Source organism: Lynx canadensis, chromosome A1, assembly GCF_007474595.2.
Source record: "Lynx canadensis isolate LIC74 chromosome A1, mLynCan4.pri.v2, whole genome shotgun sequence".
Taxonomy (NCBI): Eukaryota; Metazoa; Chordata; class Mammalia; order Carnivora; family Felidae; genus Lynx; species Lynx canadensis.
In genome coordinates this window covers 139,660,456-139,904,248 of record NC_044303.2, presented here as the reverse complement: position 1 = coordinate 139,904,248, position 243,793 = coordinate 139,660,456, and the positions used below count along the sequence as shown (strand labels likewise).

Below are 243,793 nucleotides of genomic sequence, written 5' to 3'. Positions count from 1 at the left end.
CTCTCAAAAATAAATAAATAAACTTAAAAAAAAAAAACCTAGGGGCGCCTGGGTGGCGCAGTTGGTTAAGCGTCCGACTTCAGCCAGGTCACGATCTCGCGGTCTGTGAGTTCGAGCCCCGCGTCAGGCTCTGGGCTGATGGCTCGGAGCCTGGAGCCTGTTTCCGATTCTGTGTCTCCCTCTCTCTCTGCCCCTCCCCCATTCATGCTCTGTCTCTCTCTGTCCCAAAAATAAAATAAACGTTGAAAAAAAAAATTAAAAAACAAAACAAAACAAAAAAAAAAAACCTAAAAAGTGGAAACAGAGCTAGATGATCAAAGGAGTACGTGAGCAGGAGAGTGGATAGGAATTTAGGACCGATTTAAACATGGAGGATGTAGGTGGAGAGGTGTGAGAAACACAAAGAGGCATAGTTTCATGCATATTTATTACTGTCCCACCTAATTTACAGAGTGGAAATGAAGAATAATCAAGTAAGTTTAAAAGACAACCAGCAGCCAAGTGTTTTAATATGATCTAAATAGTAGTGGTTTAAATAAGATCTGAATAGTAAGATAATAAGAATGGGAAAGCCATTGCATGTAGAGAAAAGAGCAGTGAATTGGGGAGTTAGAAAGTCCTAGTTTCAGCCATTTATTCAACAAACCTTTAAAGACTGAATACGTGCTAGACACTGAAGATTTCAAAGTGAATACTAAACACTTGCTAGGCAGAAGGGGTTCTCTCTCATCCTGAATCTACCTCTCACTTGGCAGATGGAGTTCACTTGGCTTTGTTTTGAATGATTGAATTAAAAAGTTTCAAGTTATATTGATACAATGTATTAGATATATAAAAATCTAGTACTTCAATCAAAAATCGTAATTGGCTATTTTTGAAAGTTGCTAGGACTACCACTTTTCTAAAAATTTATGTAGAAAAAAATATCTACTGTTTCTACACAACTTGTATTTCAAGGTAATTAAAGAGTTAATGAGGAAAAAATACAAATACAAACAAAATATGTCGATTAGTGTAGTTGATGATCTATAAGCTAATGATAAACATGCTTGTCTTGCCTATCTGAGGACACCTGGGGAGAGGGTGTCACTGGGATTAAGGAAAAAAGGCAGCACCTGGTGGACTGCAAAAACACTCTACGAGTTCAGGTAACATTCTGGCTTCAGAATGTCAGACTGACAGCCCAGGGGCTGCCGGGCCGGGCAGCTGCTGACAGTTCTTTTCGGGTCTGGGTCTCACAAGCATGAAGCGCATTGCGGGTAAGGTGACCTAGGTCTCGCTCCTGCCAACGGCGTTAGGCAGGCTTGGACTTCGGTCTTTACTGTGGCATAGCTGCCTTTCTGGTCCCCACGACCGCAACCGCAGTCCCTCCGCCCAGCTCGAGATGGGTGAAAAAAAAAAAAGCACAGAAAGCGGATGCGGTGGGAGGCCACGCCCCAGGCGGCCGGGAAATCCAGCGCGGGCGCGCGCGTTGCCAGCCACTTCCGGCCCTCAGAGTCGGGGGCGGGGCCGCACGCGGCTCTGACGTGGGGCGTGCGGCTCCCCCTGTAGGCGGCGTGCAGCCAGACGGCCGAGCTGGAAGGCCTCGCAGCGTACGACGGTCGCTGCCCCTCGGTGCGCTCAGCTTTTCTTTCCAGGCCCGCCTCCCGCCTCCAGCCTCGAATTTCCTTTTTTGCTCACAATTTCCCCCGACCCTCTGAGTGCGCTTTCTTTTCTCGGGAAGCGGGGAGTGGAGAAGGAGGATAAAAAAGGCTCCAGGTGCGAGGCAAAGATGGAGGAAGGCTCCCAGGCCCCGGACTGGGACAGTGATGAGACGGTGATAGACGAGTCGGTGACGGAGAGCGACCTGGAAGAAGAGGAGCTACCCTGGAGAAGGTGACCACCTGTTAGCTCCAGGTCTGGCGGTGGAGTAGCCCTCGGAGATTTGGGTAGAAATCATTGGCACCTAAATGTGTCATTGCAGGCAGGATTCGAGTCTTGTGAGGCAGCCAGGCCTGAGCTAAGAACTTGTGAATAACCGCACCATGCCCCCCCCCCCCCCCCGGCCCAGTTTAGGACAAAATGAGCTTTCTGGTAGATGGCTGATATGATATAATATAATATGATATGATATATATAATATAATATACCTTTTTAGCCTGAGTCTAAGTCCTTTCGCACAGGCAAAAAGTGTTGGGTCTAAACTTCTGAGATGCAGTTTGTTTTAAGTAACTCAAAGCTCTGAACTAGGAGATGGTTAACATCATTTCTTTCAAGAAAAGAATGTGTGATGGGGGAACTGGTTACTACCAAACTGGAAACGAATAATCTTATAAGCATCAAAGATGGTAGTTCAGTTCATCAAAACCTTCTTGAACATAACTAGTTCTCCATGCTAGATATAAAACTATGGAAGAGGTGAGGCCACTGCCTTTGAGAAACTGACAGGCCAGGGAAGACACATAAACAGATAAACTGCTTTTTTTCATAAGCAGGTAATTTCAATAAAATGTGGGAAGTCCAGGGATGGAAGCATGCTTTGGCTGGTTTAGGAAACCAGAGGGACTCTCACCTCAACCCAGGGAGTCCTCAGAGATTGCTAGGGTTGACTTCTGAACAGAGGCTTGAAGGTGGGTTAGGAATTAGCCACATGAAGAGGTATCCTAATTTGGGGAAATTAGGTATCCTAATCTGGGAACTGCTTGGGTAAAGGTGTAGCGGTGGGACATAACATTGTTATGTTTTGAAATGTACAGATAGTTAAGTCTTACTGAAGTGAAGTGTTAAATGGTGGAGTGGGCAGTGGATGAGCCTGGAGAGGAAGGTAGAGTGAGGTGATGTAAGGCCTCATATATCCTTAACGCCTTTGTGAGATGTTAAGTGGAGGGGCAGCATAATCAGATTTTCACTCTCCAGGATGCCCTACATGAGGGCTTTTCAAATTTTAATGCCCTTATAAAATCACTCCAGAATCCTGTTAAAGTGTGATTCCAATTCAGGAGTTCTAGGGTGGGATCTGAAATTCTGCATTTCTAGCAAGCTTGCGGGTTAAAGTTGGTATCACTTAGAGCAGAGATCGCCTTTTGCAAAGCAAGGGTATAGGGGTTAGCTTTGGCATTAAAGTAGTAACAGGCTGGGATGACGAGAACTCAACTAGGAAGAAACAGTGGGAATGGAAGGAAAAGGGCAAATTTAAGAAATTGTGAGAAAGTAATTTGGCAGGAGATGGTGGTTAATCTGATATGGAGGATGAGGGAAGAGCAGCAAGTAAGGGATGATACCCAAGTTTTTGGCTCATTTATTTATACACACAGCAATATTTGCTCTTGGTGTGCATTTCAGCTAATACATGGAGTCTGTTAACAACCGTCACAATCAAGTTCCAGAATAGTTCCATCACTCCAAACAAAACAAAACAAAACAAAACAAAACAAAACACAACACCTCTCTTGTGCTGCCCTTCTTAGTCAAGTCCTTTCACTCATTTAAATCACTATTCCTATATGTATAATACCATGGGTTTTTTTAATCTATCTGATTTCAGCCCTCTTCCCCCTGTCTTTGGTTCTTAGCTTTATTATAGTGTGTCTAGGCATGGGTTTTTTTGGTATTTTTCACTGAGATTGTTGAATATATAAATTTATGTCTTTTACCAAACTTGGGAAGTTTTCTGTCATGATTTCTTTGTATATTTTTTTCTGTACCAGTATCTTTCTCCTCTTCTTCTGGGACTTTAATGGTCTACATGAATGTTAGACCTTTTGATACTGGTTCCCAGATTCCTGAAGCGGAATTAATTTTTTTTCCATTTTTTTCTCTCAGTTCTTCAAACTGTATAATTTTTATTGCTCTATATTCAGAGTTATTTACTCCTTCCTTTGGTCATCTCTATTCTGTTGTTGAGCCAATCCAGTGCATTTTTAACTTCAAATATTATCATTTTCTCTTCTAAAATGGATTCTTTTTATAGTTTTTATTTCTCTGCTGAGAATTTCAATGTTTTCATCTGTTTGATGAGGGTTTACCTTTTCTCATAGAGAATGATTGGAATAGCTGCTTTAAAGTCTTTGTCATATCATTCCAACATCTTGGTCATGGGGGTGCGGTTGGCATCTGTTAATTATCTTTTCTCTCAAGAATTAGATTTCCTGTTCTTTGTATGTTGAGTAATTGTGATTATATCCTATGTATTTTGAATCTTATGTTCTGTATTCTTGGTCCTGTTAAAACCCTCTTAAGGGTGTTGATTTTTGTTTTGACAGGTAATCAGCCTCATTAGGTTCTGACTGCACATTCTATTTTGCCTTCCTTGGGTGGTGGTTACCTCAGTCCAATTTTCAGAGTCTTTACTATGCTATTTGACTCTGACTCATGTACCACTCAGGGGTTAATCTGGAACTTGGGCAGTAGTTAATATTGTAGTTGAGTTCTCTAAATCTTTGTTATGCTTCTTTGAATCTGCTTTCTATGTGGACAGCTCAAGGTTGAGCCTAGGATTTATGTTGAATCGTATACAGAATTAGGTGATTCCCCTTTTGTTTGTTTTTTTTTCCCTACAGGAGTCTCATGCACCCTTCCTTCCCCATGCACACATGCTGGTTCCTATGACCAGAAAGCCAGATTTCTGTCAGTGTTAGCCTTCTTGCTTTAGGGCAGTCCTTGAAACTAAGGCAACCTTCATGGTGGAGTGTTAAGAGAAGAAAATAAAGGAGATGCTCTCCATACTCCTTAGTGTTTGCTTCCTCTAGCAAGAGAGACAGGCTTTCTCTTGGGTTTTAAGTGCCTAAGATGCCATGTTTGGTAACACTATATCTCTGAGGCCAAAGAAAACAAATACAACCCAGGGATTCCCCCCACCTTCTCGCATTCACAGATCCCTTTCCCTAGTCTTCTGGTTAGAGATAGGGGGTTTCTTCTGGAGTTTTTGCTGTCTGAGCCCACCGTGCAGCTTCAGGATTAGACTTTGGATCAAAGCTGGAGACAAATAAAGGACCAACAAAATGAAACAAACTCTGAAACTCATCCATTACAAGGTTGTTTAGATTTTGACTTCAGCCCCAATATGCCTGCTATTGTTTACTTTTCATATTACTCAGGTAGCTTTTAAGAAATACTCTACCAGAGTTTTTATTTGTAATGAATGGAGAAATAGGCTGTAGATGGTTTACTCTATCTTGTCTGGCCAATCATTTTCTTCCCCTCTAAGTCACTTAAAATGCTTCTCCGCAGTACCATACAGACATCATTTTTTCAGACCTCACAGCTCAAGGTTAAAAATTGGTGTTTTTATTGACATGGCAATATGGTCAAAGTTTAAGCATTGCTGAAGCTGAATTGCTGGACCATTGTATTTTGTTTTTCTTCATCTTCTTTGCTTGTATATGTTTTGTTTTGGCTATTTTTCATGCACAAGTTCCCAACTTTAACTGGAATGAGGGATACAGCTCCTAGTAAAGATCCCCAGGAGGCAATACGTATAGTTGTGTTCACTGTCTAAAAAAGCACTCTCTGAGAGCCTGGATTTAGTCCTAGCCTTCCCTCTGGAAACCATGTCTGAAAATGCATCCATTCCTTTTTGTGACTTGATAGGTGTTGCTACTAATCTTATGTGAAAATTCAAGTTGCTGACTAATAAGATTTTGTTGGCTTGTGATTTGTTTTCTAAGAGGCAGGATTCATTTTTCTTATATGTGCCCTGGGAACTTTTTATCAACCCTTGTATTCTTTTACAGCCTCTGTAAGGTTAACTGCTCTATAACATGAAGGGATATATCTCAAATTAATCCTGTTGAGTACATTTATAGAACCACCTTAGATAGTTCATTGCTACATGTATTTGTATATGTGTTCAGGTCACATATCTTCTGAACACTGTAATTGCATACAGTGAAAAGCTAATTCAACATAATTACCCTGGAAGATAAGTGTTAATTTTGTCCCTCAAGACAGACCAACACTGTCTTCACGTGAATTGTGTAGATGGAAAATACTTGTTACAAAGGATATACTTGGGAAAGGGAGGAAAAGAAAGCAAAGTACAAGGAGACAAGGATTTAATAACCACATTAAATTGACTAAAGAAAGCAACATTTTGGTTAGGGTGTATATCAAAATACTGGCAACTCCATTGATTAAACACAGTGGTGCCAAGTGCTATTTTTAGAACTGTGACACTGAAAGGATATTTAATTAGATTTTTTTATGAATCAAAGCCTTGAAATAACATTAGAATTGTGCTATTTTGATAACTTTGATAACATATAAACTTTGAACATATAAAATTGAAACTCTGTCCCAAAAAATGTTACCATATTTTTAACAAAACAGTGAAAATTATTTGAGAATTTCAGATTTTGCCTGAAAGTTTTTCTTTTAATCCAGCCATCTATTTTCTCCCTCCCTTTTTTATAGTTAGTATTTGCTATTATCTCATTTTCCAATATCTTAAAATTATATTTTATTATTAAAATATGCATCTGTGGGGCACCTGGGGGGCTCAGTTCATTGAGCATCTGACTTTGGCTCAGGTCGTAACCTCGTGGTTCATGGGTTTGAGCTCAGAGTCTGGAGCCTGCTTCAGATTCTGTGTCTCCCTCTCTCTCTGCCCCTCCCCCAGTCGTGATTTGTCTCTCTGTCTCTCTCTCAAAAATAAATGTTAAAAAAATTAGAGAAAATATGCATCTGTAATGAAGTGGTCAGTGACTTTTGGTGTATTAGCTATTAATGTAGTCTAGTAGTTTGACTAGAATTCACTTTGAAATTAATGTTCTCTTTTCAGTTATTTGTTTTAAATGTTAATTTTGAGAGAGAAAGAGAGAGAATGAGCAGGGGAGTGGCAGAGAGAGAAGGAGACACGTAATCCCAAGCAGGCTCCACATTGTCAGTGCAGAGCCCCACATGAGGCTCAGTCTCACGAACCACAAGATCATGACCTGAGCCAAAATCAAGAGTTGGACACTTGACTGACTGGGCCACCCTGGTGCCCCTATTTTATTGAGAACATGGATAAGTAATTTTTTGGCCCCCAGTCTTTTGGTTTTCCTTTTTGTATAAAAATATTCCTGACTACTCTCTTATGGAAATAGTTAAAAAAAAAAAAAAAAAGAAGAAGAAGACCAAAGATTTATGTTATTAGGAAATTATTTCAGAGTTATTTGCAATAATGAAAACGTAAAAACAAATGTTTTAGAATTATATAATGCTTAAATAAATTATACATCCTTGTGAGGGAGTATTATCAATATTTAATGGTTTTAGGAAGAATTTTAATGACATTGCACATGTTTAAATATAATTGTTAAGTGAAAAATGTAGTGTCTAAAACTTTATACAGATCAATCCAAACTTTGTAAAATTAATGGTTCTATAACACATTAGCCTTCATAGAAAGAAAGCTGAAAGGAAATACACCAAAGTCTTACTACAGAGAGAATTCTAGGAGATTTCTGTATTCTTATTTATAATTCCCTTTAGTGCCCACATTTTGTATAGTTTTTTTTGAATAGATAATATATTTACATGGTTCAAAACATTTTAAGTATAAAGGGTAAAAATCTCCTTCTCATCCCTATCTCCTCAGCTACTCATTTTTCTTTTCCATAGACAGCCAATATATTCGATATATTTAATCCTCCCTGAGATATTTTCTTTTCTTTTTTTTTTTTTTATTTATTTAATTTGAGAGAGAGAGAGAGAGAAAGCATGCACAAGTGGGAGAGGAGTAGAGAGAGGAAGAGGAGGAGGAGGAGGAGGAGGAGGAGGAGGAGGAGGAGGAGAGAGAGAATCCCAAGCAGGTTCCATGCTGTCAGTGTGGAGCCCGATGGGGGTCTTGAACTCACAAACCGTGAAATCATGACCTAAGCTAAAATCAAGAGTTGGATGCTTAAACGACTGAGCCACCCAGGGCTCCCTGCCAAGATATTTTATAAGTTATGTGTATATGTTTGAGAGCATATGTAAAATTTTTTTCTAGAAACAGAAGAACTATGTCAAAGAGTATGGGTGTTTATAATCTTAATAATTGATTTATTTGGATTTAGATCATAATTAGGAAGGCTTTCTTTCCTCCACACTTATAAAAGAATACCTCCTTTGTTTCTTTTAATACTTTTTGTTTCATTTTTAAACATTTACATTTTGATTCATGTGGCATTTTTATATGGAGTACACTGTGAAGTATGGATCCAACTAAATTATTTTCCAGATGTCCCCTTCATTGTCACAGTATTATTTTTTGAAAAATCCTATCTTTTCCTCTGATTTTAGATGCTGCCTTTTTCTTTTTTAATATTTTTTAACGTTTATTCATTTTTGAGAGACAGAGTGTGATTGGGGGTAGGGGGAGCAGAGAGAGAAGGAGACACAGAATCCGAAACAGACTCCAGGCCCTGAGCTGTCAGCACAGAGCCTGATGCAAGGCTCAAACCCATGAACCATGAGATCATGACCTGAGCCGAAGTCAGAAGCTTAACTGACAGAGCTACCTAGGTTCCCTTCTCCCCCCTTTTTTTATTTTTTTATTTTTTTTAAATTTTTTTTTTCAACGTTTTTTATTTATTTTGGGACAGAGAGAGACAGAGCATGAACGGGGGAGGGGCAGAGAGAGAGGGAGACACAGAATCAGAAACAGGCTCCAGGCTCCGAGCCATCAGCCCAGAGCCTGACGCGGGGCTCGAACTCCCGGACCGCGAGATCGTGACCTGGCTGAAGTCGGAGGCTTAACCGACTGCGCCACCCAGGCGCCCCTCCCCCCCTTTTTTAAAGAGAAAGTGCCCATGTGCACATGCAAGCTGGGATGGGGGGCCAGAGAGAGAGAGAGAGAGAGAGAGAGAGAGAGAATCTCAAGCAGGCTCCATGCTCAGCACAGAGCCCAATGCAGGGCCTAATCTCAGAACCGTAAGATCATGACCTGAGCCAAAATCAGGAGTCAGGCCTTTGACTAAGCTACTCAGATGCCCCAACCACCATTTTAATATACTAAATTTCCTATGTAGGTGAGTTTATTTAGGAGATTTTATTCTGTTTATCGGTGTGTCATTTTATGTGCTGGTTTCATTTTTAAAAAACATTTTCTTTTTTCTTTTAAATTTTTTTTAATGTTTATTTTGGGGAGACAGAGAGACAGTGCAAGCAGGGGTGGGGCAGAGAGAGAGGGAGACACAGAATCTGAAGCAGGCTCCAGGCTCCGAGCTGTCAGTACAGAGCCCTACACGGGGCTTGAACTCACGAAGTGCGGGATCATGCCCTGGGCCGAAGTTGGATGCTCAACCGACTGAGCCACCCAGGTGCCCCTTTAGAAACATTTTCTATCCAAAAATATTTTAATGTTCTGTAGGTTATTACCTCCTTATTGCTATTTACAAATTTTTTCCTAAGTGTTCTTATTTATTTTACCAGATGAATTTGAGGATTAGTTGTCTAGTTCAATAAAAAGTCTTGTTGGAGGGGGCACCTGGGTGGCTCAGTTGGTTAAGCATCTGGCTTCAGCTCGGGTTATGATCTCATGGTTTGTGAGTTTGAGCCCAGTGTTGGGCTGTGTGCTGACAGCTCAGAGCCTGGAGCCTGCTTCAGATTCTTTGTCTCCCTCTCTCTCTATCCCTCCCCCACTCATGCTCTGTTCTCTCTCTTTCAAAAATAAACCTTAAAAAAATTTTTTTAAGTCTCGGTATTTGTATTAGTATAATGTTAAATTTATAAATTTACTGATGGAAAATTGACATCATGTTAATTTTTGCACTTTTTTTTATTAAGGTAGAATTTACATATAGGAAAATTCATTTTTTTAGTGTACAGTTCTGTGTGTTTTGACAAACACATACAAAATTGTGTAATAACCGTTACTACAGTGAAGATATAGAATAGTACCATTACCATCCAAAATTCCTTCATGCCTTTTTTGTGTAATTTTTAGATTTTAAAAATTAAAAATTTTTAAAAAATAAAATAATTCTGACTTTTAGGGACATTAAGATGAATAGATTGTTTTACTTCTTAGAAAAATGTACTAAAGTAATGGTATTATCCATATTTGTTTTTTTAAAATTTTTTTTCCCAACGTTTATTTATTTTTAAGACAGAGAGAGACAGAGCATGAACGGGGGAGGGGCAGAGAGAGAGGGAGACACAGAATCGGAAACAGGCTCCAGGCTCTGAGCCATCAGCCCAGAGCCTGACGCGGGGCTCGAACTCCCGGACCGCGAGATCGTGACCTGGCTGAAGTCGGACGCTTAACCGACTGCGCCACCCAGGCGCCCCGGTATTATCCATATTTGAATAATGAAATTTTCAGTCCTTAGTAATGGCCAGTAGTAATTGAGTCAAAAAAGTTTTTTCTCGTTATAGTAGGAGACTATATTTGTTCTTACAGAGAGTATGTTAGGTTAAGGACTGGAGTCCTTTACATTGTTAATTTTGCTTGTGCTGAGAACTATTGGGAAATATGGGTTTTTTTCTTTTTTTTAATGTTTATTTACTTTTGAGAGAGAGGGAGAGACAGAGTATGTGAGGGGCAGAGAGAGAGAATCCCAAGCAGGCTCTGCACTGTCAGCACAGAGCCTGACGTCGGGCTTGAACTCATGAACTGTGAGATCATGAGCTGAGCCAAAATTGAGAGTCAGACGCTTAACCAACTAAGCTACCCAGGCAATCCCTGTTTTTTTTTTTGTTTGTTTTTTTTTTTTAATGTTTATCCATTTACTTTTGAGAGAGAGAGTGAGTGAGCAAGAGCGCAACCTGGGGAGGGACAGAGAGAGAGAGAGGGAGACACAGAATCTGAAGCAGGCCCCAGGCTCTGAGCTGTCAGTACAGAGCTCAACATGGGACTCAAACTCATGAATGTGAGATCATGATCTGAGCTGAAGTTGGACGCTTAATAACCATCTGAGCCACCCAGGTGCTGCGGGGGTTTTTTCTTTTTAATGGTGACTTATTTTTCTTAGTAGCCTGTTCTTTCTTCTTTATGTATGTGATGTATATTTGCAACTGGGAATGGAAAACATGAGATAGTTCTGTAAATTTTCTTACCGCTCCCCCAATTTTTTTTTTTTTAATTTTTGCCTCCACAGTTATGTTTTACTAAGCTTTTAAAACAATGTGAGAATCCACACAGTGGTATACTATGAATTAATAAAAAGAAATAAGGAGAGTCTCTTTCCTCTAGGACGATCAATCTACTGGATATATTGTTAGGAAAAAAAAGAAAGTAAAGTATATAAAGAATGCTACTGCTTATTTAAGAATGGGTGAGGGCATATATACTTATATTGCTTATATTTCCAAAAACACATTGGAAGGATAAACCATACAATATTTAAAAAATGGGAAGGGAGGGAACAGGTGAGTGAAAGAATACATGCTAGACTTCTCTAAATACATCTTATTTTGTACATTTGTTTTTCACGAGATATAAATAGCTTACATAATTATAAAACAAAATTAAATCACCATGAAAAAACTTTCTAAAAAGGAAAGGCAAGATTAAACAAGTGAATCTAATTGTGTATTGACTTGGTAGCATAATTACACAAAAAGGACCTGAGTGCCTTTAAAACAGAATTTAGGTGAACATACCAGACGAGATTAACTCTCAGGATATAAAGAATTGCAGAATACATTTAGGGGCGCCTGGGTGGCTCAGTCGGTTAAGTGTGGGACTCTTGATTTCTGCTCAGGTCATGATCTCACGGTTGTGAGATCGAGTCCCCATGTCAGGCTTTGCTCAGGGCATGAAACCTACTTGAGTTTCTCTCTCCCTCTTCCTCTTCCCCTCCTCCGCTGGTGCACACAATTTTCTCTCTCAAAAAAATTGCAAAGTAACGTCAATAATCACACTGTTAATGATAATATTAGTATGGTGGACTTCAAGTCTCTGTGCAAAATGAGTGGTTCTGGGTCTAAGGCAAGAGATATATAAGCTGAGCCTAGAATATCTTATTCCGGGAAGCTAGGGAAGACTAGTGATGTATTAATTTGCTGAGGCTGCCATAAAAAATACCATAGACTAGGTGATTTAACTAACAGAAATTCATTTTGTTTCATCTCTAAAGGCTGGAAGTCCAGGATCAAGGTGGTGGCAGGGTTGCTTTCTCCTGAGGGCTTTCTCCTTGGCTGCAGATGGTCGCCTTCTTGCTGTGTGCTCATACAGTCTTTGCTCTGTGTGCATTCATCCCTGGTGTCTGTCTTCTTATATGGACACCAGTCATAATAGATTAGGGCCCCACCTTCATGACCTTCTTTAACCTTAATTGCCTCCATGAGCCACTTTGAAGGGCTTCCCACTAGCTAAAAACTAGACAATTTGAGCATTGATAAGAATAATAACAGCAGTGGATTTAAATCTATGAATTCATAATGGTCTTAATATTCTGAAAACTGGTCAAGAAAGAGAAAGAAGTAAGCATTTATTTTTTCTTTCCTGTGCAAACTGTACCTAGGTAACCTGGCTGAGTAACATGGCTTGACTGTGAATGTAATGATATAGTTGATGAGTGAAAAAAAAAATTTTTTTAAGCTTATTTATTTTGAGAGAGTGAGACAGAGAACACACACAAGCTGGGGAGGGGCACAGAGAGGGAGAGACAGAATCCCAAGCAGGCTCTGCCCTGTTAGCGGAGAGCCTGACTCAGGGCTCAGACTCATGAACCATGAGATCATGACCTGAGCCAAGATCAAGAATTGGTCACTCAACTGACTGACCCACCCAGGCGCCCTATGAAAAATTTTCTTTTAACATGTAACAGTGGCCATTAATAAATGAAGAAAGTGGCAAAGTAGAATACCACCATTTTATATAGGTCTAATAAGATAATGAATAGACCTAGGCAGTGTTCATAAGTGGCCACTAAGAAGAGTGACAACCACACTGTTGAGCAAGTTGCCAATCATCATGAGTAGAAATGCAGATAGTTTTTTTTTTTTAAGTTTATTTATTTATTTTGAGAGAGTGCATAAGTGTGCACAAGCTGGGGAGGGGCAGAGAGAGAGGGAATGAGAGAGAATCCCAAGCAGGCTTTCCATTGTCTGTCCAGAGCCCAGTGGGGGGCTTGAACTCATGAAACCATGAGATCATGACCTGAACCAAATTCAGGAATTGGACACTTAACTGCCTAAACCACCCAGGCTCCCCAGAAATGCAGACACTTCTGCCTTATCCATTTTGCTATCAGGATCACCAAGGAAAACAAAATGCAGTCAAGCACTGGCTGAAACAGCACTTTACTCACATTGAGAAGAAGCACAAGATCAGCTTCAATTGTAGGCATTGGTCCCCCATAGCAAGCAGTCACTCTCTGCAGTTGATGCAGAGAGATTGGGCTGCATACACCCGTCTTGTGCCAAAGAATGACTTCATCTTGTCCCCACAGAGGACAAATGTAGTAGTGGGGTTTGCCAGTTGCCATATGGCACATACAATTACACAATAAAAGAGTACACACTGAGTCTGAAACAGGGCAAGGTATTCCCACATAAGGTCACAAATCCAACACACGCTGGGAAACACTTTCTTAGTAAGAAAGTGTTCCATGCCGAAAGCTGAGAGGGAGTTGAAAGACTATACAGGAGACTACCTTCTCAACAGTACTTTATTATCTCCTATAGGAAGTATACACATGCACCCCACCCCCATTTGAACTTGAATCAGGTCAAACTTCTAGCTCTAATAGCCAGTTTATATGAAATATACGGGATAGAGGAACCCGTTACATGACATGCATTTAGAAAATTCAAAATGTGGGAAACTGCAGGAAAAAACTATTTTTTTCCAACTAATAAATTGTAGTGGGATGGGGATAATTATGGATTCAAAGAGAGACTTAGACATAGCAACCAAATGCAATGTTTGCACCTTGTTTGGATCCTCTTTTGAACAAAACAACTAAAAAGAGACAGTTGGAGAAATGTGATTACAATCCATTTAGTTTTCCATTGGTGTATAACAACTTTTTCCAAAACCTAACAACTTGAAACAATAAACATTATCTTGTAGTTTCTGTGGGTCAGGAGTCCAGGAGTGTCTTAATTGGGTCATCAGGCTCAGGGACTCACAGGACTGCATTCATCTGAAATCTTCATGAGAAGAATTCACTTCCTGCATAGTGATTCTTAAGATTCACTTCCTCTCTGATGGTTGACTCTCTTAGTTTCTTGCTAAAAAGGGTTCTCCACAGAGCATTTCACAACATGACAAGCTGACATCCATGAGAAGGAATAAGCAAGAGAATAAAAGGGGGAGAGCAAGATGAAAGGCAGTGTCTTTTTGTAACCTAATCTCAAAAATAACATCCCAACACATTTGCTATATTGTGTTCATTAGAAGACTTTCTGCATCTAGTCTGTACTCACAGCGGGGCACCGGGCATAAATACCAGGAGACATTTCAGAGGCTGCTTACTGAAGACTGTAAATATAGTAATATTAAGGAATTTTTGGCTTTAGAAAGTGAGGTAATTATGGTTATTTTTTAAAGTTGCGATTATTGTGGTAATGCTTGAAAAGAGTTCATATCTTTTAGGGTTCCATACTGAAATATTTCCAGCTGAAATAGAATAAGAGGCCTAGGGCTTGTTTCAAAATAATCTAGTGAGAGACTGGCAGGAATAGAGAGGATGGCAGAAGGATTATAGAAGAAACAAGATTGTCTGTGTACTGATAATTGTTGGACCTAGACGATAAGTGTACTGTTACCTCTTTTATTGCTTTTATTTTTCATTTTCATTTAAAAGGTGAAAAGCAAAATGAAATAAGTAAGTGAATGACAAAAGAATGCCTTTAGTACCAAATTATATGTTCATGCCTTGGTACACTGTTACATTTTTAGATTTTGGAAAGATTTTTTTTTATTTTATTTTTTATTGTGGGTAAAAAAAATATATATATATATCATAAAATTTACCATTCTAACCATTTTTAAGCATACATTTCAGTGACATTAAGTATGTTCACATTGTTGTGCAACCATCACTGCCCTCTGACGTCAGAACTTTTTTCATTTTCCCAAACTAACACTCTGTATCCCTTAAACACTAACTCCCCATTCCTACCTGCTTCCAGTCCTTGGCAACCACCATTCTACTTTGTCACTATGGATCTGACCACTCTAGCTATCTCATATAACTGGAGTCATATAATATTGGTACATTTGTATCTGGCTTATTTCACTTAGTATAATGTTTTTACGGTCTGTTTCTATTATAGCATGTGTCAATATTTTCTTTCTTTTTAAGGCTGAATAATATTCCATTTTATGTACATACCACATTTTGTTTATCCACTCATATCTGTTGATGAACACTTGGGTTGCTTTTACCTTTTGGCTGCTGTGACTAATGCTTCTCTGAACATGAGTGTACAGGTATCTTTTTAGATCCTTGCTTTCAGTTGTTTTGTGGACATACCCAGAAATGGAATCACTAGATCAAATTGTGGTTATAGATCTCTTTTTTGAGGAACAACCATACTGTTTTCCACAATGGTTGTACCATTTTCCATTCCCATCAGCAATGCCCAGGATTTCCAATTTCTCTCTATCCTTGCTAACACTTGTTATTTTCTGTTTTATTTTTGTTGTTTTGTTTTGGTTTGTTTATAACCATCCTAATGGATGTGACGTGGTGTCTCACTGTGGTTTTGATTTGCATTTTCCTAATTAGTAGGGTTGAGGATCTTTTCATGTTCTTATTAGCCATTTGTATATCTTCTTTGCGTAAATTTCTTTTCAAGTCCTTTGCCTGTTTTTGAATTCTGTAAGGGTGTTTTTAAATAGAAAAGATAAACACTTAAGTCTGCCTACTAGCACACTTGCCATGGTGTATCATTGCTGTTTTTAGTTTTGTATTCATCATTATAAATGAAGCTTCTTGAGGCATGGACTGTTTGTCTTCTCTCTTTGTTACCTTGGTGCTGCCTAGAACATAGTAAGAAGTGAATCCAAAAATTAAAGGAATTCTGTCATTTTGTGTTCTGAAAACATATACCCAAATTTAACCCTGGGATTTTAATCTCACAGTTTCTGTGGTATAGAGAAATGTGAAAGTGAAAACCTACCAGCACTGTTCCCTTAAATCATCTAATTTCATCTCATTCAAAAACTACTCCCTTCATTCCTTACTCCCAAGTACTCAGAAATAATGGGGTATTTGTAAAAATGAGCATGACCATATGAATAAGTATTTTTCATCTTGTATAAGTTTTTAATTAAAGCATACATTACTAAAAAATACTTTGGTACAGATATTAACAGTGGTGTAACTAAGAATTTTAGCAAGTTTAGGTATAATTAATAATTACAGTTAAATTGTTAGTCTACATTTAGGAAACATAACAATCTGTATCTTCTTTTTTGGTATTTGAAAGGTTGCTCTTTGATGAAGACACATCTCTTAGATCTGAGTTCAGTCTCCATCCTGGTATAAGTGGAAGGTGCAAAGGTGAGAAATAATTTTTTTCACTAAGTAGTCACTTTAATTTCCAAAGTGTTAATATTCTACTAACTTATCCTTTTATAGTTAGTTTTGTTTTTAACTTCACACAGAATTAGTTTCTTATACTCATCTGTAATAGTCCCTGAGGTCTATTAAGATCTATTACTATAACAATAGCAAGGGGAATTCTAACTTCAGGAAGGTGTTCATGGCTCCTAAAGGGGACTACAGAGATATGCAAATGATACCCAGATATCTCTTCTCCTTGCAAAAATTTCCAGTTTAACCATACTACTTGCATATTTGCAGAAGTGAATAGTACTTTTTAATAACCAGTCTGAGGCACTTGGGTGGCTCAGTCGGTTAAGCGTCCAACTTCATCTGAGGTCATGATCTCACATTTGTGGGTTCAAGCCCCACGTTGGGCTCTGTGCTGACAGCTTGGAGCCTGGAGCCTGCTTCAGATCCTGTGTCTCCCCCTCTCTCTGTCCCTCCCCCACTCGCACTCTGTGTGTGTGTCTCTCTCTCTCTCTTTCTCTCTCAAAAATAAAATAAACATTAAAAAAGATTTTTTTAAATAACCAATCTGATTATTTCAGGCTGAAATTAAGGTCCAAATATCCTTGGTTTATTTATATATATTAAATTTTTAAATTTGAGTACAGTTGACACACATTGTCACATTAGTTTCATGTGTACAACATAGTGATTTAACTTTTGTATAGGTTATGCTAGGCTCACCACAGTGTTAGCTACCATCTGTAACATACATTATTGCAATATCATTGATTGTGTTCCCTATGCTGTGCCTTTTATTCCTGTGACTTATTCATCCCATAACTGGAAATCTGATTCTTCCATTCTCTTTCACCATTTTTTTCCATTCCTCCCACCCCTTTCCCTTCTGGCAATCATCAGTTTCTTCTCTGTATTTACAGGTCAGATTCACCTTTTCTGTGTGTATTTATTTGTTTTGTTTTTTAGACTCCACATATGAGTGAAACCATATTGTATTTGTCTTTCCTAGTCTGACTTATTATACACTATTAGCAAAGTAGCAGAAAGAAACTAAGAAAACAATCCTATTTACAACTACAGCAAAAAGAGTAAAATACCTAGGAGTAAATTTAACCAAGGAGATGAAAGAATTATACTCTGGAATCACACAAACAAATGGAAAGATACTCCATGCTCATGGATTGGAAGAATTAATATTGTTAAAACACCCGTATGATCCAAAGACATCTACAGATTCAGTGAATCCCTATCAAAATACCAACAACATTTTTTCACAGAACTGGAACAAATTATACTAAAATTTGTATGGAACCACAAAAGAGCTCAAATAGCCAAAGAAGTCTTGAGAAAGAAGAACAAAGCTGGAGGTATCACAATCCCAGATTTCAAGATACACAGCAAAGCTGTAGTAATCAAAACAGGATGGGTACCGGCACAAAAGATTACTGCAGCGGAATAGAGAACCCAGAAATAAACCCACACTTATGAGGCCAATTAAACTATGACAAATTAGGAAGAATATGCAGTGGGAAAAAGATAGTCTTTTCTATGCAATGGGGAAAAGATAGTCTTTTCAATAAATGGTGCTGCGAAAACTAGACAGCTATAAGCAGAACAATGAAATTAGACCAGTTTCTTACACCATATACAGAAATAAATTCAAATGAATTAAAGACATATATGAGACTTGAAACCATAAAAATTCTAGAAGAGAACACAGGTATCAGCCCTAGCAACATTTTTCTAGCTAGTTGTCTCCTAAGGTAACGGAGATAAAAACAAAAATAAACTGTTAGGACTACATCAAAAGAAACCATCAACAAAACAAAAAGGCAACCCACGAAACTGGAAAAAATATTTGCAAATGCTATCTCTGATAAGGCGTTAATTTACAAAATATATAAAGAACTTAAACAACTCAACACCTAAAAGAGCAAATAACCCAAGTAAAAAATGGGCAGAGGACTCGAACTGACATTTTTAAAAAAGAAGACATACAGATGGCCAACAGACATATGTCTTTTGGTAAGTATCGCTAATCATCAGGGAAATGCAAGTCAGAATCACAATGAGATTTTACCTTAGACCTGTCAGAATAGCTAAAATCAAAACAACAAGAAATAACAAGTGTTGGTGAGGATATAGCGAAAAAGCAACCCTTGTGCACTACTGGTAGGAATGTAAATTGGTACAACCACAATGGAAAGCAGTGTGAGGTTCCTCAAAAAATTAAAAATAGTAATGCCATATGACCCAATAATTCCACTACTGGACATTCACCCAAAGAAAATAAAAGCCCTAATTTTAAAAGACATATGTACCCTTATACTTATTACAGCATTATTTATAGTAGCCAGGATATGAAGTAACCTAAGTGTTCGTTGATAGAAAAATGGATAAAGGAGTTGTGGTATATATACACAGCAGAGCAGTACACAGCTATAAGAAAGAAAGCTCATACCAGTAGCAACATGTGGATGGTCCTAGAGGGGATTATGCAAAGTGAAATAAGTCAGACTGAAAAAGACAAATACAATATTGGTTTCATTGATATGTAGTACATATATATTTTTTTATTTTTTTTAATATATGAAATTTATTGTCAAATTGGTTTCCATACAACACCCAGTGCTCATCCCAAAAGGTGCCCTCCTCAATACCCATCACCCTCCCTCTCCTCCTTCCCACCCCCCATCAACCCTCAGTTTGTTCTCAGTTTTTAAGAGTCTCTTATGCTTTGGCTCTCTCCCACTCTAACCTCTTCTTTTTTTTTTTTTTTTTTTTCTTTTTTCCTCCCCCTCCCCCATGGGTTCCTGTTAAGTTTCTCAGGATCCACATAAGAGTGAAACCATATGGTATCTGTCTTTCTCTGTATGGCTTATTTCACTTAGCATCACACTCTCCAGTTCCATCCACGTTGCGACAAAAGGCCATATTTCATTTTTTCTCATTGCCACATAGTATTCCATTGTGTATATAAACCACAATTTCTTTATCCATTCATCAGTTGTAGTACATATATTTTTAAAAAATACCTTTCACCTACCACTTTTCTATACTTCCTGGGTCCACTTCTAGGTTTGTTTGTTTGTTTGTTTGTTTTAGAGAGAAAGCACACATGTGAGCATGGGAAAGGCAGAGGGAGAGAATCTTAAGCAGGCTCCATGCCCAGAGCGGAGGCCATTGCGGGGCTCAATCTTACAACTGTGAGAGGATGACCTGATCCGAAATCAAGAGTTGGTCGCTTAACCAACTGAGCCACCCAGGCACCTTCTAGGTCAATTTAAATACTTCTAGAAAAATTTGTCACCAATCGTCACTGTTCAAAAAGAGCAATTCTGCAGTAGCTGTTTAAGTGGTAGATTATTTTCTTCTGTGCTTTCTTCTTGTGAACCATTTTTAATTTTTATGGATATCTGAAAATAGGTATGGAAAAGAAGAAAAGTTTCTTTTTTTAAAATGTTATTTAAGAGAGAGAGAGATAGAGCACATGCAAGCCAGTGGGGGAGGCAGAGAGAGAGAGGGAGAGAGAGAATTCCAAGCAGGCTCCATGCTATCAGCCCAGAGCCTGATGCAGGGCTCAGTCCCACAAACTATGAGATCATGACATGAGCTGAGGCCAAGAGTTGGGCACTCAATCTATTGAGCCCTCCAGGCACCCTGCCACTGTTTAAAATACCATTATTGTGGGGGCAGATACATTGTAGGGCATATATATATATATATATACACACACACATATGTCTTTCCACTTTTTTTGTTTCTTTGATCTCTTTGGCTCTTTTTACTGCTGTGCCATCACTGCATTATTTTATCAACCTTGGTTTTAAGTACATTTCTGTATCTGGTAGGGAAGATACCTTCCCACAGAGGGTAGCTGGCCATAGCATTCATCCTGAGCTCCTTGGTACAAACAGCAAGCTCAGTGAAGTGTGAGACCCACTGAGAGCTTCCAGTGTACCCTCTTCAATCTTTTTGTTGGATTTGCTCTGAGCTGGGTGGTTTTCTGAGATTCTGATGGAAGAAATCCAAATAGTTACTTCTGAAGGAGCCCCTCCTTTTCCTTTGTTGAGTGACATACTGTTTACCAATGTTTGGTTTCCCTTTTTAAAAAAAAAAATGTTTAGGGGCGCCTGGGTGGCGCAGTCGGTTGAGCGTCCGACTTCAGCCAGGTCACGATCTCGCGGTCTGTGAGTTCGAGCCCCGCGTCGGGCTCTGGGCTGATGGCTCAGAGCCTGGAGCCTGTTTCCGATGCTGTGTCTCCCTCTCTCTCTGCCCCTCCCCCGTTCATGCTCTGTCTCTCTCTGTCCCAAAAATAAATAAACGTTGAAAAAAAAAATTAAAAAAAAAAAATTAAAAAATGTTTATTTTAAGAAAGAGACGGGATCCATGCACGTGCATGTGAGTACAGAAGTGGGAAAGGGGCAGAGAGAGAGAGAGAGAGAGAGAGAATCCCAATCAGGCTCTGCGTTGTCAGCACAGAGCCCAACGTGGGGCTTGATCCCACAAACCACGAGATCATGACCTGAACTCTGGCTCAAGAGTCAGATGCTCAACCAACTGATCATTCAGGCACCTCTGGTTTCCCTTTAATACATTCTCATTTTGATCCTTGGTGGGCATATTTCATTTTTTCTCATTGCTGCTTCAGATTTTATTTAAAAAAAAAAAAACAAACTCCTTTGTTTGGATTCTTTTCAGGAACTAAGAAGAGAAGAAAAGTTAAAATAGGAGCTCAATTTCCCATCTTAAAAACACAAAACTCTGACTGTTGTTGTATTTTATACTAGCATTACAAGTTTTTAAAAATGACCTAAAATGAAATTTTAAAAAAAGAAAATACTCCTTCTAGTGGGGCTTAAGTCTATATATTGTCCTTACTTATCCTTTGCATTCATTCATCCTGAAACAATAAATATCAAGTGTTGTTTTATTCCAGTGTAGTATATATGTTTCTTTGAAATTAATAACTTAAAAACTTTGATATACAGAAGTGGCAGTTAGGAAATTACAATTCACAAAATAAATTTAAATGACATTTTGTAGTTTCTATAAAATCATAGAGCTGCTGCCAAAGCAGAGCAATGAGACTATTTTCAAAGGATTTATGATTGTTTCATTCTAGGCAAACTTTCTCCTGAGATTCAACTTGGGTTTAAACTGAGAGATAATCCCCAAGAGCAAATGAGTAAAAGTAAGATAATGCCTCTTAATGACAAGGCAGTCTTACAGGTAGGTAGCATGTTGATTAAATACATACTTATTACAAATTGGAAATGCTATCTCAAAGAGTGACAAATTACTAATGATTAATTCTTTTTGTCTGTTATTTTCTTTCTTTCTTCCCTTGCTCAGTTTTTTACCATTTCTTAGCCAGTCATTCTGTTTCTTTGTTTTAACTTTGGTGAAAGCCTTATTTATTTATTTATTTATTTATTTATTTATTTATTTATTTTTATTAAAAAATTTTTTTTTAGCATTTATTTATTAATGAGAGAGAGAGAGCATGAGCAGGGGAGGGGCCGAGAGATGGGGAGACACAGAATCTGAAGCAGGCTCCAGGTTCTGAGCTGTCAGCACAGAGCCCGACGCAGGGCTCAAACTCACAAACCACGAGATCATAACCTGAGCCAAAGTCGGACGCTCAACCGATGTCGGACGCTCAACCGACAGAGCCACCCAGGCGCCGCAAGCCTTTTTTTTTAATTTTTTTATTTATTTTTAAAAAATTTTTTTTTCCAACGTTTTTTTTTTTATTTATTTTTGGGACAGAGAGAGACAGAGCATGAACGGGGGAGGGGCAGAGAGAGAGGGAGACACAGAATCGGAAACAGGCTCCAGGCTCCGAGCCATCAGCCCAGAGCCTGACGCGGGGCTCGAACTCCCGGACTGCGAGATCGTGACCTGGCTGAAGTCGGACGCTTAACCGACTGCGCCACCCAGGCGCCCCAAGCCTTTTTTTTTTAAAGGGGGATGTTGAAAATGTCTCATTTCTTCCTCTCTTTACTTTCCTTATCTATCTCTCTTTCATGTGGAACTTCTGGGTATATACCCAGAATAAGTGAAAGCAGTGACTCCAAAATATATTTGTACATCCATGTTCACTGAAACATTATTCAAGTAGCCAAAAGGTGATAGTAGCACAAGCATCCGTCAACAGTTGAGTGGATAAACAAAATGTGGTACATACATAAAGTGGAATTAAAAAAGAAGGAGATAGTGATTCATGGTACAGCATGGGTGAACCTTGAAGACATTATGATAAGTGAAATAAGTTCAGACACAAAAGGACAAATATTATATGGTTCCTTTTATATTAGGTACTTAGTTTCAGAGGGACAGAAAGTAGAAGGGTAGGTACCAGGGGTTGGGAGAGGGGTGAATGGGGAGTTAGTACTTCATAGGAATCGAGTTTCAGTTGGAAAAGATGAAAAAGTACTCTAGCTGGATGTTGATGATGGTTGTACAACAGTGTGCACAAAATGCTACAGAACTGTATGTATAAAATGGTTATGATGGTGAATTTTGTGTTACATATATATCTTACCACAACAAAAAATGCTAAGAAACAATAACGTAAGATTTTTTTAAATGTTAAATTTTTAGTTCTTGTATTAGCATTTATCATTTAGAAACAAAATCTTCCCCCCTGCCCCCAGCAACCTCAAGATGAAATGGAACAAAGTCAAGCTCTATTCCAGTAAGTATATTAATTTCTGGCTTTGTTATATTGTAGATTTTTTTTGTAATTTTACACACTAAAACAAGTCTTCATTTTCTCAGGAGTTTTAGAATTATTGTATTTTTTTTAAATGGTTGTCCCTTTAAAAAATAAAATAAAATAAAAACAGAGAGGGAGGCTAACCATAAGAGACTCTTAATTATAGAGAACAAACTGAGGCTTGATGGAGGGAGGTGGGTGGGGAGATGGCCTAAATGGGTGATGGGCATTAAGGAGGGCACTTGTTGGGATGAGCACTGGGTGTTATATGTAAGTGGTAAATCACTTAGATCTACTCCTGAAAGTGTACTCCTGAAAGTGTACTACACTGTACATTAACTAACTTGAATTTAAATAAAACCTTGGAAGGGGCGCCTGGGTGGCTCAGTCGGTTAAGCAGCCGACCTCAGCTCAGGTCATGATCTCGCAGTCCATGAGTTCGAGCCCCGCGTCGGGCTCTGTGCTGATAGCTCAGAGCCTGGAGCCTGTTTTAGATTCTGTGTCTCCCTCTCTCTGACCCTCCCCCGTTCATGCTCTGTCTCTCTGTCTGTCTCTGTCTCGAAAATAAATAAACGTTAAAAAAAAAATTTAAAAATAAATAAAATCTTGGAAGAAAAACAAATGCCCCTTTAGCAGCATAAGTGTTATTTACAAATATTATAGATAAGTTTCATTTCATGAGGATTGGTTCATATTAAGTTGATTCTCTATTAATGTTATTTAAAAAGTAAATTTATAACAAGACATGAAGGAAGAATTTGTAGACCTTATTGAAATTAGACTTCGTAGAATTATTGTATTTTAAAAGGCTTTATCCTTTCAGTTTTTTTTTGAACAATGGTTCGCATGGCACCTGGGTGGCTCAGTCAGTTAAGCATCAGACTGTGGCTCAGGTTATGATCTCACAGTTGGTGAGTTCGAGCCCTGCATCAGGCTCTCTGCTGTCAGCTCGGAGTCCACTCTGTCTCCCTGTCTCTGCCCCTCCTCCACTTGTTGTCTCTCTCCCTCAAAACTAAATAAACATATAAAAAAAAACAAAAAAAACAAAAAACGGTTCTCAAAGTATGGTCTGCAGACCCCTTCAGAGTCCTTGAGACTTTTTCTAGAGGGTCTGTGAGATCAAAACTATTTTCATGGGAACCTGGGTGGCTCAGTTGGTTGAACATCTGACTCTTGATTTCAGCTGAGGTCATGATCTCATGGTTCCTGAGATTGAGTCCTGCATCAGGCTCCACACTGAAGCTCCGAGCCTGCTTGGGATTCTCTTTTTCTTCACTTCTCTTATCTCTTCCCCTGATTGTGCTCGCTCTCGCTCTCTCTCTCTCTCTCTCTCTCAAAAGAAATAAACTTAAAAAAATTTTTTAAAAAGGCATTTTCATAATAATACTAACACATTATTTGCCTCTTTCATAGTATTGACATTTGCACATACAGTGCTAAAGTAAGTAGTGGGTAAAATGCTGGAGCCTTAGTAAGAATCAGGGCAGTGGCACCCATTAGTATTAGTAGTCACTGTAATTTTCACTCCCATGAACTAGCATTTAAAAAAGAAAAGGAAGAAAACACCCAGCTTCACTTAATGCATTTGATGAAGCAGAAAGGTTATTGTTTTTTTGAATTCCTACCCTTGAATATGTATCTTCTTGATGTGCTGTGCAATGATGGGAAAGTATGCTTAAGTACTTCTGTGCATACTGAAGCATGATAGTTGTCTTAAGAACACTTGTGCATTTGTTTGAGTTATAAACATTGTAAGAAAATTAGCTCACTTTTTCTTTGAACTTGGAAGAATAATTGACAGACAAAATAACATTCATACTTGGGTATATGGCAGACATGGTCTTGAAAATGAATGAAGTAAGCCAGTCACTTCAAGGAAAAGCTTACGATATTTGTTGCCAATGAAAAAGTTCTAGCTTTCAAGTGAAAATTAGAGGTTAGGAAAACTTGTTTTTACCACCTCAACCTTGATGGCTTCCCAGTACTTATAATTTTCCAGTGAGATCAGTGGTAATATTTATAAAAGTGATCTTTCTGATTTTTAATATGTCAGTATAAGGAAGATCTGCATAACTCAGTGAATTAGTATTTTCTAAAAGACAAATGCATAATGTCACAAAATCACATGCAGGTGAAAGATCCATTCAAAGTGCAAATAGACCAATGGGTTATAATGTGACAGAATACAAAAAGTTCATTGGTGTTTCAATTTCTACATTTCCAGTTCACCTGTAAAGTTATTCCTTTTAGAGTTTTGGTGTGATACTAGAGTTATCCAAAAAGACTACTAAAATACTCCTTCCTTTTCCAAGTGCATACCTGTATGAGGCCAGATTTTTGTTATATACTTCAAATAAAACAGTATTTGTATGGTGGGGCCCCTGGGTGTCTCAGTTGGTTGAGTGTTTGACGCTTGATTTCAGCTCAGATCATAATTCCAGGGTCATGGCAAGCCCCAGGTCAGGCTCTGTGCTGAGCATGGAGCCTATTTGAGACATTCTCTCTCCCTCTCTCTCTCTCCCTCCCTCCCTGTCTCTCTCTCTCTCTCTCCCCCTTGCCCCTTTCCTCCCCACCCCCAGATCTCTCTCTCTCTCAAAACAAAGAACTAAAAAAACAATGCTTGGCAAAAAATTGAATGCAGTAGCGGATAATGAGATGACAACTGGCTTATATGAAGCCATAATTTTTTCAAAATGTTAAATAATGCCACATTTTCATTTTGAAAAATATAATAAATTTTCATAAAATTATATTAACGTTACTGGATTATTATTGTTATTGTTATTTTTGTTTATTTTTAATTTTATTTTTTTATGTTAATTCCAGTATAGTTAACATACGGTGTTATATTAGTTTCAGGTATATGATGTAGTGATTCAGCAATTCTGTATCTTACTCAGTGCTCATCGTTATAAATTTGCTTTCACTTTTTTTTTTTTTTTTTTTTTTTTTTTTTTATTTTTTTTTATTTTTATTTTTTAAAGGTTTTTTTTTTTTTTTTTTTAATTTTTTTTTTCAACGTTTATTTATTTTTTGGGACAGAGAGAGACAGAGCATGAACGGGGGAGGGACAGAGAGAGAGGGAGACACAGAATCGGAAACAGGCTCCAGGCTCTGAGCAGTCAGCACAGAGCCCGACGCGGGGCTCGAACTCACGGACCGCGAGATCGTGACCTGGCTGAAGTCGGACGCTTAACCGACTGCGCCACCCAGGCGCCCCTTCACTGTTATTTTTAAGTTAATGATTATTTTTAAAAATTTCTCTATTTTAAATTATACATAAATATAAGTATATATTTTAAATATATATTATATATAAAATAATTATATAAATATATTTACAAATAAATATAAAATTATAAAAATTATATTAAATAAATATAATATATTGCACATAAATAAAAGCCATTTGAGTTTCTCAGTAATTTTTTTTTTTTTTAATTTTTTTTTTTTTTTCAACGTTTATTTATTTTTGGGACAGAGAGAGACAGAGCATGAACGGGGGAGGGGCAGAGAGAGAGGGAGACACAGAATCGGAAACAGGCTCCAGGCTCTGAGCCATCAGCCCAGAGCCTGACGCGGGGCTCGAACTCACGGACCGCAAGATCGTGACCTGGCTGAAGTCGGACGCTCAACCGACTGCGCCACCCAGGCGCCCCTCTCAGTAATTTTTAAGAGTGTAAAGGAGACCAAAGAACAAAAAGTTTGAGAACCACCCTATTAAAATAACTCTATTATTGAATATATTAGCACTGTAAGTTCATCTACAGAAATGGAGGAAGAAAGAAGACTAGGTAAGGCTAACACAGCATCCATGCCCTAGAGACCCATTGTTAACATTTTGGTACATTTTATTTTAGGCTTTTTTATAGTTTTACTTCTGTTTATATTTTTTTGCAAAATTAGAGTCATTCTATAATTTTTTGTTTCCTTTTTAAAAATTTTTAGTAATTATCAAATTATTTTCTTATGTGATTAATATTATTTAAAAACATGAATTTTGGTGACCTCACAATATTTCACTGTATAACTTGACTGTATACTAATAATGCATTTAATTATTTCTCTGTTAGACATGTACATTATTTGCTCTGTTACTTAATATAAATAACTATTTTTTAATAATTTAGTTGAAAGTTTGCTCTATTTTCAGACTTATGTCTTAAATTCTCCTTTGTAATTAAGGAAAAACATTCAGTCGTTGACTCAGACTATGATTTTATTTTGTTTTAAGTCAGCTTGTTCTTCTCAAAGAATCACATTTTATGGGAAAAAAAATCAACATTAATTCCTATTTGCCTCATAGAAATTATTCTGTATGAGCAGCTTCAGTTCCATTTTCAAGGTAGCGTATATTGATCACTTCTGTTTTTAGACAGGAGAGAGTGTTCAATTAATTATTCTTGCTTAGGCTTCAAGTAACCATACCTGATGTGTAAAACTTCTCTCAAAACAGCTGGAACAAGAGGGTTTTGTTCTTTTTTTAAGAGAGATATCTTGATTGCCTTTGTGTAGTAAATTAGATTAAGGAAAAAATAATTAACTGACTGCTTTTCTTCAGTCAACTTTTAATTATCCCAGGGCAGATGATAAAATTGCAGGGTAGCATGACTCCTATTTTGCTTTCAATCTCTTTCCATCAATATTTCATATGTTTTCTTTGCCTACTGTGAAATAACAAGATATTATAAATATCTGAGAATTTTCTCATTAGTGACTTTCACTTACATTTAAAACTATAATGACAAGCTTTCAGTGTATTGTAGGATTTCGATAACTGAGATACATAAACCAGGACCAATTTTTCTCCCCCACTATCCCTATTTGGTACTGTCATCCCAAAGTGACTTCTACATCTAAATGTAAGGTTATCATGTTTACACTCCTGAACTTCACCATTAAGTTTTCAGCTTGTTCATTTTTGTAAATACTTGAAGTGTAAATGTTAGCAAATTGGTAGTAATTGTAAAAGTAATTAAAATGATGGAGCAAAAAAAATCATGCAATTTTGAAATTCCTTTAAATGAAAAAAGAAAGTTTAAATTGTATTTGAATGAGAAAGTGTTCTTTTCTTAACGTTTCAAAATTTGTATCTATTTATTAATTGATTGATTTTTTAGGCATAGAAAAAGTTTTCCAGTGGTCACTGAATCATTTCCCCAGGTTGAACTTTCACTGAACCACCGAAGCATTCAAGGTATGTTTTTATGGGTAGAGTCATACAAAGTAAATTTTTCTTTGCCTAAAAATAGAAGGCTTAGTTAGATATGGATTTATTTGCGTTAATGGCTCTCAGAAGGCCAAATGAGTAGGAAGTTAAAAGTGGGAAATGCAAGACATTTGGCCTTCTGAAAGCCACGCATGCCATATGATGCTGTTGCTATCTGTGCATTCTTACCACCACCCTCACTGAACTTCTGAGTTGCAAGCCTTTAAAAGTGCCATGGGCACCAGGATTTTGACCTCATGGTTTTTCTTGCTGCATGAAACTGCTGTGACTAGACGCTCCTTTTCCCTTCTGGCACTTCACTGCAACTCCCTCATCCTTTTATTCCTTTCAGAGTGTTCAGAACAGGAAGCTCATTTTATTATCATCCTAGACTTTAGGTTAAATTACATGTAAGGAAATTATTAAATTGTTAGCTAGTATTGCTAGCTCTGTTCTAATACAATCGTTCAAAAGTAATACTAACCAAATTGTAGAATGATCAAAATAAACAAATCAGTAATTGTAATTGTTTATGAGTTAAAATTTAGCTCCTCTGAGCATTTTCTTCTCATTTGGCACTTTAGAATTCTTTTTTTCTACATTCATGTTACTACTACATTTTGTCTCAAGTGTTAGTAGGAAATGTACAAAATCTTTTAATAATTTATTAAAAGACCAAAACTCCACAAAATTTTTTTAATTTGTAAAAAATGTTTTAAGTAAATTTTGTAGCTAGAAAATGAGAATTTTTTCTAAATAACATTTATTTTTAATATAGTAGTCAAACTAGTATACTATATTTTATTATACCAGCTTGTCAAATTTTAAAAATAGTAAGTATTAGCATAGAAGAATGATCATTTTTGGTGATGAGGTGACTAAAAACAATGTAGAAGGAGGTGGTTTTGAGGATTTGCTTTACAATTTAGAGAAGGCAAAAGTGGATGAAGTCTTTTTCTGTGTTTTTAAACTAACTCCCCAAGGATCAGACAGTTAAAAAAAAAAAGAGATAATTGAAAATGTATCTATTGTATTACAGTGTTTCTTTCATTTGTGCTAAAATTTTAAACAACTAGAGATAAGATTTTAAATGATAAGATATACACAGTATCATGTATTATCATCATTGCTTGGCACAAAGAATTCTAATGCAAGGATAAGAAGTTATTTATTCATAATAACTTTTTGCTCTTCATCCTGTGAGGGTGTGCAATGCCATGATGTTAGCCTTCCTAGTTGATTTTCATAGCTTTGTCATCATCAAATGGCAAAGGTAAAACAACAAAACAAAAAAACAGATGCAGATTTTTGCACCATGTGATAAGCGTATTTATGCTTATTTTTTCCTGAAAAACCTGTGTTGCTTGTGAGGATGCATGGTAAGGTTACCAGACAATTACTTGGATTATGCTGTAGCTCTAGATACTGCCTAATCAAAAGAAACCAGTGAATGACTCAAGCATATGCCTGAAATTCCAAAGAGCCCTAAATTCCTACCTAAGTATGTCAGAGTACCTGGTCCTTGATGGTGAAGGTATGAAGCAAGAGGAATGGAATTTGAGAAATACCTTTTTTCCTGATCCTCCTTCAACTTCACTTGGTATGAATTGCAGAGGGAGCAGAGTGAGGAGGTAAAGGGGAAGTCATATTTAGGACAACCTCCTGATTCCTTTTGGCCCCTACATGGGGTGTTCCTTTACATGCCTAACTTGACAGCATAAATTAATTTATATTCTATTACCCATAATGGAGAAGATAATGACCCTGAGAAAGGAGATAAGATTTTGTGCTCTTTGTACTTACCTATTCTTAGAATCAGCTGAAATAGAGAAGCTGGGTTTTAGCTGAACCAATTCTAAATAATTATAATTTTACCTGTCTTCATGTAAAGTAGTGTATTTTAAAGAAATGGAAAAAATTTTCTTTTGTTAGTTTATTGCCAGTGTAATGATACTTTTACATCAATAGATAGGTATAATATTTATAAAATATTTTATAAATCACACGAATGTCTGAGGGAGTCATTTCAAGTTACATGATTAAGAAATGCTAAGTGAGAGGGTATGTTTTTAGTGCTTTAATAAAACTGGAGTAAAATGTATGGTTATCTTCTAGGGCCTGAGGCTGAAAATCCTGAAATTTTACCACACCCAGAAAAGGTTGGTCTATATAACAGAGATTGGCTATGCAGATCATGTGTTTAGATTTTTAAAACATTATATTGATTAAAGTTTAGCCATTTAGATTCTTTCCCTCTGTGAGAATATGACTAAACCATTTCAATAAATAGAAATGTATCCTTGTCTAACAACCCCTTCCAGTATTTGTTCTTCCTTTATCTTTAATAGTATTGTCTTGATCTGTGTTTCTTTTTTGTATGTTAATTCCAGTGTCATTAACACAGAGTGTTATATTAGTTTCAAGTGTACAATGTAGTGACTCAAGAACTCTATGAATTACTCAGTGTTAGTCAAGATTAAGAATTAAGTGTATTCTTAATCCTCTTCACCTATTTCACCCCTACCCCCATCTCCCTCCCCCCCATAAGCATGTTTGTATTTTATTCAACGTTTATTTATTTTTGGGACAGAGAGAGAGACAGAGCATGAACGGGGGAGGGGCAGAGAGAGAGGGAGACACAGAATCGGAAACAGGCTCCAGGCTCCGAGCCATCAGCCCAGAGCCCGACGCGGGGCTCGAACTCACGGACCGCGAGATCGTGACCTGGCTGAAGTCGGACGCTTAACCGACTGCGCCACCCAGGCGCCCCGCATGTTTGTATTTTATAGTTAACTGTTTTTTGGTTTGTCTCTTTTTGCTTTGTTCATTTGTTTTGTTAAATTCCACATGAGTGAAATCATATGGTATTTGTCTTTGACGGACTTACTTTGCTTAGCATTATACTCTAGATCCATCCATTTATTGCAAATGGCAAGATTTCATTCCTTTTTATGGCTGAATAATATTCCATTACGTATATACCATTTCTTCTTTATCCATCTATCAATGGACTTGCACTGCTTCTATAATTTGGAATTTCACAATTCGTGAGATCATGACTGGAGTTGATATGAAGAGTCAGTAAGACGCTTAACTGACTGAGCCACCCGGGCACTTCTGTATACATTGTTTATATGTTTTAGATACTAATCCTTTATTGGGTATGTCATTTGCAAATATCTTTTCCCATTCAGTCTTTTAGTTTTGTTGATTGTTAATTGTTGCCTTTGCTGCATAGCTTTTTATTTGTAGTCCCAAGAGTTTATTTTTGCTTTTGTTTCTCTTGCTTTAGGAACCATATCTAGAAAAATATTGCTATGGCTGATATCAGAGACATTCCTGCCTGGGTTCTCTTCTAGGATTTTTATGATTTTAGGTCTCACATTTAGGTTCTTAATCAGTTTTGATTTTATTTTTTGTGTATGGTATCACTGGTCCAGTTTCATTCTTTTGCATGTAGCTATTCAGTTTTCCCAGCACCATTTGTTGAAGACTTTTTCTCATTTCATTTTTTTGCCTCTTTTGTTGAAGATTAATTGACCATATAATCATGGGTTTATTTCTGGGCTTTCTATTCTCTTTCATTGATCTGTGTGTCTGTTTTTGTGCCAATACCATACTGTTTTGATTATGACAGCTCTGTAGTATAACTTGAAATTTGGGATTGTGATGCTTCCAGCTTTATTTTTCTTTTTCAAGATTGCTTCGGCTATTCAGGGTCTTTTTTTTTTAATGTATCAATATGGCTTTTAATGAATTTTTATTGTTTGAAGTCAACACCAGTTAATTAAACATCACATAGCTCACATGTGAACTTTTGAAACAAAGTCACTTAAGGACTACCTATTTTTAAAAACGTAATATAAAAAATAGGTCCTTCCAAGCACTATTTCTGATAAAAATTGTGTGTGAACTTGTTTACATTTTAGGACCTGTGGAAATTTGCTTATCACTGTGTATACTGGTTAACCTGATTATCTGCCACCAGCCTAGGATGAAAAATGAAATGTGAGAAATCCAAGAGTTATTAACTTTGGAATGAAGATGGCTATTTGGGGTCTTTTGTGGTTCCATACAAATTTTAGGTTTATTTGTTGTAGTTCTGTGGAAAATGCTGTTGGTATTTTGATAGGGATTGCATTTAAATATGTATATCGCTTAGGGTAATAAGGGCATTTTAACAATATTTGTTCTTCCTATCCATCAGCATGGAATGTCTTTCCATTTTTTTGTGTTGTTTTCAATTTATTTTATCAGTGCTTTATGGTTTTCAGAGTATAGGTCTTTTACCTCCTTGGCTAGGTTTATTCCTAGGTATTTTACTCTTTTTGGTGCACTTGTAAATAGGATTGTTTTCTTAATTTCTCTTTCTGCTTCTTTATTATTAGTTAATGGAAATGCAATGGATTTCTGTATATTAATGTTTTATCCTGCAACCTTCTGAATTATTAGGTCTGGTAGTTTTTTGGTGAAGTCTTTAGGATTTTCTAAATATAGTATCATGTCATCTACAAATAGTCAAAGTGTTACTTCTTCCTCCCAGTTGGGATATCTTATTCTTTTTTGTTATCTGATTGCTGTGGCTAGGACTTCCACTAATAAAAGTGGTGAGAGTGGGGATCCTTGTCTCATTCCTAACCTAGGTGAGTATGGCATCAGCTGTGGGTTTTCCTATATGGACTTTATTATGTTGAGGTATGTTCCCTCTAAACCGACTTAGTTGAGGATTTTTATCATGAGTAGGTGTTGTACTCTGTCAGATGTTTTTTCTGCACTGATTGAAATGATCATATGGTTTTTATCCTTTCTCTTGTTAATGTGATATATCATGTTGATTGTTTTGTAAATACTGAACCACCCCTTGCATCCTGGGAATAAATCCCACTTGACTGGGGTGAATGATTTTTTAATGTATTGTTAGGTTCAGTTTGCTAACATTTTATTGAGGATTTTTGCATTTGTGTTCATCAGAGATACTGGCCTGTCATTTTTTTTTTTGTGATGTCTTTATCTGGTTTGGGTATCAGGTTAATACTGGCCTCTTAGAATTAATTTGATAGCTTTCCTTCCTCTTCATTTTTTAGAATAGTTTGAGAACAATAGATATTAACTATTCTTTTTTTTTTTGATGTTTATTTATTTTTGAGAGAGAGAAAGAGAGAGAGTGACAGAGTATAAGTGGGGGAGGGGCAGAAAGAGGGAGGCACAGAATCTGAAGTAGGCTCCAAGCTGCAAGCTGTAGTCTGCCCCTCACCCACTACTGGGGCTGCATTTAGACTGGTGTATGTTGTGGTTTTTCTTTCTCCCCGGGGCAGGAGTCTCTTTTGAAGTGGTGCTGGCCCCTGTTAGGGCAGCTTGTACGGAGTCTTAATTGCATCTCTTTGGATGGGCTGTGACTGAGAGCTTTTTGGAGGGGGTGGATCCAAAAAGTGCTTAGTGGTGGGACCACAGTGTTACCAAGATTTGCTCCCAGTCCTGTACAGGTGGGGACCAAGCCTGGTAGGGTTGGAAGGGAGGATCCATAAAATCCATGGGAGCAGGTGTATTGTTAAAAGTTAGGCAACAACTGTCTGTATCCCACTGGTCCCCCTATATGGCCAGGTGTTTAGTATGGGGAAGGAAATGGCACCTGCCAGCTACTTTGTTCCTGGAGAAGTCTTCCAACTATCCCTGCACCTCTGGCACACATTCTGAGATGAGTAAACAAATTTCCCACCCCTGTTCCCCAAGTATTTTCCAAACTGCTGCTTCTATGGTATATCTCTGTAAGCTATTTTTTTGTGTTGTCTCTTTAAGTGTGGGGACTTAGTTTCCTTTTACCCTCCTGGCTCTCCAAGAGGTGAGCCTATTGATTTTTAAAGTTCTAGGTTTTAAGTCCCACTGGTTGTGAAAACCCATGAAATTCAGCCCCTCTGGTTTTCACAGCCAAATGTTATAGGGATTTATTTTACCTGGGTCCCTTCCCGTCAGTGTGATGGTATGTTTCTCTCTTCTCTCCATCCCCTGGAGTTCTTCCCTCCATCCCCTGGAGTTCTTCCCTCAGGGAAGCTTCCGCAGGTCTGTTTAGCTCCCCACTGCATCTCTGTCCTTCCTATACTCTTCAGTGTGGCCTCTTCTCTATATTTACCTATGGAGTTTGCCCTGCCAGTCTTTGGGTCATTTTCTGAGTTATTTACTCTGATGTGTTATCTAGTTGTATCTGTGGAATGAAGTGAGCTTAGGGTCTTTCTGTTCTGCCATCTTCCTTATACTGTCTATTGATCTGTGTTTCTTATCCAGTAGTATTAGTCTCTTACCGTTTATCTAGAGGAGAAGTATGTAACTTATTATCAAACTAATTGCTGAGATGGTGTAGCAGAAATGCCTTCTGTTTGTGTGTTACCCCAGTTCCTTCAATATTTCCTGCTAGATAGATACTGTTTACCCATCTTCCAGTTGCTAATCACTAACCATGTGTTGAGTGCTTGTTTTGGCTTTGTTTTCTGCTGAGTGCCGTGGGGAATCAGAGAACTGTAAGACTGACTCTGCCCACAACAGACTCAAGTAGTCAAGGACCTCCCTAGGTCCACCCTGCCATACTTGTACCTTATTTTATCTCACCTATATGTTACACATTACCATCTCCATGCTCTTGTTTAAGTCAGGAGCCAGAAAGCAAGGGAAAGAACATAACATTTGGAACCAGATAGTGTGTGTTTCAAGGACAAGTGTGTCCATTTACGTGTGTAAAATACCAATAGCAATATCTGTTTCACAAGATTACTGTGAGGACTGAGAGCAATGATAGTTCGTGGTGTCTGGCACCTAGGTGGTACTTAATATGTGTTTTTCCCTTCTTTAAATCCTTCACAAATTAATTTCTGGTTCAAGTCCTTTCTCCTGTGTGGATCTGTCTCAGATGACTGTGGTAATCTTGACCAAAGTAATGGCTCCCTCTTAAGCATTCGTTATTCACTGACTATGCCAGCATTTTTCAGTCGCTTGCATCCTATGACATTAGTAGATGAGATCTTGAGAAAAAGGATATTTGTGAACAAAAAAATTTGGAGAACCTATATCCTAAAGTCTCCTCAGAGATTTTAATGCACATGCTCTGAAAAGTCTTATGGTAAAGAAACCTGCTTAACTTTGTTTAACCAACCATTCTTCAAGCAGTCATGAGAACCCTCTTCTACCTTCTGGTTTTTTCCCCCAGAAAACTTCTTGTAACACTAGGCTCTTTTGTTTATGCCATTCATTTGAACTCATACAGTGTTTTGACATTGTTTATACTTTATTTAATGTCTTTGTGTTTATGCCTTCAGTCTTCATTTAGAAATTAAGTTCCTTTAGGGCAGAGTCCAACATATGTACTTTATTATATCTATGACTTTGAATTTATTTTTTAATTTTTATTATTATTTTTTAATATTTATTTATTTTGGGAAAGCGCAAGCAGGGAAGGGGCAGTGAGAGGGGGACAGAGGATCTGAAGTGGCCTCTGCGCCTACAGGCTGACAGCAGCAAGCCCAATGCTGGGCTCGAACTCACGAAGCTCAAGATCATGACCTGAGCCAAAGTCAGATGCGCAACTGACTGAGCCACCCAGGTGCCCCAATGACCTTGAATTTAGTAGATACAAGGCCTTCAAATAGGAAGGAGACCTTGTACTGTGACTTAAAGAATGGATAGGATCTGGGTTCTTGAATTTTTTCTAAATTCCTTTTACTTTTGTGAGCAAATTATAGTTTACTAATAAATAAATGTCTTCTTAAACTCTGTATGCTGTTTACAGAAAAGTTAAATGGTGGCAGTTGGAAAGGATGGGAAGAATAAAATGGTTTTCACTTCTCTTATTCAAATCAAATCAGAACATTGGAGGGCTTACAAATTACAATGCATTCTATTAGAGTGCTGTGTCATTGGAAGGTGGATTTGATTTTTAGAAATAGCCAAAAGTCATTGAAACTCATTCTGTTATTTAGGGTCAAGCAAATTAACAGTTTTTAATGGTTAGAAAAAAGTGCAGTGTCTTTAAAGTATTGAGACATTTTTTTGAGTGGCTTATCAATATTTTTTGAAACCAATTTCAAAAGAGGAAGTCTAATGATATTTTGAACATTGGAAAAACTATAAGAATAGGTATAACCTATTAAGATGATGTCTTTGAAAAATAATAGTCACTTAAAAATATAAGCTTTGGGGCGCCTGGGTGGCGCAGTCGGTTAAGCGTCCAACTTCAGCCAGGTCACGATCTCGCGGTCCGTGAGTTCGAGCCCCGCGTCAGGCTCTGGGCTGTTGGCTTGGAGCCTGGAGCCTGTTTCCCATTCTGTGTCTCCCTCTCTCTCTGCCCCTCCCCCATTCATGCTCTGTCTCTCTCTGTCCCAAAAATAAATAAAAAACGTTGAAAAAAAAATTTTAAAAAAAATATAAGGGGCGCCTGGGTGGCGCAGTCGGTTAAGCGTCCGACTTCAGCCAGGTCACGATCTCGTGGTCCGGGAGTTCGAGCCCCGCATCAGGCTCTGGGCTGATGGCTCAGAGCCTGGAGCCTGTTTCCGATTCTGTGTCTCCCTCTCTCTCTGCCCCTCCCCCGTTCATGCTCTGTCTCTCTCTGTCCCAAAAATAAATAAAAAAAAAAAGTTGAAAAAAAAAATATAAGCTTTGTTTTATGTGTTTAAATCAACCACAGTTGATTTATATCTGGGGCTTTTAATATTTACATAGAACCATCTTTATTTCTTCTCTGTTTTCCTCTGACCTTTTGTCATTTGGCCTTTTTATTTCACATTTACATATTCATACTGAGGTGGGGAATAAAAAGTAGGTGAAACTATACCAAATTTATTACTGGTTATTGATCTTTAAAAAATTTAGTAGTGATTAAGAGGCTTATGATCTGTTAAGCATCTGACTTCAGCTCAGGTCATTATCTTGAGTTTCAGCCCCACGTTGGGCTCTCTGCCGTCAGTACAAAGATTGCTTCAGATCCTCTGTTCCCCTCTTTCTCTGCCCCTTCCCTGCTCTTTCTCTCTTAAAAATAAATAAACATTATAAGTAAATAAAAATTCAGTGTTATTTTAGACAAAGGAGAATTTTATGGTTATTAACTCCAGTGAATTTTTGAGATCAGTTTCTAATTTAACTATACATGCCATCTCTGCCTCTTCTCTTAGCACAGATAATGTAAACTTAGCTAAACAAATAATTGGCATCTATAATTATGACCCAGCCATTTTTACTCTTGGTCCACTGTAGATGTATTCAGAGTCATTAGTGATTTGGCATAGGAAATTAGTAAAGAGTGTTTTTATTTATGGAAGCAGAAGGAAATTGTTGAAACTTTTTAGTGGTAATTTCCCAAGATGATAAACTAGAAAACTATGAAGTTTTAATTTTAATTTTTTATATATGCTATAATGATGGAATTCCTATTTGGAACACACAGGAACTAAGCACAGACAGAGACTCTCCTGAAATTAGCTTTCTCTCACGTACTGCTCTTAGAGTATCCAATGTGGTGGTTGTAAAGGAGAAATCGTTAATAGAGCCAGAGAAGGTCTTAGCAGTACCAAATATGTTTTCTGAGTCTAGAAATGAAGCCATGTCGACCATGAATTCTGAAGAAACCAAAGACGAAGAAAGCTCTCTTAAAACATTTGTGTCGGGGCGCCTGGGTGGCGCAGTCGGTTAAGCGTCCGACTTCAGCCAGGTCACGATCTCGCGGTCCGTGAGTTCGAGCCCCGCGTCGGGCTCTGGGCTGATGGCTCAGAGCCTGGAGCCTGTTTCCGATTCTGTGTTTCCCTCTCTCTCTGCCCCTCCCCCGTTTATGCTCTGTCTCTCTCTGTCCCAAAAATAAAATAAACGTTGAAAAAAAAAATTAAAAAAAAAAAAAAAAACATTTGTGTCTACCTTAGAAAGGTCACTCACATCACCAGAAATCACTCAGGAGGAAAGACTATTTGAAATAATGAGTGATTTCGATCCTGAAGAGTTGACCAACCTATTGAGCAAGTCTCCAAGTTCCATATCAGTGTCTTTGACATGTCACAGAGATTTACTAAAAAACACAAAGGATAATGCATTGCCAGATGAATTGTTAACAGCCTTAAACACATTATCAGAAGCCACTGTGGGACCCATCTGTCACAAAACAGAGGGAGGCAGCAGTCTCACTGCTGGAAATGAATGTTTAGGAGTGGAGCCCAAGATGTCTCAGAACGGTGAAGATTGTATACAAGTAACAGAGGCGAACTTGGAGTCTCTTTGTTCTCCTCGGCTTTTTGACCAAGATTCTAAGTTAGCTGAGCTGCAGGACAAGCATCTTTCACTGCAGCATGTAAGTGCAAGTATGAGTCTGTCATTTTGCCTTTTATAATGACCTTTGGCAAGTCTTCATTGCTGATATACTTTATTTTAAATTCATATTTTCTACCCAAATATCAATGCTCAGAAGATGCTTTTGAATTTAAAGTATAAACTGATCTTTCTAGAGATGCCTGGGGTAGACGTTTCAAGGCGTCTAAATGTCAAAATATGTAAGTTTCTCACCAAAAGACCTGAGAAGACGTATCATTATATTGCTTGTATTTATGAAGGAAATAATTATTTACCAGAATTTTTCCCATTAGCTCAGAAAATCACTATGTCTCCCTGGGTGTGGAGTAGAGATGAGATATTGCACATTAATTTCTGGTTAAGGATAGAACATATGTGGTTGAGCTTCCAAGAGAGGGAAAAGTTATGCCTGGCTTCAGCAGAACTTTGAAGTCTGTGTCTGAGGATCCTGTCAAGTGGTACAATTCCTTGGGTTTAGAATCCCTGCAGTATTATGCCTGGAGGCCCTGCAGTGGGCTACCGCTTGCCAAGTCTCTTTTTTATGTTGACAGGTTTTTTACTTTTTAAAGAAAATGTTTTTCCTGACTTCATTAGTAATGGATCCTGATTATACAGAAAAATCAAATATTACAGTAATACATAATAATAAGAATAATAATAAGAAAAAGTCCTCCACAATTCCACATTTCAGAAATAATCACTTGGTCCACTGTAGATGTATTCAGAGTCATTAGTGATTTGGCATAGGAAATTAGTAAAGAGTGTTTTTATTTATGGAAGCAGAAGGAAATTGTTGAAACTTTTTAGTGGTAATTTCCCAAGATGATAAACTAGAAAACTATGAAGTTTTAATTTTAATTTTTTATATATGCTATAATGATGGAATTCCTATTTGGAACACACAGGAACTAAGCACAGACAGAGACTCTCCTGAAATCATTTCAGAAATAATTAACAGTTTGGTATATCTGTCTCCAATTGTTTCTGTGCATATTTTTTTTCTTTTTTTTTTTAATGTTTATTTTTTGAGAGAGAGAGAGACAGAGTGTGAGCGGGAGAGGGGCAGAGAGAGAGAGAGAGAGGGAGACACAGAATCCAAAGCAGGCTCCAGGCTCTGAGCTGTCAGCACAGAGCCCGATGCAGGGCTTGAACTCACAAGCTGTGAGATCATGACCCGAGCTGAAGTCAGCCACTCAACTGACTGAGCCACCCAGGTGCCCCTGTTTCTGTGCATATTTTATGTAAGTTTACTTTATATAAATGAGACTATATTATACATAATACTTTGCGACTTTTAAAAATATTTTTAATTGAAGTATAGTTGACATTTTGGAACTTGTTTTTTAAATTTAATAATAATACATCTTGGTTATCTGTGTCAGCAAGTGTAGCATACTACTTAAATCTTTTTACATGCTGAATACTATTCCACTATATGGATATTTTGTGTGTGTGTATACATATATAAAATATAATTTATTTAACTAATTCACTAATGATCATTTGGATTGTTTTCTTTCTTTTCTTCTTTTGCTTTTGGCTATTGCCAGGATACTGTAATGAATATACCTGGGACACTTTATATAACATGATACTAGGCTCATGTTGAAGAATACATAACTGGCTGCGTGAAATTCTCATAAAAAGCATTCTAATACAGACATAATAAAACTAAAAAAATCTAGAAAAATAAAAACTAATCATGGGGATAGGGCATGAAGGTTAAATTAAATATTGTGGTATTCTAATCTGAAAAGAGGTAATATGAGTAAAATGTAGGAAATTCCAGTTGATCGGTATTAATAGAGTGAGCACGAATTAGCAAGTGTTCAAAAAAAAAAGAAATTCTTTAAAAAAGAGATTGATTTAGAACAAATTAAATACCTTTTTACTCAGCTGTAATAAAAATATGGAACTTAAACCCCAAAAAGCTTTGTAAGCTGGATATATAAATAAGCTGAAGAAAGGTTTACATGATATGTATAAAAATATTTATATCTTCATGAAAGTTAAATCTATAATGTATTATTAAGGGTAAGTTAGAGTCATTCATGATATACTGGTAATCTTTTAAAATTAATGTAACAGAAGTTATCTACTGTCTTGTCCCGCAAAATATCCTTCCTACTGTCAAACAACAAACACTGGGCTGAATAGAACATTGATCTGGTCTAGTGCGACGTTTCTATTGTTTTTATATGTCTCATCATTTTTTGCTACCCATTTCCTGTGACATTAAAGCACCTAGAGTAACCTTAGGTTTGCCCTTGAAATTTAGGGATGAATAGTGATAAAAATAGTTTTTATTTTTCCTCTTCTTCTCTTAGGTTTTTAAATCTGCATTATCCTTTATTATTGTAATATTAAATTTTTCACTATGTGAATTTTTGTACTTTCATCTTATAAGAGGCATTTTTATGTAATCAAAGGACAAGATAATACTTAATTTCTTCTCATTTAAAATTTTTTTCATGTTTATTTATTTTGAGAGAGATAGGAAGAGAGAGAGACACAGTGCACACGAACAGGGAAGGGGCAGAGAGATTGAGAGGAGAGACTCTCAAACAGGTTGCATGCTGTCAGCGCAGAGCCTGACACAGGGCTTGAACTTACGAACTGTGAGATCATGACCTGAGCTAAAATTAAGAATCAGAGGTTTAGCCAGCTGAGTCACCCAGGTGCCCCTCTTCTCATTCTAGATTTTTTGCATTGCTAGAATTATTTCTTTATGTGTTTACATCTTATTACAGACTCTAGAAGATCCAAATCCATTTGGATTGCAAACTTCAGTTCATCACAATGTCACCACTTGTGATTCACTATTAAATAATAAGGAAAATTCACAGTCATTGGAAAATAGGTCTGACCAGGACACTCTGTGCGTGTTGAGGAGATCATCCAGACTGAAAGCAGGAAGAGATGCAAAGCACACAGATGACATGTATAAGATGCCAGAAAAGATTTTACAAAAGATACTTGTCTGTGAGGATCAAACAAATAAGAAGTCCTCAACTAAGAGTTTCAGGTATGCTAGCAAATTATTCTTTCTCTCTAGATATGCTATAGACTTTATAGATAAATCTATGATTGGAACATTAGTGTTACTGTACAGTTATCCCTAAGTGAAGAACTTTATTTTTTTACTGTTGTTGCCTTATTTGCTATACAGTTATTTTTTTAACCCAGAAAACTCTTCTACTTTTTTTTTTAGAAGTTTATTTATTTTTATTTTTTTTTTATTTTATATATGAAATTTATTGTCAAATTGGTTTCCATACAACACCCAGTGCTCATCCCAAAAGGTGCCCTCTTCAATACCCATCACCCACCCCCCCCTCCCTCCCACCCCCCATCAACCCTCAGTTTGGTCTCAGTTTTTAACAGTCTCTTATGCTTTGGCTCTCTCCCACTCTAACCTCTTTTTTTTTTTGTTCCTTCCCCTCCCCCATGGGTTCCTGTTAAGTTTCTCAGGATCCACATAAGAGTGAAACCATATGGTATCTGTCTTTCTCTGTATGGCTTATTTCAATACTTAGCATCACACTCTCCAGTTCCATCCATGTTGCTACAAAAGGCCATATTTCATTTTTTCTCATTGCCACGTAGTATTCCATTGTGTATATAAACCACAATTTCTTTATCCATTTATCAGTTGATGGACATTTAGGCTCTATCCATAATTTAGCTATTGTTGAGAGTGCTGCTATGAACATTGGGGTACAAGTGCCCCTATGCATCAGTACTCCTGTATCCCTTGGATAAATTCCTAGCAGTGCTATTGCTGGGTCATAGGGTAGGTCTATTTTTAATTTTCTGAGGAACCTCCACACTGCTTTCCAGAGCGGCTGCACCAATTTGCATTCCCACCAACAGTGCAAGAGGGTTCCCGTTTCTCCACATCCTCTCCAGCATCTATAGTCTCCTGATTGGTTCATTTTGGCCACTCTGACTGGCGTGAGGTGATACCTGAGTGTGGTTTTGATTTGTATTTCCCTGATAAGGAGCGACGCTGAACATCTTTTCATGTGCCTGTTGGCCATCCGGATGTCTTCTTTAGAGAAGTGTCTATTCATGTCTTCTGCCCATTTCTTCACTGGGTTATTTGTTTTTCGGGTGTGGAGTTTGGTGAGCTCTTTATAGATTTTGGATACTAGCCCTTTGTCCGATATGTCATTTGCAAATATCTTTTCCCATTCCGTTGGTTGCCTTTTAGTTTTGTTGGTTGTTTCCTTTGCTGTGCAGAAGCTTTTTATCTTCATAAGGTCCCAGTAGTTCACTTTTGCTTTTAATTCCCTTGCCTTTGGGGATGTGTCGAGTAAGAGATTGCTACGGCTGAGGTCAGAGAGGTCTTTTCCTGCTTTCTCCTCTAAGGTTTTGATGGTTTCCTGTCTCACATACAGGTCCTTTATCCATTTTGAGTTTATTTTTGTGAATGGTGTGAGAAAGTGGTATAGTTTCAACCTTCTGCATGTTGCTGTCCAGTTCTCCCAGCACCATTTGTTAAAGAGACTGTCTTTTTTCCATTGGATGTTCTTTCCTGCTTTGTCAAAGATGAGTTGGCCATCCGTTTGTGGGTCTAGTTCTGGGGTTTCTATTCTATTCCATTGGTCTGTGTGTCTGTTTTTGTGCCAATACCATGCTGTCTTGATGATGACAGCTTTGTAGTAGAGGCTAAAGTCTGGGATTGTGATGCCTCCTGCTTTGGTCTTCTTCTTCAAAATTACTTTGGCTATTCGGGGCCTTTTGTGGTTCCAAATGAATTTTAGGATTGCTTGTTCTAGTTTCGAGAAGAATGCTGGTGCAATTTTGATTGGGATTGCATTGAATGTGTAGATAGCTTTGGGTAGTATTGACATTTTGACAATATTTATTTTTCCAATCCATGAGCAGGGAATGTCTTTCCATTTCTTTAAATCTTCTTCAATTACCTTCATAAGCTTTCTATAGTTTTCAGCATACAGATCCTTTACATCTTTGGTTAGATTTATTCCTAGGTATTTTATGCTTCTTGGTGCAATTGTGAATGGGATCAGTTTCTTTATTTGTCTTTCTGTTGCTTCATTGTTAGTGTATAAGAATGCAACTGATTTCTATACATTGATTTTGTATCCTGCAACTTTGCTGAATTCATGTATCAGTTCTAGCAGACTTTTGGTGGAGTCTATCGGATTTTCCATGTATAATATCATGTCATCTGCAAAAAGCGAAAGCTTGACTTCATCTTTGCCAATTTTGATGCCTTTGATTTCCTTTTGTTGTCTGATTGCTGATGCTAGAACTTCCAGCACTATGTTAAACAACAGCGGTGAGAGTGGGCATCCCTGTCGTGTTCCTGATCTCAGGGAGAAAGCTCTCAGTTTTTCCCCGTTGAGGATGATGTTAGCTGTGGGCTTTTCATAAATGGCTTTTATGATCTTTAAGTATGTTCCTTCTATCCCGACTTTCTCAAGGGTTTTTATTAAGAAAGGGTGCTGGATTTTGTCAAAGGCCTTTTCTGCATTGATTGACAGGATCATATGGTTCTTCTCTTTTTTTTTTGTTAATGTGATGTATCACGTTGATTGATTTGCGAATGTTGAACCAGCCCTGCATCCCAGGAATGAATCCCACTTGATCATGGTGAATAATTCTTTTTATATGCCGTTGAATTCGATTTGCTAGTGTCTTATTGAGAATTTTTGCATCCATATTCATCAGGGATATTGGCCTGTAGTTCTCTTTTTTTACTGGGTCTCTGTCTGGTTTAGAAATCAAAGTAATACTGGCTTCATAGAATGAGTCTGGAAGTTTTCCTTCCCTTTCTATTTCTTGGAATAGCTTGAGAAGGATAGGTATTATCTCTGCTTTAAACGTCTGGTAGAACTCCCCTGGGAAGCCATCTGGTCCTGGACTCTTATTTGTTGGGAGATTTTTGATAACCGATTCAATTTCTTCGCTGGTTATGGGTCTGTTCAAGCTTTCTATTTCCTCCTGATTGAGTTTTGGAAGAGTGTGGGTGTTTAGGAATTTGTCCATTTCTTCCAGGTTGTCCAATTTGTTGGCATATAATTTTTCATAGTATTCCCTGATAATTGTTTGTATCTCTGAGGGATTGGTTGTAATAATTCCATTTTCATTCATGATTTTATCTATTTGGGTCATCTCCCTTTTCTTTTTGAGAAGCCTGGCTAGAGGTTTGTCAATTTTGTTTATTTTTTCAAAAAACCAACTCTTGGTTTCGTTGATCTGCTCTACAGTTTTTTTCGATTCTATATTGTTTATTTCTGCTCTGATCTTTATTATTTCTCTTCTTCTGCTGGGTTTAGGCTGCCTTTGCTGTTCTGCTTCTATTTCCTTTAGGTGTGCTGTTAGATTTTGTATTTGGGATTTTTCTTGTTTCTTGAGATAGGCCTGGATTGCAATGTATTTTCCTCTCAGGACTGCCTTTGCTGCGTCCCAAAGCGTTTGGATTGTTGTATTTTCATTTTCGTTTGTTTCCATATATTTTTTGATTTCTTCTCGAATTGCCTGGTTGACCCACTCATTCGTTAGTAGGGTGTTCTTTAACCTCCATGCTTTTGGAGGTTTTCCAGACTTTTTCCTGTGGTTGATTTGAAGCTTCATAGCATTGTGGTCTGAAAGTATGCATGGTATAATTTCAATTCTTGTAAACTTATGAAGGGCTGTTTTGTGACCCAGTATATGATCTATCTTGGAGAATGTTCCATGTGCACTCGAGAAGAAAGTATATTCTGTTGCTTTGGGATGCAGAGTTCTAAATATATCTGTCAAGTCCATCTGATCCAATGTCTCATTCAGGGCCCTTGTTTCTTTATTGACCGTGTGTCTAGATGATCTATCCATTTCTGTAAGTGGGGTGTTAAAGTCCCCTGCAATTACCACATTCTTCTCAATAAGGTTAATGCTTATGTTTATGAGTAATTGTTTTATATATTTGGGGGCTCTGGTATTCGGCGCATAGACATTTATAATTGTTAGCTCTTCCTGATGGATAGACCCTGTAACTATTATATAATGTCCTTCTTCATCTCTTGTTACCGTCTTTAATTTAAAGTCTAGTTTGTCTGATATAAGTATGGCTACTCCAGCTTTCTTTTGGCTTCCAGTAGCATGATAAATAGTTCTCCAACCCCTCACTCTCAATCTAAAGGTGTCCTCAGGTCTAAAATGAGTCTCTTGTAGACAGCAAATAGATGGGTCTTGTTTTTTTATCCATTCTGATACCCTATGTCTTTTGGTTGGCGCATTTAATCCATTTACATTCAGTGTTATTATAGAAAGATACGGCTTTAGAGTCATTGTGATGTCTGTATGTTTTATGCTTGTAGTGATGTCTCTGGTACTTTGTCTCACAGGGTCCCCCTTAGGATCTCTTGTAGGGCTGGTTTAGTGGTGACAAATTCCTTCAGTTTTTGTTTGTTTGGGAAGACCTTTATCTCTCCTTCTATTCTAAATGACAGACTTGCTGGATAAAGGATTCTCGGCTGCATATTTTTTCTGTCTAGCACACTGAAAATCTCGTGCCAATTCTTTCTGGCCTGCCAAGTTTCAAAAGAGAGATCAGTCACGAGTCTTATAGGTCTCCCTTTACATGTGAGGGCACGTTTACCCCTTGCTGCTTTCAGAATTATCTCTTTATCCTTGTATTTTGCCAGTTTCACTATGATATGTCGTGCAGAAGATCGATTCAAGTTACGTCTGAAGGGAGTTCTCTGTGCCTCTTGGATTTCAATGCCTTTTTCCTTCCCCACTTCAGGGAAGTTCTCAGCTATTATTTCTTCAAGTACCCCTTCAGCACCTTTCCCTCTCTCTTCCTCCTCTGGGATACCAATTATGCGTATATTATTTCCTTTTAGTGTATCACTTAGTTCTCTAATTTTCCCCTCATACTCCTGGATTTTTTTATCTCTCTTTTTCTCAGCTTCCTCTTTTCCATAACTTTATCTTCTAGTTCACCTATTCTCTCCTCTGCCTCTTCAATCCGAGCCGTGGTGGTTTCCATTTTGTTATGCATTTCGTTTAAAGCGTTTTTCAGCTCCTCGTGACTGCTCCTTAGTCCCTTGGTCTCTGTAGCAGTAGATTCTCTGCTGTCCTTTATACTGTTTTCAAGCCCAGCGATTAATTTTATGACTATTATTCTAAATTCACTTTCTGTTATATTATTTAAATCCTTTTTGATCAGCTCATTAGCTGTTGTTATTTCCTGGAGATTCTTCTGAGGGGAATTCTTCCGCTTGGTCATTTTGGATAGTCCCTGGTGTGGTGAGGACCTGCAGGGCACTTCCCCTGTGCTGTGGTGTATAACTGGAGTTGGTGGGCGGGGCCGCAGTCCGACCTGATGTCTGCCCCCAGCCCACCGCTGGGGCCACAGTCAGACTGGTGTGTGCCTTCTCTTCCCCTCTCCTAGGGGCGGGATTCACTGTGGGGTGGCGTGGCCTGTCTGGGCTACTTGCACACTGCCAGGCTTGTGATGCTGGGGATCTGGCGTATTAGCTGGGGTGGGTCGGCAAGGTGCACAGGGGCAGGAGGGGCAGGCTTAGCTCGCTTCTCCTTAGGTGATCCACTTCAGGAGGGGCCCTGTGGCAGCAGGAGGGAGTCAGATCCGCTGCCTGCCGGAGGTTTGGCTCCGCAGAAGCACAGAGTTGGGTGTTTGCGTGGAGCGAGCAAGTTCCCTGGCAGGAACTGGTTCTCTTTGCGATTTTGGCTGGGGATGGGCGGGGGAGATGGTGCTGGCGAGCGCCTTTGTTCCCCACCAAACTGAGCTCTGTCGTCCGGGGGCTCAGCAGCTCTCCCTCCCTTTGTCCTCCAGCCTTCCCGCTTCCGAGCAGAGCTGTTAACTTATGACCTCCCAGACGCTAAGTCGCGCTTGCTGTCGGAACACAGTCCGTCAGACCCCTCCGCTTTTGCAAGCCGGACTCGGGGGCTCTGCTTGGCCGGCGAGCCGCCCCTCCGCCCCGGCTCCCTCCCGCCAATCCGTGGAGCGCGCACCGCCTCGCCACCCTTCCTACCCTCTTCCGTGGGCCTCTCGTCTGTGCTTGGCTCTGGCGACTCCGTTCTGCTAATCCTCTGGCGGTTTTCTGGGTTATTTAGGCAGGTGTGGGTGGAATCTAAGTGATCAGCAGGACGCGCGGTGAGCCCAGCGTCCTCCTACGCCGCCATCTTCCGGAAACTCCCCCTTTTTTTTTTTAAAGGTAATGGGATATTTGGTGTATTTCAGCCTAATGCTAATTTTCATTCTTTTTAAAAATAAGTTTAGTTAAAATGCATCACTACACAGTTATAAATTTTCTTGTCATGAGAACTTCTAAGAGTTACTCTTTCAACAACTTTCAACTATACAGTACAGAATTGTTAACTACATTTACCATGCTGTACATTTCATTCTCAGGACTTATTTATCTTATAAATGGAAGTTTGTAGTTTTTGATCACCTTCACCCATTTCACCTACTACCCCTCCCCCTGGCCTCTGACAACCATCAGTCTGTTCTCTGTATCTATGAATTTGGTTTTTTTTTTTTTTTCAGATTCCACATATAAGTGAGATCATACAGCGTTTGTCTTTCTCTGACTTATTTCGCTTAGCATAATATCCTTTAGGTCCTTTCACATTGTCACAAATGGCAGGATTTCCTTTTCTTTGGCTGAATAATATTCCATTGTGTGTGTATGTATGTGTGTATATATTTGTATGTATATGTATGTATGTGTATGTATATATATATATATACACACACACTAATTTTCTTTTTTAAATTTTTTATTAATGTTCATTTATTTTTGAGGGAGAGCAAGACAGAGTGCAAATAGCAGAGAGACAGAGAGACAGGGAGACAAGACTCTGAAGCAGGCTCCAGGCTCTGAGCTGTCAGCACAGAGCCTGATGTGGGGCTCAAATTCATGAACTGTGAGATCATGACCTCAGCCAAAGTTGAACTCTCAACTGACTGAGTCACTCAGGCACCCCTATATACCAAATTTCTTTATCCTTTCATCCATCGGTGGATACTTAAGTTGTTTCCATGCCTTGGCTATTGTAAATATTGCTGTGATGGCCTTGGAGGTGCAGATATCTTTTCAGGATAGTAATTTTATTTTCTTTGGATAAATATCCAGAAGTGGTGATGGTAGCCATTGTAAATAACACTTGTGAGGTAATATCTCATTGTGGTTTTCATTTGCATTTTCATGCTATTAGTGATGTGGGTTACCTTTTTATGTACCGGTTAGCCATTTGGATGTCTTTTTTTAAAGTTTATTTATTTTGAGAGAGAGAGAGAGCAAGTGCATGGGAAGAGCAGAAAGAGAGGGAGAGAGAGAGAATCCCAAGCAAGCTCTGAGCTGTCAGCGCAGAGCCCAACATGGGGCTCGAACTTGCATACTGCAACATCATGACCTGAGCAGAAATCAAGTCAGACACTTAATCAAGCGTCACACAGGCCTGAGCCACACAGGTACCCCTGCATGTTGTCTTTAATAAAATGTCTTTTTAGTTCCTTTTCCATTTTTTAATTGGATTGTTTATTTGCTATTGCATTATATGTGTTCTTTATGTATTTTGAATATTAACCCCTTATGAGATAAATGATTTGCAAATATTTTCTCTCATTCAGTAGCTTGCCTTTTTATTTTGTTGATGGTTTCCTGTGCTGTGCAGAAGCTTTTAGTTTGATGTAGCCCTCGTTTATTTTCCTTTTTTTGCCTTGGTTTTTGGTGCCAAATGCGAAAAATCATTGCCCAAACCAATGTCATGGTGCTTAACCCATGTGTTTTTTTCTAGGAGTTTTATGATTTCAGGTCTTACAATCCAGTCTTTTATCCATTTTGAGTTGATTTTTTGTATGGTGTAAGATTGTGGTCCATTCTCACTGTATTGCATGTGGCTATCCAGTTTCAAAACATCATTTATTAAAAAGATTATCCTTTCCCCATTGTTTATTTGTGGCTTCTTTGTTGTAAATTAATTGACCATATATATGTAGGTTTATTTCCAGGCTCTACTCTGTCCCATTGACCTGTGTGTCTATTTTTATGCCAGTAGTTTGCAGTTTTTGATCACTGCAATCCCATATGGCAAGTTCTTTTTTCTTGCAAAGAACCTGTCTCTTTTTCCCTAGAAGGTGAATAGATAGTAGCATGCCAATTTGGGGAGTGAGGGGCAAGAGACTCAGAATACTTATAGATGACTTCTCATAAAGCAGAGAAGCCCATAAGAAATTCAGGTACAAAGAAAAGGCTAGAAATCACACTGACTGACATGCCTGTCACAGAATTATCTGCAATTTATTCAGAAGTCATCTCCATATTTTAGTCTTTTTTTTTTTAATGTTTATTTATTTCTGAGAGAGAGAGAGAGAGAGAGACAGAGTGTGAGCAGAGGAAGGGGAGAGAGAGGGGAAGACACACAGTCTGAAGCAGGCTCCAGGTTCTGAGTTGTCAGCACAGAGCCCGATGCGTGGCTCAAACCCATGAACCTTGAGATCATGACCTGAACCAAAGTCGGACATTTAACCAACTGAGCTACCTAGATGCCCTGCAATCTCCATATTTAAAACTGCCATGCTGCTTGACAGTAGCTCAGTAAAATACCTTTCAGTTTTCAAAATTTAGTCAACATTTGATATGATTCTCTGTGAATGGTTGTAGAGGACATGATAGTAATTTTAAAAACATATTTATTTTCAAGAATGCAGGATCCTGCTTTAATGATTAAAGGTAAAAGGAAGAATATGCATTCAGCCAGACTCGAGAGTGGAAAACAGATCAGGAAAAACAGAAAACTTGCTGGAAAAAATGGTGAGGCATATTTGATTTCTTTATAATTTTTTTAACTAAGTAACTTAGAAAAAAATAGAATTTTGGTACTGAAAAGGATTTAGAGATGATCTAGATTATCTGTCTCAACTTTCTCATTTTACTGATGAAGAAGTTGAGAAAGGTTAAGTATTTTTCCTGGTAGTGCACAGCTCATTAGTAGCATAACTAGGACTTGATCACGAACTTCTGGCTTATAGGCTGGCATTTTTTCTATACTTCTCCTTTGGAGAGAATAGTTACAGAACTCTTTTCAAATTTACATATGTGACCTACTTGTGATGTAACCAACGTAGCATAAGACTTTGAGAAATCATACCAAGAGGAATAAATAGAGGAAAGGAGAAGGCAAAATTATTGTTATTCTAAGATGTTATTTCTTTGTTCCTAAAAAAAACCCAAGGAATATCCTAAGAAACTATCAGAAACAATAAGAATCTAGAAATACTGTTTAAAATATAATAGGGATACAGTTGGAAAATTAAAATATGAACTATAGGTTAAATAATAATATATCATTGTTAAATTTCCTGAATTTAATAATAATTTGGTTATTTAAGAGAATATTTTTGTTTTTAGGAAATAAACACTTAAGTATTAGTGACAAAAGGGTCATGGTGTATATAAGTTATTTATGTATATGTCTGTGTACATGCATATGTTTATATAAAAAAGGAGCTAGATTGACATAAAGTAGTGGCAAAATGCTAACAATGGGTGAATCTTTTGTTTTGTTTTTATAACTTTTTTGTAAGCCTGAAATTATTTCCAAATAAAACTTTTAAAAAATTCATTTAACTAAAATAAGACAAAAATAAATGCCTTTCATATATATAAGTTACTCAGAAAATATAGGAGAAGGTCCCATTTGTAATAATTACACAGGAGAGAAAATACCTGCTTATGTAACTAATAAGAAATGTACCTTACCTATAAAGAAGAGACTTTAAAAATTCTGCTAATATAAGAAAAAACTTGAATAAAGAGAAGGAAGAACCTTACTCTTGACCATCAGTATTCAGTGTCATAAGAAATTTATTTGTCCCTAAGTCTCTTTATAAATGCATGAGAGCTCAATCAAAAACATTGTTTATCTGTCAATTGTTTTATTTTGTATTATTTTTTATAAGGCTGGAGATTAGCTATAAGAATGTTATAAAATCATACTAAATATGAAAGACTAGCCTAGAATATTCTGAAAAATAAAAGCACAGGGAGAGTGGAGAGACTGCAACCTGCTGTAATTAATATGAAAGCAATTAGAAAGCCATAGAAGGGGCGCCTGGGTGGCGCAGTCGGTTAAGCGTCTGACTTCAGCCAGGTCACGATCTCGCGGTCCGTGAGTTCGAGCCCCGCGTCAGGCTCTGGGCTGATGGCTCGGAGCCTGGAGCCTGTTTCCGATTCTGTGTCTCCCTCTCTCTCTGCCCCTCCCCCGTTCATGCTCTGTCTCTCTCTGTCCCAAAAATAAAAATAAACGTTGAAAAAAAAAATATTAAAAAAAAAAAAAAAAAAAAAAAAGAAAGCCATAGAAATTAAAGTAATTTGGCACAGGAATAGACAGATAAATCAAGGAAACAGGAGAATTTAGATGTTAGAAGCCAGGTACAGTGTGAATATTGGGGAAGGTATGTGATAAAGCTGGCATCTCAAATTGGTGGCAAAAAGCACTAAGTAATAAATAATGAAAACATTAATAAAATTGGATACCTATAACATTCCTTATGCTAAATTTAATTCCATTTTGACCAAAGATTAAGTTAAAAATAAAAAGCTCTAGAAGAAAACATAAATGAATCTTTTTATAATCTTCAAGGAAAAGCACCTTTTCAAAGAATGACAAACTCAGAATCCAGGAGGGAAAAGAATGATAAAACTGACTACATACATTTTAAAAAATTGTATGAAAAACACCCTAAAGAAAACCAAACATCAAGCACAAAAGAAACATTAGTAACACATAACAAGGAGTTAATTGCATTAACATGCAGAGAACTGTTAGAAAACAGTAAGGATAAAGAAAAGTTGGTAGGCAACATGAACAAGCACTTCACAGAAAAAAAAATGTATGTGTGTGTGTATATATATATATATATTTATATATATATATACACACACACATATACATATACACACATATATATGTGTGTATAACTATATACACTATGTACGTATCTGACACTGAGAGAAACATAATAGTGTACCTCTACCCCCAAAAGAAATCCTGTATTTAGAAATCATAATCCAGAGGAGATGCAAAATATGGGCAAAGGCATTTTTAATCAGCAGCAAACCTAATTCATGCGGGGATATTTGATCCTAGGACACCCATCTTCTAATAGCTTTTGTTATTGCAAATAGTAGTAAACACATAAATAATGCAATATCAAGTGTCAACCTGATACCATTCACTCTCTGGAAACAGGAGGCTTTGATGGACTCAACTATAAAGTAAGTAACACGGCACCTTGGATTTTGCATTACAATTTTGCTCAAAAAAAAACATAGTTTAGTGTGAGATAGATGTAGATAAATAACTGAAAAGATTAGCATCTTAGTTATGATTAAAGAAATGTAAATTAGGAAGTATAGTTTTCACTTAACAGAATGTCAAATGTTTAAACATTTGAAAATTCCCAGTGGAAAGAATGTGGAAAAAGTAAGCGTGCTCATATGTTGTTGGTTTGTTTAGTGTAAGGTTGTTCAGTCTTTTCACAGGGCAGTTTATTTATATTCATTAGACTTTTAAGTCACAATTCTTTTGAATCATTAATTCTACTTAAGGGGATTTATTCTGTAGCTATACTTGCTTACATACATAAAGTTATTTTTTTAAAGATGTTCATTACAGCTTTGTTTATCATAATGACTAGAAGTAGTCTAAACTAGGCGACTTAACCAGTCAGTTAAGCATCCGACTCTTGATTTCATCTTAGGTCATGATCTCACAAAGTTCGTGAGATGGAGCCCTGTGTTGGCCTTTGTGCTGAGCATGGAGCCTGCTTGGGATTCTCTTACTCCCTCTCTGCTGCTCGCCCAGTTGCTTGTGCGTGCTCGCTTGCTTTCTCGGTCTCTCTCTCTTTCTCTCTCAAAATAAATAAATAAACTTTAAAAAAAAATCAGAAGAATATATATATGTTAAGAAACAAAAATGTGTGTTATGTACAGAAAAATAGAGATAAGGATAACACAATTTCTCGTTGGAAACAATGCAAGCAAGAAGACAGTGGAGTAGCAGTTTTAAAGCATTAAAATAATTTCTATACCTAGAGTTCTATAACTAGAACATAAAATTCTATACCCAGCAAAATATCTTTCAAAAATTAAGGTGAAATGAAGTTTCAGACACATAGAAGCTGAGAGAACTCAACACCAACAGACTCATATGTATGAAATGCTAAAGGACATTCTCTAGGCAGAAGGATGATACTAAATGGAAATCTGCATCTACACAAAGGAATGAGGACCATTGGAAATGGTAACTGTATGGATAAAAATACAAGATTTTTTTCTTTTTTTTAACCAATTTTAAAGGATAGTTGACTGTTTAAACAAAAATAACAACAATGGATTATGAGGTTTTTAACATATATAAAAATAAGATGCGTGGTAATAATAACAAAGGCTCTGAGGGGAGAAGTAGAAACGTACTATTGTAAAATGTATTTAAGGATATAACATTTGAAGGTAGACTTTGTTGGGTTATAGGTGTATACTATGGAGACTGAGTTGGTGGTGAGCAGAGCCTAGGGTGGCTGAGGCCTGTGGTGGGTGAGGACCTTGCCACAGATGGACAGCTGGTTTCTGTACAATGACTACCTACTGGTTTTCCTGCCTTTCTGTGAGAATCCCCCAGTGTGTATTCCTCCTCATGAGAGGGTACACCCCCTAACTGCAACATTGAGTTGACTCAGTTTCTGCCCTGAATTGTCATAATGAAGAGTCCTCCTGGAGCTTTGTTGGGATTTAATATCTGAGGAGGAAAGATCTCCCAACTAGGCATTTTCATCTCTAAGGTGAGTCCTAACTTCAGCGTACATTGAGTAGGACTTCAGGGAAGGGACCAAGTCCTGCCTGTGAATGATACGGATTTCCAAGATACTGAGTACAGCTAGGCTCTTGAGATCCTGAAGACAGCCCACAAAATCAGCAAGAGGAGTATTCCCTACAGAGTTGCAGCCCACAGCCCTCCCCATGTAATCTTCTAGGATAAACTGGTAGGCCTTAGGGAAACTACTCTCAACCCTACCCTGGCAGGGTGAAGTTGGTGAGATGGCAAAACAGTGAGACCTTCCACTGAGCCAGCTAGCCAACTGTATCACACAAACTGTACTGTGCTTTTAGTTCCCTAGTTTTCTAGATGAGCTTCATTCCCTAAAGGAGAAGGATGATGATGTGTAGGTATGGCATAGCCTGTGGAGAATAGCGCTAGAAAAAGTGACTGGCATTTATTGAATACCATGTGCGAGGCAATTACACATGTCATATCATTTTCATTGGAGTATGGAAATCAGTAGAAAGAAGAATCTTGGGGGCCCTCCGTCTAATTTACCTGGCCATCTTACCCCATCCTTGTACTATCAGTCTTATATACTTTGGAGCCTTTAGTGAGACCTTGTTTCTCCATCCTTTCCCTTCTTCTTCTCCCCACACCTTTGCCCAAAGTAAAATCCAATGCTGAGGCTAAAAAAATAAAAAAAAATAATGTGTATTATAAACCCTGAAGGAACTCTTATAAGAAGTTAGAGCTAATAAGCCAACAAAGAAGATAAAATGGAATAACAAAAAATAATTCAGTTTTAATCCAAAAAGAGTAGAAGAGGGAACAGGGAAAAAAGGATAGGAAAAACTGAAAGCAAATAGCAAGATGATTACTCGTACCGAACCATGTCAGCAATCACAGTAAATGTAAATAGGCAAACACTCCCAATTAAAAGGCAGAGATCGTCAGATTGGATAAAAAAGCAGTACCCAACTATATGCTGACTTTAAGAAACACACTTGAAATATAAAGACATAAATAGGTTAATGCTAAAAGAATGGGGGGCGGGGGCGGGGGGGGTGTGGAATACTCAATTGTATTAGTTTCCTGTTATAACAATTTACCACAAATGTAGTAACTTAAAAACAACAGAAATTTATTTCCTTATAGATCTGAGGTCAGAAGTCCAAATGATTATTAAGGAGTTAAAAATCAAGGTGTCAGCAAGGCTGATTCCTTCTGAAGGTTCCAAGGGGGGAAATCTGTTTCTTGCTTCTTCCAGCTTCTGGAGACTGTGGCAGTCCTTTGTTCCTGGCTGCATCAGTCCAGTCTCTGCTTCTCCTCTTTGATTTTGTTACCCTCTTATGAGGATTCTCATGATTACATTTAAGGCTCATCCAGGCAATTCAAGTACCCTTCCCTTCCCAAGTTCCTCAGTCACACCTGCAAAGTCACTTGATATTAAGGTAACATTCTCAGACTCCAGAGATAAGATGTGAACACCTTTGGAGGACCAGTATTTAGCCTAGTATACAAATTAAAAGAAAGCTAGAGTCATTATGTGTTAGTAATATCAGACAAAATAGATTTCAGAACAAAGAATATTAGCAGGGATAAAGAAAGCTATTTCATAATGATGCAGGGGCCACTTCATGAAGAGTACATAATTCTAAGCAAGTATTCTCTTTTAATAGAGTTCCAAAATGTATAAAGTAAAAACTGATAAAATTGCTAGGAGAAGTAGACAAATCTGCAATTAGAGATTTCAGTACCACTCTTTCAGCAATTTTTAAGTCGTTATAATAAGCTAAGTAGGGGTGTCTGGGTGGCTCAGTCAGTTAAACATCTGACTCTTGATTTTGGCTCAGGTCATAATCTCACAGTTTGTTGGTTTGAGCCCTGTCTGTGCTGACCGTGCGGGGCCTACTTGGGATTCTGTCTCCCTCTCCCTGCCCCTCCCCTGCTCGCTCGCTCTCTCTCTCTCTCTCTCTCAAAAATAAATAAATAAACTTTAAAAAAAAAAAAAAAAAAGCAAGCCAGGGGCACCTGCCTGGCTCAGTCAGTTGAATGTACAACTTTGGCTCAGATCATGATCTCATGGTTCATGGGTTCAAGCCCTGTGACGGGCTGTGCTGACAGCTCAGAGCCTGAAGCTTGCTTTGGATTCTGTGTCTCCCTCCCTCTCTCTTCCCCTTCTCTACTCACACTCTGTCTCTCTTTCTCAAAAATATATAAACATAAAAAAAATTTATAGGGGTGCCTAGGTGGCTCAGTTGGTTAAGCTTCCGACGACTTCACCTCAGGTCATGATCCCATGGTTTGTGAGTTTGAGCCCCGCGTTGGGCTCTGTGCTGACAGCTCATAGCCTGAAGCCTGGTTTGGATTCTGTGTCTCCTCTCTCTGCCTCCCCCACTCATGCTCTGTCTATCTCTGTCTCAAAAATTAATAAACATTAAAAAAATTTAAATTATTTTTTAAAAAGCCAAATAGAATTATCAGTAGTGATACAGAATATTTAAGCAACACTATCGATCAGCTTGACTTAAAGTTTTTAGAACTTTCCACCCATCAGCAGAAGATCACACATTATTTTCAAATACACACAGAATATTTTAAGAGTTTTATTCTTGGCCGTAAAACCAGTGTCAATAAATTTAACCGAATTAAATTAAAAGAGTATGTTCTCTTATACCAATGGAATTAAATCAGAAATCAGTAATAGAAAGATTTCTGTAAAATCCTGAAATATTTTGAAATTAAATAGCACACTTTTAAGTAACTCATGGGTCAAAAAGGAAGTTGAAAGGGAAATCTGAAAGTGTTTTTGACTAAAATAAAATGAAAACACAACATAGCAATATTTTGGGATGTCACAGAAAGTAATTAAGGGGGAAACATAGTACCAAATATGTATATTAGAAATGAAGAACACTGTCAAATTAAGGACATCAGTTTCTGCCTTAAGAACCTAGAAAAATATAAGTGGATGAAATCCAAAGTAAACCAAAGAATGGAAATAATAAAAGAGAAAGCACTGGTAAAGCAGAAATCAGTGAAATAGAAAACAGAAAAATAGGGGCGCCTGGGTGGCGCAGTCGGTTAAGCGTCCGACTTCAGCCAGGTCACGATCTCGCGGTCCGGGAGTTCGAGCCCCGTGTCAGGCTCTGGGCTGATGGCTCAGAGCCTGGAGCCTGTTTCCGATTCTGTGTCTCCCTCTCTCTCTGCCCCTCCCCCGTTCATGCTCTGTCTCTCTCTGTCCCAAAAATAAATAAACGTTGAAAAAAAAATTTTTTTTTAATAAAAAATAAAAAAAAAAAAAGAAAAATAGTTGAGAAAATCAATGAAGTGAACAGCTGGTGCTTTGAGAAGATCAATAAAATTGATAAATTATAGCCAGACTGATGAGTAAATAAAAGAAGATACAAATTTCCAAATATCAGAAACTAGAGAGGTAACATCACTCATAGTCTACAAATATGAAAAGGATAATAAGGGAATGTTCTGAACAACTTTTTGCGAATGCATTCAGCAACTTAGATGAAATGGACATGTTCCTCGAAAGAAACAAATTATTAGAAATGAGTAACTTGAATAATATTATCTGTTAAATAAGTTGCAGTTGTAGTTAAAAACTTTGCCACCAAAAAATCAACAAACAAACAAAAAACTTGTAGGCTCAATGCTTTCTAGATAAGTCTGCTAGGGTTATCATAACCAAACCACAAACTGGATGGCTTAAATGACACATTCTCACCATTCTGGAAGCTAGATGTCTAAGATCAAAGTAATAAAGAATTTTATTTCTGGCAAGACCTCTTTACCTGGCTTGCAGACAGCCATCTTCTTTGAAGTGTCCTTCCTTCATGTGTGGAGAGGTCTGGTGTTTCTACCTTTTTTTACAAAGACACCAGTCCTATTTTATTATGGCTTCAACATAATTTTGAGGGGATGCAGTTCAGTTCATAATACCTTCACTGGTGAATTCTACTAGACATTTAAGGAATAAATAGTACCTGTTTTCCACAAACTCTTCCAAAAAGTTGAAGATAAGGAAATATTTCCCAATTCATTCTATGAAACCACCAATGAACTGAAACCAAAATCAAAGACATCACTGGAACAGAAAACAACATAGATGCAAAAATCTAAATGAAATTTTAGCAGACCAAATTCATCATAACAGAGTGGGGTGTATCTGAGGAATGCAGGATTAGTTTTGATTTAAAAATTAATTACTGTAATTCACTAACAAGCTAAAAAAGAAAAACCATATCATCATCTCATTGGATACAGAGAAAACATTTGACAACACCTAACATCCATCACACGTGAAAACTCTCAGCAAAGTAAGAATAAAGGGGAATTTTGTTAACCTGACAGAGGGCATCTACAAAAATATTTACAGGTATTATACTTAAAGATTGAATACTTTTCCCCTAAGATCAAAAATAAGGCAGGGGATGTCTGCTGTCACTACTTCTGTTGAACATTGTACCAGAGGGTTTAGCCAGTGCAATCAGGAAAAAATAAATAAATAAATAAAAAGCATTCATTCGGGGAAAGAAGTAAAACTGTGTTTAGTCACAAATGACATAATCATCTATATAGAAAATCTAATGGAATCTACATTAAAGCAAGTATAAGTGAATTTTGCACAATTAAAGGATACGAGATGAAAATACAAATATTGCATTTCTATATTCTAGTGACAAACATTTAGATAGTGAAAATTGATACCATAGTATCAAAAAATATGAACTACATAGGGATAAATTTGACAAACTATTGTAAAAGATACACTGAAACTTACAAAACATTATTCAGAGAAATCAAAGAAAATCTGATGGAGACAAATGGAGGTCTATTGCTTTGTTCATCAGTCAGAAGACTCAATATTGTTAAGATGCTGTTTCTCCCTAGATACTATTTATGGATTCTGTACAATCCCAGTCAAAGTTCCTGTATGGTTTCTTGTAGAAATTTACAGGCTGGTTCTAAAATTCAAATAGAGTGCAGAGGACCTAGACTGGTAAAACAGTTCTGAAAAATAACAAAGTTAGAGGGCTTAACACTCTGCCTCATTTTAAGAATTACATAGTTATTGTAACCACAACAGCATGACTTTTGCGTCAAGATAGGGAAAGCAATGTAACAAGAGTTCAGAAGTAAAACCTGAATTTTGACAAAGGCACAAGGCTTTTGTAGAGGAGAACAATTGGACATCCACACGCAACAAAATGTTATTGAATGTCTCCATATATTTTAAGAATGTTGCATTTTGTTTTGGCCCACAGTGACTTGAAGAAAAAATTGATCCTTTCAGCACTTTTTAAAAAACCTTGTTAGTTAGGCATGTTTGGTGTAGGCGCTATCCTGGAGCTAGTTAAACTCCTCCTACTGAGACATGACTTGTCAACGGTTTGTCTTCACTAATGCCCTAGTTGTTCAAAAAGATCTCTCTCCTCAGGCTGTCAGGAATGTAAATGTCACTCAGGCCTGTGTGACCTGTCACGATTATTATTTTATAGTTCTTGGATAGTTGTTCTTGCCCAGCCTCATGAAGACTCCTCCTCCATATGAGCCATTTAGTATTCAGATAATGGCCCAAGGAGTCTCTTCTCTAGATTTCTGGTACCTATTCTTTACTCCCTCATCCCTGGTATCCTGCCCTGCAAAATCTAATCACCTCAGCCTCCTGAAACTTTAATCTCTATCTCCTCAGTTCAGCAGGATCACCTTGCTATGCTTGTACTATGTTCTGGAAAGTGCGTCCAGACAAGAAACTGGAGTGCTGTTAGGGCTCACTTTGTTTCCCTCCTCTCAGACGAGTTGTAGATGTGAACTGCCTGTTTTCCAGTGTCTGAATATTAGGGTTTTGTTTTGTTTTGTTTTACCCCATATATATTTTGTCTAGCCGTGATTAGAAGTGAATGTCTTCTCCAACTTAGTTGTCATTGAAAAATTTGGCATTCTTCTTAATTTGTTACCTTAATAAATTACATAACTAAAATAGCAAGTATAACTGGCAAAGACAGATCTTAGAGTAAAGACTACTGGGTTTTGGTAAGCATACAGTTTTCTCGTAGGAGCAGAATGCTTTGTAGTCCAGAATGGGGGAAAGCAGGTTAAATGGCCAGAAGTTGGTTTCTTTTACAGTGGAACTGAATGGAGGGAGTCTAATAAAGGCAAAGCAGATAAATTATAGTCCATTAAAAAATGGGCTGCTGTACTCATTTACCTTTGTGAGAATTTAGGAGGGGTAGGTTAGCTAGATTCAAATTGGAAAAGCTATAATCAAAGCTATTCTCAAATTTGGGAAAACCACATGAAGTATTATCCATAAAATTGACAGGACTTGGAGTATCTTAATGAGGAATGGCAGTATTTTCGGAGGCACAGTGGAGAAATGATATGCAGAACCTGGGAAGCTGTTTCAATTGTATATTTTCTGGCTTAGGAGTTCAAAACTATTGTACAGATCAAGATCATATTTCTTTGTTTAATTTCATGACAGCTCTTTTTAGCAAAGAAAGAAAATTTAGCCTTTTCTTTTCTGGACTCACTGGGGTTAGTTTTTATATCTTCCTTATGTACTTCTGAGATTTTCTCATCATGGTGGTATAAGACATTTTAGTACTATAGTATTTTGGGGGGTTTAATAATATCTAATTCTAGATTTAAATAATCCTTTTCACCAGAACTCTTAAAATAATCTGTTTTTTTAAAAAAGAATCTCTTAGTCTTCTAAAGTATGTACTTTTCATGGGATTTCAATAAATATAAACTTCTTACATGATTTATAATGTATTGCAGGTGTTTTCAAACTAATGACATTTTTTCTTTCACCTTTTTGCCTGTAGATAACATTATATAATGTTGGGTAAACGGATGCAATACTTTTTCATAATACAATTCCAGAATGTTGACTAGATTCACTCTATTACATGTATTCCTTCTGATTTTCAAATAAGGATTCTTATTTTTTTTTTTGTTTTCTTTTGTTTATTCCCTCATTTCAGGAAAAATGAAGATGAATGAAATACCTCTTTCTAACATTAACCGTAGAAACATTTTTGGAGAGAACTTACTGTATCAGGCTGCTCTGCACAATGACCCTGACCTTGTTCATCATTTTATAGTAAAAGGGGGAAATGTTAATCAACAAAGTTATGCTGGTAAGTTGGGGTTACCACCCACATTATTTTGAAGGTGGTTCGTAGTTTCTGCAGAGTCACTTCTGTGAAAGTATGGCAAAGTGGACCTGAGGCAAGTCTCACACAGAGTTTCCAGGTCATTTTCCTGCTTGAGTAGCTGATCATCATCATCTCCTTGGGAAATGGTAACGAGGGGAAAGAGGAGCAGGAGAAGAGTCGTATATTTAACCTTCAAAGATTATGCCTGCTGAGGGCCCACCAGGTGGGTCACGTGCAGTTGGCTTGCACAGAAGAATGCTGTTCTTGGGGCTGACTTGCTGGCTTTGCATGGGCGTTGTTACCGTGACACTCAGCTTTGAATGGAAGAGAAGTGAGGTCAAAAGCTGAAAGAAGCTGATGGTACGCTTGAGATGTGACGGAAATTGAGATAACATTGCAGGTGTATAACAGGGGCAATGGCCAGGGAAATGGAGAGAAGGGTGTATGAGATAGAGAGGGTGGGACAGGGAGCTCAGAACTTTCTTTCTACAAGGCTGGATCTCTGGTAGTCTTTTTTTGCAGAAAGAACCTTATATTCTCCTGGACAAGAATGATTCCTTAAAGACACTTAAGTACTTAAGGCACTGAGCAGCACTGGGCCAGCCTGGGTAGTGCTTTTATGTATCCATACTTTTTCTACCATTTCTAGACTTTATGAAACAGTGCACAAAAAATGTCTGGTAGTTTTTGTTAATCTCTATCTGCTCCTTAAATTCAGGAGTAGCTCTGCATGCAGCTAACTTTACTTTATGGATTTCCCAAAAATCTCTTAACATGTTTCTTTTCATTAGCCCTTGTCTGCGCCATTAACATCCTTGCTGTCTCTTCCCTCCTTGTCTTTGGCCATTTATTGTGCACTTTCTCCTCACTGCCCCAGGTACTTCTGTGACCTTCATGAATTCTTTATCCTTAACATACTTTTCTGACTTTTTGAAGTCTCTCTTGTTCTCTACTTTTCCTTCTCACTCTTCATCTTAGCTCTTACCTTTATTTCTGGCTATTACATCCCATAAAATTGCAGAGGGCAGTGTTGGTTTTTTTCTTAATGTTTATTTATTTTAGAGCACAAGCAGGAGAGGGGCAGAGAGAGAGAGGGAGACCCAGAATCGAAAGCAGGTTCCAGGCTCTAAGCTGTCAGCACAGAGCCCGATGTAGGGCTCGAACTCAGGAACCATGCATGAGGTTACGACCTGAGCTGAAGTTGGAAGTTCAACCAACTGAGCCACCCAGGCACCCCTAGAGGGCAGCATTTTTAAAGGCTTTGTAACTATTTGTTTCATCAGAGTCACCTGCAGTGTTTGTTTAAAATGTAGCCTTTATTTCACCCCCCCAAACACACATATTCACACCCAGTCTCACAGTCAAAATATGTAGGTTAAAACCTTGAAATCTGTATTTTAGCATGTTCCCCCAATGATTTTTATTCTCATTAAAGTTCAAGAACTACTGGCAAGAGGTGTACACCTCTATGTAATAAACCAGTTCATTGTAGTGAGCTTTTATAGTATGTCTCCTATGTGCCACGTGCTGTGAAAACAGAAAGACACGTTTACTAGAAAAATTTAAATATATTCTGTGATACAATCCAAAAAAAAGGTAAGTGCCTTTTGAGAAATTAATAAAATGTTACAATAACAGACCAATAGTCTGGTCATAGGTTGACATTTGCATTTTAAATCCTTGTTTACATTTTATGTTATCTTTTTCTTTGATTTAAAAAACCAATTGCAGTAATTCTTCATTTATCAAAAACAAAGGTGACGACCAGGAAATAGGCTGAAGTTTGAATACCCAAAACAGATTTCATAAAGCTTCTTCGCTAAAACTATCTCACACCAATGCTCTTAGCACTATTTTACACAGAATTCTGATTCCTAAGTTTATGGCACAGTAGAAATGAAAGCAAAGATTGGCACAGACCAGGATGTTGATAATAGCAAGAAGTTTAACAACAAGGCAAGAGACAAAAAAATTATAAATGAGAGGACACATTGTTGAGGACTGTATAATGTAGTAAAGCATGCACCTAGACCTCCGTGGGTGTTAACAATTGCTAAATTAGAGCATGTAACTAATATTATGATTGTTAGGATCTTGAATCTTTATTAAAAATGTGTTAGGTTATATTTTCTTTCTGGGAAATTTATAATCCTATAAAGCTTTAAAGATATTTCCTTCAAGATGATTAAATTTTTAAAAAGAAAAAAAATGTTCAGGGATCTTCTAACCTGTAGGGGTGCTTGGATGGCTCATTCAGTTAAGCATCTTGATTTTGTCTCAGGTCATGATCTTAACGTTTATGATTTCAGGCATTGCATCAGGCTCTGTGCTGACAGTGTGGAGCCTGCTTGGAATTCTCTCTCCCTCTCTCTCTCTGCCCCTCCCCCCACTCATGCTTTCGCGCTCTCAAAAATAAATAAATAAACTTAAAAAGAAAAGGATCTTCCACTGGTAGATCTGGGAGATAAAAGATCTGTTGTAAAGTGTGATCCATCTTTATTTTGAAGGAGTGGTTTTATAACACAGAAGGAGTAATCCCTAAGGGAAGGGAAATTCTTTGTACATTTGATTTCTTTCCTTTTAATTTTTAATGTTTACTTTTGAGAGAGAGACAGAGTGTTGAGTGCGGGAGGGGTAGAGAGCGAGAGAGACACAGAATGTGAAGCAGGCTCCAGGCTCTGAGCTGTCAGCACAGAGTCCAACACGGGGCTCGAACCAATGAATTGCGAGATCATGACCTGAGCTGAAGTCGGACACTTAACGGACAGAACCACCCAGGCACCCCCGTTTGATTTTTTTCTGTCAGATGTGTAGCCATATCTGGTCTACCATGGCTCTCTCTGCAAAATAAAGGTCCATCTGGCTTTGTGGATGCTGGGAATTTCTTTAATCCTTAAGACTGGTACTATTCATCACTGGTTCATTCTTGTTTAGGTCTCCAGAGTAGCATTAGTTTTTCACTCCTTCCTTGAGGTCCCACCGTTAACTCTGAATTACTGACATGCAGTAATTCTCTTCTTTGGGAATTTTCTGCAGTAAATTTAAAACAGGAGACTAGCTTTTCACTGTACATTTACCTTATGTTTTTCATCATTCTGGCTCAGGGAAAACAAACTAATCTTTTGTTATGGGTTTCTCATTCCTAAAGCAGTCATTTTTGCCCCTTTAGGAAACTAACTTTTATTGTAGTTTAATCAAAACCTAAATAAGGAAAAGAAGTTTTCTAGAAGGAAAATTATCATCTTCTTTAATAACTTTTGGATTTCTCACGTTTCATTTTTCATCCTAGACTGGTGGCAGATAATCAGGTTAATCAGTATATGCGTTGATAAGCAAATTTCCACAGGTCCCAAAATCTAAACAAGTTCACACTTTTTATCAGAAAAAGTGCTTGGAGGGACCTAATTTTTATGTTACGTTTTTAAAAATAGGTAGTCCTTAAGTGCTTATGTTTCAAAAGTTCACAAGTGAGCTATTTATTTGAAATTTTTATGACATTATGAAAAATTGCAAACATACAGAAAAGTTTAAAAAAATCTACAGTAAGCATCTGTATACCTAATACCCACATTCTACATATTTATTTTCATCACATACTTACTATAAAGGAAGAACACTTGTGTGTTTCTCTTCTACTTTTATTCCTAACACTTGTGATATCGCATATGTGGGTTTTGGACACATCAAGCAATTCTCCAACACCAGCTGAGTGTCCTGCAATTTAATTCATTTTTGACACTAGCCCATATTAGCACAGACCCCACAGGTTAAGGGCTCAGTCAGAAACCCCCACTTCAGATGCCAGTCACAAGTAGTAGGTCCCCAGGTTGCCCACAATTTCTGTTCAGCTTGGCTACTAATTGGAGGTTCCCACAGTCCCCTCCTCAGATTCAATCATTTCCTAAAGTAGCTCACAGAACTCAGGGAAACACTTACTTATGTTTACCATGTAAGTTTACTTATTATTATGATAAAGGATATGACAAAGGATACAGATACAGACTAACAGCCCGATGAAGATACATAAAGTGAGGTCTGGAAGAGTCCTGAGCACAGGAGCTTCTGTCCGTGTGGAATTGGAGTGTGTTACCTTCCTAGCATGTAGTTGTGTTCACCAGTGTGGAAAAGTTCTCTGAACCCCGGAGTTTTGGGGTTTTCATGGATTCTTCATCATGAAGGCAGGGTGGGGGTTGGAAGGACATGAAACTGAAAGTTCCAAGTTTCTGATCATGGTTTAGTCTTTCTTATGACCAGCCCCAACCTGGGAGCCCACCAAAAGTTGCCTCACTAGAACAAAAGATATTTTTATCACCCAGGGAATAAGGGACTTAGGAGCTTTGTGTCAGACTTTTTTATCACTTGGGAAATTGTAAAGGTCTTGGGGATTCTGTATGAGTAACTGGGGTGAGAGAACAAATATTAGAACAAAAGATTCTCCTAGCACCCGTGTTTAAAAGGGTTTAGACATTCTGTGCCAGGAACCAGGGGGCAGAGCCCCTGCCTATCCATCATACCTTTACATCTATAAATCTCTGTTCATCAATCCATCTTTATGTTGACACAGTTCAAAGAAAGTTAGTACATTTTACCACTAAACACCTGAGAAATTATATCTCTAACTAGAGTTCAATTTTTTTTAGAGGTAAAATTTTCATATGGTGACATGCAGATCTTAAATGTGCTATTTGATGAATTTTGACATATATATTCACCTGTGTAACCCAAACCTCTATCAAGAGGTTGCTGCAGCCAAGGTAAAAGAGGTTGTTGCCTTTTTTCTCCTCTAGGATTTTGATATCTCTCCTTTTTGAGTTTATTTTTGGTATGGGGTAAGAAAGTGGCCCAGGTTCATTCTTCTGCATGTCACTGTACAGTTTTCCCAACACCTTTTGCTGAAGAGACTTTTCCATTGGATACTCTTTTCTGCTTTGTCAAAGATTAGCTGGCCATACATTTGTGGGCCTATTTTTGGGTTCTGTATTCTGTTCCATTGGTCTATGTGTCTGGTTTTGTGCCAAGAAGTCGTTAAATTTTTAACTATTTGAAGAATGTCCAGGTATCTTTCTGATATTGGTTTCTAATTTAATTACTTTTGGTCAAAGTATATACTTTCTGTGAATTTTATCCTCTTACAATTATTGAGAAACGGTCAATTTCCTAGTATATAGTCTTTCTTGGTTAATATCCCTTGTGTATTTGAATGTTTATTCCTCAGTTTTATGTAATGTTCTCTAACTGTTGCTTAGATGCAGATGATTAATAATGTTCAGATCATGTCTTTCTTTATGGATTTTTTTGTCTAGTTTATCTATCATTTCATGAGAAGAATATTGAAATATTAACAACTATGTTTGTGGAGTTGTCTGTTTCTCCCTTTCATTCTGTCCATTTTTGCTTCCTGTATTTTGAAGCTTTGTTATCAGGTACATACACAGTTGTAAATTGTCATGTCTTCTGATAAATTGACCTTTTAATTATTTTGAAATATTTCTCTTTGTCTCTAGTAATATATTTTGTCTTGAAGCTACTCTATATGATATTAATATAGACATCCTAGCTGTATCTTATGTTTCTTGTCTATTTGCTCTTTTTCCATCCTTTTATTTTCAACCTCTTTATATTTAAAATTTATTTCTTATAGATAGCATACATACATATTTCTTATAGATAGCTTTTAGATAAAAAGAAATAGATAAATTCTGACTATCTCTGCCTTTTAATTGGGGCAATTAGCCAATTTTAATTTAATATAAAAGGTAGGATTGAGTGAGGATTGTGATTTTACTAATTGTTCCTCGTGTATGTTATCCTTTTTTTCCTTTCTATGTCTTTGCATTTTTTTTTTTTTTTGTAGTGATTACCCCGGGGATTGCAATGTACATCTTTAATGTTTCTTTCTTTTCAGAGTTAGTATATTAATATTTCTATAAAATGTCAGAACGTTGAACACATCTCCCTTATCTTTTATGCCATATAACAGCTATATAAATTAATAACACTAAAATATAATGTTATGATTTTCAATTTAAATGGTCACATGCATTTTAAGGAAATTTATAGGAAAAAACTCCTCTATTAACTATATATTTACCTTTTTTGTTGCTCTTCATTTCTTCCTCAAAGCTTTCTATTTAATACTATAGGAGAAACTCTTTCTATAACATCTTATGACAATAGATCTTAACTGGGGTGATACTGGCTTTTAGGGCACATTGGCAGTTTGTGGAAACATTTTTGGTTGTTACAACTGGAATGGGGGAGTGGTGCTACTGGTATCTAATAGAATGCTCAGAACAACAAAGAATTATCCGGCCCAAAATGTTGGTGCTGAGATAGAGAAACCCTAGCTTATGGAGAAGGTTCTGGAAAGAGTTAATGAAATATTACCCCCCCCCCTTTAATACACTTTTAACATGCACCTTTTAGGTTTTCTTACATCAATCATATGATTTATTGGAATTGAATAAATATAACGTACCATTGTCTCTGGCTAATGAGGATACATAAGTCATACTTAAGGATACATAAGATACTTACTTGTATGCCTGGTTTTATTACAATAGTTTGTGTTAGAACTACTGTAAATAGCTTTTTACAAATGAGCTTTTTAAAAACGAGCCCATATTTTTGAAGTGATCTCTGTGCATTCCTGACAGCTGGGTTACTTTAATGGAAGTACCGTGAGCTAGAAATAAAGTTTTTTCTCCCTCTTTGCAAAAAAGTAGCCTATAATTAGCATTTCTTTAAGCTAACAATGACTCCCTTACAGCGTTTTTATTTGAGCTGGACAAGAATAGTTTCAAATATTTTATTTTTTTCATATTTTTCATATTTTCACAATTGAGTTGGGGGTAGGAATTTTATTTGGCCTTCAGATTTATTGAATCCACCTAATAATAGTTTATTTTCATGGTGGGATTATCTTGTCTCATCTAATCAAAATATTTTTAAAGAAACAACTTAGAGTTTATATAGTTTATAAGGGCAAGCACAAAACATTAAGATGCCAAACATAAACAAATACCATTTCCTTTTTGTAAAATAGGTTGGACAGCACTTCATGAAGCTAGTGTAGGAGGATTTTATGAGACAGCAAGTGAACTATTAAAAGGTGGAGCCGATGTAAATATCAAAGGAATGTACCAGATCACTCCCCTACACGATGCTGTCATAAATGGACGTTATCAGGTACTGTGATGCTTTTGTTTGCAGATCAAATACTACATTCTACAGATACTAAAAATCTCCGGAAGCTAGCAATAGGGATTCAGTTATAGTTTATTCTTCTAATGGGTACTCAGAATGTGGAATAAAGTTTTACTTTGTGATAGACTTATTGTGTCTAATATGGTAGATGCTATTTTATGTGTTACTTTTAATAACTACAGGTAGTGTTTTGGTTACCCATAGTATTTTTTTTTAATGTTTCTTTATGTTTGAGGGAGAACACAAGTGGGGGAGGGTCAGAGAGAGGGGGTAACAGAGGATCTGAAGTGGGCTCTGCACTGACAGTAGCAAGCCCAATATGGGGCTCAAACTCAAACCATGACATCACAACCTGAGCTGAAGTCAGACTGTAAGCCAGCTGAGCCGGCTTGATGCCCCATGGATACACATAGTATTTTTTATTTTTATTTTTTAAGTTTATTTTTGAGAGTGGGGAAGGGACAGAGAAGAGAGAATCCCAAGCAGATTCCATACTGTCAGTATGGAGCCTGATGAGGGACTCAAACTCACGAACTGCAAGATTGTGACCTGAGTAAAATCAAGAGTCCAATGTTTAACCAACTGAGCCACCCAGGTGCCCTCACATAGTATTTTTTAAACTTATATACTTCTTTAGACTATTTCAGTATGGTGCTCTATAGGTTTTAGCAGAATGTTTTCTGCTTACAGAGTGTTAAACGGTGATGTCCAGTCCCGATAGGAGGCATACACCTTTTTGGACACTAGTGTCACTTTCAGAGTCCATATAAGACAGGAATCTCTTAGGTTTAATGATTAACCAGTACATACTAGCATAGATGTACTACTGTTTAAAATATCAAAATACTATAGTTCCATACAAATTGGTAGTTACTATAATGATAATATTAATTAAGATGATCAGTTTCAGCACGTGCAGTTTATTTCAGAAATAAACTTACATTCTGAGCTTGCCAGACATTTTCTGGTTCAGGCACCACATTACCGGATTGAGATACTTGCTGAAAATATTAATGTTTTTTTATCTCATGTATTGGAAGTTGCCTCTGGGTTCAAACTCCTAGGGTAGAAAAGGGAGCTAATCAGCTGAGCTCGGGAAGTTATGATACACTTGCTTCCAAGAAGAAATGCCTAACGAATAGATCTGAGGAAGGCTTCTGGGAGCCATGGGCATGGACACAGCATAACCCTTCCTAATGTGAAACAGTACTTCAGGAAAGTTTAGGTTCTTTTGCCTTCTTTTGATACTATATCACTTATTAGTAGGTGGTCACCCTCCACATTGTAGAGAAAGCTGGGTGGGGAGGGGAATTCTGCCTGGGACCTAATTGAATGGCCAAAGGAATGCAGGCTTGGACAGGTGGTGGTGTGAGCCCCCTCTGTCCTTTACTCCCTCTTCAAAGCTGGCCTCCAGCAGAGAAACCTCATGCCAAAGCAGTTCTTCCCTCTCCTTTTGGCCCATCTGCTTTCCCAACTATTCAGGGCTGACTTAACCCTAGTCAAAAGTTTTTCCCCCTTTGGGCAAGGTGAGCCCTGACCACTTCACTTTTTCCTCCTTTATTTCTCAGTTCTTCCTTTGTCCCATCTGGTAACTCGGCTTTAGTCAGTTTCTGCCTCACAGGCTAGAACTGGCTATCTTCTGTCTCTCCTTTGCAGACATGTAGCCTTCTCTTACTCCCTCAGTGAAGTAAAAGGGACCAAGGACACACACCTTTGACTCCAGAATCTAGTTACCTCGCTCCTATCTCACTCCCTCATGCCAACCTTTGTGTTCCTATAACTGATGTGCTTTTGGCACCATGGCGTATCCTGACTGATGGCGGGAGAAAAGAGAATGGCAAGATGGAAGTTGAAGTCCAGAGAACAGTTGTTAAGAATTAAAAGCTGAAACCTGGTGGGGTGGGATGAAGTCACGGTCTTCTTTGTTCCTTCCCGTTCTGTTTAGCTGGGGGGAGCCAGAAAGTTACTTCACCCAGTCCAAGAGAGATTTCCAAAATTCCAGGTCAGTTTTGGACTGACTTAAGAACCAAAGCCTTAAAAATCAAAGTAGGGTAGGATGTTGTTTTGGAGGATGGAGTAGGGATAGCTTGAGCATCAGATGAGGATCTAGGCTAACCTTGGGGAATCTCATATGTAAGGCAAAGATGATCAGAGAAATGGTCTAGACTCTGGGTATTGCTCCCATGCATTACTTGTTATAGGACTAAAAATGTCAAACCAAGGAAGTCCTGGGAACCTGATACTGGATCAGGCACCTGGAGAGTGTGAGTTTCTTAAATATTCCAGAGTTGAAGGAACTTGAATGTATTATCTTACAGGAATTAACTTTTATACTAAAAGGTGGGAGATCCTAAAAGATAATAACCTATTTTTTAAAAGCTAAAAAGCCATTAAAAATACCTTGTATGATTCCATTTGTTTGAAATATTTGCAGTAGTCCAAACTTTTAGAGACAGAAAAGATTAGGAATGGAAGGTGGGGACTTGCCTGGGTGGCTCAGTCAGTTAAGCGTCCGACTTCAGTTCAGGTCATGATCTCATGGTTCGTGGGTTCAAGCCCCGTGTTTGGCTCTGTGATGACAGCTCAGACCCTGAAGCCTGCTTTGGATTCTCTGTCTCCCTCTCTCTCTGCCCCTCCCCAACTTGTGCTTGCTTTCTCTCTTCTCTCTCTCAAAAATAAATAAAAACAAAAAAAATAAAGGAAGGTGGGGAATGGGGTGTAACAGTTCATTGTTAAAGGGTTTCTTTTAGGAGAAATTAAAATATTCTAAAATTAGATGGTGGGTTATAGTTATACAACTCTCTTAATATACTAAAAACCATTGAATTGTATTTTTTAAATGGGTGAATTGTGTGGCATGTAAATTATATGTCAATATAATTACATTTTCCAATATGGTAAAGGTGGGATTTGAGAATTACAAATGATTGGCTCATTGTGATTCCTTAGAAAAATCTGGAACAAATTATTAGACACATAGGAGACATTTAGATAAGAATGCAGTGATCTTTGAGAATCTGTAGGCATCCCTAAGAACAAGTCATGTCAGGCTAACCTTGACTTCTCTTTTATTAGGTTTACTTTGTTAATAGGTGAAGGAAATGGCATGACAAGTTGGTGTAAGCTATCATGATTTTAACAAAGCTTTTATTTGATGAAGTGTTGTATGGTGTATGAGTATATGAGATGTTGACTTGGAGGTTGGCTGACAGTGTTACTTAGGTTCACATGTATTGAGAAAAACATCCCTTAAACATGGTGATTATTCATTCCACATGTATCTGTAGTGAAATCTCTTCTAAAGTTTGATTGTATATTCTGTTACACTATAAAGAGCCAAACTCCCTCAACAGGCTGGAACACTACTTGTGTGTTGTTGATACTGGAAATATTTGAAAAGAAATCACAGGTGTTATACCATTATACTCATAAATACTTGAGCCTGCATTTCTGACAGATAAGAACTTTTCTTACACCCACAACATCATCCTACCTAATATAGTTTCTTTTACTATTTAATATCCAGTCCATATTAAAATTTCCCAGTTTATCTAAAAAATGCGTTTTTATAGTAAGTTTTTGTTTGAATCAGGATCCATCAAGGTCCACATATTACATATGTTTGTTGTGTGTCTTAAGTGTGTTTTAACCTATAACAGTTCTTCCTCTATTTTGTGTTTTCTTAGGGGTTCTAGAATCTTGGCTTTTGTCTTAAAGAATTTCCTAAATTCTGGATTTGGCTAATTTTATTTTTGTGGTGTTGTATAGCTTGTTTCTTCTTATATTGTCTGTAAGTGGATAGTCTATTTAGAAATCACAATCTGGGTGCTAGGTGTGCTCATTGCTATGGGATATCATTGCTTTTAGGCATTTTCAGTAAAATACATATTTTTAGAAAGAAAAATTATTAGTTCATACTGATATTTCTCTTTTTTTTTTAACATTTATTCATTTTTGAGAGACAGAGACAGAGTGTGAGTGGAGGGAGGTGCAGAGAGAGAGAGGGAGACACAGAATCTGAAGCAGGCTCCAGAATCTGAGCTGTCAGCAAAGAGCCTGTCGCAGGGATCAAACTCACAAACTGCGAGATCATGACCTGAGCCATAGTCGGATGCTTAACTGACTGAGCCACCCAGGCACCCCATACTGATACTACTATTTCAAACTTAGTATTATACATTTACATTTAACTAATTTTATACTTATGTCTCTTTTTCTCTTAGGCTCAACATTTGTTTCTTAAAAATTACTTATTTCTTTATTGTATAATATACTTATTACTACCAACAATATTATTATCCATGTTAACAATGTTATTATCAACAATGAAACTACGAATGAAGGGTTTTTTTGTAGTTTTTTCTGTTTTGTGCAGGTTTCATTAGTTCTGTATAGTCAAAATACTGTCTTTTCAAGTACTTGAAAATATTTTATTCTCTAAATATTATGCTAAGTGAAATAAGTCAGTCAGGGAAAGATAAATACCATATGATTTCACTCATATGTGGAATTTAAGAAACAAAACAGATGACCAAAGGGGGGAAAAAGAGAGACAAACCAAGATACAGATTCTTAACTGTAGAGAACAAACTGATGGTTACCAGAGGGGAGATGGGGGTGGGTTTAAATAGGTGTTGGGGATTAAGGAGTGCACTTGTGATTAGCACCAGGTGATGTATGCAAGTACTGAATCACTTTATTGTACACCTGAAATTACTATTACGTGTATGTTAACTAACTGAAATTTAAATAGAAACTTAAAAGAATTTTATTCTCTGTCCTACTTGCTTCTTACACAAGGAAGTCAGCTGATTTTAGAGGGAAGAAAGCACTTGATTCAATAATATGCTTTGAGGTGAAAATCCATAAGCAAACTTTAAGTAGAGGTCTACCTGTATTTCGTTAAGGAGTCTATTGTTTGACCAGCCAAATAAGGAGGATTGTGATGCCAGCCACTTCCTGAAATTGCTCTGCTTGTTTGAGTTAACCTGTGGTAGCTTTAAAATATGTCCACAAAATTTTTAATAGTCCTCCTTTCAAAAGGTAAAGCCTGATTCTCTTCCCCAGGATTGTGGGCTGGAGTGTCAGTGAGTTGCTTCTAACAATTAGGATGTAGCAGAAGTGACAGTATATGACTTTCAAGGCTATGTTAAAAGTATTGTAGCTTCTTCCTCGTTTTCTCTTCTCTCTCAGGTCATTAAGTGTGAGGCTAGGTGTCATATCATGAGGACACGTGAGTAGCTCTATGGAAAGGTCTTTGTGACAGTGAACTAGGGCCTCTCCGTCCCACACCCATGTGAGGGAGCCATCTTAGAAACAGATCCTGCAGCCCCAGTCAAGCTTTTACATAATCGTATCTCCAACCAACCTCTTGACTACATCCTCATATAACTCTGACCAGACCTCCAGCCCCCACCAGTGTCTCCCCGGGTCACCTGCTTTGGACCTCCACCCTCACCTTGGCTCGAAATAGACCCACGCTGTTCCTGCTCCACCATGGGCTCCTGCACCTGTGCCAGCTCCTGCAAATGCAAAGAGTACAAATGCACCCCTGTAAGAAGAGCTGCTCCTCCTGCTGCCCTGTGGGCGGTGCCAAGTGTGCTGAGGGCTGCATCTGCAAGGACGCATCTGACAAGTACAGCTGCTGTGTCTGATGTCGGGGGAGCCCATTCCTGATGGAAATAGAGCAGCATGTACAAACCTGCAGTGTTTTTACTTTTTCATACTACTTGGACCCAGTCATTACATTCCTGTTTCTATGAAATACTTGAATGACAGTAATCCCATCTAGACTCTTTGGCAAAAGAAAAGAGAAGAGAAGAGAAGAGAAACTCAGATAGAACCACCTGCCTGTGCCGCTCCCAAATTGTTGATCCACAGATACTGTGAGATTATAAATAGTTATTCTTGTTTCAAGCCACTAAATTTGGGGGTAATTTGTTAGGTAGCCAAAAAGAGCTAATAAAGAACCTAAATGCAGGTTTAAAGTATGGGAGAAATACTCAGGAAAAGTCATTTATTTATTGCCTTTTGGTGAGAAGAGAGTGCTTCAAATTAGAGGATATGTAAAGCAGAATTCATAATATTAAGGCTAGAGAGGGAAAGAGTAAGTGTGGATATTTGGTGAAGCAAACTATCCATTGTCTAAATCAGAGACTCTCAAAGTAATGTATCCATTCCCTGGGAATTACCAACTCGGATTTCTAGGAAAGTGAGGTTCTAGCCCCTGCCTTTTCCTTTCTCCCAGTCCTCTTTCTCATGCTCCTTGTTCCTAAGTCACTCTCACACTAGATGGTTTTTCTTTTCTTTTATGGTAAATGTTGAAACGCTTTTTTTTTTTAATTTACATCCAAGTTAGCATATAGTACAATAATGATTTCAGGAGTAGATTCCCATAATTTGTCTCCTATGTATAACACCCAATGCTCATCCCGACAAATGTCTTCCTAATACTCCTTACCCATTTAGCCCATGCCCCCACCCACAACCCCTCCATCAACTCTCAGTTCTCTATAAGTCTCATGTTTTGTCCCCCTCCCTGTTTTTATATTATTTTTGTTTCCCTTCCCTTATGTTCATCTGTTTTGTCTCTTAAAGTCCTCATCTGAGAGAAGTGATATGATCTTTGTCTTTCTCTAATTTCACTTAGCATAAAACCGTCTAGTTCTATCCACGTTGCTGCAAATGGCAAGATTTCATTCTTTTTGACCGAGTACTACTCCATTGTATACATATACCACATCTTCTTTATCCATTCATCTGTTGATGGACATTTGGGCTCTTTCCATACTTTCGCTATTGTTGATAGTGCTGCTGTAAACACTGGGGTGTATGTGCCCCTTTGGAACAGCACACCTGTATCCCTTGGATAGATACCTAGTAGTGCAATTGCTGGGTCGTAGCCTAGTTCTGTTTTTAATTTTTTGAGGAACCTCCATATTGTTTCCAGAGTGGTTGCACCAGTTTGCATTCTCACCAGCAGTGCAAAAGAGATCATCTTTCTGTGCATCCTCACTGCGTGGATTATTATTTGACACAGAATCTCGAGATAAACAGCACAGCCCTGTTGGCAACTCCCTTGGAAAACTTCTTTTCCTAAAAGAAAGCTGTGTACTCTGTATTTTCTTTGCTGAACAAAACATGAAGATCCAGACATAAATTTGTTATCTACTGTTACCTGGCTTGTATATGAATTATAGGTTTAATTATATGTATTATTACTTTCTATTTCCCTATCTAATATTAAATTCTCATAATAATTTGAAAAGTAGAATTGCTGAGTCTTAATAATTTTTAGAGGATCTAGCTTATATTGTCCCTTTGTAGTGTTATGTTTTTCACTCCTAGAATGCTTTGTTATAAAAGGAAAAATGTATATATATTTAATTTGGGGGTATATATAATTTACACAAATTTAGGTCCTTTGTGTCATTCCAGATACTAACATGGAAATTTAGGCTCTGTTTAGTGTTTGTAGTGTTACTTAAAGCCTACTTCCGACATCCTCCCTGATTATATTCTTCTTTTTTGTTTAATTTTTTTTAATGTTTATTTATTTTTGACAGAGAGAGACAGAGACAGAGCATGAGCTGGGGAGGGGCAGAGAGAGAGGGAGACACAGAATCCGAAGCAGGCTCCAGGCTCTGAGCTGTCAGCCCAGAGCCCGACGCGGGGCTCGAACTCGTAGACCGCAAGATCATGACCTGAGCCGAAGTCAGATGCTCAACCGACTGAGCCACCCAAGCGCCCCTATATTCTTCATGTATTAAACAGTACTTAGTGAATATTTACTGTTTGTCAGACACTGAGATAGGCACTGGGAATATAAAGATGATTAAGACATATACCTGTAGTAAAAACTTGGAAGCAACTTAAACATCTGTCAATAGGGTACTTAAATAAAATACAGGGGCGCCTGGGTGGCTCAGTCGGTTGGGCAACTGACTTCGGCTCAGGGCATGATCTCGCGGTCCGTGGGTTCGAGCCCCGCATAGGGTTCTGTGCTGACAGCTCGGAGCCTGGAGCCTGCTTCGGATTCTGCGTCTTCCTCTCTCTGTTCCTCCCCTGCTCGTTCTCTGTCTCTCCTGTCTCTCAAAAATAAACATTAAAAAAAATTAAAAAATAAAATAAAATACAGTACATTCATATAGTACATTCAATAGTAGACTATTACTCAGCTGCTAAAAAGAATGAGAAAGTTCATTTTATAGTGACATGGTACAATTTCTAAGCTCTTTTGTTGGGGGAGGGGCAGCAAGATATAGAGGAATGTATACTATGGCCACTTGTGTAAGAAGAAAATCTGTACATATTTGTATGTATACATACATATATACATGTTGGACTAGATTAACTCAAAAAATTCAGAAGAAAACTATAGTACTTAAAAAAATTAGATGACTGAAATTCAGGGATAGAGGAGGAAACTTATTTTTCATTGTATACTTTTCTGAGTCTTCTATATTTTGAATTATATTCATTAATTTCCTATTCATATGTAATTAATTTTAAAAGAAAGACATAGTCCCACCCTCAACAACCTTAGAGTGCCCAAGAGACAGATTAATAAGAAATAAGTGTAATATATATTGAGCACTATGATAAAATATGTACCCAAAAAAAGGCAGCAGCAGTGGATGAGGAGGTCAGGGAGAGCATCATGAGGAGGTAACTTGAGGAGTAGGAACAATTAAGGATTGACTGGTTTCTTTCTCCCTGACACTGGGGAAGAGCAACGGCAACACAGCTACAGATGGAAGATGACATAACCATCTCCTGGAACATGTCAAACTTGTATTTACTACTACAGAACCGACACCTAATTCTCGGTGTACCTCTAGATCCATTTCACCAGCACCTGAACTATCTATATTTCTGATCTTTCCTTCCTCCCTCAGTCTTTCCCTCCTTCCTTCTCCCTCTCTGCCCCCTCCCTTTCCCCCTTTTTCTCTATTTTTGTAAGAGAAAGGATATGTATATCAACAAATTATGATTCAGTAAGTTGCATTAATTTTTTTATTGGGCAAAGATGTTACAGATAAACCCAAGCTCTGTTGTTGAAAGAAATATCCGATGTTGCTTAGAGTTGTAAGCCAGCACACATTTGCAATAATATACCTTTTGTCTGGGCACGCTCACATGAACGGTCTTCCTGTAGGTGGCAGCGTTACTTCTTTTGAATGGAGCTGATCCCTTACTTAGAAGTGACAATGGAAAGTGTGCTTTGGATGAGGCCAAAGATTCACGTATGAAGCGTCTCCTTGAGAGATATATTCCTAAACACCAAAAACATCTTACATCAGGTAAGATTAAACTGGCCTGTTATATCTGTTCATCATGTTGGTAGAGAGTTACAGGAATTGAATTTAGAATTACAGAAATTTAATTTCCTTTCCTCCTTAGTTGTGAGAATGTCTATCCAGTGGTGTCCTTGCTCCACTCCTTTAGTAAAGCACACTGACTTGTTTGCAAATACACATAATGTAAGGACTCCAAAAGAACAAAGAGAAAAAAGGGATAATATCAAAGGTACTTTTTCCTAGTTGTGCATTACAAACAGTTAAGAAAACTTTTATAAAGTTCTGGTCCCCCCCACTCCCCTGACAGTTTTTTGGCTAACATGATATGATGTAGTTCTATGAGTATGGTCAGGATTGTTTTTGTTTCCATCCCCCAAGAATCTTCTCCTATGGTTATATTTTTGCCCTGTCATCCATTACACTTAAAAATTGAACTACCAAAGAACTTGATTTATAGTTGTCAATAACAAGGTTATAAGAATAATTTACATGCATGACACTTTCTTTATATTCTCCTTAATGCATCTGTTAGATTTTTTGGTAAGATCACAGCATTCCTCTGCTCAAACCCTGCAGTGGCTTTCCATTTAATCTAGAAGAAATGTCAGCATCCTTACAGTGGCATACAGGCCCCTATATGAGCTGGCCACCCAACCAGTTAACTTCTACCATTCTCTACCTCTGTCTCTCAGCTTCAGTCACACTGGCTTCCTTGCTGTTTCTCAAATATGCCTCTTCCACCTCCTTCAAGTCTTAGTTTAAATGTCATCTTCTCAGGGAGACCTCGACCATCCTATTTAATACTGCAACCTACCTCGTTCCCACCCTCACCATATTAGTTACCTATCTCTATGCAAGTTACCCGAAATTTAGCATCTCAGAATACCAAACGTATTATCTCTCACGGTTTCTGAGGAGTAGAAGTCTGGAAGCAGTTTAACTGAGTAACCAGTTCTGAATCAGTGTCTCTTACAGGTTGCAGCCAAGCTCTTAGTGAGGAATGGTCATCACAAGGCTCGGCTAGGGCAGGAAAATCCACTTTGAAGCTCATTCACCTGGTTATCGGCAGGCCTCATTGCCTCACTGCTCATTAGCCGGAGGTTTCAATTACTTGCCACCGGAGCTTTCTCCATAGAGCTGCTGACAGCCTTGTAGCTGGCTCAGAGCAAGTGATCTAAGAGAGAACGCACCCAAGACAGAGGCCCCAAGCTTTCTATAAACTAATCTTGGAAGCACTTATGCCATATTCTATTTGTTGTAGTAAGTCACTAAGTCTACGAAGTTCCACCTTTTGAAAGGAGGAAATACCAAAAATTTTATGAACATATTTTTCAAACTGCCACACTCCAATCCTTCTTACCTTATATTACTCTTCTATTTATCCCTTTTCCATAGCAGTTAACACCTTCTAACACATTGGACGATTTGTTTATTTTTTATTTTCAGTCTTCCCCCACCAGAATCTAAGCTCCATGAAGGAAAGGATTTGTGTTTAGTCTGGTGATGAATACTTAAGTGCCTTGTACCCAGTAGGCATTGAGTAAATATTTGTTGAATAAGTAGTGTGTCAGTCCTTTTAAACAAAACAAACAAAATAAAGTCTTTACCTTCAGGAGCTGTATGTGTGCTTCATTCACTTTTACCAAACTATATGTTAATAACATTTTCCCTAAGAGGTAACTATTTGAATGCTGTTGACAAAGAACTAAGACTTGGATGAAAACACCCTATGTTATTTTATTTATTTATTTTTTTACACTTGATCTTAGCCAAAAGGCCGAGAAGCAATATTTATTTATTTTTTGAGAGAGAGAGAGAGAGAGTACAAGTGGTGGATAGGGGCAGAGAAAGAGAGAGAGAGAGAGAATCTTAAGCATGGAGCCTGACAGCTGGATCCCAAGACCCTGGAATCATGATCTGAGCCGAAATCAAGAGTTGGACTCTCAGCTGACTGAGCCACCTAGGCACCCCAACACCCTACTTTATAATAACGAGATAACTTCATTGAGAATTAAAGGCCACCAAGAGGCAATTAGTTAATGGTTCTTTAGAACAAAACACTCCTTCCCCTGTAGCCCAGTCTCATCAGAAAATAAGAGGGACAGACTACACCTTGTTGAGGCCAGGTCTGTAAAAGCACATTGAGATAGATTATTCATGCTTCCATTCATTGAGATAAATTATTGCACTTATATTTACATTTCAAGCTATGTGGAAAATTGCACATATTCAGTTGGAGGCCAAAGCATGTATGTTTTTAAATTTTTGCTTTGATAATCTGCTTAATTTCTTTACTGCTCTATTTTAATAGCATGCATTGTTTTGCTTTTCTGAGAGTGCTTTCTCCAGCATTATAGCCCTTTCTCCAAATCCAGAATCTCCTATTCACTAATGCCCACTTCTGACCTACACCTACCCAAGGGAATTTCTTTCATGGAAAAGGATCCCAAGCCTTTTTTCTTAGGATTTAGCTTCCATTCTTCCTTGGTGAGGGAATTTACGAAGCTGGGCTGTGTTATCATGCTTTAATAGGTGGTTTGAATATTTCTTGTTTGAAGTTTTGAAGTCTGTCATTAATTATTAGCTGACATCAATATAAATGAAAAAACTAGTTGAGAGTTTCTGTTTTTAAATTTGAGTTGAATAGCTTTTAGTTACGGGAATGATGGATAAAAAACCTCCCTCATGCAATAATATTTGGTGGTTTTCTTAGAGTAAAATACATCTTCTTTGGTATAGGACAGGAGTTCATTCTTAGTAACTTTATAGCCTAAGGTATATTAACACTCAGTTTTCTCATCTGTAAATTTGGGCTTCTAATATCTGCTCCTCTTCTTAGATACCTGTGGGATTGTTACTGTGAGGATTAGAGTTGATGTATGTAAGATGCTTCAGTACAGTACCTTACATATGACAGAAGCTTGGAATAACAGAGTGAAAAAAATTACAGCTACAACACCAACATTCACCACCTCAGAATTGATACTTGTATAGACTTTTTTGTTAAATTGGTTATACTAGAGCATATAGACTCTTGAAACTGAGAGGAGATTAAAGCCCCTTTCTAGCTTCCAGATTCTCTTAGGAACCATGCCCAAAATGGTGGTTCCTATGAAATATTTTCTTGCTGTCTTATTTAAGAACCACAGTTAGGAAAAGGCACAGAGTCCTTTCTGCTCTTGAAAAAAAAATAATAAAATTAATAATGGAGCACTTTCTATGTGTCAGGACCTCCTCTAAACTCTGTACATGGATTACATGGATTATCTTACTGAATCTTCACAACAATTGTGTAAGATAGGGACGATTACTACCTTCATTTTATGGAACTGAGGCAGAGATATTAAGAAACTTACCCAGGGTCACCCAGCTGCTAAGCAAATGAGTAAAGATAGAAACTCAGGAGTAGCCTCCAGAGACTGTGCTCCAAGCCTGTTTGCTTCATTGAAGGACATCCTATGAACTTACTGTCTTCTGTATGAGGTGAGTAGGTGAATGCCAGGCCTCATTATGCTCGTTGTAAGTTGATTGCTATCATGAAAATTATTCCCAAGAAATAAAATATTCTTTTTTCCAGTTACATCCCTGTTAAAATATTTTTATATTTCTAGTTCCTAGTGTATTTAAAGAATTTTAAATTGTTTACATATCACACCTAAGATGTTCATTCATTATTCCTTCTTCTATTAGATAATGATTGAATACCTCCTACGTATAAGGCACTGTTTCTAGGCTTTTGTCTTTTGAGGCCAAATGTATATATAGGTAACTAATTCTACCCCTAGGATTTAAAAGAGACACTAAACTACTTTTATTATCAACCTAGGTATATTTTATTAAGCCATCTTTTTTTTTTCTTACGCATTCTCAAGACTGGCCTTTTCTATGCATGTATGTTTCATTTTTAAGAGAACAAAGCATTCAGACTAGAACCTTATTAAGCAGACATATTAGGAAATGATAATCCAGTTAATTATGAAATACTTTTTGCTATATAAAAGTAGTTTGCTGACAGCTCCATATCTGGATATATCTGTGGGAAATATAGAAATAGTTCATTGCCCGTCTTTGTTGTTATTTTGTTGGGGCCATATTGCTTTTCCTACAGAAATATTTTCAGCTTTCTCAAGATAGTATGGGGTTTCTAATAAATATGAAAGTTATTAGTTATAGGAACGTTATATGTGCCAATTTGAATGGAAAATGTTTGCATAATTTCACTTATCCTCTGGTTTTCTCATGGCAAAGGACTTGTGGGTTTTAGAAGTCTAGAGTCTGACTACAGGAGGCTGTTTTCTTTGATTTTCTCTTTTTGTTTACAGCTCAAAAGAACAGCACTGACCTATCAGACATAGAGGATGTACACCAGCACAAGGTATAGTGCTGTTTAGCAGTAAACATTTTTATAGATTGCACACGCTGCCCATTTTATAGATTATCAGAGTGGAAAGAAAGATGGTTAAAGCATTCATCAGGAACAGTGACTTCACCTTGCTTTTAAGAAACTTTGGAATAGTTACGTGAGAATCAGTGTTCTGGGCTGTTAGTTCAGGAAGCAGTTGAGTAAAGGTAGCATATTTTGGCACACTGATGTGTCAATAGCCATTTCCTTTTTCCTCCTCTTCATGGAGCCATGGGGTTTATCATCCATGTCAAATTTCTTCTGGCCAGAGGTGTCAACCCATTCCTTCAAACTTTATACTGTGGGCCTTTACTCTTCATTTGGGGCTTGGTTTGTGGTGACTGAGAGGAAGCAGTGTCCCTGTTTTAATCTTAGCAGCCCACAACAGTTTTTTCATGCAGATTGGTTTGGGAGCCTATCTGCCTTCTTGGGTTTTGTTTTGTTTTGTTTGTTTTTTGGGGTTTTTTTGGTTGGCTCGTTGGTTGGTTTTTATTTTTATTTTTTTTATTTTGAGAGAGAAGGAGAGAATGCCAGCAGGGGAGATGGGCAGAGGAAGAGAGAATCTTAAGCAGTCTCCACACTCAGCATGGGATCAACATGGGGCTCAGTCCCACAACCCTGGAATCATGACCTCAGCCGAAATCAGCCACCCAGGCTGTCTTCTTGTTTTTAAATCCCTTCTTTTCCTGCCCTACCTATAGTCTGTCAGATACTAAATGAAAAAACTCTCAATTCTAGCTCTATCTGTAAAACAATTGGGAGAGGAGAATATTTCTAAAGCATTCTCATTGGGTTATGTTTAAAGCCTATAAAAATTAAGTAGATTAAATTTTGAATTATGCCTAATAAGAGGAACAGTGCTGAATACTGGCAAAAACAAAATGTGAACCAAAAAATATGGATTAGTACACATAATGAGTCTTAATCTACTACATTTCCCTTTTTCTGTTAATCCTTTTTTGAAATACGACGTTGTATATATATGCCATCAGGTGCTGTGTTTAGATCAAATCATAAAATTGAATGGCATAATGATTTCATTTATCAACAATTCTGAGTTAATTGAATATAGAGCTACAGCGGAAAATTAAAGCTAACTATGTTTTCTTTCTTTAGAAACCAAAATTCAGTTCTAAAAATCTCATTGGGTTTGTTTGTGATGAAAATTCCAACAGACAGAAATCAGAAGATGTAAAAGTTGATAAAGGAAGCAAAGAAGGTTTATTTATAAATAAAGATGTATATGAACATTACCGAAGAGATTCCAAAGACACAAAATTTGGTAAATCCATGCATAAGCAATCAGCTCTTAACCAAATACACTCTATTAGAGGACTCAGAAAAGACAGTCTCCAGGATATCAAAGGTCCTAGCACAAATGTGTCTAAAGCCAGAGGAAGAAGAAACACATGGCATAAAAGAACTCAAGTGGATGATGCAAAACAAGAAAGCATTCCAAGAAAGACAGTCGCTGTTTCTTCTTCCAGAAGAATAAATAGATTGGTTACTGGTCAACAAGATATTCTCCAAGGCTTTGCTGACCTTCCAGAAAAGTCACATAAACTTTTTAGCCTAGCTCCGTCAAGCCTGAAAAATGGATTAGGTAATAGTATGGAGGCTTGTTCAGTTCTCAAAGAGACACATATCCACAGCCTGGATTTATCAGATAATCAGGAAACAAAATGCTTGGAATCCACTCATGGAGCTGAAGCTGTTTTTTTCTCAGGACTTTCCTTACAGAAAGAAATCAAGTTACCACTTGGTACTACACCTCAGCAGCCTGACACTCACCAAGAACAACAGCACATTAGCCTTTCTCATGAAAATAGTAACTTGGGTCAAAAAGGTGAGAGCCTTAATGAGTGGGAAAATTCTTTCGCATCCTTTATAAAGGAAAATCTTAGTGATGATGATGATTGCTATATCTCTGAGAAGACTATAACACCTAAAAAAGTGGTATGTTCTACGGGTTGCAAAAACCACTATAATTGTGAAGAGAATATAACAAATAGAGAAGAAATGGATTTTCAACAGGTTTTCCCTTCTGAAGACCGTATTTCACAGGAAAATAAGTTAAAAGCTTGCAGTCTAACCATATTTCCACAACAGGAAGCTGTTGATTTTTCTGAGTCAGATAATACAATAGGTCCTGAACAACATGTTGCAAATTACGGACGATGCACATATGAAACTTCTTTTGATCATTCACATGGCAGTCCAGAGCTTTGTCCAGGAACATTTTCAACACAGGGAACTTCAAAGTTGACTAGTCATGTGGAGCTATTCAAAAGGCCTCAAGATCCTTTAATGGATCAAACAGATATGCATACTGTGGAAAAGGTAAATGAGGGAGAAGATGCTAAAAGGGATTACAACGATGAAAGTCAAAAACCAAGTTCTTCCAAAGGGCCTTTGTCTGCAGTTGTTAATTCTCATGTAATAGAAACAACTACAGTTGAAAAAAGGAAACAAGATATTACAGAGAACAAAACCATACATAATATAATTTTTTATTCTGCCGACAATATTAATAAGGAATTGACCAATGTCTCACAACTTAGACAAAAAGAAGAGAAAGAAATTTCTCATATACCAGGTATTAATAATATTTCTTGATTAGTACACATTTCCAATAGATTTACTTATTTGATAGAAATTTCTAACTGAATTCCACTCACCTTATGCCCAAACTGACCAGAATCAGGACATGTAGAGTATAATTTAGGGATACTATTAATTAAGTAATATTGTTGACTTGAAAATCAAACTACTATCATCAAAGATTGTTGATAAATTGATGTTTATAGAAGTTAATTATAGAAGTTTCTATAGCAGGAAATTGTTAGCTCATTTGATTTCAGTGGTTCACTGTATTCCTGTAAGTATTGTATCCAGCACACTTTGTTATATAAAGGTATACTTTTTTAAGAATTTATTTTTAAGTAATCTCTGTCCTCAACCTGGGGCTCAAACTCATAAATAACCCTGAGATCAAGAGTCACATACTCTATTGACTGAGCCAGCCAGGCACCCCTAAAAACATTTTTTAAGACTTTCATTCCCTTAAAACACACACACACACACACACACACACACACACACACACCCCAGTCCAGGTAGGAACAGAAACTTGGAACAGTTATGTGACCAGACTCTTTTCTAATCATGTAGCTAGTAAAGAGAACTGTATGTTGCAAAATGTTTGGTTTTCAGGTGAGAAATTAACTAATATCAATGGAGATGAAAACTCTGTGAGAAACATTGAGAAAAAAGAAAAAACAGATTCTGAAATTCAAATGTCTACTGGTATCCAGAAACACAAAAAAGTCCGGAATTTGAGAAAAAGACAAAATTTTTTGAAAGCTACCTGCAGCCAAGGTTTGTATTTCTATACTTGTCTAGGTAAAAGTTGACATGATCAATCCCAGCAATCCACTCTACTTCAGGGAATTGCTAAACTTTCACATTTACGGTTGATTTTTTTTCTCATTCACTAGGTTATAAGATTACTTCAGCTATATTTATCAGATGGTTTTACTATAAAGTGCCACTTGAGAATCCATTAGTCTTCAGATACATTCTTGTCATATTTCTGCCTAAGACTTTTAACTTGAAATGTTAGAGGAAGTAAAATAAACAGACAGCAATGATATTGAGTGGGGGCAGCACATCTGAACTTTGCCAGATCACTTAACAGCTTCCAGAGAGCCCTTTCAACATAAGGGAAATTAAAGAGTAGCCACTGGTTTTCATTTTGTCAGATGAATGAACTGTGTGTGCTTGGCAATATAGACAAGCTAACTCTCTTTTGATGGTCCTTGGAGATAAGGCTGTGGTGAACAATAGGCTGGGCCAAGCCACTTCAGGTTAAATATTAAACACTGAAAAGTTCATTTGTCTATTGTTTCTTAAGAGGTAGGAAGGACACTGGATTAGGCATTCTCTGAGAACCTTGTCCCATTGTCCCTCTCTTGTGTAATCTAAAGACCTTCTTATACATCCCTCCTGTAGTGGGTTGAATAGTGGTCCTCCAAAACATGTCCATGTCTTAATCCCTGGAACCTGTGATATTATTTTATATAGAGGTGAATATTATCTTATTTAGAAAAAGAATCTCTGCAGATATAATTAAGGATCTTGAGCTTCCAGAGAGTAAAGAATAGATCACATACAAAGTAACTGAAAGCTGAGTATTTAATAGCATTATACTTTATTAATAAATAATATTATTGGGGTGGCTGGATGGCTCAGTTGGTTAAGCCTCCAACTCCTGGTTACAGATCAGGTAACTCTTGATCTCATGGTTCATGGGTTCGAGACCTGTGTCGGGCTCTGCACTGACAGCACGAGCTTGCTTGGGATTTTCTCTCTCCCGTTCTCTTTGACCCTCCCCTACTCACTCTCAAAAAACCAACTCACAAACTAAAAATAAATCTTAATACCATGTATTCAATATTATATTTTTAATAATTATTAATATTTATTAATTTATTAATAAAGTATAATGCTATTAAAAAGTACTCAGTATTAACAACAGTTGACTTTATGAAGAAGTTTTTTGCAAGTTTAAATTGAGTCCTCTTTGTTTCCTTTCTAGTTTTTTTTTCCAGATTTTAAAATTTTAGTTACATGGTGTAGAAATTTATGATGACAATAACTTTGAAGAATTTTAGGGTTTTTGCCCCAAAATGTTTATTATGTGCCTACCTCCTTTGCTATAACACAAAGAACAAGGTGAGAAGGTTTGGACCATTCACAGTAACAATGACTGGGAGAGATTTTTCAATTCAAACTTGAAAACTGCAGGTCTGCCATTTTGGGTATTTCATAATTTTAAAATACGTTCTCTATATATGTATATAAAATATTGAATATATATAATAGACATAAAATGTCTTTATTGTTCCAGTAAAGAATTCCTGAGTGCAAATTTCTTCTTCTTTTTTTTAATGTTTATTTTTGAGAGAGAGAGAGAACATGAGCAGGGGAGGGGCAGAGAGAGAGGGAGACACAGAATCTGAAGCAGGTTCCAGGTTCTGAGCTGTCAGCGCAGAGTCCTACGCAGGGCTTGGAACCACGAATCTTGAGATCATGACCTGCACCGAAGTCAGACACTTAACTGACTGAGCCACCCAGGCACCCCACTGAGCACAAATTTCTGAAGAGCTATATGATTTTGTCTGGACGTCAGTGGAAGATAGCCATGAGGCTGTTACTATTCCTGTGATTCATATAATCAAAGAATCCTCTTGCTGGCATTTAGGAAATGGAGCAGGGAGAGGGTCTTAAGGTTTAAAGCAGTGGTTTGCAAACCTTATCCTGCATCAAAATCACCTGAAAAGCTTATTAAAATACATATTGCTGGACTCTAGCCTCAAAACATCTGATTTATTAAGTGTGTTGTCTCTTGGTATATAACAAATTCACAAACTTAGTTTAAAACAACACACATTTTTCAACCTCATAGTTGCTGCAGGTCAGGAATTGGGTATGGCTTAAGCAGGTCTTCTGCTCAGTTTATTTTATAGGCTACAAGCAAGCCGTTGGCCAAGACAGGTCTCATCTGAAGTCTCAACAAGGGAAGGAGCCATTTTCAAGCTCATGTGGTGGTTGTCAGAATTCAGTTCCTTGAGGGTTGTGGCCAGTTTGTGGTCATCCTCAGTTTCTTCCTTCATGAGTTTTTCCAGCATGTCCACTTGGTTCATCAAAACATGCAAGTTGAAGGTGATAGCGCAAATTTGCTAGCAAGACAGAAAATGTTAGTCTCTTGTAGCCTAATGAAGGGAATGAAATATACTCTTGATATTGAGGTCTTCTATTGGTTAGAAGCAAATTATTCAAGAGGAAGGGATTATCCAAGGCCATAAATACCAGGAGATGGGGATCATTAGAAGTTTTGTGTTTGTTTTGTTTTTAAGTTAATTTATTTTGAAAGAGAGCACATGCGCAGGCAGGGGAGGGGCAGAGAGGGAGAGAGGGAATCCCAAACAGGCTCAGTGTCTCAACCTTGAGATCACGACCTGAGCAGAAATCAAGAGTCTGACACTCAACCTGGCTGAGCCACCCAAGCTCCCCAGGAGTTATCTTAAAGTCTGCCCTCTACAGTAGGCTTTTGGAGTGGGCTGGAGAATTTGCATTTTGAACACATTTCCCAGGTCATACTGATAACTGCTAATCTGGGACTACGTTTGAGAACTACTGGTATAATGAATATCCTTTCTGTTTCATCACTCTAAACCTCAACTTTGCCTTATGTCTCACTCTGAAGCTTCTCTGATACAATTTCTACAGAAAATAACCTCCAGTTACCTGGCTTGGGGATGGGGACCTTGGTAAGAGGAATGGTTGCCAGACACTACAGGATTAGGGAAGGGAACTTGGATTCCCAACTTTTCTATATATGGTTTTTTGTTTTTTGTTTCTTTTCAGTCAATCTCTGCACTTCTAGCCCAGTTGCATGCACCCTGCCTTCCATGGTACTTGATGTCCTCAAGCGCTGGGGTTCAGGTGGACTCTCTTTCTCTATAATTGTTTTTGCAGCCATTTGGGTTGAGTCATTTCCCCCAGTCTACCGTCAGTTAACTCTTCTCTGTCACTAATTTTCTGATTCCCAAAAAGTTGTTGACGCCTCTGTCCTCCATTGTTTCCTCTTCTTTTGTCCTTATATGGTATTTAAAAAAATCTTTTACCATCATTTTAACATGGTTTAGGGAAGAAATTAAGAAGGAAATATGGTTCTTTTGTTGTTGTTGGTTTGTGTGTTTTCGCTCCAACTTAGGTCTTTCTAACTTGTGCAAAGAAAAGACTTTTAAAAATCTTTGGGGACACCTGCGTGAATCAGTCGGTTAAGTGTCTAACTCCTGACTTTGGCTCAGGTCATGATCTCATGGTTCTTGGGGTTAGAGCCCTGCATCAGGCTCTGCTCTGACAGTGCAAAGCCTGCTTGGGATTCTGTCTCCCTCCCTCTCTCTACCCCTCCCCTGCTCATGCACACACACACCCTCTTTCTCTCTCAAAAATAAATAAATATATTTTAAAATCTTTGGATAATGATATTGTACTACATGCTTTATGGAAGAAAAACCAGTCAATAGGCCATAATTCGGTTTTTGGCATCTTTTGTGATCAGAAACACACTCACTGAGATAGAGAATAGAGGAGTTTTATAAAATCACAATTTGTTTTAAGAAAAATGTTATCCATTATTACAGGACTACTGAGAATGAGAGGAGTGTAGAACTGTAGTAAGTTTGTTTTAATCTTGTGATTGAGTGACTGTTAGAATGAATGCAAAGTAATGTGCTTAGATGCTCTACAATTTCTCCACAAGTTACATTTTAAAACAGTAATAGCAATGATGACATCGATGTATGTTTTGTATAGTGTACCCTACTTAGGCTATTTTAAGGAAGTTGTTCTGTATTTTCTAAGCTCCTTTGTAATAATCAGCATTTGGCAGAAAAGAAGCCTCAGTTTTGCTTGGCAAATTTTCAGAAATGAAAACAGCTGGAATCAATAAGAGGCGTGCCAGAAGGGAAAGCCGGCTTCATTTGGCTGCCACAAGAGGAAATTTGTCTCTGGTGAAGGCTCTAATAGAATCCGGAGCAGATGTGAATGTAAAAGATAATGCAGGTTTGGATTCTTTAAATTTTAATTGTCTTTATCACTTGAACTCACTGAACTACACATTTCATCCCCCCTCCCAATTTTGATCCTGGCTGCTAACTTTGAACTTTCTTTTTTATAATATATTATTTAGTTGAATAGTTAAATTTATCTTGGTTTTCTCTAGTTGCTAAAATAACCTCCTCTGAAGCAGTTTCTAACATACATATGGGAGCATTCAGAGGGAGTATACAGAATGGGGAGTAAGGGGAGCTTTATTTAGGCCTTTTCCTTAGAGGCCTTAATACTATTCTCTCACTTTGGAGAGAATGCCAATTTTTTCCCATTTCCCTGTCCCTTCTCTTTCTCCTCTCTTTACATAGTTCCTTTTGTCTCTCTTTGTTAATTTTAATTTTAAGCCTCCATTTTTAAATTGATCTTCTAACATTTTGCTCAAGCACAAACATCGTGTGAGGAATTAACAGAGGGAAAAACTCAGAGGTTGACTTCAAGAATCATATATCATTTTAAAGAGATAAGTGACAATGCAGTGATACAAATGAGAAAGTCAGACATGATCGTACTCTATTTTAATATCTGAGGTGAAAAAATTTAGTCCCATTATATTTTATGTTCTCTGAGTCTTTTCTTTCACCCTTGTATCAAGAAATACTTTTTCCCGAGATCAATTTGTTGACAAAAATGAAACACATTTTTTTAAGTTTATTTATTTATTTTGAGAGAGAGAGAGAGCTGGAGGGGTAGAGAGAGAGGGAGAATGAAAGGGAGAGAGAGAATTCCATGCAAGGGCTTGGATGTACGGCTCAAACAAACGTTGAAATCATGACCTGAGCCAAAACAAAGAGTCAGATGCTTAACTGACTGAGCCACCCAAGCGCCCCCCAAAATGAAACACATTTTAAGGTCATGGTTTTCAGTATAATTTCTTGTCTAATGCTTAGTGTATACATTTGAATCAATATAGATACTAATTACATTAGTGCAAATAAACTTAAGAATGGAGATATTACATGAATGTTGATTTTTACGCAGCAGCTTGTTTGGCTTTTTCTTTTTTCCTTTTTTTAGGTTGGACACCACTCCATGAGGCATCTAGTAAGGGATCTAATGATATAATTGTAGAGTTGTTAAAAGCTGGTGCTGATGTTAATTGTGAAAATCTAGGTGGGATTCTGCCCTTACATGATGCTGCCTCCAGCAGTCATTTAAAGGTACAGTGCACATCAGATTGCATTCCTATTACTTTTCCTTAGAAAAGTGAATGAAGAAAATGAAGATATTTTAAACTGAGCACTAAAGTGATTCCTTAAATGATTTTTAAAACTACTTAAAATTATAAATGAAAATAAGATATTGTGTATAGATTGGAAAAATCATATTTCCTAATGAATCATTTTTACATTGTCTCTGTTCATAGAATTCACATGAGTCAGAATAAAATGAAAGGGCTCAGGGTAAACACAGGCTATAAATTTAATACGTTTCATGTTTAGTTGTTGTAAATGATCGGCTCTTGTGCATAAGAGCCTAGTTGTAGTGATGATATATGTTGACACACTTTAACTCAAAATTTCTCAGTGGGTTTGAGGTTTCAAAAAAATGGGTACAAATGAATGTTGCTTGTTCCTGAGGATTTGTTGTGTATTTTTCTCCTTTGTTTCTCTTAATCAGACAGCCATCACAAGAAAAAATTACTAAGGTAATTACTTCAGTAACACTGAATCTCACATCTATACCTTAAAATTCCTAAGATTTTTAGACTCATCTTTGTTTGACAAATCTGAGAAGACTTCTGTTGCTATCAATAGGCAGTACAGGTTTCAGGAAAAATCACTGACTTTGGAAAACAGTTAAGGAAACCACTATGAATAACAGTATTAAAACCAAGGTTCATGTAAAAAATACCTTGAACGTCTCACTAACACCAGTTTATCTGTCCCTAGATATTTTTAAGAGCCTGATGATTTTTTTGTTAATTTCATGAAAGCATATTCCCACTTTATTCAGTTTAAAGGTAGTCATGTGAAGGAATACTATGGAATTTATGATTTGCAGAGATAAGAGATATAAACTAATGATGAAGAATAATACCAGATGGGTGGGCTAATGTCCAGAGTGGCTTCTTTTGGTCTTTAAGATAAAGTCTCAAGGTTATGTAGTCATGAAATGGAAGAAAGGAAGCAGGAAGAGTCATTAGATCAACGAACTTACTGGTTATATGTACAGGAAAAGGCCACTTAAAGTGAAACCACTTAAATAAGGGCCAAAATTTCATAGTAGGAAAATCAGGATTTTAGACATTATCCTGAAAAATAGAATATAAAACAAAGAAAATAAGGAGGTCCCCAGTACCACCCCTATATTTTAGAATTTATTAGAAGGACTTCTAGAGCTCAGCATTCAGTGGTGCTCATAGCTAAGATTTCGTACAGCATTGTTGTAAGGATATGCAGCAGACTGGACTTAGCTCATGGGCCGTAGTTTGCTATTGCTCGACCTTATGTTAAGGCAGTATAGACAAAGTTTGCATTTAGACTAACCTTCCACATCAGTACTGCCTTTATTTTAAAGAGAAATGTTCTATTTGAAAGAAGGAGGTGGTATTTTTAAAGATATTTTAATTTCTTTGACTCTGGTATATTGCCAGAATCTTTCCTCACATCTTCCTTCATTTTCCCTCTGTGTGGCAGTTCTTTGATCAGTGGCTCATTTTATTTCTCATTTCCTCCCCTTTGTCCCTATTTCTTTATCTTTACATAGAATATTGATAAATTAGAAAGATTAAAAAGAGAGCAGGGGAGGTAAATATATGGTATTAGAGACCTAATCAGTATCAATTCTATATCCTATAAAGCTAATTCTTATATTTTATTTTTTTTATTCTTGCATTACTGCATGAAAAGTTACTCAACAGCCTATTTTTTCCAACTTTTAAATTCTTTTTAAATCTTCATTTCTGCTTTATTTTCCAAAATGGTCCTGTATTTCACCTTGTAAAATGAAGAGGAAAAGGAGAGTGAGAGAAAAAGATACAAAGTGGGTGAGGATGGACATTCATTTTCGTACCAGAAAAATTGGGAGGGACAAGATATGCCCTCCCCTCTTAACAACTACAAAGTGAAAAAATATATAAAATGGCAGTTTTGAGACATTGTACAACATGCAGCACAGGACATTCTTCTTCTTTAGAGAAGGGAAGCAAATCCTATGGTTGCCCTACCATATGGACTAGGTGTCTCCAGGCAGAAACATAGGAAGAGAGAAAACAAACAGCACTATGGTCTCAAGTTCAGAAGATAGAATTTGGAGTTTAAAAGTCTCCAACAGCTAGAATTTATGGGGCAAAATACCAGAGAGAAAGGATCTGCACAGAGAACTTTTCAGAAATTTGAAGGAAACCACCTTGACTCTTGGCTGATCTACAAATATGTTTAAGAAAACCATGTAAGGTTAGGCAAAGAGGTAGCAGGAAGGATTGTCAGAATCATCGCTGGAGCTTACAGGGGGCTGAGTAGTTTATGTTTGCACCAGCCAGAGTGGTAGGAACTCATAAAACATGGAAACATCAAATAGGTATTTCTTGCATAGTTGAGTCAAATTAGTCCTTTCTTTGGATTCACCTTAAAATTTAAAAGAAAATATGGGGCACCTGGGTAGCTCGATCAGTTAAGCATCTGACTTCAGCTCAGGTCATGATTTCACAGTTCAATGGTTTGAGCCCTGGGTCGGGCTCTGCTGACAACTCAGAGCCTGGAGCCTGCCTCAGATTATGTGTCTCGTGCTTTCTCTGCCCCTCTCCTGCCCATGCTTGGTCCTTCTCTGTCTTTCAAAAATAAATAAATGTAAATTTTTTCTAATGTTTTAAAGAAAGTATCAAAAAGATCCTACTGATTCCAATAACCTCAATGTATCCCAGAACAAAGCCTAACAACATCTAAAGGAATACAGTAAAATTCAGCATTCAGCAGTATAAAAATCACAATGTCTATCAACCGGTTCAAAAAAAATTGTTTAAATAAAAGAGTATAAAATATTACCTATAAGCAGGCATAAAAATGATCATGCAAAACAGACCCAGAAATGACATAGATAATAAAATTAGCAGAAAAGGATGTTAAACAAATATTACAATTACATACTGTACGTGGTAGGCAGAATTCTAAGATGGTCCTGAAAATTCTCACTTACTGACCTATATACATTGTGTATAATCCCCTCCCTTTGAGTGTGAGTGGGCCCAACCTAATGAGGTAAATCCTTTAAAAGAAGGAAAGCATCAAAGCGAACCATATGGCAAGGATCTGCAGCTAGCTTTTAGAAGCTGAGAGCAGTCCCTAATCCACAGCCAAGAAGAATACAGGAAGCTTAGTCATAAACTTTCAAGGAAGTGAATTATGCCAAAAAACTAGTGAGCTTGGAAAAGGACCCTAAACCTTAGGTGACTATCACAGTCTATGCTGACACTTTGATTTCAACATGGTGAAGAATCTGAGCAGACAACCCAGCCATACCACGCTCAGATTTCTGACCTACAGAACTGTGAGATTATAAATTTGTATTATTGTAAGCTATCAGATTTGTAGTAATTTGTTATGCAGTAATAGGAAACTAATACACTCTGTTATGTTTAAGACGGTGGAAAAAAACAGAAACAGGATGAGAATAGAAATGGAAGGTGTAAATAAGACTCAGACTATGAGAGATGAAAATAAAACATGTGAAATGAAACATTCACCAAATGGCTTGGTTAACAGCATATAAATACTAAAAAGTAAGTGCGTTGGATTTGAAGATAAAACATTAGAAATTATACAGAATAAAGGAAGAAGAAAGACTGAAAAAACAAAGACAAAATAAGAAAACGTCAGTGACCTGTAGGGCAATATCAAGTTATATTATACATATCTATATCTATATCTACCTATATAGATATATCTGTATAGATATAGATATGTGTATACCTATATATCTATAGACATATACTCCCAGATATATGTATATCTATCTATCTATCTATCTATCTATCTATCTATCTATCTATCTATATGCAAGCTTAATCCTAAAGGAGGGGGCTGATCAGAAAAAAATGTTTGGACAATAAAGACCAAACTATCCAAATGTGATGAAAACAGTAAATCCACAGAACCAAAAATCTTACCAACTTGCCAGTAAAGGAAAAATGAAGAAAACTGTACCAACATATACCATAATAAGATTGCTGAGAACCAGTGAAAAAGGGAGAAACAGAAAGTTTGGGGAAAAAACGTGTATATAGGAACAAATAGAATGGTAGCCAAACTCTCATCAGAAATTTTACAAGCCACTAGATAAAGGAGCAACATCTTTAAAAAGTACTGCAAGGGGCAATGAACTTGTTAACCTAGAATTCTGTACTCAGCAAAAAATCTTTCAAAAGTAAAGGTGATGTTGGCAAAGATGTGGAAAAATTGGACCTCTCATACATTGCGGGTGGTAATGTAAAATGGTGATGCTGCTATAGAAAACAGTCTGGCAGTTCCTTCAAAAAGCTAAACCAAGTTGCCATATAATGTAGCAAATCACTCCCAGGTGTATAGCCTAGGAAACTGAAAACATATGTTCACACAGAAATTTGTATATGAATGTCCATAGCACTATTTTCCAAATAACCAAAAAGTAGAAACAACCCAAATGTCCATCAGTGGATGAGTGTATAAACAAAATGTGGTATACATCAATAAGATATTATTAAGCCATAAAAAAAGAAGTACTGATACATGCTACCACATGGATGAACCTGAAAACATTATGCTAAATGAAAGAAGATGGATACAAAAGGCCACATACTATTTTATTAATATGAAATGTCCACAATAAGCAAATCCATACAGGCAGAGAGTAGATTAGTGATTCCCAGGGGCTATGAAGAAGAGGAAATGAGGAAAAAAGATACACCATGAAAACAATAATCAAAAGAATGAGTGACTCTGGAAGCTTAAGACAAAGTAGATTTCAGAGCAAGGAATATTGTCAGGGATAAAGAGGGACATTGCATAAGTATAAGGGGAATATTTGACCAAGAAGGCATAGCAATTCTGAAAGTGGGTGCACACAGTAATGAGTTTCAAAATAAATGAAGTAAAAGCAGAATTGAAATGGGAAATAGGGGCACCTGGGTGGTTCAGTTGGTTGAGCATCCAACTTCGGCTCAGGTCATGATCTCACGGTTCGTGAGTTCGAGCCCTGCATCGGGCTCTGAGCTGACAGCTCAGAGATGGAACCTGCTTCAGATTCTGTGTCTCCTCTCTCAGTCCCTCCCTCTCTTCCTCTCTCCCTCTCTCCCTCTCTCCCTCTCTCTCTCTCTCTCTCTCTTTCTCTCTCATATATAAATTTTTTAAAAAAAGAAATGGGAAATCCACTATCATAGCTGGCAATTGCAATTCTTCTCTTAGGAAATTCTTCTCTTATACAAATACACACCAAGAGACACACTTCTTTTTTGCCTCACCCAAATTGATGAGGTGATCTGCAAGATTGAAGGGCTGGGAGAGGCTGGGGACACAGCAGCAAAGGCTTAGAACTCACCAGCTTCTGTGATGCTGCTAACTGCTCCACAATTGTTCCAACTAACCAGTTTGTGGACTCCAGGAAGCCTACCTACAGGTTGTTGGAGATGCCTCACCTGTAGAACTCCCCACGTAGCTCCTTGGATCTCCCTAATGCTCTGCACACCTCACCCACATACTCCTTCTACTACCCTACTCTGTGGCCAGCTCTCTCTGTGCACTCTCGTGGGCAGCAAAAGTAAGCCTTTGCAGACTTGCTAGTAATCCAACACAGAAAGTTCAATTCTGTAGGATTTCAGGGAACATTTTAGAGAACCCCCCTTGGAAAAACAAAAGCCAATTGGCCTGGCTTCATGGAATCAATAGAAGGCATACAGTTTTAAGAACTCCCCCCAAGAGAAAACAAGAAATGTGCAGCAAATACATCTATAGAAAAAAATCTAAGAAAGCCTCAGAATCCTGAGATGGACTGACTGGTGAAGATGCCTCTTTCAAAGCTGGTTATTCGGAAGATTAGAGGATGTGACTGTCTCTTCAGATGTGAAAATAGCAATGCAAGACTTCAAGGAACGTTAACAAATCAGGAAAACATGGCTCCAAGAAGGGAACACAATAATTTTCCAGTAACTGACCCCAAAGAAATGGAAATCTATGAATTGTCTGGCAAAGAACTTAAAATAATGGTTTTAAAGAAGCCCAGCAGTCTACAAGACAACTCAGTAAAATTGGGAAAGTAATACATGAACAAAACTAGAGGTCCAACAGAGAGACAGAAATCTTAAAAAAGAACCTTTTGTTTACATAAAGATATATACTCAAATGTTCACAGTGGCTTTATTCATAATAGCCAGAAACTGGAAAGAACCCAAATGTCTCCCAACTGATAAATAAATAGACGGATACACAGATACATCATTAAAAGGAACAAACTATTTTTTCTTAGAAACATCTTTACTACAAGTGTCCTTCAATACCACATACATTGCAAATGATATGTGATTTCCATTCCCTGAAGTAACACTCTTCTCATCATACCTAGCAAGTAGCATTCTTTTTTTTTTTTTTTTAATTTTGTTTTTTCAACGTTTATTTATTTTTGGGACAGAGAGAGACAGAGCATGAACGGGGGAGGGGCAGAGAGAGAGGGAGACACAGAATTGGAAACAGGCTCCAGGCTCTGAGCCGTCAGCCCAGAGCCTGACGCGGGGCTCGAACTCACGGACCGCGAGATCGTGACCTGGCTGAAGTCGGACGCTTAACCGACTGCGCCACCCAGGCGCCCCGCAAGTAGCATTCTTAGAAACATCTTCATTACAGGCGTTCCTGAACATGTCTGTCTGCGTGGCAGAATAGGTGTAACTTCCATTCATTGTTATAACACTGTTCCCATACCAGCTAGCAAGTAGCCAGATGAAACCATCGATACAGCAATATGGATGAATCTCAGAAACATCATGCTAACTTAAGCCACACACAAAAAAGACTGTATACTGTATGATTCCATTCATATGAAATACTACAAAAGGCAAAATTTATAGTGATTGAACCAGATTGCTGAGTGCCAAGGGCCAAAGGGAGGTGGGAAAAGATTGACTGCAGAGAGCCATAATAAATTTTTTTATGATGATGGAATGTTTCTAAGTCATGGTTGTCGTCGTGATTACCCTAGTAAAGCGGATTAAAAAAAAAAAAAAAAAGTTAAGCAAGGGGCCTACTTCTTGGTCACCTAATTTTTGTCAAGCTCTTTGCTCCTCAGGTCCACCCTATCTTATTGCCTGGAGCTCTCTGTTAGCCATTCCTGTTTAGTGCCTTGTGGCCCTGTAGCTGTTCTTTTAGGCATTACTGAAAAATAGCTGTTCAGGGTCCCATTCCAATGAGCTGAGTTCTCTGTTTCCTCGGAACTAATATATTAAATGAATCCATGTTAATACATTAAAGGTCAAGGCCTGAGAGGAAGGCCTCATCCTAACACACAGAAGAGTCATTATTTATATGGCATAATTTTTAACTCTAGAAAAGCTTCCTTTGTTAAACAAAACAAAACAAGCTTCCTCTCTCCCCCATATAGTAGTGGAAAGAGGGTATAAGGAATCTGTATTTTTAAATAATTCCACAGGTGACTTTACTGATCACTCAGGCTTAGAAACTACTGGATTGAGGTACTGCTCACCCCTTGTAAAAACAAAACAAAATGCCTTTACTCAGACGGGACTGCTTTCATTAAAGACCCACTAGTATAAGATATTTGACAAGGGCTCACATTTAGTTCTCAAAGATGATAAAAATGAGGTTCAAATGGTAAATAAACTTCTTCAAGGACAGTTAGTAAGTAGCAGGAGTGAGTTCTATATGCTTGACTTGAAAACAAATGTGTTTTCTTTTATGCTATGCTAACCCTGGGCTGATGGAACAAATGAGGGGCTGTCCTTGTCATCTTCACTGGCCCATCTGCTCCTAAGTATCTCTGCTTCTCCATACCTGGACATAAGGAGAAAGAGAAAAGCCACTGACACATAGTATGTCTCTATTTTTAACAAAATCCTGGCCATCTTTTCTTGATCAGGTTTTTCAATGATTTGAATTGCATTCCTCACGCAGATGGACTCATTGGCTATTGCTCACTGAGTTATACTATAAACTAATTAGTAACGTCTTTAACTTTGGTCATTCACTAATTTCTAATATGCAACAACTTTGAGTTATTCAACTTTATATTCTAATATAAATGACTTTGTAAACTTACAAATTCATTTATATTAGAAATCACCCTCCACCCGATGTCACAAGCTCTTGACCTCAGTTTCCTCTTCCTTAAAATGATGGGGTTGGAGTAGATTCTAAGTTGCCTTTTACCTTTAACATATAAGTTATTTAGGACGCATAATAGGTGTGCATAGACATTATTAGAAGGGTTATGGATTCTCATCCTAGCTCATAAAATTTCTTAAACAAGTAACATACCTAAAATATCGTAATGCAGGTTGGAAGAAGACAAAGAGCTCTGTTAAAGAGACAGTAAATCTTGCACCTCATTTTACCTATATTTGCTTCTTAACTGCCCTGAAGGCTGCATATCTGGTACTTTCACGTCATCATGTTTGGTTCTCCTGTGAGGACAGATCAGGCCAAATCAGTGGATCAGTTTACAGTTGTCATATCAAATTTAATCAAAAATTTTCTTGACCAGAGTTTGCCAACTTTTTTGATAGCTTTTTATACTTTGATAACTTTTAATGGTGGTGTCTTAAAACGAAAGCAGAAAGGTGTCTATAGAGATAACCTTGGGAAAATATCTTCTAGGCAGCTGAGATTCTACTACAACATGGAGCAAACCCAAATCAAAAGAATCAAAAGCAGAATACTGCTTTGGATGAAGCAGATGATGAAGAAACGAAAAAGCTGCTGAAATCTTATGATGCTGTTGAGACTGATAATAGAGATGAAAGTAATGCTACAGTCACTGGTATGTGTGGAAGTATTGCCTGCTCTTTTATACAAGTGTATGCCTCTGCTTAGAAAAATAAAATCTTCAGATTTGTAGTGTAAATTGTTTCATGACTGGGGTAGATGTTTTATATGTTTATTAAACTCTTGAAAAGCATTATTTTTAGAAATTAGCATTTCCACATTTGGTTTAATTTATATACCATATGATCCTGTTGGTTTGGAATTATGTGTTGAAATGGAGCCTATATTATTCATTAAACCATTATTAATCTCTAACATTGGGTCTGAGATAGAGATGTAATTGAATCCACACAGATTGGCTTACTCGTAGAGGGGCTGGAAAAGGTTGACATTATACTCAGTCTTTGGAAGTAAGATTCCATTACTTCAAAATTTGTAATGGTACATGTGAAAGTTGGACTGATGCCAACTTTTCAAGAATCTCATGTTCTGATGCCAGAATATGAATTTGTTAAGGAAATATACATGTATACATATGTGTATGTGTGGATATAGTGTAAAGAATATTTCAAGGGAATGTACAGCCAGGCAAAATGTATTAAATGTTGAGGAGAATGAATTGTTCTTCCTTTTCTGTCCTGCTTGACTCATACAAGAAACCCAGGAACATATCTGCCCTTTCTTCCAGTGAGGCAGAAAGATTGGGAAAAGAACCCCTGTCACTTTTCTCCCAGCCTATACTATCCTTAACAATTGTTGATTTTCAAGAGAGGAATCATACTACTGTTATGATTGGTCAGAGCCAAGGATAATCATTGTCTCATATTTTAAAAGTGAGCTAGATCACATGTAGGTCAAGGTCAAGACTGATACAAGGTTTCCTCTTTTCATTACCTGCTACCATATGGTAAATATATAGGGTCAGAGCCTTTCTTAGAGCCCTAGCCATGTATCTCTCCCTCTCCACAGCCGTATTTGGAGTTATTGGGCACTCTGTTATGAAATGCTGTATCAATTCCCACTTGTCTGTTGTTTCTTGTGTGTACATTTCCTTGGTCAGGTACCGTAAAGGGATGAGGGACGTAGGGGAACAATAGTTATATGAAGAAAGGGAATCCAGAATGGGAAAGGATCAGAGACAATGAATCATAGACGTAGTGGTTTAAGAGCACGGATTTTGGAGTCAGATCCGATTTCAATACTAGCTATGTGACATTAAGAAAACTTCCTGAATCCCTCTAAGCTTCACTCTCCTTTTCTGTAAAATGGATAGAATAAACTACCTGTCTTACAGGGCTTGTATGAAGATTAAATAAGATGGCTCAGGAAGAGTTTGACATCTAGCGTGTGATAAGTATTCAGTAAATGTTAGCTGTAATTAAGCAATTGAGAATAAACAATGAGATGCTGCCCCAAATTAAGATATTTTAGTAATTGTAGACTTAATTTATTCTTTCCATTCCTGTCACCATTAAAATTGATAAAATGAAGCTAAATTTTTACACATTCTTATTATATTTTCTAATTTTAATTTTTAAAGTCAAAATTCCTGCTGCCCGACCAAAAAGACATAAACAGTGTTTTAGTGACGACTGCAAAAGTGTTGATCCACCTTTTCTTTCACACAGAGAAAAAACAAGAGAAAGCCATCCTGTGGTGAGTGAAGTTGAAATCCTTTAAGTTTTCAGCTTAGAAAATGCCATTCTTTGGGCTAGTCAGTCATTAACTGTTGGCAGTACTCTTTCCATTTTAAGAATGCACAGGTTGAAAATATTTTTTGTCACAAGAAAATAAGATAGCTAATTGAACAAAATGAGCCAAGAAAATATGTTGTGTAGTTAACTCACTTATCTGCACTGAATACAGAATATGGATTAGCTGCTATTGTTTACACCTAGGTTGGGTTCTTTAGCTACTTCTAGTCCCATGGACCCTGCCACTATCATAGTGTGTCTTCACCCATCCACTCCCAAAAAATGTCTAGGATTCATAGTGGGTAAAAAAGGACCCTGGACTCCAGACAGAAAAGAGGAAAGCAACCTGGGTTAGCCAATCTGGATATCGCATGGTTTATAGTGGTAGTGTTTGCTGTATCTGAAACTCCTCATATAAAAATATATTTTTACAAAAATAACATAGTATTTGCTCAATAAAAAATGTTAATTGATAAGATTGTGTAACATGATAAGAACACAAAGCTTACTAGAAACTAACTTCTTAAGTGAAGTACAATGAAATACTATTTTGAAGAGAAGTTAGACTTCTCTTATATGCTTTCTGTTAGTCATTGTAGAGAAGACAGTATTATTCTTTGAACTTCAACTATTGTTAATCAACTAATTTATAGCATAAATATTTTAAGTTGTATTAAAACTAAATTGCATTTGCCTTAGCACTTTGAAAATGATTTACGTTGGTTCCTAGTATCTGTTAATAATGGACAGAAAGTCACCTGTCAATCTAATTGTCACTCCCTTATAGATAATCTTGTAGCTTTTATGTTCTCCAGTTTCACTAAGTTGTGTCTAAATGTGGAGCATTTTATTAATTAAACTCAGGCCTAGAAATACTCCTTTAATGTGAAAGCACATTTCTCATTTGTATTCCAGAAACTTTCAGTCTTTATACCTTTGAAAATTGCCTCTCCTCCATCTCAGTAATTTTCTTTTTTCTTTTTTTTTTTTGAACTTCTGTTTAGATGTTGGTTAGACTAGTCTTAATATCTTCTAGTATCTTTTTCATATTTTCCATCTCTTTAACTTTCCACACTATATTCTGTGTGCTATCCTTTGACCTCTCTCCTGCTTCATTATTTCTCTCCTCAAATATTTCTCCTCTATTTAACCCATATTTCTACTCTCTTTAACTCATATGTTGAAACTTTAATTTAAATGACTCTTTTATTTCTAGAAATTCTTTGCTTTTCGAATTTTTGTTTTAAAGAAAGAACAAAATAAAACTAAAAGGAATTTTAAGGTCTCTTCCTGAGTCTCACATGATAACATGATTCTTTATGTGGTTTTTAATTTTTTGTTATGATTTCATTTCATTGAGGACCGATTACTATGGGAATTTTGGTGTGCCTAGGCTTCGTGTTTAACATTTGCCTCTTCTGGGGCCCTTAGAAGTTTATCAGCTTCACACAAGTTTTTATGCTCATTTCTCAGTTTGAGTTCCTGAACCACACAAATTATATAAATTTAGTTCTTACACACATGTATAGTATAGGCTTGAGTCTCTGATTTTCTTTTTCTTTTTTTTTTAATGTTTTTATTTATTTTTGAGACAGAGAGAGACAAAGCATGAGCAGGGGAGGGGCAGAGAGAGAGACACACACACAGAGTCGGAAGCAGACTCCAGGCTCTAAGCTGTCAGCACAGAGCCCCATGCAGGGCTCGAACCCACAGACTCTGAGATCATGACCTGAGCCAAAGTTGGATGCTCAACCGACTGAGTCACCCAGGTGCCCCTAAAAAGAAAACCAACTTTAAAAAAGAAAAACTCTGCTGCAAACCTGATCTGTCTTCCCTTGTATGTTAGGGACTTTTTTTACCTTGCTGCTTTCATGATTCTCTCCTTGCCTGAGTATTTTGTGAATTTGACTATGATATGCCTTGTTGATGGTCGGTTTTTGTTGAATCTAATGCTCAACATCACTCATCATCAGGGAAATACAAATCAAAACCACAATGAGATACCACCTCACCTGTCAGAATGGCTAACATTAACAAGTCAGGCGACAACAGATGTTGGCGAGGATGCGGAGAAAGAGGATCTCTTTTGCATTCTTGGTGGTAATGCAAGCTGGCGCAGCCACTCTGGAAAACAGTATGGAGGTTCCTCAAAAAACTAAAAAGAGAACTACCGTAGGACCCAGCAATAGCACTACTAGGCATTTTTCCAAGGGATACAGGTGTGCTGTTTCTAAGGGACACATGCACCCCTATGTTTATAGCAGCAGTAGCAACAATAGCCAAAGTATGGAAAGGCCCAAATGTCCATTGATGGATGAATGGATAAAGAAGATGTGGTATATATATATACAATGGAGTATTACTTGGCAATCAGAAAGAATGAAATCTTGCCATGTGCAAATATGTGGATGGAACTGGAGGGTATTATGCTAAGTGAAATTAGAGAAAGACAAACATCATATGACTTCACTCATATGAGGACTTTAAGAGACAAAACAGATGAACATAAGGGAAGGGAAACAAAAATAATATAAAAACAGGAGGGGGACAAAACAGAAGAGACTCTTAAATACAGAGAACAAACAGGGTTACTGGAGGGGTTGTGGGACAGGGATGGAGTAAATGGGTAAAGGGCATTAAGGAATCTACTCCTGAAATCATTGTTGCACTATATGCTAACTAACTTGGATGTAAATTTAAAAAAATAAAAAATAAAATTAAAAAAAAAACTAATAAAACTGAATTTCCCAGTCAAAAAAAAAAAAAAAGAAAAAGAAAGAAAGAAAAACTCGAAAGAAATATAAGGACTTTAAAGTCATTAAGAATCTTTTGTAAATGTGAACTTTTAAGTGTTGGAAACTTCAAATCACATTGGGGATGGGGTGACCCTATGGCCAGATAGAAAGGAAATGAGATGATTTTAGTTTGGTGCTACCTTGTAACACCATCAAATCAAAATATGTAGGCAGCCTCCTCTATACCCATGTAGACGAAGTACAGAAGTGATAACAATACTAATAGTTGGTATTCACTGAGTACTTATCATATGACAGACTCTCCCCAAATACATTTCTGTTAAGTAGCAGTACCAGAACTAAAGCAATGCCAGGCAGTCTGGCTACAGAGCCTGTGCTTCTAACCACTGTGCCATATTGTACAGAATTGTAAAGGTGTCAGAGACAAAGATGGTCCTACCACAGTAAAAATAGGAAATTGGAGTAAAATTTTCATGAAGCTTTTAGTAAGCACAATATAAACTATGTAAAGCTGCTTATTCCAAAGACAGATCCTAGGTTGAGTTTTTTGTTGTGCTTTTTTTTTTTTTAAGGTAAACAACAAGTAATGAAGGACTAAAGAAGAGGTTCTTGGGGGGAAGATTATGCTGGACCCTCCATGGTGGAAGGTGTAGCTTGTGTGGAGTTAAAGGTTATTGCCCATAGTGGCCAAGACTGAGTGCATCCACAATATGAGCAAAAGAGAAAGGAAAATCACCTCCAGAAAGTGTTTTCTTTATCCTGACCTGTAGGTAGAGGCATAGCCAGTTCAGACCTTTAGTTTGCTTTTATAGCCATTTGGTATAAAAAGAGATAAATCTCATTTGTTTGTTTTGCATATTTATATTTTATAGTTCTGCTTTGATGCATTTCATAAATGACAGCAGTGAGATTGCTTTTCCACATAATTGGATGCGTTTATTATGTGCATTTTTCATGTCCCTTGTAGGCACCAAAGTAGAATTTCAGGGCAGTATACTTCAGAAGGCTTTGAGGACTGACACATTTTTTAAATGAATGTATATTGAGAATATATTAAAGAATAGATAATATGAGTCAGTCCATCAGTTTTCATTTATTGAGCACCAGCTATATATCCAACAGTTTGGAAATCATTCACAAATATAAAAGCTATGCTCCTGCCTATAGATCTTATTATTTTGAGGGAGAACTATAATATGTAAGATATTATATATATTAATGCTAAGTTTTGTAGCACTGCAATTCCTAAGTAATTCTGAGAAAGGAGAAATCAGTATGAATTAGATTTGTCAGAGGTTTCATGTATGAGATGGGTTTTATATAATAAGCAGTATTTATTGAATTCTTACTTTGCAGTGGCCCTGTCCTAAGCATTTTACATGTGTTAGTCTGTTCAGGCAAGGAGAGGACAAGTAACTTGCTAGAGCCCCCCAGCTAGGAAGAAGTGAAGCCAGAGCACACCCAGGCAGCCTAGTTCCAGAATCGACTCCATGATTACATCTCTCATAGGAAAGAGGTGGATCTGGGCAAAGTTAACTGAAGGCATTCCAGGCAACACAGTCACTACTGACAAGGGCGTGGGGAGGGGGCCTTAAATCCCATTTGTGAATTTTTGAGAGAGTAGTGTTTTGTATTTTAAGATTATGTGTGAGATTTTAATAGTGTGCAGTGATAGTCACAGAGCCTTAAAGTAAACTTGTTGCATATATGTGGTCTTTAAATATCATGTGCTCTCAGTTGTTCTTGTTTCACCTACAGCTATGATTGTAACAGAAGTCAGTGAGAAATTGTGATTCTTTATACGGTTGCTACTCTTACAGTCTTTTTGCCAGGAGTAGATCTGCTACATAAATCAAAACATTTAAGTTTACTTTTCCCCTCAAGTATGCAACATTTATACAGGTAAACAAAGCATGAACACATTTTGAACATAAAGCAAAATAAGCTTTGTAGCAGCACTTTCTTTAGCACTTTTGCTGTGCATTTGACAATTGCATATCAGAGAGAAATACCTACCTTCTTGTAATGAAGTTTTTAATATTTTTATCTGATAGCATCATACCATCAGTACCATTCTACAAGACATAGAAGAAAAACAAGAAAGTTTACTAGAATTTGAAATAAGAACCCCTGAAGATGCAGGTAAGTATGCACCCATACTCAAGTTTGATTATTTCGTACATCCAAGGTCATTCCTACCTCAACTTCTTACGGTACATGTTTATGTCAAAGCTTACAGTGGCTGAAAGTAGCCTTTTTTTTGTGATGGTAAAGTGCCAGAAATGAGCATCAGAAGTCATTTATGCAAACCAGTAGTTAGTGTACTTGTTGATCAAGATACTTCTAAGACTCAAAGTATAGCATAAGTAACGTGAGAGACACTTGAAACAATGATCAGAGATAAGCCACTACTGGTGATATGTTTAGATGAAGATGTGAAGAAAAAAAGAAAGCACAATATAGTGACTAGGGAGGAGATTATGTTATTCCCTGCAGCTATGGTAGCCCTTTAAAAACAGATCTGCAGAGGAATATGCAGTTGTGACTCAAGTAGGGCAAATCCTCAGACCTTTCAGATGAGCAGATACACCAGGTAAGTATCTTAGCATAGATGTCTTCCTGTTTACAAAACACAAGTGATTCAAAATAGTAAATTTTTTTTTTTTTAATTTTTTTTTTCAACGTTTATTTATTTTTGGGACAGAGAGAGACAGAGCATGAATGGGGGAGGGGCAGAGAGAGAGAGGGAGACACAGAATCGGAAACAGGCTCCAGGCTCCGAGCCATCAGCCCAGAGCCCGACGCGGGGCTCGAACTCACGGACCGCGAGATCGTGACCTGGCTGAAGTCGGACGCTCAACCGACTGCGCCACCCAGGCGCCCCCAAAATAGTAAATTTGACTTTGATCCCTGACCTACTAATCGGAATTTCTCAAAAGTTCACTGAATATTTGTAAATCTTTGATAGCTCACAGTTGTGTTTTCATGAGTTAACGATTACAAGGTAAAAATTGGGTCTTGATAGATTTAGATCTGAATGTTTAAGTAGTTAAAAGTATCTCCTCAATCTTTAATGTAATAGGATACAGCTATTCATCTCTTATCCTAGTTCATACTGTACAGTCTTTTAAAAAATTATTTCCTTTTAAATTATACCCATTCTTTCATCTTGGCTTAACACATGGTAAACATGTTATGTTTTGAGGAAAATAATACAAAATACTGAAATGTATACTCCCAAACAAATTGTGAATAGTTCATATATTTTATTTAGTATTTATAATACCTTATATACCTAAGATGAATTTTCCAATTAAAAAATCTTTTATTAAAAGGCATATAAATACACTTCAAAAAACCAGGAAAAAAATGTAAAAATACCTACTGTCCCACCACAGTATTTTGTTGTATTTGTTTCCTTTCTTCTAAGAATTTGGTTATGCAGTGACACCTCAATAAAATTATTAAAAACATAGTTTAGATCATGCTAAACTTGCCAACTTTACATTTTCTCTCTAGAGCCATTATTCTTAGTGGTTTACCTAGTATCCTATTTTGTAAATGTTCCAGGGCTTAATTTTTCCGTTTTTCTTGAGCATTTACATTTTTCTACTTCTTTGCTATTTTATAGTATATAGCTTTTGAATTTAGGACTGTCTTCATAGGAATGATTTGGAACTACTGGCTCAAAAATTTATAAACATTTTAAAATCTATTAATTTGTATTGATAAATTATTTCATAAAGTATTAGATATTAATTTAATTTGCACTTTCCCCAACACACATTAGTGTTTGTTTTCCTTTACACTGCTAATAGCAACAGTATTTTCATTTAAATTAATTTTACCAGTTTACTTTTTATTTATTTTTGGGACAGAGAGAGACAGAGCATGAACGGGGGAGGGGCAGAGAGAGAGGGAGACACAGAATCGGAAACAGGCTCCAGGCTCTGAGCCATCAGCCCAGAGCCCGACGCGGGGCTCGAACTCACGGACCGCGAGATCGTGACCTGGCTGAAGTCGGACGCTTAACCGACTGCGCCACCCAGGCGCCCCAATTTTACCAGTTTAATGAGAAAAATGTGCCTCATATTTTCACTTACCTTATTATTATTGGTATTTTTTCTCTAGTTTTTTTTTTCCTGCTTTGTGAATTGACTGTTCCTGTTTCTCTGTTAATAAGTTGGAGCCATTTTGTACAATCAAGTTATTGACTCTTTTTCTGCCATAACTGCTGCAAATATGTTTTTCAGCCAAACTGTCTTTTTATGCTTAAGTACATACATTTTCAAATTCTGTATAATAAAACGTATCAGCCTTTTTCCTTTGCTATTTCTTTTAATGCTTTTAAGATTAGAAACTTTTCTTCCCTCCCCATCCCTAGGCTTTGTAAATTAATTTTATTCTTTTATGACCAATACATTGACTAGTCAGGACCCCTTTATCTTCATCCCATTGCCCCTTTAAGGGAGGAACGGTAAGGCAACGGGACTCTAGAGTTCTTGGCTAGCAGTTGCTAGCCTAAATACTAGGCTAAATACTGACTGCTACTGACTCCATCAGTCTTTGGCGGATGTCTAAAACTTAGTCTCTTCAGAGCAATTTTCTGAGGCTTTTCTGAACTTGTATATGGCTCCTGTGGTGTGGCAGGGCAGTGCACATTTTCCTTTCCCTGGCTCCTCTTTGTCTTCTGTCAGCTGCTGTTGCTGCTGTTTTTTTGTTGGTTTTGTTGTTGTTGTTTTTGTTTTGTTTTGTTTTTTGGTGGTCCACCTACACAGACTCTCTCTCAGGTAGAAGTCTCCATAGTCAGTCTCACAGGCACAGGGCAGGCTCCATACCAAGTCTGCAGGATCCTGGCACTTTGGACCTGTGGTTAGAAAGGAGAACAGTTAACTTTCAGCACAAGAGCAACTCTCCCTTTTCCCTGGTGTCCACATGTCTTGTCTTGCAGGGCCTCAACCTCTAGATTTCAAAGGAGGAAGCCAGGTGTGAGTCCATTATCACCTCAAAAGAAAGTTATTACTCTCTTCAACAGTTCTTTGAGAAACTGCCCTCCTTAGGCTTGAGACAGAGAGAAACCTCACCTCTCAGTCTGGCTGTTGAGAATGGAGATTCCCATCCAGTTGAGCAATAGCTCTCTGAAGAAGTGTCTTTACAAATTCACCACTTCCTTATTCTGACACCTTTTATATCTGTGATTTGGCTGAGGAGTCCAGGAATAACAGATCCCATTTTGTACATTTTTCTGTAGGTTTTTCTTTTCTTTTTTCTTTTAATTTTTTTTAACACTTATTTATTATTGAGAGACAGAGAGACACAGAGTGTGAGCAGGGGAGGGGTAGAAAGAGGGGGAGACACAGAATCTGAAGTAGGCTCCAGGCTCCAAGCTGTCAGCACAGAACCCGATGCGGGGCTCAAACTCACAAACCATGAGACCATGACCTGAGCCAAAGTTGGACGCTTAACCAACTAAACCACCCAGGTGCCCCTTCTGTAGGTTTTTCTTATCGATGTCTTGTATTCACTTTGATGTCAGAAACCTTAGTGCCTCAACCAAACTGACCAAAAAGATGTTTACTTTAAACATTTTGTATATTGGTTTTTTCCTATGCATTTCAACTCTGCTCTTCATTTGAAATCTATTTTCCACACGTGGCACAAGATGAGGATAGAATAGAGTCCCCCACCCCCACATAACTGTTCCATTTCCCTCCTCTTATCTGTTGAATCATTTCTGTCATCCTCATTCTTTATTATCATATATTAAAATCTTACATATATTAGAGCGATTCTAGGTTCTCCCTAAGATACCACTGATTAATGTATCTGATAAATAAGTATATAGTGTCAAGTTACATGTAAAATTCTTCCTATCCTTTTTTATAGAAATACATAGAATTTTCTTGATGACTATGATAATGTTATTTTTACCTGTGATTTAAAATTCAAGTGCGTGATGGGCAGAAACTACTCTGGGAACACTGACTCTTTACTGATCAAGTCATTTGTCTGATTTGCAAAGGAAAGTTCTGGAAAAAATTTCAACTCTGAACTTCATGTCATTTCCCACCACTGATTTTCTCTATGTTATCTAGAAAAATATGCATTGGTCTAAAATAATTAGGGAAAAAATGTAAGAAACAAAGCCAAAAGTAAAATAAAATAAAATAAAATTAAATTAAATTAAATTAAATTAAATTAAATTAAAAAAAGTCATTTAAAAGAAAATGTATTCATCTAAGCCTTTCCATTTACTACTTGGGAATGTGGACTTGGACATAATTGGCATTTGTGTGTAAATCTTGTGGACTTGTGATGGATGGGGCAGAGCATGATGCTGTTACTTAGGAAGCAGTGGAAGAAAATAGGAAAATTTTAAGTAATTATTATAAAAATAATTATATATAGATCTATGTGAACTTAGATATCATACAGCCCTATCTAAATGCTAAGTGTAAAGAACAAGAACTGATGGCATGATTCTTATTGTTAGGTAAATATAATAAATAGTTACATATAGTATAAATATATAGAACAATGCATTAAATAAATACACAATTAAAAAAAAATTGACACACACAAACAGGTACCCTGCTACCAAAGTATTTTTTTTTCAAATCAAGAATAGATCTTTTCTTTATTCTTTTTTTTAAAATATAATTTATTGTCAAATTGGTTTCCATACAACACCCAGTGTTCATCCCAACAAGTGCCCTCCCAAAGTATTAACAGTAGTCTCTTTTGTGGAGTAAAAAAGAGGAGAAACAGGGGGTGAAAGTGGGATACTCTTTTTTACTTTTCTTCTGTGTAAACATTCATATTATTTGAAAATTTTTCTTACAATGTGTTCCTTTTGTGTTTTAAAAAGTAAGTTTAACAAAATATTTATTTCCTACCCTCATTTCACAAATAAGAAAAGTAACCAAAGGGGTCATATGTCTTGTCCAGAGTCACAGAACTTAGTGGAGTAGCAGGATTAGAACTCAAGCTGGCCTGCCCTCTTCAGGGTACTTCCATAGGGTGGCATAATTCAATGAGTCTTGGTTTATATATCTGGGCCATTGATACTGGGGAGCAGCGTAGGGAAATAAATTTTTTAAAATTTAACAGTAAGGCTGAGTCCTCTGTGATCAAATGTAACAATTGCTATCTCTCAGTTAACTTTTTATTTTATTACCATGTTTCCAGAACAATACATTGAAAAGATGTTAGAGATAAAAGAGGTTATGGATAATGTGCTTGCCAAACAGAAGGCAGAAAGGGATGATCTGGCTAAAAAATACAGGTGAGTGAAAAAAGTAGAACTGCTTTAGAATTTTCATAATTTATCCCTTTTTAGCTACAATAGTTAGGTCTGGAATTTTTTAAGAATACAATTGTTGCTTAGGGCCAAAGAATGACCATGAGGTCATCTAATCTATTACCTTCATGGGGAATTGTACTTCCCAGAAAGATATTTTTCTTTTTTATTACTTGAAATATTCAGAAGAGGACATTTTAGTATCTTAAAAAGTTGTCCATAGCCAAGAATTTTATGACAGCCTCTCTGGTCATGAATCCCCAAAATAAATTTCTTTCCATAGTAAACTCAGATTTTTTACACTAAAATTTTTTCTTTTTGCTATCACAAATGTTATCTAAGTGGTGTAACCATGTGTTTTTTTGTGGTTTTGTGTATGTCTTAAACTCTCAGGGCTTTTAAGGGGTTTTATCCTGATTATATTATATCCTCTTCTTTTCCCTTTTTTGATATATTGTTTTCTTGTTTGGGCATATTTTTATTAGTTTTTCATACATAGACTTAGCTACCTATGCCTTCTTTTTTTTTTTTTTCTCATGAGAACTTTTAAGGTTTACTCTCTTAGAACTTTCAAGTATACAATACAGTATTATTAACTGTAGTCACCATGCTATACATTACACCTCCATGACTGACCTATTTTATTACTGGATGTTTGTACCTTTTGACCTGGGGTCAAAATGGGTGAGCCATTTCACCCACCCTCCACCTTCCACCTCTGGCAACCACCAATCTGTTCTCTGTATATATGAGGTCATTTTTTTGTGTTTTGTAGTTTTTTGTTTTTTTAGATTATACATATGAGTGAGACCATACAGTATTTGTTTTTCTCTGTCTGACTTATTTCACTTAACATAATGCTCTCAAGGTCTATGCATGTTGTCAAAAATGACAGGATTTCTTTCTTTTTAATGTCTGAATAATATTCCTCTGTGTGTGTGTGTGTGTGTGTGTATGTGTGTGTGTGTACATTTGCACATTCCACATCTTCTTTATTCAGCCTTTGATGGACACATAGGTTGCTTCCATGTCTTGGCTATTGTTAATAATGCTGCAGTGAATATGGGGTTGCAGTTATCTTTTTGATCTTGTTCCTTATTCACCTGTTATTTTCTAATTTCCTTTATATTCTTTTGTTTAAAGTTTGTTTATTTTTAAGAGAGAGAGTGTGAGTGCTGTGCGTGTGTACCAGTGGGGGAGGGGCAGAAAGAGGGAGCGAGAATCCCAAGCAGGCTCCACGCTGATGCAGGGCTCGATCTTACAAACCGCGAGATCGTGACCTGAGACAAAATCAAAAGTCGGGTGCTTAAATGACTGAGCCACCTGCACCCCTCTAATTTTCTTTATATTCTTATAATCATTTGACATTTTTTTCTGAACTTATTTAAAAATCAGTTTTCTATTTTCATTCACAAATATTTTATCTTCATTTTGCTTTTCTCCCCAGTGAATAAATATTACAGATTATTTCTCTTTTCTGTTTTCCTGTTAGTATAAAGCAAGTGAGCTTATAGGACCTACAGGTAGGTCAATTACCTTTGGAGAAGGTAAACTTTGGAGAAGACTAGCTTCAGTTTTCCTTTATGTTCTATGATTAACAATATACCTGGAGTTTTGGGAAGTTCCCAAGCAGTTGGGTTTGTAGGTGTGTAAGTCCTTATTAATACTGTTGTAAGACTTAAAATCTTGTAATCTTAAAATCATTTTTATTTTCTGTCTGAACTCTGTTTTAAATGTGATATTACTAATTTTTTCTCCTCTGTTCAGCTTCTTGTATTTTATGCTACTAGCTGTTTGCTAATATTTCTTCTTACTGCTTCTTCCACCTACATCTACTATTCACTCTAACATCTGGTCTGCTTGAAGTTCAGTACCAACAACCCTAAACTGTGATACTATTGCTATCCCTTAAAGCAGCTGCTTTAGGGTGATCCCTGAAGGTCACTGAGACCATTTCAAAGGGTGTATGAAGTCACAACTGTTTCTATAATGAAACTTTTTGGCTCTCATTCTCTCATGAGTGTATAATGGAATTTTCTAGAGGCCACATGTGTGGTGCTATCATTATTCTAATAGCCGATGGGATGTATCTTTGTATATTCTTGTGTTTTAAAATTTTCTGTTTTATTTTGTAGAACAGTAAATATTGATAGATAGACCCATATGAAAAAAGGCCTTTTGGGGTCCTCAATAATTTTTAAGAGTATAAAACAGTCATAAAGCCAAAAAGTTTGAGAACTACTGGAAACAAAGAGTCCAGTATCCTGAAGGGCACTGTAGTGTAGATGGGTATAACCAAAAGAAGGGTGTGAAGCAGCCATTTTCTCTCGCTCTCAAGCCCATTGTGGTCACACAGGTTAATGCTTGTCCTGGTAGTCCCTCTGGACCCGAAAGTGCCTCAATACAGGTTCAAAGTACAATTACAGTAATTACTTGATGGATTGACATTTCTCAGGTCCAGCTCAGATATAATTATTCAAAACAGTCTCACTCCTCCATAGCTCTAAGGGAACTTGAGTGGAACTTACTCCCAAATTTTATTTCCCGATACACCTTTCCACTATAAACAGGTAAGCAAACTCTGAATTTAAAAATGGTGTTCCTCCTTCCAACTAAACAATCCACATTTGTTTTTTTTCAGGGTTGACTCACAACTGGTAAATAATATAAATGTGGATAACCACACCATCACCTCCAGAAAAAGGCAGTCTTACTTACCTTAGGAGTCATTTTCCTTTCAGAGGAAATACTTGTGTACTTTGGGCTGATTAAAATTTAAATTGAGACAAAGTATCTTTAAAATCTACATGATTGCTAAAAAAAGTTTTCTATTGTTTTTGGTTTTTTTTTTTCTCTTTCTGTTTCTTTCTCTAGAGTGTCCATAGAATCATTTAAGCAAGGAGTCCTCAGAGAACAACTGGCTAATTTGGCCACAAGACAGAAGAGCCTTTTAGTTGTGGCAAAAAAACAGAAAAAAATTAGCCAGAAAATGCAAAACTATAAAAACATTACATCTGCGTCTGGTCCTGGTTTGAAGAGGCTGCCATCCAGCTCAGAAATCTCTAGTGAAAAGGACAGCCAAAGGCTTACCAGTCTGGGAAATTCAGTGCAGCCCCATTCAGGTTCATGTTCTCCTGTCAGCCTTATTTGTGGAAGCATACAGGAAACACAGTCATCTCTGGAAACGTGGAATGGCAGCCAAAATACCAACACTTGTGTAAATTCAGAGACAGTGAGAAGGGAAGAATTTTTTGGAAATGAGCTGAATTCTAAACAGAATGTCAATGACTGTACCTTGGATGGGTTATCAAAATCCAGACATTCAGATGGCACTAAGAAGATTAAATTACCATCCCAGCCTGTTGCTTTTCTTGCTCAAGCAGAATATTCACAAAAAGAAAATGATCTTACAGAAACTCCAGCCAAAGGGAATGAATCTTACAGTAGTCCTTCAGCAGTAACTGGCACGTTAAATATTTCAGAGACTACAAGCAGACTTGCCGAAAATGATGCCCGTCTATCAACTGTTATTTGCGATCAGGCTCCTACCAATTGTGATCCGAAAAGAGGAAACAGGAAAATAGCTTCCCAGCAGCCACCTAGGGGGACATTAGAATCCTTGGCACACCAAGGGACTGATGCCTTAGGCAGTACTACTGGGCATCAGATGAAATCATATCTTAAAAAATCAGTTTTTGCTGTTCCCCATGCTCATGATGGTGAGAGCTCCTATTCCTCGGGATCTGGCCGTCAACATATTATAAAAAACCCTTTAAACAATAGCACAGCTCCCAGAAAGAAATGTATGCAGATAAAAGATCTGATATTACTAGGAAGAATTAATCCAGGAAATAACATTCTGGAATTCAAAACACAGGTATCCTTTTTTTTTCTCTAAAATCATGTAATTTTATAAATAAGCAAATAAATGTTTCTTTCATAAAGTGTAGGCATTTAGCTCTGATTATGGATGTAGGGTTTGGCTGGGCTTCTTGAATGAAGGGACAAAAACGTTGTATTCTTAGCTAGTGAAATCATGCTTTTGGGTTGCTCTATACATTTTAGTCACTAGCACCTTTGGGCTCTCAGGCCAGAGTTAGTCAATTATATTGGCCCTGGAAGAATTTAAGAACAACATAAAAATAATAAATGGGAGCTATCTTTGGTTCCACAGTTTTAGGAATTACTGTGCACTGCTGAAGCTTACCCAGATAAAGGATAGATATAAATTCATCTTCTATAGAAGTTCAATTTAGAAATAAGAAGTGACTTGGAATTTGGATAAATCTGACTCAATGAAAACAATATCACATATGCATAAAAATCGAAGAAGAAAGGGTACCTGGGTGGCTCAGTCGGTTAGGCGTCCGACTTTAGGTCAGGTCATGATCTCACAGCTAGTGAGTTAGAGCCCTGCTTTGGGCTCTGTGCTGACCGCTCAGAGCCTGGAGCCTGCTTCAGATTGTGTCTCCCTCTCTGTCTGCCCCTCCCCCACTCACACTCTGTGTCTCTCTCTTTCAAAAATAAACTTTTAAAAATTTTTTAATAAATAGAAGAGGAAAAAATTGTTCTACTAGAAAATGCCTACAAAACAGGCATCCTGTCCCCTTTCCCTACATTGACTTTTTGAAAGAGGAATTCAGAATGGCAGTGATTTTAAGAATCCTGGAATGTTTCTTTGCTAACGGACCACCAGTTCAATAGAAATTGGTCCAGGCTAACTGGAATTTAATCTGAATGACCACTGTTTCTAGTCCTTCCACTGCTGGTTAATAAGGCTTTTCCTAGTTAAAAAAACTTTACTTATAAGTTAGGAGCAAAAAAATTAATTTCAAAATTTCACATTGTAGTTTAAAGACCAAATTAGTGGCTTGATCTCAGGTCTCTTGATGTTCCTGTTTGCTTGCCTGTCAACCAGTTACTGCTAAGTAGTACCTACATCAGATTAGCCAGAGAAACTCAGATTTTAGTTAGTAAATTAATTACATTAACTCAAATTTTTGCAGGTGTGGCTACTTCTCTGGAGCAGCTATAATAAAATTTTAATATAACTTTTCATATTTCAGCTATTTCTTAACAGCTTTATTGAGATATAATTAACATATGTATTTAAATTACATATGTTTTTACATATGTATTTACATGGTAAATACATACTATATGTATTTAAATTAAGCATTTTGACAGATTTTGATGTATGTATATATCTGTGAAACCATAACCACAAACAGGTAATGAACATATCCATCACCCCCAAAAGTTTCTTTTTGCAATTTTGTATACCTCCTTCATACTTCTTCCTTCCCATGCTGAACTCCAAATAATTACTGGTCTGCATTATGTCCTTATACTTTTGTTTGCACTTCTAAGAATTCTGTAAAAGTGGAATTACACCATATGTGTTCATTTTTGTCTGGCCTCTTTCTCTGAACATAATTACTTGAGAGTCATCCTCATTAGAGTGTGTATGTATGTACTACAATTTGTCATTTCATCTGTGATAGACATTTAGGTTGTTTCCAGTTGTTGACTATCGCATATAAGCTACTATGGATATTGGTGTACAGATTTCAGTATGACACAGGCTTTTGCTTTTCTTGGGTAAATACCTAGGAGTGGAGTGACTGGATGAAATATGGTAAGTATATATTTAACTTTTAAAAAAACTGCCAAAGTTGTTAGTAACATTTTACATTCCCACCAGCTGTGATGAGTATTGTGGTTCTTCCATATTCTTACTTAGCTAGCATTTAGTATGATCCGTCTGTTAATTTTAGCCATACTAACATATAATGTAGATGTATGTATATAATATGTATATATGTATAGTAGTTTATTATTGTGGTTTTATTTTGCATTTCATAATGATTAGTTATGTTGAGCATCTTTTCGTGTGCTCTTTGCCATCCATACTTATTCTTCGGTGAAGTTCCTTTTCAAATATTTGCCTGTTTTTTTATTGGCTGCTCATTCTCTTATTTGATACATTTTGGATATAAGTCCTTTATCCAATACATACTTTGCAAAAATATTTTCTCCTAATATAGTTTTGCCTTTTCATTCTCTCAAAATTGTGTTATAAAGAACAGAAGTTTAAAATTTTGATGTAGTCCAACTTAGCAATTTGCTCTTTGACTAATTATGTTTTTAGTATCATATCTAAGAAGTCTTTGTCTAACCCAAGGTCACAAAGATTTTCTCCCAGAATTTAGGTCTGTGATCCATTAGTTTCTTTATGTAGTACAGAGCAAGATCCCAATTCATAGTTTTGAATATGGGTATTCAATTCTTCCAGCTACATGTGTTGAAAAAATTGCCCTCTATTGAATTGTCTTTGCACCTTTGTAGAAAATCATTTGTCCATATATGTGCCTATTTCTGGACTCCCTGTTCTGTTTACCTATTTGTCTATCTTACTATGAATACTGTCTTGATTAATGCAGCTCTGTAATAAGGGTTAAAACCAGGTAGTGTTAGTCCTCCAGTTTTGTTCTTCCTTTTTGTAAAGTGTTTTGGCTATTCTAGGTCTTTTGCAATCCCATATGAATTTTAGAGTGAGTTTGTCAGCTTCTTTTTTTTAAAAAAAGGGGATGCTGTCATTTATATTGGTATTGAGCTAAATCTGTAGATGAATTTTGGGACAGATGACATCTCAGCAATATTGAGTTGTCCAAATCATGAACATGATATAGCTCTCTGTTAATTTAGACGTTTTCTGATTTTTCCCAGCAGTTGTAGGAGTCAGTATACAGGTCTTTCATATCTTTTACCAGATTTATCCCTAAGTATTTCATGTTTTTGATAGTAATATATATGATATTTTTTAAATGTCAATTTTTGGTTGTTTATTGCTCACAGGTAGAAATTCAACTGATTTTTGTATATTGAGATGTTATTTTATAATCTTGCTAAACTCACTACTTCCTGTAAATTTTTGTAGAAGTCATTGGATTTTCTACATAGATGATCAAGTTGGCTATGAATAAAGACAGTTTTACTTCTTTCTTTCCATTGTGAATGCTTTTCATTTCTTTTTGTGTAGCTGCACTGGCTAACACCAGTGCAGTATTGAAATAAAACAGTGAGATCACACTTCTGTTTTTTGCCTAAGATGAGACTATGTTTCTTAGAAAAAATTTAGGCTTCCACTGTTAAGTACAATGTTAGCTATAGGTTTTTTCTTAGATGCCCTATATTAGGCTCAGCAAGTTCTTTTCCTAGTTTCTTGAGTGCCTTTATCATGAAAGGGTATTGGATTTTGTCAAATGCTCTTTCCACATCAGTTGTGATGATCATATGGTTTTTGTTTTGTATTCTCTTGATAATGGTGTAGAACATTAATTGATCTTTGGATATTAAACCAACCTTGCATTCCTGGAAAAGCAGATAAATCCCACTTTGTTATGGTATATAATTCTTTTTATATGTTGCTGGATTTGGTTTTCTAACATGTTTTTGAGGATTTTTGCATCCATATTTATTAAAGATATTGGTCTTTAGTTTTCTTGTGTTGTCTTTTGTCTGGTTTGGTATTAAGGTTATACTGATCTTGTGCTCGCTTCGGCAGCACATATACTAAGGTTATACTGATCTCACAAAAATGTTTCTCTTTTTCTATTTTTAGAATATTGGTAATCCAAAATATTAGTATTAAATTCTCTTTAAATGCTTGATAGTAATCAGCAATGAAGCCATCTGTACCTGGATTTTTTTTTCTTTCTATGTACATAGTGTTTGGAGTGTTAATTCAGTCTCTTACAGGTTTTTTCAAATTGTCTATTTCTTCTTGAATCATTTTTGGTAGTTTTATTTTGTTAGAAATTTGTCCATTTTTTGTTATTTATTAGCACAGAATTATTGATAGTTTCTCTTATAATCCCTTTTATTTCAGTGTGGTCAGTAGTAGTGTACTAATTTTCATTGTTGATCTTAGTAATTCGAGTCTTCTCACTTGTTTTCTTGGTCACTGTCACTAAAGTTTTGTCAATTTTGTTAATATTTTCAAAGAATCACTTTGATTTCATTGATTTTTATCGTTCTTCTATTGCCTATTTTATTTATTTCCATTCTAGTATTTATTATTTCCTTTTTTCTGCTTGCTTTGTGTTTAGTTTGCTGTTCTTTTTTCAGTGTCATCATTATAAGTGCAGGTTATTGATTTGAGATTTTTCTTTCTTTTCAATATAGGCATTTACAGCTATAAATTTACTTTTAGCCTACTGCTTTTGCTGCATCCCATCATTTTTGGTGTGTTGTTTGTTTATTCATCTCAAAGTATTTGCCTTTTGATTATGTCTTTAATCCTTTACTTATTTAGGAGTGTGTTGTTTGATTTCCTCATAACTGTGAGTGTTCCATTTTTTTCTTTTATTAATTTCTAATTTCATTCTGTTGCATTTAGAGAGTATACCTAGTATTATTTGAGTCCTTTTAACATTTCTGAGATTAGGGGCACCTGGGTGGCTCAGTCAGTTAAGCGTCCGACCTCAGCTCAGGTCATGATCTCACAGTCTGTGGGTTCGAGCCCTGCGTCGGGCTCTGGGCTGACAGCTCGGAGCCTGGAGCCTGCTTCGAATTCTGTGTCTCCCTCTCTTCCCCCTGCGCCCCCCGCCCCCCGCTCGTGCTCTGTCTCTCTCTGTCTCAAAAAAATAAATAAAAACATTAAAAAAAATTTTTTTAAAGTTTCTGAGATTTACTTTGTGGCTTAACTAGCATGTGGCCCATCCTATGTGCACTTGAGAAGAATAATTATTCTACTGTTGTTAGAAGGTTTTTTATAGATGCCTGTTGGGGTAGTTAGTTTATAATATTGCTCAAGTTTTCTCTTTCCTCATTGATCTTCTGCCTGTTTGTTCTATGTATTATTGAAAGTGGAGTGTTGACAACTATAATATTGTTGAATTGTCTGTTTCGCCCTTTATTTATGTTAATTTTTGCTTCATGTATGTTGGTGCTCTTTTATTAGGTGCATGTGTGTTTATAATTGTTATATTTTCCTGATGCATTAACCTTCTTCTTATTATAAAATGTCTCTTGTTATCTCTAGTAATACTTTTTGTTGTAAAGTGTATTTTGTGTGATATTAGTATAACTGCTGCTGTTTTTTGAGGTTGCTGTCTGCATGATATATCTTTCTCCGTCCTTTCAAGTTCAATTTTCTTGTCTCTTTCAATTTAATCTGTCTTTTATATGCAGCATATAGCATACATCTTGTTTTTCTTTTAACTAAGTCTGACAGCCTCTACTTTTTGAATAAGTTTTTTCATCCACTCTCATTTAATTAACATTATTAATATTACTGGACTTACGTCTGCCATTTTACTTTTTGTTTTTAATGTGTCTCATGTCTTTTTTGTTCCTCTGTGTTTCCTTTATTGCTTTCTTTTGCATTAAGTGAATATTTTCCAGTGTAGCATTTTAGTTTCTTTAGTGACTTTAGTTTCTTTAGTGACTTTTCTTTAGTGACTTTAGTGACATATTTTTTGAAGTATTTCCATAATGCTTATGCTATGATATCTTCACTTATCAGAATCAGCTTCATATTTATACTGATTAATTCTAGTAAGATAAAGAACTGTAACTCCTGTATAGTTCTATCCCTCTCTCCCCCTTTTATATCTCAAATGCAACAATTCATTGTTGTAATTATGACTTCATAAAACTTTGTGATTTGTAAAGAAATAGAAAAGAAAGCAAGTATGTATTTATAGGTTTTGTTTTATTAACCTTCTTATTTGCCCTTTTTGGTTCTCTCCATTTGTTCCTGTGGATTTGAGTTACCATCTGGTATCATTCCCCTAGCCCAAGAAAACTTTGCTCCCACACACTTCCTTTGTGCTATTTCTAAATATATACATTATGTACCTATTGTTTTATACAATGATTTTTAAAATCAGTTAAGGAAGGGGAATAAATATTTGTTCATTCTGTGTTCTTTAATGTATAATTACCTTTATTGATGCTTTTTGTTTTCTCAAGTGGATTCATATTACCATTTGAGGTCACTTGCTTTCAACATGAAAAACGTCCTTTGGTATTTCTTCTCAGGTACTCTAGCAACAAATTGTCTCCATTTTTGTTTATCTGGGGAATGTTTGTTTGTTTGTTTTTAATAAACAACAGATTTTTTAAGCTGTTTTTTTTTTCAATATATGAAATTTATTGTCAAATTGGTTTCCATACAACACCCAGTGCTCATCCCAAAAGGTGCCCTCCTCAATACCCATCACCCACCCTCCCCTCCCTCCCACCCCACATCAACCCTCAGTTTGGTCTCAGTTTTTAAGAGTCTTTTATGCTTTGGCTCTCTCCCACTCAAACCTCTTTTTTTTTTTTTCTTCCCCTCCCCGATGGGTTTCTGTTAAGTGTCTCAGGATCTACATAAGAGTGAAACCATATGGTATCTGTCTTTCTCTGTATGGCTTATTTCACTTAGCATAACACTTTCCAGTTCCATCCACGTTGCTACAAAGGGCCATATTTCATTCTTTCTCATTGCCACATAGTACTCCATTGTGTATATAAAACACAATTTCTTATCCATTCATCAGTTGATGGACATTTAGGCTCTATCCATAATTTGGCTATTGTTGAGAGTGCTGCTGTAAACATTGGGGTACAAGTGCCCCTATGCATCAGTACTCCTGTATCCCCTGGGTAATTCCTAGCAGTGCTATTGCTGGGTCATAAGGTAGGTCTATTTTTAATTTTTTGAGGAAACTCCACACTGTTTTCCAGAGCGGCTGCACCAATTTGCATTCCCACCAACAGTGCAAGAGGGTTCCCGTTTCTCCACATCCTCTCCAGCGTCTGTAGTCTCCTGATTTGTTCATTTTGGCCACTCTGACTGGCGTGAGGTGATATCTGAATGTGGTTTTGATTTGTATTTCCCTGATGAGGAGCGACGTTGAGCATCTTTTCATGTGCCTGTTGGCCATCCGGATGTCTTCTTTAGAGAAGTGTCTATTCATGTTTTCTACCCATTTCTTCACCGGGTTATTTGTTTTTCGGGTGTGGAGTTTGGTGAGCTCTTTATAGATTTTGGATACTAGCCCTTTGTCCGATATGTCATTTGCAAATATCTTTTCCCATTCCGGTGGTTGCCTTTTAGTTTTGTTAGTTGTTTCCTTTGCTGCACAGAAGCTTTTTATCTTCATAAGGTCCCAGTAGTTCATTTTTGCTTTTAATTCCCTTGCCTTTGGGGATGTGTCAAGTAAGAAATGGCTACGGCTGAGGTCAGAGAGGTCTTTTCCTGCTTTCTCCTCTAGGGTTTTGATGGTTTCCTGTCTCACATTCAGGTCCTTTATCCATTTTGAGTTTATTTTTGTGAATGGTGTAAGAAAGTGGTCTAGTTTCAATCTTCTCCATGTTGCTGTCCAGTTCTCCCAGCACCATTTGTTAAAGAGACTGTCTTTTTTCCATTGGATATTCTTTCCTGCTTTGTCAAAGATTAGTTGGCCATACGTTTGTGGGTCTAGTTCTGGGGTTTCTATTCTATTCCATTGGTCTATGTGTCTGTTTTTGTGCCAATACCATGCTGTCTTGATGATTACAGCTTTGTAGTAGAGGCTAAAGTCTGGGATTGTGATGCCTCCTGCTTTGGTCTTCTTCAGAATTACTTTGGCTATTCGGGGCCTTTTGTGGTTTCATATGAATTTTAGGATTGCTTGTTCTAGTTTCGAGAAGAATGCTGGTGCAATTTTGATTGGGATTGCATTGAATGTGTAAATAGCTTTGGGTAGTGTTGACATTTTGACAATATTTATTCTTCCAATCCATGAGCACGGAATGTTTTTCCATTTCTTTATATCTTCTTCAATTTCCTTCATAAGCTTTCTATAGTTTTCAGCATACAGATCTTTTACATCTTTGGTTAGATTTATCCCTAGGTATTTTATGCTTCTTGGTGCAGTTGTGAATGGGATCAGTTTATTTGTCTTTCTCTTGCTTCATTATTAGTGTATAAGAATGCAACTGATTTCTGTACATTGATTTTGTATCCTGCAACTTTGCTGAATTCATGTATCAGTTCTAGCAGACTTTTGGTGGAGTCTGTCGGGTTTTCCATGTATAATATCATGTCATCTGCAAAAAGTGAAAGCTTGACTTCATCTTTGCCAATTTCGATGCCTTTGATTTCCTTTTGTTGTCTGATTGCTGATGCTAGCACTTCCAACACTATGTTAAACAACAGCGGTGAGCGTGGACATCCCTGTCATGTTTCTGATCTCAGGGAAAAAGCTCTCAGTTTTTCCCCATTGAGGATGATGTTAGCTGTGGGCTTTTCATAAATGGCTTTCATGATGTTTAAGTATGTTCCTTCTATCCCGACTTTCTCGAGGGTTTTTATTAAGAAATGTTGCTGAATTTTGTCAAATGCCTTTTCTGCATTGATTGACAGGATCATATGGTTCTTTTCTTTTATTAATGTGATGTATCATGTTGATTGATTTGCAAATGTTGAACCATTCCTGTATCCCAGGAGTGAATGCCACTTGATCATGGTGAATAATTCTTTTCATATGCTGTTGAATTTGATTTGCTAGTATCTTCTTGAGAATCTTTGCATCCATATTCATCAGGGATATTGGCTTGTAGTTCTCTTTTTTTAATGGGTCTCTGGTTTGGGAATCAAAGTAATACTGGCTTCATAGAATGAGTCTGGAAGTTTTCCTTCCCTTTCTATTTTTTGGAGTAGCTTGAGAAGGATAGGTATTATCTCTGCTTTAAACGTCTGGTAGAACTCCCCTGGGAAGCCATCTGGTCCTGGACTCTTATTTGTTGGGAGATTTTTGATGACTGATTCATTTTCTTAGCTGGTTATGGGTCTGTTCAAGCTTTCTGTTTCCTCCTGATTGAGTTTTGGAAGCGTGTGGGTGTTTAAGAATTTGTCCATTTCTTCCAGGTTGTCCAATTTGTTGGCATATAATTTTTCATAGTATTCCCTGATATTTGCTTGTATCTCTGAGGAATTGGTTGTAATAATTCCATTTTCATTCATGATTTTATCTATTTGGGTCATCTCCCTTTTCTTTTTGAGAAGCCTGGCTAGAGGTTTATCAATTTTGTTTATTTTTTCAAAAAACCAACTCTTGGTTTCGTTGATCTGCTCTACAGTTTTTTTAGATTCTATATTGTTTATTTCTGCTCTGATCTTTATCATTTCTCTTCTTCTTCTGGGTTTAGGCTGCCTTTGCTGTTCTGCTTCTGTTTCCTTTAGGTGTGCTGTTAGATTTTGTATTTGGGATTTTTCTTGTTTCTTGAGATAGGCCTGGATTGCAATGTATTTTCCTCTCAGGACTGCCTTCGCTGCGTCCCAAAGCGTTTGGATTGTTGTATTTTCATTTTCGTTTGTTTCCATATATTTTTTGATTTCTTCTCGAATTGCCTGGTTGACCCACTCATTCTTTAGTAGGGTGTTCTTTAACCTCCATGCTTTTGGAGGTTTTCCAGACTTTTTCCTGTGGTTGATTTGAAGCTTCATAGCATTGTGGTCTGAAAGTATGCATGGTATGATTTCAATTCTTGTATACTTATGAAGGGCTGTTTTGTGGCCCAGTATGTGATCTATCTTGGAGAATGTTCCATGTGCACTCGAGAAGAAAGTATATTCTGTTGCTTTGGGATGCAGAGTTCTAAATATATCTGTCAAGTCCATCTGATCCAATGTCTCATTCAGGGCCCTTGTTTCTTTATTGACCGTGTGTCTAGATGATCTATCCATTTCTGTAAGTGGGGTGTTAAAGTCCCCTGCAATTACCACATTCTTATCAATAAGGTTGCTTATGTTTGTGAGTAATTGTTTTATATATTTGGGGGCTCCCGTATTCGGCGCATAGACATTTATTATTGTTAGCTCTTCCTGATGGATAGACCCTGTGATTATTATATAATGCCCTTCTTCATCTCTTGTTACAGCCTTTAATTTAAAGTCTAGTTTGTCTGATATAAGTATGGCTACTCCAGCTTTCTTTTGACTTCCAGTAGCATGATAAATAGTTCTCCATCCCCTCACTCTCAATCTAAAGGTGTCCTCAGGTCTAAAATGAGTCTCTTGTAGACAGCAAATAGATGGGTCTTGTTTTTTTATCCATTCTGATACCCTATGTCTTTTGGCTGGCACATTTAATCCATTTACATTCAGTGTTATTATAGAAAGATACGGGTTTGGAGTCATTGTGATGTCCATAGGTTTCATGCTTGTAGCGATGTCTCTGGTACTTTGTCTCACAGGATCCCCCTTAGGGTCTCTTGTAGGGCTGGTTTAGTGGTGATGAATTACTTCAGTTTTTGTTTGTTTGGGAAGACCTTTATCTCTCCTTCTATTCTAAATGACAGACTTGCTGGATAAAGGATTCTTGGCTGCATATTTTTTCTGTTCCTCACATTGAAGATCTCCTGCCATTCCTTTCTGGCCTGCCAAGTTTCAGTAGAGAGATCAGTCACGAGTCTTATAGGTCTCCCTTTATATGTTAGAGCAGATTTATCCCTAGCTGCTTTCAGAATTTTCTCTTTATCCTTGTATTTTGCCAGTTTCACTATGATACGTCGTGCAGAAGATCGATTCAAGTTACGTCTGAAGGGAGTTCTCTGTGCCTCTTGGATTTCAATGCCTTTTTCCTTCCCCAGATCAGGGAAGTTCTCAGCTATTATTTCTTCAAGTATACCTTCAGCACCTTTCCCTCTCTCTTCCTCCCCTGGAATACCAATTATGCGTATATTATTTCTCTTTAGTGCATCACTTAGTTCTCTAATTTTCCCCTCATACTCCTGGATTTTTTTATCTCTCTTTTTCTCAACTGCTTCTTTTTCCATAATTTTATCTTCTAGTTCACCTGTTCTCTCCTCTGCCTCTTCAATCTGAGCCGTGGTCGTCTCCATTTTAGTTTGCAGCTCATTAATAGCATTTTTTAGCTCCTCCTGGCTGTTCCTTAGTCCCTTGGTCTCTGTAGCAGTAGATTCTCTGCTGTCCTTTATACTGTTTTCAAGCCCAGAGATTAATTTTATGACTATTACTCTCAATTCACTTTCTGTTACACTGTTTAAATCATTTTTGATCAGTTCATTAGCTGTCGTTATTTCCTGGATGTTTTTTTGAGGGGAATTCTTCCGTTTTGTCATTTTGGATAGTCCCTGGAGTGGGGTGGAACTGCGCGGCACTTCCCCTGTACTGTCTTGAATAACTGGCGTTGGTGGGCGGGGCCGCAGTCAGACCTGGTGTCTGCCCCCAGCCCACCGCTGGGGCCACAGTCAGACTGGTGTGTACTTTCTCTTCACCTCTCCTAGGGGCAGGATTCACTGTGGGATGGCGTGGCCCGTCTGGGCTACTTGCACACTGCCAGGCTTGTGGTGCTGGGGATCTGGCGTATTAGCTGGGGTAGATCAGCAAGGTACACAGGGGTGGGAGGGGCAGGCTCAGCTTGCTTTTCCTTTGGAGATCCGCTTTGGGAGGGGCCCTGTGGCACCGGGAGGAAGTCAGACCCGCCAGAGGGATGGATCCATAGAAGCACAGCGTTGGGTGTTTTGCACAGTGCAAGCAAGTTCCCTGGCAGGAACTGGTTCCCTTTGGGATTTTGGCTGGGGGATGGGCGAGGGAGATGGCACTGGCTAGCGCCTTTGTTCCCCTCCAAGCTGCCCTCTGTTGTCCGGAGCTCAACAACTCTCCCTCCTGTTGTCCTCAAGCCCTCCCGTTCTCCGAGCAGAGCTGTTAGCTTATAACCTTCCAGATGTTAAGTCCCGCTTGCTGTCAGAACACGCTCCGTCTGGCCCCTCCGCTTTTGCAAGCCAGACTTGGGCTCTCCTTTGCCAGCGGGCTACCCCTCTGCCCCGGCTCCCTCCCACCAGTCTGTGTAGCGCACACTGCCTCTCCGCCCTTCCTACCCTCTTCCGTGGACCTCTCATCTATGCTTGGCTCTGGAGAATCCATTCTGCTAGTCTTCTGGCGGTTTTCTGGGTTATTTAGGCAGGTGTAGGTGGAATCTAAGTGATCAGCAGGATGCGGTGAGCCCAGTGTCCTCCTACACCGCCATCTTCCTCTGGAATGTTTTTATTTAACTTCATTTTTGAAAGATAGCTTTGCTGGATATAGAATGCTTGGTTGACACTTTTTTTCTTTGTACACTTTGAACATATTATTCCACTGCTTCTGGCCTCCCTTGTTTCTGGTAAGAAGCTGGCTGTTAATCTTCTTGGAGTCCCCTTGTAAGTAATGAGTCATTTTTCTCTTTTGTACGTTATTTTCTCATTGTCTTTGACTTTCAGCATGTTTCTTTCTATGAACTTTTTCATGTTTATCCTACTTAGAAGTCACTGAGCCTCCTTCGAAAAGTACAGATTAATGTTTTTCAATAAATTTGGCAAGTTTTTAGCCATTATTTTTTCCAGTATATTTTCTATTCCTTTCTTTTGTCCTTCTAGTACTAGAAGTCCTTCTAGTAAAGTTTTCATTTTAGTTATTGTACTTTTCAATTCCATACCTACTACTTGGTTCTCTTTTTTAAATTCTGTCTCTTTATTGATATTTTCTATTTGATATGACATTGTCATCATTCCTTCCTTTACTTGTTTAATTATGGTTTCCTTTAGTTCTTTCAATATTTTTATAATAGCTGTTTTGAAGTCTTCGTTAAATCCAACATATGGTCACTCTCACAGATGTTTTCTGTTGCTTTATTTTGGTGTATGTGTCTTACTTTCCTGTTTTCCCACATCTGTCATCATTTTTTGTTGGAACTGGACATTTTAGATATTTTTAAATGGGTCATGGATTATAGCAAATTTGCGTACTGGCTTCCACCTTCTCTTAGGCTTGTTATTGTTATGTGCCTACTTATTTAGTTACTGGATAGATTATTTTAGTGAGGTTATTTTTACCTACTATAGTGTTAAACTTTTGATATTATATCACATGGACTTAGGCCTTGGCAGGTCTCTCTGTATCTCTTTCCCTGACCATACCTAACCATCAAGCTCCACTTATTGCTGGTTCATTGTTCTATTGTTTTCAACAATGACCTGAAGCATAAATTGCTACAGACTAATCCAATCAAATGTGTGCTGCTTTGAAGGGATAGTTTTTGAGGTCATTGTTGGAGTTTTATTCTGACTTTAAGAAGTCTCTGCCCTACTATCTATTTTCCCAATTTTCTCCTGAAAACTAGCCAGCATACAGCTTAGCCTGTATCTCCAATGAATCCACCAATTTACTTTCAATTGCCTTTTACCACAACCTGTACTGCCTTTAAAGTGCCTTTGAGCTTGAACTTCTATGTTCTGTTGCAAATGAAGTCATTTCCTTTGGAGGAGATTAGGAACCATCTGTTTTAAGGCTTCCTTCTTTTCCCAGGCAAAATGTACCTTAGCTCGGGAGCTGGGTGAGAACACAGCAGCTTTTCTTTGAACGGCACCCCGGCTTTAGTAGTTGAGCATTTAGCTGAGGCAGGCACAGTAGCCTCCTGCCTTTACAGCTTCTCTCTCCTGATGTGAAACCACCACCTTTTAAGCCAGGCAAGGGTGATCAGGGTCCCAGTAGTCATAGTGACACCATGCCAAAGGTGGAGCCCCTACCTCGCCAGTGCAGGCTATGCAGAACGGATCCCCTGCCTCTTTTATTTTTGTTTTTCTTTAAAAATGTTTTTAATGTTTATTTTTGAGAAAGAGAGATAGAGTGCAAGTGGGGAAGAGGCAGAGAGAGAGTGAGACACAGAATTGGAAGCAGGCTCCAGGCTCTGAGATGTCAGCACAGACCCCGATGCGGGCTTGAACTCACAAACCATGAGATCATAACCTGAGCCAAAGTCAGATGCTGAACTGACTGAGCCACCTAGGCATCCAGCCTCTTGGCTGCACTTACCTTCAACTTAACCTTAGCAACAAATAGCTGAGGGCAGGATGAGAAATGTTGATATCCTGCCCTTGACAAGAAGGTGGCCCTCTGACTAGGGGCTGTAGGGAGAGGGAGCCCTGTGTTTGTGGCTACACATTCTGGAGTAGAATCTGCACCTCACTGAACTGGGAAGGGAAGAAGGAAGCAATCTTGGTTCACATACCACAGACTCCCTTTTTTTTTTTTTTTTAACATAATTGTCATAGATTTAGCTGAATAGATGTCTGTTTGCTGCATGCCTTTATGACCATTTTCAGAGATTTAAACGATTTTTAAATGCTTTTTCACCTGGGAGTGGATCCTCACATTGTCATGCCAGAAGTTGATTCTAGAATATTTATATTTGGTGAGACTTCTGATATAGTTAGGTTTAAATTTATCACATGACATCTGTTTCCTATTTCTCTCATCTCTTCTTTGTTCCCTTTTTCATTTTTTTTTTTTTTTTTTGTGTTCTATCTCCTTTGTTAGTTTATTAGCTACAACTCTTTTTACTCAGTTGTGGCTTTAGAGTTTATAGTACATATTTTTAACTTCCCCCAGTCTGCCTTTAAGTGGTATTGTACCACTTTATGTATACTATAAGAACTGCAAAGTAGTATGCTTCCATTTTTCTACTCCTGACCTTTGTGTTATATATTTTACCCAATGTTATAAATTCCATACTGCATCATTATTTTTGTTTAAGCAGCTAATTATCTTGAGATTTAAATAAAAAGAAAAATATCTTTCTTATGTAATTACTGTTACTGTTTTTCTTTTCTTTGTGTAGATCCTGATTTCCATTTGCTATCATTTTCTTCTCTTGGAGGACTACCTTTAACATTTCTTGTATTGAAGGTCTTCTACTGATAATGAATCCTTTTGACTTTTGCATGTGTAAAAAAGTTTATTTTACCTTCATTTTTGAAAGATATTTTTGCTAGATACAGATTTCTAGGTTGGAATGGTTTTTTTCTTTGAGTACTTTAAAGATGTTGCTTGACTGTGTTCTTGATTGCATTGTTTTCAACAAGTAATACACTGTTGTCCTTAACTTTGTTCCTCTGTACATAATGTGTCTTTTTGCTCCTTCTGGCTGCTTTTAGTGACTTTCTCTTCATCTCTGGATTTAAACAATTTTGATTATGAGATGCATTAGCATAATTTTTTTCATGTTTCTTATACTTAGGGTTTATTGGATTTCTTGAGTCTCTGGGTTCCAAATTTGAATCTCAGATGTGGAAGAATTTCAGCCAATTTATTTCTTCAAGTGTTTTTTCTTCCCTCCCCTCCTTTTTTAACCTCTTATTACACACAGATTGGTTGAAATCATTCCACAGTTCACTGATTATCTGTTCATTTTTTAAGTTCTCTTTTCTCGGTGTTTCATTTTTATGCAGTTCCTATTGCTTTATCTTTGAATTTTCCAATCTTTTTGTTTGCAATGTCTAATCTATTATTAGACGTGCTATTCCCATCTAGTACTCTTCATCTCACACATTGTAATTGCATCTCTAGAACTTTGAGTTGAGTCTTTTAAAAAATATTTTCCCTGCCTCCACATAACTTTTTGAACATGTGGAATATGATCATAATAACTACTTAATGTCTTTATCTGCTGATTATAACATTCTTATCAGTCTTGGTCATTTTCAGTTGATTGCTTTGTCTCTTCTATATGGGTTGCGTTTTCCTACTTATTTGCAGGCCTGTTAATTTGTTATTGAATCCCACACATTGTGAAATCTACCTTGTTGGATGCTGGATATTTTTGTAGTCTTATAAACATTTTATATATTTGTTCCAAAATACAGGTAAGTTCCTTGGAAACAATTTGATCCTTTTAAGTCTTGCTGTTAAGATGTGGTAGGCAGGATTGGAGCATGTTTTCAGTCTAGGGCTAATTATTTCTCACTACTTAAGTAAGTTTCTTCTGTGTACCTTACCAGTGCCCCACCAGTTTTGAGGTTTTCTGTTGGAAACAGGCACTATTTTTGCCCTTTCTGAATGCCAGGTGTCATTACCTCTAATCACTACTCAGCTGAATACTCAAAGAGGACCCTCTGAAGATCTACAGAGCTCTCTCTCTTTGTATTTCTCTCTTCTTCAGTACTCTGTCCTACAGACTCTGGGCACTTTGCCTTCCTATGCTCTGCTCTGCCTCTTCACCTCAGGGAGTCCACAGGCTTTGCCTGGATCCCCTCTCCCTGTACCGTGACTTGGAAATTCTCTCAAGTCAATGGCTGGGACACTTGGAAGGCTCACCTCATTAATTTCTCACTTCTCAGGGATCACTGTACTTTGTTGCCTGATGTTGTTTGGTATCTTACAAACTATCGCTTTATATATGTTGTCTATTTTTTGTTCGTGTTAGGACAAATCTACTTCCTCTTACTTCATCCTGACCAAAAGCAGATGTTCACATATTTCAGGTATTTTTCCTTCTTAATTTTTCTTTTATTTTTCACTTCAGGAGACTACTCACAAAGCCAGTGTTTTATTGAGTGGTAAAATTAAGGTAGAAAATGGTCAGATTTATCAAAATCCAGTCACCTGGCTCAAGGATCTTCTAGGAGACGACAGTTACGTGACTTGGAATTATGCTTGGAGTAAGGTGGGTCATTCTTAATTTATCTGTAACTTCATATTCAAATAGAAATGTACATTTTTATGATAAAACTATTATTTTTAAGAAATCTGAACTTCTCCAAGCTCGTTTATGTCCTCATATATCCTTAATACAATATGCTACGTGCTTTCCCCTACAACTCTTGTTTAACAGAATTCCCCAGGGGCAGACTTGGACAGCTGACTGAGCCTCTCCATCCTTGTTCCTCACCTAGTCTCAGAAATTCAAATGCCCTGATTCCCCCCTAGGATTCCCCCAGGTGATTTCAGGTCTTTGTGACTCCCTAGAGAAAATTTGGGACCTCTGATGTATTGATAATTAATATGTTAGTATTCTGGTGCAGTGAAGGAAAATCTTCCCCAAGACCACAGGAAGGGGTAAGCAGCCTAAGACCCACAGAGGTTATGCTGCACTTTTGTTTGAACTCAGTCTTATCCATCAGTTGCTAAACCCCCAAAAAGAAATACTTGTTTTCATTCTGACTTCCCAGACTTAGTAATCTTCCCCTCAGTTCTGTCTTCTGAGTTGTAAGCCCAGTTAAACACCAGTTGAAGACAATTAATGACTGACACCTTTGATGGCCAAGATCAGCCACCTCCAGATATCCATTGTCACACTTCAAGGAAGAGTCTTGGAATGATTCACCCAGGAAAGTGTGAATCATCAGACATCCACCATTACTGTTAAACAGAATTGCAGATGCCTTCAGCCTCCACTAGCCATTACAGTAAGCCTCAGTGTACTAGTAATAAAAGGCCCAGTTTCTTCTCTCCTTTTTTGTCCCACTTAGCTCTGCCCACCCTCCCTCCTAGTTTCTCCTCTCCTTCTGCATCCCTAAATTACTTTCCAGTGTTCTAGACCTTTGTGTCAGGTGCTTCCAAAATTGTGTTGTAGTTCCCTCACTTACATCAATACATCTTGGATTTTTTTCTACTTTATAGTCTTTATGGGTTTTTTCTTAAAGGTTTTTTCTAGTTGTTTATTTCCCACCCCTGGAGTCACCAGGCCACCTACTTTCAATTTACCCTGCCCAGTCCTTTCTGTGGATTCATAAGTCATATTTGCATGTTATTAATTAACATTTTACCCTTGGAAATCCCTTTTTATTAAAAAGTTTCTCAAACTTGTGATAGATTTTATCATTTTGTTGAAATAGTCTATGCTTACAGCCTGAATATGGTTCTGATTTCTGTAGTTTAGTTTTTTTGAGCTCGACATGCCTCTGCTACAGTGTGCCCAGTGATGACTCAGTTCTCCCACTCTTTTTCTTTATTGGAACTACTGCATTTTCTGCTTTTGAATAGCTGGCTGTGACATCATTTGGCCCTCACTCTGTACTTAAGCCTCATTTATATATCACATTGCCTATGGTCTTTTCTCATTGGACATGTCAGTTAGTCATATGGTTTAACACTGAGGTGATAGTGAAGTCAAAGGCGAATGTGGGTGCTAAAATTAGAAGAATTATTGGGTATAAGATATTTGTACAGATTATCTAAGTAGGCTTAGATTTTTTTTAATATTCAAAAATAGTCTTAAAAATTACCACAGGGTGCTCATGTACTTTTAATAAATACCCCAAGCTGAGAAACACTACCCCAGTAAAAATTTTTGCATTGTTTAAAACCCTCTTTTAAAACTTAACACAGAAACCTTTGCCTCCTCTTATCTTGAAGTAACTCCTGAATTCACACTTGCTTCTGAGTGACAGGGCATTTTGGCTACATTGGTCAATGTGAACATTTCTCCTGACTCATTCTGAGAATGCTGGTGTGGCTATAGGTCCCGGAGTGGTTGCTTGTCAGGCAAGAAATGCCAGAAAACTAGGTCTTATCCTGCCTCAGACAGAATGACAACAGCCACTAGACACAGAGATGACTCATACTTCCTACCCAAGCAGCTGGGCTGCTATACAGGGATTTCTGATGCTTACTCCCACTGGGCATCACTGATCCCTCTCACTCCTGCAGTCTCCTGACTATTAGGTATCATCCTGATATGGCAGAGTGATCTCTGGGAGGGAGACAGGAGACCAGGCTGGTTCCCGGTTCCACTCGTGATAAGTTACATGATCTGGGAATGTTTTTCGATCCTGCCTACACATTGGAATCACTTGAGGAGCTTTTAAAAACTGCTAATGCCTGGAGGACCCCAGCTCCATACCTTCTGATCTAATAGTCTTGACTGAAGACCAAGTGGCAATATTTGAAAAAGCTTTCCAGGTAATTGTAATATGCAGCCTAGAGTGAGAATCACTGATCTGGATCAAGTCACTTAACCTTTCTGAACGTCATTTTTCTTATGTATGAAATAAGTAGTAGTGCTAAATGGTCTCTAAAGACCCTTCCAATGTGGAAATTCTAGGACTTGGATAATTATGTGTGATTTATAAAGGCTTTTACATGTTTCTTTCACAACAACCCCATGAGGCAAGAAAATTAACTATTTTCTCTATCTATGGATGTAAAACCAGAGTTATAGGAGATTAAGTGAGTTGATTACCCCCAAGGCCAGTAAGTGCCAGAACTAGGATTAGAATCTGGTCTTTTGGTTCCCTGTATATTATTTTCCACATTTACAACAAGTAAGGACAGAAGGACATTATTTTCTACATTTACAACACAAGGGAGCCCACATTCCTTTCATTGGAAACCAGTTGCCGTGAACTGAAAAGAGCACACAGTGTTACCTAGCTGTCTTTGTGGATTTATGCAAAGCCTCATTCTTGTGCAGCAAAAATTGCTCACTTCTAGCAGAAAAAAATGCCTTTCTGTGATACAGTTGTGGTAGGAAATTGTAAGAATGGCAGTGACCATTCATTTTGTGAATGCTCAGGACTGGATCTTTGCAGATGAAGAATACACTGCCATTTTGGGCAGTGACCGAAGGAGCAGTGACCGCTCTCTTGGGCAAACATACTTTCCATCCAAATGACTCACTCTCTGAGTTTCGACCCTTATAAATTCACTGTTTTGGATCTAGTATTAACTTTTCTCTGTGGTTACCCCTCACCCTACACACTTTCTAAAATAATTCCTCCCACCACCATGATTAGGAATATCAAGGTAGGGAAAGGTTGAAGTAGGAGTATAGAAAGTGATGGGAATTGTTGATCTGGACAGCCAGCCAGCCTCATTGAGTCAATTAATCATTCCCAAAGTGTCTTAATTAACTTAAACTTATGTGAGTCCTGCTTCTACTCTGGAGACGTGGGCCCTTTCAAAATACAAATATCCAAGAGGTGTGAATCCTGAAGACTGTAAATAATATGAAAGGCCTACTGCCCTTCTCTTTCCTGGAGCTACGTAGACTGCCTGGGGGAAGTGGAGAAGGAAGTGGAGAAGGCTCTAGGATGGGGATTGGGAAGAGGGGGGCGGTGTGAAAGTGAACCTCACTTCCATCGTATTTCCCCAGGATCTGTCTTTTGTGGCAGTTATTATACTTTTATCCTCCCTTCTCAAATATTTGAGAATTATTTTAATTTTTTAGCCAAATATGTCTTGGTGTTACAGTGAACCTAAAAGAAAAACCTACAGTTTTCTTCTGTTTCTTTGCTCTTTTCTGCCCCCTCTCCCATCCTCCAACAAAAACAATTTTCCTTTCCTCTTTCTTCCTTTTGGGATAGTGTAAATTTGTTTAGGCTTGCTTCATAAAACTTGAAATGGAAGTAAAACAGTCATTTGATCATCCATGAACAGATTCCCATTAGTACCAACAAATGGTTTTCCTGAAGACATACGAAAAATGGACTGATACTTTCAAATAAAATAGAGCCCCAGCAGGGAAGTAAATTCTTGGACACCTCTTTAATGTTCAAAGGCAGGTGATGTTTTATATTTTCTCTTGATGCGTTAGAACATAAGGTATAGAGAAACATTTGTTACTGCAGTTAATGACAATTGAGATTGTACTTTATTTCTTCAGAGACCATACCAAAATAAACTTAATTAATAATTTCACTTGGCTGATTAACTACATTTCCAGAATAGTGGCTAACTGAATCATGCATCTACCTCACACACACACACACACACACACACACACACACACACAAATACACACCATTTCTTTCCCAAGTATAATATTAGGAAATCACAATGAACTGATTTCTGAAGAATAATGGACCTTCTACCTAAAAGTCTCAAGGAAAGCATCAGTGGCCTTCGGATGAAGCACTCCTGTAGTTATACATTTTAGAAAAGCAGGACCACCACAACCTGCAGATAACCCTCACAGCACGCATCTTACCCTAACTCCGGCTTTATTACTGTTCTCCTCTGGGGGGAGGTGGCATCCCACCAGCTGCCCCTCATCACAATGGGTTTTGAGTGGTAAAGTTGTCAAGATTGCTGGCAGCTATGTAGTCCAAGACCCTAAAAACCTCACCAACAGCTCATCCTACATGCCTCTATCAGAGCAGGCATTCGAGCTAGATTTGGATTCAAGATTTAGTTTAGGATTCAGAGTTTGAGTTATATTCAAATAAGATGACTGTTGGCTCTTATGCTTTAGACAACTAGAGCGCAGACACTTATGAAATGGACAGTTTCCAGGAGTGACTAGTGCCTGTTCAGTTTGAGGTCTGTATATTATTATCCTCATTCAATAAATTACCCCCACCTTGAAGAAACTAGATCTTTAACTCCGTGGATTTTCTGAAAGCTGTGTTCTATGTCTGAATTACCCCTAGTGCTATGTTTAAGACCTATGCGGACTCATGACTTCTAAGGCTACTAAGGTACAATTTTACCACTTTCTATTACCCAGTACTAACTGATAAAAATCTGCTTTAAATCTGAAGTACAGGTGAGAAGGGCGCCTGGGTGGCGCAGTCGGTTAAGCGTCCGACTTCAGCCAGGTCACGATCTCACGGTCCGTGGGTTCGAGCCCCGCGTCGGGCTCTGGGCTGATGGCTCAGAGCCTGGAGCCTGTTTCCGATTCTGTGTCTCCCTCTCTCTCTGCCCCTCCCCCATTCATGCTCTGTCTCTCTCTGTCCCAAAAATAAATAAAACGTTGAAAAAAAAAATTAAAAAAAAAAAAAAAGTACAAGTGAGAATATACTGAGCCTGCATATTGACGAGCCTGTAAAGTATTTTGGATATTATCAAGGCACAACGTGAACAAAATCTGTTGTTTCTAATTGTTAGTTGTTGGGAGAACTGACAGATGGCATTCAGAGGCCTCATCTCTCCTGTGGCAGGTGGGGATGGGTTAGCACAGTGGGTCAGACAGATCTGTTCCATTTCCATTACCAAGTTTGTTTGGTCATGGGATTGAGCCCAGAGGGTGCCTAAACCTTCCAGATTCCTCATGTCTGCCCCATTCTGCTAAATAACAGCTTTTATTGAGCACTCAGGACATGCTCGACAGTATGCCAAATGCTTTTCATGTATTCTAATCCTCACAACAGCCTGATAAGCTTGGAGGTACTCGTTTTACAAATGCACAAACAGAGGCTCAAAGAATGTAAGAATCTTGCTTAAGAGCTCAGACTGCAGAGGTTTCCCCCCAGGATTGTCAGGCAGTATGCGAAGTGCTAAGAGTATAAAAATGAATATGACACAGACCTTGTCTTCAAGGAGTTTATGTTAATGGAAGCAGACCTCTTAACACATAATTTCATTTAAATGAGATAAGTTCCTTGACAGAAAAATAAGCGCAGAAATTATGGGGGTCTAGAGGAAGGTTATTGCCTAAGTTTCTAGAAGTTCTAAGAAAGCATCCTGGAGGAAGGGATGTTCGAGTTGAGACTGGATGGTTTAGCCACAGTGAGCCTAGCTTCTGAGGCGTATTATTAGGCTGCCCTGGAACAAAGAGTGGAGAACCCAAGGACCCTGTGGCAAATGTTCGCCAGTGTGCCTCAGCCTAGCCCATTTGTGTGCAGGGATCTCTAAGATCTGACCTTCAAGGCTGATAAACAATAGCTAAGTTCACAAACAAAACAGAAAAACCCAAAAAAATTGGATGCATAGTCCTGAAATGATATTAATCTGAACAGTTAAATGTCTTATTTCTTGAAAAGTACTATTAACTTTTGTGGTTTAATTTTATTAGTACAACGCTACTTCTTTAACACTATAAAGTAGCCCATGCTGGTTTAATGGTTGTTTACTAAGTGAATGGAAAGAGAATTAATGATAAAAAGCAGGGGTAACAAATTTCTTCTCTAAAGGGCCAAATAATAAAGATTTCAGGCTTCATGGGAGTATGGTCTTTGTCACCAATATTCAATGATGGTGTAGCATAAAAGCATCCATTGATAGTAAGTAAATGAATGGGTATCTTTGTGTTCTAATAAAACTTTACTTACAAACAAAGGGGGCAGGCCAGATTTGTCCATGGACTATGGTTTGCCAGTCTGTGATAGACAACAGTCAATACTTTACCAAAGTTACAATTTGCAAGAGAGACGTGTATTTGCTTCTTTTGAAATGTAGAATTTTTGAATTCTGTGCTTACTTGTGTACAGGTAACATATCTGGGGAAAGAGCTTGTAAAGTATGTTTCTGAGGAAATACCCGTACCCTCAGAGCCAAACATGGCGCCTCAGCAACATCAACCTTGTCTTCCAGGTACGTGCAGACCAACACCCATTTCTTAGTTGTGAGGAAAGTACCCAAAGCTACTGAGAAAGCACTCCTTGTTTTGTATTTTCATTCATGTACATTCAAATAACCATTCTACAGTGAACAATTCAGTGGCATTTAGTACACTCACAGTGGTGAGCAACCACCACCTCTGTGTAGTTCCAAAACAACTTTCATTACCCAAAAAGAAACTCCACACCCATTCAACAATTGCTCCCCTCGGTCTACTTCCTGTCTGTATGAATTTGCCTGTTCTGAATGTATCATATAAATGGAATCATATAATATATAACCTTTTGTGTCTGACATCTTTCATTTAGCATAATGCTTTTAAGGATCTTGCCCTGAAGGACATTCGGTTTCCCTTTTTTGGAAGTAGTGCTGCTGTGAGCATGTCTATACATATATTTTAACCTGGTTTTAGTTCTTTTGGATGTATACCTAGGAGTGGAATTGCTGCATCATATGGTAATTATATGTTGAAGTTTTTGAGAAACAGCCAAACCGTTTTCCAGAGCAACTGAGTCATTTACATGTCCACAAGCAACATACAAGGGTTCCAATTTCCCCACATCCTCACCAACACTTATTTTCTGTTGGTTTGTTTATAGCACTCCATTTTTAAGCATAGTTGATTCTAGGAGAATTTTTTAAATGACACCTTTTCTCACAATTCCATTTTCTAAATCTATATTATACTTACTTTGGGTAGATTTTTAAGTGTCATATAAAAGGAAAAATGGTACTTTTTTCCTTCCTGCAGGCATGATTTGGTTAGTTTTCTAAAATCAAGTACTAAAATAAATCTTTGCTTGTTAGTGTAAACTAATGTGCTTTATCTGGTGGAATCAACTTTAACCCAAGAAAGCTGAAGAGAATGCCGTCTTCATCGTTAAGCAGCAGACTTTGAAATGATCTGGGAAGAGGCCGCACACATTTCTATAAAACGAATATAACTAAGTCTCTGTTACCCTTTGCTTTTTCCCCCAGTGTCCCTGCCTCAGACCAGTTGGGGACAGTATAAGCAGAAATGGAATTACAATACAGAAGATGATAATTCTGTGATAACCAGAGTCAACAACCAAACAGGGATTACTATCATTAAGCCCCTAACCAGAGTCTCCCCAGGGCCATCCTTCCTGTAACAAACCTTAATAATTCCAAGGACTTTCCTTTCCTAACTTTATACCTAATCCACTGTAACCTCCTAGGGTCCTTCTTTGTCTCAAAAACTGGCTTTAGAATAGGATGCATTTTTCCCCATTTTTCTGAAGATAGCCTCAAGAGTGCTTTTCATCATTCTGGGAGAATAGATCTGGTAAAACAGAAATTGTCTCTCTCTCTCTCTCTCTCTCTCTCTCTCTCTCTCTCTCTCTCTCACACACACACACACACACACACACACACACACACACACACACACACACACACACAGGAAAGTCAAGCAAACCCTTTATCCTCCTGGTTTCTAACCTCAAGAATTAGAGCAGAAATACAGGATCTTCCCTATTTCCTATTTCACAGAAGTTATCTGCTCCTCAGGTTTCTTAGCTCTAGGCAGGCATTTCCAACCCTAGCCATTTCTCTCCTTCCTCAGAGGGCTCATGGTTCCCCTGCTAAGTGAGCATGAAATAAAAAATGGGTTCTGAACTGCTGCTTCTGTTGCCTGCAATATAAACAAATTTCTAAATTGTAAACACTGTTTACAGAAATACTGAATTTTCTTTCCTTTAGATATTTCACACAGTGTCAATGCTAATTTGAGAACTATGGAGTGCCAATATGCCAGCCAACTTCTTGCTACCTTCATCTGGGCCTAGGATGCTGCAGGTCTCTGCTGGCATTCTGTAGGCTGCTGTTGGAACTTTATTTGAACCTCTTTAATTTAGGACTCTTCTGTACCTGGTTTTGTAGTACCTGACAGAAATCCAACAACCTGGCAGATTAGAAAAATGTAAACTCTATAACCTTATTACAAGCCAACCAATGAAGAGAAAATCTTTTTCCCTCTTTTGCATATCAAAATGTCATGGAAATTGTGGATCTGACATTCTAGGATACACAAAGTTTGAAGGAAAAACAAGGCCTTACAGATTTCATCAGCCTGCTTCGTATCATGAACATAATCTGTTCTCTTACACTTTTTAATGGTCACACTCTTCAGAATAGTGCTTTCTGGGAGTAAGGAAATTAGGAAGACCTATTTACATTTCCCAGACCTAGGGTGATTATGCATCCCAGCTGGGCCAGGGCAGTCCTTAATCCAGCAAATTTATTAGTAGCACTCCCTTTGACTTGCAGATGCGCCTTGTTTAGATGACCTAGTATAGGAACCAAGCAAATAGGTGTTGGAAAAAATGAAATTTGGACAAGGTAAAAAAAAAAGAGAAACTCTCCAATTTCATTTACTTTTTTTAAAGTTTTTATTTAAATTCCAATTAGTTGACATACAGTGTAGTATTAGTTTCAAGTGTACAACATAGTGATTCAACACTTCCATACAACACCTGGTGCTCATCACAAGTACCCTCCTTAATCCCTGCCACCTTTTAACACATCCCTCCACCCATCTGCCCTCTGGTAACCATCAGTTTGTTCTCTATAAGAACTATATAGATTCTTACATACTGTTGTGCAAATAGATGGTCAAATTTTATGCATAACACTATATTATAAATTTTTTTTAACGTTTATTCATTATGGAGAGAGAAAGAGAGAGACAGAGCATGAGCAGGGGAGGGGCAGAGAGAGAGGGAGACACAGAATCCAAAGCAGGCTCCAGGCCCTGAGCTGTCAGCACAGAGCCTGACTCGGAGCTCAAACTCACAAACCGTGAGATTGTGACCTGAGCCAAAGTCGGACGCCCAACTGACTGAGCCACCCAGGTGCCCCAGCACTCTATATTATAAATAATTGCTGGCTACCTAATCTTAACCCCCTGATGGACTGAGATCTTTGAGTTCAGAGAGACTTTTCTGGGCTTTTGCTCCTTATTATATTCCCCAAAGACTAGCACAATAGCTTGCCAGTAAATGTTCATTGAATAATCTTCATCAAATAATAATGAATTAATGGATGCATGAATATGATCCAAAGGACTGCTAATTTAAAACTGAATTTACTTGTGATTGACTGTCCTAATAAGTAGACATGCCTAGATCTCACAGGCTTAATGGAATTTGTTGTGAAGAATTCAACAGATTGTAAATAGGATTTCGGTTAGGTAATATTATCTCCTTTATCTGAATTTTCGACATCTGACTGAGATAGAAGACTAATGGCCCTTCACATTTTTTCAACCAGATACTTAAAAGAGAGCTATATCCTTCTGCTTCCCCCTCTTCATGATAAATAATAAATCTGTTTAGTTTTGGTAACATTTCCTAAACCTCTTTAATCAGATGATGTCAGCATTTCATGGGACAGATAGCAAACTCAATAACTAATTTATTTCTTCATATCATTTGGAATCATGGTATCAAGAATATTCTAGGGGCTCCTTCCTGGGTGGCTCATTTGATTAAGCATCTGACTCTTGATTTCAGCTCAGGTCATGATTTCGGTCATAAGATCGAGTCCAGTGTCGGGATTCTCTGTCTCCGAGTCTCTCTGTCCCTCTCCCACTCCCACTTGGGCACACGCATACTCAATCCCTCTCTCTTTCTCTCAAAAAAAAAAAAAAAATCCTGAGTCACGAAGATTAGTGATAAAAGTTTTTAATCTTGTTGTTTTGAGACTTTATCCAATGAATCAGAGATGATGGAAGAGCTTTATTCTTAGTCCCGCACAAAAACTAGTCAAGTTGGTAACTCAGGTGAATGTGTTGGTGGACTCCAGAGTGCTAGAATGTGGTACATTAACAGATTTGAAGGTATATGCTATTTGTAATTAAAGATTTTAATCAGGGGCACCTGGGTGGCTCAGTCGGTTGAGTGTCCGACTTTGGCTCAGGTCATGATCTCGCCCTCCATGAGTTCAAGCCCTGTGTCGGGCTCTGTGCTGGCAGCTCAGAGCCTGGAGCCTGCTTCAGATCCTGTGTCTCCCTCTCTCTCTGCCCCTCCCCCACTCTCACTTTGTCTGGCTCTGTCTCTCAAAAATAAATAAATGTTAAAAAAAATTTTTTTTCTTTAAAGATTTTAATCATACAAACACCAGCCTTAAAAAATGAAATTCTTTTGGTGAAATCCTGATATATATATCACTAAAGTCCTTAGAAGCTATAAAATGGAGTGAATCTATGGTGCATTTTCCCTTGAAATTTCACAACTTCCTCCTAAGCTCTGCCTACTTGGCTGTAGTTTCTCTTCTGTGTTATTGAGGAAATCTTCACTGATATTTCAGAATAAATTGGAAGGAAAAAATGAACATTCCCAAACTTCTACATAATTTGTGATCACTGTGTACAGACATATCAATCTTTTTTACAGTACTTAAAAAAAAATCTGTTAATGCAGATCACAATTCATTATTTACTCAGAAAGCCAATCTTATATATATCTATGTCCCCTGTCAGCACAGTAGTAAAACACTCAAAGAAAATTATGTCAAATGTATTCATCTAGGAAAAAAAGAGTATCTCCTGAAGTCTTTCTTTTCCCAAGCCATCATTTAATGCATATTAATTATATCATTTTCTTTCATCATTTCTTCATTTGAAAATAGAACATGCTTTTTCAAAAAAAAAAAATAGACTCTTTTTTGATTTTGCTAAAAACTGTCCTTGACCTACTGATAATATGTTGTAAATAAATTACTTTAAAGAAAGTGTTTTGTTCATTCCAGTGCTATTACTGTGCTTCATTGCTCTGTAAAAGTATGTGTAACAGAGAGAGCACAAACATTCACAGGTGCTTCTGTTTTATGTGGTTAAGAACTTCTTCAAACTTAAACACCTAAGGAAGATGGGTGTCTGATAACAGAGCAGAAGGTGTTTATTTCAGCTCCTGTTGATGATTCTTGATTGTTTTTCATTACTTTAATCATAATTTTTTTCATCCTAGTATCATGATTAACTTTGACCTAATTCTTAAAGTGGAGGATATATATCCACTGATAGGGGAGGAAAGAGAAGAAAACTAATTTATCTGTTGAGCACCTGCCGTGTGCCAGGCCCTCTGCCAGATTGTTTTACATACCTTAGGCCTTTGATGAGTTTCTTATTAGTAAAACTCCAGACCTGATGTCTGTACAACACAGAAAAAAACATGAACACTTTACATATAAAGTCAACTGTCTCAAACCCAGTTCAGCTTAAGAAACCATGTATAAAATTTATTTTCCCATAAAGAAAGGGCTTAAATAATTTAAACTTCAAAATATAATGTCCAAGTCTGTTTCTTGATTCCAGTATAGTTTTCACAGATGGCTTTTGATCTTATCAATATAAATCTATCTCATACTATTAATTTAGTTTTAAATATCAAATCACCTAATACTCTACCACCATGTTTAGCCTTTAGAATGCTTTTATTTTAAAAAGGCATTGAATTTTGTATTTAAATAGCCGTAATTGACTTTTTCCCCAGTGTAACTATAGCAGATGTACTTTTACAATCTATTAAAATAATTCCTAATCATTTTCCCTTTGACTGGAATTATACTTCTTGTTCAGAATGAGAATGTGTATGTATATATATACACTTCTGAACAAGAAGTATAATTCCAATCAAAGGGAAAATGATATATATATATTCATTTCCATTTACAACTAGAGTAAGCAAAGAAGTGAAATTTCTATATCATCTAGTCTTGGACCTATTTTACAGATGATGAAACTGAGAACCAGAGAGGTAACATGGGTTGAATGAAAGGAGTACGTAGGTTAGTGATGTTTGAGGAGTGAACTATCAGTTAAAATAATGAGTCTGATTATTTTTACTTACGATCTATTAAGGGAATTTTTTAAAATGTTACAGGAGAAAGAAAAGTAAAAGTTAAAATTATTTTTAACCTAACTAATTAGCTTGTCATTTTGAAGTGCTAATTTAGGCCACTAGATAACATGAATAGGTGCATGAGCCTGTCCTTTTGCCTAGTGATGAAGCTAGCAATTCAGTTTAAGGAGACTTATGCAGAATATCTAATATTTGGTGATCTCGCTTGAGGAAAATGGGTTTCTTCCTACTTCTTGCATGAGTAGAATGGTTCATTAGTTAGCTGTGCGGTCTTTTTTGGGGACGAGGAGGAACGAGAAGAGCCAAATGTTCACACTGTGGCTATTTTCCGGGTTGTACTGGGCCGGAGAAGCCATAAAACTTGCATGAGACAACACAAGTTTGTGTGGCCTAGAAAACTGATTATCTGTCTTCCAGCCTAATACTATTTTCAGTAAGAAGTAACGATAATAATAGCAGCTTATATTTATTGAGTATTTGCTATATGCTACTCAGTAGCCAATCATTTGACATGCATTATCCCATTTAGTCCTCACTACTGTTTCATTCTCAATTTACTGGAAATTATGGCACAGAGGGGTTTATATAACCACCTTCAGAAGCTGCAGTCATCCTTTTCTTCCCTTGGTGTTTTATACTGCAGACAGGCTTCTTTTTCCCAAGAAGTCAATGCTGATTTATAGCTTTATCTTGGGTATGGAAAATAGAGTGAGTGAATTATGACTTGGTCAGAAATCTAATTTTGTGCTCAGTAGACTTGACTAGGGTCTAAAATTTGTAATAAGCAAATTTAAATACTATTTTTTTAAAAATAGGGTTTAATTTGTTGGTTCTTCTTTAAATAGGAACTTCCAGAGAGTCAATGCAAAGCATCCCACATTATCTACAAATAAAAGAAGTTCTATTAATCAGCGATCAAGAATTTCTCCCATGCCATATAATGGATCAACATTGGAAGTTCTATGTGGAATGCGAAGAGCTAACATTCTAAAACCTTGTTTTCTTAATAATTTAATAGGTATTTGTTCATATTATTAAGCCACATTCATATTTTATCTTATAAGGGCCGGAGGGCCTATTTTAATACACACTTTATGAGTTGCTACTTAAGATGTGTGTTTACTATTTTAAGAAAAAATAGAACTCAAACTATTGTAGTTAGATAAAATACTTTTTTGCCATTGTAATAAAGGCATTTTTGAATTAAACCACATTGAATCTCTGGCTTTCTTTTTATTAACATAAATGTAAAACTCATCTTTCAGTCAATACTTCTACGTTTGTATAAATAACAGTTAACTAAAGGGAAGTAAGGATTAAAAAAAGATTGATAAATGGTCCTGAAAAGGCCAGGCTAAAGTGTATCTACTTAAAACAAGAACTTAATGTCCTGGTACCTTCCCCCATTTACTTTGGAACTTATCTTGTGACCAAAATATAAAATTATGAAAGAGGTTTATTTTAAATTTCATAAAATTTAGCATAGATAAAACTGTAACTATGGTAAGTCTTAGAACAAAAAATGAATCAAATGTTGATTTGGTGGCTGATTATTTTAAATAGGATATACTTAACCTTTTGCTACATTGCCAAGAAGATTTTTATTTTTTTTTGTAAGAAAGATTTTTATAAGAGAAACTTGGGGAGCACCTGGATGGCACATTGGTTGAACATCTGACTCTTGATTTCTGCTCAGGTCATGATCTCAGGATCCCTTAGATAGAGCCACCATGTCAGTACAGAGCCTACTTGGGATTCTCTCTCTTTCTCTGTCCCCCCCTCCCCTGAATAAATTTAAAAAAGGAAACTTGGCAAGAGTTCTCAAGGGTCTGTCTGTCTTTTTGAGAGAGGATGCATGTGTGCATGAGGGAAGGACAAAGGAGACAGAATGAGAGAGAATCTTAGGCAGGCTCCACACCAGTGCAGAGCCCAACACAGGGCTCAGTCTCCTGCCCCTGGGATCATGACCTGAGCCAAAATCAAGAGTCCAACTCAACCAGTAAGCCATCGAGGCACCCCTCAAGGGTCTATCTTAATCCTGTGATTGCCATCTTATTCTTTGCCTATCTGTCATTAACCTAGGCACCCAAAGAAGCTTTTTGACTCCGTGGCTTGGGTCATCTGGGTAGAGGAACCAAACTGTGATAAAAATTACTCTCATAAGTGTTAGACTTTGGGAGATACAATCTTGCTTTTTTGATATTTTCTTATTTTAAATGTATAGAGTCATAAATATCTTTAGAATACATGGGAAACTGGTTAACAGTTGTCTGTGGGAAGAAAAATCGTGGGGCTAGTGAACTGAGAAGAAAGGGGGACTCTGAACCACATGTGCTCTTTGGCACCTTTTGAAATGCGTACTATGCGTGTGTTCTTGTTCAAGTAAAAATTTTAAATATCTGGAAAGGAAGCACCTGGAAAGGTTTGCATATTAATAAAAGTGTAAAGACATCTTGGATCATTTTTCTTCTTGTGAGAGTCCATTGAAAATGTTCAGGTTAGAATACCCCTACATGTCGTAATATTTGAGAACTAACAAGTTTCTTACGCTATTATCATTTCTTCAGATTACCATATTTTTCTAATTCTTTTTTTTAACATTATAGAATTTTGTTAATGTTTGTTTGTTTGTTTGTTTGTTTATTTATTTTGAGAGAGATCACGCAAGCAGGGGAATGGTGGGGAGGGGGGAGGGGCGGTGGAGAGAGAAAATCCCAAGCAGGCTCCACACTCCGCGCTGAGCCCAACACAGGGCTTGATGTCACAAACTGTGAGATCATGACCTGAGCTGAAATCAAGAGCCAGATGCTTAACCGACTGAGCTACCCAGGCCTCCCTATTTTTGTATATATATTTTTTTAAGTTTATTCGTTTATTTTGAGAGAGAGACAGAGTGAGTGGGGGAGGGACAGAGAAGGAGAGAGAGAATCCCAAGCTCAATGTGGGGCTCAAACTAATGAAACCGTGAGATCATGACCGGAGCTGAAACCAAGAGACGCTTAATGAACTGAGCCACCCAGGTGCCCCTAAATCTTGAATAATGTACATGAGGTGGCCTATTTGGCTTTTGTTATTTAAGGAAATGTTTAAAACATGACTCATTTGCAAATATATGTACTAACATGAGAAATTATATATATAAATGAAAAAAATTCACGTTGATAGGTAGTGGTTAATGCAAGTCCTGATTGTGTTGAATAAAAAATGTGCCTTTGTGTATATAATTTTTATAGCCAATAAATATGCATGTATTTATATTATGTGTGTGACATATACTTGATGAGTCATGAAATATGTACTTGTAGATAATGAGCATGGGGGGGGGGGCGGTGCAGATATGTCGAGTAAAAGCTCTGGAATGCCAGAAAGAAAACAATTTGTAGTGTCTGCCCTTAAGAGAGTTGGACTGGGAAGGGTGGAAGGATGCTTTTGCAGTGTAGATTCACCTTAAAAAAAACCAACAAATGCTTCTTTTGAAACTTAAAAAAATAGTTTTTAAAGAATAAGCAGGTATTTTGTTTAGTGATTACAATTTACAAAAGTCATACGTTCTAAGTTGATAGTACAAGAACTTAAAATTCTGAGTTTTCATCTTAATGGTCAAATTCTTAAACTTAATTTTCTAATCCCATTAAGAATGTATCTACCAACTGGTAACTAACATAATCCCCAGTGCCCTTGAGGCATGCTGAGTCTTGTCCAAACTAAACAACAAAAGGGTCTGGAGTTCAGAGAGCTATGGATACCCCAGATCATCCCCGTGAGAAAACAACAGTGTGGAGTGTTTGCTAGATGTTTTGCTATTTTGAGGTCTAAATGAAACCCTCAAGCTTCTGGCCTTAAGCCATGTATGGGACCTCCAAGAATAGCTAACAATCCAGTCTTCTACCTGATATTTGTATCCTTTCTATAACATTAACTTGTTGACCACCTCTGGGATACTCCATACTCAACAAAGAAGCCTATTCCCTTTCAGACAGGTAGTCAGTCCTGTTAGGAAGCTGGAACCACAATGTCCCAGACCTCACAATCCTATTATGATAAAATCATATTTCTTTTTATGAGTTGAATTACTATGGCACGGACTCCACAGGTCTGATTGCTGGGAATGTCCAAGCATACATCTTGTTCTTTTCTCAATTTCTCTTTCGTTCATTTCCCTCCACCTTACTTCCCTGAGTTCAGTAATTTTATCAGTGCATATCTAGACTATGTGCAACAGCAATCCTACCCCATTTCCCTCACCCAGTTCTTTATAAAACATGCACAGTGTGCCAAATTATTCTTAAAGATCTCTTTTCCTTCCCTGCTGCTGCAAGAGTAAAATCTAGGCCCAACATTCCAGTCCCCCCACTCTCTGGTCCTAACATAACCTTCGAGCTTCATCTGCCAATAATCTCCAGTCCTTGACTCACTATTAAAAGCAAGTCATTCTTTCTTTGTCCCTATTATAGGCTGGATTATGTCTCCTCAAAATTCATATGTTGAAGTCCTAACCCCTGAGACCTCAAAATGTGACTATATGTGGAAATAGGGCCTTTAAAGAGGTGATTAAATTAAAATATGGCAGTAAGGTAGGTCTTCATACAATCTCTTGTACTTCTATGAAGAAATGTGGACACATTGAGGGATAACAGAGATGCACATGTACAAATAAAAGATAATGTGAGGGGTGCCTGGGTGGCTCAGTTGGGCGCCCAACTTTGGCTCAGGTCATGGTCTTGCCGTTCATGGGTTCGAGCCCCGCATCAGGCTCTGTGCTGACGGCACAGATCCTGGAGCCTGCTTCGGATTCTGTATCTCCCTCTCCCTCTGCCACTCTCCTGCTCATTCGCTCTCTCTCAAACATTAAAAATAAATTTTTTTAAAAATTTTTTTTTCAATGTTTATTTATTTTTGGCACAGAGAGAGACAGAGCATGAATGGGGGAGGGGCAGAGAGAGAGGGAGACACAGAATCGGAAACAGGCTCCAGGCTCTGAGCCATCAACCCAGAGCCTGACGCGGGGCTCGAACTCCCGGACCACGAGATCGTGACCTGGCTGAAGTCGGATGCTTAACCGACTGCGCCACCCAGGCGCCCCAAAAATAAATTTTTTTTAAAGACTATGTGAGTCACAGCAAGAAGGCAGCCATCTGCAAACCAAGGACAGAGGGCTCAGAATGAAATCAACACCGCTGAATCCTTGATCTTGGATCTCTACACTCCAGAACTATGAGAAGTAACTTTTTGTTGTTTAAGCCACCCAGTTTGTGGTATTCTGTAATGGCGCTCTGAGCAAGTTAATGCAATCCCTAACTCTCCCATACATTTGTTTATACTACCTAGAATATTCCCTCTCTCTTCTGCCCATCTATGTGTTCTTTACTCTTTGAGCCCTCTCCTCATATATGACCTCATGTATTGCTTTCTCAGACCACCCTGATCCAAGCACCGAATATTTACAGCTTGGTGTTATTCGTTCTCATAGTTCATCTCCCTGCAAATAGCTGGAAAACTTGTTGATATCAGGCTTAGAGATTTATACCTTATTTCCATAAAATATCTCAAACATACTAGATGCTCAAGAAATATCAACCAGTTAGAAGGTTTCAGGTACAATAATAGAAAACTCTACTCAAAAATGGCTTAAACAATAAGGAAAATTTATTTCCTATAACGAGTCCAGAGGTAGAAACTTTAGACTTCATTAATTCTTCAACTCAACATTGTCACTGTTGTTTCCATCTTTCTTCCAGCTCCCTTCACAGTGCCAAGATGGCTGGGCTATTACAGGAGGTGTACATGTAGAAACAGCCTCATTAGAAGAAGAACAGAAAGAACTTTCTTCCAATGCACATCTTTTCCGAGCACCACGACCACCCCGGGACATTGTGTCTCATTGGCTAGAATTATACCATCTGCCCGTTTGTAAACTAGTCACTGGCCTGGGAAGTAGGATTAACTTGATTGGTTGAGAGGAAAAAGGATTTGCCCATGTGCAGGAGAGTAGTCAGTTGTACGGATTCCAGAATCTGTCAGTAAAACAAACAAACAAACAAACAAAAACACCAAACATATGTGTGAGGGGGAGGAGTTGGGCTAAGAGCAATATTTATTGAACACTTAATATGTACCAGTCATTGTTAACCACTTTCAATGTAATAACTCATTTAATCCTCACCACACCCTATGAGGCAGAGATATTATTCCCGTTTTACAAATAAGGAAACTGAGGGACAGAATGAAGTAACTTGGCCCAAAGTCACACAGCTACCAAGTGGTAAAGCTGGGATTCAAACCTAATAATCTGGCTTCAGAACTCATGCTGTCAGCTACCATATATTTCCTCTCTCTCAACCAAAAGTATTTGCCTGATTGTATATATACAAAATGATTACAAGAGTATTGACATCATTTTGAGTGATGATGACCGTATCGACTCCTTCCTCCTACACACTCTGAGGGAGTCAGTATTTGCTCACTTCAGTGAATGACAGGTAGTCATGGCAGACGGAGACATAAGTGGCAAATGGAATGCAGCAGTCTTACTGGATGAGTTGCAATATGAACACATTGGTATCTGTTCTTGGGCTCTCTCTTTCTCAATCTAGGGAGTTCCAGTACAAAGAATGAGTAAAGCTTATTCATCTGAAATATTGCCCAAACTCAATTTTCATGGGAAACTGTCCTGTTGTTTTTAAATGAATGCATGTGCCCAGAGGACCTGGACTTTTAAGTCCCTTTGGATTCCCAGTTCCATGAGGGGTAATAGCACATACCCACCATGTGTATTTCTTTGGACACCCTCTCCTATTTCTCCTCAGCACATTTATGTTGAAGCCTATTTCAGAGAAGGATACCAGGGCTATATCATTCTTAAACTTGTTAAAGCCAAGAAATACAGTAAGCTTCTGCTTAAACTTAATCATAACGTTCTCACATCCATAATTCTTTTATGGACCTAAATAAGAGGAACAGAATTTGAGGCCATGGTCAGATCAGCTTGCCTCGGTCTCTATTTAAGCCCTGAGTACAGGCTGCATGGTCAACCTTAAATTCCTTGGACATACTTGTTACTTCACATTCTTTCATTTAGGCTACTTTGCCAGGGACTTTAAAGTAGGAACGGCAGATGCAAACATTTGAAGCTGTAATGTAAATAGTGGTATTTCTAAAAGTAAAAGCAGTTAACATTTCTGTTTTTAGATTTTCACAAGACACCTTAAAGTTCCATGACGTCTGGCAGGCTGGCTGAGATATGAAGTTGGGTCATGTCCTTCAAAGCCGGAGGCCAGGAAGTGGTGAGACAAGTTACCCAGCTGGTGGGTGAGACTTGCCAATCACCCAACATCTTCACCTCAGCACAGCATTTTTGTTCTCTGCTCATTATGCCTACACATTAACTGTTACGAAATGACTAAACAGAACAAAACAAAAATTAGGTTTCCTCATGTAAAAATGTCCCCGAAACAGAAATGCTAGTGGTAGATATGGAGAGGTTTAAGAAAATTTTGATACTTAACCAAAAAAAAAAAAAAAGGTATCCAGGATAAATAAACAAGTAGACAGTCAAATGTGGAAGAACCTGGCTCTCTGTCACAAATTATTTTATGTGTCGTAACGCAAGCCCAGAGAGCCCCTCTCTAAAATGGTGGAGGTCCCTTTCCTATAGAAGCCAAGGGGACAGACTCTGAGCCGCTCAGTCAACACACAGGGCGAAGTCCGCCACTGCCCCATTTTTGGTCCCTCTGCTGCTGTTTCTCTACATTCTCTACTGTAGCTGTTTTTCTTTTTTTTTTTTTTAATTTTTTTTTTTAACGTTTATTTATTTTTGAGACAGAGAGAGACAGAGCATGAACAGGGGAGATGCAGAGAGAGAGGGAGACACAGAATCGGAAGCAGGCTCCAGGCTCTGAGCCATCAGCCCAGAGCCCGACGCGGGGCTCGAACTCACGGACCGCGAGATCGTGACCTGAACTGAAGTCGGACGCTTAACCGACTGAGCCACCCAGGCGCCCCACTGTAGCTGTTTTTCTATGAAACTCCATCAGCCTACTGGTCAGCTTGGTCCTTGGACACTGCTCTCAGCCACTAATGCTCTCACCACCTCCCACATCCCTCTGCCTCATACTGATCTCACCCCACCTGGTCCTTTCCCCAAAGCACCACCCACCCCAGCTGTTGTGGAGCAGGGGCTTCCCGGAAGGCTTGGTGATAAAGGGGAAGGAGTTCCAGCACAGTACAGCACAAAACTTAATGTCTGGACATGACCTCTGCCACAGGGAGTTTCTCTTTAAGGACGACCTCATCACACCCTGCCTTGGTTGAAGCAGGACAAGACAGTGGATATGAGAGCAGGCTCGGGGCCGACATCCTAGCTCTGCCACTCTCTAATTAGGGAACCTTGTGACCCTCTCTAGGTTTCCATGTCTGTAAATGGAGCTACCAACGTACCTTCCTCCTCAGATGTACGTGAGGATTCAATGAGGTAAGCTGCATAAAGCAGGCATCAGCCACTGTGGCTGGCACAGAGGGGTTGCTCAATAAATGATAGCTGTCAGGGCGCCTGGGTGGCTCAGTCAGTTGAGCAATGGACTTCAGCTCAGGTCATGATCTCATGTTTGTGGGTTCAAGCCCAGAGTCAGGCTCTGTGCTGACTCTCTCAAAAATAAAAATAAAAATAAAAAACGTTAAAAAAATAAATGATAGCTGTTGTTGTTATGAGGGGTAAGTTGCCCGGGCTCCCCTCTCTGAACCTGTGATTAACAACCTTGCTGCATCACACACACACACACACACACACACACACACACACACACACTACATCCCTATACTTAATACAGAAAATCTTTGAGAACGAGTCTGGGATCGGTAATTTCTTCAGCACCTTAGGTGATTTTAATATGCAGCCAGATTGAGAACCACTGTTGTAGACTCTTTCCACATCTTCCCCTTTCTCTCTTTCCTGGGCCACCTCTCACCTTTCTGTAGGCCTCCGAGAGAAACTCAGGATTCTCCTATGTTTCCTCCTTTTTTTTTTTTTTTTATTTATTTATTGAGAGAGAGAGAGAGAGAGAGACAGATTGTGAGTGTGGGAGGGGCAGAGAGAGAGAGAGAGACACAGAATCCGAAGCAGGCTCCAGGCTCCGAGCTGTTAGCACAGAGCCCGACACGGGGCTTGAACCTACACACTGTAAGATCATGACCTGAGCCAAAGTCGGACGCTTAACTGACTAAGCCATCCAGGTGCCCCTGTTTTCTCCCATTTTATTATAAGCATAGCATTTTTACTCTCTATGACTCATTCTAACCATCTAGGCTATGCCCAAGGGGCGTTGGCTTTCTCACCTTCAAAATATTGTATGTGTTTTTTTCTCTGGCCATGAAGTACATGAGATTTTATTCAGTTGTTGCTTTAAATAACCTTTTTTGTTAAATTTTTTTAATGTTTGTTTATTTTTAAGAGAGACAGACAGACAGAATGCAAGTGAGGGAGGGGCAGTGAGAGAGGGAGACACAGAATTGGAAGCAGGCTCCAGGCTCTGAGCTGTCAGCACACAGCTCGAACCCACCAACCACGAGCTCATGATCTGAGCCGAAATCAGACACTTAACCAACTGAGCCACCCAGGCGCCCCAATTACATGTTTTACAATAGCAAAAAGTTACTATAGTTCTCCCCAAATTGGGTTATTGTGTAAGTGTCTGCATGTGTTTCTTCCAGACTAGGAGATCAAGGATTCTAGCTGTGGGACACAAGAAGCTGGAAGCCACTGGACCACAACTTAGCAATATACATGGAGTACTTATAAAATATTTCTGCAGATCTCAGGGGATTGTCAGTCTTGGATATTTATTAGGAACACCTGTTGAATGTTAAAACCCAGACCAAATCTAGGCCTCATCCCAAGAGATTCTAGTTTCATTGATCTGGAGTAGTGTCTGTGCTGTTGGGATTTTTTTTTGTAAGTTTATTTATTTATTGAGAGAGAGAGAGTGAGAGAGAGAGCAAGCACACGTACCCATGTGGGGGGGAGGGGCAAAGAGGGGGAGACAGAATCCCAAGCAGGCTCTGTGCTGTCAGCGCAGAGACTCACTAACCATGAGTACCTGACCTGAGATGAAATCAAGAGTAGGCTGCTTAACCAAATAAGCCACCCAGGCACCCACAGGGTTTTTTAAATCTCTCCCAGGTGATTCCAGTGAGCAGCCACTGATCTTTGGAAACTGGTCTTGTAACTTCAGTTTTGTTTTGTTTTTTCCCAACCACCATCAATGCATCAATCACTGCATTAATCCTCTGTTTCTCAAACTTGTCCCATTAAAAGAATCATTTGGGATGCTTCTTAAAAATACAGATTCCTGGGCCCCATTCCAGGCTTACTGAATCAAAATCTTCACAAAAAATTTTTTGATAGTGCCCATATAAGTTTTATCAGTCAAATGTGGGAAACACTACATTAATTCAACTTATCTTGGCCCATTTTCAGTTGATTAATATGTACTTCATTCATTTGTCTGGAAAATTTTAATGAGCACCAAATATGTGCCCAGCATTGTTTTAGCTGCTAGGAATACACCAAAAAACGAGACAATTCCATGTCCTCTGTCTAGGAGCAGAGTAAACAAGCAAAGAAATTAATTTCAGATAGTGACAAATGTCATAAAGGCCAGAGAGCAAGATAAAGGGCTAGAAGGTGATATGGAGGTACAGGAAGCCATTGTTGTAAAAAGGGTGGCAAGAGAAGTTGCATCTGAACAGACAACTGATTGACGAGAAACTGCTGAGAATATCATTGCAGCCCCACTTATACCATTTTTAATCTCTACGTCTCATCTCTCCTAAATGATATGGGCTTTTCTTCAAGGTCAGGGACTGTCTCTTATATTTTTGTATTCTCTTGTAGCAACCAGTGTAGCACTTTGCACAGGTAAGAACTCAGTGAATCACACTAGATTCAAAAGCATTTCATCCTTAAACATACCATTAAACACAGCCAGCAGAGGATATAGCAAGTTCCCTGATTACTAAGTAAAGGAAAATCCAGGAAAATACACATCAATCATCAGATACTCAGCCCAAGGTTAGACTTTCTGCTTACTTCCAGCTGCTTGCCACAGTTACAGATTCTTAGTGGAAAATCTTTCAAACATGCCAAGATCTGGTCATCTGCGCATGACTCCACACTGGTGAGATCCAACACGAAATTGTGATTATCAGTTTTTGTCAGCTTACCATTTTGTGATGTAATTTGTTGCCTTTTGTATCCAACATCTCAACTTCTCCAACTTCTATTTTCATGAGGTAATCAGCTGAGCTTCTCAGAAGGCCACTGTATCCTATTATGTTTCTAGAAGGCCAAAGGAGATTCTTTAATACAGCCAAAAATACTCAGAAGGTTTAGTGAAACCAATTCAGATGTCTGGGGGAGGTTTATCACAATTCCAATTTGGAATTCACATGGCTTTAGGAAGGCTTTTCATTTCTTACAGGATTACCCTGTTCTTCAGATGCTTTCCTTGGGCCAAGGACAACACAGCCAGTACTGGAAGGCTCACCCAGGGGAAAACATCATTTGGTAAGGAAATTCCTGAACAAGGACTATTGAGGCCAGTGTGTTTCCTACCAATTCTACAACCGATTTGCTGTTTGACCTGAGCAAATTATTTGCCCCCTTTGAGCCCCAGGATCCTTAGATGTAAGATATAATGTCCTTTTCTCTGATGACACTCTGATTGTTATAAAGACCAAATGAGGGGCGTCTGGGTGGCTCAGTCAGTTGGGCATCCAACTTCGGCTCAATTCATGATCTTGTGTTTCGTGAGTTCAAGCCCAGCATCCAGCTCTGTGCTGGCAGCTCAGAGCTCCCTTCAGATCCTTCATCCCTCTCTCTCTCTCTGCCTCTCCCACTTGTGCTCTCTCAAAAATAAATAGAACATTAAAAAAAAAAAAAAAAGACCGAATGAAATTAATGAAAGGAACGAGCACTTTAAAGCATGCTAATTGCAATGGCATTGCAACATACCATTATTGTGGCCAAATAATCTACCTTGTTCTTATACTCCATATGGTAGGTGTCCTATTAGCCTCTCATTTCTGCAGTAAAACTTCAGAAGTAAAATTCTGCCAGGCACGCCTTCCCCACTCACAGCTGTGCTTTTGATAAGCTATCCTTACTTATCTTTGCTTTCCTACAAGGGTGTGCTTAGATTGCCCTCTGCTCGGAGTGATGTGCTTTAGTGGTGTCCTCAGTGACTGTGTCCCCTTGGCTGACTTCCTGAGCATGGCTGTCATTTGGCCCATCATTTGGCGCTTGGCATCTCCTGTCCTGTTGGTTATTGATGTCCTGGGTACAGGGACTATGTCTGTAACTACAATGTCTTACTTGGAGGAGAGGCCCTGTGATTTATAACTCTTTGCCTCCTTAGCTCAAGCAAACATTTTCATTAACAGTGACTTTTAGGGCTGGTACTTGGTGGAATAGGGTCCTCCCAAAATTCATGTCCACCCAGAACCTGTGGACCTGACCTTATTTGGAAATAGGGTCTTTGCAGATGTAATCAAGTTAAGATGAGGTCATACTGGATTAGGGTGGTCCTAAATCCAGGGTCCGATAACCCTAAAGAAGACAGAAATTTGGACACAGAGAAGACACACACACACACACAAAAGAAGGCTAACGTAGTAAAGGAAACAAAGTCTGAAGTGATGTTTCTGCAAGCCGAGGAGCGCCAAGGAGTGCCCTTGACCACCGCAAGCGAGGAAGAGACAGAGGAGTATTCTTCCCTAGAGCTTTCAGAGGGAGCATGGCCCTGCCAGCCCCTTAATTTCAGGCTTCTGGGTCCAGACTGTGAAAGAATACATTTCTACTGTTTTAAGTCACCTAGTTCGTGGTAATTTGTTACGGCAGCTCTGGGAAACTAACAGGAATACTGAGCGTGCTGCACAGCGTAGCAGAGACCTTCCGTGGCCACCATCCAGCCTTGGACAATCAGCTTTTGGAAGACTTAGGGCACTGTTTTAAGGAAAGGGAGTAATTGATGGCAGTGAATAGAGAGGGCAGGGAGAGAATGGGCATGGTCTGAATATAGAACAATCCAAAACAACGTGCCCAAATTTTATGCTAAAGGTGTTTTTTAAGGTCCCATCATAGAAACAGTTTGCTTTATGACTAGTAAGTAGGTTGATCTGGGAGTTGGAGACAGGGGAGCAAGTGAGTGAATGGATACCCACTTTTTAAAAAAAAATTTTTAACATTTATTTATTATTGAGAGACAGAGACAGAGCATGAGCATGGGAGGGGCAGAAAGAGGGGGGAGACACAGAATCTGAAGCAGGATCCAGGTTCTGAGAGGTCAGCACAGAGCCTGATGCGGGGCTCTAACTCACAAACTGCAAGATCATGACCTGAGCAGAAGTTGGACCCTTTACCGACTGAGCCACCCAGATGCCCCTGGATAACCACTTTTGATTGGATATATTCAGAATAAGAAAACTGGTCTCTTTGGGAGGAATTCTGTGAGTGTGGCTTTCGTAACGCCCCTTGCTTGAGATAACCAGAAGCTTCGGTGGTGCGAGTGGGGGCTGGTGTGGGCCGGTGGGCCATTCAAATCCCAGTCTCAGAGGCCTCAGTCTCCTCAGCTGTTAACAGTATGGATACTTGGGGCAGCCCATCAGGGTCTGAGTTCTGGCTCTTCCATTTATTGGCAACTTATTTCACTTCACCTGCTTCCCTCTTGTCATCTATAAAATCAGAATAGAAATGGCACCTCTTTCGTAACTTTGTGATGATTACAGGAATCTGTACAGATATCTTAGAATAGCGCCCAAGATGGATGATAGAAGCCTTACTTGTTTTTATCATCATCTTCTTCGTGTGCAGACGGGGGAGACAAGCAGAGTGAATTACCTGATCTTTAGTGACTCTTGCAGAAAAAGGAGGTCCCACTGGGGAAAAGGAGATGAGTGCAAAGCTGGCCATTTACTTGAAAGTGTCTGCAAAACGGATCTTGAAGTATTTGCTCCCCTGGCACAGAGAAGTTTTTAAGAGGCAGAGTAGTGTCAGAGTCTCTACTACTGTGGACAGACTCTAGATCCTGGGAGTAAAGGATACGGAGTCTTATGCAGTGCTCCCTAGTTGGGATTCACTGGGTGTCAGAGTCTGGTCTTATCTGGCTCTCCACCCACCAACCAGGCATATGGCAAGCCCTTAGTCAACACGGACTGACACTGAAGGAAGCAGCAAACCAGCTGTGACTGACTTGCCTCGTGGGCCTCCTGTTCTAAAAGTCAGGCCCTAGGAGCCTCTGGCCCTAAAAGGAACAGGAGTGCTGCAGGAGACTTCTGGAAGTAGACAACTGCCAGCACAGATAAAGCATCTGAGATAGGGAAACGGAAGGGACTCCATTTTTAGAAAGGCTCCATCTCTGCTGTTCTTCTGCTAGGCCCCATTTACTCATGTTCTATTTTTTGCGTTTGCATAAACCAGAGGAGCTATGTTCCCACTCCAAGGGGGAAATAAGAAAGTTATTCTCTGAGTTCTGTCCTAAGTTCTCAGACACCGGATAACGTCTAAGAAGAGCCAGATCCCAAACTCATTCCAGGACATTAGCTTCGATCAAATCTGGGCTGACGCTGGCATCAACACCGCGGACCTTCTAAAATAACACCTAATATTCACCTGTCATGTGCCTTTGGCCCCTCTCCTGGAATCCTCAAGGAACACATACCCTGGACACCTTTCCAATATAAATCCCTAACCCAAAGCAACCCCTAGACTCATTCCCCCTTTGGAGTCTCCCAGACACTCCCTCTGCTATTCTCGGTCACTCCCGCTATTCCATAAACTTTTCACATGTGATTTCTATCCTGCCCGAAGCCAAGGGTCCTTTTGGTTCGTCCTTTGGGGCCCCCCTCCCGTGTCCTCAGACTGGCCTGCCTGCATCACATCCACTTCCAAAAATTAGTATATTTCAAGCTGTAGATATTTCTTAGTTGGTTAAGTGGGTCTGAGCTTGCTTTCATTCAATTATTCCGGGATCAGGACTGGTACCGGATCCCACGCCCTCAAGGCCTGACGCCCTCACCGACCCCCCCACCCCCAGCCCGCCCCGCTTTCTCGGGTAAAAAGGAAGCCTTCGAGTGTCTATTTGGCATGTAGGCACTGACGGAAAACAACTTTGTACCCTATTTATTGGCCATAAAGCTCCACCTTCCCACGCTGTTCCTAGATATTCCTCCCGGCTGCGTGGGACACTGTCCCAGTCTCACCAATGAGAGCGAGGCAAATCCTGCAGGGCCCGAGCTTCACAGAGCACAGCCTTGGGGGAAAGCAAGGAGTCGCAGATGTAAGTTTGCTTTGTCACCGCCCTCTGAGCGACTTTGGGCAAGTCTCTTGGCTCCCCGGACCTCGGATTTCTCGTCTGTTTAACGCGGGGAGGCACCCGAACCTGGATGACGCTCAGGGCAGCGGCGCAGAGCCGCGCGGCTCGGCCGGAGCGGAGCGCGCCGCGCGCGCCTCACAACTTTGTCCCAAGCTTGGAGCGGGGACCCCGGAGTGCAGGGGCGGGGAGCTCCCGCTGCGGGAGCGCGGCGACGGCGCTCCTCCTTTCTCCTCCACGTCACGGGGGCCGCTCGGCGCTCTCCCACCCCCGGCCGAGGGAAAGCAACTCCCTAGCAGGGCGCGCCGCCGAGTTGGCGAAAGGGGAGGAGGCGGGAGCGAGCCGCCGCCGCCGCAGAGGGGCTGGGAGCCCGGAGCGCAGCTCGCGGCCCCCTCCCGGACGGCCTCTGCAGCCGCGGGGACCCCGCGTTCGGGGCTCCCCTGCTCCCTTTCGTAAGTCGACTTGGCCACGCAGGCCAGCGAGGAACGGCCGGGGCCGGGGTGCAGGGCTCCGATCCCAGCCACGGAGTGGCCGGGACGGCCGGACCCTCTCCTCCTCGAGACTTTGACTTTCCCGCTAGGGAAAACTTGGGCGCCGCGTTGCTCTCGGGGGGCGGGGGGGCGGGGGCGGGGACGCCGACCACGGGGTGCCGCAGCGGGATCCCGGGCTGAGCCCCGGCCTGGCTGCGCGCCTAGCGGGTGCCGGGAGGAAGGGCGCGGGCACCCGGCGGGCGGAGATGGAGTCGGGGGCTATTGCGGGTGACCCCACCTCGGCACTCGCGGACGCCGCAACTTCGGGAACCCGCGGCGTGTCCGCACCAGGGTTTCCCCGGACTCTCCCCGAGCGGTGAGAACGCGGCTCCGGCACGCGCCCTTTCCGAGGCGGGGGGCCCGCAGTTTCCGTCCCGCGGCACAAGGGCCGCTCTGGCGAGGGGCGCCAAGGGGGAGGGGGCGCGACGCCGGCTATTCCCACCTCCACCCCACCCCCCCAACCCAGCGCTCCAGCCTCACCGCAGCCCCAGCGCCGCCGGCGACGCTGCCCGAGACTCGGGTCCCTGGCGTCCTCGTCCCTGGTAGGCGGGAAGCGCGTGGGCGGGAGAGGGACGAGGCGCTCGGGGATGGGCTGCACCAGTGGCTTGTCCATTAGCACTGGGCGCTCTGGGGCGGAGGGGAGGGGTGGGGTGGGGTGGTGGGGTGAGGTCTCACCAGTTTGGAGATCGCAAGCTGTGGGGCGGACCTCCTGGCGATGCCCTCCGCAGGGACGAGCTTCGTTGCTTTTTAAGGTCAAGTTTTCGTGCCGCAGAGCTGACCAGGACGTCCCCCCTGCGAGGTGGTCGCGCCGCTCAGGCAGGCTTGGAGCCTCCGGGGATCCAAGCCAAGAGGTCTGGACTCTCGAGTCAGTTTACCATCTTTACTTAGACTGACGGCGTGAGTGAGCTGGTATTGCCTGGTAGTTTTAGAACCAAGTTCTCGGTCTTGGGGAGGTTTTCCGGGTTGTTGTCGCACGGGAAGCTTGTGATTTGCCCCCTTACCAGGGCACACGAAGAGGTGGTGTTAGCCCTCAGACCTTACCCTTCCCTCTTCTCGTCCGTACAGTTGAAGAGGAACAACCCAGAATATTAAGGGAATTAGGGCTAATGTTAAGTAGTATCCCGTGAGAGTTGGTAGACATAGAAGTCACCCTTCTTGATCTTACATGCATGAAGCGTGCCCTTATCAAACCACTTATCAGCCTAAGGCATTTTAGAACCTAACTGTCCCTTTTGACAGCCTTCGTTGATAGTGTCTTGAGGAAGTAAAATCTTTAAAAATAAATGAATGATGGCAGGGAACATTTCTGTGCTGCACTTTCCAAGGATCCAATACTGTCTGAGAAATGACCGATTAAGATGCTGTTGAATTACCTCTTTTATTAGCAGAGAAACAATAGCCAAAGAATTTGGTTGTGTGGTCCGGAGTTCGGAAAGCTGATAGAAGAATTTGGGGGAGGGGGAGATGAGGAGCAGGGTTCCTTCCTGTTTATTGCTTGTACTCATTCCAGAGTTAACTCATTCCAAAGTGATTTGCTAAATGCCACAGTTATCAGCACGGTGGTAGGTAGGAGTGAATGGCATAATTGGGGAATAAGTCAAAGTCGGCACTTGATAGCACCATGCCAAGTAAGTACCCTCAAGATAGGCAGGCAGTAAATAGTTATCAATGTGACTTTGGATGAATGCAGATCATGGCTGCAGTGGGGGGTGGGGGGTGGGGGGTGAGGAAGTAGGGAATGTACATGACTGTGCCCAGCTTCTGTTTTCTCCCTTGAAAATCACTGAATACTGCAGCTGCTAGTTTGGTTGGTAACCTGGGGCTTATCTTAGGGCCCCTACCAGAAGTAAACTGTGTCTCCTTCAAAGAAAGGATTTCCTTCTTAGGCTGGGAAGTGGAAGAAAGCAGCACGAGAATGGGATTATGTGATGCCGGATTGAAAAGTCAATTCATCAATCCAAATTTGTTGAGACCTTACTGTAGGTCTGGCCAGTGCCGTGTGCTGTTGAGGGGGGGCGGGGAAGGGGGCAGATGTGCTGAGTCTGGGAAAGAGGCAGGTGGCCTTCTGGGGGAGATTTAAGGTGGGCCTCATGGATGAGTGGGAGTGGTGTCCACTAAGTGCACGGAAGAGAAGGGGGAAAGGAGCATTCTCCCCGCCCAGGGAGCAGCGTGCCCTGAGACAGAAGGACTAGCAGAGAGTTTGTGGAATGGAGAGGTCCAGTTTGATGTGAAGGGAGAGTGGCACAGGTGAGGTGAGCAGGTGCCAGGGCTACATGATGCCAGGCCTTGGGGCCCTTTTGTGGAATTAATCCTCTGGACAGTTTCACACCTGAGAGTGTCCTGGTGAGAGTTGCATTCAAAACAAAACAAGACTAGGTTTGCTGTGTGAGAATGGATCTGAGGTACCCGGAAGGTAAACAGGGCTGTTCCAAGGGTCTGAGAGGCCTGGGGGTCTGGGCTGGGCTGAGGCCGTGGCAGCAAGTGCTTGCATTCAAGGCAGACTCTGGAGCGGGACTTTTGTGTGGAGAGGGCAGGGTGACTCTCTCCAGGTTGTGGCAGATGTTGCTGCCATTCATAAAAAACGGAACATTAGAGGAGGGTCAGGTTTTGGAGGAAAGATATGTTCGGTTGGTTGAGTCTGAGACCCTGGCTGATACTCCAGTGGAGTAGGCATCACCTGTGCTGGGGCACTATTTAACATTTGGGGTGGCCGGGGCAGGGGTGTGGACCTGGGACAGAGCCCCTGCCTTCATGGGGAGAGGTGAGAGCCAGGGGGGCGCGTCTCACACATGGGAGCGAGCACCTGCCGGGTCTGCGGGGCGCGCTGCGGGCTGAGGACTGGCAGTGGCCTCCACGCTTGCCTCCCTGGAAGCCACTCCTCAGGTGAGAGGAGGGAAAGGGAGATGGCTTTTGTGAGATGAGGGAGCTTCACACACAATACGTGAAAGGGATGGAACGAAGATACTGGAGTCCCTTCAGGTGAATACAGTCTGATTGGGCTGGCATTTTGACATCGAACTCCCGTAACTCTCAGCATCTCACAGAAACAGTACTTTGAAGCACATATGACTGTGAGATGTGAACTTTGACTTCGTGAATCATGCAAACTTAATGTTTCGTAGTAACACAGCTGGAAATGGGGCAACAGAGCAGCAGCTCCACTGAGTGGCCCCTGGAGCGATACTGCTGAGGCCAGTTCTGGCTGTGCCGCTCCCTCGCTTACCCATGAGAGTTTCCTGGCCTCTGAAATGACACCACATGGATGGGGCGCACGCTTGATCGTACCTTCTCATGGGCTGTGGTGAGGATTGCACGTGTGCATCCCGCACACACAACGTGTACACGATGTGTGCATTGTGCCGGCCTGTAAGCCTTAGTGCTGGCGGTTTTAGGATGATGTCACCTCATTACTTCCAGATGTAGGATCTGAGAACCAGAGAATTGGGAGAACTTGTTCAAGGCCATAGAACCGAACAGTGGCCAAGTTCAGGCTAGGATCCCGTTTGCCTGACTCCCGGACAGGGGCGCCTTCCATTTAACAGGCTAACCAGTGTCAGGTGCTAGGTGCCATATAAAATTAACTGTAATAAAAGAATCTGGTCACTGCTCGCCAGACTGTAGAGAAGCAAAGCAGATAATATCAATGTCAAAGCTTACAGACTTTTCCCAAGCAATTTAGAAGTGTATGTTTTGTATTAATTTGCATTGCTTTGCATGTCATTGTATATGCATTCCATATGCTGGTAATTTTCCTACTGGGATCGAAAGGCTAAAGCTTCAAGTATATAAGATCAAATAAAAATTAATCAGGAATTGAATGCAGCTGGTTTGAAATCTAATGGGTCCCTGGGCACGGTGGGCTCGGTGTGGGCTTTTGGGGGGAAAGGACTGGATCAGTATTTACTATTTTAGCAGATGTGGGAAGCCAGATACCATTTGATGAAAGCAGGTCACATTTTAATATGTAATGAGGCTTGACCTGCCGAATATAATACATCAGGACAGGATGCATGGAAGAATACCAGAAGGAGACTGCCCACTACGTAAAATGCAAGAAATGAAGCAGAGAGAGAGATAGAATTTTGCTCTATGAAGCTGAACTAATAAGAAATGCTAAGGGTCAGAAGTAAAGGTGAAACTTCTGTTCAGCAACATAAAATTTTAAAAAGAGCACAATCTTAAAAATAAATGTGTGTTTTTTTTTAATGTTTATTTATTTTTGAGAGAGAAACAGATGGTGAGCAGGAGAGGGGCAGAGAGAGAGGGAGACACAGAATCGGAAGCAGGCTCCAGGCTCTGAGCTGTCAGCACAGAGCCCAACATGGGGCTCGAACTCATGAACCATGAGATCATGACCTGAGCTGAAGTCAGACACTTATCTGACTGAGCCACGCAGGTGCCCCAATATGTGGGGTTTTACAACCAATAAATTATCCCTAATTTGGACTTGCTGGGGAATGGCCATTGTGTCTTAGTAAAATCTCAGAAATACATACATGTTTTTTTCTGAATTACAATTTTGTTTCTCAGAGTATGGTCCCTGGACCAGCCACGTCAGCCTCCCCTGGGAACTTAGAAATGCAAATTCCGAGACCACCCGGATCTGCTGAATGGGAACCTCTGGGGATGGGGCCCAGCACCCTGTGTTTCAATATTTGGAGCCAGCTTTCATTCTTCTTGAATTTTTGTTTCTTCAGTCTCGACCTTCCGTTTCCCTCTTGTGTTCACGAGCTTCTCACTGTTCTGCTTAACTTCTGCTGGTCAGTGTCCTTGTGGGGGGTTGTACCCAGACACAAACCCATCCCTTCCTCCGCCCCAGGGTCTAACCCCGGGGAAGATGCTTCCTGAGGGCCCTCTAAGCTCTCAGGTTGTGCAGCCCTGTGGTTCTCATGCTTCCCAGAACCACACTGATTTGGGTTTTGGTTTGCATCTGCTGCCTTTAAAAAAAAAAAAAAATCTTTTCGCAGTCTCATCCCCAACAAACTGTTACTCCCCCCAGACATACAGTCCGACAAACCCTGAACTGTTCTCTCCAGATGCTCCTGTTAAACCCCATTTCTCCATCTGCTGTGAGTGCAGTTAATTTCTTGGACCTAAGCGCTGGTCTTGGTACTGACGTTAGATTGCATCTTACTGGATTCAAGTCTGTCCAAATCTGTTTGGATCCTCCTTCTGTCCTCTTTCGTATAAACCTTCATGTCCTCTGCTGATCTGGCTGCTGATGTCCTGGCCAGAGGAATTAATAACAATGTGAGTAGCTTTGGTAGAGGCCTTCCTCATGGTTAATGAGGCTTAAAAACTTGGCATCTTTTGCAGTCCTTGTGGGGCTGACATCAGAAGAATTGTCATCAGCCCATCGTTGTTTGGTTTAAATTACGGCTGCTCTGAAGCGTCCCCATGCGGTTGCTCCGAGAGAGGGAGAGGACGAGAGGACCATCTTCTCTGACTCCAGCCTCCGTGTCCCCCTACCCCGCAACCCCTTATAGTCACTGGCAGCTTAAGGTCAGGAGCTCCATGACTGTTCTTGTTGTCCTGATTGGTTTATACTGTCAGCTTAGGGGATTTTGTGTAAGTGACACAGAGGTAAATTTCAGCTTCTTTATAGTCAGATTAGGATGGATTCAGATATTTCAAAATAATAGGAAGCAATAATTGTGCCTTGTCATTTCCCTCTCCTTCACCCCACTCCTCACAACCACCACTAAGCTCTAGACTTGAAGAGGGTTTTGTGCTAAAGCTTACATTTTACCGAAGAGATTCAGGTTATTTAAAATTTTTTTAATGTAGAATTTTGTCCATATATGGCTTTTAAAGGAATATAATTAGATACTTTAATTGCACAAAGTTTAAGAATGTAAAAAGCAGGTGCCCCCGGGTGGCTCAGTCGGTTGGGCGTCTGACTTCAGCTCAGGTCACGATCTTGCCGTTCATGAGTTTGAGCCCCACGTTGGGCTCTGTGCTGGCAGTTTAGAGCCTGGAGCCTGCTTCAGATTCTGTGTCTCCCTCTCTCTCTGCCCCTCCCCTGATCGCTCTCTCTCTCTCTCAAAAATAAATAATATAAACATTAAAAAACAATTTAAAAAAAATAATGTAAAAAGCAGAACAACTTTATGGCAAGAATGCTTTTAGCCATGGTTGCTAGAGCATGAAAGAGTGCCTGGAATCCAACACTGTGCTATCATTCATGATCCGTATCCAGTCCTACCCAAGCCCTCTCCCACGTACTTTCCCCGGGCACTGAAAGACTAGCTTTAAACCAAACTGCAAAGATGTCCATAAAATTCAAGCCTGCTTTCCCATCCAAGATGCTACCAAACGCCTTTTGAGGTGATGTGCTCTCTTGCCATGACAAGCAAAACAAAAGTGCCTGGTGATAAGGGAGCTCTTTGTAACCTCAAGGTAATCTCTATGAATACTCTGGACTTCTAGCTCTTTGATTGCTTTTCTTCCTTCCCCAGTCCCTTCTGTTGCTTTCCTCATCTAGTTAAGGGGCAAACAGATGAGGTGGTCCCTTTGGAGGAGAGTTTCCTGTCTGTGTTCAGGCTCAGACAGTCAGCCTGTCTGCTCTTGGATAGGTTGGACCTGTTTCTAAAAGTTCTGCAAACCGTGGTATTTCTCCTGGTCGTTTTCCAGATCCAGACAGCCAGTGACAGCAGCTTGTTCAGACTGCAGCAGAGGGTGGCCACCTGTGCCCAGGACCAGGAAGAGCAAAGCCTAACGTAGCTCCTGTGCCGGCCAGCCTTCCTTCTCTCTTCCTTCTGCTCCTCTGCATCATGGTGGCATATTTGGAATATTTGCATTGTCGTGTCCTTTCTCCACACCCCCACGTAACGCCTGGGTGCAGCAAGGAGGGGCTCTCTCTGCCCAGCCACCCTCTTCCACCAGGTTCTTTCTTCCTGCAGCCATCCCAGCAAGCACCCTGCCATACTCTCGGGCAGGCAGAGTTGGATATAGTATCCGAGGGGTCAGGAGATGGAAGTGGAGTGACGCTCAAGGCAAACACAAATTAAGTTCCAAAGACTAGATCGTGAAAAAGTACTAAGGGAATAACACGGAGATCATGGAGCTGAAGGAAGGGGATGTGGAACCAGAGAAGAGATCCTTAAAAGGAGGGACATATAATTAACACTGTGCCAGGAAAATCCCTGAATAAAAATCATTTCTATATGCCACCTGGTGATTATAATTCTGAGAGATTATACAGTAAAATTCAGAGGTACCAAAGTAACTTGGGATTTCTTGGGACCTCGCTATTTATTTCTCTCTGGATCCCTCCAGGCAGGACAGTTTCTATTATCTCTCCAGAATCTAACATAGCGCCTCCCTGGCACATGGTGGGAACACAGTAGACGTTTGCTGGATGGACAGGCAAGCAGTTGAAGGGGGATAGAAGTAGGATATACAAGCATGAAGGTGTGTACAAAAGAGGTGAAAGCAGGGACATGAACAGATATTTGTACACCCACGTCTGTAGCAGCATTATTCATAATAGTCAAAAGATTGACTAGTTGAATAGTCAAAAGCATCCACCAACAAATAGCTAAACAAAGCATGGTGTATACGTACAATAGAATATCATTCAGCCTTCAAAGGAAGGAACTTTAGATGGATGCTGCAGTACAAATGAACTTGGAAGACATGATGATAAGTAAAATAAGGACAGAGGCTGTGATTCCTTTCATACGAGGTTCCCAGAGCAATCAAATTCATAAAAAGAGAAAGTAGGGGGGTAGCTTCTAGGAACTGCAGAAGTGGGGGGGAATCAGGAGTTAGCGTTTAACAGGTACAAAGTTTCCACTGGGGAGGATGAAAAAATTCTGTGGATGCAGGTGGTGATGGTTGTACAACCATGTGAATATATTTGATGCTACAGAAGTTAAAAATGGTTAAAATTGTAACCATTGATCCATCCATGTCCCTCTACCTCTCCATCCATCCATCCACCCATCCATCCACCATTTGTCCACACACTCATCCACCCACGATGTCTCCATCATTTATGGAATGGCTTTTCTAGGATAAACTAGGAAGCAGAGACTTCTTAGCACTGATGATTAAAATGGTAAAATTTATATTAAGTATATTTTAACCACAATAAATAATAGAAGAAAGAATATTTTTATGATCATCGACTAGTTCATAAATACAGAACAAGACAGAAGATATTTTCATAACAAAGTAGTGAACCGGGTCATACTTGGAACACGTACTTACAGAAGGACGACAGCAGTGACCCCAGACTTACTGAGATGTTTAAGACCATGCTACTAAAAATGCGTTGCCTGCATCTCCGTATGAGGCGGAGACTTTGGAAGCCTTGCAGTCCTGCGCACTCCCGTTTACCCCCTTGATTCCCGCTTTAAAAAAAGAAAAAAAATTTTATTTTGAAAAAAATCTCAAGCCTACAGAAAACTTGTAGGCCTACGACAGTGGGCACAGCCTCATTTCCCCTGGAGCAGGTGAATGTGGAAGGCTTTGCTATGGTTTCCACACCATCCTGCCCAATGGAGAGCCCTGGCTGTCGCCCCCTGGAGGTGGTGTCTGGGTGCAGGAGCCGGTGTGGCACGTTGAGGATGAGCCCAGTCCCTGCCTGCAGAACGGCCCCTGGACTATGGTACTGGGTGCTCCTCTTGCTTAAATGGTTTTGACCCCTTACTGTCATGCAACCTATGTGCCCGTCTGCTTTTCCTGCCAGAATGTACCCCACGCAGGAGCTCAGTCAGTCATCACAGTACCCATGGGAGTCAGCACCTTGGCCTCTTTCACAGGTATAAGGAGGCAGGGGACTGACTAGACTGGTGAGCTTCTTAGTGAAGTCAGGACTTAAATTCAGAACCGCTGGCTTTAAGTTCCAAACCGGCTATGCTGTAAATAGAGGGGTAGAGCAGGAGGGTATGATGCAGAGGGGTCAAGTGTGGCAGGGAAGAGAGGAATGGGGTCAGGCAGGTCAGGGAGGGAGGGGGCGATCGGAACTACTCGGCATGTTTCACCCTAAGTGGCGCTGTTATCTTCCTTGACAGGTGGGAAGCTTGTTACAGATAAACTCACAAGAAGGCAGCCTGCCCAAGTTGACTTTCAGAGATTATGTGGCCTTCCCCCTGCTGGTGACCAGAACCATACAAAGTAGAGGTTTGCCGAGAGCTGTGTTGTGTTGTACCTGAAGCATGGTGTGCACACTGTACGGTTTGTGCCAGTATCAGAGGCAATTTGGTCAATCGTGGAGACTACTTTCCTTCAGATGTTTACCTAAAACCTCCACCTGCCTCTAGTTTGCTCCGCCTGAGACCTAGAATTTCACGCTTGACCACATACAGATTGTACTGTTGGACAAGTAGTTGTACCTAGTCATTGTAACCTAGTTTATATACTTTTATTTTTTTAATATTTACTTACTTATTTTTGATAAGAGAACGGCAGAGGGGCAGAGAGAGAGAGAGAGAGAGAGGGAGAGAGAGAGAATTCCAAGCAGTCTCCAGGCTCCGTGCCATCAGCGCAGAGCCCTACGCGGGGCTCGAACTCACAAACCGTGAGATCATGACCTGAGCTGAAACCAAGAGTTGGATGCCTAACCAAATGAGCCACCCAGGCGCCCCCATATTGTAACCTCATTTCCATTTAAGCTTAATCTTGCTTGTGTGTGAAGCTTGCTTGATATGCATGAAACATTCCCCTTTTCAAATGCTCATCTTCCAAAGTGCATCTTTGCAAAGTTGCTTAAACATGTGAGGGCTTATTTTTCTCACATGACAAGAATACAGCGTGGATGTTTGCTGCGGCTGGGTCAGGGGTTTGAGGCTTTCTGGGCTGTGGTTGCTGATATTCTCTCAGCCTGCTCTTCATGGTCTCAGCATGGCTACTATAACTCTAGCCGTCCTGTTGGACTTCCAGGCAGAAAAGTGCGTTCTTTGTTTATTTAAAACAAAAACAAAAAAAGGACAAAATGGCGTACTTCCCCCTGAATCAGGTTCCTTTAGAGAACTTGCCCAGATACCCCACAGTATAATATACTGTTATTGACTGTTCCTCTTCAGTGGAGGCTGAAGAAAAAAGCTTTTCGAGGGGCATATTTCTGCCGCCAACAATGTAGGGGTTCGCTTGGTAAAGAAGGAAGGGAGGATGGATGTTGGAAAGCAACCGGCCGTCTCTATCAGAGCCATAGATGAAGTCCTTACGTACCGGGTCTGTTGCTGACTTTCAGCTCACTGATCTGTGTCTGTTCTGGTACCAGCACCCGACTGTTCTGATGATTGTAACATTATAATCCGTGTGAACATCTGAAGAGGCTGGTTCTTACTTTTGCATTCTGTACCGTTGGCATGTAAGTTTGCTTAGGTGGTTTTTCACTAAAGTCTTCGACTTCTTTATTACATTAATCCAAAATCTAAACCTTCGTATTGAGGGACCTGTTATCTTCATTAAAACCATTGCTAGAATACATCCTTGTAGCAGATGCCAACTGGAGAGCTTCCTGGAGTAATTTCTAGATTTGACTTTCTGGAGGTACTTTCCACGAAATCCTGCTTTGAAAATTCCTATTTGGGCAGAAGTTTTTCTAGCACTGCTGATTGTATTTGTTCCACCTGTTTATCTTAATTTTAAATTCCTGGGCCTTAACTTTGTGGCATCTATAGGCACACAAGCTCTCAGGGCAATATGTACATTGTAAACCGAGAACACAGATCTTACGGAATGGTAGAGTCAGGCCAGAGTAGCTGGCCTTGAATTTTTTAGTGGAAGTAGAGAAGTGTACTGAAGTCTCCAGCTCAGCCCCCCACCGCATCGACAAAACCCAGCAAACAAAGGCGCTCTTCTGAAGATGTAAAATTGAGTGTGTCCAGTCCATTCGTAGAGAGTGTGGCCTGGCCTTAAGCCATCCCTGCCATCCATATTCTTCATTCACATCTGTTTATCCCCACGCTGCCTCTGTGATGTGGTGACGAACATTAAAGATTCTACTTCAAGTGCACACATGGAAATCAGAGTAGCTGTATCTCTTCTGCTGCTACCTCTGAGGAATTCATTTTGGCCAGTATAAAATATGAAGTTAGCCGTACAATAGCAAATAAGTGCTTCTAGAAATTTCGGGGTGGGCAGTGAATTATATACCATGCAGACCTTGGGGGGGGAAAGAGTTTTTTTCTCTTTCTAGCACACTAAACATACAGTTAAAAAAAAGACACCGGTGTCTTTCAATTCAGTTCTTCTTTGTAGAAAAAGAAGCCAAGATATACTCAATCCACATTTTACATCTAGAATATTAAATATATTTTTGTTCTGTATTGTGTCCAGCTAAGTGTGGAAGGCAGAGAAGAGAAGGAGAATCTAAGAAAGAATGTAAGATTGGGGTTTATAAAGCTTGAGAGGCAAAGTTCAAGTACATCAATTAACCTCTTTTTTATCTTTTGTATCTGCAAAGGAGGTAACATTTCATTTAAGCTGTTTCCATCCAAGCTAAAATTTAAGAGCATAGATATTTTTGAAATCCACCTTTCCTTTTTTGTTTTTGTTTTCCTGTAGAAAAAAAAGCTCTTAATGTTTTGCAACATAATGAGGGTCACAAACCGTTAAAAAAGTAAACACTTCATTCAGTAGTATCATTTATGGCCCTTTAGATTTCCTGCTAAAGACTTAGCCCTGTGGTTTTGCCCAATAAGATACACACACAGGGGTACATGGGGGGCACTTGGGTGGTTCAGTCAGTTAAGCGTCCAACTTGGGCTCAGTTCGTGAGCTCACGGTTTGGGGGTTTAAGCCCTGCATCAGGCTCTGTCCTGACAGCCTGGAACCTGCTGCAGCTTCTGTGTCTCCCTCTCTTCTCTCTGCCCCTCCCCTGCTTGTGCTCTCTGTCTCTCTCTCTCAAAAATAAATAAACATAAAACAAAACAAAAACAAAAACAGGTGCCTGGGTGGCTCCTTCGGTTAAGTGTCCAACTCTTGATTACAGCTCAGGTCATGATTTCACGGATTCTTGGTATAGAGCCCAACAGGGCTCTGTGCTGACAGTGTGGAGCCTGCTCAGGATTCTCTCTCTCCCTCTCCCTCTGCCCCTACCCTCCTTTCACTCTCTCTCCCTCAAACAACAACAACAACAACAAAGCAAAAAAACCCATATACAACCAGCTTTTGATGTTTGTCCTGTGAACCAAAGGCAACGAAGCCAGAGCAAAGTTGGCCACCTCCCAGTTTTTGTGACTATAAAAAACCTGGCTGAATTCAGCACTTCTTTTGCTCCATTGCTGCAGTCCAGATTTCAGATGACCTTGAGGGACCACCGTCCAGTAAATGCATCCTGACGTGGGTTGCTCGTTCTTCCCCCCCCCCCCAAAACTAAGGGGCTCCACTTAAGTTACTGGTTGAAAGGATTATCAAGAGGTGGTTGACAAACTGATGTTCACAAGCCCTGGGCCTGTGGAGGAAGCTGTCAGTTGTGCCACGTTCTGCCGGCACCCCCACCATATCCCCTTTGGATGAGGGGCGTCCCGCTTTCCTGCACCGAGACCGTGTTAACCCTCTGAGCCCCTGAGCACTGGTAGAGGCCCTCGTTGAGGCTGTTGTGTGCTCCCACTGCTGTAGAGTCCTCGGTGCTGCTTTGCTTGTGATGTGGTCCTTAGGGATGGTTTTGCCAAGCAGGGATGCCCGAACGGGTCACTGCAGCTTTGTACTGTCTGGAGAAGCATTGCCCCTGAACATACTGAATGGAGGGGAAAATTGTATAGCGTCTGCCATCCGTAGTTACAGAAGCTGGTTAGCTGAACGTGACTGAGCGGAACTGGCTACATGTGTCTCCCTAGGTATCTTTATTTTTTTAGGAATAATAATTGCATACATTTTTAATGCAGAAATCTAAACTTTTCAGAAGGCATGTAATACAGCAACGTTTGAATATTTGCCAAAAATCCTAGTGGAAAAGCACAAAAATATCATAATACCATCTAAAAGATAAGGAATTCTTTGGTTATCAGTCTTTCGAAAGATAATGAGCAGGCGGAGGGGAAAAAAAATAAAAACCTCTAACGATTAACTAGAGTAACTATGTTCCTGTCTTTCAAGATCCAAGACAGGTGTATGTCTTTAGGAACAATATATATACCAGACATTGACAAAAAAGACCGTTGTCAGGGAGTGAAAACAAAAAATAATTAGAATGTCAGAATGAAGGAAGCAATGCATGTGCTGTTTTAGAAAAATAAAACTAGGGGCCCTAGGGTGGCTCAGTCGGTTAAGTGTCCAACTTTGGCTCAGGTCTTGATCTCACAGTCTGTGAATCCAAGCCCCACGTCAGGCTCTGTGCTGACAGCTCTGAGCCTGGAGTCTGCATGGGATTCTGTGTCTCCCTCTCTCCGCCCCTCCCCTGCTCATGCTTTCTCTCTCTCTCTCTCTCTCTCTCTCTCTCTCTCTCTCTCTGTCTCTGTCTCTCTCTCTCTCTCTCTCAGAAATAAATAAACATTAAAAAAATTTTTAGGAAAACAAAACTAAACCACAGCATACAGACTCATTCCTGGTTTTCCCAAGAAACCATTCCTCTTTTAGAGGTCCTGGTAACCAACATTTGCATACCAAAGTTGCTTTCTGTAGCCCTTTGACTTGCCTGTGTCATAGGACCTTCATGATCGCATTGCTGCATAGAAAACCATTATTCCATTTAACGCATGGGAAGTAAAGACTTACCCAAGATTAAATAAATGACTTGCCAGGGTGACTTGAGTTTTTGATGGCACAGCCCAGACTAGAACTTGGGTCTTCTGACTTTGTCCCACCGAGCAACTATTCTGTGCCAGTTAGGTATGTTCCAGGGGCTGGAGGTAGAGCGGGAACAAGGTCTGTCTGGGAGACAGGCATAAACAATCAAAGTAACTGCTGCTGTGGTAAGTGCTTGGAAGAAAACAAGGAGTGCAATAGTCAGGAGAAAGACTGGAGAAGGGTGATCAGAGACAACCCAAGGAAAGGACATTTCTATTCTAGCTTGAAGGCCAGAGGTGCCTGGGTGGCTTAGTTGGTTAAGCATTCAACTTCGGCTCAGGTTGTTAATTTGTGGTTTGTGGGTTCGAGCCCTGCATCAGGCTCTGTGCTGACAGTTCAGAGCTTGGAGCCTGGAGCCTGCTTTGAATTCTGTGTTTCCCCCTCTCTCTCTGCCCTCCCCCTGCTCACTCTCTTTCTGTCTCAAAAATAAATAAACATTTTTTAAAAATAGTTTGAAGGACAGAGGGGGGCCAGTAACCCCAGGATCCAGAGAAAAATTGTCTGAACACGGGGACAGCAAGTGCAGGGGTCCTGAGGCAGGAGACTAGTGTTCTAGAAACTTTTTTTTTTTTTAAGTTTATTTATTTAGTTTGAGAGAGAGAGTACATGCATGTGGGGGAGGGGCAAAGGGAGAAAGAATCCCAAGCAGGCTCCACACTGTCAGTGCCAAGCTGGAAGCAGGGCTCTGTTTTGCTAACCAAAACTTAGAAGGCAAGTGTTGCTTAAAGTAGAATGAGCAAGAAAAGCAGAATAGGATGAAATTGGAGAGGAAGGTAGGGACAGGAACTGGCTAGGCCTTGTGGCCATCCATGGAAAGGATTTCTGATTTTATTCTAAGTACAACAGAAATCCCAGTGAAGGGTTTTAAGTGTAGGGAGTGGGACTAGGGAGCAGGAGTGGTCTGATTTATGTATTTAAATGATCATTTTGGCAACAGTACAGAGGATGGATTAGAGGGACTTTCGAGGGAGGCTAGTGAGGAAGTTATTTCCTTTAGAGGCAAGAGTGGATGGTAACTTGGCCTACAGTGGAGTGGAAAGGTGTGGATGGATTCAAAACACGTTTAGAACCAACAGGGTTCTCCTCCAAGAGATTGGAGAGGCGGCTGGCCTTGTGGTTGACAGTGTAAGCTCGGAAATTGGGCCAGAGTTGAAAGTCCTGGCTCCTCTACATACTAGCTATTTATCCTCTGTGACTCAGTTTCCTAATCTGAAAATGAGGATATTGATGGGGGGATAAAGAATGAGTAATAGGGATAATAAACCTCATAGGCTTATTGAAGGGAATAAAGAACACAAATAGTATTAGTGCTCAGTGTAGCCCATTAGGAAATGACAGGTATGTGTCCACCGAATCTGGTAGAATGACAATTTTTGTTGACTTTGACCAACAGACTCAGTCGAGGGGGCAGTGGAGCCAGGCTGGACTGAGTACCACCATGAGGGTTCTGGATACTGGGGAACAGAAGTCCCCCCTCTGTCCAGTCCTTTGAGGGAGAGCAGTTGGATGTATAAACATGTATGTGGGGTGCCTGGGTGGCTCAGTCGGTTGAGCGTCCGACTTCAGCTCAGGTCATGATCTCACACTCCGTGAGTTCAAGCCCCTCGTTGGGCTCTGTGCTGACAGCTCAGAGCCTGGATCCTGCTTTGGATTCTGTGTCTTCCTCTCTCTCTGCCCCTCCCCTGCTCATGTTCTGTCTCTGTCTCAAAAATAAATAAAAACATAAAAAAATTAAAAAAAAAAACCCATGTATGTAATGGAGGAAACATATTCTTGGCATCCCAAGAGTGAAACAGTGTTAAATGACAGCTAGGACTCTGTTTTCTCATCTAGAGAAGGAGGACTTTGGACTCAATTACCATTAAAGTCCTTTGTCAGTTTTAGGATTTTGCTTCTAGGCTTCTTCAGGAATTATGGGATAATTAATTAAGCTTTGGTGAAGAAGGCCCAGAAAAGTAAATTCTATTATTGAATTTTTTTTTTCCTACAGAAAAGTATGTTGACCCCAGTTAGAAATTGTTTACTTTCGAACAATTTATAGACACAGTTCAGGATAGGACTTAATCACAGTATATTGTGAAATGAAAAAAACAGATAAGACAGGATCTGTATAGTGAAACTTCTTGTTAAAAAAAAGCAAGTCCACAAAGGTGTCGTTATTGAAAATGGTCTGGAAGGACAGAAGGTCCATAGAATGCTTTTGCCGGGTGATGGGTTACTGGTGAGCCTTAGTTCCCTCCTTACACTTTATGGACTTGTTCATTTTTTTTTTTTTAATTTTTTAATGTTTGTTTTTTTGTTTTTTTTTCAATATATGAAATTTATTGTCAGATTGGTTTCCATACAACACCCAGTGCTCATCCCAAAAGGTGCCCTCCTCAATACCCATCACCCACCCTCCCCTCCCTCCCACCCCCCATCAACCCTCAGTTTGTTCTCAGTTTTTAAGAGTCTCTTATGCTTTGGCTCTCTCCCACTCTAACCTCTTTTTCTGTTCATTTTTTTTTTTAATGGAAGTGTTTACTTTTGTAAACGGAGAATGGAAAAGCGTTTCTTTTTCCTTTTTGAGATTATAACCTGTTATTAGTGGAGGAATTGTCCTCCGTTTGTATTGTCTTTCTGGACCAATCAGGCCATTCTTATGTTTTGTATGCTCACTGTTTATCTACTCACAGTCAGATCATTATTTGCTTTGCCGTCTTCTAGAACAATGAGAATGTAAGGTCATCTGGGCAAGAAACTGGCCTTTCTGCTTTTTTTTTTTAACTTGTTTTATTTTTTATTTTTTTAAATTTACATCCAAATTAGTTAGCATATAGTGCAACAATGATTTCAGGAGTAGATTCCTTAGTGCCCCTTACCCATTTAGCCCATCCCCCCCTCCCACAACCTCTCCAGTAACCCTCAGTTTGTTCTCCATATTTGTGAGTCTCTTCTGTTTTGTCCCCCTCCCTGTTTTTATATTATTTTTGTTTCCCTTCCCTTATGTTCATCTGTTTTGTCTCTTAAAGTCCTCATATGAGTGAAGTCATATGATGTTTGTCTTTCTCTAATTTCACTTAGCATAATACCCTCCAGTTCCATCCACGTAGTTGCAAATGGCAAGATTGCATTCTTTCTAATTGCCGAGTAATACTCCATTGTATATATATATACCACATTTTCTTTATGCATTCATCCATCGATGGACACTTGGGCTCTTTCCATACTTTGGCTATTGATGATAGTGCTGCTATAAACATGGGGGTGCATGTGTCCCTTCGAAACAGCACACCTGTATCCCTTGGATAAATGCCTAGTAGGGCAATTGCTGGGTCATAGGGGAGTTCTATTTTTAGTTTTTTGAGGAACCTCCATACTGTTTTCTAGAGTGGCTGCACCAGCTTGCATTGCCACCAACAATGCAAAAGAGATCCTCTTTCTCCACATCCTCACCAAAATCTGTTGTTGCCTGAGTTGTTTATTTTAGCCATTCTGACTGGTGTGAGGTAGTCTCTCATTGTGGCTTTAATTTGTATTTCCCTGATGATGAGTGATGTTGAGCATTTTTTCATGTGTTGGTTGGCCATCTGGATGTCTTCTTTGGAGAACTGTCTGTTCATGTCTTTTGCCCATTTCTTCCCTGGATTATTTGTTTTTTGGGTGTTATGTTTGATAAGTTCTTTATAGATTTTGGATACTAACCCTTTATCTGATATGTCATTTGCAAACATCTTCTCCCATTCTGTCAGTTGCCTTTTCGTTTTGCTGATTGTTTCCTTTGCTGTACAGAAGCTTTTGATTCTGATGAGGTCTCAGTAGTTAATTTTTGCTTTTGTTTCCCTTGCCTCTGGAGACATGTTGAGTAAGAAGTTGTGGCCTTTCTGCTTCTTTAGGAACTCGTAGGGTGCTGTGGGGGTGTTGAGGAAATGCATCCCGGCTGAGTCATCCTCCCACGAATGGTCTTACTTGAAAACTTTCTCTCGGTTTGGTGATGAGCATGTCATCAAGGGGAGAATCAATGACCTTATTGAAATCAAGGAGCTGCGGTAGAAGGACCTTAGCTTATTCAACTACATCAGGACTTTTTTTTTCTTTTTTTAATGAATTCATCTTTATATCAGTGTACTTAAGTGACAATTCTTCTTTGGAAAACTTTAGGAAGAAACAAATTCCTGATATTTCTAAATCAATAAAGTCTTCAAATCCTGTTTTTCATACTAACATGTATGGATATTACGTTTAAGAATTCGAAAGTGGCTCACAGAGGGAATATTCTTCATGTGGAGAGAAAGCTTTTTAAACTAGGTACTAATTCTCAGAGAGCCTGAACTCTCAGTGACTGACTGGTCACTACGAGAACAAGTAAATCGGTAAGTAGTCAGTGACGGGATATGAGACAAGAATAACTGCTGTCAGAGTTCCGTAGGATGAGCTGGCTTTCTTTTCCTTCGATGGATTCCATGGCTGGAAGACTGACTCCTCTCATCAGTAGCACCTGGCTTGCCACTGCCTCTGCCTGCAGGAATAGAATGAGCTCCTCCCCCAGTGTCCTTGCAGGCTGATTCTCCAGGTATATAATCCCTTAAACTGGGCGGAAGGTCTCAGGACTTGGCGATTTTATGTTCATCCCTGTTTCAGTTTTAGGACGGATCGGTAAGACATAGTAATGAGAAATTTCAGTCAAAGACTGAAACCATTGTGGAAACCTTTATGTTGTAAAAGACGGTATTACCTAGAAGGTTAAGAGTACATCTCTGAAGCAAGAGTCTCTGGGTTCAAGTTCCACGTGACAGGGATCCTAGCTCACCTTGGGGGACTTTCTTAATTACCACATGTTTCAGTCTCCTGTCTTGTAAAGAACCATAAAAGTAGTCCCTACCTCATTGACCCAATGAGGAGATTGCGTACATGCAGAGGGCTCAGAACATGGCCCCAGGTAACACCTCTTTGTTCGGTGACTCTTCATTAATAATAATGATGGTATTAAATTAGTAAGGAGCACTACATGGAGGCATTCAGGCATTAATTCTAAAACATTGCATTTGTGTCAGAACTTTGGGGGGAAATAGAAAATAGATTTGAAAAAATAGGACAGTAAGCCATAGGTCTTGGGCAGGATCTTTAAAGAAGTCAGGAGGAGGAGGGTAGCTTAGGCCAGGTGAAGATGTTGATGAAGGTGAAGCCACAGCCCGCATTGGCCAAGTCACCGTCAGGACTGTGTTAAAGGGCTTTGCACGCGTTACCCACTTACCTCAAAATCCCACAGGTAGTTGCTAGTATTAACGTACTTTTACTGATGTGGACACAGAGATGTGGAGACATTGAGCAACTTGTCCAGGGTCCAGGCGGTCGGTAGGCTGTTCCTGAGCTGAAAGGGGGTCTCCTCTGAGCTGAAGTCCTGGCCATGTGGCCGGAGGGTGAAACGTGTATCGCAGGACCCTGCGTGGCTTCTGCTTTTTCCAGCTCAGCCCCTGAGCAAGGGCTTAGCTGTCGGCTGCTCCCTTACGATGTTTCCACCTCCTACTTTGGCCAGAAAAGAGAAGGTCAACACTGTCTGCATTTCCGCACATTCTGTGTAACGTACTAGAAAACCTAGAAAACTAGGAAAAGGTTTGGAGTCAGGCAAGCTGCGCACCTCTGCGGGGTGACCCCGTTCACATGCCGGGTCTCCTGACCCCTCGCAGCTGCTCCCCGCAATTCAGGAGGGGATTTGTCGTTCCCGTTTTGAGATAAGAAAACTGGGCTCCAGAGGTGAATTCGTTGGATTCAGCGTCCCTCCAAGGGATTCAAGCCCGGGTCTGGGGCATCGTGAAGCCCGCATACTTTTTCTTCTCTCCCAAGTGCCCCGCTCTTGGGCAGTCCTGGGTTTTGAAACTGCTGACTTAAGGAGAGTCCGTGGACGAGCTGCTAATGGCTGTGGCCGCTTAGCCCTGACTACAGTTCTAACCACTTAGCTGAGTTCACTTTGTGTGTGCCTGCTGTTTCTTATAAGACTGTAATCAGCCCCTGGAAGGACTGGGAATAGAAGACGGTTTGGGGGAAAGGCTTCATTCAGCATCTTTGTTGGGCTTTTATTGAATTATCCTAACAGCTTGTTTCCGCTTCGCTACAGCGATATCATGTCCTTTCCAGCCCTGTCTTCGTCGCTAGGAACTCGTACCTATGTGGCAGCGAACTTGGCAGCGGGCCGAGCTTCCTTATTTGCCTGGGCAGGTGGGTGGGTGCTCATTTGTATTGTAATTGTAAGACCACTTCCTGGCAGCAAAACCCCAGCCTGCTTCCTGCTCAGGGCCTGTAACAGGGAAGGAGCCAGGGTGGGGTGTTTGCAGAAGGTGGCCTTGCTGCCCTAGTCTCCTAGGAACCATATGGCCGGTAGAACTGGCAGTCTGGCACCCGCCAGCTCTCGTGAGCCATCAGGAGCTGGTTTCCATCCTCCAAACCTGAGGCTCGTGGGGACTCGTGAGTTTGGGCTGCCGGTGGCAGGGAGGGGAGGAAGCGCCACAACGGGCATGTGCCTGCCACCCCCACCCCTTGCCCGCCGCTGCCCTCCGCAGCTCCTGACCGTGGATGTCACACACAGGTTCTGTCCAGGAAACAGCAGAGCCACGGTTGGAAACTGTGGTGTCTAACCTCCTGCAGGCTTTTGTGCCCACGGATGTCCTGCTGACTTCTCACCAAAGCTGGGAAGAGGCCCACAGCCCTTTTCAGGATTTGACAGAAGCTTATTCACTTCCCCCTTTCAGACTTCTCACGTGGGGAAAGGAGTGCATTTTTTTTTTTTTCTTCCAAGATTTTATTTAAATTCCAGTTGGTTAACATAGAGTGTGGTATTGGTTTCGGGAGTAGAATTTAGTGATTCATCGCTTCCATATAACACCCGGTGGTCATCGTAGCAAGTGCCCTCCTTAATGCCCATCACCCATTTAGCCCATCCCCCCCACCCAACAGCCCTACAGCAACCCTCGGTTTGTTCTCTGTCCTCAAGAGCCTCTTATGGTTTGCATCCCTCTCTGTTCTTATCTTATTTTTCCTTCTTTTATGTTCATCTGTTTTGTTTCCTAAATTCCGCATATGAGTGAAATCATGTGTTATTTATCTTTCTCTGACTAATTTCACTTAGCATAATACACTCTAGCGCCATCCACCTTGTTGCAAATGGCAAGATTTCATTCTTTTTGATCGCCGAGCAGTATTCCATCGTATGTCTATACCACATCTCCTTTCAGTCAAAGGAATTTCTGGCCATGGTAAGCAAGGGGAGGGGTTTTACTTTGACCTGGGACAAGGTGGTATTGGAGGGCTGCTCAGATCCCTTGACATCTAGGGCTGACCCGTAGACGTATGAGCTCTCCTCCTTAAAGATGCCCAGAGGAGGAAAGGAGAATCAGACAGCCAGATGCCTGGGCTGTCCCACTTCCCTCCCCTCGTTCCTTTAAAATTAACTCTCGTCCCGGCTGGCGAAGCTCAGACGTGGAACCAGAACCAGTTCCCACAGGACTTCTCACAGCAAGCCTGCCATGTCTCCCTTCCACACATGCCCTGCCACCTGCCCTCTGTGGGCAGGCAGCCACGCCCGCTAGCCCAAATCGAACCGACTAGGCACCAGGCTGGAATCAGGAAGTGTGTGCTCCAGGTGTTCTCAGGAGGGACAGGGGAAGCGTGGGTACAGAGGAGCCCTTGAAAACGGGTGACAGGACAGGGAGCCAGCCTTTGCCTTTTTATGTAAGTGTGAAGATGATAGTTAAATGGTACATCATAAATGCCATGACAACTCTGGAAGACTTTGCACACCTCTTTAGAAATGTAAGGAGATTTTTTTCATTTTACCACTATGGTATCAGGGGGAACTATTAACTGATGCTAAGTAGGGATCCCGTGGACCGGAAAAGACAAAGCAAAATTTTACTTTGGGTAAGATTCATTCTAATTCTAGCCATTTATGTACGCTCCTTCCTATGTATGAGTAATTGCCATGAACTAGGACCATGATGAGATAGATTGATTTGGGATTGATGAATCTTCGGAATCAAACTTTATCACAACACCTGCTTCTAAACATGTGCTCCAACTTCTGAAGAAACTTGTTGCCCTGTGCATGGGGAGTCAGTTTTCCCACGCTCTGTAAGAACTGGCAGGAACGTTGGCCTTGAGCCGGTGTGGATAGAACCCTACTCGTTTTGCTTCAGAGGAGAAGCCTGAGACCTAACAAAGGGACCCAGAGCCATGAGCCTAACGGGGATTCCGTGACCTGGATGCTGATTCAGCTAATGAGAATGGAGAAGAAGGGATGGAATTGGGCGTATTTATGAGATGGCTTGTTAATGTGAACATGAGGGAAAGGAAAGAGTCATATGACCCTCCAGTTTCAAGCCTGGGTCATTGAAAGGGTGGTGTCACCATAAACTGACACAGGAAACACAGGCGAGGTGAAGATGTCAGATTCAGTTTTGGACTCAGCTGGGTGCCTGTGGGATATCTAGTGGAGATGTGGATATGTCCGTCAAGCAACTGGATGTTCATGTCAGAAGCTTGGGCAGCAGGTGAGGACTGGAGATAAAGGTGTTGGCAATGTGTGTGTGGACATCAGCATCCAGAGGGCTAGGGAGAGTGTGCACGAGAAGAGCAGTGAGCTGAAGTAGGGCGCTGGGGAAACCCGAGGAGAGGTTGCGAGGTGGCTGGGGAGGACCAGGTTCTGAAGGACAGTCTGTTGTCCATAAGGTGTTGTTCTGTAACGAGAGTGATTCAAACAAAGTGAGTGAGGGCATGACCTTCCCAGGAGAGCTGGTTCAATTCATCTGAACTACAAAAATAAATGAGGTTCAGATTGCTTGTTAATTCTAAGACAATTGGGAACAATGATTATGTCCTCATCTAAGATTTATTGAGATGTGTTAGGAAATTGCTCATGGGGCCCTCAGACCTCCCAGTTCTCAGGATTTGAACCTCTTTGAAGCAGCTCTGTGAACTCAGCTGGTCCTCCTGTCCTCGAGCCTTGCAATAGCACTTTCTGGTTCCCCCCTTCCTACTGCTCCCAAAATAAACTCATCTGTGCCCTCACTTGATTAGCCTGTTTTTATCTGAAAAAAAAAAAAAGTGGTATAATCATTTTTTTAAATTCAAATACAAAAGGATATTCACGGATAAGTACATCTCCCTCCTACGCGGGCCCCTAACCCTCCACCCTCTCCCACCCCACCCTGCAAAGCAGCTCCCATTCCCAATGTCGAGTCTCCATAGTATCCTTCAGGAAATAGCCAGCCAGCTGCCTTTTCATAAATAAAGTTTTATTAGAACACGACCATGCCCTCTCATTGGTGTGTTATCTGTGGCTGCTTTCCCGCTCCAGTGGCAGAGTCGAGTACTTGTGACAGGGAAAGAAAAGTTTGCCAACGTGTGCCTTTTTTCTGTAGATACGGTTTGTATCATCTTTTTTTTGACACACATGTGAGTGCACTAAACACAGTTATGCATTTTGCTTATTTCCATTTCACAGTATATCCTGGAAATTGTTCCACATGGGCACGTGCAGTTTTGTCTCCAGCTTTTTCACATAGTATGGATGTAATTAATCCATACCTCAGGTGGCAGAGGGGATAAGGGAGGGGGTCTCTTCTTATAAGGGCACTAATCCATTGATGAGGGACCCACCCTCGTGTTCTAATTACCTCCCAAAGCCCTGTCTCCTAATGTCATTACCCTGGGGCTTAGCTTTCAACCTATGAATTTGGGGAGGGACATAAACATTCAGTCTATAGCAGTGGGGTTCACTGGGCTCTTCCCGTCTGACTTCAGGTCTATATCTAATAAGGATCTGAAGGTAGAATCAAGATGGATGTTACTTTCAGGCTCAGTGGGCCATTTGCATCTCTGATGACCCCTTAATGACCTCTAACTCTGTAGACCTCTGCCCAAACCAGAGTAATCTCTCCCCAAATACTCTAAGTAGAAATGCAGACAGTGAAAGTTACATAGTACCTATATTTTAGGCGCTTACATTATTTGCCTTTATTTGGTAACCAATGTCTCTCAGAATTTAGGTATAGTTAACACAGCGTACCACAAAATACCACCATTCTGTGTGTTCTCACTTCCTGATTTCTGGATCCTCTTATAAGGGTGAGAACCTTGTTTTATTTACCTCTGGGCCCAGCCTTCTGCCTGGCATGTGGAAGGTACCCAGTGAATGTTGATTGAACTGTACTAATGGCCTCTTAGTTGTCTTTCTCTTATTCCACCTGAATTATTCCTTTTCCTTCTTACAGAATGAAGACATTCAAATGCTGTTTTAAATACCCAGCACAGCAGAAAGTTTTCGTCTTATTTTTAACTCTATGGCTGTTCTCCCTGTTGAAGCTTCTAAATGTGAGGAGACTCCTCTTCCCTCAAAGAGGCATTTACTTGGTTGAATACTCCCTGAGTACCTCACCTTTTGTAAGAAACAGATACACCAATGTTAAGAATGAAATCAGGTATGAAGTTAACTGTTCAGGTGTCTATGAACAGGCACCTTTGGAAATTGGCAAGAGTCTGGAAATAAGAAGGAGAGAAATCATCGACTTGGATGATGAGGATGTCGTGGCAATAACCAGTGATTGTGACATTTATCAGACCCTAAGAAGGTACCATCAAAAGCCTGTTTCAAGGGAGGAGAGAAGCTTCCCGATAGCCTATTCTTTGGTTGTTCATAAAGACGCAATTATGGTTGAAAGACTAATCCATGCTATATACAACGAGCACAATATTTACTGCATCCATTATGACTATAAGTCACCTGATACCTTCAAAGTTGCCATGAACAATTTAGCTAAGTGCTTCTCCAATGTTTTCATTGCCTCCAAAATAGAGACAGTACAATATGCCCACATTTCCAGACTCCAAGCTGATTTAAATTGCTTGTCAGACCTCCTCAAGTCTTCGGTTCAGTGGAAATATGTTATCAATCTGTGTGGGCAAGATTTTCCTTTGAAGTCAAACTTCGAATTAGTGTCAGAGCTGAAGAAGCTCAATGGGGCAAATATGTTAGAAACGGTAAAACCCCCTAACAGTAAAATGGAAAGATTCACTTACCACCATGAACTAAGACAGGTGCCTTATGAATATGTGAAGCTACCAATAAGGACAAACATCTCCAAGGAAGCCCCCCCTCATAACATTGAGATATTTGTTGGAAGTGCTTATTTTGTTTTAAGTCGAGCGTTTGTTAAATATATTTTCAACAACTCCCTTGTTAAGGACTTTTTTGCCTGGTCTAAAGATACGTACTCACCTGATGAACATTTTTGGGCTACCTTAATTCGGGTACCAGGAATACCTGGGGAGATTTCTAGGTCAGCCCAGGACGTGTCTGACTTACAGAGTAAGACCCGCCTTGTCAAATGGAATTATCATGAAGGCCTTTTGTATCCCCGTTGTACTGGCTCCCACCTTCGAAGTGTGTGTATCTACGGAGCAGCGGAATTAAGGTGGCTTATAAATGATGGACATTGGTTTGCTAATAAGTTTGATTCTAAGGTGGACCCTGTCTTGATTAAATGCCTGGCAGAAAAGCTTGAAGAACAGCAGAGAGAATGGATTACTGTGTCTTCAAAAAAGTTATTCATGGCTAAAAGTCCCATAATCACATCATGATAAAATCATGACAGAAAGAAGCTATCTGATAAATGGAGCTAATATGGAACTGTGTGCTATACTATGCCCACTAACATGTGGGCTTAACCTTCTCATAGTTGGAGAGGTGTCCAAAATTCCACACATAAGGCAAAATGACCTAGGCTTTGATGACAATAAGACTGCACTTGGTCGGGTGATTTTTATGTTTGTTTTTCCTTGTAATCTTATGGAGCTAAATCAGAGATCGAGTCATATGATGCCCTCAAGGCTTACCCTAATCACACTTAATACTTTAAGTTTTCCACATAGCCATCAAGATTCTACCGAAAAGGTGTTGGCGTGTGCGATAATCACATAACTTTTTAAACCACCAGTTTCAGAGTACTGTTTAAGTGTAGTGACCAACTCTCCTCTTGTCTCTTAATTCAGCTCCCTAGACTTTTCTTAACCTTTAGAATATTACACGGAGAGGGGTGCCTGGGTAGCTCAGTTGGTTGAGCGTCTGACTTTGGCTCAGGTCAAGATCTCATGGTTGGTTCATGGGTTCGAACCCCTCCGTCAGTGCAGAGCCTGCTTGGGATTCTTTCTCTCCCTCCCTCTGTCTCCCTGTCTCTCTGCCCCCTGCCCTGCTCATGCTCTCTCTCTCAAAAATAAAAAATTAAAATTAAAAAAAAAAAGAATATTAGAAGGAGAAACCACTACCTCAGGAAAACTCAAAGAATGTCCAGTTTCCTGTTTGCCAAAGCATAATTTACCTATTAGTGCCTCACTCTTTCAATTCGGAGTCGCAAGACTCTGTCAGTGGGGCATTTATAGTGTATGAATGTTGGGGAGGTTGGGTGGGGGGGAGGTGATTGGGACAGGTGGTGCCTGAAGAGAAACAAGGGGATTTGCAGGATTTTTGCATCATCGTACACAACAATTTCATGAATGGTCTCCTTTTTTAGTTCAATTATTTCTTTAAAACACATTTATTGATGAAAAATAAGAACTTGGTTAGTAGTTCTAAATGTCACACTCCTGAACGTTAAACCTAAGTCTTCTAGTTCATAGATTATCATTAAAAGTATGTTTTTTTTTTTTTACAGTGGAATTGTTATAATTTTGTTTTATGGAACCATTAAGCTAAGAGCCACTGAATTTTCTCAAAAAGATTGTATAAAATATGACAGCTTTCTAAATCAACTATTATGGTCATTTAAAATTCTTGCTTACATCTCCAATAACTATCCAAATAGAATCTAGACTTAAAATGATAAAATCTCTAAGTTCACTGAAGTCTTCTCAGCTTAGATACAGAGAGAGAAAACGTTAATTTTCTTAAGGACGTAGCAAGAATTTTCACTAATGGTATTTTGTAAAACCCACTCCTTAGAAAACTACCACAACGAATCAAATATACATGTATCTCAATGTAGCTATGTTGTGCTTGAATTGAAATGGGACAGGAGCAGAGTCCTGAGAACAGGCTGTAATATTTTTACGTCTCTTGGGAAATCATGGAGTTCATGTAAAAATTTCTTCCTGATCTTATGTTTCAATGTCGGCCGCAGAATCTATGTATTTAAATATTTTCTAAAATGTCTGTGTTCTCCATGTGAAATGCATTTTGCTTGTTTTCAAGTATATGATACTAACTGCCAAGCGGGATCACTATTCTCCCTTTCTTCTTCTCTGGAACTCATTTTTCTTCCTCCCCCCACCCCCCTCCAAATTACTTCATTCTTCAGAAAACTGTGGCCAAGCCCCTGTTCTTAAAAATAAGTCACCCTTGGAGAGAGCTAAGTTCTGCAGAAGATACTTAACCATTTGTTAGCATGTGTGACTGTGACAAGCTAAGTCACTTTCTATGAGCCTCAGGTTTCCTGATCTTTAAAGTGAACACTTGGATGCTTACCCTGGCTTTCTCACACGTGTGTGTGTGTGTGTGTGTGTGTGTGTGTGTGTGTGTGTGTGTGAATCAACTGAAATATGTGTACTAGTTTGAAAATGGAGACAAACTATTGACAATAAATATCAGAGAATAGTCTTATTACAAGGCAAAACAGAGATCCAACCCCATTGTGAAACTTAACCCTTTACCTTTTCTGGAAAACCTCTGAAATATAAAAGAAGCCACATTTGCAGGAGCAACTTCTGTAAATGAATCCAGGTACAAAGAAACCCCTGTCACCACATCTGGGGTTCTTTTTAAGCCAATATGATTAGCAGATTGATCCCGTGTCTTGGATGGAGGTTAGGGGTAGAACTGTTTTTCCTACCTTCTAGTCTTAAATACACAAGTTCTCACAGACAGCTTGGTTTTTATGGCTTTGGTCATCAGAATAAATGTAAAGGCTGAAAACTCGATCTCCTTGTCCCGTGTCTTGCCTCTTGGTGACAAATGATTCTATCCCCTGTTTATTGGGAAATTTTCCAGTTGTTAATCACTTTCACACCATATCCACATGAAACATGCCACCACAAAGAGATGACAGCACCTTGTTTTCCCCAGTGACACATTTCCCATGATTCAGTTCAACATTTCAGGGGGCTTGTCTGGTCATCTCTTTTGCCTTGGGAATCCTACAGTTTCCTTATAGGCCTTCAAACCTCCTTCAGACCTGACTCTCCCCTAAAACCTTTTGGTATGATTTTTCCTGCTCTAGAGAATGTTCTACAGTCTGTGTTTTATAATCATTCTTTGCATAGTATTTATTGAATCTAGATTCTAAGTTGTTTGGCAATGAGACCAGGACTTGAAGTTTGTAAGTTGTATTAGATATTAGAAAGAGCTACTAAAATATATCTACATTATGTGAATAATCTAACATTATAATATTTAAAGATCAATGTTGCTGCTATTTTTAATGTTTTGGCTATTCTAAGTAAAAAAATATATATATATATACACACATATATATATGTGTGTATATATATATATATATACACACATATATATATATATATAATGTTTAAATTTGCAGAGTTAAATATGAAGATTTCTCTTGCCTTCCAGAATGTGAATATTATACATACATATATATATATTTTTTTTTTTGACATATTTCCTGAAAACAAAAAGACAGTCTTCTTTGTGAATGTAAAGTGAATGTCCTATGTGTATGTTACAGCTGTTTGTGTTATTGTTTTTTACCATTTTTGAAAAGCATATTTCCCATTCTGTGAGTTTTAAATAGATTGGTATTGCATTTTGGTATTGTGCGGCTGGTAGATGTTAATTCTCTGGTATTATAAAATAAAAATGTGCTCCAAAAGCCAAATCCCTGGAATCTATTTTTTTAATGTTTATTTATTTTTGAGAGAGAGAGAGAGACCGGAAGATGGGCAGAGAGAGAAGGAGACAGAGGATCTCAAGCAGCATCTGTGCCGACCACAGAGAGCCCAATGCCGAACTCTAACTTACAAACCACAAGATCGTGACCTAAGCCAAAGTCAGATGCTTAACCGCCTAGCCACCCAGGTGCCCCCAAGTCCCTGGAATTTATATTTCCTTTCTCTGCCTGTGCTGGCTCCTCACAAAGACTCTTTCAGTTGATGACACTTGCCCAGTATTTGAAGAGCAAGTTAATTTCACTCAGAGTAAAAGAATTCAGCGTGTGGATTATACACAAAATATGGGCACACAAACTTGAGTTGTTTTCCAGGATCTCTGTCTTCATTCTCCTTCAGACTGACTTCTCCTCCAAGATTAATTATCTAGACAAGTATTCGTGTTTGCTTGATGACTTTATGGATTTTAGTTATTTTTTTAATTTTTTTAATGTTTATTCATTTTTTGAGAGAGAGAGACAGAGCATGAATGGGGGAGGGGCAGAGAGAGAGGGAGACACAGAATCCCAAGCAGGCTCCAGGCTCCGAGCGGTCAGCACAGAGCCCGACGCGGGGCTCAAACCCACAAACCGTGAGATCATGACCTGAGCCGAAGTTGAACGGTTAACCAACTGAGCCACCCAGGAGCCCTTGGAAGTTAGTTTTTAATACAGTAGGTTGAGGTTCTTCATCTCAGGTTCTTCAGTTCCTGGAAAATCAAGACTCTTTTTCTCTCTCTACCAGGACTCCTGCCTTGGTGTGAGTCCCCTTCACTGTGGTTCCACCAGGCCCTCAAGCTTGGCTGGCTGCTTATTCCTGATGAACTGCCCCTCTGTTCTGGATAATGCCATTCCTAGTCCTACTAAGCTAAGGACTACTTGTTGTTGCTGATTGCTATGCCTTCCAACCACTCTGAAAATCCCACTGGCCAGTTTTCCTCTGTCACCCTTTCTAAAGCTGTAACCGTCACCAACCTCCCTAGCTGGCAAGGAGTATAAATGTCATTGTCACAAATCACAATTTAGCTCAAGGAGTAAGGCCATTTTGGAAATTTTCTACATAATAAAAATTAAATCTACTCTTAACCTATGGTTAATTCTGTGTCTTGCCAAGCTGGACAACCATACAAATCCACAGCAATGTCATGGAAGGATTTGGACTTCTTCCAGTAGTGGTTGGGGGTGGGGGTACTCGGCATCATATTAAAGACCCATAGGCTTGATTCCTAGATAATTAGTTGCATATTTTTTTATTCCCTTTGGGGTCTACAAATCTACATATAACCTAGGACAACTGGCTTCTCATTTCATGAAACTGATTATGGGGACACCCTGGCAGGAGAGAGAGCAGATGATTGCAAATTTATTCTCACTACTGGAAAAATATTCCTATGAGGATGTGTAATGAACAGCTTGAGCTTTGCTTTGGAGACAGATAATCAGTGTGTCAAATCGTATGGGTGTGTAAAAACCACAGGAAGACTATCCGCCTGGCCTCAGGTGTAGCCTTCACGATAGAGCAGCAGAGCCCTTCCTGGGAGCCCCTGGCACTGAATCATGGAGAAGACAAACAGACAGAAGAGAATTTGAGGAAAAATTATGGTCAGTGATTGGGTGAATTCATCTTACTTTTTTTGTTGTCATTGCTGCCATTGCTTCTTATAGAATAAAGGAAATTTAAACAGAAACCCTTTGTATTCATAATTCTCACATCCTGACCAAACCATTATAGTTCTCGGAATACCTCTCCTACCTTATCCATATACATATACGCTTTTTGTCTCTCTTCCCACCAATGTATTTGCAACCACTTTCCCATGCTGCTGCACGATCTTTATGGCTGTCTAATGGTCATACCATAATTCACTCAGCCCTTCCTTTGTTACAGGACATTTGGATTGTAAATTACTTTTTTTTCCCCTTTGCTGTCATAGATAACAGTGCTGTGCTTTATACATATAGCTTCTCCTTTCCTTGAATTACTTTCTGAAAAAGAATTACAGTTCTGAAGAGAATGGATATTTTTTTTCTGATTGCTTTTCATATGTTATAAATCACCCTGTCAAAGAATTGCATAGGACATTTGGTTGGTATATATCAAACATAGCCTCAACCTATGTGAAATAAACTGTATTTGGGGTGCCTGGGTGGCTGAGTTGGTTGAGCATTCAACTTCGGCTCAGGTCATGATCTCATGGTTCGGAGTTTGAGCCCCGTGTTGGGCTCTGTGCTGACAGCTCAGAGCCTGGAGCTTGCTTCGGATTCTGTGTCTCCCTCTCTCTCTGTCCCACCCCTGCTCACACCCTCTCTCTTTCTCTCTCAAGAATAAATAAACATTAAAAAAATTTTTTTTAAAGAAATCAACTGTATTTATTTATTCTGATAAATGACCATTGTGATTTTCAAAGTAGAAAAGACCTTTATCTAAAGCAAGGAGGCAGCTGTTCCTCTAACAGATCAAAGAAGGTGTTTTAATGTATGGTTAGTGAAGTGCTCGTTCAGAATAATATTCTCAAAACTTTGCCTTTGATGATGAACTCTGTTCCAGGACGGCTCTCAAGGGTGCCAGTTCCTTCTAGTACTCGTTCTCCTTGGCTCCTGTGTTTTTTGTGTTTATATTTTTTTATTCTGAGCAACAACATAACCGTTATTTCCCATCCCTTTCAACTAGGGATGGCAGATAAGAAAAAGCAAAAGTCATTGGTGGGGCATCCGAGAATACACTTTAAAGATGGCTTACTTAGTTTGCCTTCCCTCCACCTTCCCTGCTTTTCCTACTGTCTAGAATGTGTTTGTAATAGCTGGAATCTCAGCAGCCATTTTAAAACCATGCGGATGCAAGTTCTATAGCAAGGAGAGAAAAATAATACAACATTTGAACCATCCAAGACCACCTATCTCGTCTTCTTTTATGGGTGATACATACTCTGAGCTACTGTGACCTCAGCTCTCCATTCCTAACAGTGGAGCATGATCCCTAACTTACAGTGTTTCTAAGGACAATGGTTTTCAAACTTTAGTCTGTAGCAGAATCACTTAGAGGCTTGTTAAAATACAAATTGTTCCCCCTCTGCCCTCTTCACTCTGTCATGAAGTGGAGTGGTGGATGGAGAGGAGAATTTGCTGATGCTGTTCTAAACCCCACTTTGAGAACCACTTGTAGGATATCTTTCCTGAAATTATTTCTTTACATGAGAAACATTTGGCCAAGTTAGCATATAGAAAGCACCAAATATTACAATAAGCACACATACCTCAAGATCCTAAAAAGCTGTGATCAGAAGTTCAGAAATAGATTATATGCTCTGCCCTATATGCTGTCTCTACGTTGTTGAAGAGGTGGTTATCTATTTATATTCTATACCTATATCATCTATATCTATCTACATCTATATCTATCTATTGTTAGAGAGGGGGGGAGTGTGTGAGTGGGGAGGGGTAGAGAGAGAGAGAAAGAGAATCCTAAGTAGGATCCAGGGTCCGTGCAGAAACCCACTCTACCTATTTTTAATTATGACCAAAGTTGATATATTTCCATAACTGCAGGTCCTCCTAAAATTATCTTCAACCACATTACTGCCTTATTTGTAACTATTTAAAAAAATTTTTTTTTAATGTTTATTTATTTTTGAGACACAGAGAGACAGAGCATGAACGGGGGAGGGGCAGAGAGAAAGGGAGACACAGAATCGGAAGCAGGCTCCAGGCTCTGAGCCATCAGCCCAGAGCCCGACGCGGGGCTCGAACTCAGGGACCGCGAGATCGGGACCTGAGCCGAAGTCAGACACTCAACCGACTGAGCCACCCAGGCGCCCCACTATTTTATAAAATGTAACAAAAAACCAAAGGAACTTTGGGGGTGTAGGTAACCTGAAAATTTTTTTAATGTTTATTTCTGAGAGAGAACAAGTCAGGGGGGTAGAGGCAGAAATAGAGGGAGAGACAGAGAATCCCAAGCAGGCTACATGCTGTCAGCACAGAGCCTGATGTGGGGCTCACACCCATGAGCTGCAAGATCATGACCTGAGCTGAAATCAAGAGTCGGACAGACACTTAACCAGCCGAGCCACCCGGGAACCCCAAACTGAAATTATTGTGGTGAAGTCTCAAATTCAGGGTTGTGTGTTAACTCTCTTAACGATGTGTGATGCTGAGACAGACTACCCAGATGGACTATTTCATGAGCATCTCAATGTAACCGTCTTAAAAAATTTTTAAAATATTGAAACAGCCATATCATTCTAACTCTTCACTGTTTCAAGCTACTATAGGAATGCCAAAGCAAAATAGATACCGAGTTATATGTCATCCTCTAAATGTTTCTAAGTTTTTACTTTAGCCATGGGTGGAAACTCAAAAAACAAAAATAGGCCAGAGAAAACTCAGAAAAATGTATGCGTCTAAGGGAAACTAGCTCCTACTTTTATTTAAGAGTATTTCCCACTGTTTTAAACAGCAACGTGGAACAGGTAATTTTCATGGCAGTAAGTGTGGCCCATGATTTCATTTACTCTTACTGGCTATTAATTCTTTTTTATTCAGGGTAATCATCGATCCAGCTTTACAGGTAGTTTCCCCAATTGTCGTTGGGAAGGCCACCTCCACAGGAAACCGGGGATCCCACGTGGAAAGAAGGGAAGTGGATCCTTGGAGCGATGATGAAGGGGTATCCCAGGATGGGAGCTAGGTGCCAGCAAGGGTGGTATCCCGTTCACGCTGGAGTAGGCCAGAAAGCTTCAGATATTTCTTCAGGAAGATGAAGATATAGAGACCTCATAAGTCTGAATGTATTTGTTTAGAGGCAAATTAGGCCAAGTGGAGAATGAGGGACTGAATGTCTATGGGAAACACTTATAAGAAGAAAGAAGAAGAACAGAAAGTTGAGTAGCTGTGCCTGTGACTCAGTTGGACATACTGTTTACACAGTCATGATCAGATAATGTTAATCATGTCATATTTAACATGTGAATTTTAAATATTGATCTCATCAATAGGGTCTGAGAGAATTTATTATGAATTTGGGGGGATAGAAAGGATGAATATGTGGGGTGGGAAGTGTGGGTGTGTGTGTGAAAGATTTTATCTCCCATGCTAGGAATCAAGAGATAATGCCTAAAACTGAAAAATCAAGCCTAGCAATATAAAAATGTCATTGAGATAGGTCGAAATAAAACCGAAAGAACCAATGCAGAGAGGTGAAACTAGTTGCCACTGGGGAAGGGAAATGGGGGAAGAAATGGAAGCTGCTACGCTTTTTTGCAACAAAGTTTGCAACCACCTGTATAAACTTTAAAATAAAAACTGGAAAAAAGCCAATTAAGCAACCAGGAAGGAAAAAGACATGATCTGTAAGCAACTTTTCTTATAATCTAAGAGCTAGTGCAAATAACCAGAGACCTCATAAGAGTGGCTATCACTTCTGTCTGCGCAGCCCTCCTCTCTCCCCGAATCTTCAGAAAACAGTCCTCCTGGCTACTGAACGAGCAGACACAGGACTCCCCCCCCCCCCCACCATAACCATAGCCACAGTGATTGTCTACTGCGTGGACCAATTAGGCTAATTGGGGTTCCTGGGACTTTCCAAATTCCTGTCAGGGGATTAGAACCTCTTGTACCTGAAAAGAAAGCAGAGAGACTGACCCATATTTCCAAAAGAAAAAGAGATAGATAGATAGATAGATAGATAGATGATAGATAGATAGATAGATAGATGATAGACCTCTTGTTCGTCTCTAATCGTAAAAACCCAAGGATACAGGCACATGAGCCATGGGCAGCTCCGAACCCCACCCGGACAAGTTTGTATCAGCCAATGAAGTTAATGTGCCACAAGGAACAGAGAAGAAATAGAGGAGAGAAAGGATCCTCAAAGTAACGAAGGTGCTAAATCCCATCTTTCTTGAGACCAGCTCCAGCCTGCCCTCTGGTCAGTTAGCCCAATTAAAGCCTTCCTTTTGTTTGTTTAAACAAGACCGGTTTGAGTTTCTTTCAGCTGTAGGCGTAAAGAATAAGAATATACACTTGAATGCCACCAAACAAAACTGTAAAATAATTTTACTATGGGAAATTTCGAACAAACACAAAAGTAGAGAGAATGGCATGATAAAGCCTCATTACCCAGCCTCACATTTACTAACATTGTGACCATCTTGTTCCATCTGCCTATCCCTCCACCCTGTTTTCCCCAGAAATATTTTTAAAAGAAAATCCCAGACATCGTAACACTTCCCTTAGCGATATGCAGTCTGCCTGTGCTTTATGCTCTGGTCCTCGTGAGCAGGAAAGTGCTGGACACACTCCTGTTCTGTCCATGTTTGAGGTATTTGCAATTGCTGCTTTTATAGGTCAAAGGCGGGCAAATGTTGGCAGTGTTTGATGGTCTTACCTGATACTTCCATATGAATCTAAGTGTTAAGGACTCTTTTTTTTTAACATAACTACCAGGTCATTACCCCACCTAACAAAATTAACAATTCTTTAATATGTAACACTGAGTCCATTTTCAAAATTTACCAGCTATGTCTTTGTAGCCACCATGTTGCAATCAGGATCCAGACAAGGTCTGCACATTAATTTGTTAAAAATAATTCTTTGGAGACATCTTCAAGATGGGGGTGGTGGCGGCTATTTCCGCGGGCTCTGGGCTTAGGAGGCCTGCCAAGGACACTGCATCTTGTAGTGATTCTTGGGGTCACGGGTACCGGGAAACCCCCTGACATTGTAGCTAGGCCGACCCCTCGGTGGCGAAATCGTCCGTGCCGATTCCGTGCAGGTTTACAAAGGCCTGGACATCACCACCACCAAGGTTTCTTCCCAAGAGCGAAGAATGGGCCGGTACCACAAGATCAGCTTTGTGAATCCTCTTGTGATGAATGACACAGTTGGGGACTTCAGGAACAAGGCAGTTGCTCTGATATCCTTAGGAAAGACAGAAGCTAGGCTTGGTGGGTGCAAGGCAGCCCAAGCTAAGAAAGAGATTTTCTTTTCAGTGACCGTTTCTTCTAAGCAGGGGCACCCAAGACCTAACAACTAATACATAGCAGCCACGTCAGAACTATATGGATTGAAAGATACAATGCCCTTGCTACTCAATCTCATCTTTAGAAGGAAGCATTAGCATCCCTTGGGTGCTTATTAGAAATGCTGAATTTGGGGGTGCCTGGGTGGCTCAGTTGGTTGAGCATCTGACTTCTGCTCAGGTCATGATCTCACAGCTCATGAGTTCCAACCCCTCGTTGGGCTCTGTGCTGACAGCTCAGAGCCCAGTTCAGATCCTCTGTCCCCCTCTCTCTGTGCCTCCCCGGCTTGTGCTCTCCCAAAAATAAATAAATAAATATTTTTTTTAAAAAAGAAGAAATGCTGAATTTGGGCCTTACCCCAGACTTACTGAATCAGAATCTGCATTTAATGAGAGTCCCAGGTGATTTTATGCATATTAAAATTTGAGAAGCTGTTTTGGTGGAGAGGACACTGATTTAAGAACCAGAAAATCTGTGTTCTAGTCCCAGAACTGCCTCTTTGGACCAAGTGAATTTTGTTGGGGGAAGAACTTACCCCACTGAACTTCAGTTTCCCACCCTTAAAATGAGGATACAAAATCAACTTATAAATGTAATGGAGTTACAGTTAGAATTTAATAGGGATTCTTGGGTGAGGGAGGACTGCGAAACACCAAATTTTTTTCACAGAAAAAAAATAAATAAATAAAATAACTTTCTGAGGCACCCAGGTGGCTCAGTCATCGAACTCTTGATTTCAGCTCAGGTCATGATCTCACGGTCGTAGGATCGAGCCCTGCTTTGGACTCAGCACTGAGTGTGGAGCCTGCTTAGGATTCTCTCTCTCCCTCTGCCCCTCTCCCCTGCTAGAGTTCTCTCTCTCTCTCTCTAAAATAAGGAAGGAAGGAAGGAAGGAAGGAAGAAAAGAAAGAGAGAAAGAAAGCAAAGAACTTTTTAAGTGTTGTAATTCTCATTTAGTACTCTCAAAGGAACCTAACAGGTAACATGGAATGGTGAACAATCTTCAGACAAAAAAAGCCAAAAGAATCAGGTCTCAGTGTAAATAATATATCATATGTGTGTGTATATCACTGTGCCAAGCATGATACTCTTTGCTTCCAATCCTTCTGCTTTTACCATTATGAGTGGTTGCCTATATCATCTTTATTTTGTAGATGACGAAGTACCCCGAGGAGGTCAGCTGACTTGTCCAAGGTCACCAGGTGGTAAATGGTAGAGCTGAGGTTGGGACTGAGGCTTTGTGGCTGCCGAGGCCATGCTCTTAGCCACTTGATAACACCTGTGCTTTATGCATCAGTCCCAGTGACCAGGAAAGTACCAGACACATGCCTGTGGTTATTTTACTCCACATGGTGCTGAGATCTTGTAGGGAAGGAGGCAACCAGAGCTTATGGATGTAAACAGGAAGCCAGGGTTGAGGGACACATCCGCGGGGCTTGGAGACCCTGGGTCCTGAGGGTCATCGTTGCCTTTCTTGTGCCTCGTCACTCTGCTGGAGGCCACCAGCCCTCTCTGTGGTGCTCCCCTCACCCCCGAGCTGACTTGACCTGTGATCTTCCTGCTCTTACTTCCTTAATCTCAATGTCATTCTCTTGGCCTCATGCCTGACCCTGTTTTTACGCCAAAGTCTCTTATGCCTGCTTCCAACCCCAGCCTCCAAGTTAACCCCAATTCTTCAATTATAACCTATTCAATTAATTGAATTAGAGCGGTGTTTCCTCTGGTGGACCCTGAAGTTGATGAACCCCGTATTGGTGTTTCAGACTAAAGGGCCCAAGCCCCTTTCCCTTTGGAGGATGTAATTCTCTTTATTTCAAATATATTATGCTTGGGGAATGACAGCAGACATGCCGTCTACACTGGCTGCGTCAGACTTTTCCACGGACCATGTGTTCCGTAGGACGCCCGGCTCACATAGCACTTCTCAGAGAGCTGTCCTCTTCATAAAGACAGCCATGATTGGGGTTATAGGAGGGTCACCTCCTCAAAGCTCCTCGGACTTGAATGTGCATAGAAATCATCTGTGGATCTTGTTAAAAGGCAGACTCTGACTCGGTAGGTCTGGGGTAGGGCCTGAAACGCTGCCTTTCTGACAAGCTCCCAACTGATGCCGATGGTGCTTGTCCGTGGGCCATCCTCAGAGGAGCAAGAATCTAGACCGCTGGTTCTCAACACCAGTTACACATTAGAAGCCCCGGAAGTGTTTCTAATTAGGGGAGACCGAGGTGCAGGGTGCTATCAAAGCCCTCCAGGGGATTCTAATGACCAATCAGAGTTGAAAAGTGTTCGGAGGCTGAAGTGGCAGCAGGAATTGGGTGGCCAGTGGGGGGCACACCTGGCCTGATGGAAGAAGGGGGCGGGGGCTACGGGAAGGTGGAGCTCCTGGCTCGTGAGCGTCTTTATTTCCTGTGCTTCCTGCCTCTCCTCACTGACCCTCACCTTTTCCTTCTCTCGCGTTGTCCCCCTACCAACCTCTCCTCTAACAAACCATTGCAGTTAAAAAAAAAAAAGAAAGAAAAAGATGAACAAACTGAAAATCAACAACTATTTTTGGATCCCTCAGAGAACGGATTTCCCAGGGCCCACCATCACCCTGAGACTTGGAGAGACAGGCAACTTCCTGACCAGGAGCACAAGCTCACAGCTGGAGCCAGCACCAGAGGGATTACTTCAACTGTAAGTGGCACATTGCTAGGGGTGAGAGTTCGAAGTCGTGAGATAGGGGTGGGGAGGAATTTTAGGGGAACCCTACACTTCTGTTAATGTACGGGAGCCTTACCAGATTCTCAGGGTGAAGCCTGGAGAAAAGTCCCCTCACGCTTCAGCAAGTAAGGGTCGGGGGTGGGGAACGTGGCTTCTAGGAAATAAATCTTTCTGAAAAAGATGTTGGAATTTAAGAACCTTGAAATTGAAAAGCATGCAGTTCAGCACACCATCAGTGATGAGTTACTGCATGGTGAGCACGGTGCTTTGTGCTGGGGATCGGGGTTGAATTAGACCGACTCATTCTCCAGGAGTTCATGGTCTAGTGGAAATGCACACGTGCATACATTTATGCCAGAGATTGATAGTTGGTGCCTCTCATGTCTTATCTCTGCTTCTTCTGTAGTAATAGAACTCTCCTTGCTAGCTCAGTACATGTTTCCCAGGATAAATATTATGCTTCCTGGCCTCCCTTGCAAGGTACGTGTGGTCATACAATAAAGTACTGGTCAAAGGGATATAGTGAAAGTTTTACAAGCAACTTCCTGACAAGTGTCCTTGAATTGAGCAGATGTCCAAGACCTCTACCCCATAACTGTATATATGACCTTATTTGGAGGGAAGGTTTTTGCAGACACAATGAAGTTAAGGATCTGGAGGTGAGATGATCCGGGATATGAAGGCCAGAAGCTCTCCCTCTCCCCTTTTCTCTTTCTCCTGTCTGGACCAAAGTAGACATCCTAGAGAATAAGGGGGAAATTTCCACCATGAGCCTGGGTTCCTGATGATTCTGGAGTTGCCATAGCAGCCTACATTTCTATAAACGGAGATAAATAGATTTCTAATTTGGTTAAACCTTTGTTATTTCTGGATTTCTGTCTCTTGCCTTTTTTACTAACAAATAAACCAACTAGCCACAATAAATGTATTTCTTTTTTAGGCCTGTCATAAATATTCAAAATAAGAAACAACATATTTTGCAAGTTCTATTTTACTTAAAATACACACTCCATAAAGTGTTCAGAAAAGCCCTGTGTGATTTGACCCCTGTCTACTTCTCCAATCTACTCTGAGGCATTTTTCTCTAGCATGACGCATGGTATACTTAAGCCTTATGTATGCATCCTTTCATTCCACAAAACAAAATTGCCCCAGATGCTGGGCATACAGCAACAAAAACCAGCCCAAACACCTGTCCTTAAAGCCCGTTTTCTCCATTCCACTTTTCAGGCCATTTATTTTCTAGCTCCTAGACTTGGCCCATAGTGTTACCTCAGTCTGGAGCAGTACTGTCCCCTAGACCTTTGTCCGGTGATGGGAATGTTCTCTGTCTGCACTGTCAAACTTGGTCATCTCTAGCCACGTGTGGCAAAGGAGTACTTCAGAGGCGGTTAGTTCACGTGTAAATAGCCGCGTGGGGCCTGCAGCTGCCGGCATGGACAGTACGGATCTTGTTCACTCTGCTCCCTACTAGAAACGGCTGAGTCCTCGAGGCGATTTCAGAGGATGCTCACAAATTCTACAACTGAGACGTGGAGCCTGTGTCGCCTCTCCTCTGATCTGGGTGACTGCAGTGTGACTTCCCAGGCCAGGCAAGGAAAGCCTCTGCCCTGGTCTCTTGAAGGTTGTGTTCTTGGGTCCCTTGCTTTCAGGAAGCTCTGTCTCAGAACCTTGCTGCCACACTGTGAGGAGCCAAGGCCACATAAAGAGGCCACCTGTGGCTGCTGTATCCTTGAGTCACCCCAGCCTAGGCACCCGTCCTAGTTTCCTGTGTCCGTCGTAATAACATGACCACAGACTTGGTGGTTTGAAGCAACAGAAAGTCATTGTCTGGCAATTCTGAAATCTGCCACAAGTCTGAAAGCAAGGGGTCAGCTGGTGTTGCCCCCCCCCCCCATTCTGGGGTCTCTGAGGGAGGATCTGACCCGCTCCTCTCTCCAAGTTTCTGGTGGTAGCCAGCCATCCTTGCCACTCGTGGGCTTGTACATGCATCCCTGTAGTCTCTGCCTCCTCCTTCATTTTCCCTTCTCCCCTGTGCCCCTGCTATTCTCCACTCTCTCTCTGCTGTCTCTTAGGAGGACCCTGGTTATGGGCTTTAGGGCCCACCCTAAAGCCAGAGGGATCTCATCTTGAGATCCCCGACTTGATCACACCTACAAAGATCCATTTTCCAAATCAGGTCCTATTCACAGGTAGTGACACTAGAACTTGGGCATCTATGTCTTTGGAACCACCATCCAGCCCAGTGCGGCACCAGCCATGTGCGCGAGGCAGCCCAGAGATGATGCTAGTCCCTGGCTACTGGAATTGCTCCCAGGCATTCCCATTTTCCCAGTTAAGACCCTACAAGTTGAGCAGAAATAAGCTGTTACCACCATGCCCTGTTTGAAATCCTAACCTATTTTTGAGCACAAAAGAGTCTTCTGTGCCACTAGGTATGGGGTGGTTTGTCATGCAGGTACAGATGCCTGGAAATTCCTATTCATAACTTGTAAGTCCCAGATCAAATAATATCTCTCCAACGAGTCCTCCTTAGATACCTCAGATACTAAAGAGAGAATCTCCTTAGATACCACAGTCTAAATGATATTCTCCTGTATTTACTTTTCCGTATGGCCATTATCACAATTTTTAATTACAAGTGTTTTTCTTTTGTATTTTATTCATTTATTTATTTATTCTCAAGTTTGTTAACATACAGTGTAGTCTTCGCTTCAGGAGAAGAACCCAGTGATTCATCACTGAAATACAACACCCAGTGCTCATCCCAAGAGTCCTCCTTAATGCCCATCACCCATTTTCCCCACAACCATCAACCCTCAATTTGTTCTCTGTATTTAATAGTCTCTTATGGTTTACCGCCCTCTCTGTTTTCATCCTATTTTTCATTCCCTTCCCCTATGATCATCTGTTAAGTTTCTCAGTTTCCACATATGAGTGAAATCATGTGCTGTCTTTCTTCAGTGTGCAGGTTCCTCAAAAAATTAAAAATAGAACTACCCTGTGACCCAACAATTGCACTACTAGGAATTTATCCAAAGAATATAGGAATGCTGATTTGAAGGGGCACATGCACCCCAATGTTTACAGCAGCACTATCAACAATAGCCAAATTACAGAAAGAGTCCAAATGTCCATCAACTGACGAATGGATAAAAAGGATGTGGTATATATCTACAGTGGATACTACTCGGCAATGAAAAAGAATGAAATCTTGCCATTTGCAACTACGTGGATGGAACTGGAGGATGTTATGCCAAGTGTTTTTCTTTTTTAAACCTATGTCTCCCCCCACTAGACTTAAGTTCCAAAAGGCCAGGGACCAAGGTGTTTCATTCAGCACTCTGTTCTGTGTGTGTACCAGGTACACAGTAAACACCTAGTAAATAGGTGCTGAATGACTAAAATTCTGAGTTTTCTGTGGCTGAACCTACAATTGCTGTTTGTCATCTGAACTGAGGTAACTCTTGGAAAACAGTGCTTATTTTGCCCTTTTGCTCTCAGCAGACTAAATAAGCCAGAATGTAGCAACTGGAAAGCAAAATGTTCACTTTCTAAGAGTCAAACGATAATTCTTGCTGTAGTTCTTTGCATTTGAGTAATTGCTGTGGTTTTTAATTGTGGTGAAAACAAATGAACACAAAAAGCAGAGCTGGTCAGATAGTCAAGCTGTAAGAAAACCTCTTCAATTTTTTTAAGAGCATCTGTAAGTTCAGAGAATCAACCTTAAATTGTCCTTGTATGTAAGAATCTCATGAAACATCCTTTCATGAAGTGAAATCTTAATGACAAGCCAAAATGCATAGATGCTTCCAGACATCTTAGCCATTAACCAACTTGTTCTAGAAAATCCACTGGTGCAAATTCTGCTATTATTTTTCTTGGAACAGAAACAAAAATAGGACTTGAATGAAAAGGCAGAACACGCTATCTATAACACCAGGTCAGATAAAACTTAGGACCAGCTGTAACAGCTGAGTTGACCAGTTATGACAGGGACAGCCTGTGAAGTGGAAACTTTGAATATCTAGCCCTTTACAGAGAAAGTTTGTTGATCTTTGATAACTATTAAAGGAGCAGGTGACTCACCAGGCTATTTTAATCGTATATCTTATTTAAGTATTTACAGTATTTCTGAGAACTATATGACTCCCTACACTTTGATTCCCTCTTTATCAAGCCACCTTCTGAATGTAGACTTCTTGAGTTTGTTTCTCTATTAAGGAGAGAATATGTCGACTTGTTCGTGTGAATTTCCAATCAACCTTCACGATTCTGTTTGTCACTAAATTGGCCCTCTGGTGCAGTCCCTTATAAATTTACACTGGGTGGGGGCACCTGGGTGACTCGATCAGTTAAGTGTCTGACTCTTGGTTTCCGCTCAGATCACGATCCCACAGTTTTGTGGGTTTGAGCCCTGTGTCAAGCTCTGTCCTGACAGTGAGGAACTTGCTTGAGATTTTCTCTCTCTCTCTCCCTCTCTCTCTCTCTCTCTCTCTTTCTCTCTCTCTCCCTCTCCTCCCCCCCCCCCCACCTCTTTCCCACTCATGGTGTCTTTGTCTCTCTCAAAAATAAATAAACTTAAAAAAATAAATTAAAAATAAATTCACAGTGGGAACTCCAGTTGTCCAGGGCTCTAGCTTTCCTGGCTGGATATTAGGGCTGTGTCTCCAGGGCTGGAAGACCACACTCTGGCCCTGAGCTGACCCCACCCCACTGGGGTGACCTGACCACCTGCCACAGTCACACGTCCTTGGGGGAGCAGCCAAGAATTGTGCCAGGAATGGGTCTAGTGTTTGTGTATTTTTGTTTCTGGGCCTCTTACCCTTTTATTATTATTTTTACTTATCAAAGTAATAAATGAAAAATTTTTAAAAATTAAACAGAAGTACTAGGTTAAAACAAAAACTGACGGTCACTCCCCGAGGCCCTTGGGATCTCCAATACCCACTACCCAGAGCAACCATTTTTATTTTTTATTTATTTTTTTTAATATGAAATTTATTGTCAAATTGGTTTCTTTTTTTTTTAATGTTTATTTATTTATTTATTTATTTTATATATATGAAATTTATTGACAAATTGGTTTCCATACAACACCCAGTGCTCATCCCAAAAGGTGCCCTCCTCAATACCCATCACCCACCCTCCCCTCCCTCCCACCCCCCATCAACCCTCAGTTTGTTCTCAGTTTTTAACAGTCTCTTATGCTTTGGCTCTCTCCCACTCTAACCTCTTTTTTTTTTTTTTTTTCCCTTCCCCTCCCCCATGGGTTCCTAATAAGTTTCTCAGGATCCACATAAGAGTGAAACCATATGGTATCTGTCTTCCTCTGTATGGCTTATTTCACTTAGCATTACACTCTCCAGTTCCATCCACGTTGCTACAAAAGGCCATATTTCATTTTTTCTCATTGCCACGTAGTATTCCATTGTGTATATATACCACAATTTCTTTATCCATTCATCAGTTGATGGACATTTAGGCTCTTTCCATAATTTGGCTATTGTTGAGAGTGCTGCTATGAACATTGGGGTACAAGTGCCCCTATGCATCAGTACTCCTGTATCCCTTGGATAAATTCCTAGCAGTGCTATTGCTGGGTCATAGGGTAGGTCTATTTTTAATTTTCTGAGGAACCTCCACACTGCTTTCCAGAGCAGCTGCACCACTTTGCATTCCCACCAACAGTGCAAGAGGGTTCCCGTTTCTCCACATCCTCTCCAGCATCTATAGTCTCCTGATTTGTTCATTTTGGCCACTCTGACTGGCGTGAGGTGATACCTGAGTGTGGTTTTGATTTGTATTTCCCTGATAAGGAGCGACGCTGAACATCTTTTCATGTGCCTGTTGGCCATCTGGATGTCTTCTTTAGAGAAGTGTCTATTCATGTTTTCTGCCCATTTCTTCACTGGGTTATTTGTTTTTCGGGTGTGGAGTTTGGTGAGCTCTTTATAGATTTTAGATACTAACCCTTTGTCCGATATGTCATTTGCAAATATCTTTTCCCATTCCGTTGGTTGCCTTTTAGTTTTGTTGGTTGTTTCCTTTGCTGTGCAGAAGCTTTTTATCTTCATAAGGTCCCAGTAATTCACTTTTGCTTTTAATTCCCTTGCCTTTGGGGATGTGTCGAGTAAGAGATTGCTACGGCTGAGGTCAGAGAGGTCTTTTCCTGCTTTCTCCTCTAAGGTTCTGATGGTTTCCTGTCTCACATTTAGGTCCTTTATCCATTTTGAGTTTATTTTTGTAAATGGTGTGAGAAAGTGGTCTAGTTTCAACCTTCTGCATGTTGCTGTCCAGTTCTCCCAGCACCATTTGTTAAAGAGGCTGTCTTTTTTCCATTGGATGTTCTTTCCTGCTTTGTCAAAGATGAGTTGGCCATACGTTTGTGGGTCTAGTTCTGGGGTTTCTATTCTATTCCATTGGTCTGTGTGTCTGTTTTTGTGCCATCAAATTGGTTTCCATACAACACCCAGTGCTCATCCCAACAGGTGCCCTCCTCAATGCCCATCACCCACCCTCCCCTCCCTCCCACCCCCCATCAACCCTCAGTTTATTCTCAGTGTTTAAGACTCTCTTATGGTTTGGCTCTCTCCCTCTCTTTTTTTTTTTTCCTTCCCCTCCCCCATGGTCTTCTGTTAAGTTTCTCAGGATCCACATAAGAGTGAAAACATATGGTATCTGTCTTTCTCTGTATGACTTATTTCACTCAGCATAACACTCTCTAGTTCCATCCACATTGTAGAGCAACCATTTTTAAATCTTTGCAGTGTTTTGTATTTGCCTTCGTAATTCTAAATAACACACTAAACAAAAAGTCTTAGCAATACAGTCACATCAAGTCAATAGTCAGGTCCCCTTGTCTGCTTTTCTGCATATGCCCTTGCCATTGTCCTGCTCAGACCTATGCTATTTGTCCTCTGGTCTGGCTACATAGCTCTTACCCTGGAATTTCCCTCCAGAACTTTCCAGGGGCTTCCCACAATCTCTTGTTGGAAATGCTTCATTTTCTGGACCCTGTATCTTCCCCTGGGTTTTCACTGTGATTGATGGAGTACATCCTTCTGTTCCTTCATGAGAATGAATGTATAGAAAGTCAAATTTCTGTTGCCTTGCCTGTTTGAAAATATTTTTATTAGGCCCTTAAATTCACTTGATAATTGGTCAGGGTATGAATCTCCGGATGGCCATCACGTCCTCTTAGAAGTCGTAGGCACTAGCCCATTACCCTCTCATCTCTTGTGTCTCTGTGCCGCTCTAATTTTTTTTTTCAACGTTTTTATTTATTTTTGGGACAGAGCGAGACAGAGCATGAACGGGGGAGGGGCAGAGAGAGAGGGAGACACAGAATCGGAAACAGGCTCCAGGCTCCGAGCCATCAGCCCAGAGCCCGACGCGGGGCTCGAACTCACGGACCGCGAGATCGTGACCTGGCTGAAGTCCGACGCTTAACTGACTGCGCCACCCAGGCGCCCCTGTGCCGCTCTAATTTCTGACCACTTGTCTGCTTTTGAGAGCATCTCATTTGTTGAGGCGTCCTGAGATTTTGTCCTGATTTACCTGGTAAGGATCCTTTTTCTTTTTTTTAATCAATTGAGCTGGTCAGTCACTGGTTCTTTTAAATCTAGAGGTTCACACTGCTATTTGGGAAATTTTCTGTTCTTTTTTCTGTAATTTCCTGTCCTCCATTTTTTTTCTATGGTCTTTTTCTAAAAATCCTTTCAACTGACAATTTGGAATCTCTTGATCAGTCCTATAATGATTTTGTCTCTTCTCTTGTATTTTCTTTCTCCTTGTCGTTTTGTTCAACTGCCTAAAAAACTTCCTCAGTTGTACCTTTCATACTTTCTGCTGAAATTTTAGCTCCTGCTAGCATATTTTTAATTTCAAAACTTTCTTATTCCCTGAATTAGAAAAAATTTTCACAGCGTTCTCTGATTTCAGTGATGTAGTATCTTCCTGGGTCCCTTTTAGGGTTTTAATTATAAATTCTTAAAATACTTTGTTCTTTGGGGTGGCCCAGTCGGTTAAGCATCTGACTTCGGCTCAGGTCATGATCTCATGGGTTTGTAAGTTTGAGTCCCGCGTTGGGCTCTGTGCTGACACCTGAGAGCCTGGAGCCTGCTTTGGATTCTGTGTCTCCTTCTGTCTCTGCCCCTCCCCCCCCCCAAAAAAAATAAAATAAACATTAAAAAAATACTTTGATCTTGGCATTATCTGTTTTCTTTGGTCCCTCTTCCTCTTTTAGTGTCTGTGTTTCTTACTGAGGACTCCCTCAATCAGGTAATCTGCTGCCAGAAACTGAAATTTAAGAGTGGGGCATTTGCTCTCTTTTCTGGTTATTGTGGCTTTCCACACCATGAGCAGCAAAGTCTCCCAAGACACCCTGTGGGAGATGGTGCGGGAGGTCCTGCGTGGGAACTACTGTGAGCGCTGAATTGTCGGGAGATGTCGGAGCTGCAGGTCAGCCTGAAGAGCTGTGACACTCAGAAGGATGAACACTTCTGGGGCACCATCAGGCTTGGGTCCACTCCCCACCCCAAACTCTCCATACGTATTTTGAGGGGACCAGCAGCATTGTGATGAGGCCAAGGGGGCGGATATTCCCCACATGGACACTGAGGCACTAAAGAAACTCAACAAAAATAAGAAATTGATCAAGAAGCTAGCCAAGAAATATGATGCCTTATTCTTTGCTTCAGCATCTCTCTTGAAGCAGCTCTCATGAATCCTGGGCCCAGGCCTTTAAAAGGCGGGCAAGTTCCCTTTCTGACTGACCCACAATGAGAATATGGTGGCCACAGTGGATGAAGTGGAGTCTGTAATCACATTCCAGATGAAGAAGGTACTCTGTCTGGTAGTGGCCGTTGACCGTGTAAAGATGACAGATAATGAAGTTGTGTACAGCATCCACTTAGCTGTCATCTCCTCATGTAATTTCTCAAGAAGAATTGGCAGGATGTCCAGGCTTTACACATGAAGAACACCACGGGCAAGCCCTAGTGTCTGTACTAAGGCACAGCTTAATAAACCCTAGTGCTAAAAGAAAAGAAAGGAAAGGAAAGGAAAGGAAAGAAAAAAGAAAAGGAAAGGAAAGAAAAAAGAAAGGAAAGAAAAGAAAAAAGAAAGGAAAGAAAAGAAAAGAATAGAAAAAGAGCGGGGTACTTGTGCTCCTATTGATAAGATAATCCGGAAGTATCTTCCCACCATAAACAGCCAGAAAACTGGAAACCATATAGGAAAAAACAGTTTTCAGACTTGGACAACACGCAGCACAAAACTGAGAAAAGGAGAAAAATGAGGTGAGCCTTACTATCACCTAGGCTTTCTGCCGGGAAGAAATGCTCAGACCATGGTACAAAAAAGAAGCTTAACTAGAGAATGGAATTTAGAGAGGGCAAGGTGGCTAAACTTTTCAGGGCAGAGTACTTAAAAGGCAGAAGGTGGACCTCCAGAAATCTGCATATGGTCTCTCTTGAGATTTAGGCTAAATACTAATCTGCTTATGCCCATGGTAGAGTTTCACTAGTGTGGACAACAACGTTTTTCGAGAAAAGAATAACTGACAGGGAGCCATGACATAAACAGATTTTAAATCTCACATAGGTCTGAAAACCACGTAAGTTCCCGCCAGTCAGGGTGGAAAGGTCTCACGGAATGCCTGGGCATTCAGTAGAGACCAGAAGGGCCGTGCCTTAAAGGTGGGATTCTATTGGCTTTAGGCTAGTGGGTTCTCTAGACCTCCCTTAAAAGAGCTGCAAAACAAACTTCAAATGGATCGAACTAATCCACAAGCAACTTAAACTGCCTGCCAGAAAAAGTTTGATATTCTTTAAGGGAATATAAACCCAGCATTTGGTAATAACAAATTCACAATGTTTCACATCCAGTCAAAAATCACTAGCCCTATAAAGAAGCAGGAGAATGGGACCCATAAGAAGGAGAAAACGCAGCCTTTAAAAGCAAACTAAGAAATGATTGAGAAAATGAAATTAGCAGCAAGGACGTTAAACAGCTATTATAAGTGTGCTTCTTATGTTCAAGGATGTAAGAGGAAACATGGATGTGACGAGAAGAAAGATGAATGGTTAACAAAATCAAATGAAGCTTTTTAGAGGTGAAAAATATCTGAAATGAAATAGGTACTGGGTGAGATTAACTATTTAGTGCAGAGGAAAAGATCAATGAACTTAAGGATGTAGCAATACAAGCCACCTGAACTGAAAGACAAAAGAAACCCCTGAACAGAGCCTCAGTGAAGTTTGAGACAACCTCAAGGTGCATAACATACGTGCAGTGGAGGGAGAGGGAGCAGGAGAAATCTTTGAGCACAGTGTCCCAAAAAGTCCAAAATTTGATTAAACTATAAGCACACTGAGCTAAGAAACTCGAGGAAATCCAAGTACAAAAACCAGACAGAAAATGACAGTCAAATTGCCAGAAATCCATAATGAGGAGAAAATCTTCAAAACGGCCAGAGGGAAAAGCAAATTACAGGACAAAGTTAAAAATTAAAGTAGACTTCTCCTTAGAAACTTCAATCCACAAGACACTAAAGTGACATCTTGAAAGCCCTGAACAAAAACAAAAACACAAAGGTCCATCTAGAATTTTACATCTATCAAAAAAATCTTTTTAAAATGAAGGCAAAATAGAGGCTTTTCAAACAATCAAAAAGCTGGAAGAATTAACTGCCAGCAGACCTGCAACACACACACACACACACACACACACACACACACACACACACACAAAACCTTAAAGGAAAATCTTCAAGCAGAAGCAAATTTACACCACATGGAAACTTGGATTTACATAAAAAATGAAGCATGCTGGAAATTATAAATATGTAGATAATCATAAAAAACATTGTTCCTTATTTAAAAACTATTTAGAAGATAATTGTTTAAGTTTGTAAACAATGAAATGTGTTACAGGGTTTAAAACATCTGTAAAGCAGAATTTATCACAAAAACAGCACAAAGAATGGGTGGTTTTCAGGGAATGGAAGTTCTCTGTTACAAGGTCCTTAAGACATACTTTTATTTGGATGGAGGCTGTAATAAGTTAAAGGTATAGACTGAAACCCTAGGGCAAATATTTAAAAGTGAAAAGCAATAACAAAAAATATAAACTATAGTATGTGGGGGAAAAAATGAAAAGCAGCAAAGAGGTATATAACTAATAAATCAATGGTAGAGATCAAATGGAATCATAAAATATACTAAATTTAAAAAGAGGCAGACAGGGTGGGGCGCCTGGTGGCTTATTCGGTTAAGTTAAGCACCCAACTTTGGCTCAGGTCATGATCTCTTCGTGGGTTCAAGTCCCTCATTGGTCTCTTTGCTGCCAGCACAGAGCAGGCTTCTAATCCTCTGAGATCCATTCTCTTTGCCCCTCCCCCGCTTGTGAGTGCTCTCTCTCTCTCTCTCAAAAATGAATAAACATTTAAAAATAAATAAATACAAAGAGTCAGGAAAAGGGAGGAAAGGAACAAATAACAATATAGAAGACAAAAGGCAAGGTAATAGGCTTAAGCTTAACCAAAATACTAAATGTAAATTATCTAACCCCTCCAATTAAAAGTAGACATTATTACACTTGATTTAAAAAACAACTTTTTTTTTTTTTTTAACTGCTGTCTTGATCCAATCTTGTCCCTGGCTGGAAGCCAGTGAGTTCCCCTTTTTGAGCACTGATGGAGTCTGCACTCCCACAACTTCCTTTATTAGGGCTGTCACACCCCACACCACTGTGCACCAGCCCTAACTAACCAGGGTCAGGTACCAAACAGCTAGGCACAGCCCCCGTGCCCCTGGAGCCCTTGATATTATTTAAGGGGCCCCACGAAACCTAGCTAACCTTACCCCACTTACCATATCTAAAATGTTGCCTGCAGGGGCGCCTAATGGCTCAGTCGGTTGAGCTTCTGGCTTCAGCTCAGGTCAAGATCTCACGGTTTGGGAGTTCGAGCCCAGCGGTGGGCTCTGTGCTGACAGCTGAGAGCCTGAATCCTGCTTTGGATTCTGTGTCTTCCTCTCTCTCTGCTCCTCCCCCGCTTGTGCCCTCTCTCTCTCTCTCTCTCTCTCTCTCTCAAAAATAAGTAAACATTAAAAATAATTAAAAAAAAAAAACTGTTGCCTGCAGCTCAGGCTTCCTGTCCCCTATGGGCAGAGCCCCGTGTGGCCCTGCCTGACAGCCTGCTCCCCTTTGGAGCTGTAAATAACACAGTTCTGCCTTTCTGTTATCCTAGCATCATTCTGTTGTGACCTCCCATCAAAAGAATCTCACGATCTTATAAAACAACCCATCTATACCCTATCTACAAGAAACTGACTTAAAGTATAAAAGCAAATAGACTAAAAGCAAAATAATTGAAAAAGACATGCTGTGCAATTACTAATCATAAGAAAGCTAGAGAGAGGCTATATTGAATTGTATTCAGATAAAGCATACTTTGGAACAAATAATATTAGCAGGGATAAAAAGAGCTTTTTCGTAATGGTAAAGGGGACAATTCATCGAGAAGACGTAATAATTCCAAGTGTGTAGGCACACAATAACATAGCTTTAAAATACTTGAAACAAAAACTTTTAGAATTGAAAGGAGAAATTTCTAGGCAAAGCTAAAGTTATTGTTGAAGATTTAATATTCCTTTCTCAAGAATGAACAGATGAAACAGACCAAAAAATGAGTCAGCCTATAGACAGTTTTATAACACTCACAACTGATTTGACCTAATTGACCTTTATAGAACATTTCACCCAACTGAGGATGCATTCTTTTCAAATGAACATAGGATGCCCCAGGGTGTCACATATTCTGGGCCATGAAACAAGTCTCAGTGAATTTAAAAGGATCAAAATTATTCTCTATACAATAGAATTAAACATAATAACAGAAAGATGTCCAGAAAAAAAAAATACTAAATTCTTGGAAACTAAGGATACGCCTCAACAATTCGTAAGCCAAAGAAGAAATCCCAAGAGAAATTAAGAAATATTTGGAACACAATCAAAAAGAAAACCCAACGTAACATTTGTGAGACATGGCTGCAGCAGTGCTTTAAGGGAAATTTATAGCATTAAATGCTGCTTTTAGAAAAAAAAAAAAGTCTTCATAAAGCCCATGCTTCGTGTTTCCACTTTAAGGAACTAGAAAAAGAAGGGCAAATTAAACCCAAAATAAGCAAAGGAGAGGAAAGGAAATAAGATGACAAATGAGTGAAGTAGGAAATGGACAAAGAATAGAGAATATCAGTAGAACTAAAAGTTGGTTCTTGGAAAAGATCAGGAATGACACACAAGAAGCTGTTGCCTGTAGGTTACATTAAAGTGGAATTTCTGTGGCTTGGCTGTACATTACAATCACTTGGGGAACGTTGAAAATTCCTGATGCCGGTCTGCACCTCAGAGCAATTTCATCGGCTCTGGAAGTGGAGCCTACCTTGCTCTTCAGGTGATTCCAATGTGCGGCCAAGTTGGAAGCCACCGTTGAGAGATCAGACTCCAGTTTTTGTTGTGAGACACAGGCCCCCACCCCCCCCACACACACACATTTGCCAGCCCTGTCTTGGGTCCCCTAGATCACACCCTCTGTGACTCAGTTTCTTCACAGAGTCCATCTCCAGTTTCCTGCCAGGTCAAGGAGAGACCCTCCTGCCTCACTGCGACCAATCTGCCAGTTCTCAGCGTCTTCTGTGCCTCTCGCTCTCAGATTCCCATGGCTTTTCAGGGTTCTTCGGGGGAAAATTAACTCCCTTCCTGCTGGCTTCCCCAACTGCAGCCTTAGGTTTCTGTGTCCTTTGGTCTGATAAGTCAGGTAACAGTTATTTCTCTTTCCAACTCCCCACATCTTTTGTTGTGGTTGTTGTTGTTGTTGTTGTTGTTGTTGTTATATCTTAGTTACCTCCATTCCATTTTCTTAGAAATTATGATTTATGGCTATTCCTCCCCCACTTTTTTTCCCTCTCATTTTGGGGGGGATTTCATGAGATGGTGGAGATAAAAGCAAGTGTTTAGTCTGCCACATTTAACCAGAGACTTTCCAGAGCCTTTCAGAAACATCAATATATAACTCTGACAATCACTTTTAATTCAGTTAGCTTCGCAGGAATATACAGTGAGAGCCACATAGGCCTCTCGGAAGTAAGAGTGCTAGCCTGGCATATGATACTGGTTTTTCTGATCAGACCTGACGATGTGTGATTCTTCTTAAGTCTCTAAATAAAATGAACCTGGATTGGAAAGCTCCAGACCCAGTGCCTTCAGAATTGTTTGCCAACGGGCGCCTGGGTGGCTCAGTCGGTTAAGCGTCCTACTTCGGCTCAGGTCATGATCTCACACTCTGAGTTTGAGCCCTGCATCGGGCTTTGTGCTGACAGCTCACAGCCTGGAGCCTGCTTCCGATTCTGTGTCTCCCTCTCTCTGACCCTCCCCCGTTCATGCTCTATCTTTCTCTGTCTCAAAAATAAATAAAAATTTTTTTAAAAAATTTAGTAAACAAAAAAAAAAGAATTGTTTGCCAAGATGGTTGTATTTTACTAGTAACAGTTAAACCTAAGCCCCAGTACCTCAGAATGTGACATTATTTGAAAATAGGGTCTGTGCAGATGCAGTTAGTTTAGATAAGGTCACACTGGACAAGGGTAGGCCCTTACTTAATCCAGTATGACTGATGTCCTTGTAAGATGATGTTGAAAACATATGAGGAAGAACGCCATGTGGAATGGAGCAGAGGCCAGAGGTAGGCAGCTGGAAACCAACAGACAGGGTGGGAAAACCAGCACGTCTGTATAGAGAACCAAGGTGAAAAGCATCGTTGGCCATCACTGACTATCTTCTAATGAAAAAATCCTCAAGGCCATGTTCAAGCCTGGTCAAGTTCAGAACATAATTAAGTGATCACCAGTGTGTACATCCTCAAGATAGCCCAGTCCGTGAAATGGAAAATTTTATACTCTTCTAGATGAATCCCTGCTGTCAATCCCTCTGTGTTTAAAAGGTTAGAGCTTGCTCCTTGGGCCTTGTTGACAACCTGTCAACAAAATCATTAAGTGTTTATCATATGCTGTTGACTGTGCTGGGTGCTGGGAGTGCAGCGATCAACAGTGGGTGGCATGTACAGCTTTGCCTCCCTCGTGGAGTTGGCATCCTTACGAGAAGCACCAACAGGAAACCCGCTATTTCAATAATAAATTGAGAGATCACAAGAGTGGAAAAGACCAAAGTCTGGGATGCCATGTCAGCACCTGAGGGAGATCTGATGGTGCTGTGCTGGTAAATCTTACCCCTACTCCACCCCCAAAATACCCTGCCTTGTGTCCTTTTTGTAAATGCTGCCACCGTGACTGATTTCAGGCTGTCCCTGCCACCAAAGGCAGAGTTGGGATGAGATACACGGTAGGAGACCAGTACATTGTACTGCCAGGTGTAGATGGCCTCAGGAGCGTGGATAATAGTACAACATAATAGGGGTGCCTGGGTGTCTCGGTCGGTTAAACGTCTGACTTCGGCTCAGGTCGTGATCTCACGGTCTGTGAGTTCCAGCCCCGTGTCGGGCTCTGTGCTGACGGCTCAGAGCCTGGAGCCTGTTTCGGATTCTGTGTCTCCCTCTTTCTCTGCCCCTCCCCTGTTCACGCTCTGTCTCTGTCTCAAAAATAAATAAACGATAAAAAAAATTTTTTTTTAAATAGTACAACATAATAAATAATCAGGATGTAATGTTTCACATGTTTGTTCTTAATATAATGCATTTGACTGTGTTTTTATAATTTAATTTCTAATGATCCTGCTTAACATCTAGTTACAAACCTGCACCTCTCACGAGCTGGAACAAGTTTGAGGCTGGGGGTTAAGCAAGACGCCTAGGGCGGTGACACTTAAGGGAGGTGACACTAGGGAGGTGATATCCTTAACCTGAAGGCTGAATTAGAATTAGCTAAATACAGAGGAGGTGAGGAAGACCATTCCCAACAGGAGAAAGTCCTGGGATTAGGGGCACCTGGGTAGCTCACTTGGTTAAGCCTCTGACTTTGGCTCGTGATCTCGTGTCTTGTGAGTTTGAGCCCCAATGTTGGGCTCTCTGCTGTCAACACAGAGCCTACTTCGAATTCTATGTCTCCCCCCCATTCCCCTCCCCGCTCATGTTCTCTCTCTCTCTCTGAAAAATAAATAAACATTAAAAAAAAAAAAATAAAGTCCTGGGATTAAAGAGAGCCTGGCATACCTGAGAAACTGAGAGCAAAGAGGATGATGGGAAATGGGGAACAATGAGACTAAAGAGAAAGACGGGGGTGGGAAGGGGAGGGTGGGTGATGGGTATTGAGGAAGGCACCTTTTGGGATGAGCACTGGGTGTTGTATGGAAACCAATTTGACAATAAATTTCATATATTGAAAAAAAATAAAGAGAAAAACAGGGACCAAATTATATATACAGAGCCTTGTAGTCCATGGGGAGGATTTGGGGCTTTATCCTAAGTGCAGTGGAAGACTATAGAAGGTGTTAAGGAGGGGAGTGATAATCAGATTTAAGTAGGTAAAATATCATCCTGCTCTGTGAATGTATTAAATGACTCAAAGGTGGATGTAAGACACCAAAAGTACAAACAATGAAAGGAAAAAATAGATAAACTGGACTTCATCAAAATTTAAAAATTTTGTGCATCAAAGGGCACTACCAAGGGAATGAAAAGACAACCCACAGAATGGAAAAATTCAGAAATCATATATCTGCTAGGGATCTAATATCTAATGTATAAAGAACTCTACCTCAGCGTTGTACACCAAACAAGCCAATTACCTCTCCAAGGAAGGTACACAAACGCCCAACAAGCACTTAAAAGATGTTCAATGTCATTAGTCATTAGGGAGGTATAAATCAAAACCACAGTGAGATCTCACTTCACGCTTATTAGGATGACTATGAGGAAAACAAAACAGAAAATAACAAGTGTTGCGAAGATGTGGAGAAATTGAAACCCTCCAGTTTCTGGTGGGAATGTAATATTTTCCAGCCACTGTTAAAAAATAGGGGCCGTTTAGGGGCGCCTGGGTGGCGCAGTCGGTTAAGTGTCCGACTTCAGCCAGGTCACGATCTCGCGGTCCGTGAGTTCGAGCCCCGCGTCAGGCTCTGGGCTGATGGCTCAGAGCCTGGAGCCTGTTTCTGATTCTGTGTCTCCCTCTCTCTGCCCCTCCCCCGTTCATGCTCTGTCTCTCTCTGTCCCAAAAATAAATAAAAACGTTGAAAAAAAAATTAAAAAAAAAAAAATAGGGGCCGTTCCTCAGTAAGTTCGATGTAGTTTATTACATGACCTGGCATTTCCACCTGCAGGTATCCCAAGAAAATGGACACAGGTACTCGAACAAAAACATACCCAAATGTGCATAGCAACCCGATTCACAATAGCCAAAAGGTAGAAAAAAGCAGACACCGCTCAACTCATGAGTGGATAAACAAAATGTGATCTAGCTACCCAATGGGTACTCTGGCCATAAGAGAGAATGAAATACTAGTGTATAATGCAACACAGATAAACCTTGAAAACATTACTCAGAGTGAGAGAAGCGAGACACAAAAAGCCACATGTGGTGTGATTTCAATTACATGAACTATCCAGAATAGACAAATTTATAGACACAGAAAGCAAATTAGTGGTTACCAGGAGGCAGGGGTAGGGGAGAATAGCAAGTGCTGCTTACAGGGCATGGGGTTTTCTTAGGGGATGATGATGATATTCCAGAACAAGAGAGAAGCGATGTTTGCACAACATTGTCAATGTAGTAAATGCCACCAAATCGATACATTAAAATGGCAAATTGTGTTATGTGTATCTCACCACAATAAGAGAGCACCAGGAGCCTGTTGGGCAATGTTTGGCTGGCTGAACTGTAGGGACTTGGGAGTGAGGGGAGTAGGTCAAGGGTGACTTCCAAGTTTTTGATGATAGTGACGGCATGCCTGGTGATGGCATTTACCAAAACAGGAAAATTCTAAGAGCAGATACTGGGTTCCCTTTTGGGCATGCTGTGACTGAGATGCCTGAGGGGCATTGTTCCTGGCAGAGAATTTCACAAAGTCACTTGGCTACCTGGTACGTCATCTTCATGCTCATTACCTTTATCTCCAGATGGCTGCTGTACCTCCAGGCTTCCTGCCTCTGTGACAGAAAAGGCTTGGAGGGAGGGGTGCAGGAGAACAGGGGGAGAAGCCGGCCAGAAACTCCTAGCTTGTTTCTCATTGGTCAGATGAGTGTCACATGGGTACCCCTTGCTGCAAGGGAATGTGGGAGGGTAGTCTGGGTGGGCGCACTGCCACTCCTAAACAAGACCTTGATTCTGTTTATGGGGATGAGACCGGAATGGATATTGGGTAGGCAAATATCAGTGTCTACCATATGGGGTCATTAACGTCATGAAGAATTCCAGCAGAATTTGGACAGGAAGGCTGGAAGATAATACCCAGTGGAGATTCAGTATCCTCTTAACTTGTCACTGAGGCTGAGTGATTTCAATTCCTTTCATCTTCCTTCACAGTTCGTTTATATTTTTCAAAATTCGGTCATTTCGGTAACTTTTCCCCAAGTCCCTTTGACTTTCCAACATCCCTGGTGAACCAGGATTTGGAGTTACTCTTCCTATAAAGGAAGAATAGTAGAGATCAGCCTTTCTCAGCTGGGCAGTTCTATAAAGTATGTGCGTTGGTGCTGTGGCCCAGAAAAATAAAGTTAACCGCACAGATGAAAGCCGTGTTCCTAACTTTGGTTTGACACATAAGATATTGATAGCATATGGAGCCAGGAAGGTTTTCCATCACCCATAACTTGGCAAAATATTCATTTCCTTATTCTACCTCAGCTAGAATTTTCATTGTTTTGGCCTTGGCTCAAAGATGAGACCGTTTAAGGAATAAAACAAACTTTCAGCCCTTCATGAGTAAGCCTAATCTGAAACAAATTTAGTGTGAAATTACCAAAAAAGATATGCCATTTAAAAAAATGTCAACTAACACAGAATGACTGAATTTTTACACTTCACTTCTAACATGTGAACACCCTCGGAAACATCAGGATTGAAATGTCTGATGCTATTCCAGGCACACACATACGCTCAGAGGGACACCTAACAGAGACAGATGTTGACTCCTGGAAGTAATTCTACATTTGATATTGTTTAGGGCACGCGGTGTCATTTTCCTTTACTTACCTCAAGAGACCAGTGTTAATGTTTGCCTTGTGAGTCTAGGAGAAAATATCACCTTTCTTTCCCATACCTCAAGGCTCCGTTACCTCATTTATAAAACATACAACCATTCCTCTTGCTAATTCCGCTTGTACGCATTCAATTTCACTCTGCATTTTTTTGTCTTTGCTGTTTTAAGAAAATACAATTTAGAAAATAATGATTGAAATGGCACACCACAGTATGTTGTACTTAGAAAGATCCCCACTTTGGGAGTCAAGACAATGTGAGTCTTTTCTGGATCTTCCAACAGATCTCGGCAAGTCCCTCTAGTTTTCTGTTTCATTTTTGTTTTTGTTTTTAATGGGGGAGACTGGGAAGGCTTTGCATGGCTAATCTGCAATGTCCCTTCAAGCTTTAGGTTTCTGTAATCTTTATATGTATGCCACGGTTTGGGGTTGATGTAGCAGCAAATTTTGTTTCCAGCTGCAAATATGGGGAAAATGGCTTGCCATGGCTTAATTCTTTACATTGTTTTTCATAATCAAAAATTTGGAGACAGCTATCTATCATTGGTCGAATGGCTCAACAATGTCAGGGACAGCATCTTCTTTTTTCTTTTGTTTAGCTTTGTAGAAGTTTAGTCGACCTACAATAAACTCCACTAATGAAACTGTACCATTTAATGGATTTTGACACATGTATATACCCATGAAATCATCACAACACTCAAGATAGTGAACATGCCCATTACCCTCAAAAGTTTCCTCATTCTCCTTTCTAGTCCCTCCCTCTTGTCTCTTCTCACACCCCTCAAGTGACCACTGATCTACATCCTGTCACTATAAATTAGTTTGCATTTTCTAGAAACTTTTATAAATGCAATCAATAGTATATACCCTTCTTTGCCTGACTTTTTTACTGTGTATAATTATTTTGAGATTATTCATGTTGTGTCATGTATCAGTAATTTATCCCTTTTAATTACAAAGTGAGTGGTGTTCTACTGTATGGATACATCACAGATTGTTTATCCATTGAAGGGTATTGACATCGTTTCCAGACTTTTTTTTTTTTTCAATTGGTTCCAGAATTTGACTATTACAAATGAAGTCGCCATGAACATTTGTGTAAAAATCTCTGTCCAGATATGTATTTCCTTTTCTCTTGAGTAAATATCTAGGAGCAGAATGGCTGGATCATTTGATAAGTAGATTTTTTTTCTTTTTTTTTTTTTTTTAAAGAAAGTGCCAAACTGTTTCCAACATGATTCCACCATTTTACATTGCTACCAGCAGTGTAAGAAAGTTCCAGTTCTTCTCTATCCTTGGCAACACCAGGTATGGTCATTTTTTTTCACTATAGCCATTCTGATAAGCATATAATGGTATCACATTGTGGTTTTAATTTACATTTCCCTAATGATGTTAAGTATCCCCTGTATGTGTTTATTTCTGAACATTTTCCTGGTGAAGTGTCTATCCAAAAATTTGTCCTTTTCTTTATTGGGTTGTTTGTTTTCCTCTTTTCAAGTTTTGAAGATTCTTTATTCTGGAAATAAGTCTTTTATCAGATATATGGTTTGCAAATATTTTCTCCCAGTGTGCAGTTTATCTATTCATTCTTTGCCTGTGTCTTTGAAAAAGCAGAAGTTGTTTATTTTGACAAAATTCAATTGATAAATTATTTTATGAATTATGCTTTTAGTGGTGTATCTAAGAAATCTGTGTGTAATCCAAAGTCACAAAGATTACATTTTCTTCTAGAAGCTTTTTAAGAACAAGTTTTAGATGTTACACTTAGGCCAAGTGAGTTAAATTTTGTATGCAGTTGAGGTTTAGATCAGCCTTCACTTTTTTTTTGCTGATGGACATTCAGTTGTTACAACATCATTTGATGAAAAGACTGTCCTCTACTGAATTGCTTTTGTAATTTTGTGAAAAGGTGTTTGAGTTTATTTCTGATCTCTCCATTCTACTCCCTTCATCTACTTGTTTAGTTTTGTGTCAGTATCCCCCTGTCTCAATTATTATAAGTTAATAATAAAGAAGTTTTGAAATTGGTAATGTAAGTCCTATAATTTTTTTCAAAGATGGTTGGCTAGTTTTTGTCCTTTGCATTATAATATGAATTCTCAAATATCTACCAGAAAGCCTCCTGGGTTTTGATTGGGATTTGTGGAATCTATTAAAAAAATTTTTAATGTTTTATTTATTTTTGAGAGAGACAGAGACAGTGCGAGTGGGAGATGGGCAGAGAGAGACGGAGAGACAGAATCTGAAGCAGGCTCCAGGCTCTGAGCTGTCAGCACAGAGCCTGATGCAGGGCTTAAACTCACGAATCGTGAGATCATGACCTGAGCTGAAGTCGGACGCTTAACTGACGGAGCCACCCAGGTGCCCGAGGATTCATGGAATGTATAAATTGAGGAGGGATGGTATTGTTGTTGTATTGAGTCTTCAGACCCATGAGCACAGTTTATCTGTCCATTTATTTGTATATTGGAAATTTTCTTTCAGTAATGTTTTCAGTATACAGATGTTGTACCTTTTTGTTAGATTTTTCCTTAAGTTTTTCATGTATTTTATGTATGGTAATTAGTATTCTTTTAAAATGTTTAAATATCTCAGGGCGCCTGGTTGGCTGAGTTGGTTAAGCATCCGACTTTGGCTCAGGTCATGACCTCATGGTTCGTGGGTTTGAGCCCCGTGTTGGGGTCTGTGCTGACAGCCCAGAGCCTGGAGCCTACTTTGGATTCTGTGTCTCCCTCTCTCTCTGCCCCTCCCCTGCTTGCACTCTGTCTCTCTCTGTCTCTCAAAAATGAATAAATGCTAATTTTTTTTAATTTCAAATATCTGATCGTCCACTGCGAGTATACACAGATACAATTGATCTTTATACGTTATGCATGTATCCTGCTAACTTGTCAAACTCTCATTCTTGTAGCTTTTTTTTCTACAGATTATGTTGTCTGTGAATGGACAGTTTTGTTTCTTTCTTTCCAATCTGAGTGCTTTTTATTTCTTTTTCTTGACTGATTTCACTGGCTGGGACCTCAAGGGCATTGTTGAACAGAAGTATTGAGTCGTCCTTGTCTTGTTCTTATTCTTAGTCTTTCATTATTAAAAATGATATTAACTGTGTATTTTTGCAAATGTCTTTTATTGGGTTTAGGAAAATTCCTTCTATTCCTAGTTTGCTAAGAGTTTATGTCAGGAGGGAATGCTGAATTTTGTTAACTTTTTTCCTCATTTATTGAGATCATCTTGTAGAGTTGTTTTATTAAGTTGTTAGTTTGTTTATATAGTGAATTATTGATAGATTGTTGCTGATAGATTTTTTTTTTCAAATGCTAAACCAGTCTTTCATTTCTGGCTCTAGTTTTCTTGTAATGTCTTTGGTTTTAGTCTAATGGTAATGATGGCTTCATAGAATAAGTTGGGACATATTTTCCTCATGTTTAATTTTTGGGGGAGATATTTTGTAGGATTAGTATTATTTCTTTCTTAAGTGGTAGAATTTACTATTGAAGCCATCTGGATCTAGAGTCTTATTTATGGGAAACTGTTTACCTACAAGTTCAATTTCTTCAATAGGGCTAGTCAGGTTATCTTTGTGGGTGTGAGTTTAATAATTTGTCTTTCAAAGAATTTTTCCATTTCACCTAAGCTATCAATTTTATTGGCATAAAAGCATTCATTATAGCCTATTACTATCTTTTTAATATCGATAGAATCTATAGTGATAATACTTCGGTCATTTCTAACATTGGTAATTTGTCTTTTTTTTTTTCCCCCTAATAAGATTTATCAATTATACTGACCTTCCCAAAGAACTGGCTTTTGGTTTCATTGGTCTTTCTCCTCCTCCATCACCAGCTGCTGCCCCTGCCTCTTCCCTTCCCCCTCTCCTCCTTCTCCTCCCCATCGTCCCCTCCTCCTCCCCCTCTTCTCCCTCTCCCTCTCCCTCTTCCTCTCCCTCTCCCTATCCCTCTCTGTCTCCTCTAATTCAGTGTTTTCTACCTGGTATTAATTATTTCCACTCTTCTGTTTACTTTGGGTTTCATTGATTCTTTTTCTAGTTCTTTAAGACGGAAACTTGGACCACTGATTTGAGACCACTGATTTTAAGATGTTTCTTCTTTGCTAATATAAATCTTTAATGTTATGATATCCGCCCTCCCCCAGGTACTGCTTTAGTGGAATCCCATAAAATGTGATATGTTGTATTCTTTTTTTTTTTTTTCCGGTTCAAACTACTTTCTAATTTTCCTTTTGATTTCTTTGATCGTATTTTTTTTAGAAAGGTGTTTAGTTTCCAAATATTTTGGGATTTTCCAGAGAACTTTCTGTTATTCATTTCTAATTTAATTCCCTATGGTCAGGCAACATACCATAATCCATTCAGGTGGTTCTTTTTCACAGCCTTAGGTAATTTTCTTACATGCCTGTCCTAATCAATAATTGGCTCAAACTCAAGGAGGGCCCTCTGCAGATCTCTGGATTTTTCTCTTTATACAGCTCTTTCTTCTCTGGTTCTCTGTCCTGCAAACTCTAGCTGCTGTGGTCTCCTCCAACTCTGTCCCTCTCACCTCCACTCAAGGAGTCTGCTGGGCTCTACCTGGTTTTCCCCTCCCTGTTCCACAGCCTGGAAACTCTTTCAAGGCAGAATTCTGGGGGTAACTATAGGGCTCATATTCTTTTTTTCTGGCCTCTTATGCATCAACGTTTTTCATTGCCTGATGACCCTGGGTCTTGAAATCTGTCATTTCATATATTTTGTCCTCTTTTATGTTCACTTCAGGTAGAAGGGTAAATCTGATCCCTGTTATACCATCTCAGCCAGAAAAAGAAGTCCCTGAGGGGCAAGGGGGTGTCTACAATCTTCATCTTTCTCTGGAAGCTTTCCCTCATGCGTGGGGCCTAGTCATGATCACAAATGGTTACTGTATCACTGAGCATTGTCATTACATTTAACCGAGGATTTCTTGCCAGCCATGCTTGTCCATTTCATTTTAAATGCAACATATTTTTCCCAGAAGTCCCCTAGCAAACTCACCCATTGGTTCAGATGAGGTGTTCGGCCATTCTTATCTGCAAATGAGTCTGAGGAAGCAGGAAATAGTGTTGTCATGATTGGTTTATATTTAGGAATGATTTGTCATCAGATGTGTTGCCTGCCACGCCAGAAGAATTGTAGAAGGAAGGGGAAGGGGACATAAGATTTGGGGTGGATAATTAATTAACAGGGTTTACCCCTGAAGCAACTGATAACATCCTCTACAGAAAGTGGTTCAGTTTTGTCTCTGTCCTGGAGCCTCTTTGTCCCGCTCATGGTCCACAGAGGCTTTTTCTCACACTTAACTGCTTTCTGACCTCTCCATAGCTGACAGAGCCCTGTATCACGAGGGCCAGAATAACATTCTGGTACTCTCGGAGGTCTACTTCTCACCTTCAGAGAGTTCTTTGAAGCTCTAATGTATCAAACCAGGAGAAATGGTCAATGAAACTGCCAGTTGTTTAAGGCTCTATAATGAGATTTTCTGTTATTTGCTTCCAACTAAGTCATAACGGCAAATAGGCATTTCATCCAAGTGGTATCTACTTTCCTAACTCCACAGTTCATCTCAGTAGATTTCTTAAAGCACATCTACGGGCCCCTCGTTTTGTTGATGCTGCTTGGCTCAGCTCACAGGTGATCAGAGAGAATGGTGATCCTATTAGTTACCAGCGTTCCTTCCAGCAGTCACCGTGTAAGAGTGAGAAGTTTCAGATCACTGGAGCCCTTTACAAACTTGACTTGCTGACTTGCAGGCAAAGGAGGCACTTTCTTTGGCCAGGGAGGCATCTTTCCGTACAAATGATTGGTGTCTCAAGTTTGGGTCAGTAGCACAGCCTCCCAGACATTTAGCTGTTAACTTCACAGAAAAACAACTATTTTTACAGCAACATTTTAAGTCCTAAGGGTGACATATAGGTGTCAGGATGAAAGGAAAGTAGTCTTATCTTGACTTGCTCCACAACTTAGTTAGGTAAAAATACTTATTAAGTAAAGAAAGTCAAATATTTTCTCCTCCCTCAGTACTTAAACTAATTCTCCATGGGGCTTGACAGTTTCAGTTTCATGAAACAATTGGATGGGTTTTCAGCAGAATTTCCTGCTTATTTAGGCCATTGTGGCTGAGAAATATTTCAGGATGGTAAGGTTTGAGCAGTTGAAGCATGAACTCTATAACTGAGCAGGGTCTGAGGATGGTTTGACGGGGGGAAGAAAGACATGAGAGGAGTATCTGGCCAAGCAGAAAATTGCAGGAGAGAAGTCTAGCTAACAAAAGAATACCTGGCTAGAGGAGAAGGATGGGATCAGAGGAGAAACAACAGGCACTCTATGGAACATTAATTCTATATTAGTAAGGGTGGGCTAAGTTATGCTGCACTAACAAACAATTTCCAAATCTCACAGGCTTAATGCAACAAAGGTTTATTTCTCTCTCATGCAAAATCCTCTGTGGGCCCAGGCAGCTCTCCAGGGCAGTTATCCTCTGCATAAAGACTTAGTTCTTCTGGCTGCTTCAAACTCTTGGGCCTTCTATCTCAGCAAAAGGCCTTCTCTGTGATTTCCTTCGTGTAACAGAAAGAGCCTAGAGGATCACACATGGGCATTTCACTGTCTCAGCCTGGAAATGATATATGCCATTACATTGGCCATCACAACTAGTCACGTGGCCCTGTCCAACTGCAAGGACTGCAGAGACTAAGGAGGGCAGACTTTCATATGCCTAAAATAGGAAAAGAAGCAGATATTGGTCAACACAATAATGATAAACATACTACTCTAACTCATAAAACTTCTCTTAGGGAAGAATTCTTTGCCAAGTTTGCAGGTTCAGAATTTTCTTCCAGAAGGGGTTCATGGGCAGCTTCATGGTTAGAAGAGGTATTAAGTTACTTGTTTTAAAACTGCCTAGTAAGAAACAATCATTATATGGATTTTTTTCCTGGCAGCTTTGGAGGATGTGGATAGAGGTTCTGAGTGAGGAAGGTGCCCCAGTGCCACCTTTCTCCCTCTCCCCTGTCTTGTTGCTTACAGTGTCTGAGCTTCAAGTGTGATGCGGTGAGCATGTGCACATTTGGTATCAGCTGAAGTGCCAAATGGGCAGGCCACCAATGGGCCACCAAGGGCAGGGAGGCCTGGGGAATCAGTGGCAGTACTCCTGAGACACTGGCTCCCCATATCATGGTTCCTCAGTCTGTGCCAATACCTTGTGGCAAGCTCTTTTTCCTGCAAACATCAGCAGTGCCACACCTGCCCTCACGGTAATGTGTCTTCTCAGAACAGGCAACCGGAAGAGCCCGATCAATAGATTAGATTATTGCTCTAACTCTGAGAGCTCATCTCCTCTTAGGAGCGTGTCCGTGCATCCGGGAGAGCAGGAGAGTAAAGAGTAGTACTTACACGGTTGTCTCAGCAGGAATCAGACTGCTTAGCGCTCAACCCAATCGATGAGCTGGGAGGAAGGCAGGCAGGAAGATGTGCAGCCAGATGATTCACAGCCTCTCCACACTGGGAGGTTCTTATCAGTCTGGGGATTCAGAAATCAAATCCCAATGGGGCCAGGGACAGCGGGAGTTTTATCTGAAACAGCCATGTTTGGCCCCTTCGGGTGGCATCCTCAGCCATTTTTCAGCCCGCCGAGTATGGTATCCAGATACTGGCGGTGAGCTTTGTGTCTCCTGAAGGCTCAGTCTGCCTTGCACCCAAAACTGAGATATTTTATGCATTTGCCTCACGGAAGCGAAGAGAAAATAAATTTGTCCTTGGTTTTCCCTTTGTGCCAGTCCCCAGATAAGCAGATCTTCCCTCCTCCTCAGTGCTGACTCACCCAGGATGGCCCTCTCTGGTTATGATGCCTCCTCTTGATAAATCCTCCTTAGATGTTCCTGTATTAGTACCATTCCCTTAGTTGATTCTCTGCTGTTCTGAAAATGATTCTACAAATGCATAATAGTTAACATGTTTTCTGCCTTTTCAATTAATGAATTATTCACATCAACTAATTAATTTCAGGACTTCAAATGTATTGATCCATCCATTTACCATTGTTCCCCCTGCTATTCAATAAATTCTAAACTATATATGTATATTTATATATATGTACATACATGTATATATGTAACATATATTATGTATTATAATATGTATTGTTATATACATATGTGTATATATATAATATGTATTTTATTATATGTATTTATATATATAAGTTAAGTAAATGTGTTATATGTATATATGTATATATAAGTAAAGTATTTGCTTACATATGTATATGTAAGTAAAGTATTCTGTTGGTGCTTTGGGGAATTTTGGAGAAAGAAAGTGGTGAAATGGAACTAGTAAATCGTATTCAAGGATTTCTGGGCAGGACACCAACAGTGACCACTCCCCTCCTGGAGTCAGGTCACTTAGGCTGCCCCTGGAGTGAAGGGGAAGCTGGTCCTGCCAAATACAGAGGAAGAGTGAGCTTGGTAGGTCTAAGGTCTAGGGAAAAGATCATGGGCCAGGACTTTAGAGGGCAAAGCCAAGAGTAGTATTTGGGAGATCAGGTTCCACAGAACTTTGTCATCTGGGAGAGGTGTTCAGAAGAAATTCGTTGTGTTAAGTGGGGAGAACATGATTAAATTCTGGGTTTTTCTGATATGGTCCCATCTCTGACCTACAGTTGCCTTCCATTTATAGTGTGATACTCGATTTTGCCATTTAAGAGAATAGAAAGTTTTCTTTTAAAGCAAATGCATTTAAGGAAACAGAGTACAAGTATAAAAATACTGAATAAATACACTTTTTTCAACGTTTACTTATTTTTGAGACACATAGACATAGTGTGAGCAGGGGAGGGGCAGAGAGAGAGGGACACAGAATCTGAAGCAGGCTCCAGGCTCTGAGCTGTCGGCACAGAGCCAAATGTGGGGCTCAGACTCACGAACCAGGAGATCATGACCTGAGCCAAAGTCAGGTGCTAACCGACTAAGCCACCCAGGCACCCCTACTGAATAAATAATATAGATATAGCTGAAACCATAGAGGTGGGACCTGAATGACTGAAGTTAGGGCAACACTGCCCTCGGGCAGAGTAAAAGGGAACAATCTGGGTCCCACACCGCTTAGATGAGACGCCCAGTGCTGTGCCAAGGATTTGAGAAGGCAGCAGCCTGCCGATGGAAGCAGAAATGGTGCCACCCAGGGTTGTGTTAAAAGCCTCGAGTGTCCATATATAGGTAGACAGATTATTCCGTATCTCATCGGTCACCTGATGGATGGCCAGGAAGCATCAAGGCTTCCCAGGAACTTCTACACACACCATTCACAATGCCAGGCACTGCCTCCTTGAGATACTGCACTGTCATCGACCTTTTAAGTTGTTCTGGATAGTGATTTTAAACAGATTGCCCCAGCATGAAATGTTAACAGATAAGAGAGAAGGACACTCGCTGTAATTTCTCTTAAATGTTATACACTGTTAAGAATGGCCTCACAATTACAGAAATGTGACTGATAATTAAATATCTGTTGGCACACACACAATGACAAGAATTACATTATAAAAATACAAAGTTTTTTTGATGTGAAGATGCCTTTAAAAATCTGTATTTCTGAAAATAGATGCATCTCTGAAATCCAACTGCTGTCTCACAACTGATGTAAAAAAAAAAATCTTACCAGGATATCCAGTGCCCTGAGATGTTTTTTTAATGTGCTCTGAAATTATAATATAAATTTAAATGAGATAGGACTCTTCATCCCATTGTTAAAATGAGTGGTAAGCATTTATTATTTCTATCACGTACACGACAGGGAAAGAGCTAATAATCCTTTTCTCATCTGACAGAACCATCTTGCAAATATTTATACGGTTAAAGACATGGAGATGTTAATTCAACGTTAGGACCAAGGCAGCAAGTTTTTTAAGGAAAGCAATCAGCCAGTCAGAATTGTAGGTCTCTTTTGGAAATTATTTCTCACAGGACGTGGCAACATGTTTCTAAAGTCTTTAGCGTCTTCCAAAACTCCTTGTTTCAAATTGTACCTCCAAGGACAGTTGGTTGCTAATTATATACCTTCACACAGGCCTCTGCGTGGCACAGGAAAACAAGACCAATGTGCTTGTGAGGGCTCTCAGTCTACCACCTTGCCAAGATGACTCTTTTAACTGAGCAACGACATAGTGATCCTCTCCCTCTGGGGCTTCACTGGGGAGAGACGACGCCATCTTGCTCATAGTGAAGCGTTGCAACTTAGAGCCATGGTCTGGAGTTTTATTAGTTAACTCTCAAAACAAGAGTCCGGCCTAAAGACTGATTTGATGGGCAAAAATAGAGGAAGGGATGAGAAGAACCATACTTCAACACAGTTACATGTGAGCACATAGCATTAATCATTCCTTGTGTTGTAACGAAGGGGCAAAAGACTCCAAAATGCAAGAACTGGTTAAATAAAGCAAAGAGTCGGGGTGCCGTGAAACAAAAAGTAATTCAAAAGAATCTTTAGACTGAATGTGAAAATGATTGGAATTCAAAGTTGGAGGAAAAAAAAGTAATGAATGAAAAAAATAAAAAAGGAGTGAATGAGCATATATACGTATGCTATTAGCATTTGCTGAGAAAAATATGGGTCCTTTAGCGTGTTTTCCTCTTTTCTCAAAAGCTGTCAGGACACCCTTGGTGCACCATCTAGTGATGACATGTCAGAATTGAGGGAATGAGGTCCTTCTGCCCCCAAGGTACAATGTGTTAGCACATTGGTGCTGGCTCTAAAATGGTGTGTTCCCAGCTCTGGAGTTAGACTTGGGAAAATAAATCAATATGGCCTGAGGAAATTTTGCAGAACATGAAAACATTTACCAGAAACAGTAAGCCAAATCACTGATTTTAAAAGAATTATCTCTGGGCAATGGACTTTGCAATGATTTAAAACTGAATATTCTTCAAGTAAAATGATGCACTGTAGAATATTTGAGTCCAAAAGACCTGAAGAGGGTTCTCTTCCTAATTCAAGTAGCCCCTCTATAAAGCTCCTGAGTATTGTAAAAAAAAAAAAAAATCTACATAGATAGTGGTTGCCTATAAATTTCTTAATAGAATATGCAGAGAGGATTGCATTTCTGCTCAGAAAAAAATAGTTAGTCCCAAGTCCTGTATTTCAGTTATGGTTAAGCTTGACCATGAATCACAGAGACCAAAAACAGTAGCAGTTTAAAGAAGGCAGACATTTACTTCCATGTTGTTCTGGCACTTTGGTTCCACAAAGTCCTCAGAGACCCAGCCACCTTCCATTTTTTTTCCCTCATGACCCAAGATGGTGGCTAGAGCTCCAGCTATCATATCTGTATTCCAGGTAGTAGGTTGGAAGATGGGCATAAAAGACATGGGCAAGGGCATATGGTAGCTTTTGCTTAAAGAACATTCCTAGAAACTACCAAAAGATATTTCAACATATATTTCTTGACCACGATTAAGTCATGTGGTTATGCTAAGCTGCAAGAGACAAAGAGAAATATTTTTATTTTGGGAAGCTAGGGCCCAGTGAAAAAAAAAATGAAACTATATTAATATGGAAGAAGGGAAGAATGTACAGAGAAGGGAAAACAGCATTCTCTGCAAAACTTTTAGCCAACTCTATTAAAACTGGTAGGTGTTTGATAATTAAAAAGTTAGTTAAAGGAAGGAATTACAAAGAAGATATTTACATATCAATGATACTTACCTTATATGTTGTTTTAAAAATTTTTTTTAATCTTTATTTATTTTTGAGAGAGAGACAGACAGAGTGTATGTAGGAGGGGGGCAGAGAGAGAGAGGGAGACACAGAATCCAAAGCAGGCTCCAAGCTCCGAGCTGTCAGCACAGAGCCGGACGCGGGGCTCGAACCCATGAACTGTGAGATTATGACCTGAGCTAAAGTCGTCGCTCAACCGACTGAGCCACCCATGCACCCCTTAAATGCTGCTTTTAACTTCTAACACAACACAGTATGTCATTCTTCACTTTCCCTGAGTACAAGGCAGATGATTGCAGTTAGTCTTGGATCCTCTCAGTGGAGATCACCACACCCTCTTTAGAGAGAAGCAGGGAGCTTCTGGGTTGGTTGAACACGTGGAGATGGAGGGAGAGTGGCATCCTCCAAAAGAGCTTGGCAGCTCCAGGCCCTTTCCCCATTCCTTGCCCTATACCTCTCCTCCCTCTAGCTGTTCCTGAGTTATATCCTTTTACCATAACCTAGTAATCTAATCTTTTTATGACTGATTCATGGAGCCGGAAAAGACCGCACGAACATGTTCAGCACCTCTGGTTGCATAAAAGCAGCAGGTGACGTCTCCGATGTGGCCAAGGGGTAGAAGTCCCATTTCATTTGTCCGATTGGAAATCTGCGTTATGAGAATAAAGATATCCAAGGCAAGGCAAATGAGCTGGATGGCACTCTCTTGGTTCTAGACAGCTGTGGCACCAATGACAATAACCCCTTCCTGATCCAGTGGGTGGTGCATGCTCTCTGAATCCTGAAGGAAGACAGCAGCCAAAACCAAGATTTGACCACAAAGACAGAGGAACGGGGCTTGGCAGATGCTGTCTTACTTTAAACCATGGGTTGTGAAGTTCAGAAGAGGGATGAAGGGATTTTTCTGAAATCCGCTAGTGACACACCCGAGCCATGTATGAACTCTCCATTCACATACCTGAATTTTTGGAATCCGGTTATGGATTTTTATCTATTGTCTAATGTGAACTTGCAAGTGTTTGAAGATTTATAAGTACAAATTCAGAAATGTGTGAATTTTTCAGATAATAGAGTTAAGTTTGTAGACGCTCAAAAATGAAAGTACATGAATATTCTGTTGTTTCTTTGCTTTAAAAACGTAACTGCCTGCCTTGCCTTTGTCCCCATAGATACATTGTGCGTTTAAGTAATATATTATTCTTTGTGTGGCAGCAAATAATAAATTTTTCTCTTAGGGGGGAAAAAAGGAGAAGCAGGAACTCAAAGTTCTTGAACACTATGGACATAATCTTACTGATTTTTATGATTCTCTAAATCAGTAGGCATCTCACCTGCACCTATTTCTATAGGATCTTTGTAATGATTTGGGTTTGGGTTTTCTCTTTTGTTTTTTTTGCCTTTCCCAAACGTTTAACAGCTTTCATGGAAATAACTCCCTTTCACACTCACATTTTCCCCGTTTCCCATTTTAAGTGGTATTTCTACAGTGGATGTTTAAATGGCACACTTCCCTTATCTCAATTTTGCCTGAGGCCCAAAAACTGAGAATAAAGGTTATGAGTACGCACGTCTTAAGAGAGGACGCACATCATCTTTGCCCGATTTGCTAAGGGGTATGGCCAAAATTTTCCACCACAACGTAGCTTATCACCAACTTCCAGGCTACACGAGAAAGGGAGGTTGATAGAAGGAATTTCTTTGAAGATAAGGTCAGAAAGTGACCTTCAAGTGAACAGCTAGCAGAGCATGATGTGGAACCCTGGAGAGGAAGGTCACTACGACCTGAAGCTGGACTTGTGCCTAGAAAGGTTTAAAGCGGGAAGCTGCCCCTGGCTGCAGAAGGAGAGAGTGCACAGGGAGAACAAGGACACTCCTATCATCAGGCTTCCCCAATGGCGGGCAGGCAGGTATGCTCCCCAGTGGTGAGAGGGGACCTCACTGAAGGTAGCTGAACTTGATCATCATGCAACAGCCCTGTCCCAGACCTCCGCCTGCGAGCCCAGCATAGTCCTCAGGAGTTAGGAGCTGAGTGGAAAGTCATAAATGGAGAAGCAGCGCCTGTACCAGGGTGTGGTGAAGTGGGAGGTCCGTGGTGAGGCGGGAACCCCCAAAAGCGCCCCGTAGAGAACGGGCAAATATCTGGGCGTCTGTCACTCGGGAGCCCTGGTGCCAGATTGCAGAGTCATTGATCTCAAACGCGTCCTTTGTCCTTCCCTGCCTGATTTCAAGCCTGCTTGTTCGGATGCGGCGCAGAGAGGGAGGGAGGAGCCGCGGCAGAGGAAGATGGAAGGCTGAGAACCAGCTCCTCCCTCAGTGGCAATCCGCGAGGCCACCGTGGAGGAGGAGGTAAAGCTCTGATAGACAGCTAGCTGGTCTGCCCTTGTGAATGACTAAATGTGAGATTGCTCACCGAGAGCTGAAAGCGAGTAAAAATGTTGGACATCTGCGGGAGAGACTGGCGAGCGGCAGAGAGAGAGAATTCAAACCAGCATACGTGACAAAGAGTAAAGTTGTGGATTGGTTTGTTTTTTTTCAGTTTATATGCTCTGACCTCTTACTAAATACTTTAGGTACACACTGAAGGAAATTACATGTTTTTAATACTTACCACAACTGGCACAGTTTTGGAAACAGATACAACTGACTCTTGGTATAAACGCACAGTGAGGGGCGCCTGGGTGGCTCAGTCGGTTAAGCGGCCGACTTCAGTTCAGGTCATGATCTCACGGTCTGTGGGTTTGAGCCCCGTGTAGGGCTCTGTGCTGACAGCTCAGAGCCTGGAGCCTGTTTCGGATTCTGTGTCTCCCTCTCTCTCTGACCCCTGTTCATGCTCTCTCTGTGTCCTAAAAATGAATAAACGTTAAAAAAAATTTTTTTTAATAAAAAAACACACAGTGAAATTGACAGGAGTAAAAAAAAAAAACAAAAACAAAAACAAAAAACACAACACCTCACCTGGGTGGAAAGAAGCAAGCACATTCACCACCATGTTGTACAGAGAATCCCGAGTGGTGAATGAGTGGCTGAAGTGGAGGTCTGTGAATTTTACCATTCCCTCTTTTAAAGACCCACTATTTACTTCTTTATTAGTTATTTTGAAAAGTGTTTATTTATTTGGGGCTCCTGGGTGGCTCAGTCGGTTTTGTGTCCAACTTCAGTTCAGGTCACGATCTCGCAGTTTGTGAGTTCGAGCCCCGTGTTGGGCTCCCTGCTGTCAGATGTCAGTGCAGAGCCCATCTGGGCTCCTCTGTCCCCCTCTCTGTGTCCCTCCCCCACTTGCACTCTCCCACAAATAAATAAAAACATTTTTAAAAACACAAAAAAAATTAAATAAAATGTGTATGTATTTATTTATTTTGAGAGAGCAAGTGCATGAGCGCACAGGGTTCAAGCCCATGAACCCGCATAACCTGAGCCGCAATCAAGAGTCAGAGGCTTACCCCACAGAGCCACCCAGGTGCCCCAACTCCAATTTTTAAAGAATAAAACCCATTTAGAGGTAATACATGAAAAAAAAGTCAAACAGAAGTAATGGTACCTGCATTCAATGAAATACTAACACTTAAAAAAGGACTTAAGAGATCATATTGATTATTAAAACTTGAGTAACAAGGACACAATTCTCATTTATCCTGTATGTGTATTTTAAGTTTTCCATGATAAAAAGTTTTTTTTTTTTAAGAAGTTATCTATTATAATAATAGCTGTTCTTCCTCCTGGGTCACTAACTGATGAGAATTTGATGACAGCCTAGGGCCTTTCCATAGAAAATTTAAATTGGGGACACCTGGGAGCCTCAGTCAGTTCAGCGTCTGACTCTTGATCTCGGCCCAGGTCACGATCTCATGGTTCATGAGACTGAGACGTGCATTGAGCTCTGTGCTGACAGTGCAGAGCCTGCTTGGGATTCTCTGTCTCCCTCTCTCTCTGCTCCTCCCCTGCTCATGCTTGCTTTTGTGCTCTCGCTCTCGCTCGCTCTCTCTCTCTCAAAACAAATAAATAAACTTTAAAAAAGAAAAAGAAAAATTTAGATAGACCCATGTATGAAAGTCCTGTGCACAGTTTCAGCAGATCCATGGAATCCCTGCAGATCGTCCATGGATCCCAAAAGAAGTTCTGGTTCACGTTCTTTCATTTACAAATGAGGAAACTAAGTTCCAGGGAGGAGGGAGGTGAGATGATTTGCTCAAGGTGATGGAAGGAGTCCAGCTGGTATCTGCATCTTCCACAGCACGTTCCCATATCCTTCTTCAGTCAGGATGGGGAAGAAAGTTCTGGAATAGAACACGGTACCATTAGGGAGTATCCTCTGGGGGGGCTGTTGAATGTTTCATCCATCTGTCCTTATTTCTAGAAATGCAGGCTCTATTGACCTAGTCACCCAGGTAGAAACACTGGGGCCCCCTTTTCCCCTTCCTCTGCTTAATGCTGCATATCCAATCAGTCACCAAGTCCTGTGACTCCCACTCTGTGTCCTCTGTCACTTCTGACCCCTCATTGCTTTTCCTCCCGTCATTTCTCATTACAGGTCTTCCTATACTGTGGTGACTTCCTCCTCACTAGCCTCCTGCCCCCATGTCTTAGCCCTTACCCTATCCACAGGGACTCACCAGCTTAACCTCTCAAAAGCATACCTCTTACCATGTGTCTGCCCTGCTCAAAAAACTGCTTGTGATTCATTTCCCAAATGAAGCCACTGAGGCCCAGAGCAATGGCATGCTAAAATCAAGTCTGCACAGACAGTAAATGGAAGCCTAGAATCCAGAACTCTGGAACCCAAGCCTTCCAGTTTCAAATGTAATGCCCTTAAAGGATAGACCCTAGAAAGCAATATGAGAACCAACTAGGAAGTTTGATCAGCATGCAGATTTCTAGAAACCTTCCCTGATGACTGCATTAGACTCTCCAGGACGTCTGTATTTTCAACAAGCTCTAAAGGTAGTTCTAAGAGTCTGTCACATTTGGGAATTACTTCTCTATAGCAATAGATGTAGTATTAGATAACCAATAAATTGATTAAAAATCCATTAATATGTTCTTATTGATATATTGATTATCTAATACTGCTTATATTAGTAAGACTTTCTTTAGACATTAATGTCACTTTGACTTCCTTGCATACATTGTTTGTCAAAATAAACAGTCTTGCATGGTGGCTGTAAATCCTGAAGACCAGAAAAGAATACCAGTGTATGGTATTCCTTTGAAAGGCTGGTGATATAGACTATGACTGCTTGGCAATATTTATTCTTTGTCCATTTACAGTCAGCAAGGAGATCAAACTTTGACTAGTGTCTCATTGCCTCCTCTGCACAGCTGCTGAATCCACATGTGAATCACGAGCTTTGTTACTTGTTACACTTCCCTGTGAATCAGAGCACACATCCCTAAACCTCCTTCTGCAGAGGTTTTCATTGCTAGCGTCCTCTTTCTCTTTCTATGTTCAGACCCTTCAAAGGAAGGTCACACTTGGAACATACGTGTCCAGCCCACACAGACATCCACACACCGTGAATTTCAGACCAAAACAGTTCAAGGCTTCAGAGGAAGCTCAAGGCTTCAGGAGGCTAGGATAAGAAGTATCTGGGCAACGAGAGTGGGTGCAAACTAAAAGGGAGATAAATCGCGAAGGTCTGAACACTCTGGTTGAGAAGAAACATTCCCAGGCGGGTTTGGCGTTAGTGGGTTCCCCGCGCAGACTGGCTGATCCCAGCCCAACTGAACACCCGCTAGTTGCTCCAGATAAACCTCCCAGATCTTCTGGGTGCTGTGAAGGTCCCCGCCACTTCTGTCTCTGCCAGACCTTTGTCCTCACACCTAGAAGAGGCGGTCTGTAAATAAAATACAGAAGAGAGACTCCAGGAGCCCAGTCTACCAACAGATAATTCAGTTCATCAATTCAACATTTGACGACAAGGGCAGGAGGGAACTTTCTGGGGCAATGGGAACGTTCTACATCTTGATTAAAGCCGTGGTAACACAACCACATCCGTTTGTCAAAATTCATTGAACCATACACTTGAAAAAGTGAAACTTTAACATAAATATAAATCTTGCCTCGGTAACAGTGACTTCAAAAATATGTTAAACATAATGTAAAAGAATGCTTATAAGATTAAAAATACTTAGGAAGGATATAAAGAAGATTAAGGGTGAATCAAAGAATAATACAAAGATGACATTTTCTTTTAAACGGTAGGTAGCAACTTCAACATATTTTTTAAAATTTTCTTTTGTGTTTATTTTATTTTTGAGAGAGACAGAGACAGGGTGCGAACCCACCGCAAAGCCTGAGCTGAAGTCAGATGCTCAACCGACTGAGCCACCCAGCCCCCACCTTCCAGTTTTAAATAGAAAAAAATCACCATAAAAACTTAAAACATCTCCGTAATGAAAGATGTCATGGCAAAGTTAAAAAGCAAGTGATAGTTCCTTGACCTGGCAATTTCATTCCTAGGAATCTGTCTCCTACAAATACACTTCCGGATACAAAATAGAATATCCAAAAAGTTATTTATTTCATTGCTGTTTGTAATGGTAAAATAGTTGGAAACGACCCAAGTGTCCAGGATAAACTACAGGTACATCCACACAATGGAGTCTGAAGAAGCAGAGAAACAGAATGAGGAAGATGCGGAGTGGTTATTAGAATATCTACAATGTATATTAAGTGAAAACACTTCATAGAGGTCAGAACATTGTCTACTGTTTGATACAGTTTATTAAGAAAATGAGGGGAAAGACTATATGGACATTGTTGCTTATGTTTACAAAATGAAGAACAGGAAAAATGATTTCACACAGGGGATAGGGAGGGACAAGGTGAAGGGATAAAGGTGGAAATGAGACTGCTCTCTGTTTATCTTTCTGTATAGTTTTGACTTTTGAATCTTGTAAAATCACTATTTTTAAAATGTAATTAAATACAAAAGTTAAATGACATTCTAGAGAAACTACATAAAAGACTAACAGCCATCTTATAGACTGAATGTCATGGAATGTTGTGGAATGTATGTCTGTGACCCCCCCACACACACACACACACACAACACCAAATTTATACGTTGAAATCCTAGCTCAGTTGGTTAAGCTTCCAGTTCTGGCTCAGGTCATGATCTTGTGGTTTGTGAGTTCAAGCCCCGCATCAGACTCTGTGTGGACAGCTCAGAGCCTGAAGCCTGCTTCAGATTCTGTCTCTTCCTCTCTCTCTGCCCCACCCACCTTGTGCTCTGTTGTCTCTCAAAAAATAAATAAATGTTAAAGAAAGAGAGAAAGAGATAGAGAGAGAGGGAGAGAAAAAGAAAGGAAGGAAGGAAGGAAGGAAGGAAGGAAGGAAGGAAGGAAGGAAGGAAAGAAAGAAAGAAAGAAAGAAAGAAAGAAAGAAAGAAAGAAAGAAAGAAAGAAAGAAACCTAACCCCCCAAAGTGATGGTATTTTGAGATGGGGGTCTTTGGGAGGTAATTAGGTTATGAGTGTGGAGCCCTGGTGATGGAGTTAGTGCCCTTATAAGAGGAGATACTAGAGGTCCTTCTCTCTCTCGCTGTCTCTCTCTCTCCTCTCTCTTCTCTCCTTCTCTCTCTTTGCAATGAAAACACAGCCATCTGCAAACCAGGAAGTCAGCCTTCACCAGACGCAGGATCTGCCAGCACCTTCATTTTGGACTTCCCAGCCTGCAGAACTGTAAGAAATATTTGTTGTTTAAGCCACCCAGTCTTACAGCAGCTTGAACTAAGACCATCATAAATAAAAAGCCTTCATAAATCAATAAGAAGTTTCAACCTAATAGAAAAATGAACAAAGAAGATTCTTGTGAAAAAACACACTCCTACGTGTCTTCTCTAGTCCCAGCATTCTACTTCACTTCTGCTATTTCTGATCACCAAATGTGTGGTAATTCTCCCACACCAAGCAATCCTGCAACCCCAGCAGGCTGTTATATAATTTAACTCAATCCTGACACTCTGTCTGAAGATAGTATCAGATCCCACAAAGTCAAAGTCAATCCGAGAAGACCTCCCTTTCCTTCAACTTCAGATGCTAATCACAAGTCCAGGTTGTTACCTGAACTCGTGACCAACTGGCTATAAATCAGAAGTTCCCATGACCCCCTTCTCAGGCTCAGCTCATTTGCTAGAGCCACTCACAGAACTCAGGAAAACAGTACTTTCTAGATTACTGGCTTGTTACAAAGGATATTAAAGGATACGAATGAATAACCAGATGAAGAAGTACATCTTTCAAGTTCCAGAGCTTCTGTTCCTTTGAATTTGAGGTGCACCACCTTCAGGCACTTTAAAGTGTTCCTGCAAGCCAACCCGGAAGTTCTCTGAGCTCCTCATTTGGGGGTTTTGTGAAGGATTCATTTATGTACACACGATTGATTAGATCTTTGCCATTAGTGACTCAGTCACTCTTTAACACTTCTTCCATCCCCAGAGATCAGGGGATGGGACTGAAAGTTCCATCCCTCTAACCATAAAGTTGGTTCCCCTGGCAACTGGCCCCTATCCCTGGGTGCTTTCCAAAAGTCACCACGTTAACACAAACTCAGGTGTGGCTGGAAGGGGCTTGTTATGAATAGCAAAAGTCACTCAGGAAATTCCAAGGGTTTTAGGAGCTGTGTGCCAGAAATGGCAACCAAACAGATGCAAATTAAAACAATAAGATTTTTTCATGCATCTGATTATCTTAAATTTAAAAGATTGATAGTATCATTGAAGGGTAGAAGGACGGGGAAACAGAATCTTTATTCAGCTGTTGGTATGAGAATAAACTGGTAGGGTCTTATGGAATGTCTTCAAAATTCCAATTCGAGAAATGTGTGCCAAATACATGCTTGTAATAAACATCAGTATACTACAGTGATGTTTATTTCAGCATTGGCTGTAATAGTAACAAATTGGAAACAGCTTAAATGTCTATTATGTTATGATACAGCCTTACAATGGAACACGAGGCAGTCATTAGAAGAATGAGGTGGCTGTGTATGTACTAACATAGAAAGATCCTTAACACATATCAAGTGTACAGAGCAAATTGCAGTAATTATTACCATATTTTTGTAAATCAAAGGATTAATGGTTTTATCGTATCCATGTATATATGTGCATGAGATAACCTCGTGTAAGAGCTGACATTTCATGCCATTCAAAATGTTTAGTACTAGGCGTGCCTGAGCGGCTCAGTCAGGTTAAGTGTCCCACTTCAGCTCAGGTCATGATCTCACAACTTGTGGTTTCAAGCCCTACGTTGGGCTCTGTGCTTACAGCTCAGAGCCTGGAGCCTGCTTCAGATTCTGTGTTTCCCTCTATCTCTCTCTGCCCCTTCAGTACTTGTGCTCTGTCTCTCAAAAATAAACAAAAGAATTTTAAAAAATGTTTAGAATTGAAGGAAACCTTAAAAGTCATTTAATGTTGTGGTTTCCAAAATTAAGTTTGTTTTCTAATTGCATCAGAAACCATAGGGAGACGTCTTTTTGTTCTTTTGACAATAAAGTATTTTTTTATTTTATTATTATTTTTTTTAATGTACATTCAAATTAGTTAGCATATAGTACAACAATGATTCCAGGAGTAGATTCCTTACTGCCCCTTACCCATTTAGCCCATCCCTTCCTCCCACAACCCCTCCCGTAACCCTCAGTTTGTTCTCTATATTTGTGAGTCTCTTCTGTTTTGTCCCCTTCCCTGTTTTTATATTATTTTTGTGTCCCTTCCCTTATGTTCATCTGTTTTGTCTCTTAAAGTCCTCATATGAGTGAAGTCATATGATGTTTGTCTTTCTCTAATTTCACTTAGCATAATACCCTCCAGTTCCATCCACGTAGTTGCAAATGGCAAGATTGCATTCTTTTTGATTGCTGAGTGATACTCCATTGTATGTATATACCACCTCTTCTTTATCCATGCATCCATCGATGGACATTTGGGCTCTTTCCATACTTTGGCTATTGTGGATAGTGCTGCTATGAACATGGGGGTGCATGTGTTCCTTTGAAACAGCACACCTGTATCCCTTGGATAGATGCTTAGTAGTGCAATTGCTGGGTCGTTGGGTAGTTCTATTTTTAGTGTTTTGAGGAACCTCCATACTGTTTTCCAGAGTGGCTGCACCAGCTTGCATTGCCACCAACAATGCAAAAGAGATCCTCTTTCTCTGCATCCTCGCCAACATCTGTTGTCGCCTGTGTTGTTAATATTAGCCATTCTGACAGGTGTAAGGTGGTATCTCATGGTAGTTTTGATTTGTATTTCCCTGATGATGAGTGATGTTGAGCATTTTTTCATAGCTTCCCACTTCTTGCTGGCTTCCCTCTTTTCTCTCTTCCTTTCCTACTCACTCTTTACTCTCAGGAACAGAACAAATTTCTTCTTGACCCTATTTTTTTTATATAAAATTTATTTTTTTTAACTTCATGTATTTATTTTGAGAGAGACAGAGACAGTGCAGTTTGGGGAGGAGCAGACAGAAAGGGAGAGAGAATCCCAAGCAGGCTCTGTGCTGGCAGCACAGAGCCTGACTCAGGGCTCAAACTCAGGAACTGTGAGATTGTGACCTGAGCCAAAACAAAGAGTCAGACACTTAACCAACTGAGCCACCCAGGTGCCCTGGTAAACTTTATTTTTTTAAAGCAGTTTTAGGTTCACAGGAAAATGAAGTTGAAGATAAAGAGATTTCCCCTACACTCCCTGCCCCAACATTCATTGTCCCTCCCCATCCTCAACATTCCCCTCTGCTTGCCTCTTGATGGGAGTTTCTTTCACTTCTTCTAATCCTTTAAAATTCTGACATTTCTGCTCCAGAAATCTCCCACACAAAGTAACCTTTTTTTTTTTTTTTAATTTACATCCGAGTTAGTTAGCATATAGTGCAAGAATGATTTCAGGAGTAGATTCCAGTGATTCATCCTTATGTATAAAACCCAGTGCTCATCCCAACAAGTGTCTTCCTTAGTGCTTCTTAACCATTTAGTCCATCCCACCACCCACAACCCCTCTAGCAACCCTCAGTTTGTTCTCTATTTGTATTTTATGTTTTGTCCCCCTCCCTGTTTTTATATTATTTTTGTGTCCCTTCCCTTATGTTCATCTGTTTTGTCTCTTGAAGTCCTCATATGAGTGAAGTCATATGATGTTTGTCTTTCTCTGACTAATTTTGCTTAGCATAAAACCCTCTAGTTCCATCCACGTAGTTGCAAATGGCAAGATTGCATTCTTTTTGATTGCTGAGTAATACTCCATTGTATATATATCCCACCTCTTCTTTATCCATTCATTCATTGGTGGACATTTGGGCTCTTTCCATACTTTGGCTATTGTCGATAGCACTGCTATAAACATTGGGGTGCATGTACCCCTTTGAAACAGCACACCTGTATCCCTTGGATAGATGCCTAGTAGTGCAATTCCGGGGTCATAGGGTAGTTTTATTTTTAGTTTTTTTGAGGAACCTCCATACTGTTTTCCAGAGTGGCTGCACCAGCTTGCATTGCCACCAACAATGCAAAAGAGATCCTCTTTCTCCGCATCCTCGCCAACATCTGTTGTTGCCTGAGTTGTTAATGTTAGCCATTCTGACAGGTGTAAGGTGGTATCTCACGGTGATTTTGATTTGTATTTCCCTGATGATGAGTGATGTTGAGCATCTTTTCATGTGTCTGTTAGCCATCTGGATGTCTTCTTTGGAAAAGTGTCTGTTCATGCCTTTTGCCCATTTCTTCACTGGATTATTTGTTTTTTGGGTGTTGTGTTTGATAAGTTCTTTATAGATTTTGGATACTAACCCTTTATCTGATATGTCGTTTGCAAATATCTTCTTCCATTCTGTCGGTTGCTTTTTAGTTTTGCTGATTGTTTCCTTTGCTGTGCATAAGCTTTTTATCTTGATGAGGTCCCAGTAGATCATTTTTGCTTTTGTTTACCTTGCCTCCAGAGACATGTTGAGTAAGAACTTGTTGCAGCCAAAGTCAAAGAGGTTTTTGCCTGCTTTCTCCTTGAAGACTTTGATGGCTTCCTGTCTTATGTTTAGGTCTTTCACATTTTGAGTTTATTTTTGTGTATGGTATAAGAAAGTGGTCCAGGTTCATTCTTCTGCATGTTGCTGTCCAATTTTCCCACCACCATTTGCTGAAGAGACTGTTTTTATTCCATTGGATATTCTTTCCTGCTTTGTCAAAGATTAGTTGGTGATACATTTGTGGGTCCATTTCTGGGTTCTCTATTCTGTTCCATTGATCTGAGTGTCTGTTCTTTTGCCAGTATCATAGCATCTTGATGATTACAGCTTTGTAATACAGCTTTAAATCTGGGATTGTGATGCCTCCAGCTTTGGGTTTTTTTTCCAAATTAGACTTATTAAGACATTTCCCCCATCATAGACAGTTTTCTCCATGAAATAAATTCTGTGCCAGAGATAAAGAAATGATGTTTGGATTCACTAAAAACCCTCTCTTCAAAACTGCCACTCAGTGGCCTTAGTTTGCCGCTTAGTTCATCTGTGGTGTCTCTCACATGGCCTCCCTGGCTGAAGATGCTTCTTCCAGCTAAATTCCATGGTTCCCAATTCCTGGTTCTATTTTATATGGTTCTTTGGAAAAAAGTTCTGGAAACCATGCTACCCGTTCTCCTGATGCCCTTTGCCTGGAATCCATCTAGCTTCCAATGCCCTTCCTAGGCTGTAGCACACATGCCTGAACACACTCCAGGTAAAGCTTAGCTGCTCCAAAGAACAGTGGGATTATTGCTTTCAAAATATTGGCTGCAATATTCCTTTAATACCTTAGCTGACTGGGAACCAAAAATGTGCCTCTCCTTTTCCTGACCTTAGTTCCAGATGGTTGAGATTTTATCTACATGCATGTTTTTGTCACAGATTAAACAATGGGTCAGATGAAGGTATAGAGTTCATTCTTCTCCCTCAGGTTACCATAGCCCCTATTCTAACATCAGTTCTCAAATATGGCCTGCTGGGAAACTTGAGCTTTATTTTCCAGACCCAGCACAATCTGTTCCTCTAGATCTAGTGCTTTTGGAGGAAGCTAAAATTCCAGAAGAATCTTCTGACTGATTAAACTCTCCAAACGAAAGCTTTGCTAAGAACAAACATCAAATGTGCTAGCTGTTGTTTTTAATAATTTAATAAGGTAAATATATTGTTATCCTTCAAAAATAACATCTCTCAAAGTCAGCCTCCTATCTCCATTTCTTTCTTTTTTTGATTTAAAAAAATTTTTTAAACGTTTATTTATTTTTGAGAGAGAGAGAGTGCGTGAGCAGAGGAGGGGCAGACAGAAAGACACACACAGAAGCCAAAGCAGGTTCTAGGCCCTGAGCTGTCAGCATAAAGCCCAATGTGGGGCTCAAACTCAGGAACCAGGAGATCATGGCCAGAGCCAAAGTAGGACGCTTAACCGACTGAGCCACCCAGGCACCCCTCTCCATTTTTTTTTGAGGCAAGTTTGGATGCCTAACTTTAGGCATTAACTTTGTTTAGGATCCATTGTAGACAACTAGTATAGCTTGCTTGCTTGCTTGCTTATTTATTTATTTATTTATTTATTTATTTATTTATTTTTAACATTTATTTATTTTTGAGACAGAGAGAGACCGAGCATGAACAGGGGAGGGGCAGAGAGAGGGGGAGACACAGAATCAGAAGCAGGCTCCAGGCTCTGAGCCATCAGCCCAGAACCCGACGCGGGGCTCGAACTCACGGACCGCGAGATCGTGA

The 243,793-nt window shown here is 39.7% G+C and overlaps 2 protein-coding genes, 1 long non-coding RNA gene and 2 pseudogenes across 4 annotated transcripts; 4 read left to right on the top strand and 1 right to left on the bottom strand.

Annotated features, from left to right (window-relative positions):
- Positions 1-1,613: 1,613 nt before the first annotated feature.
- ANKRD31 (ankyrin repeat domain 31) lies at positions 1,614-146,064 on the top strand. The gene is made up of 26 exons (XM_032593356.1): positions 1,614-1,875; positions 16,330-16,403; positions 21,541-21,647; positions 23,075-23,115; positions 28,257-28,333; positions 30,461-30,504; positions 37,770-37,978; positions 38,222-38,570; positions 41,410-41,684; positions 50,345-50,454; positions 61,471-61,626; positions 68,690-68,832; positions 78,008-78,152; positions 82,472-82,524; positions 83,668-85,147; positions 85,765-85,929; positions 90,046-90,183; positions 91,246-91,388; positions 100,023-100,185; positions 101,671-101,786; positions 106,635-106,722; positions 111,769-111,865; positions 114,755-115,757; positions 132,220-132,360; positions 138,845-138,947; positions 145,702-146,064. The coding sequence occupies exons 1-26, from the start codon at positions 1,772-1,774 to the stop codon at positions 145,845-145,847; spliced, it is 5,670 nt and encodes a 1,889-aa protein (XP_032449247.1). The 5' UTR covers positions 1,614-1,771; the 3' UTR covers positions 145,848-146,064.
- LOC115512985 lies at positions 71,060-74,504 on the top strand (annotated as a pseudogene).
- A 4,416-nt stretch (positions 146,065-150,480) lies between the features above and the next one.
- Positions 150,481-160,377, bottom strand: LOC115519273. The gene is made up of 3 exons (XR_003970449.1): positions 160,109-160,377; positions 156,074-156,188; positions 150,481-150,870 (listed from the first exon to the last, which is right to left on the bottom strand). It is a non-coding gene; the product is annotated as an uncharacterized LOC115519273 (long non-coding RNA).
- Positions 160,378-160,442: 65 nt separating this feature from the next.
- Positions 160,443-186,609, top strand: GCNT4 (glucosaminyl (N-acetyl) transferase 4). Of its 2 annotated transcripts, none has more exons than XM_030323133.1 (2): positions 160,443-160,670; positions 184,733-186,609. In XM_030323133.1, the coding sequence occupies exon 2, from the start codon at positions 184,734-184,736 to the stop codon at positions 186,096-186,098; it is 1,365 nt and encodes a 454-aa protein (XP_030178993.1). In that variant the 5' UTR covers positions 160,443-160,670; position 184,733; the 3' UTR covers positions 186,099-186,609. The 2 variants fall into 2 exon arrangements, with proteins under 2 accessions (XP_030178993.1, XP_030178997.1); XM_030323137.2 differs by lacking the exon at positions 160,443-160,670 and adding an exon at positions 161,478-161,599.
- Positions 186,610-207,472: 20,863 nt separating this feature from the next.
- LOC115519239 lies at positions 207,473-208,141 on the top strand (annotated as a pseudogene).
- The last annotated feature ends 35,652 nt before the right edge of the window (positions 208,142-243,793 follow it).

Coding starts and splice junctions, on each gene's coding strand:
- ANKRD31 (XM_032593356.1), top strand. CDS start 1,772: ATGGAGGAAGGCTCCCAGGCCCCGGACTGGGACAGTGATGAGACGGTG. Junction 61,627..68,689: donor TAATCAACAAAGTTATGCTG/GTAAGTTGGGGT, acceptor TTTGTAAAATAG/GTTGGACAGCACTTCATGAA. Junction 115,758..132,219: donor TTCTGGAATTCAAAACACAG/GTATCCTTTTTT, acceptor TTTTCACTTCAG/GAGACTACTCACAAAGCCAG.
- GCNT4 (XM_030323133.1), top strand. CDS start 184,734: ATGAAGACATTCAAATGCTGTTTTAAATACCCAGCACAGCAGAAAGTT.